General features: G+C 34.5%; 2 protein-coding genes across 2 annotated transcripts; one reads left to right on the top strand and one right to left on the bottom strand.

Annotated features, from left to right (window-relative positions):
- The first annotated feature begins 14,686 nt into the window (after positions 1 to 14,686).
- Positions 14,687 to 200,258, top strand: LOC149776292 (sterol regulatory element-binding protein cleavage-activating protein-like). Its single transcript, XM_089942747.1, has 25 exons — positions 14,687 to 14,823; positions 17,426 to 17,591; positions 45,019 to 45,169; positions 55,411 to 55,571; positions 56,875 to 57,009; positions 64,050 to 64,129; positions 65,322 to 65,436; positions 69,009 to 69,190; positions 74,825 to 74,951; positions 78,678 to 78,790; positions 84,315 to 84,409; positions 84,999 to 85,097; positions 107,719 to 108,048; positions 110,771 to 111,099; positions 113,487 to 113,946; positions 120,786 to 120,901; positions 124,906 to 125,372; positions 147,816 to 147,946; positions 151,773 to 151,858; positions 153,452 to 153,564; positions 171,402 to 171,574; positions 172,194 to 172,274; positions 174,238 to 174,450; positions 184,751 to 184,813; positions 189,185 to 200,258. The coding sequence occupies exons 2-25, from the start codon at positions 17,479 to 17,481 to the stop codon at positions 189,365 to 189,367; spliced, it is 4,116 nt and encodes a 1,371-aa protein (XP_089798873.1). The 5' UTR covers positions 14,687 to 14,823; positions 17,426 to 17,478; the 3' UTR covers positions 189,368 to 200,258.
- Positions 200,259 to 204,607: 4,349 nt separating this feature from the next.
- Positions 204,608 to 247,320, bottom strand: LOC149776291 (uncharacterized). The gene is made up of 12 exons (XM_089942746.1): positions 247,174 to 247,320; positions 246,361 to 246,623; positions 241,379 to 241,568; positions 238,961 to 239,162; positions 238,301 to 238,465; positions 230,947 to 231,359; positions 230,243 to 230,398; positions 224,033 to 224,127; positions 219,015 to 219,232; positions 213,488 to 213,571; positions 212,416 to 212,544; positions 204,608 to 208,818 (listed from the first exon to the last, which is right to left on the bottom strand). The coding sequence occupies exons 1-12, from the start codon at positions 247,261 to 247,263 to the stop codon at positions 208,676 to 208,678; spliced, it is 2,148 nt and encodes a 715-aa protein (XP_089798872.1). The 5' UTR covers positions 247,264 to 247,320; the 3' UTR covers positions 204,608 to 208,675.
- Positions 247,321 to 247,546: the final 226 nt, after the last annotated feature.

The following is a 247,546-nucleotide window of genomic DNA, read 5'->3' as shown; positions in this document are numbered from 1 at the left end:
TACTGATAAATGATGCATACACACTTAATATAAATATCACATACAACAGTCAGAGATCTGATTTTCCTTTGCCAGTATTATCAGGAATTACAAATTTTGGAGTAATAATGTATCAAAACTTTGACAGATGTGACAATGATAGGAGAATCAGTGATGATGTACAATACATAAGAGATTGGAGTGAGTATATGGTAATCTTATGTTGAACTTTTTCAGTTATTACTTTGTTAGTTTTGCTAAATAGCTACACCAAACACAGGTCTCTTGATAGCATGCTAGTACTGTCAATAATAATGCATACAAAATAATAATAATGATACTACTACTACTATTACTACTAAAATAATAATAATAATAATAATACTGATAATAATGCAAATATTATTCAGTTGATAGTACATGCATTTGTCATGAACCTAAAGTATATATCTATATATATATATATATATATATATATATATATATATATATATATATATATATATATATATAGAGAGAGAGAGAGAGAGAGAGAGAGAGAGAGAGATTACAAATATGTACCAAACAGAATTTAAGTTGTTATTTTTGGATTTTACAGATGAATGCATGATAATACAAGCAGATGTTTTATAAAATGAATAAATAATATTATCATACAGATTAGCAATTTTTTAATTGGTACTCTACAAAGATTTGAACCTGATTCTGAGGGTCAACAGGATGAACCCACATACCATCACAGCCATATATATAAACACAGACACATTTTTAGGTCAAAATCAGATCAAAATTGTGGACTCATCTGTGTTAACGTATTACGACAAAGTGATGTAAAATCACCTAATATAGATCATATATTTCCCAATATTAGTATCATCTTACAAAGTTTATTTGAAATTATAGGTTACTGAATGTGTATGGGAAAATATGAACGAGTTTTTTGAATGGAAATACTGCATGACCTTGGGAGTGAAGTATATCCATCTGACAAAACGAGTTCATATTTTCCCATACAAATGCAGTAACCTTTTTATTATGTGCTAATTTTTAAATTTCTGCCTAATGCTTAATAATATTAACAAAATACACTACATGAAACAAAGTAACTGAATGTATGCCACATTCCAAACTAAATACACAAGCGCAAATTCATCATTACACAACAACAACATTATTACTGTGCACATAACACCACCCACTTAAATTTGAACTTAGTCAAGTGCTCGACATAACTTTCGAAAGAAAATGGCAAGTCTAGTTAAAATTTATATTTGGAGTCATATTGTGAATAAATGTGCTTTTCAACAACTTTTCCATTTGATATGGAATGAATAAATTTTAGCATTTTTTTCGAATCTACAAAATTTCATGATTATGGACTGGATTTATATGTGAAAATTCCACATGAAAACATGGGATTGAAGAAGCGAGGGAGAAGCATGTTGACATCTGCAAATGTGTTTCTCTTTTTGTCATTGATTGTTTGAAATCATAATGTGGGAAAAATATGAAGTCTTTCAATTGCAATTATCAAAAAGATGTTTTTTAACTTAATGTTTATTTCATTTTGAGTGCATTAATAGGACGAATTGCACTTATCATTGAAATTACTGTACAATTTCTAAATGTGCAGTCAAGATTGAGAACCTATGACCTACCACTTTTACTAAGAGACTCAGTATCATCTACAGATCTCGATGCAGATGACACAACATTGTCAGACATCCAAAACAAAGCATGAGCTCGAAATTTCTTTACAGAATGCACTAAACAAACTGGAAAACTGGTGCACATGTAATGGCATGGTGGTAAATACTGGTAAAACTAAAATATTACTTATCTCAACACGGCAAAGAAGGACAAATCTTGATAGTGATGAACTATGTCTGACATGGAAGGATACAAATCTGCAAATGGTCTGTCATGATAGACTACTTGGTGTTCTGGTAGATAATAACCTATCATGGACTGAACATATCAAACATGTCAGTAAAAAAGTCAATTCAAGTTTATGGCTTCTCAGTAGGACAAGAAATTTTCTCCCTGAAAGGCACAGAAAACTATTTTATAACAGTTACATACAACCCTATTTGGACTACTGTAGTACAGTATGGGGTAATTCAAATGATAAAAACATAGCAAAGCTGGCACATCTTCAAAAAAGAGCATTTGGGCTAATATCAATCCAGAAAGAAAGCAAGGAAAGTTTAGCTGGTAGGTTAAAAATATTACCTATTAAAGACCTAATCCGTTTGAGAAAAGCCAAATTAATGTACAGGATATCTCATAATAGTGCTCCTGAATATTTACAATCACTATTCCAGTTCAGGCTACCTGGTAATACTCCCCACCTGCGATCCATGTCTACCAAACAGTATTAAATTCCCAAACCAAATAAGGAGTTATTTAAAAAAAGTTTCCAATACTCTGGAACTCTGCTCTGGAATAGTATTCCAGTTGAGATTAGAAATGCCCACTCTATTTCCTTCTTCCAAACCCAATATATCCAGTGGCTTCAGAGATGCAGCTTAAATAAATGAATTCCTTTGTATGAGGGCCTCAAGGTAGATTAGTTTTTAGCTAATTGTGTTACCCTCTTTAAATAAGGTCATTATTATTATTATACATGGCTCATGTAATTCGGATTTGCAGAACTTAGAAAGTACATTTTGAGGAAACTCAGGATGTAAAACTGTAAGTATATATTTTTGCCATTCTTATCACCAGCTAAAGAAGACAGTATATGACTTGTCAATTGTATGTTATCTGTATGGACCCTTTCTTGCATCTGTTGTATACTGCAGCTAGCCTAAATCCGAAACATTATATCAACAAATTTAATGCAGAATGTGCCAAAGCAGCTGGTATGTGGCAGTCCACGAAACATCTGTTTTAGTTCATTCAGAAACAAATTTAAACAGCCACAATGTAAAGCGCCTCTTACACGAGTGTACATGATTTGTTTACAAATCAAAAGTGTTGGCCTCTGCATCCATTGTTTGTTTACAATAGAAAGTAGTTCCTTTATGCACATGAATGCAATATGTGTATTTGCACGTGAGTTCAATATCGAGTAATATTGAACGATTCCAGTGAAAGTAATAGGCTAGCACAAATGCTGCTCATTATCAATAATTATTAAGCATTATTTTCCAGTTGTACTAATTCCCACTACATGCCAATTAGTATGTGATTTAAAGTGATTATGTACCATTAGAAGATATCTGGCATTAGAAGATATCTAACCAAATACAATACCAGTAATAATATAGACAAGCAATATAATGTACCATTAGAAGATATCTAACCAAATATAATGCCAGTAATAATATGGACAAGTAACAAACGTACCTCAATTAAATCGATGTTATAAATTAATTAAAATTGTCATTCTTCAATTGACCTTCTTATTTCACTAGACAGCTTGCAAGGATACAGAGATTATCCATTATGTATGTTTCTGGCTCACGATGAAGCACTAATGAAAATGAAACCAACAAATTATAGTTACCAAAAATATATAATGCTTGTCTTTGGTGGTACAAAAATACTTCATTTTCACGATCTGACATAATCTTTTTAACTGCCTCAAACTCGTGTTAATAGTCTTTTTTTTCGTATTCGTGATCTAATTCTGATCTAATTTTTTTCAATTACTCTTTAGAGAAGTACGAATATTTTAAAACTTATGTAACTTCCACAGTATCCATAGACTGGAACATACCCTGCTGGATGAACTATATATATATATATATATATATATATATATATATATATATATATATATATATATATATATATATATATATATTCAAATTAACGTGTTTGAAATTATTCAAAATCACAAATAATATTTTCTGGATCAAGTTGAATTTTTATACCATCCTGTTTTAATTTTTGAACTGCAGAAATACTATCATTAATATCTTCGTAATTCATTATATAATAAATATATATTTAAATTGTATTCCTCAACCAAAATGGTATAATACAATTTTGTAATATAGCGCAAACGTAACCTCTAGATTAGTAAATCAATACTTCATTTACCTTTTTCTCCTTCAGAGTTCACTACCAGACTGACTGAGAGTTTACGATTCTGTGCCTTTTATAGTCCCCTCAGAGCAATTCTGGAAATCCCCAGAAACATGTCGTAACAAGTTATTCTGGAAATCCCCAAACAAAAACATGTAATAAGAAGTTATTTTGGAAATCCCAGTCTGAAAATCCCCAAACAGAAACGTGTAGTAAAAAGTTATTTTGGAAATCCCCCCATCATTTCAGAATTGCACTGCATGGATTATAAAATGCACAAAATCGCAACCTCCCTGGCAGTCTGGTAGTTAATTATGAAGTGGACAAAGGCAAGTGAAATATTTTATTAAACTACGTGTTAATTTTTATGCAAATAGTTAATTTATTGCATATTTATATGACTTGTTTATGGTAACACAAAAAGTAAATAAATCGTGAGATTACACGGTAACAAGTAAAACAAGTACTGTATTACTCTGCTGGAGAGACCTTAGCTTGACAGAGTTAACAATAATGATATACCTGTTATACCAACAGTACGAGCTTCAGAATGAACAATCGTTCAATCATACATACCTTGCGAATGGGGAAACTACTAAAAATAAAATATTATTTATGATTTTAGAAGATTCGTCACCAACGATATACGTCTCAGAATGATTAAATAAAAGTTGTATTTAGCGATGCAGAATGTGAAAAAAAAATAGGAATATAAGGTTAGAACAGGCGATATAACTACTTAATTACACTACCGGAGAGAGACAGAGTTATCTCCATTCCTGAATATTGAATGTAATTCTTTGTTTATATTTCTCTGAAAAATCCGATTTGGTTATGGTACTCACCAGTTATTATGTACTTTTAATAGAGTGACGTATGTAAGGTGAAGCTGTTTGCATTTAAAACATGCACAATGGAGAGAATGGTGGCATACCTCTATACTACATTAATGTAATGTGTATGATATTTCTTTGGATATTGTATTATTGGAAATTGTACATGATTTAAGAAAACTAAAATGACCCATCCCTTGTGCTAAAAAATCAGCCTGAATTAGTCTAAAGTACACTATCCATAGCAGCTATTAAAAGAGGCAACATGAATTTTTTCAGACTAGACAATACCAGCTTCTGAAAGTGCAATGAATGAATTACCTAATATATAAAATATAAAAAAAAGTTATTGGCTTTTTTTTATACAATTTACCTCTGAAGTTCAGGAAGTGAAAATGACCCAGTAGAGCTAGCACTTTTTTGAAGGATGCACATCTGGAGTATAACCAATATTACACCCATCAATCATAAATCAAAATAAAGGGAATGAAAGGTTCTTTGAATTATACCCAAGATATAAAAGGTATTTTTTAAATATCCAGTATAACCAGTGATATCTTTTGAGCTCTCTGTACTTTTGCCACCACATTGCACACACAACTGCATTTCTCTTCTAACTCCAACACCACGCTTGAGACCCGGTTATGGTCCTAAGCTACCTCTCCGTACACTTTGTAAATTATATCCGCAGAATTATTTTACACAAGTTTTATCACAGGGAGTTCCAGAACCTATTATAAGCCATTTGCGTTTATTCTTACTTTGAATCATTATATATATTTATATATATATATATATATATATATATATATATATATATATATATATATATATATATATATATATATATATATATATTTCAATTTACATACATATTGTCTTAATTATATTATGGAAGAGATACTATCCACAATTAAAATTAAACCTTCTAAACATACATTTCATCTTCACAGAAATCCTCTGATTTACCGATGCGAGCTCTAGTTGATCCGACGAATAAAACTTTGATTAATCGTATTCATGATGCCAAGAAAGAATTTAGTAAAGATGGTGCCTCTCATGTGTTGTCAACGTTCAAAATCATGCACAACACCGATGGTGGTATTACTGCTAAATGAATCATCAACGAGCAGCGACGATTATTAATTATCTCGACAACTGAAGATATTTTTTCAGAGTTAAATTTATTAAGGAAGTAGACTACACTTGGATTCTCAGTGACAAACATGAATCTGTCCTTCATAATGAAAAAATCACCGTGTTAAGTAACGATTCCAAACCAGGAATATTGACTGGTATTGACAAACCGTGTTATGAAAGAGCGTATCATGTAACCGCGGTTATGTATGGAATATATCCGATAAATGATAAATCCAGCGTTAATAATCTAAAACCGATGGAATGTTTCAAAAATAAATTGTGTAGCCGAGCGAGTAACGGAACATTTTACAAACTCGATACGTGGAAATTGTTTAACGGATCATGAACGTGAAAAAAATAAACAAATGGGCTGAATCAGTCAAGATTAAAGGAGATATATTAAATGATGTTGTTGAATTAGTACTTAAATTAAAATTCCCAATAAGAGTAAGAACGATAACTGGACATATTTTATACGAATCAAAATATGAATCGAAAAGCACTTCAATTGAAATTATTTATCCTAATGCAGTAACAATATTTCTACGAAATCGCATTGTTAAATTTTACCAAGAGATAGATTTCATTTTATTAATCAGATTAGTAAAAGTGTGCCTGTATCAGTATAGCTGTTTCAAAGTTCTGAAAACGACGATGAATTGATGAGACCAGATGGAAGTATTTGCATCGAAGAAAAAAGTAGGTTTGATCAGTTTGTACAACCTAATGGTGAAATATATCGTAAAGATTCTCTTCATAAAAAATGAAAATCGTGCGGTGAAATATACACATGACGATATCATACATAAAAAGTTACTTAGTAATTGTTTATCGATTCCATCAGTCGCAGCTCATTTTGCTTGAGAGAAACATTCGTTGAAACCTACAAGGTTTAATTTTCTGAATGATATAATATCGAGTTGTGTCGAATAAGGACACCGTGGATTATGTAATACTAAATACGATTATAGGGATGTTATTTCGGTTGATTTGGTTGCATGTCATCCCGGAAGTTTTTTTGGTATGGGAGAGCTTTCTAAATATTTTGAGCGATTTGGACATCCCAACACGAGACGACCAGATTTGCAATAAACGGATCATTACCAAATTTTGATTCGACTGGATTCGCTTGTATTGAGTCATTTAAGTTTGCTGAAAATTTTCATCCAATTTGTTATGTCTGGCTTGGCAAACATTTTTCAGAAAAAATGTGGGCACCAATAGTTTTATTGCTGTATATGCTCGATGTAAAATGAATATTATTGTTGACAGAAAGTGAAGCAATTATATCATATCGTCCGCAGAAAGAAATTTGGTTACCACAACAACAGAAATTATCTCATGATGGAAATCCTTATATAACTGATTTTGAGAACAAAATGGCAAAAGATCTTGACAGAAAAAGATTCGGTAAATTTACCCAAGGCGGATCGTCTATAATCAATCTTGTAGAATGTCGTTTATGATCAAATGTTCCTCCTTGGGTGAATTTAACGTTTATTTTTCTGCCAAGATCTTTTTGTCATTTTATTCTCAAATTCAGTTATATTATATAATCCACCGAATGATTTTGATCTGCTATTTGGTCAACTATGGTATCCTTGTAATTGTGCTAGTGCAATTTCTTTCGCTTGAATTGCAGTTGGAAAATTAGCATTAAATTTGGGATTAGTTGAGCTTACTGATATCATTTTTGTTTTTGATCGAGCTTTCTTCGTTACAATTTGTTGAAGTAATTCATTCGGAGTTGACATTACTTAAATCCCGATTTTCTAAATCAATCACAGTCATTGCTTCTTTGTAGATTTTAATCTTCTCCGTGAACTCAAAATCTGATATTTTTCCATCACTAAGACTAGTTAACAATAACGAGGATAATTTGTAGTATGCTAACGTCGCTGTATGTAATTTCATTATAGAATCATGCAATTTTGTGTTTGTGCACGTGCCTATGTTTTTGAAAATGATATTAAGAATACCGGCAATCGTTGTCGCAGCTGAAACACAAATTGTTACAACTGCTGATGTGATCATTGTTATTGTTGATAATAATACGCCGGCTCCAGCAATAACAGCAGACACTGAATAAACAATTATGTAAACGATATCCACACGCCTGCTACATTTTTGTTACTTTTACTGTATACTCGTCAACGATATGTTTTTAGTTTTCTTTGCCATTCACGTGCTTGATTTATCTAAAACGTTGAAGGTTAATCAGAATGCTCATTATATTTTAATTAGGTGGGAATTTAGCTACTATTTCAAGACACCAATAATAAATCAAGCCGAGATTTTTTCTTCGGGTTCCACAGTAAATGTTTCCTCGTCGTTTTGATCTAACATTACTAACATAGATCCAGGAGATCCACCTGACTGAATCAGTGCATAACGCCGTGAAATCGTGGTAGATATTATAAATGTTACAACATCAAGTACTGAAAGCCTGTATATACCGGTAACATCAGTGCAATGTTTAATGGTTTTATTGAGTGGTGACTATAATGCTTGATCAGACGCTACTGTATATACCAGGGTGATAATCTGCTTGTGGAGAATTTTAATCAGATTAATTTTGAACGATATCAGGAATTCCACATATAACATCTTCCTGTCTTATTCTAGTATCATCGATATTACTCTGCGCTATCGTGATTAGTTCTGAAAATGATTTAGGATCTCTGATAACACCAAATCGTTTATTAATCGTTCCAATGTCTGACATAGCTCTTTTAATATCGCTGAGTTTTGTATTAATATCAACGAGTTTTACGTCAACAGTCAGCAGAGTCCCAAAGAAATCTTCTGCGATTTCATTAATTTTTCTAACATTTTTATGAATATTTGTAAACATACTTACGTGAGCGTCATACTCAGCTCTCAGCGTGCTTAATTTAGTATCTACTGCATCTACATATTTTTTTGCGGCATCTTCATCATATGTTGGATCTCTTAAAACAACTATTTCCATTCATGCTGAGTTCACCTGTCATTATATTCATTATATTACCGGTAGATCGTAAATGATCAGCAACACTTTTGCAATTTCATTTCTAAAAGTTGCGATTGATATATTTGAGTCTCTAGTACTACCGCCGTCAGTAAATACTGGAATATTATCCGTAGTAGCACCGAGAACTCTACGTACTATGTCATTCCATTTGATATTACTCGTCTTAAAACACAGTATTTATCCGGAAAAATAGCAACTTCATCTCGGTCAACTCCAAAGAGTTTCATAATATCAGCGAGTTCATCTTTAGTCGCGTAATTTGATAAATCAGTATCATCTTTCTTTTCCGCCTTTGATAGAAGGTCTTCCGTAAATGTCAACCATTATGCTTAAAGATCTGTTTAAAACGATTAACGGCTATTTGTATAATCATGCACGACTTCAATAGTTGGGCATGTTGATTTTCATATAGCGTTGACTATATCAATTACTTCATGACCACATATTGGTGGATCAGTTAGTGTTTTTGTTGGCAATGACGAATACCAAAATGGAATGTTTTTGGCGTATTATAAAAATTATATTGGCGGAGGAAGTTCATATGAATCAAAATAAATAGAACCTCGTGGATCAAACGCTCATGCAACCCAATGAATACCAAGCCCAGAGCTATTATCAAGATTAATAATTCCTGTTTCAACATTGTTTGGTTGTTTTGGTAATTGATCACGCATAAAACACCTCTGAATTTTTTTATTTTCAGTTTTTTGGCAGCTTCAGTTAAATCAGAATTTGACATATGACGGATCTACGAATTGTTCCTGGACGTTTCAGACCTTTTTTATATATGAGGGTTCCTGGTAATATTAGACCCCTTCCCCTTTTCTTTATTCTCCCTCCTGTTATTTTTCAGTTAGTCTTTTAACAGCATGTCCAGCAACACCACTTAAAACACCACGTGCAGATGTTTTTGCAATGGTTGGAGCTCCAGCGGCTATTAACGCCGGTAAAGCTGCAAAACGTGGAAATAAATCACCTGTTATAATGTTTTATAGCGTCGGCAGAAAGATTGAGTTTAACTCCTATTACTGATTCTTTTGCGCTATTGAAATCTTTACTTTAACGTTCAGTCAGCGATAATTTATTAGGACCACCTGCGGTTTGTTCCTTTTTTTCGTGCTATTTTTATTCCATAGTTCTTTGCTGAATTTGATTGAAACTTTTTAATCTGACCGGGAGTCAGACTGACACTAACATGATGATATGATATTTATTAATCTTGTGAGTTTTTTTAATTAAATATTTTCTACGGAAGCATCAATAACTCTTATTGGTCCACCAACACCTTCCAGTAACATTGATTTGTCGCTGAGTATAACAGCGATTGCTCTGTAATTAACCACCAGCTGGGTTTACAAGAGCTCGAAAGTGATTATCGACAACAGTTTGTCTAGATAATTCAGATGTTCCAGCGAAAAGTAATAAATTGGATACATATTTCTAAAATCCGACTGTGATATTTGTACACCGGTATCTATATTTTGATCACGTCCCATAAATGTCATTAACCGACAATATGCACTTGCTATGTAGTTATTTTAAAAACTTAAAGTTATATCTTCAGATGGTTTTTGATGTCCATTTATCCGTAAAGAAACTTCACTATCATCAAAATTGTCAAATATCGTATGACTACGTACTTGATTATCTATTCGTTCATCATTTTATACAGCGATGAATATATGCCTTGGTGCAGAAACTCCTTGTTGTGATGCAATATGACATGTAAATAACCCAGCAATATTACTCTGAATGTTATCTGTGGTTATTGTTAACCATGATAACAATGATTTACCATCTGAATCCATAAAATAAGGTAATTTATGTTGCTCAGCAACTGATGGAGTCATTACTGGCATCAACAGTGAAAATTGAAATAATATTACTTTGCCAACGGCAACAGCGGCTGGTCGCCAAATAGCATCATTATTGTTACCCTTTCTTACAAGTACGACTGTATGCTTCACTCCAAAGATAACTTTTCTGACATTTCTACAGAATCCAAAGATGTGTGATAATAGAATCGCGCATGAAAATCTCCTACGACCATCTTTCAACATTGCTTTACGCATAGCAAATCCTAAATTGTAATTTGGTTTGGTGTTAATAATCCTGTTTTCAGCATCAATGTCAGCAAGGCCTGCATTGTTTTTTGGTCGTCTTATATCATACTGGCCACTTTCAGGATGATCAGTGTTATCTTTAGCGAACATCATTGACGGTCCAGCTGATCTTGTATAATCATCTGATTATCTTGCTAAATTTATTATCGTTGTAGCAACATCAACATCTTTTTGAATTATTTCAATGTTTTCTCGGTCAGTCATGTATGGAATTAGCTCCATATGCTGTATTAAGAGTAAAATATGTCACAAGGTCCCCTTCTACTTCAATAAATGCTTCAGCAGGTAAGAAATATCTACTTGTATCTTGAACTTGCAATTCGATTCGACCACGTTGATTTGGTACACGTGCGTCATAAGAATAAAACTCATAATCGCGTATGGATTCATCTTTAAGGATTGGGACATCCATATCGAACCCTGGATCGGATATACGTTTAAACATCTTATTATAACCATCTTCGTCTAGCAAGAAGACCACTTTCTAAAATAAAACTTGTATTTGTCGGCATAATTATATTAGTCAACTTTGTAGGAACAACTTCATTAGCAGCCAATTCTGCTAGTTTTTCATTTACAGCTTGATTTATTATTTTACCGATATTTTGCAGGCATAACTTCAGTACTGGCTAATTTTACTGGTTATGGTTTTCTTCGTACTAATTGAGCTAATCTTTCTTTGATCGATGAAAATTCTTTACCGGCAACATTAACAATAGCACTAATACTTTTATCGCGAACAGCCTCAATAGCCTTCATCCCTAATTGTTTTGCAATCGGTATTGCTTTTGGAACTATTCTCTTAAATAAACCTAGTACTAATATTATTACCCTTACTCCTACCTCAACCACAACAAATAAAGTTGAGGCCACGACATCGTAGCTAAAATAAACCCATAAAGACAGCACCGAGTCCATCTCCGTAAATTGCTGTATAAGTTGGTAATCGTGAATTTACTACCCTAACTATTACAGGACCAAATCATTTTAAATTATATGCTGATTAATTGTTACAGTCGCTGTGATAATCATCAGTGATTTCATTAATAAAAGAATGATAAATGTTATGATCCTTAAGACTACCTGTAAATAATCTTCGACAACTATCAGATGTTTCATTGATAATTTCTGGAGAATTATTTCCTGCGCGTTTTCCTCCAATCAGAATTTCTAATCTATGTCGGAAAGAACATTGTTAGGACAAGCGAGAAAACCACTTCCTTGAGTAGAAAAACCACTTCCGGTTGCTTCTTCTTCTTCACTGAATGTTTCATCCGCTTTTCTCTTCCATAATCTTAAGGGTGGTCTTTCTACTTTTGCTTTTTTTAAGTTGCTGTTTCGTTTCTTCATCCTTTTACCGTCTTCTTGGGGTTTTTTCTTCTTCTCTTTAATATACTCATCTAATTTATTCTCAAAGACCTCAAAATTATACGTATCTTTCTTAGATTGGATTGGCGGATTAGTAGTAGCGAAACGATATACATCCTTAATCCAATCTAATCGGTAGCTTTTAAATTATTAATATATTCGGGTTTTACATACTTATCTCTTTCATAATATTCAAACTCGGCAATACCAAGTATTTGTTCTGGATCTTTGATAGCGGCAATACCTTGAGGCGTAAATTTATTCATAATTTTAGTTCTGAATCTTGGCAAAGGTTCAGGTTGAACTTCAGGTTGTGGTTGAGGAGGTTGCTGGGGTGGTGTTTGAGCTGCTTGAAGACGGCCAACAATATGAACAGGAAATGTTTCAAGAGCTTTTTGTGTTGCCTCGGTTGCTTTAACAATCTTCTTGGCTGATTCGACAATTGGTTTAAATAATTTTTCTGAACCTTCTGCAAATTCAACTTGAGATTCTTGACGTTCTTGTAGTTTTCGTCTGACAGAATCAGGGACGGGAAGAAATTTCTTAATTGCTTCTAATCTTTCTCTAGCTAATCTAGCAGTATAAGACTCCATAGCTTGTGCCATTATTGATATAATAATGATTTAATTTTAGCAGCAGAGAGGGTGTGACGTCTATGAAACGTCCGGTGGGTAAACAAAAACACTCTCACAAATTTGGAAAAACACTAACGACAAAAAGAAATTAACAAAATAAATTAACCCAATTAGAGAAACACTCTGTAAATTTAGAGACTTTGGTTTAGCGTTAGTGACCTTATTTTTTTTTCGCATCACGTTTTAGTTTTCATAAATGACGTTTTAGCAAAAGGTCTGTTCACCCTCTCTGCTGCTAGACACGTTGGTTCAAGGCATGCATAATATCTCAAAAACCGATCGGATGACAGCTATTTTGAAAAGCATCAAACTTTTAAGAACATACTGTTTTTCAAAATTATCACTCAGTGAAAGGGCTTGTGTTTGCACTGTGAAAATCACGTGTTCTCAAAAATGGCCTCAGACATGAAAAATGCATGGATAAATTTGGGAGTGGGGTGCATCAACTTTTTATTCTATGAATTTCCACTGACATGTAAGATCAAGTCAATGATATTCTTACTTATTGCTTTATTATACATATCCAAAAATGGACCTTTTTGACCTCGCTCATATATTTTATTCTTTATCAATTTTTATATAAGGCAGTAACGTTAAATGTGTGCATATGACTATCCCTTGCCCCCATGCGAATATACGCTATATGGACCGTCCATAAATGACGTCACGCACCTGGTGGGGGGGGGGGGTCACACATTTGTGACGATGTGTGACGAGGGGAAGCAATTTGTTTAAAAAATGTGACGGGGCGGGGTAGGGGTAAAAAAATCGGCCAAAATCGCGTGACGTCATTTATGGATGGCCCCATATTCGTATAGCGGAGTGCAACGCAGGGAGCATACGATGCAGGAAACCAGACTATTTTAAATCATGCCGAATTTAAACAAATCTTATCTTATCTTACTTTATCATACTTTGTCTTAGTGTACGTGAAGTCGAGAATACCGGTTTACTGTTGTATCATACATGTAAAGCGGTTTACAGATAGTCATAGTACTTACTGAGATAAAATGTTAAAACCTCGGTCTTCTGATTTTCCAACTACGTTACTGTATAGATTATAGAAAATTACATTGCACTGAATTATTGTATCTTTTGCAGATACAAGTGTTTTTATCTTTCTCTTCATGTTAAGCAATGTAGTTTACAAATTATGTACCTTATATTGCTCCAGAAAATATTGAACTTCGTGCGATTCATTTGATCTCTTGTACTAAGCACATCGTTGCTTACATTTTATCTGTTGTACATATTTATTATAGAGTACATGAACGACAGAAACATTGTAAGCAACGATATTAGCCCCTGTGTAATAAGGTGCTATAGTTTGAGTATCGAGAGTTAGTTCGTGGGGGGGGGGGAGGGACTGAATATTTTAACACTTGTCAGACTCAACACAAATTCATAAAGAACCTGGACTATAACAACAGTATCATCTCGTAATTGTTTCTGATCTTTTTTGCGAAACTGATACTACGGTCCATCTCCAATGACTCAATATGACGCCATGATAATGGACCAATCAAAAGTAGTGTTTTGCAACAGTCCATATCACCGGAAGTTTACCTTACAATGCTTGATACAATTAGCAGATTACAGCATGTTGATATATTGTTTGTATGATTTTCTTTTTATGTAGTGCTTAGTTGGAAGCAGTTTTTTTAATTTAAAGTTCTATCTGGTGGATCGATAGCTGAGTAAGTAGCTATTATTATAGATATAGATACCATCTCTCTCTCTCTCTATCTCTTTCTCTCTCTCTCTCTCTCTCTCTCTCTCTCTCTCTCTCACCAGTGATGTACATTACGCTAAAGAAACGTTATCATTGTATTAAGGTCAACTCTCCACTTTAGCCAGCATTGCTACACAAACATATTCTAAATTTTTGTGATACTTCAACAGCTCGTAGCAACCGTTTCCAAACATTTCCTGTATTAATGGCATTCAATTTTCAGAAAAGACCACTCATTGACTCAAACCATGGCATGGTGAACTAAGATTAAAACTATTGGCACAGTTTCTTTCAGATCTTCCAACATCAAAATGCAGATGTATTGTTGTTCACCGGATTCAGTAATGTCAGAAAATAGAAACAAAGTGGAGGACCCCACCCCATGATGTTGGGCTAAAATGCATCCTATGCTATGATGTTGTTTTATTATAGTGATAACATCAGTGTATATGTTTTGTAGATGTGTAGTTTTTTGCTCTGCTTACAAACATAACATGAAAAAAGTAACATTACATAATTTCTACACTACTCAGACCCCCTCCACTGAGACAAATGAGCACAGTATGTATTAAATTAAATCTTAGGTAAATATTTTGGTAAAGGTGATGGATTTAAAAGATCTGACAGTATCATCTTTCATGCACTGTAGAATGAAGTAGCATTTAAAGATACAGAGAAAGATGTTGCATAACAAATAATGCACTAGTACCAAAAATGAGATGTTCGAATTTGCTGGGACAGTTTAGTCACTGTAACTTTTTTGACTTCAATTTACTATCATCTTTTACATCAAAATGTTTTCTTAAATGCTCAAGTAACTCATGAAAGCAGTAATATGTTTGATTATTTGGTTCACCTGAAAAGAGCTGCATATTTTGATTTAGATTTTCCATTCAGGATCTTGATCTCATTTAGTGTTCACTTACTATCTTATCTACCAGCATTTATTGTAATACATGCCAATGTTTTCTAAACTACTTTTCTTTTCAGGTTAATAAATGATTCATTAAATGACAAAGTGTGTTACTGCATACATTTAGATTGTTCTGTTATTAATTCAGATGCAAATTTTTTACAAATCATCATTATCATAGGTGCACCTTAAACCTTTACAATATATTACACGAGGGCTATCAAAGACTTTGCCTTGCAGCATGGCACAAACTTGAATGTTTTGATTACTAAAATGTTATTTTAATATGGATGATAGCTGCCATCTTATATTGCAATGGGCAGATTGAGTGTCAGCATTGATGTGGATGGAGTTGCAATAAGGAAAAGGAATAGGTGTATATTTATATCTTCCTGATGAAAAAACATATCCATGGGTCAAGATTTGGGAGATGCCTGTGAGATGCAACACCGATCATTTGGATACTTACCATGATGGAAATCAACTGGTGACACTCATTGTTGAGAAGATGGAATGTACCAAAATTGTTTAAAAGCCATAAACTTCACATTTTCTCAAACTGATGCTAACAGATGTTTAATACAGTACTTAGGTTTTATCCCTAAACTGCTAGGTGGAAACTCACCAAACTAGGTATATAGGTTTTCCACATGACAATCTGCAACAATGGTATGAGGATGGGGTCAGAGGTTAAAAATATAAAAAATGCAATGTTGTGATATTTGTCAATATTCTTTTGACTCACTGTTTCCCTTTACCCTCCTTTGTGCTTTAGAGACCCCCAAAATTTCTATTTGACCCCCATTTCTGATACCAAAGTTAAATGTATTTTACTCAGTCTGGCCCCCAGTTTTGACACCAAGGAGAGTTTCAACTCTCAGTCTTGTAACCCTAGGGGATACACTGTTTGACTGGAACTTTATATATGCATTCCTAGATGGAGGACACATATATGTCATGGATTTTGGGTTGCAGCCTCTAGATCATGGTCTGAAAAGGTGGGTCAGGGTCTGAAATGGGGGAGGTAGGACATGTATGAAACAGCATTAGGATTTGCCATAGAAATTGCTCTACTGTTTTTGTTTTTATTTATTGCAATCCTACATGGCTGATATGTCATCAAAAGAGGCAGGTCTGTAACTGCATTACATCATTCTTGTGAAGCTTAGGCACCTGGCATTTACAGAAGAAATCTCTTGTAAATTTTCTGTTTCCTTTTTGTATATATTATTATATACTGTTACATTCTAAGACTTATTTGTCTCAAGATGTCTCTAATCAACTCAGATTTTGAACATGCAGACAAGTATAGTGATGAACAACACAGAAATTTTACACAAGGATGGGTTTAAGGTTATCATCCTAAACATACATGTACTTTTGTATTACATTAATTGTGAATGAACGTTTGGAACAACAATTAGTGTAGTTGGTTTTGATTAGGCAGATATTTGCTTTTACCTCTATAGCAGGGTAATTATATGGCAGTTTGATATTCCTGTAATTACCCTTCACAAATAGGTTTCATTTTGACATGCCTGTAAATATCATTCATAAATGGGTGTCCTGTAAGACTAGATTTTACTGCAGATAACCTTCTAAACTATTTTTAGATGAGGTGTATATACATTATGAAGATATTTCTGTGTTTCAGGAAAGGATGTAGATGAACCATGCTCATTTTGTGGGATATAACCTAGATTGGAGATGAAGTGTGTGAAGATCAGAGTAGCCCAGATTTACTACACCCATGGGCTATTCTGTGCCAGTCATCCTATACCCATCCTCTGCATTGTCTGTAGCACCATACTGCTCTTGTGGTAAATTTTTGTTTTATATTATTGTTTTCAAAATATATGTTTGCGATGCTTCTGCTTGCTTGTGAGAGCTTGAATGTTTAGTATTATATTTAAAAAAATCCATCTTTGCTTAACACAGGAACTTAAACAAGATGGAGTCAAATAAGGTTCCAGCTAGAAATATTTACAATGGGCAGTTGGAGAAGTTGTGGGCACTTCTGACCATAAGTGCACTTTTTTATGAAAAAGCTTTTGTAGAAAGTTGTCATGTCATAATTATATTTATATTTTCACATTAAAAATTTAAATTTCTGTTGTCATTTTGAATCATAATAAAGCAAGTAGAATTTAAAATGAAAGAAACAAAATAAAGTTGACAGTATATTAGACAGATACAATTTATAAAGTAAAAAATGAGAAAGAAAAGAACAAGTTGACAATTTACATTGTGTATAGTGGACTGATTATTCAGTCTTGGGAAATTACAGGTGAAAGGATAAAACATGCATATTATCACTACTGCTATATGAAAAATTGCAGATCCAGCATAGTAATAAAAACCAACTCACAAGATCTCACCCAACCAGTGGGAAGTAACTTAATTCTTCTAGGAAACCACCTAACTAACCTGTCCATTGGGAAACAGTCATCATGTTTACCACTAATATTATTACTAGTAGTTGTAAACACGTGCAAAATTTCAACTAAAGATAATTACAACAATTTACCGTTATGAATCACATTTACAAATTATAGATATATGTAACACCTGCCCTCATAAGGAAGGGAAAGATTTATGCAATAAAGCTTTTTTTTCTTCATATTAATCAAACACACAAATGTTAATAATGAATTACACAGGAAGATATATAATGAATGTACACGAAAGTGTATATAAAATTAAATTATAGCATGTCAGTAGTATATATGCAAACAGAAATAATTATAATGTAATTCATAATATTTATTTAGGGAACAAAGAAAATATTCAAGTTCTAATTAAATTCCTACCACCACGATTTCAGTGTAAATTATAATATTTGACCAGATAAACAAAACCACCTTTATAAGTGCCCCATATTTTTGTTGTTGTTGAACATGTGTACTTACATTTGTTACTTGTATCAGATGTGCAAGGATGGAGATGCTATAGACAGCTATGTACCTCAAGGAATTAGTCCAAAAATAAATGTGACTTACCAGAACAGTAAAGCTGTATTTTGAGGATAAAATTCCTCATACTTTACAGCAAATGTTCTGTCGATGGCTGTGTTTCTGTTCTTTCTTTGTATTTATTAGTGCAGTATTTGATAACATTCTTATCAAGCATATATACAACCTCTCATGAATTATTCATTCCCCTATCAGAATGATGCTGACCACATACATGCATATCAGCTAATACAGCAGCTAATAATAAATGGTGGCAGCATTGATTTGGTATAAAGACTTTTAATGGGAGAAAAATAAAAACAAACATATCCTGGAAAAGTTGTTTCTTCTTTGAATATGTTACCCAATCATAATACCTTAGGAGTAGTACTGCACAAATCCATCCCTCCATCTCTATCTGTAAGTATTCGCAAAGAACAATTTTACTAGAAAAAATGAGTTTTCCAATATTTTTTTGTTGCCGATTTTATTAAGCATGTAAATGGCTTAGTTTAGTTTACTGCTTTTTAAATGTTACAAAAATGATAAGCATGTAAATGAATATGCCCATGACTGCCAGTGGCACAGGAACTACCCATTTCAGTGATACGTGTGTGTGTGTGTGTTGTTGGCTTGACTTCACTTGTGAAGATTTAGGAAGGGGGATGTTCATGGTGGCTGAAGAGCCCAGTACATGACAGGCACGTCTATCTACAGAGGCTGCAAGGAAATGCCTGGCTTATGGTGGTTGCTGTCGATGGTTCCCAGTTTTTTTCTTCACCATTGTTTTTCCTCCAAGCTTGTCCATCTGTTTTGTTCAAAAGTGGCAGTGGCCCGGTGAACTGTAGCATTGCCAGCTTTCACTGTCAGCAGTTTGTGATGTCCATTGGTGGTGATTGATGCCATAGATGGTGACGGTCTTTTTCAAGGAGTCTTTATATCTCTTTCAAGGTGCCCCTGTATAACGGTGGCTAGTGGACAACCCAACCCAGCATAGCTGTATCTTCTTTAGCATGGCCTCAACGCTGGTGATCCTTGCTTGTTTGAGGACTTCAGTGTTGCTTATGAAGTCACTCCAGTGGATGTTGAGGATGGTGCAGAGGCAGCACTGATGGAAGCATTCAAGGAGGCAGAGGTGGCAGCTGTTGGTGACCCAAGATTTGGCCCCATATACGAGGGTGGACTGTACGACAGCTCTGTAGATGCTGATCTTTATATCTCTCTTGAGACTGGCGTTGTACCACACTTGTTCATAGAGTCTGCCAAAGGCGCTGTTGCCTTGGCCAGTCTTTTGTCTATTTCTTTGTCAATCTTGGCATCAGAGGATATCACACAGCCCAGGTAAGTGAACTGGTTTACCACATTCAGCTCTGTCTGGTCAGTGAAGATGCTTGATGACTGGTACTCTTCTGTGGGAGCAGGCTGACCAGTCCAGAGAACTGGCAAGTTTCTGTAAAGTAGGTTGTTACACGCTGTACGGTGGCTTCCGTGCGAGCAACAAGGGCTGCATCATCTGCAAAGAGAAGTTCTCTAATCAGTTTTTCCAAGGTCTTGGTGTGGACCTGAAGTTGCCTTAAGTTGAAGAGGTTGCCATCAGTGCAAAATCTAATACAGATGTCATCTTCATCATCAAGGTCTTCTGTTGCTTCTGTTACTTTTTGGAGCATCATGCTGAAGACGATTGAGAACAGTGTGGGGGTTAAAACGCAGACTTGTTTCATGCCATTTACAATGGGGAAGGTCTGTAACATGTCGTTATTTGTTTCTGACCTGACCAAGCTGGTCTTCATGTAGTTGGATGACCATGGTAAGGAACTATGGAGAACAGCCAAGCTTTTTAAGGATTTTCCACAGTCCAGTTCTGCTCACTGAGTCAGATGTCTTCATCAGATCCACAAATGTGATGTACAGTCCTTTGTTTTGTTCTCGACATTTCTCCTGGATCTGTCAGTTGCGCCCATGTCGGCTCTGAAGCCACATTGACTCTCTGGAGCATGTTCTTCTGCAATGGTGGGCACCAGTCTGCTCAGCGGGGCCCAGAGTGGCCGAGTGGTCTAAAGTGCTCTCCATTATGGGTCAATGCTATCTCACCTCTGCCTATGTGGGTTAGAGTCTCATATTTGACCAATGTGGGTATATGAGAAAGCTTGCCAGTAGCTTCTCGTGGGTTGATAGTTCTACCTGGGGTTTTCCTGGGTTCTTTCTCCACCATTAATACTGGCTGCCATACACTGCTTTCAACGCTTCATAGAACCCCTCGTAGTCACCAGTATCAGCATACAGCTGGGTTCTTTCTGCTAACTTTTTCCACCATTCCTTTTGTATGTCTTGGAGCCTGCACTGGAGGGAGCTGCAGATAAGTCAGAAGGCTGCTTTCTTCTATGGACAGGTTGGTTGAGCGAGGTGGGCTTGGTACGCTGATCTCTTTTTGGCAAGCAGCTCTTGGATTTCTTGGTTGTTTTCATCAAACCAGTCTTTGTTTTTCTTAGTAGTGAATCCAAGGATTTCTTCTGAGGTTTGCAGAATGGCAGCCTTGATGTGATTCCTCATCTCTTACAGATGTAGATCTGGCAGAAAGTTAGGTTGTTTAAGTCTAGACTGCAGTCTCTCTTGAAATTCTGCCTTTATTTTTGCACACAAAAGGTTCTAGATCTGGAGCTTCCTTCTCAGGGAACCTCCTTGTTGTCTGGGCCTAGGCTTGAAGTGGAAGTTGAGTTTGCATCGGACAAGCGATGATCATGTGTGGCACTCTGCACTCTGCATCACTCTAGTATGAAGGATGTGTTTCAAGTCCCTCTGGCATACTGTGATGTAATTGATTAGGTGCCAGTGTTTTGATCTGGATGCATCCAGGTCATATTTAGGCTGTCTTTCTGCTGGAATATGGTGTTTGTGGTGGTGAGCTGTAATTCTGCGCAAAAATCAAGGAGCCCATTGTCATTGCAGCCACCTACACCATGGCTGTGTTAAGAAAACGGATATATATATATATGGTGTATTCAGCTGAAAAAGAATATTTAGAAGGATTTGTCTGTTAATTATTTTCTTAACACATGTATTATTTTTGCAGTGAATGTAGCATCTCAATGAAGATGTAAAAGTTTATGAGAATCAACTGTAACCCACAATGCACAACATTAAACATGTTGATTCTTTGAATTGCCACATATGTTCAATTATCAGGCGATTGTTAATTGCCCCCCCCCCCCCCATTTAAAGTGTTGAGAAAATCTAGTTTTTCATCCTCATAAAGATGGGATGTATTCTGAAAGAAATAAACAAGCCAAACTTGATAAATAGACAGAGAGGACAGTGTAAAATAATTAGGACTATATTATGGAATATGTCTCAGATAAATTGACAATTTACAATTTGTTGATCTTCATGTAACAAACTCCACAGAAATCCATATTGCATTATTTGGGGACTGAGCTGGGCCTTTGATCATGCAGTCTTAATATGTTGGCTCCTCACAGCATTTTCAGTTCATTCTTCCAGTTTTGTATATTTATGCTTTTAACACTTGTGTTATCTTTAATTTGGGAGGTGAGTATTTCTCTAGCTAATACATTTAATAGCAAAGACATGTGCACTAAGATAAAATATGATTGTTCTACCTTAAAGGTTTTGGTTGTCACACCATTTACCTGTACTTTTGAGAAGATATTCGTGTACAGGATTTTAATTCTTTTTTCAGAATTTTCTACGAAACTAAAATTTTCCAGTACCATATCCACAAAGTTATGTTCAATCAATCAAACACTTTCTCTAGGTCAAATAGTACCATTGTTCGCTTGTATTCAGAAAATTTATAGTGGTTTTTATTGCTAGGATATTGTGTTGTACATCTCTTCTTTTAAACCTCTCACCACTTTGGCTAATATTTATCATCATAGTCAACATTCAGTACAGATATTGGTCTCCACTGGTTATTTTAGGTCTTCATGATCTGCCTTCTCTTTATATGGTAGTAACTCCCTGCCTCGTGAATTCTGTCATTTCCCCCTGTAAAAAGATGTTGTTATATAATGATTCTAATATAAGAAGTAAAATTCTACTGTAAGTCAGTCTGATTTGCCTTTTGGCATCGATTTGATTATTCACTCTTATCTCTTCTCCCCCAATGAGGTCCTCACACACCCCCTTCATCTTGTCCAATATTTTTTCCACTTTTGCCCTATTTAGATATGCCCTAATGTTTTCTTCTCTTATATTCTGTGATGTGTACAAACACTGGTAATATTCCCTAATCTTTTCCAATACTTTATTTTTCCCACTAAAAAGTTTTCACCTCTCCCTTACTGTCTCTATATTCTTTTCTTTCCACTTCTTACTTCCTCTCTTTTAAATAACCCCTCGGCTTTTTCATATAGGTCCCTATATTTCCTCGCTGTTAATTGTTTACCTTATATTTCTTCTTTTTTAATGTTGGTCAATTCTAAAATTGCTTTCCGTTTAATTTTCTTTCAGCTGATATTGACTCGTACTTTTTTTCATTTTCTCCATCCAAATTCTACAATCAATTTAATCTTTTTCCATAAATTCATTTAGTTTAGTTTTTATCAGAAGTATATATTCATTATCTTTTAAAATGTTAATCAGTTTCCTCACACCTTGATTCCATCTCTCATTTCCTTCCATTTCAATAGACATATCTATCATCTTATAATCTGATATTTTTTCTTCTCTTCTTTCACTATATCGTATATACTCCATCCCTATTTCTGACACATATTGCCTTCTTAAAATATTCAGTTTTCAGTGACTATCTGCCAACTTATTTTCCCCAGTGAATTTACTAAAACATTAAGCAATGCATCATTTGTGGTTAGCCACCATTTTCTGTCAATTTCACACTCTACCCAGTTAAAATCACCTCCCAAAATAATTTTTCCTATTGTATAATATGTATTCTGACAATTTTTCTATAAATTGTATTTTCTTAGCTTTGTATTACAATGGTACATTCATGTTTAAAATATGCCACCCCTATTTATAGATGTATTAATCTCCACTTGAAAGTATCCTCTATGCTTATTTCTTCCCATTTTTTTTTTTGTTTATTCTTAAGTTTTGTAATTGTTGCCACCCCTGCCTTTATGTAATTTTTTAAATTGTATTATTTACTAATATTACCACCTCTAGATTTACTTCTAAAAGAGTTTTAATAGTGCCACTTATATTGTGCATTTCTTGTAATAATATAATATTGCCATCTTCTGTTAGCTTTCTAATTTCATTTATTTTATTTTCATTCACTCCATTTACATGTATATGGGGTAATTTCAGTTAAGTTTTATCCATTGATAGTAAATAAAATATTTGTTAGCCTATGTTATATTTAGCAAATTTTATTCTTCTTTGTTAACTTTTCTAAATTTCTTAATGGCCCATTCCAGTCTCATTTTCTGTACTTTGGTTCTGTTCATCTGTTTCATCTTCTTATCCTACTTTGTCAGCACTTCTTCAATGTGTTTGATCCTATCAGTCTCACACAATCCTGAGTTCTAAAGGATCACACAGTCTGCGAACTATTATTAAAGGATCAGTGCAGCTGAACAGGTGACACTTGTAATAAGCATTCATGGTTGACTGAATATAAATCTCTGCTTGGCAGTGATCATGTACAAAATACACGTTGTTGTCATTGCAAGCTAAGGGATTATGGTCAGATATGCAGAGGAGTTGCTGAAAGAAGGACTCAAAGTTAACTGAGCATGAGACAATACATGGGCCATGAACATGTTTCACATCTTCCTTTCAAGCTAAGGGCTTATTGTTCACATGCAGATAACTTAGGAAATATCACTTGTGAATTAGATGTGCCTTATGAAAAAGGCAAATACACATCAGTAAAAACTGGAATTATATATGTATAAAATATACTATACAATTATGAGTTGTTCTCATATATAACTGTATGGTCTTAAACTAAGTTACAGAAGGAAGCAAATACAAGTTTATTAAGATTAACAAATAATTTATTTCTCTAAATTACAAAATGAAAATTTTAGAGGAACTTACAGTTTTGTGAATTAAATCCCAAATAATCCTCAATGTTCTATCAAAAGTCCAGTGTTCTGAATGATTTGTGCTGATGTACCAATAGTATTGAATATGATGACATATAAACAGTCTTTATGTATCACAATCACATATAATCCAGAATGTCTTGTTGTTGTTGTAGGGTTTAACGCCATTTTTCAGCACACGATAAGCTATACATGGCAGCCAGTATTACTGGTGGAGGAAAAACCCAGGAAAACCCAAGAAAGGACTGCCAACCCATGAGAAGCTACTGGCAAGCTTTCTCACATACCCATATTAGCTGAATCTGAGACTCGAACCCATGCAGACAGAGGTGAGATTGTAGTGATCGCTAATGGAGGATTGCTTTAGACCACTCTGCCACTCGGGGCCCCCCAGAATGTCTTGGAATGAGTTCCCAATAATCCCAAAGGAACGAGAAGCTACTGGCAAGCTTTTTCACATACCCATATTAGCCGAATCTGAGACTCGAACATATGCAGACAGAGGTGAGATGGCAGTGATCCGTAATGGAGGAGTGCTTTAGACCACTCTGCCACTCGGGGCCCCCCAGAATGTCTTGGAATGAGTTCACAATAAATCCCAAAGGAGTGTTTTAATCTAAAATGTCACTGAGCACTTTACAAGTCCAATGAATAATTTAAATAAATGATTCCTCTCAAATTATATCTGACCACAACATAAATGATTCCACAACCTGAACTTAAAAGCAGGAATGAATAATTGTTTACCACATCCTCTTTGTACTAATTTCACTTCACCTAAGTCACAGTAAAAATAAACTAGGATGTGGGTCATTTTAAATGGAAGATTCCATAAAATTTTACACAAGTTTGCATGTCAAACATTCTAAGTTTGTAGATAAGGTTAGGTCTTGAACTTGAATCAAAGTAAGCATCTTTTAAAAATGACAAAAGTCATGTATTCCAGAACTCCACCATAATTATGGACAAAGATCGAACACGCAATATAAATTAAACATACATAACATCAGACTTGCAAAATAAATGGAACTAACATGCTGTACTTATTAATTAGTAAACATTCATGGTAAACAACATTGATGAATATTTCACTTTGCAATGAATAATACATAGTTTAATATTTCAGTTTAAAACACTCCAGATAAATAATAAAATATATAAAGGCAGTGTATATGATATATGTATTTTTGGATGTGAATAGCAGCTTTTGAAAAGAAGTTTTTAAATCTGATTATGTCCATGTCTACGCTGCACCAAGTCTGATGAATATTTCGCAGAGTATGTGTATCAACTCCGTTAAATACAACTAAAATATTATCTTTATCACTTTAGGCATTTGTGTATATCGCTGAGTAACATAAATCACATCAGTATGTATTTTTATGTCAGCCTTGAGAAAATATCTGAGCTGGATTTGATTGATTGTCCAGCATCACATCATCATATACAACTAAATTATTTATAAATCCATCAAGGTCATCTACAGATGGGGCTTCATCAATATCGGTGATAAAATTATTAACATCATTACCATCTTCATATAACAATTTTGCATTTTCGTTAAAATCTTTAAGTGCGTCATAACATCTCTGATCATCAGCTGATGGAGCTACTAAATATAACTTGTCCCACTTGAGCCTATAAATCTATTTCTATTATTCTTCAATGTGGATATGTGAGAAAGCTTGCCGGTAGCTTCTCGTGGGTCGGTGGTTCTTTCTGGGGTTTTCCCTGGTTCTTCCTCCACCATTAATACTGGCCGCCATGTATAGCCTATCTTGTGCTGAAACATGGCGTTAAACCCTATAACAACAACAACAATCATTCTGATGGAATTTTGGTAATGCTGAAATATGTTTGACTGGCTCTTGCTTTCGTGTCGCTGAGAAATCAATGACATCAATGTTGTACAAATATAATAAATAATGTGGATCTATATTGTGTTCAGTGTAGAGCATCCACCCGCACAAGTGGATTAACAACGGTAATAACAAAATATAAAAAGCTTGCACTTACAGGTAAATGTGTAAAATGTGGTACAAGAAAATATAAATTTATCTCTGGACACGTGTCTGGTGGTGTTCTCGCTGCTTCATTAGGAATATTACCAGGAGCTCCATGGGCTAAATACCCAGGAGAAAAACATCTTCCAGGATATAATATTGTGGTCCTGGAACTCCACAAGATCAACCAAAACCTGTTGAATATCCAATAAATGCTATTGATAAAGCATGTCATATTTATGATGTAGCTTATACAAGTAATGATCTGCAACAAAGACATATTGCAGATGTGGAGTTGATTCATGCATTCAGTTCTATAGAACAAATCTTTCAAAGAATCATTAGCTAATTGGTTGATAAGATCTGGATGAAAGGTAAATTATTATTTAGAGCTGGTAATTAATCAACTGATTATTATTTTAAAAAATGAAATCGATTTATTATAGCCCAAGAGGATATTTGAGAGGTAGAGACGCGATTAGTAAACTCGCTGATGCAGCAAATGTTATACGTTCTGTTGCAGCAAAATGGTTAGCATGACAGGCAATATGGGAAATTATCGACCACCACCTAAAAATATTCAGCATGCACAGTTTGATGTCAACACTCCTAATGAAGTTCATCAAGCAGATATTTTTTTTTACCACATGATAATATGAAAATTGGTAGACGTCAATCACGTACATAAAAATACACGATAACTGTCATTAATGATGCAAGCAGATATAAGGAAGCAGAGCCATTATCAACTAAAACAGCAACTGAAGTTTCTTCTGTTTTTGAATGAATTTATGAACGAGGACTCTTACGATCGTGTAAAGGTACACTCCTCACTTGCAAGGGGTGTGAGTTGATTGTCTGATTGTACCTTCTTTCAAGGTGCCCACTTTATTCGGTTCTCATTATCTAGGAGATCATCGCCCTCGATGTTATTGCCCGGATCGAGTAAACTTATAGGTGGAAAACAGAGTGACATGAGCCCCCGTACGAGAAGAATCAACATTTAATCAATTACATAAACACTGGAGATACACTTCTTTGGAATGAATCTTTCACCAAATTTCACAACACAGATGTATTTGTAAACATAGCCGATCTATATTTAAATAAATTAACCGCTCTGTTTTACTGATATAATTAGTCATCATACGATAGAGTGAACAATCGAAGTCGTTGCCTTGTACAGTTGCATAACCTGCTTAGATTTGCTTCCCTCCAAGTTCACTGTAGCTGTTCTCTGTCTTTTCGTCATTGCTTTCGTTCCTTTTTCTTTCTTCTGTATAACCTTCTTACTGCTTCGCCTCCCTTCGGTCCTCTTTGTGTGAGTAGGTGGATATGTATGCATGTAGACACACAGCTACTTGATTGCGTCAGTGTGGTGGTACATCTGAGGATACATTGGAAGAGCTATTTTCCCCTTTTAAAATAAACAAAAAGCGACCTAAATTTTCCATCGGCTATCCTACTGGGAATATATCATTCGTCCCCTTCTGGTTATCAGATCTTACTATCAGCATTCAAACAGATACCAAAGGCTATATAAGTTGGGCAAAGCATGGCAGACCAAAACAATCATAGTTTCATGAAATTAATGTATTTCCTAATGGCTATAACGGCTCCACTCTCGTCTCAATTACACATATGAATGAATGAAATTCATTACAGGTTGTAATTACGCTATTTAAGTGAATACACACATTCAAGTCTTTATCGTACATGTAATCATTTAAGATCAGTGAATCAAACGGATTCCCATAACTCATATCAATAAAGGTGAATTCTTAGAATACCCACTTCCTATAAAAACAAGACGACAGATTAAAACAATTCATCAACTTATATAAAGGTTATACATAAATTCTTAGAATACCCAATTTTCCTATACAAACAAGACGACAAATTCGAACAATTCGACAATCCTATATAAAGAAGATTATTGTACGAATTCATATATAGTTATACTCATATCATCACAGTTATACTCATATCAAGAGAATTGATTTACGAATTTAAACAAAAACTCAATTGATGCACATATTATCAAATAATTTCAAGCAAAACATATTGGCATAAACGATTTTCTGGAAATTTTGAGGCACATACATGTGCTTTCAACGTTTTTTTCTACTACCGTCAAAATTGTGAACGTTGAATTTTCCGACCTCTGGTTCCTTGGACAAGTGCTTTACGAGAGAGAATATCTTTCGAATTCCTCTCGGAGTCCACGTACGTTCACTCTTGCAGCAAAACTTGGACTAATTAGATTTTTTTTCGATATAGCGATATTTAAAACTAGGACATTTAGTGTGGGAAGCACGCCTCGTATTTAGCGTAAACAATCAGGATTAAATGTATTTATCGCCTTTTATAACTAGGAGCCAAATTTGGGGTCAATTTGACCTTCTACGTTGCGACTAATGGTTTATGGAAAATTTCAATTTATGACAGTTCCTTGAAATCGAAGTTTAACCGTGTCCCTAATAGTCCGTCTGGCAGCTGTATAAACAAAAGTGTAATTATCCTCACTACCGTCCCCGACCAGACATTTAGAAATTCTTGCAATATAATGATTTAACAAGCACCTGTCTCCATACATCTAATTAATTGTTCTCCGATCTCAAACTAATGTGTTCTTCATAGATCGACTCTAAAGCGCTCTCCATTACGGATCACTGCCATCTCATCTCTGACTGCGTGGGTTCGAGTCTCGGATTCGGCTAATGTGGGTATGTGAGAAAGCTTGCTAGTAGCTTCTCGTGGGTCGGTGGTTCTTTCAGGTGTTTTTCCGGGTTCCTCCTCCACCATTAATACTGGCCGCCATGTATAGCCTATCGTGTGCTGAAAAATGGTGTTAAACCCTACAACAACAACAACAACAACAGAGATCGACTGAAATTTGCTCCCTCACAGATCGCTACAACTATTACAGGTTGATCCTGCAAAGAATTTCTTGGTGCAGTATCATCTCTGATGAAAAAACCTAATGTCAGAATTAGACTAGGACATACTGCAATTCATTGTGATCAGGCAATTGTTTAACGATTTAATCGAACACTTGCTGAGCGGTTATTTGGATATCAATATGCAAAGGAATTAATTCAGAAAGATATAAGAACCCGCGAATTTGTTGCAAGATTACCAAGTGTGATAAATGCATTAAATAATGAAATTACTCGAACAACTGCCTTGAAACCTATTAATGTTATTATAAATATATATATATATATATATATATATATATATATATATATATATATATATATATATATATATATATATATATATATACACACACACACACACACCAATACAACGAGATGAATTTTCAAAGCAACCAATGTTAGGTAATGTGACTGTAATATATTTATATGAACCCGGTGAACTTGAAGGTGGTTAAAAAAAGAGCGACTAATCCTATTCGGAGTATTACGAAACATAAATTTCTAACATGATAAGATCCTCGGGTAGACCTGCAATATACAGACTTGATTCAGCTGCTCCTGAACGTGCATTTTGCGTGAACAATTACAGGTAATTCCTGAAGACACACAATTGCCATCGCATTCAGTTTTGTAAACTTGCACCTCGACTTCGATTACATTCAAGACAGGTCAGTATTACATTTTCGCGTGTGTGACCAAAATTACTGTTAATTCTGTCTACGGTAAATTGTCTTGGATTATTAGTTGAATACTCCCACAACATTACTTTGTTACAGCTCGCACAATGATTATTCTGTCGTTGTTTTGATGTCATGATACATTCAGCATCGAGGTCAAAGTCGCTTTTTTTGTCACATTGTTTATAATTAATTAATTTGTTTCTTGTTATATCATTGTCAATAGCATCGCTACTACCAGCAGTTTCTGTAAAGTCTATGACAATTCTCCGCAACTGAGATATTCTTCTGACTCGAGACACTGCGAGATAAACTAAATTTGACCATTTGATACGATCATTGACGATCCAAACATTTGTATCAGAGATGGTTAATCCTTGTGATGAATGAGTTGTCATTGCATATCAAAGCGTCCATGGTTGTTTTTTTTTTTTTTTTTTTTTTTTTTTTTTTAAAATAATTATCACGCTTGAACAACATTGACAGGAACTAAAACAATATCATTTAATACGAGATCCTGGTATATCAACGTCGATATTATGTCGTCGCGTATCTCTTGGTCGATAACACAATGGTAGAGTAGATTTGAAATATTTTCTGTATGTAACATAAATAATTGTTGTTGATGTGTATCACGAACTATATTTCTACTTGCAGCTATCAAATCAGTTGGTCTCCATAAATTCCAAAAATTGTTGATAGGAGTTTCTGAAATTATTTCACATTAAATTTTATTCGGTTATAGTCTGATTCATTTCTTAAACTCTCTTAATTCTGGATCAAGTATTCTATGGTCATCAGTTATTTCTTCATAATAATCTACAAAATTCCTCAGCCATTTATATGGAGACAATCCAACAAAGGGCGGTGGTTGACCATGATCGCTACACATTATCACAGCAGTATTTTTTGTCTATAACCAATCAATAATTTTTTTTAACGTTTCTAATGAAACAGTGCAAACATCATCACAAACAATTATCCTTGGAATATATTTCTCTCCCACTCGTTCAGGGTCCTATTATCTCTCTTCCATCGAATGAATTTATAAGTGCAAGATTTAATTTTTTTCTTCTCTCATTTCTCTTGCGAGTCTGTGTGTAGGTGTTTATACTGCTATTTCTGAACAACTGTTCAAGAATAATTCGATCACACAAGTTCATTTACCAGAACTACCAGGTCCATTGAGATAAACAGTTTTGTGTCTAGCTACAGGATCCTATACAGATGGTGCAGATTATAATTTGGATATTTTAGAGTTTTTTTTATATAAAAAATATCCGTAATTTCAACGTCAGCGGATTCAGAATAATTAATTATATTTTCTTGTTTTATTCTCCATTCACGCCATCATGCATCGGTGATATAAAACGAATCCGTAGCGACTCTGACAGCAAACTGAGAAACTCTGTTTATCTATGATCATAGATTTATGGAAACGTACGCGAGCACTGAAGATCTTAAATGAGTAAACTACGGTGACTCATTAATATAACACAAAATTGTACCTAATTTAGTTCCGTCTGATAAATTAACATTACTTCGACTTACATATGTTTCCATTCGTTGTATCAGCAATTATAAAATCTAGTTCGGAGTCATCTATAATCAGTCTTGTGGAATGTCGTTTATGATCATATGATTCTCCTTGGGTGAATTAACCAGTTATTTTTATTTTGCGATTGTATTCTCAAAATCAGTCATATCAGGGATTTCGTCATCAGAATATTTCATTTGTTGTGGTACCCAAATTAACTTTTCATATATGACATCTTCATGGGTATATTTTGATGCAAGATCTTTCATTTTTGTATGAAGAAATTCTGTTCGATAAATCTCACCATTAGGTCTTACAAACTGATCAAATCTGTTTTTTTTTCTTCTTCAATGCAGATACTTTCATCGCGCCTTATCAGATCACTATCATCTTCAAAGTTTTCAAACAGCGACACGGATACAGGATCACTTTTACTAATCAGATTAATAAAATCAAATATGTCACCGTTACAAAATTTAACAATTCGGTTTCGTGGAAATATTGTTACTGCTTTAGTCCATGCATGCGAATTATGAGCAATAATTTCAATCGAAGCTCCTTTCGATCGCGCCGGTGGTCTAGTGGTTAGAGCGTCCGCCTCGGAAGCGGGAGGTCGTGGGTTCGATCCCCGGCCGAGTCATACCAAAGACTTACAAAAATGGTAATAACAGCTGCCTCGCTAGGCGCTCAGCATTAAGAGGTTTGTGTTAGGACCGGTCGGCCTGGTGTCAGGATAATGTGACTGGGTGGGACATCATGCTATTTGTCTGCGGCATGATTCCCCAGTGCTAGACATCACTATAAACTACCACACTGCATACATCGTATCGATGTGACTGAACAATTGTTAAAGCTACGTTAAGAATCGCGATCACACACACCTTTCGATTTATACTTTGATTCGTATAAAATCTCTCCAGTTATCGTTCTTACTATTGTTGGGAATTTTAATTTCTTTCCTAATTCGGCAACCTCGTTTATTTTAGCTTTTTTTTTTTATAAAAAAATCCTTGACTGATTCTGCCCATTTATTTTTTTTTTCATGTCGCTGATCCGTTAAACCATTTCCACGTATCGCGTTTGTAAAATGTTCCGTTACTAGTTCAATTACATTATTTATTATTGAAAATTTCATCAGTTTTAGATTTTTAACATTGGGTTTATCATTTATCGGATAAATTTCATGAATAACCGCGGTTTCAGATACGCTTTTTCATAATACGGTCTGTCAATGCCAGTCAACATTCATGCTCTGGAATTTGACTTAATACGGCAGTTTATGAAGGACAGTGTCATGTTTGTCACTGATAATCATAGTATTATTGTTTGTTTCTTCTAATACAATAAAATTTGCTCTGAAAAAATATCTACGATTGTCAAGATAATTAATAATCATTGCCACTCATTGGTTGTTCATTGTAGCATCGACGACATCATCAGTGTTGCGTACATTTTGAACGTCGACCACACATGAGATGCGCGATCTTTGTCAAATTCTTTGTTGGCGTTATGAATAGTATTAATCAAATTTTTATTCGTCGGATCAACCAGAGCTAGCATCGAACGGCAGGGGATATTATGTCAAGGTTAAAAAATTTCTTTAGAATGCTCAATTTTAATCTCTGTTAAATGGTTCATATATATATATATATATATATATATATATATATATATATATATATATATATATATATATATATATATATATATATTGAAGCAAAGAATAAATGCAAATGGCTTATGATAAGCTCTTTAACTCATTGTGACAAATCTTTTGTAAACGAATTCTGCGGATATTATTTACAAAGTGTACGGAGACGATGTTTAGGACCAGAACCGTGTCTGAAGTGTGATATTGGAGTTAGAGGAGAATGCAGGTGTGTGTGCATCATGGCGGTAAAATATGCAGAAAACTCAAAAGATATTATGATAAAAAAGATAACACTGATAAAATAGTAAGGTTATCAGAAATGTGAAAGATTATCTAGCTAGATTTATTTAAAAAAAACTTTTTTAACAAATATAAATGGAACAAAAAGAATTTGTAAAACATCCTATCATCAAGAATTACGAGGCATGTCGTGATGGTATCATCAATAGCTGTTGTCTTGGAAAAGCAGTCGGTTTTGTCACTAATGCTGGTTGTCTCAAGTTTAGTGTTGGAAAGAATAATTATCCTTGTCAAAAATTTATTTACGAGTCTTTTCACGGATTAATCGAAGACGTTCTTGTGATCGATCATATTCATTCAAATCCGAAAAATAATAATTTGTGTAGTTTGCGAGCTATTACACAGTCAAAATTGTAGATTTGGAGATACTGGGAAATATCTCAAATTTCCCAGGGTTGTTAAATCTGTGAACATGTAGACTGGTGAAGAAATAATATTTCAGTCAGTGAATGCAGGTGGCAAATATTTTGATATTTGCATACATCGTGTCACAAATAATGTTACCAGATCAGTGTTTTCTAAGAAAAATAAACAAGCATATTTCATTATCTCCCGACTGTGTTAGGTACATACAGATTAAGAGAGATAACTCAGGAAAAGATAGAGCGTTTTAAAAAGTAACATCTCCTATATGTTATAATAATATTCGCTTATAAATAAATTACTATTTTTTGGTTAATATTTTCCCCATCGTGTTGCAAATAATATAACCAAGTCGGTATTTACAAAGAAATACAAAGGGGTATAACTCTATCCCAAGACAAAGCAATTTAATGTTTTTATGACTTTGTAAATGATGCAATCATTTGACAGCATCAAGGGAAATAACTCTGTTAGATAAAGGTAAAGCATGTAATCTTATAAATAAGTTTCATTTTTGGAAAAAGACCATTGATAATATCATTGATCCGTATTATTAATTTGTTGGTATTAAATCCTGGTAATATAAAATTTAATAATTCTGCCTCTGTAATTTCATAATATCAAGCAAATATTTTCTTTAGTAATAATATTATTTCATCTCCCCCATGACTGATTGATACAGAACCGACATTTATACGCCAATATTAATTCGGGTATCATAATCAAGATCTGATACAATTTGATTTAAATGTATTGTTTTGATGATTTTCTTTTTTTGATCGATATTAGGATACTCCAAAAATATAATTTTAAAATAAATTTACTAATGTCATGGACATAGTTGTTCACTTTTAATTCTATTAACCAGTGATCTAATTTCTTCTTGATTAACAGCTAAATTATTAGAGTTTATTCGATCACGTTTGTGTAGAGTAAGATAATAATGAGGATCAGGATTCCATGGCCACATAATTTGACATTGTGGTTAAATAATATATAAAAAAAATTGTTAATAGAGAAATCATCTTGTTGATGTTCTGGCGGTCTTTTATACTCAGGTGCTATTTCAGGCTACCCTAACACACTTCTGATCAATGATTGATAAATATCAACAATATAATCTAGAGAGTTTGTTTCAGTTGCAGCTGATAACTCTGTTTCGTGCACTGTTATAACTAATTTTGATTCTTTTCCAGTTTTAGATTTGCTTCTGTACTGGAATACATTATTGATTTGTTCAATTTGATAATTTCCTGTGGTATTTCAACAACTTGCCAATTAGGAGTTGCATCATTATTTCTATTTACAAATACATGTGAATTATTTGCTGGTAATCCACCAAATGAATTTGATCTGATATTTGGCCAGCTGTAATATACTTGTAATTGTGCGAGCGCTATTTCTTTCACTGGAATTGCAGTTGGAAAGTTAACACTAAATTCTAGATTAGCTGAGCTCACTGATATCATAGTTTTTGATGGAGTTGTGTTAGTGACAGTCTCCTGAAGTTGCTCCTTCACAATTGACATTCTTATTTAAATTCTGATTTTGCTAAATCAGACATGGATTCTATCAAACTTAATGCTTTGTTATAAATTTTAGTCATATTTGCAAACTCAAAATCTGATACTTTTCCATCACTACGAGTTGTTGATAATAATGAGAATAATTGGAAATATGCTACTGTTGCTGTGTGTAATTTTATTATGTAATTATGTTTTTTTTTTGTTTTTGTACACATGCATATTTTTTTGCGATGATATTAAGAATACCTGCAATTGTTGTTGCAGCTGAAATACAAATTGTTACAACTGCTGGTGTCACCATTGTTATTGTTGATAATAATACGCCGGTTCCAGCAATAACAGCAGATGCTGAATATACAAATATGTCAACAGCAACTACACGTCTGCGATATTTTTTTACTTTTACTGTATATTCTTCAATGATATCTTTTAGTTTTGTGTCACCTGTGGTTAATGAACGATCATTGATCTCAGTTTTGGTCATGTTGTTGTTGATGTCTACATATCTTTTTGTTACCACATCATCATCTGATTTTGGTTCTCTCACATTAATAATTGTATTTTTACTCATATTGAGATTGCCATACGTAATATCTCCAATTCTTCTGAAACGTCCAGCAATTTCTCCTATGATTGATAGAATTGATTCATCTGATTTTTTAATTTTACTGTTTTTAGTTAACACCACTAAGTTATTTTCTGTTGCATCTGGAACCCACAAAATAATATCTGTCAACGGGATGTTACTCGTCTTTAATCATCCTTGTTTATCCTAAAAAACAACAACTCTATTTTGGTCCACATTTGCAAGACTCGAAAGATTAGCGAGTTCATCTTTGACCTTAATCATGTTTTGCATATTTCGATAAGTTGCCTTGCTGAGATTTACTCAGGCAAAAAGATCTTCCATAGATATCTACCATTATGCTTTGAGATCTGTTTAAAACGATTAACGGTTACTTGAATACTTGTGCATGACTTTATGAGGCAGTAACGTTGATGAAGATATAGCTTCAAATACAGCAATTACTTCACAGCCACATATTGGCAGATCGGTTATTGTTTGTATTGGTAATGTTGAATACCAAACTGGAGTTTTTATTGATTTTACATAATTCAAAAATATTTTTGGTGGAGCCAGGCCATATGAATCAAAATAAACAATTCCACGTGGATCAGATGCGTATGCAACCCCAATGAGTATCAGGACCAGAACTATTATTATGATTAATGATACCTGTTTCAATATTATTTTATGTTATGGTAATTGATTACGCCAAAAAACACATGATTTTTTTATATTTAATATTTTAGCAGCATCAGGTAAATCAAAATTTGACATTGGACAGATTGACGATGTGTTCCTGGAAGTCTCAGACTTTTTACATATCGATAAGGAGTTCCTGGTAATCTTAGACCTTTCCCTCTTTTTCTAATCCTTGTCCTGTTGCTTTCTTTAATGCCATTCCAGCAGCAGTTCCAACAGCACCAAGTGCAGCTGCTTTTGCTACAGCTGGAACTGCAGCGGCTATTAACGCTGGTATAGCTTCCACAATTGCAAATATCCACCTGTTTTAATTGAGTCTTTAACCATATCAGGAGAAAGATTGAGTTTAATGCTTCTTTTTCAATGTTTGACGCTATTTAAATGTCTGAGTTGATGTTCTGACAATGATAATTTATTTTGACCACCTGTGCTCTGATCATTTTTTGGTGATATTTTTATGCAGCAGTTCTTTGCTGAACTTGATTGGATCTTTTTAATCTGAGAAGGAGTTAGAGTAACACTAACGTGATGATTTGACATTATAAATGTCATGAGCGATTTAATTACATGTTTTCTACTGGTGCATCAATGACTCTTATTCTTCCACCAGTACCTTCAAGTAACATTGTATTGTTTGAAAGAATAACTGTGATTGCTCTGAAATTTACACCACCACCTGTGTTTATGCGAGCTCGAAAATGTATATCAGTGACTGATTGTCTAAATAAATCAAGATGTTCCAGCGAAAAGTAATAAATCGGATACAGTGTTGAAAAATCCAGCTGTAATATTTGCAAACCAGTATCTATATTTTGATCATGTCCCATAAATGTCATCAAATGATGATATACACACGCTACATGATTTTGATAAAAATTTAACAATACAGTATATCTTCAGATGGCTCTTTAATGTCTGTTTATTCTTAAAGAAATTTCACTAAGTTCAAGTTTGTCAAATATCATTAGACTTTGTTCTCTGAAAAGCAATAAATTTATGTCGTGGTGCAGAAACACCTTGCTGTGATGTTATATGCCATGTAAATAAACCATCAACAGCACTTTGAACACTATCTATAGTCATCGTCAACCATGATAATAATGATTTACCATCTGAGTCCATAAAAGAAAGTAATTTTTGTTCTCTAGCAAGTGATGGAGTCATTACCGGCATCCACAATGAAAGTTTAAATAATATTACTTTACCAGCAGCAGCGCCACCTTCATGTCAGATAGCATCATTATCATCACCTTTTCTTACAAGTACAATTGTATTTTTGGCTCCAATAATAACCTTTCTAATATTTCTACAAAATCCAAAGAGGTGGGACAGTGGAATTGCACATGAAAATCTTCCACCTTCACCATTCAGCATTAATCGTCAACCCGTAAATCCTAGGTTTTAATTTGGGTTGGTGCTCTGTAACATTGGAAAATCGGCACTGGGTCTGTCTCATTCCAGCTGGTTGTGGATCAGTCGAAACAGCTCATGCTACTTGTACCTTAAGATGTGTCATCAGTTTGGTCAAAATTATCCTTGACAAAACACCATTGATGAACCAGCTGATCTTGTATAATCATCTGAATATCTTGCTAGACCTAATATTGTTGTGGCAATGTCAACATTATCCTGAATTGATTCAATCACTTTTCCATCAGTCATGTATATGGAACTTCTGAATAACACTATGATGCCATTATTAACAAAACCAACTCTGATATTGGCTCCGTATGCTGTATTAGTGGTGATGTTTGTTACAAGTTCTCCTTCTATTTCAATAAATGCTTCAGTAGGTAAAAAATATCTGCTTGTTTCCTGAACTTGCAGTTCGATCCTTCCATGCTGATTTGGTTGTCGTGCTTCATAAGAATAATATTGATAATCGTTTATTGATTGTCTTTAAGAATTGGTGCATCCATGTCAAATGCTGGATTGGCTGTATGTTTAAACATTTGATTATATTTATTATCGTCTAAAATGAAGACCACTACCTGCTATCGGGTTTGTATTTATATTTTTTTCAGCTTCATCAGCCAGTTCTGCTAGTTTTTGATTTGCAGCCTGATTTATTATTTTACTGACATTTTCAGGCATAACTTCAATGCTGGGTAATTTTACTGGCTGAGGTTTTCATTGTATTATTCATGCTAGTCTATCCTTGATTGCTGAAAATGCAAACTGTGCTGGGAATTTTTTCATGAACAAAATTAATAGGTTTCATTCCTAGTTATTTTGCAATCGCTATTGCTTTTGGGGCTGTCCTTCTAAATAAACCCTGAACAACGTCAACAAGTCCATCACCTTAAGTTGCTTTATAGGTTGATAATCACGAATTTATCACCCAGACCATTACAGGTCCATGTTGAGCATTATGTATAATCATCTTATTGTTATTTATTTATTTAATCACTGTGATGATCATCAATGAGAGACCAATGAACATTAATGTCCATGGTAGCATCTGTAAATAATCTTCGACAAATAACAGAGATTTCATTATTAATTTCTGGAGAATAATTTCCAGCACGTTTTCCTCCAATCAGAATCTATGTCAGAAAGAATATTATTAGGACAAGCAATACAACCACTTCCTTGACTAGAAAAACCACTTCCATTGGAGATGGTGTTAGGATCTGTATCATAATATAATTCTTCTCATCTGTTCACTTCCTCTTCCAGTTGCTCCTTCTTCCTCACTTGTTGAAGACGCCCAGCAATATAATAATAATAATAATAATAATAATGAGGACTTTATATAGTGCCTGATCTTTAGAAGCTCTAAGCGCTTTACAACATTAGACAACACCTATAAGATAAAAACACATATAATGATATGATTACAAAAACAAACACCATGAAATTAGAAAACATTAAAAAAAACAAAAGAAAAACATGGTGATAATATTTAAAGTAGGAAACATTATTAGGTCTTTAAGTTTGTTCTTGCAGTTGAAAAAAGTGAGTTTTGAGAGCCCTCTTGAATGTGATCACTGTGTCTAAGTTCAGTGGACAATTCATTCCACGTTGCTGGGCCCTGGTTTGCAAAAGAACGCTGTCCATATGACTTTGTTTTCATAGTGGTAATAATGAGTATACGATTGTCAGAAGAGGAGCGTAAGTATCTTGCTGGTGTGTACACATGGGTGAGGTCAGATAGGTATGTTGGACTAGAGTCCAACAGTGAAACGTAGCAAAGAAAACAAATTTTGTGTTTGCTTCTGGATCGAATGGATAGCCAGTGTAGGGTACATAGCCGCGGAGAGGTGTGCTCTGATTGTGGTACTCTAAGTATGATCCGAGCAGCTGTGTTTTGAACTTTTTGAAGTTTCTGGAGTAGATATTGAGATGAACCAGACAGAATTGAGTTACAATAGTCCAGTCTTGAAAGTACTAATGAACACACAAGTGTTTTATTGGTATCAACTGAAAGATATTTGCGAATTGAGCTGATGCATCTCAGCTCAAGATATGCAGCCTTGCATATGTTCATGACATGTTGGTGCGATGTGAGAGTACTGCCCAGAGTAACATCTAGGTTTCATACTGATTGTGTGAATTTAATGTTGGTGTTGCTGATATTTATTGTTTGAGGTAAAGGATGTGAATGAGAAAGTCTTTATATTGTGATCAGAATGGCCTCAGTTTTATCATCATTCATCTGCAGCTTGTTACATGTCATCCATGATTTCACATCAGAAATGCACCTCTCTACACCTTGTATGGTAGCATCAACTTCAGTTGGGTGGCTAGATTTGTATATTTGGGTGTCATCAACGTACAGTTGGTGAGACACTGGATGATGATTTATGACACTTGAGAGCGACTGAGTGTACAGAATGAACAGAACAGGTCCAAGAACACACCCCTGTGGAACACCAGAACATAGATCGACTGGGCTGGAGTGTATTCCATTTGCAGATACAATTTGTGTCCTGTTTACCAAGTAGGACTTTAACCAGTAAGGCTATATCATGAATGCCAAATACATGCTGGAGACGGTGAAGTAATATATCATGGTTTATTGTGTCAAATGCTGCAGACAAATCAAGGAGGGTGGGGACTGTAATCTTTCCGCTATCCAATGCAGAGAGAATGTCATAACTAATTTTAGAAGAGCAGTCTCAGTACTGTGGCAAGGGCAATATGCAGATTGTACATTGCTAAAAAGACTGTTTGAATTTAGATGAGATACAAGCTGGGATAGAACAACCTTTCCTAAGATTTTTGATATGAATGGGAGATTAGAAACTGGGCAGTAGTTTTTTAAATTGTTATGGTCTAGTGTTGGTTTCTTCAGCAGAGGCTTTATGATAGCAGTTCTGAAAAATGATGTGAATTCCCCGGATGAGAGAGAGCTATTAATAACATCAGTTAGTGAAGGCAATACTGGATCGAAGCACTCAAGCAGCAGTGATGTTGGAATTGGATCAAGTTAACATGATTTTGGTGCACTTTTCATCAGGATTGTACATACAGAATCCATAGAGACAGGTTCAAATGCTGCTAATGCTTGCTGCTCAAATTCTGTATCTCAAATGTATGGTGATGATGAGTCAATTGAAATTCTGGTGTCAAGCTTATCTCTAATGGTTTGTACTTTGTCATGGAAGAAATTTGCAAACATGTCCGGAAGGTCGACTGGAGAGAAGGTAGTTGGAAGTGGTGTAGATTTGTTCCTTGACATTAGCTTGTTAGTAATCTCGAAGAGCTATTTGCAGCTGGAACTTTCCATGATTTTAGTAGTGTAGTGGGCTCATTTCGCTCCATGGACTATATTTGTGACATTCTTCTTAGCGGCTTCACAGAGTTGCTTATGAATAGTGAGTCTGGTGGAAAGCCAAAGCCTCACAGCTTTACGGCGGTCTCTTTTAGCAGTGCAAAGCTGGTCCGTAACACTGCTATACCATGGAGAACACTTTTGAATTGATACTCTGCACTTGGTAGCTGGGGCATGTTTCTTAAGCAATGAACGCAGGCAGTTATCAAGTTGTTTTGCGGTAGGAGGTAAGCAAGTTGTTAGGTTAGCTTGGATGTCAACAGGTAATGTTTCAAGAGCTTTTTAAGTTGCCTCAGTTCCTGTAACAATTTTCTTGGTTGGTTGGTTCAACTATTGGTTTAAATAATTGTTCTGAATCTTCTGTAAATTCAACCTGAGATTCTGGATGTTCTTGTAGTTTTCGCCTGAGAGAATCACGTACAGGAAGAAATTTCTGTATTGCTTCTAATCTTTCTCTAGCTAATCTAGCTGTATAAGACTCCATAGGTGGTGCCATTATTGATATAATAATGATTTATTTATAGCAGCAGAGAGGGTGCAACCTCAATTAAATATCTGGTGGGTAAATGAATACATATACAAATTTAGAAAGACACAAACTTCAACGATAAAGTAACAAAAAACACTTACCCAATTAGAGAACCAGTTGGTAAGTTAGAAGCTTTGGTTTGACATTATTTACCTTATTTTTTTCATTTTCTTAGGAAGCTTTATTTTTCAAAAATGACGTTTCAGCAAAAGGTCTGTTTACTGCTGATGTTTTACCAAAATTGTTGTATATACAAGAAAGACATATGTCACATATTGAATCCTATCAAAATAAGTGTTGATAAATTTTCAGCAAAAGATATAATCTCATATCGAGTGACGAATTACATGCACATTATAATAGCATGCAGTCACATGGGTAGGCAAGCGGAAAGGTTGAATTTGTTTTTATTGTCTTGATGAAACAACATTGTTTTGTTTACACATTACGAAATTTTGGTTAGCTTTGACCATAGATCTAAATTGATCACACAACCTTTAAGAAATTTTGGTAAGCCTTGGCCATAGATATAAAACCCTCATACAACTGTTATGAAATTTTGGTAAGCTTTGACCATAGATGTAAATCCTTTGTACAACTATTCTGAAATATTTAGCCTTGACTGTTGATGTAAATCCTTCATACAACTCTTCTGAAATGGTATGAACTATAGTTGCAAGGAGAAATGTAGTAGAAGAGAATGGCATTGTAACAATATATAACTGTCAGTTTTAAGACTTCAGTTTTAGCTTGGAATGAGCCATTAACAATTATTCTTGATCATATGATATTTTTTTTGTTTGTTGAACTTAAAAATATATTAACATGGTGTGGCCATGCAAATTGTTTGAAGTTAAGAAGTGATACTCATACTCTAAAAGGGTGGGGACCAGTGGTATAAATAAAATCATATTATGTCAACACAAGCTTTCCTAGATTCTTCTTTCAAAAAGACCCCCAAAAACAATCCCATAGGTCAAGTGTTGGGATTTGTCTTTTGCTCTACTTGTCATTGACCAGAAGAGTTTATGGGATGACCTGTGTCCATCCATTGGTACAAGCATGTTATCGCTACTTCTGAATCACTTGGAGAATTTCCATCAAACTTTCACATTCATCCTAAGGCCTGCTTGGCCCTAAATGAAAATGGTGCTGCTCAGGCATATAATAAAGCAACTACAGTAGACATCTTGCAAATATTGTTCTTGCTATTCCTTTTGAATAGATGGTCATACCAGTATGGGATTTTGATTGAAGACATTTCTTATGTTGGTCCTAAATGAAACTGCTGCACATCTGATGTGCACTATGGCAAACATGGCAGCCATTTTAAAATCTTATTATGACTAATCCTTCTTAATGGAAAGTCATATCAGCATGAAGTTTTCACTAGAAGTCTTCATGTAGCATCCTGTTGGTTTTAAATAAAGATTGTGCTGATCTGATATGCAGTATGGCAACCACAGGGGCTATCTTATAAATCTTTTCACTACTCCTCCCAGATGGAAAGTCATATTGCAACTGAGTTTTCGCCTGAAGACTTCTTGTGATGTCTAGTTGGCACTAAATGAGAATGATGCTGATCTGACGACCAGTATGGACATCATGGCAGCCATCTTATGATTGATGCTATTCCTTAATAGAAGACTCCTAGCCAGAAGACTAATTATGATATCTAGTTAGTACCAAAGGAAGATAGTGTCAATTATCTGTCAGATATAGCCACTATAGGAGCCATTTTGAAAATCATGTTATTGCTACTTCTCCAGGATTGATTGTATTTTCAACATATAATTTTCACCAAAGGACTTTTCTTATGGTATCTTGTTGGTTTTAGATAAAATCAGTGACCTGCAGACATCCAGTATGGCTGCTACAATGAATGGTTTACAAATCTTGTCACTAATTCTCATGAATGGATGGTCATATTGACATTGGATTTTCATGAAAAAGATATTGTCCATTTCATCCTAAATAGAAATGGTACTGATCTTACAGCCATTATACTTGTCACAGTGGCTAATTTGAATATATTACCAATCAAGATGGTTTCAGTACTCAGCAGTTAAAATGAAGAAATGGTCTTATCTTAAAATCTTGGAAAATCTTTTTGCATTGTAGAGCATCATACCCTTTAGCAGCATCTTGTTTTTGTTTTTTTAGCTCTGCTGGTCCTAGATCAGAAGATTCTTATTGCTTCTTCTCATGTCAGCCATATGAAAATCTTGTTATTGCTACACTTAGTTGGAAAGTTATTTCAGCAAGGTGCTTTCTCAAAAAGACTTCTTATGTGGCTACAGTAGTTGATCGCAGAGAAGATAGTGCCATCTGGTTCTCAATATAGCTGCCATGGGGCCCATCTTAGGAATCTTGTTTTCATGACTCCTAATAGATGGATGTTCATGTATCCTTGGGGATTTCACCAAAATTTTATTGTGATGTATAGTTGGTTCCAAATAAAGATATTGTGTATTTGACATCTGGAATGACAATCATGGCAACCATCTTGAAAATGTTGTTAGTGCTTCTTTTTAATAGAAAGTCATATCAGTATGGAGTCTAGTTGATCTTGAAAAGAAAATGATGCTATATGACATTTAGTATGGTCATCATGGTGGCCACCTTACATTCTCTATGTCTTCCATAATCTAGTAAATAATAATTCATCTTTCATATTTTTTTTTCCATTTAGTTATCCTCTGGTGAACCTTCCATTGCCTGGCAACAAACCTTTAGAGCATCCGTCACCAATTAAAGAATTCCTGACATCAAATTCTGACCCGATTCTGTCAAATATACCAAAAGAGGAGCAAGAAGGAGAAAACAAATACACACCGCGATGGGTGAGAGATCTTTGCATAAAGTGAAGGAGTGAAAACCAGACTGTTCTACTAAACTGATAGAAACATAAATTAGAAACAAATTTTTAAAAAATCTTTATAAAGTTCACAAATAATGAAGCTATTTGAGCAGAATTTTCAAAATATTGAATCAGAATGGATACATTTAATTCATTAAATTATTATGGATACATACTTTACCAGTCATTAAATAGATGCATATCAGTCAGACATTGATTCAGAATGGATACATATTGGTCATTAAATCTGGATAGATACTTATCAGTCATTAAGTAGAATGGATACATATCAGTCATTAAATCAGAATGGATACATAGTGGTCCTTAAATCAGAATGGGTAATATTGGTCCTTAAATCAGAATGGATACATAGTGGTCATTAAATCAGAATGGATACATATTGGTCATTAAATCAGAATGGATACATATTGGTTATTAAATCAGAATGGGTACATGTTGGTCATTAAATCAGAATGGGTACATATCAGTCATTAAATCAGAATGGATACATATCAGTCATTAAATCAGAATGGATACATAGTGGTCATTAAATCAGAATGGGTACATATTGGTCATTAAATCAGAATGGATACATATTGGTTATTAAATCAGAATGGGTACATATTGGTCATTAAATCAGAATGGGTACATATCAGTCATTAAATCAGAATGGATACATATCATTCATTAAATCAAAGTATATACATATTGGTCATTAAATCAGAATGGATAAATATTAGTCATTAAATAAGAATGGATACATATCAGTCATTGAATCAGTGTGTTTTAGATTTGTGACCCAGCTTTAAAACTTTTTCAGTCATTTTGTCACAATGTCGGCATTGTGGCAGTTTATAGTGATGCCAAGCACTGGGGCATCCTGCTGCAGACATGTAGCATCATATCCCACCCAGTCACATTATCCTGACATCAGCCAACCAGTCCTAACACTAAACTATTAATACTGAGTGCCAGGTGAGGCAGCTGTTAGTACCATTTTTATAAGTTTTTGGTATGACTCATTCAGGGTTTGAACCCACGACTTCCTGCATTCGAGATGGACACTCTGAAAACTAGGCCACCAGAACAGTCATCATTGAATCAGAGTAGATACATATCAGTAATAAAAATCAGACTGGATATATACCAATAGGAATGGGTCCAGTATAGATACATATCAGTAATTAAATCAAAACGGATGCATGTCAGTCACTGAAGATTAGAATGAGTACATGTCATTAAAATCAGAATGGATGCATGTCAGTAATTAAAATCATAATGGATACATACCAATGGGAATGGGTCCAGTATAGATACATATCAATAATTAAAATCAGAATGGATATATACCAATGGGAATTTGTCCATTATAGATACATATCAGTAATTAAATCAGAATGGATATATACCAGTTGGAATGGGTCCAGTATAGATACATATCAGTAATTAAATCAGAATGGATATATACCAATTGGATTGGGTCCAGTATAGATACATATCAGTAATTAAATCAGAATGGATATATACCAATGGGAATGGGTCCAGTATAGATACGTATCAGTAATTATATCAAAATGGATGCATGTCAGTAATTAAAATCAGAATGGATATATAGCCCTGTTTGGTAAGTGCATCTCGAAATTACATCCCTTGACGTGCTGTCTATTGTCAACAATAAAAAAAGTATAAACTGCCACCTCCAGGGAGCAATTTCCAACAGTGGCTAGAATACTTATTGAATAGATTGCCATTTCTTTTATGTGCTCTGTGGATAGATGGACACACAAGAACACGTGGCATACATCACTATTTAAAGAGGGGGAGCAATATGAGATGCATGCTTTCTCAGCCGCAACCATGGGTAATAATTATCAATCTCCTTAGCACAAAACATCAAATCAAGACTAAAATTTTCAGATTGTATGAATTTTATATAAATGGATGCTTACATAAAATATATCAATACTGGTAGGAACTTTATGACAGGTTATTATGGAAATAATCATGAAACATTTAAAAGATATGCACATAACTTATTTAATTTGTATGTAAAATGTGGTATTATAAATATTCCTCTATAAATTTACTCAAAAAAAGATGTATTGAAGTAGTACTTAGTTCTTGATGGTTTTTAATGCAATGCACACATAAATTTATTCTAGATATATACCAACTGGAATGGGTCCAGTATAGATACATATCAGTAATAAAATCAGAATGGATATATACCAATGGGAATAGGTCCAGTATAGATACATATAGTAATTAAATCAAAATGGATGCATGTCAGTCTTGAAAATTAGAATGAGTACATGTCATTAAAATCAGAATGGATACATGTCAGTAAATAAAATCAGAATGGATATATACCAATGGGAATTTGTCCAGTATAGATACATATCAGTAATCTAATCAAAATGGATGCATGTCAGTCATTGAAATCAGAATGGATACATATCAGTAATTACAGTCAGAATGGATACAAATCAGTCATTGACATTATGCATCTTGAAAAACTACTTTTTAGAAGAAAACAGACATTTTTAAGTCTCATAATATCCAGATTGTCAAACTTGAGTTTCATTATTATATACTTTTGAGAATACAGGTACACACTTATAAGATTAAAAAAGAGAGGATTGTATGTGATATAGCAACACATTTTGACAGACGATTGATATTGTTGGTGGTTGGCTTTTATTGATGCTTTCAAGACATAAATGGCAATATCATGCCAAAGAAATGAAGCCTTTTCCAAGAAGACACTGAGCCAACTGACCCAAGCTAGACTGGGTCTTTATCAGATTTGCAATCTTTAGATTACAAGGCTGATGCTCAACCAACTGAGCTGCCACACTCCTTGCCAAATATTTACATCACTTGAATGTGTGGAAGGAAGAGACAAAATGCTGATGTTGATGATGATACGTGGTGCACCTCACCCTTGATAACTCATCCATATTGGGATCCAAAAACATGGCATAAGCAAGGGCATGAGTTACAGAGGGACCTCTGAAAAAAAAAGAAGATATGGACATAAATGGGTGGGGGGCAGGTTAAGTGTGATGTGTGATGTTGTTTTTCATTTTTAATATACTTTAAAACAAATTCAGTCATATCGCTACGATGACTGCAATGTGGCAGTTTTATAGTGATATCTAGCACTGGGGCATCATGCCGCAGACATGTAGCATGATGTCCCACCCAGTCGCATTATCCTGATACCAGGCCGACCAGTCCTAACACTAACCTCTTAATGCTGAGCGCCAAGTGAGGCAGCTGTTAGTATCATTTTTGTAAGTCTTTGGTATGACTCATCCAGAAATTGAACCCATGAACTCCCACAGGTTAAGTGATTGAATACCTTTAAATAATCATGTTGGGAATAATTGTCAATAAATAGAATTTTCCAATGAAATTCTTCATTTTTTTGTAAAAAGTAACCTTTGTTTTTGGCATATCCAGTCTCAGAATGATTGATAATTTCCTTCTTTCCTTTTGCATCACCTTGCTTGTCTTGTGGTTCAAATAATATACAACATTATTGCATGCATGTAGTATTTATCTCGATGTCTGTAAAATTTATAAAAGATAAAGATTACTTTAAACCTTACTCCAAGTGATTTCAACATATAACACATGTGTAATAACAAGAACATTGTTTTTTTGTCATTGCTTTTTGTGTGTGAATTTGGTTACATTTTAGTGTTGCTGTAGATTCACAATGGAACAAGATTCTTTTTTCTAAAACATAAGTGAAATTTATTTAGAGAAATAATGTCAAAACTCATTTAGTAAATAATTGTTGTATTAATAAAGTATTCTTTTGATTTCATTGCAAGTTACAGTGAAATTTCTGCATGTCCTTGTGCAAATTCTCAGTGTCAATTACATATTGTTATGTTCACTGTAACTTGCCTCTTGATGATGGACTGTGTCTGTGAAACTAAGCTTTTTGCTGCATTTAGTACAAATTTTGCTTGGTTTCTTTGCTATCACTCATCATATTTGTGAATGAGTATGAAAAACCGCTGATTACTGTTACATACTTTAAATATGCTACAAGTATTTACAGTGGTCTTTGTGTTTTATTAGACCATTGAAATGAGTTGGTATAACACACAACCACTAGCTCTTAAACAGTTTGCATGGTTTATAACTTTATTTTATTCAACCCCCTTGATTTGATACAGAAAACTATTTAAGATGACGATACAATGCAAGTCAGTGTTTAACTGATTGTAATAATGCAGTCAACACTTGGAGATGAAAGTGTACTTGGTACTTAATTTTAGGTTCCTACATAAACAGCCACTAACATCACTGTGATGGTCAGTCAACACTTTTCACATTTGAATGCAAGAGGGCATATCACATTTATGATGATTACACTGAAAGTGAATTAAAAGATAAAACTGAAACATGAATTTTGCTTGACAGGACTTATTGAATTGGTGTTTATATCTTAAAGTACATTCACCAATAGGCATTACTAATATTTAATTTACCAATATTTTGATCTATGTTGTCATTTACAGAGCACTGACAATTGTTTTCTAAAAATGAAAATGTACAAAATATGTAACTTTTATAAGAAGCTAAGAATTGCATGATTTTGATTCAAATTTCCATGCAGAAACCACTATTTTTGATGATGAAATGAGTGATATATCAAGGTTTCATTTACCATTTTTATTAGTTTTATTCACATTAAGCAGGCCTATTTTGGGGGATAATTTTTTAACCCCAAAAGATAGAATTCACACATATCCCTATATTATAAGCAGATTGATGAGTTATCCAAGCATGCTAAAACTAGGAAGAGGTGTACTTGTATTTCATGGTATAAAGCATGAGGCTAAAATGTTTGTCTCAGTTAGACTGGTTTATAACTGGCCTCGTATACCCTTGACTGTTATGCTCATGACCACTTGTCTTGAGATTTGGCATCAAATCTCACACAGAAGTTTTACTGTTATCGCAGTCACACTATTCTCTCACATTCCATGCACCAACACCAGTTTGAATTTGTTAGTTGGACTAAATGTAACAAGGGGACAAAAACTAAGCCCAGTAGAGGAGTAAACTAGGTACATCTCTCCATTAATAACTTGTGCACAACTGGGTCCAAAAACATAGACCTCATCACAAATGAGGGTACAAGTTACCAAGGTACCTCTGAAAAATTAACTCGAGGACTGACATTGGTGCGAAAAGGAGGGGAGGTAAATGGATGACATGTTTTTTTTAATAATCACGTTGTGACTAATTGGCAATAAATAACTTCTTTAATTGAAGTTGTTAACTCTTCTGCATAAATTACTATTATTTTAAAGATAATCAATCATTGTTCAAAATATTACACCGAGAGGTTTCAATCCTTATGTATCATCAAAGCTGTTATGTATTATACTACTGCTATTTCTATGTGAGTGGAGTTAATTCTAGTCTTATTGCTCAATTATAATAGATCTAGGTTCATTTTTTAATTTAAAAGAGATGGACCATTTATTTATAGAAACACACAATATCGAAACTGGATTTTTTTTTATTGTTCTGACAGTAAAATATTGATGTTTTGTTTTCATTGCAAGTATTCACAAAAGATCTACTCATCCTTAAGGAAATCTCTGATGCCAATTAGGAAGTTTAAGTGAAATTTAATGCCATTTAGGAATTTTAAGTTCACCCCAAACTTTGGATCTCACTTCCGTAATGAACCCCGTTTATGAAATTAAACTTTCGTGCACTTAATATGCTTTTCACTTGGTTCCCTTGTTATCCATGATCACATTCAGTATCCATGATCACATATGGTATCCATGATCACATATGTGAATGATTATGATAAACCATTGATTATTGTTAGGTTCTTCCATGCTACATAACAAAATAATATTCCAAACAGAAATTGATGGGTTATTTGAAATGAGTGGATGCATGCCCATGAATGCTAGCATGCCAGTTAACATCTGTTTTCTACCCCCTTTTCATGATTTGGTATAAAGGACATAATTAATGTGATAATAAAAAGCAGGTTCATTTTTAACTAAGTGCAACTATAACAAACACTTCTCTAAGTTGCAGATCAAAACACATTCAAGACTTAATTAGGATCTCATGGCAATGCTCATAGACTTTACAGTCAGGCATGCATACCCAAAGGCTTATATGTAAGGACAGCTAGGCCTGCTTTATAGTCAGGCATATACATCTTAAGGCTGAAATGTCTGGACAGCTAAGCCTGCTTTACAATCAGGCATATACACCTTAAGGCTTAAATGTCAGCAAAGCTGGGCCTGCTTTACAGTCAGGATGTATATCTTAAGGCTGAAATGTCTGGACAGCTAGGCCTGCTACAGTCAGGCATACATACCCTAAGGCTTAAATGTCAGCAAAGCTGGGCCTGCTTTACGGTCAGGCATACATACCCTAAGGCTTAAATGTCAGGACAGCTAGGCCTGCTTTACAGTTGGGCAGATACATCTTAAGGCTGAAATGTCTGGACAGCTAAGACTGCTTTACAGTCAGGCATACATACCTGAAGATTGAAATATCTGGACAGCTAGGCTTGCTTTACAGTCAGGCATATACATCTTAAGGCTGAAATGTCTGGGCAGCTAGGCCTGCTACAGTCAGGCATACATACCTTAAGGCTGAAATGTTGAAACAGCTGGGCCTGCTTTACTGTCAGGCATACATACCCTAAGGCTTAAATGTCAGCAAAGCTGGGCCTGCTTTACAGTCAGGCATGTATATCTTAAGGTTCAAATATCCGGACAGCTATGCCTGCTACAGTCAGGCATACATACCTTAAGGCTGAAATGTTGCAACAGCTGGGCCTTCTTTATAGTCAGGCATACATACCCTAAGGCTTAATTGTCAGGACAGCTAGGCCTGCTTTACAGTCAGGCATATACATCTTAAGGCTAAAATGTCTGGACAGCTAAGCCTGCTTTACAGTCAGGCATACATACCCGAAGATTGAAATGTCTGGACAGCTAGGCCTGCTTTACAGTCAGGCATATACATCTTAAGGCTGAAATGTCTGGGCAGCTAGGCCTGCTACAGTCAGGCACACATACCTTAAGGCTGAAATGTTGCAACAGCTGGGCCTGCTTTACTGTCAGGCATACATACCCTAAGGCTTAAATGTCAGCAAAGCTGGGCCTGCTTTACAGTCAGGCATACATACCCGAAGATTGAAATGTCTGGACAGGTAGGCCTGCTTTACAGTCAGGCATATACATCTTAAGGCTGAAATGTCTGGGCAGCTAGGCCTGCTACAGTCAGGCATACATACCTTATGGCTGAAATGTTGCAACAGCTAGGCCTGCTTTACTGTCAGGCATACATACCCTAAGGTTGAAATGTCGGAACAGCTGGAGTTGTTAATATGTGGCATCATAATTCTTTCACTGCTTAATGGCAATACTAAAAGAGCAATTAATGATGTTATTCTTTATCAGGATTCTGCAATAATTCAACTGAGAGTTCATGTCAGATGTATCAGTTATTCTTCATTATATATAACATTTCATGAACACATCATATCTTTTCTTGAGATATGCTACCCAGTCATAATACCTTGTGAGTATATTTATTAACTGCCTCATAAATCTGACCTTCCCAGGATTGAGTTAGCTATACAAGTTATGAAAAGACATTTCCTTGCCAAGGTAAAAGTCAGATGAGATTTGTCTCCCTTTTATTGCTGGATTGGTGCCAAATTGTAACCATTCATCAATTACTGCTTCTGCTTGTGCTAGGAAGCAGGCTTTATTTTTTGAGACCTTGCAAAAACTGTACCTTTTCATCATTTAACTAATCCTGGGGAGTTTCCTCACATAGGAAAGTATACTTAAGCTGCATTTTTGTCTATTTCTCACACAGGAAAGTATACTCCATCTATATTTTCATCAATGTTTCACTCAGGGAAGTATACTTCAGCTTTATTTTTGTCTATTTGTCTAATTCCTAGTCAGTCTAGCTATTGAGATACATGCCTTTGTTGGTTGATCCAAACTGTCATGAGTGGTTCAAGTTCATTCATGGCCCCTACTTTTATTGCCATTAGAACAGGCCCCCTTCTCAGTGGTAGTCAGTCCTTTATCTTGAAATCTTCCTTGAAACCATCTCCTTATAAGTTTATGGTTCTGATGTGGGATCCAAGTTCACCAAGGCAATCAAATGGTGATATTGCTTGTTCTTACAACTCAAAGAGGAAGTGGTAATGTTTCTGCTCCAGCTCTGTCATCAGGAAGCAGTGGGTTAGTCTACTCTGCTTATGAAGGTTCTAACTCTTATCTCCAAGACCATTCACCCCAAATGGCACAGTTTTAGCTGGTGTGATCTTTGACAGCTGCACAGCAGGCTATATTCCTGGTTCATTCAGGAGCTTCATAGTGATGGTAGTTGTGTCACTTCTGCTGATTTGTGTCCGTGAAATATTTCCAGTAAATTTTGTTCATGCTAAAGCCATGTGGTAACTTTAGTCCATATCACACACAAGATTGCCATGTGCTAACCTTAGCCCATATCTCAAATGATTGGCAGATACTTTAGGTGACCAGAGATAGGGCCATGTCTGCATTAGAGATGTAACTTGCTCCTTTTATGCTTTCTAACATATTATGACCACCACTTCGGTGGCCTAGTGGTTAGAGCATCTGCCTTAGATGCAGGAGGTTGTGGGTTAAATCCCTGGCCAAGTCATACCAGAGACTTATAAAAATGGTACTAACAGCTGCCTGACTAGTCACTCAGAAGTAAGAGGTTAGCGTTTCATCTGGTCGGCCTGGTGTCAGGATAATGTGACTGGGTGGAACATGATGCTACATGTCTGCAGCATGATGCCCCAGTGCTAGACATCACTATAAACTGTCAAACCGCAAACATTGTAGCGATATCACTGACATTTTTTAAAAGTTACATTAAAAATCCAAATCACACATACACACACATATTATGATTGGTTAGCATATTGAAAGAAGAGAACATATTTTGGAATAAAATGTTTCTTCAGTAATACTTACTTGATCATAATAAATTATTGGTGTACTTCTCCAAGCCCATCTCACAGTTACATCCCAGAAAAAAGCACATCTGCTACAATAGTAATTGATGAATGTATGAGATTTGGTTTTATCAAAGGGAGCCTGCATTCATCTGACTTCCACTTTGGCAAGTAGATGACTATTTAGCACTTTTGTTGCTGTTTCAAGCTGAGGAGGGCTAGATTTGCATAGGTGTGGATATACATTTAAGGTATTATGATCAGGCAAAAACAATGGAAGAAGCATATTGGACTCTAGATTTGTTTTTTATATTGGAAGCATCGTAATACTGCAAAAGATATTAGCTTATGCAATTATTGATCAAGGTTATATATATATATATATATATATATATATATATATATATATATATATATATATATATATATATATATATATATATATATATATAATACTATCATAAAGGTTAGAGAATTTTTATTCCGTACTCTAATCTAAAATATTAATTATTAATTATACCTACTGTTATCAAGCATTCTTCTGTAGAATCCAGGGATAGCACTTTCCATTCTGTCTGGAATATATTTATAATTCTCTGTCTGTCTGTCTCTCATTATATATATATATATATATATATATATATATATATATATATATATATATATATATATATATATATATATATATATACCTTCATTTTTATGAAAGTGGATGTAAATTGATACCCTTGTGTACTAGCTAATTTGTAGCAATAGAAACTGAATGTAATATGTGAGTGATAAAAAAATGAAGGTTAATTGCAAACATGTATGAGACATAAAGTATGCTGTAATGTTGTGCAAATGATCTCATTTTAAAAGAATCAATATTAATAAAACAGGAAAATAAACAGAAATAAAGTTTTAACCCCCTCTCTCCCCAAAAATCAGGTGGTTGATAGATACAGGTGACCACTCAACCAAGTCCAGTAGTTACAAATAGTTGTGATCACGACATTTTTAAATCAGAATAATAATTCAGTTTTTAGTTAAAATTCAAAGACTAAATTACCAAATTTAAGAATTAGTTGACTATTGATTGTTTAGATGTTTCTCTCTGATAACATTAGGAGATTCTTGGCTTGGAAATCTGGGAAAATCCATTCTGGATTCCTCTCTTTTTAATCGTGTGAAAGGTAAAATCATTTCTGAAACCATTGTTCTTTCAGCTGAAAGGTCCAGCAGTAGCTTTCATTCAGCAAGTGGTTGTTAAGGCAACTGTCTCACCATGGGATCCTGGGAAAATGGTTTCAATGGATGCTCTTCATGCGCCACTAAGCAAGATGTTTGAAATTCTGGAACAGATGGGCAGCTTTAAATATCACAACAGGTTCATTTTGTGGAAAAGATCTTTTCCTTAAATATTAATCTCATTGAGCTTAATGTTTCTACAAAAGAGTGAAGTTTTGACCTTTAAAAAAGAAGAATTCATTGTAGGTCAAATGTGTAGAAATTATAGTACTTTTTATTGTTTCTATGTGTGAAAACATAGGGACTTAATACAGCTTTTTGATCATTATAAGTGACTCCTAATACACTTAAAATTTTATAGATTGTACTTCAAATAACTTCATTTGTTTTAAATTTATTATTATTATTATTATTATTATTATTATTATTAGCTTATGTGATTTTAAGTCCATGTGAGTAGGTATGGTCCTCTATCATTTGTATCAATATTTGCTATTTTTCAACTTTGTCCTCAAAAAGAACTCTGAACCAGTTTAAACCAAATTTTGCAAAGACCATCCTGATATAAGGGGCTTCTGAATTTGTACTTATGATGCCTATCTGCCATCTAATATGGTCACCATTACTAAAAATATAAATTCCTATTTTTTTTAAATTGCTCAACAAAAATTTGCCTTGATTTGATGGAAAGCTTTATGGCCAGGGGGTTGGGAGCAGTTTCCAATTTTATATGAGTGATGCTGATCCATTATCATTTATGGCAGCCATAACTAAAATTAAAGAAACCCTTATGTGATATATCACAGCCCTTCAACCGAATTTGATTAAATTTAACAGAAAGTATATTGACACGAAGGGCTTCTAACTTTGTACATAGGATGCCAATATGCCTTAAAATGGCCAATGTTAATAAAAATGGATTACATGATTTCTTGTCAGAAACAGCTCAAAAGATTTTGAACACATTTGACAGAAGGATTCTGTCATGACATTTTTTTATACAAACATGCTAATTTGCTATCATTTATGGACATCATTACCAAAAATGGAAAATTGTTTAAACAACTTCTTTTGAAAAGACTCTTTACAGAATTTGATCAAAATGTGGCATATGCACCCTGGCATATAGGGCCTTTTAACAGCTGTATAAATGATACAAGTTTGCCATATAGTATGACTGTTGTTACAGGAACCATGAAATAATTGTTTTCATGAAACATACAGTCAATAGTATTGAAATATGTTTTACAGTAAGGACCATACTGACCCAGATTTCTTGACCACCTGTTCTCTCATTGGTTATTTTTTATATGTCAGACAAGGAGAATGATCTCAGGTCCACTTGTAGCTCTTGTTACTTTTCTGTTATTTTAAAAAAAAATTATTGCTTTGATTATTATAATTAGCTGGGTATTTTTATGAAAAAATAATATGACTTACAGGAGTGGCTCCTATGGACTGACAGACCTTTGCCTGCGGGTAATGGAGAAAGTGAAGAACAAACACTTGGATCTGCTACCTCAGTATTCATGTCTGACCTTATCCCCAGCCAACTTCTGGCATGGAAACAAGCAAAAGTAGGACATATTTTGGCTTTGACTTTTGTAGATTGTTCCTCTTTTTGTATTATCTTTAGATAATGACTATGCATTTCAAGCAGATTTATAGAATATTTAGTTGCACTATTCCAGCTGATACTTTATCAGCATTGTGGTCCTTTCCAGCTGATATCTTATCAGAGTGGCAAAGGACACTGTAAAATAGCATTGTGGTTCTTTCCAGCTGATATGTGATCAGAATGGCAAAGGACACTGTAAAATAGCATTGTGGTCCTTTTCAGCTGATATCTGATCAGAATGGCAAAGGACACTGTAAAATAGCATTGTGATCCTTTCCAGCTGATATCTTATCAGATTGGCAAAGGACACTGTAAAATAGCATTGTGGTCCTTTCCAGCTGATATCTTATCAGAGTGGCAAAGGACACTGTAAAATAACATTGTGGTCCTTTCCAGCTGATATCTGATCAGAGTGGCAAAGGACACTGTAAAATAGCATTGTGGTCCTTTCCAGCTGATATCTTATCAGAGTGGCAAAGGACACTGTAAAATAGCATTGTGGTCCTTTCCAGCTGATATCTGATCAGAGTGGCAAAGGACACTGTAAAATAGCATTATGGTCCTTTCCAGCTGATATCTGATCAGAGTGGCAAAGGACACTGTAAAATAGCATTGTGGTCCTTTCCAGCTGATATCTTATCAGAGTGGCAAAGGACACTGTAAAATAGCATTGTGGTCCTTTCCAGCTGATATCTGATCAGAGTGGCAAAGGACACTGTAAAATAGCATTGTGATCCTTTCCAGCTGATATCTTATCAGATTGGCAAAGGACACTGTAAAATAGCATTGTGGTCCTTTCCAGCTGATATCTGATCAGAGTGGCAAAGGACACTGTAAAATAGCATTGTGGTCCTTTCCAGCTGATATCTGATCAGAGTGGCAAAGGACACTGTAAAATAGCATTGTGGTCCTTTCCAGCTGATATCTTATCAGAGTGGCAAAGGACACTGTAAAATAGCATTATGGTCCTTTCCAGCTGATATCTGATCAGAGTGGCAAAGGACACTGTAAAATAGCATTGTGGTCCTTTCCAGCTTATATCTTATCAGAGTGGCAAAGGACACTGTAAAATAGCATTGTGGTCCTTTCCAGCTGATATCTGATCAGAGTGGCAAAGGACACTGTAAAATAGCATTGTGGTCCTTTCCAGCTGATATCTAATCAGAGTGGCAAAGGACACTGTAAAATAGCATTATGGTCCTTTCCAGCTGATATCTTCTCAGAATGGTAAAGGACACTGTAAAATAGCATTGTGGTCCATTCTTAATGTGATGGGATGCCTCGACTATTGCATTAGGTTTACATTTTCTGTTTGACTTGTAAAATGATTAAACACATGAAGATTGATATTTAGTGGGAAATAAACATAGATTGTGGCTAATTAATACAGAATCATATAGCTGACATAAAAGAGTTCACTAATATTTTCATATGGCCTTCATGGCTAGGGAGAGGAAGCAGAAGGGAGGAAGCCAGAGATATTAGGTCAGAGGAATTCAGGACAGATTCGTGGGGGACCCCTTCTTTTTGCAGTCCAGCTGAAACAATTTTTTCCTATGGCTTAACAGTGACTGCAGTTTGAAATGTCTTGTATTGAACTTATTAGCCTCAAGATGGTGTTAAGTCTTTTGTTTTTCATTTTGTTAATTAAATGACTTCATTGTTATTATTTTTATGTAAAATTCATTTTAGAGGGATTGATTGATTGAACAAGATGTGAATTTTGATCAACCTGGGTCATGCTAGGATGTGACCCAGGTGAAATGCATTTGGATTATTAGATCATTATAAACTATCATGTGGTTTCTATGTTCAAAGGGCAATGCAAAACATTTTAAATATCGACATTTCATACTTTTCATGTGTAAGTTTAATGTTTGCAAGTACATCTCAATCAATACGATTTCTACAGAACATTTACAAATGAAGCCTGAAGACATTATTGAAATTTCATACATTTATGGCTCAATCCCAGGCAAATTATAATGAATTCCATGCATTTGTAGCCCAATTACAAGAAAATTGATACAAATTCCATGCATTTATAGCCCAATCACAGGCAAATTATTACAAATTCCATGCATTTGTAGCCCAATCACAGGCAAATTATTACAAACTCCATGCATTTATGCACAACAAAACATTATTGAATTGTATAGAAAAGATTACATGCATTATAAGAAATATAGGATACATGAGTATATGCATTTGTCTCTCTCACTCACTGTCTCCCTAATTTCTCTCAAACATGCCACTATTCATTACTACCAATATTCTACAACTTCAAACTCATAACTAAAATAACATCAATACTTAATTTAAATATTTAAAAATAGTTGGCTCTCTCTGTGGGGGCTACTCATAGTGTATTCTGGGCTGATCCTAGATCAAGTAGAATTGGTGCTAGGCTGATCCCAGCATTCAAGTGTATTCTGGGCTGATCCCATCATCAAGTAAATCTGTGCTAGGCTGATCCCAGCAATATTGTGTATCCTGGGATGATTCCAGCTCAAGAATAGTTGGTGCTATGCTGATCCCAGCATTAAAGTGTAATCTGGGCTGATTCCAGCTTCTGTAGACTGTGCTAGGCTGATCTCAGCTCAAGTAAAATTTGTGCTAGGCTGATCCCAGCATTCAAGTGTATTCTGGGCTGATCCTAGCTTAAGTAAACTATGTGCTTGGCTGATCCCAGCATGCTAATGTATTCTGGGCTGATCCCATCTTAACTATATCTATGCAAAGCTGATCCCGACATAAGAGTGTATTCTAGGTTGATCCCAGATTCTTGGAATAGAGCTAGGCTGATCCCAGCATGAAGAAAATATTCATATTGTTTCCTATTTAAAACTGTCAAAGAAATGTGTTTAATGGGTTTGACCTTTATGTTATTAGTATAGCTGATGAGTATCCAGTTGGGGAAAAATGCCAAATTAAATTTGATATTAAAATATACCAAATGAGAGCCCCCAAGACGATGCCAGTTTGGAATGTGAAGATCCATTTGGAAGGACTGGTGTACAAAGCACATGATACTAAATGTATGTACACAACTGTTCCTGAGCAGAAAGATTTTGGTTAGGGTGAACTCTGATATAGTGCATATAACATGACGAAGACCACCATCCTAAAGTCTTAATTAGATGGTCTCTGTACCAACTGTAGCTGCAGTTGTGGCTGCTCCAAAATGAAATGAATGATCAGAAAAGGTTTGCTCATCATACCCCATGCGTGCCAGCAGGAGCTTCAAATATGACAGAAAAAGTTCCCTATTAAACGGCTGGCCCATGGAATTCACAAATAAAGGAGTATTTGCCCCATGACCTCCAGCCAAAGCATCTTGCTGCCACTGACTCAAATACTGCGCCATACATGACACAGGACACATCCACAAGTTCTGAAAGAATGAAATCTTGACACCAGCACCAAATGGGTCCATTGTTTGAAGATGGCAAGGTCAGTATAAACATAGATTTGTCTGTTGAAAATGTCACATCTTGAATCCTCAGGTAGTTGCATGAAGAAATGCTCTGCAGTGATCAAACTGAATTCATCACATCACAAGAATAATAAAAATGCCACCAGACACATGCACAGCAGTGACAAATCCACATCTGATGAAAATACTCCCTCACTTAACATAGCTGACAACTGCACCACCATCCTGTATGTACATGTGATAGGAAATCTGGGCTTACTATTTGAAATGTTCCTTTTTATTCCATGAAGTATACACTTTAGCCTGTTGGACTCCTGGAAAGGATTACTATGCCCAGCCTGTAGGTAATGGAATCTAATTCCTGCAAGGTACAGCTTATATTGTAGAGTATTGCAGCTGCTGTGACAGTATGTGACGAAATAAAACATCTTCTGAAAGTACAAGTAAAGAGTAAGCATGTGTAACAGCTTATGATATGGCTGAAAAATTCTTTTTTTAAACCCAATCACAGGCAAATTATTACAACCTCCATGCATTTATTGCCCAATCACTGGCAAATTATTGCAATATCCATGCATTTATAACCCAGTCACAAGCAAATTATTACTAATTCCATGCATTTATTGCTTGATCACAGACAAATTATTACAATTCTATGCATTTATAGCCCAATCACAGGCAAATTATTCCAAATTCTATACATGTATAGCTCAATCACATGCAAATTATTACAAATTCCATGCATTAATATCAACAAGCAGTGAACAGGTCTTGTTGCACAATTTATCCTGTAGGATGCACAGTAGGTTCTGTTGAAATGACAGACAGCTGACAATCAAGGAAAATCTTCAAGGGAAGAAACTATGGAAGTGACATCCAGTTGTCAAACAAAGAAATTCTTATGGAGAAGGAACTGTTGAAGTGACAGCCAGTTGGCAAACAAGGAAATTCTTCAAGGGAAAGATTTGTTAAGTGACAGCCAGTTGGCAAACAAGGAAAATATTTAAGGGAGGAGTTGTTGAAGTGACAGCCAGTTTGGCAAATAAGGAAAATCTTATGGAGAAGGAACTGTTGAAATGACAGCCAGTTGGCAGACAAGGAAAATAATTCAAGGAAGGATTTGTTGAAGTGACAGCCAGTTGGCAGACAAGGAAAATGATTCAGGGAAGGATGTAGTGACAGCCAGTTTGGCAAACAGGAAAAATCTTTGAGAGAAGAATCTGTTGAAGAGAGAGCCAGTTAGGCAAACAATGAAAATCTTCAGGGAAGGAACTGATAGATTGTAGTTAAGATCACACGTATGGAACATTGACCTGGAAAATGAAAATCAGAGAAGCAAATCTTCAGATTGTATGTAAGGAGTTGTATTTCTACTACTCTCTGCCTTAACAGTTGCAATTTGAAATAAAATGGAATAAAAATGCAATAAATTAGAAAACACAATGGCAATGATCGTCATAGTTATAAAAATGCAAATTTGGCATACTGTAATAGTTTTAGACATTTCTATTGTGTGAAGGCCACAACAGTTATATTTAGTTATTTAAAGAATGAATCAATAATATGTCATGACTTTTCCCTAGAATTTAAAATCTTGAAAAATAGATGGGTTGTTATGTAGGGGTTAATATCCATTTATCTAAGATACCTCAATGCCCATGACTTTCTAAATCTTAAAGATGCTTCTATCTGACCTAACTCTATGCCCATGGCTTTTTAAATCTTAGAGAGGCCCCAATCTGAGATAACTCTATGCCCAAGGTTTTCTAAATCTTAAAGATGCTTCTATCTGACCTAACTCTTTGCCCAAGGTTTTCTAAATCTTAAAGATGCTTCTATCTGACCTAACTCTATGCCCAAGGCTTTCTAAATCTTAAAGAGGCCCCTGAGAAAACTCTATGCCCAAGGCTTTCTAAATCTTAAAGCGGCCCTTGAGAAAACTCTATGCCCAAGGTTTTCTAAATCTTAAAGAGGCCCCTGAGAAAACTCTATGCCCAAGGCTTTCTAAATCTTAAAGAGGCCCCTGAGAAAACTCTATGCCCAAGGTTTTCTAAATCTTAAAGAGGCCCCTGAGAAAACTCTATGCCCAAGGTTTTCTAAATCTTAAAGCGGCTCCTGAGAACTCTATGCCCAAGGTTTTCTAAATCTTAAAGAGGCCCCTGAGAAAACTCTATGCCCAGGGCTGCTAAATCTTGGAAAGTGCCATGCTGAAGGTGCCTTTTGACTTTTTTGAGACAGTACATTAATACTATACAGGGCAAGTTGTTCTTGACGTAAGTGCTTCTTCAGTTGCCTGCTGTTTTGGTCTCTGTGCGAGAAAATAAAATGTTTTTAGTAGTGATCATACCATCTAATAGATGTTAAGATTACATTAAGTTGTTTGAACTTTAATGGGACATTAAGTAAAGTTAAGTCTGAAGGTGATAAGTAACTAAATGAACAATAAAAGTAACATTTTTAGCACAGGGTGGCCAAGTGGTATCAGGTGCTTGCCTTGGCAGATCACTGGTATATCTCGCCTCTGTCTGAGTTCCAGTATCGGCTCAACCAGTGTGGACATGTGAGAAAATATTTGCCACTTGCCTTCATGGATCAATGGTTCTTCCCAGGATCTTGTCCAGTTCTTCCTCCACCAAATATACAGGACACAATATATCATGCGCTGAAAAATGGCATTAAACCTAGTAACAATAATGACAGCTTTTAGGTTGTTTTAAATCGGATCATGAAAAAGAAAACTTGAAGTTATTAGTTCATAATACCAGAAAGGAACTACTTATGTATTCATTTACCCTTTCTTAGATAGTAATTGTAAACAGTGATTAAACTATAGTTATTTATTTTGTTGAGATTCACTGTTATTTTTATGACGATTCCTAATTATGAGAATTGAACTTGAACACTATACATGAATGTCATTCACTTTGTTATGCAGTATGTAATCGATGTTATAACCTCATGAAATTGATTTTGTTTTTGTTGTTTTGGGGTTTAACGCCATTTTTCAGCACGCGATAGGCTATACATGGTGGCCAGTATTAATGGTGGAGGAAGAACCCGGGAAATCCCCAGAAAGAACCACCGACCCTCAAGAAGCTACTGGCAAGCTTTCTCACACACACATTGGCTGAATCTGAGACTTGAACCCACGCAGGTATGAGGTGGCAGTGATCCATGACGGAGAGCGCCTTAGACCACTTGGCCACTCGGGGCCCCCTCATGAAATTGAACACTATGCATGAATGTCATTCAGTTTGTTATGCAGTATGTAATTGATGTTCGAGTTTCATTATCTCATGAATCCTGTGAAATATGAAGTTCAGTTTTTAATTCATCAAAACCATTTCTCAAGAGATGGATCTTATGAAAGAAACGGAAGATTTTTTCTGAACAGTGAGACAGCAAAGGAGCTGGCATCTACATAAATATTCATAATTTTCTCCTATAAAGTAGAGCTGCTATGGCATGACTCTTATCATCATTCCAGTGCTGATGCCCTTAAGGTGGGCACTAGGCTTACATTAGTCAAGTTATTTCAGTAATTCAGTGATGTCTGTATCCAGGTTTCTGCAGGACAAAGAGATTCTGAGGACAGTTCACAAACGTTACAGTCAAGCCCTGGAAGTTCCACCAACCATTAAAGGTAGTTTTTTTTATAGCTGATTTTATACATGCTGGTGTTTCACACCATACTTGAATGCATTGTTAATACAGGCTAGTGTTCCACAGTGTATTTATGATTTCTTGATACAGAGCAGTGTTCCACAGTGTATATGATCTGTTAATACAGGCTAGCATTCTGCACCGTATTGATATGATTTATTGATAGAATGGTGTTCCACCACATAACTCTTTTTTAGGGAGACTAATGTATTCAGTGCTACTGCATACAAAGTTTTATTGGAACCGATTTATAACAAACTCAGATTTTGTGAATTTCTAGAAAAAAAACAGAATAGTGATTTTAGCACATACATAATCTATATACATGTACTTATTCCTTAGTTTATCTCATCTTTTTTAAGTAAGAAAATTTTTATTCTCCAGCAGTTCTTCACAATTTTCATTGGTTTGCATGTTTCAGTATGTCTGTCTGTCTGTGATTCAACTTGATAAGTTCTTGTATGCAAACATTTCTCCACTTACTGGGATTTATTTAAAAAAGTTGGCCTTTTGCCTACCCACCCCCCAGTGGTAAATGTCAATAGACTTTTGTTTTCATTAGTCACTTACTACAGAGATCAATTTTGTGTAAAGAAATATTCATGTTTAGTCACATATTTTTCAATTCTTAGATATGTTTTATACCATAAATTAGAATCCATTGGTGATAACTTGCTTTTCTTTGAAACTTAAATATAAAAGACATAGTTCAGTCAAGTGTTACTCAGTTGTTATTGATATTTCTATATTTCAACCTTGCATAAAAACAAAGGCCATTTAACACTCTAGGTTTTCGATTTGAAAACAAATAGTTTTATTTCATGAACCAAGAGTGAAGCATTGGATACTGATTATTTAGTTTTCAATGACACTTTCAACACAAATATGGCTTTATTGTTCCAAAGAAATGAAAGCCATGTGCCTTTCCTTATGACACATTATGGCAGCCATCCTGAACTTTCCAGGACAGATATTGGATCCATGATGCAACAATGGATGTGAAGTTTTTAGAAGACAATACATGATTACATAATAGGATCAAGAATTACTCGAAATGAATTTGATACTTTAAAAATGTTGGCCCATTTAAGTGATGTTTGTGTTTTAATTTTTCAGTGCAGTATTTTTGCAAATCATAATCTCTTTCTTGAATAAAATCTTCTAAATTTCAGATTTTCTGTTTGGAGTCCCTTGGAAAGAGACAGGCATTAGTCGCTACTTTATTCGAAACAAGCAAAGAACTATTACTTTTGCCATCACCACTGTTTTGAAAGCCTATGATCAAAGGTATATGTTACAACAGTTGCCTTCCGCTCCCAGAACAGAAAAGTTTTGTTGTAAAATTGGGTTTACTGTGCATGAGGTTGGTAACTAATAACAAATGTTGTATTTCTCCTGCTTTCATTTACCTTTATCATATGGTATAAAGGTTAAGGTCACATTTTGTTTCTGGAAACAAAATCATCTAACTGCAATCCTTTGACCAGCACACTTCAAAAAAATCTACTGGAATGTCTATTTATCAGTAATCAGCAGGGTAGCCTCATTGCTCATAGTGAACAAAATTTGAACAGGTAATCCTGGTTCAAGGTTGCCTAATTGGCTAAATATGTGCAAAGTAATAACAATAATTGCAACTGGTGACTTTATTTCAGCAAAAAATGAACATTAGTTATATAAAATAATAAAATACATAATTCTGCCTAATTAAAACATGAATATATCAAATTCTAAAATATATGATCTTGATACATATGTATTCACTGATAAGTTGATTCAACTAACAATTTATCCCCCCCCCCCCTTTAGGGCTGCAAAAAGAGAATTTCTTTATGACCCTCCTATAAGATGAGGTGTTTTTTGGCAAGTCAAATCTGTGTGCAAGGGGTGATGTGGTCAGTGAGTTGGAGTTGCACTTGGGGAAAAATAAACAGCTAACACTGGATAGATAGATAGACAAACAGATAGGACAAATAAAGGCAAAACCAGTATAGAATAAATATATTTGTATTATTGAGTTGACTATTTGATATAAAATTGTAATCCAGAATGATGCAATTCACAGTATCTCATAGTATAATAATTCCAAAATGATTATAAAAAACAAAGTAAAGTCCTGTAAATATCACTGATATCATATGGTTCAAAGCCCTAGAAGTCCTCTTCATCATCCAAATAAAGTTCTGAATTCCTCCAGTCATCTGGTCATCGTAAACATCGTCCAACATGGATTCCTCATCTGATTCCTCATCAAATTCTAATTCTTTGTCTTTACTATCGTCTGTTGTTACTTTGGTATTGGTTTATCTCGATGTAAATAACTGAAGAGTTCATTAGTCATTGTCCATTCCATTTTATTGGAAATACACATTTCTTAAATGATTTGACCAACATCTCATTTGGAATTTCCTCCCACACATTACACACCCACTGGATGCATCACATTTTGTGCCTTTGTAAATTCTTTTGGCCCATCTAGAATCTACTAGTGCCAATGTTAACACATTTGCCTTAATTGGCATGTTTAGGCAAACATCTCCAGTGGTTGTAGGACCAATGTGCTACCATCAGGGATCACAGCTTCGTATGTTTGAAGTGGCTGTAATTTATGTTTCACAGACTGCATCAAATGAACCCAAAACACACTGTTCTAGAACCCACTTATTCAAATCAAACTCCCAGTTTGCATAAAGGCTTTCCATTATTTGAATTTTCTTAAGATGCCTGGCACTTTCAACTAGAACTGATTTTTTTTCTTGTGCCAGTCATATATATGTTTGTCCGACACACCAAATTTACATTCTGCAGCTCTAGTGTTGTTTTGTTTCTGCTAAGTCAATAACTTTTAACTTAAATGCTACATTATATGCATTATGTTTTCTTTTCACCATATTGGGGAAAGTACCTAATTTTATCAATTTACAATGTATGATATCTGTCAAAGGACATTGTAAATGATAGAACACTAATCTGGACCATTATTTATGTAGACGGACTCAACATGGCACTGAACAAGTATCAAATTCATGGCACACTAGTTATAGACTTTACACATAAAAACAACAATAGTGCTGCAGATTGTCTACTGGGGACAACAAAGCAATGCTGCTTTCACATGCTAAAAGAATACGGTAATATTTATCTAATTAGCAACTCAAAACACTAGGTTAATTGCCGGTCCTAGGATGGATATTCAAAAAAGTGGGAAAAAAATAAAAAATTGGGATAAGTGAGTTTAAATGAAAGCTTGAACCTAAAAATACAAATGTTGACAAACTGGTTATTTTGATGCCTCTTTCTTTCATAATGGTAGATGTTTCTTTTGTTTTCTGACAGCATTTCTAACCAGTTACCATAAGTGTTTAAACCCTGAAACTGATATGGGTAAGAGGGAATTTTATCTTGTGGCTGAGTACTTTGATGTTTAATTCCCTTTTACTGTATAATATTAGCACAATTACCATATCTGTTTAAATGGTTATGATTGGTAACATAAAACAAACTAAAACAGAGTTTTGACAGTATTACAGTTGTTTTCAAAGCATTATTTCTGAAATATCTTTATTGTATTTTTACTACATTGATTGATTAATAGAACAAAAATGTTCAAGATGTCCCAAAACTTATGACATGAAACAATTGCTATAATTTCATGTTCCAACATTTATAGGTTCTTATGAATTACTTTTGAAAATACTTATGGTTGTCCCAAGACTTAAAGTGCCACAAGATGTACAGTCATTATTTTAAGGTCAGATCTGAAATTGTTTTGCTATATCTCTCTTACAAGACATCCCATATTCTGCATTCATAATCATTTTTTTAGCAGAAAAGGTCAACTTACAGATGAGGATATATGGTAAAAAAATATCTCAGTTAGAAAAAGTAATTAAAATTGTTTCTCTGTTTAATAATACTTTATTCAAAACAGAGTTTCTTATTAACTCCAATCATTTATTATATCTTTAGGTTTTCACAAGAATCTAGAATTTTTGCTTGTAGGGGTTTTAAACCATCCATCCCTTATGACATAGTGTTTCGCTTGTAGGGATTTTAGACCATCTGTAACATTGCCCTCTTAGTAAGAGGGGTGGTTAATTGGATTTGGCTGACGTTATCTAGAGGATGACCTCCCTCTTATTTTATAGCCCGGTGAGAGTCGATAGATAGAATATCAACAGTGTGTGTGTGTGTGTGTGTGATTTAGATTTTTAATGTAGCTTTAACAATTTTTCAGTCATATCGCTATGATGTCTGTAGTGTGGTAGTTTATAGTGATGTCCAGCATTGGGGCATCATGTCACAGACATGTAGCGTGATGTCCTACCCAGTCACATTATCCTGACACCAGGCCGACCAGTCCTAACACTAACCTCATAATGCTGAGCACCAAGGGAGGAAGCTGTTAGTACCATTTTTGTAAGTCTTTGGTATGACTCAGCCGGGGATCAAACCCATGACCTCCCGCATCCAAGGCAGATGCTCTGGCCACTATGCCACCAGAGCGGTGAATATCAACAGAGAACTGAGCAAGGCTATTGTTATGTAACAAGGTAAATTTTCAAAAAAAGTTAACAAGTGATCATCCTTATGATCCATGCAGTTAGAAATGTGTCAGCAATGTAAAATCTGGCATGTTGTAAGTTTTAATCATTCATTCATGGCTTAATATGGTTATCTACTATTTGGGATGACCATTCCATGCTCAATGAAATTTTGTGTAATATTTCCAGTTTTTATATGTGAAAAAATTAAATTTTGAGATCATTACAGATTAGAATCAGAACTATTGTCTGTCTGTACATGTACTTATTTTTTTAACAAGCATGTTAATACAACTCTATGTTTTCTTTATTCAGCTTATTTAATGCCCTGAAGAACAGATTAGAAAACCTTTATCCAGAGACAGGAAAGAATGTTAATAATAGTCATGTTGACTTTGTGGTTAACATTCATTACAAGGAGAGCAATGTGTTTGTGGAATATACGCCTTTGATTGTAACCTATCTGGTGTTGCTGCTCTACGTCTACTTCTCAGTCAGTAAGTCAAATTTGTAATCATTCAGTCCGATTAACATACTTTCTGGACTTCTGTTTTGTATTCATTTGAAAACAAATTAGAAGTATCACATTTGTCTATGACATATTATATTTTGTTAAAAATCTGGATTTACAGATTGACTATATTTGAGTGTTATGTTACTGGTAATAATTGTACGAAAAAAATGCACAAGGTTTACAAATTGTCATTTTTTATACGACCACCATGATTTGTCTTCTTGTCCATATATTATGAATCTTATTTCTGCACAGTAAATTGAGTTGTCAACCATCAGCAGTTACCACACTTTATGTTTAGCTAGCACACAGGATAAAGATATAGCTTGTCAAAATTTAGTCCAACGGTCAAGTTCACTATGGCAGTTAAAAGGAAAATAAGTACAGTTCTCCACCATCCACAGTTACTTTATAGATTACTTAAGCTTGGGGGCCCCAGGTGACAGAGTAGTCTGAAGCACTCTCCGTTACGGATCACTGTCATCTCACCTCTGTCTGCGTGGGTTCGAGTCTAGTATTCGGCCAATTTGGGTGTGTGAGAAAGCTTGCCTGTATCTTCTCATGGGTCGGTGGTTCTTCCCGGTGTTTTCCTGGGTTCTTACTCCCCCATTAATACTGTCCACCATGCATAGCCTATCGAGTGCTGAAAAAAGGGGTTAAACCCGACAACAACAACTTAAGCTTGGGGTGAAGAAGAACTCATTTGATTTCAGAGTAAAAAGATCAACGGTCAAGATCACTGTGACTGAAAGAAGAAACAAGGTTTCTGCACAATAATTTGAGTTCTCCACCATCAACAGTTACCAAACTGTGAGAATGGCTTGCACATGTGATAAGGAAAGACCCAGTTACTTTTGAGATCATAAAGTCAAAGGTGAAGGTCACTGACAGAAAAAAGAAAAATACTTTCTGCACAATAACTTCAGTTATCAACCATCTACAGTTACTAAGCGCTGTGGATGGCTTGTAGTTTGAGTAACGAAGAACTCCATTTGGGTGATATGGGGTCAAAGGTCAAGGTCACTGGTGACTTAAAGAAGTAAAATGGTTTCTGCACAATAAATTGAGTTCTCCACCATCTGAAGTTACGAACATTATGAATTGCTAGCTTATAGGAAAAGACCGTCAGTTTTGTGGTCAAATGGCAAGGTCACTAAACAAAGGAAAATGGTTTCTGTACAATAACATTAGTTGTGCATCACAGACCAAGGCCAGACATTATGGATGGATAGCACTTGGGATAAGGAAGAAACATATTAATTTTGAGGTCACAGGTCAAAGTCTCTGTGATTAAAAGACAGATATTTTCAGCATATAACTATGTACATTCACTCAAGTTGGTGAATAACTTACACAATGGCTAAGAAAGAAGCATATTGATTGAAGCTCTATAAGGTGGAACATATTATGTTTTGTTGTCAATCCATTTAACTGTCAGTTATAAATTTCATTTCCACATGATAACTTGCATTGTCCACCATCTACAGTTACCACATTTTGTGGATTGCTTGTACTTGGTAAGGAAGAATCCTTTTGATTTCAGAGTAGGATGGTCAAAGTCTCTCGCAGAAAGAAACAAAATGGTTTCTGCACTATAATTTTAATTATCTACCATCTACAGTCACCAAACTTTGTAAATAGCTTGCACTTAGGGTAGGGAAGAATCCTTTTTTATTTTGAGGTCAAAAGTTTAATGATCAAGGCCATTGACTGAAAGAAGAAAAATGGCTTTCCCACAGTATTTTGAGTTCTCCATCATTACTGTTACCAAACCTTGTTGAGGGTTTGCCCTTGAAGCCCGTTAATTTGGTCAAATTGGGTGGTCAAAATCTGAAAAGTCAAGATCACTGACTGAAAGAAGAAATTGTTTTCCACACAACAGCATTAGTTTTACATGATAGATCTGGACCAAACTTTGAGGATGGCTTGCACTTGGGCTTTAAGGACACCTGTAGATGGTGGGATCAAAAATGGTCAAGGTCACAGTGACTCAAAGAAAAAAAATGGTTTCTGGAAAGAAATTCCAGAGTCTGTATAGAGGACTTTTAAACATGATGCAAACATATAATAATGTGCCATTCATCATACTCTTATTGCATGAGAACTTTAGTTATAGACCACAGCAGCATACAAGACTGTTAGACATGGGGAAGGCATAAGTCCACAACAACAACAGCAACATACAAGACTGTTTGACATGGGGAAGGCATAAGTCCACAACAACAACAGCAACATACAAGACTGTTTAGACATGGGGCAGGCATAAGTCCACAACAACAACAGCAACATACAAGACTGTTTAGACATGGGGCAGGCATAAGTCCACAACAACAACAGCAACATACAAGACTGTTTAGACATGGGGCAGGTATAAGTCCACAACAAGAACAGCAATATACAAAACTATTAGACATCGGGCAGGCATAAGTCCACAACAACAACAGCAACATACAAGACTTAGTCATGGGGCAGGCATAAGTCCACAACAACAACAGTAACGTACAAGACTGTTTAGACATGGGGCAGGCATAAGTCCACAACAAGAACTGCAATATACAAAACTATTAGACATGGGGCAGGCATAAGTCCACAACAGCATCTGCAACATAGAAGACTATTAGACATGGGGCAGGCATATAATGTGGTGTTCACAGTACTCCCATTTAGTGTATATTTCAGCTCTGGCCTTGACATAAATAACTTGTAGCACACAGTTTTAATTTACTTGAGCCTAAGATAGAACCTCTTTTGGATTGCTGAAATATATGTCCACCTTTCCAGAGCTGTTTACTGCTACAGTTTCACCTTTATTCTTACAGAAAAAGTCCCCTAAACACAGGCTCAAGCTTATTGTCTTTTTATAAGCTAAGTCTTTTTGTCAAAGATGCAGCAGGCCTGAATTCTATTCATTCATTATGCTTTAGAATTCTATCTCTGAAATGCTTGAGAATGTTCTGTGGTCCTAAATTCAAGCATCTGTTCGATAATCAGAGGTGAGACCTGTACAAGTGATGCTGTGATAAACTCTTGACAAGCAAAATCAAATTTATGGTCACTCTGAATAACATATATACATGAAGAATTGTGATGCTGTATCAGTTTTATAAACTATATCATAAGTGTCTCTCTACAGTTTCGTATTTTGCATAAGTTTAGAATTGTAAAGAAAAAGAATTTCCCTGGCTTTACTCACTGGATATACTGGCTATTTAGAAAAGACCTTGTTCACTAACTGATGTTATTAATACCTCTCTCTCATCTGGGGAATTCCCATCGTTTTTCAAAACTGCCATTGTAAAGCCTCTGCTGAAGAAACCAACACTAGACCATAACGATTTAAAGAACTACCGCCCAGTTTCTAATCTCCCATTCATATAAAAAAGCTTAGAAAAGGTTGTTCTATCCCAGCTTGTATTTCATCTAAATTCAAACAGTCTTTTTAGCAGTGTACAATCTGCATATCGCCCTTGCCATAGTACTGAAACTACTCTTCTAAAAGTAGTTCATGACATTCTTTCTGCGTTGGATAGCGGAATGATTACAGCCCTCACCCTCCTTGATTTGTCTGCAGCATTTGACACGATAGACCATGATATATTACTTCCAGCATGTATTTGGCATTCATGATACAGCCTTACTGTGGTTCAAGTCCTACTTGGTCAACAAGACACAAATGGTGTCTGCAAATGGAATATACTCCAGCCCAGTTGATATATGTTGTGGTGTTCAGCAGGGGTCTGTTCTTGGACCTGTCCTCTTCATTCTGTACACTCAGCCGCTCTCAAGTGTCATAGACCATCATCCAGTGTCTCACCAATTGTACGCTGATGACACCCAAATATACAAATCTAGCCACCCAACTGAAGTTGATGCTACCATCCAAGGTGTAGAGAGGTGCATTTCTGATGTGAAATCATGGATGACATGTAACAAGCTGCAGATGAATGATGATAAAACTGAGGCCATTCTGATCACAACACAAAGACTTTCTCATTCACATCCTTTACCTCAAACAATAAATATCAACACCACCAACATTAAATTCATGCAGTCAGTATGAAACCTAGGTGTTACTCTGGACTGTACTCTCACATTGCACCAACATGTCATGAACATATGCAAGGCTGCATATCTTGAGCTGAGACGCATCAGCTCAATTCGCAGATATCTTTCAGTTGATGCTACTAAAACACTTGTGTGTTCATTAGTACTTTCAAGACTGGACTAATGTAACTCAATTCTGTCTGGTTCATCTCAATATCTACTCCAGAAACTTCAAAAAGTTCAAAACACAGCTGCTTGGATCATACTTAGAGTACCACGATCAGAGCACACCTCCCCGCTGCTCTGTATGCTACACTGGCTATCCATTCGATCCAGAATCAAATACAAAATTTGTTCTTTGTGCTATGTTTCACTGTCGGACTCTAGTCCAACATACCTATCTGACCTCACCCATGTGTACACACCAGCAAGATACTTACACTCCTCTTCCTACAATTGTATACTCATTATTCCCACTATGAAAACAAAGTCATGTGGACAGTGTTCTTTTGCATACCAGGGCCCAGCAACATGGAATGAATTGCTCACTGAACTTAGACACAAAGACACAGTGATCACATTCAAGAGTGCTCTCAAAACTCACTTATTTTGACTGCAAGAACAAACTTAAAGACCTAATAATGTTTCCTGCCTGAAATATTCTCAGCATGTTTTTTATTTTTTAATGTTTTTCTAATTTCATGGTGTTTGTTTTTGTAATAATATTATTATATGTTTTTTATCTTATAGGTGTTGTCTAATGTTGTAAAGCGCTTAGAGCTTCCAAAGATTAGGCGCTATACAAAGTCCTCATTATTATTATTATTATTATTATTATATCTTAGGTATGGTTCAAAAACCCTTTAATTCCCTTTATTTTGGTGTATGATTGATGGGTGTAATATGGGTTATAGAGTATACAGCTTGGCCTTACTACAGATGTACACCTTTCAAGAAAGTGCTAGCTCCACTTGGTCATTTTCACTTCCTGAACTTCAGAGGTTAATTGTATAAAAAAGGGCTGATAACTTTTTTTACATTTTATATATTTGGTAATTCATTCATTGCACTTTCAGAAGCTGGTATTGTCTAGTCTGGCAAAATTCATTTTCCCTTTTTTAATAGCTGCTACGGATAGTGTACTTTAGACTTATTCAGGCTGATTTTTTGAGCACAAGGGAGCAGTCATTTTAGTTAGCAATGTGCTTAGGTCATGTTCAGTTTCTAAAAGTACATTATCCAAAGAAATATCATCCACATTATATTAAAGTAGCATAGAGGTAGTCTAACATTCTCTGAACTGTGTATGTTTTAAATGCAAACAACTTCACCTTACATACATCACTCTTTCAAATGTACATAATAACTGGTGAGTACCCCCATGTGTGTGTGTGTGTGTGTGCGCGTGTGTGTGTATTTATACTTGTTGTCCATCGATTAGAAGATCATACATTGTGGAAAAGCTACAGTTGTTAGTATGACAAACATAAGACAGGTTACTGACTGGACATTGGCAGATTACTGATAAAATTCCTGATAAATAGATTAAACATATTTGCCTTTATAATTTCAGGGAAAATAGAGATGGTGAAATCTAAGTGGGGCTTAGCATTAAGTGCTGTTGTTACTATAGTTGCCTCCCTTCTGATATCGGTCAGCATATGCTCACTTTTTGGACTGGTGCCAACTCTCATCTGGGGGTAGGTTTTAGATTTCAGAAGAATTATGGAAGAATAAAGTATGCAGGCAGAATATATATTAATATTTTTATTATGTATAATTCACATTTCTACAAAAATAATATATTTTACCTTGATATATTATTGACGAATGTTCAGTGTTTCATCAGAACTCAAATTATATAATAATAAATTATGGTCTGCATAATACTTATAATCATAAAATAAATAAGTATTTTATAAATAATTAAACATAATGTATTGAAAATTAATTTTAAAATGCCCCATCATTTATGAAGAGTTAGTAATCTTATTTTTTTATTAGTTTATACTTTCACTATGTAAGATATTCTGTAAATTAGAATACAATATATGCTCGCATATAAGCCCAATAATTTAGGAAAAAATAAAGGCCTGGAAAAAGGGGGGGGGGGTCGGCTTATCCATGGACCAATGTCTAAACTTGACAGTTTTTAGGTTTTTTGTTGACTATTGTAATAACTGTAAATCTTGGGACATGAAACAATAATTTTTGTCATGTCCTAAGACATAGGCATGTAAGAAAGAGTAACCTTCAGTGACCTGACAATTATTAAACTGTTACACAGTACTATGATTGGTTTTGTTATTATTTTGCATGTGCATATTTTCTGATTTCTCTAACATGAAGTTAAATAAAGGTAAATACAGACTTCATAATTCGTGGGCCAGTTGAGTTTACCAGGGAGACCATGCTGAACTATAATGTACAGTTCTTAACACAGTGCAAAGCGTTCATAGCGTCACTTAAATCCTTACTTATTTCCAAACATATTAGATGCAGATTTTGCTTTATTCATTGTTTCGACCAAATTGCATTCTTCCAGATAACATTTTAGCAAGTCCTTAATAGCTGTTTCATTTAAGTTGAAATCATGTGCTAACGAGTTACTCAATTTCAGTGATATAAGCAATCCTACAAATTGAGGTAATATTTTGAAAAATTTATGCACATTTAATTGTGCAAGGCACATAACCATCATAGTTTACATGTTCACGAAGAGTGGTAATAATAAAGGCTAAAATTCTCATATAGTTCAACTAAGATCAACATCAATCAATTTTAGTTTTGTGTTTTAGCTAAACAAACAACATAACTTTGCACACAGTGGAAAGCTTGATGTTTTGGCATCTGCAGTGTTGATATTCGGCAAATTTCTTTTGTTTTGCAACAGAAGTACAGGCCATTTATTCATTAAAACCCTGAAACTGGCTTGTGATAAGAAGGAATTTTGAACGGTAACTATACAAGTACATTGATGTGTAATTGCCTTTTATTCCTTAATATTAGCACGATTAATGTAGTTTTGTAAAATGGGGTCAAAGGCATACCTATGAACTTTTCAAAAGCCAAGTAGGGAGACTGTAATAAAAAAACAGTGAGATTGGGACCTAAAATCGGGAGGTTTTTCATGGCATTTTTAAGGCCTTATTTTCACTAAATATTGATTGATCTTCCTGGTCCAGTATGCATGAAATTCACAAAAAAGACTCTACATTTCTCCCAGTGACATGCTCTATTTTTCCCCAAGATGTGCCCTTTTTTAACATTCTGGTCAGCTGTGGTCAAACTGCACAATAGCTAAAGATTAGTCTTAAATAAACAAGCAAGAAAGCCAGCGCGACTAATTAAAAGTTGATCTTTATCCATGCAGCTATTTTGTGAAAATGATTGGCCCTCCGCCATAATTCAAAGAAACCACATTCTACACTTTTGTGTGTTATGCAAGCACCAACAATTGATTGGCAAATAAAGGATTCCCAATTTTGTTGAACTAAAGGTACCAAAATACCAAAATAGCAAGCCTTGTGGTACCGTACACATGGCAACTATTTTCCCCTCTTTGTATATCCGATCTTATTCCCTTATTGTCAACTCATAAAGCATTTAGTATTGTTTATTATAAAACATGTATTCTGAATTAGTTTTTTGAGGACATGGTATGTATTTTCATTCCTTCTTTTAATTTAATGATGGTAATTATCATTGGTATATATGGTATAAAAGTGCCAGGTGTTCACTTATGTAAGTTTCTTTTGTGGGAATGGCGCTATAGCAGATAGAGTTACAGCATTCGAAGTGATCAATCTTGGGATTGAAATTAATTGTGGACAATTTTATTGTTGTGATTTACTTTTTTGTTCTGGTTTCTTTTTTTATTTTTTTTATTATTATAGAGGTAAAAGAAATCATTAATTTACATGAATAATGTTTAAACTTAACATTCTATTTAGTAAAGAAGCAAATTCTTTATAGTAAAGTAATTATTTTGTCACAACAATAATAAGCAGGTGATAGAACAGAACATATAGGATTTTTCTTGTTTAGAAGAAATGAAAATTGAAGACATAATGTAATAATCAGGAGTTCTCTGCAAAAATCGGAAGATATAATGAAATCGGAAGATAGGTGTGAAGCGACCCAAACAATCTGGAGTTCTTTTTCCTCCCGGCATGAAAGTTGACAGGTATGGTGTAAGGTCGCGTACATCAAAGCAAACTACAACTCAGCTTTTATGGTATTAGCATCAAACCGTATTGTTTATTCGTTGTGTTGTCATACTGGGATTACGTTTTATTGAGTTAGCTATTTACAATTTCAAAGCAAAGTAAAAACATAATTACCAGTGCACTGATATCAAATGTCCAATGCAATAATGCATAAACAAACAATAATTGAGTCAAAAGAGATAGGTAGTGTTACAGCAACTCGTGAATGCTAAATTTGTGTCATCGTTTGATCAAATTATACACAAATCTAAATTAGGCAGAAAGAATAAGAAAACAGATAATTAAATTAATTACTTTTCAAACAAGTTTTTACCATTTCTTTTTAATAATCATTAATGCCAACCTTGAGATAAGTATACATGTAATTTTTTAAAATCTAAGTTTGCCTAAATAAATGCATTTAGAATTTACCTTGTGCATCTTGAGATGTCTTGGAGTTGTATGTCGGCTAATATGTGGGTCATGCACTTTTTTTAGGTGTTTATACCTGTTCAGTTTGGGGGTTGGCTTATACGCAAACAGGTTTATACACGATTATATACAGTAATATAAAAATATTCTTAACTAATTGTAAACAGGGGACATAATTAAAGAAAAAAGAAGGGATTAATGAATGTTGTATAGAGTTTTGGAATTTAGATCATTTAGATATACCATATTAAGATGGTGAATTCAGTAGGTGTCCTTTAGCAGACATTCCATCTCAGAATCAGCTATAACAATAGGTTGAAAAGAGAAATTTTGCAAAGTGTGGGAACTGTTGTTAAAATGGGCAGCAACATGAGATGAAAATGATTGATGAATAATAAATAATTTTTTTAATGATCTATGCTGGTTCATACATTTAGATATTTGTTGACTGGTTTGTCCAGTATATTGTATGCCACATTTTTGCAAGATCATGATTTGAAAAAAGTTAAATTCAGTAAACATTTGTCCAAGTACGTAAATTTAATTACTTAGCTACTTACATATCTGCTTGTGCTTTAACAAAGAATTATGTGTTTTGTTGAATGCTGTCAATCAGTTTTTTTCTAGAGCATAAAATTGCAGAGAATTTGTTGAATCAGATTCAGTTTAACTTGTGAAAATGTCAAGTAGGTATTTAGAAACAGAGAAAGTTGAAAAAAATATTGTTATGAACAATGGAATTCCAAATTATATGATTTAAAATAATTTTTCTTTGATTTACTTCAGGGAAATATTTCCATACCTGGTTGTTTTGATTGGCCTTGAGAATATTTTGATTCTAACAAAGTCTGTTGTATCCACCCCACTTCATCTAGATGTCAGAGAGAGAATAGCTCATGGTAAGCTGTATTTTATTCTTATTCTGAAGTTTAAATATTAACCTTTTAAAAGATAGGATATTACTAGAAAAGAGAGATATGTGGAATTATCTATATGCTTTAGCTAAAAAAAATTCCATCTGTTGCATTTCTTATTCTCAATAATCTTTTCAAACTGAGACAAATACTGCCTCCAATGTTTTAAATGGAATGCAGGGGTCACACTACCAAGCAAAGTGGGTGACTAAAAAATGTAACCTTTACCTTCTTCTGTTAGGAAAGTAAAAACAACTTTGCCCTGAGATTTTTTTAGAAGTACATTGACTGACTAGTTTTTTAGATGGTCCCTTGCCATAGCAAGTTAGTTCTAGTGTTGTGTTGTAGTGAAATGTATTCATCAAGCCATCAAGAAACTAGTGTTGATATCAGTTACACTGACAAAGAAACTCTTGCACATTCACAGGCATGTGTTTTGATACCTGATTGACTATTAACACTTTCCCGAGCAAGTTAGAAGCTAGCACTGCCTGATTTCTACATGTTATCCTTTGATGAAAAAATATATACACTTGTGTTTCAAAACTTTAACAATAGCATGTAAATAGGAATTTGTGCTTTAAGAACAGAAGTGGTGATCTGGTTGTTTGAACTGCCTCTTGTATACAATTTTGTCATAAAATTAGTTTGTAACTGTAAGTAAATCGCTCTGTCTGGGAAGTACCAGTTTATTAGATTGTCTGTTTTTGTAAACCATTGGGAAAATATATTCAGAAAAATATACAATTCGTGAAAAACAAAGCCTAGGTATTGTGTTATTGAAGATTTAGCTTTAAAATGCAATTATGTTGGTCAGAAACATATGGGACAATGTTATCTTGTGGAATTCACGACTTGACTCATATTTGTGAACATACCGAAAAAGGCAGCAAAGCAGATACTATTTAACCAATGCTTACAAATGCTACAAGTATGTAGACACATAATAAAACCATAAATATGCAATCATATCAATTTAGTTTTGTAATGAAGCTATATAAAGTGAGTGGTTATATTACAAAACCTTCCTTCTAAGGCCTGTGTAGATTCAGTTGGAAAGAAGGGTTTAGTTCATATGCCGACTATAATGGAGCCATGTCTGTTATGCATTTTAGTGTGTTATATATGAACAGTTATGGTAATGTTTTATCCACAACAAAGAAATTAGGACGAACAGAATGATCTGAAGACACACGTGCATTTGCCCTCGTGTTCATGGTACAGCGATTGTTTCAAATGCTTTAGAAAGTAAAAAAATCTTGATTAAGGGTAGTTGATCAAGGATTTTTACAATATTGTAATCTGGTTACTCAGTTAAAATTCGTTACAATGAAGTTTGTATTATTCTCTTTTAAAGTGATATGGCCAAAATAACTAAGGAAATTTTCTACTTGAAAATTTAGTGTTGCTTGAATCCAGTGTTATATGCAGATATGAATACTGGGAAATAGAGGGCATAATTCAAATAAGAGATCACACATATCATATATATATATACAATTTATTAACAAATAGAGATAAACAGTTTTAGTAATATTAGTATTATGTATAATACACGCTTATTAGATGAAAAGAAAATAAATTACAAAAAAAAAAAAAAAAAAATTACAAAGATAAATGTAAACAACACATATACTAGTATAATCTTTATAGCTGTTACAGTGGTTATCAGAACTCAATTTATTTAATAAAAATATAATAAAAATATGGTGTGCATTACGGTTACTATCAAGTATTTTATAAATAATTAATCATATTATATTAGTAATTAATTACAAATTTAATTTCATTTTTAAAGAATTAGTAAACTTATTTTTATGTTATTAGATTATACTTTTATCAATCAAGATTTTCTGCAAAGTAAAATAATATGAAATATTCATATCTAATTGTAAAAGGGGACATAATTCAGAAAAAAAAAAAAAAATAATAATAAAAAATTACTAAATGTCATATAGTGTTTTGAATTTAGACCATTTGGATATACCGTATTAAGACAGTGAATCCAATAGGTTTCCTTTAGTAGACGTTCCATTTCAGAATCAGCTTTAACAATAGGTTGGAAGGAGAAATCTTGCAATGTATGGGAATTTTTGTTAAAATGTGCGGCAACATGAGATGAAAATGATTGATCGATATAATTTTTTATATCTGATCTATGTTGGTTCATACGTTTAGATATTTGTTGACTGGTTTGTCCAACATATTGGATGCCACATTTTTTGCACGTTATCAAATAAATAACATTTGATGTTGCACAATTAATGTCACAACGCATATTAAAAGTTTCTTTCGTATTATTACTATTGAAAGAAGTATTTTCATTAATAAATGAACAGCGTGAACATCTAGGTCTATTACATTTAGTTGATGATCCTATTTTATATGATGGTTTTTCTAATTTGGAATTAGTTAGGAAATCTTTAAGATTTTTAGTCCTTTTATAAGCAAGTTTGGGTTTGCTTTCGTGTAGCGATTTAACACTTGCTTTATATGATAAGTTTAATAAATCCCAATATTTATTGATAATCTTACCTATATTAGGCAAACTTGGATTATATTCAATAACAAAAGGAATGATATCTTCATTTCTATTTTTGATTTTATATTGTAAAGATTCAAGCTGTGTAAGAGAGGATACCTTTTGGAAAGCAGTATTAATGATGTCAATAGGGTAATTTCTATTTAAAAAAATAGGTTTTGAATTCAGTCTGATGAAGCATTAAAGCGAAACCGGTCACACATTCTATGTGTTGGTGTTGTTTATTTTATAATTTATATATATATATATATATATATATATATATATATATATATATATATATATATATATATATATATATATATATATTGTTTCTTGCTTTACTTCCACTTATCATGTTTAGCTCTTACTTCTTTTGAGCTCTTACTTGTCCCTGTCCTGCCCAAAAGAAGCCACTTCTTCCTAAAAATTCAAGTCTAGCCTGACCCCTGGGAATGGTCAGTTTATAGATTTCCTCTACATTTTAGGCAAAGAAATAGCGAAGTTGCTTTAATCTCAGAACAAATATGGGTGAATATTCAAATGAACATTAAGGCTTTTCCAGAAGTTAAGTGGGGCTGGAATGTGGTGGGTTTGGGGCATGAGTAGGAACATTTTTAGAAGATTCAGCAATCCATCAAATTTTAATTGTGCTGAACAGAATTTTTTAAATAAAGGAATACAGTTATGCATACCCCCACCACCCCTTTTTAATGAAGTAAAAGTGTTTTCTGATTCACTCCCTCCACTGAATTCTTTACTCCAACTGTGTACAAAAAGACTAAAGTGAGAAATGGACTTATATTAGACATCAGAATAGCTTTAAATTGTGTGTTCAATACTCACACTTGATATTGATGGCCTTTTCTATTACAGAGTTAAGCGAAGAGGGATAGTCAATCATGCACTACGTATGGCTGTCAGAATTTTAGTAATGTTTACCTGGTACCATTGATTCTAAAATTGGTTACCCAGGTACCCAATCAAAGGGAAATTGTATTGAATATATACAAACATGAACTGCTTTGTTGTAAGTTCATGATGGTATGAATAGCATGCATATTTTTCAGTGGTTGAAGCATAAATAAAAGAAGTGCTCATTTAGTATTTATAGGTTACTGCATTTTTATGGGAAAATATGAACAAGTTTTTCAGATGGAACACTGCACGACCTTGGAGTACAGTATATACATCCGATAAAACGAGTTCATATTTTCCCATACAAATGCATTAACCTTTTTATTTTATGCTCATTTTCTTTTTTTACCTAATGCTTAATTATAATAACAAATTTACACTACAAGAAACAAAGTAACCATGTTCCAAACTAAATACACAAATGCAGATTCATCATTACAAACAACAACATTATTACTGCGCACATAACTCTGCCCAGATAACTTAGTCATGCGCTAGACATAACTTTTGAAAGAAAATGGTGTGTCTAGTTAAAATTGAAATTTGGAGTCATATTGTGAATGAATGTGCATTGCAACAGCTTTTCCATTTGATCTGGAAAGAATAGATTTTGGTATTTTTGTTGATTCTACAAAATTTCGTGATTATGTACTGGATGTATGTGATAATTCCACATGAAATACATCGGATTGAAGAAGTGAGGGGGCAGTTTGTTGACATCTGCAAATGTGTTTCTGTTTCTGTCATTGAATGTTTGAAATCATAATATGGGAAAAATATGAAGTCTTTCAATTGCAATATCAAAAAGACGCTATGGAATTTAATGCTTATTCCATTTTGAGTACTGTAAGGAGGATGTAATTGGACTTACCATACAATTTCGAAATGTGTAATCAAGATTGAGAACCTATGACATGGCTCATGTAATTCGGATTTGCAGAACTAAGAAAGTACATTTTGAGGAAATTCAGGATATAAAACTGTAAGTATATTTTTTGCCATACTTATTACCAGCTAAAGAAGACAGTTTATGCCTTGTCACTTGCATGTTATTTGTATGAACCCTTTCTGGCACCTACTGTATAACTAGCCTAAATCCGAAACATTGTATCAAAAAAGTTAACATGGAATGTGCCAAATCAGCTGGTATGTGGCAGTCCATAAAACATATGCTTCCCTTCATTCAGAAACAAATTTAATCAACCAAAATATAAAGTGCCTACTACGCAAGTGTACATGACTTGTTTACAAATCAAAAGTTGCATCTCTGCATCCCATGTTTGTTTACAGTAGAAAGTAGTTCCTTAATGAGTGCAATATGAAGTTGCATGCGAGTTCAGTATTGTAAAATATTGAGTGATTCTGACAATGCAAAGTTAACAGCGAGAAAGATGAGCATCTAATAATTACCTGTTTCAAAACATGATGTAAATAAAATATTTTTAAAAAATGGTTGAAGAAACTGCGAAACAAAAAAACAAAACAATGCAATGTTTAGTGTGCGGTTGCTCTTGCTACTAGTATTGTTCATATCTGTGTGATGAGTACCAACAATATAGTTTTGTACAGTGCTCATGTTACCACTTTTAGCAGATGCTATTTCACACAGATTGCATTGAGCCCTATTTTCATCCAGGCACTTAGCATATGTGCACACTTTCAATGTTTTACCCATTTTCAATTTTAAAAAGTAATTAATTTAAATTAATGCACCATCTTCTCCTGCCCTACAAATCAGACTGAGCAATAACTTCTTGGCAGGTCAGTGTTGTGTCACGTGCACATGTGCAGTAACCAGTTAGCCACATAACAAGACTCTCAAACTGTACACGTTATTCTGTGTCTTGCTTGCTTATGATGTCATCAGATATAATATTCTGTCTGAACATGGAAACATTTTTTTTATATGAAGTATAATCATTTGTTTTATATGAGGTATAAACATTTGTTTTACATGAAGTACGGTAAATTGGTACCGATGGCTCATCTTGTTACCTCGATTATTATCAACAGGCGAGTACACTGGGTGGCAGTTATAGCACTCAGTATTGATGGCCTTTTCTATTACAGGGTTAAGCAGAGAGGGTTGGTCAATCACAAAGAATTTAGGGACAGAACTTCTAATAATCATTTTTGGATTCTTCACATTTGTTCCTGAAATCCAGGTAAATCATTCATTCTCTTTTTTAACATCCCTTTTTTCTGTATCTTTTACTTTCTCTCTGCAGCTCAGGACATGATGAATTGATTCTTCTCTTGCATCGTTTGTGTTTTAAATATAGAGCCTAAGTTTCAAATGCGACACACAAACGCAACGTTATGTAATCGTACATGAATGATACTTGCAATGATGTAATTGAAGGTAAATATTAAGTAAAGTTGCAGTGACAGTGTGTTGTAATTATTATATAGATTTGTGGAAAAGTAATTTGTTTTTTAGTAAGATTTTCTACAGGATTTGATTGTTGGATATAAAACACTAAATGAAATTTTCAGTTTTATTTTACTCATTATTTCATATATCAGAGTCATAGTATTTATACCCTGATCAAGGTACATTTTTATTACATATATGTGTTATAAAAAAGTGACATCATTGTGAAAAAACATTCAGAAAAAAACCTAGGCAAAGATGGTGTATGTAGGATTCATGAAAATTATTATGTTGTACCTTCTACCTCATCATTTTACAATAACCACATATTAGATGTACCCTTTTAATGCATTATTTTTGTCATCTTTTTCTCTCAACAGGAGTTTGCCCTCTTTGCTCTTGTTGGTCTGCTTTCTGACTTCTTCCTGCAGATGGTTTTCTTTGTGACAGTCCTGTCTGTGGATATCAGAAGAATGGAGGTAGGGACGCTTTAAAATAAATATTTCATACTTACAGAATTTTCTGCCATTTTTGCCAAGACTGTCACAAATGAATGGATAAGTAATTTCAGTGTTTATCACTTGATATGAACAATAACTGCAATTTCTCTCAAGGAACATCCTTTTAAAAAATCTAAATACTGAACAAGATAAATATATAGTCTTTTTTTTATGACATTCAGTTAAACTTGCAATACAGTGGTAACCCTCATGAATAGCCCCCCTAACCGGTCGCCACAAACTTTTTACGGCCAGCATCCCTTAGCACCAACGAGTTTGCATTTAAAAGTGCTCCTCAAGAAAGGCCACCCCTCTAATGTGACCAGCAGAGAGTATATTAGTACAAGAATGTAAAATTTACCCCTCACAAGTGGTCACATTTTATTATTAATGTGTCCAGAACCAATATTTGATTCATACGTTAAGGTAAGTAATCCGATTATCTATCCCAATGTCTGTTTCCAGATCTCAGGTTTTCATTACTCAAAGAAGTGCTGTCTAAAGTACATGTACCACTAAGGTTTTTAATGCTGCAGTTTAGAGGAAATGGGGTCAGCAATGTTTTGGGCTTCACACATGGTTTTTTTTTCTTTTCTTTCCATCTTGTATGATTACAACTGGATATAATTGTCAAGATCATAAAATGGGCAGCTTAGACTAAATGTAGATTTTGTATTAATAAACACACACACACAGACAGAGAAATTAACCTTGAACAAAACAGAGTGCCAGACAAAGACCTAAAATCACATGACAGTACATGTATCACGTCCTTTATAAACATGGAATTTTATTTACTCTTCAAAAGTTTCGTCTGCATGATTAAATTGCAATACTCGACAGTTAGCCCCATACTAATAAATTGTTGCAAAACTTTAACATGTCTCCACCTAAACAGAGAAATAATAGTCCAGAAGGAAAAGTAAAAGTTATTAAACTTGACAATGGTGACAGTTCACTTGACGATACATTTTTATGTTGGGAACACTCAAATAAACAGCATTATAACAAGTAAAGAGAATGTTCTCTAGCGGTGGGAAAATGGAGTAAATGGAAAGAGAATTATTTTAAATACAAAACATTGTATGTACCAAGATTTAAATAATGGTTTTGAATGGTTTTGCAAGGTGCATGCAAACAATACTCAACTTACATTTCACACCTAAGAATAAGAACTATTAATTTATGTTACATTGAAATAAGTCTGTTTATAAGACGAGAAGAACATTTGAATAATTTATGTTAATTTTAAATAAAGATATTAACTGCTATATGTTATATATACTTTTCTTACTATATACACACACATATACATAAACATCTCATAATTATAGTCTGGAAATGCCTCCGATCTTATGTGGCCACTTTTCCAGTGCAGAAGGGGTGACCGTATCTGAGGGGGACCACTTTATTGACTGCCTGAATGTAAGGACCACCTATGCATCAAGACCATGTAACATTTGTCCTTTTAACAGGGAGCTTTAGGAAGCAAAGTGGTCTGAGGCACTAGTCTTCACAGATCACTGGCATCTCACCTCAGCCCATGTAGGTCAGTGGGTATGTGAGAAAGCTTGCAGTAACTTCTCGTGGCTCGATGGTTCTTCCCAGGGCTATCCTGGACTTTTCCTAAATAGACTAGTTGCCCTATATAGCCTATCATGTACTGAAAAATGGCGTTAAACTCACAGAACCGATCCTGATCCTATTGATAGATAACTCAACACATATATATTTGTAAAGACCACATGCGGCTCAAGACCATTTTTGAATGCTGACCAAAGTGACTGTTAAACACATGGTTGGTTAAATATTGATCTATTACAGATGTTAAATTGGACAGTGAAATATAACATTATGTGGCCTGGCTGTTAAATAACATGTCTGACATGATACGACCATCATCGGTTGAATATTGATTTATTACAGAGGTCAAATTTGACAGTGAAATATAACATTATATGACCTGGCTGCTAGACAAAAGGTTGGCTGAATATTGATTTATTACAGATGTTAAGTTTGACAGTGAAATATATAATATTATATGATCTGGCTGCTAGACAAAGGTTTGGTTGAATATTGATTTCTTACAATGTTAAATTTGACATGATATGACCTTCGTCAGTCAATTAATGATCAGATGAAACCACAGGAAAATCCGGTCCATATTATTTGCAACAATAGTACCACAGTGTAATTTTGAAATACAGATACTGCATTTATTTCATAATTTTTTTAAGTAATTAGAAATAAATTATTTTGATATAAATACTCAGACTACAGATTATTTTTGCTATAATTAATATGTTAAAATTTGACTCCATTTTTTTCTTTTTTTAAACTATGCTGCATTAGTATTATAGATGATGGCATTTACAGAAGAATTTCAATCATAATTCAAACAGGATTTATATATTTAATATATTCTCATGATCTTTAGAAAAATATCGTGATGTTTTATGTTAAAGGTTCCAATTTGTTTAAGAAAATATTTTAAAATAAATGAATTGTTTGTATTTTTAAAAATTAAAGATTTTTTTATCTTGTACTGATTAATATTGTCATATGATTTTTGTGATGTTCTCACAGATTCATATATTCATTTTCAAATACTGTTTCATTAATGAATAATATAAACTATTTAAGTAGAAATACCTTTTACACAAATCTGTTTTGTTATTCAAACAATTCAGTGGCCTTATCTTCTAGTATTTTTTCAAAAATTCTTATTGGCTTGTTTGTTTGTTTATTTATTATTATTATTATTATTATTATTAGCATTATGGTTAAATAATAGTTCTGAAAACACAGTTTCTTTATATTTTGGCTTAAAACTGGAAACATTGATTGGAAAACACTTTTATATTAACTTGGAATAGCACAAATATCAAAGTTACTTAAGAAATGATTTTTAAACATTTTGATGTCTGTAAACCTCTACCCCACCCCATAATACAGTGTGATCCCACTAGAGCATATTCCATTATAACACAAATTAGGATATAACACTACTATGGTGTGGCTCCTAAAATTTCATATACATGTACTTCTCTTACACACGAAATATGGCAAGTAATGTGTGAAAAGATTATTATTATTTTTGAGGAAGAGATCATGTATAAATTTTAATATAAGACGATCATGCAATTTCATATAGACATATTTTTTGTACTCGAAAAAAGTGTTTTTTCATCTTATAAGTACAAAAATTAATGCATTAAAGGTTTATTCAGGGATCACTCTGGGCTTTGCCAGCATCGCAAATTGTGATTTATATTCCTTTCTGGTGACAAAATATACCATCTGGTGATTTTTTCTCCCAACATTATTTACTGTTTAAACATGTATAGACAACCTTGGGTCTGGAGTGAAGAAATTCAGAGGCATTATAAAAGGAAGCCTCAAACTTGATATAAAATGGATGGAATCTATCAATTGGTAGATAAACAAATTCTTTAATCATATTGACAAATGATCATAACAGTGCATTGATGTATCATAATCTGCTTATCCTGACATCAGGCCTGAGTACTGTATACTGTGAGATCTCTGCATTTTATTTTTTTTAAAAACATTTCTGGTAGTGGAGATCAACCAGACAAGGCATTATCTCATAATAGATTTTTCGGGCGAAATAGTGTCAGCTTATCAGCAGCTCGCTAGCAATTAATGTATTTATTTTGACTGACCTCTGTATGTGGATGGTAAGTAATATTCCTATTCTTTTCACTCGTAAAATTAAATCCTTCAGAACACTAATATTTTCCATAGTAATCCCTGTCAGAAAAGTACAGAACACCTGTGTATGCAACGTCTGTTGGTCTTTTTTTATTGAAAATCTGATGCATGCATGGAAGGCAGCATCACTCCGCCACCAGAGATGTCACCCCAACCCCTCAAAACCAAAATGAAAACAGATCTACTTGTTGGTTTACTTATGCTACCAGGACTATTGACCAACTGTAAAGGCAGGAAAAGTAACTACTACAATCAACCAAACAATGGCTGGTTCCTTTTGTTCTTAAAATGTACCCAGAAAAAAATAGTTTTGCTGAAACTTCAAAGAAAACTAATCACATTTTAAGCACCGATTGTTCTGTATAAATACTAAACATATGAGAAAAAAAATCGGTCTCAATCAATGTTCTACAGTTATTTGATGTTGTTGCTACAGTAAGAAACAAGCATATATTTGGTCCTCCAAAGCTGTTCCTTTAGCGGTAACTTCAATAACACATACACCCTTCATCAAAGAAAGCCAACATTAATCTTCAATAAAAACAAATAACCTTTCATCAAATGAAGTAAGCACCAAATGTTAATAAAAGCAGTGGAATCTGATAGATTGTTGCCTTTTCCAATGTGACTGGAACACATTTGTTGTGCCATGAAAGTTTCATTTTTGCAGGAAAATAATTATGCTTATGGTCACACCAGTGGCTGGACAAATGCAAATTAAATTTCCAATCTTTTGAAACCATAGATATATGACCATTAGGTTAAATTAAAGATGGGGTTTCTTGCAAAGATGTCTGTTGAAATTTTTAATTGTTCAGATTTAAATTTCCCTATCAGTAGTCTTATCCCCTGGTAGCCCTGGTCAGCAAGATGATACTGTATCCAGCTGACCAAATTCTAGACCAGTTTAATGTAGCATGTAAATAGCTATAGCCAGGTGATGCTTGCAACAATTGTAGTGAATTATCAAGTGATGATTGGGATATAGATCAAATGAGGTCTACCATATTTTTTGTAAATATGCGTTATTTGCTTCTTAACAGGATGTGAGTGATACACGAAGTTTATAACATGTGATCTGTACTCGAATTCATGGGTTTATTACATACAAGTACAGTACTTAACTGATTATGGATTGTACTACACAAATATAAGTTTTCAATTTACAAGTGGTTTTCAGACTAGTTTGTCTTCATTTAATCAAAAGCACTTATTTTTGCACTACGTTTATTACCCCCCACCATATTTAAGGTAAATGCATCATTTTCTTCAGCTAACTGACTTGGTTGGTTATAACATGGTTCAGTCTATAATATGGCCAGGTTCCATGGACCCCAACTACTGAGTTATAACAAGGTCACACTATATCTTGACCATCTATCATTTTATTTACATAACTCATGAAATTTGATTAAGTGTTTCATAATTTAGTATTCAGTTTAATAACATTTAGCATTATCAATTAATGATAACAAAAACCATTCATATTTTCATTATCGTCATTGTCATCATCAATGTCTCATGTAAAATGATGATGATTATGATGGAGATGATGTGATTGAATTCATGGATTTAAATATTCCAATTATTAATCTGAAAATGAATATTAAATATTTGATATAAATATTAGATTTATTAGAAATAAAATATAAAATTTTTAAAGGTTCCTTCTTACCAAGGAGTGACACAAATTAAGAAAAAAATATGATCAACCCATTGTTTATTTAGTTAGACTTACACATTGATTCATAATGGAAAACTTTGTCTGAATTTGTCACTTAAATTTATAGAAACATATTTTATCCTTAGAAGACGTTATTGTGGTAAAAGAATTAATATATATATATATATTTGAAACAAAGTCGTTGATATCAATATATATGGCAAGATATTTGTTCGGCTAGGTTTTCTTTTGACAGTACATGTAGGATTCACGAGGAAGTAACTGACAGATTAAATGATTAATTGTAGTTTTATGGCACATCAGCACTATAAGGCTATAGACTGACTTAGATCAGGAGAATGTTATAATAAGTAATGTATTAATCTGTGCGTAATTCAACTCAGGTTGTTAGACTTGGATGATCCAAACGTCTGTGAGATTTTTCTTTACACTGTGAGATCAAAGGCATGTACACATTTGCAAAAGAGTTTCTGTCATAAACTTCCATTTATGATTGATTGGACCATATCAATAAAAACAAAACAATGTTTAAGTACATGTAAAAAAAAGTGACAGCACTAAAATACAAGGTTAGATAAACTCAGAACTTTTCACCTTATTAATTATTCCAGGATTGTATATTTTAGTAAAATCTTCAGTTATTAAATTTAAGATTTTTTTGCACTTTTCCTTGTATTTATATGAGTGTTTTGATTATATGAGCTTTTTGATCAGAGTTGTATTTGAACACAAAAACGGTTATTTCTGTATTTGTTTTGTTGTTTCCATTTACACCATTGAAACATATTTGTCATATGTTCATAACTAATTAAATAATAATAATAATAGTAATAATAATAATATTTCTTGACCAAAAATGTTCTACCTTTCATTAAGCAAATATACACTTTTGCTCTAACCATAATCTGATGTGAAAAGTTCTGTCATAACCATGCGACATGCAGGCAAACTTAGACCTATTAGTAGGGGTGAAATGATACACATCTGCCTTGTATATATATCATTCACGATACACAGCCTGGGATATGATATATATCAATACACATATGAACTTGATGGTCTTTTTTTCTTTGGAGGTTAAGTGGAGACTTTTTATGTATGCTGACATTCCTGGTTGTATTTCCTGTGTGCAGATTACAGATAGACATATAGTTTTCATATATTTATATGCTGTTCTCATTGATGACAAGATAACAAAATATACTTTCGAACATTCTACCTGTTGGTTGACAGTGAGTTTTATTACACATTTTAGGCCATCTTCATTCGCTGGTTAAATATATCTGCATGAAAAGAGAAATTCCAAATTTGTTCCCCATGTACAATTCAAGGAAAGATATTGACAGGATTTTATCTTGAGGCAGACCTCTCCCTTTGTCAAAAAAAGTATAGGGGGAGTGGAAGAAAAGGAGGGAGAGGAAGAAACGACCATAGATCAGCATTTACCCAATACTTCAATATCTCTCTTTCTTCCAGCTCCACATTCGTAGAGCTCTACTGAAATCAACATCTTTGAAAGGTGTCATGTATAGTTGTATAAATATTAATATGTTAATTATTTCTGAGGAAATTCTATTCCTTATCTGTGTATGAATATTGTTCTATGCTCCTTCTGAACGGGTAATATACATAGCTAGCGTTGCAGCTTGAATATGTTGGGAAATTGATCTTTATGGTTGTTATGTACAGTTTTTCCACAGCTCACATATATTAAAATTTTTGATACATCTGGTCCAAAATAGGAGTTTTCACTAACGTAAACTTTGTAGACTCGGTGGTTTACTGACTACTGTGCCAGATTTCTTATCTGTTCATAATGATATATTAGAGTTTTTAGTCATTCAAAGCCAAGGTCTTCTTTTAGAGTGTTCAAATAAATATATTTATTGCTTAATTTCATTTTTTACCACTTATTTATTCAGTGTATCTTACCCCTAATATGGATATATGATTTTGTAGCATATGATCAGCTGAGCTAAATTGAATGAAAATAAAGAAGAAAATTGCATTATACTTTTAAATTAACTGTATTATAATTAGGCTCGGTAGTCTGCCCTTTCTACGTTTAATTTTGAAATACCGCCGAAAGGAAAAATGACCGTCATGCCGTCTATTTTTGTCAATTGAACTTGTACATCTGACTCGTATTTAACACCATTTCCAGGCTCAAAATCACTCACTGGTATCTCCATTAACAAATTAAACCCTGGTGACGAGTTTACATGGCAGGAGGTAGTGGCCTACTGCCGAGATTTGTAGCGTCAAGGCCATGTATGATACACTAAAGTGGGTGGTATTATAGAAAGGTAGACAGATGTAGCTCTACAGTGATACCAAATAATCTGGAAGTTCTGATTGCACTACAAAATACAGAGGGAAAAACCTCATTTTTTGGACCTGATTTTTTTTCCACGCAAAATTCGCCCGTGGTCAGAATTCGATTTTGTGTCCGGATTTTAGACTTTTTGGTCTAGATCTAAGGCAGACCGGTATAAATGGCAAACAGACAGATGAACCTTTGCAAAAAGTAGGATAAGATGGGCATTTGGAATAAAGAGTGGTTTAAAAAAGAAAAGAACTCCAGCTTTTACCCTTCTGCTCATGCGCGAGCCAGATAGCCAATGAAAAACGATGTTTCTAACACAACTAGGCATTAAGTATTTGGAAAATCACCTGGAAGTTAAGGTAAACGACAAAAACCTCCAGGAGTTAATGTGTTAACAATTTCCCAGCCCCAGTAATCTGACATACTTAATAACTTTAAAAAAATATTGTCATCATCGCTGGCATCAGCCAGTGTTTACCGAACAAAATAGTAATGAACCACACCAGGAATCAGACATTTTGGGTTTTCCGGGTAGCCCGTATTTTAAACACTCATTTGTTAAACTGCCTTCATGGAAAGTTCAAACTACGCCATAATAATGGTTATTCCTGGGCACCATATGTTGATAAAATTAAGTTTAACAACCATTCGTGACTTGTTTGAAGAATCCAGATGTGGAAAGTTGCCTACCCTAAAAACTCATGTCGCGACAAGAACGGTTAAATAAAATTTGTATACTTCGCCGAGCACATATTCATATGCATGGCTTTCAACACATTTTCGGGATTTCTCGTGCATCACTGTTCTCCATGTATGCGAATTCGTACAAATTTTGCACAATTCATGTAATCGCACACCCTGACATAGTCCGAGTTTCCTCTGACCCATGCCACCCCATTTTTGATATTTGGACATTTATGTTGGGGTGTAGGGTCAGAGCGCATTCCCTATCGAAAGGTTGGAATTCTCCGACATCATTTGGTGTCGGCATGGGGTAGCCGCTTTCTAGCCGACCCAGCACACTTGAACGACTTTTCATCGAGATACACCTGCATGAAATCAATAGGAATATGATTTATTTTCTCAAAAATCATGAGCATAGCATTCGTCATGTCTTTAATCCACTGACAAACGAGACGAAAGTTCGTCGTTGCAGAAATTTGACCTGGATCTCGTCATTTGCATTCCGAGTCACATGACTATACAAATCTCGGAACCTACATCTCAGTGACATCAGAGGTCATCTAGTCACGTGATATTGACAATAAATTTCAAAAGTTGTTGTACGTAGAATTTGGACATATTATATAGAAGTCACTTAATGTTTGTCAATAAATATAATGCACACTTAATTCTCAAATCACTAAATGTTTGTCAATAAATATAATGCACACTTAATTCTCAACATATTTATTCTGAGAACAACGAACAGAAACCTGTCGGTATCGCAGCAGGGTGGAGAAAACCATTTTCAAGAAGTACCGAACACGTGTCAGCGATGCTTTTTTTGTTGGTGTCACGTGACTACCACATTGACACGTGCTCTTCGTAGTGAATCTGGTTTTCTTCACATTTCTGCAACATTTACAGATTTCCGTCGCTGTTTTCACAATAAATATTTTGAGAAGTTTATGTTTTTTCATTTTTCTATAAAAATTACATGACTTTTATTTATATGTTCGATTTGTTTTCCTACAACAATACTAGAAATGGTAAGTTGTTGATATCACGTGACTGAATGACCTCTAATATCATTCAGATGTAGGCTGCGAGAGTTGTGTAGTCACGTGACTAGGAATACAAATGGCCAGATCCAGGTAAAATGTTAGCAACGATGTACTTTTATCTCGTGTATCAGCGGATTAAAGACATGACCAGTGCTATGATCGCAATTTCTGAGAAAATAAATCATATTCCTAACGATTTCATGCAGGTATATCTCGATGAAAGGTCGTTCAAGTTTGCTGGGCCGGCTAGAAAGCGGCTACCCCATGCCGACACCAAATGATGTGGGAGAATTCCAACTTTTCGATAGGGAATGCGCTCTGACCCTACACCCAACATAAATGTCCAAATATCAAAAAAATGGGGTGGCAAGGGTCAGAGGAAACTCGGACTAACCCTGACAGTATCTCTGTTTAACTACTTTGCATATCAATTAACAACTTTGGTGCGAAGTTTATTTATGGCTTTGCCATTACTTCCTGTTTGTTGCGCGGGAAATAAGCTACATTAAGTTCTGATTTATTTTTATTGTTTAACCAGGACCGGATTAAGTAATAACCAATGAAAATTAAATGTAACATTTGACAGTGCAACACACCGGTAGTGTAACTTTCAAATCGAGCAAAGTAGATCAACATAGTGAATTTGCGTAATAGTGGTTATAAAATCATGAGTTAAGTACTTTATTATACACGTGGAATACGTTTGGAATTATAGTATATGATGAACATCCTGCTGGATTAAGATGCTTAGCATAGAATGCAAATTACGAAGTTACCATGTCACTTTGTGCTAATTTTTAGACGGAGAGCGAGTATTCTCAACAGTCTTTATCGTTTTTACTAATAAAAACGAGTGCCTGTTTTTGCAGATGCTGTTTCAGAGGAATTCTAATTTTAATGAATAATCAGGCAAACTAATAATAATTATTCATGTCTGGTGAAGACTAAAATATCTTGCATACGGTAGGTCTAAAGCGCTGTCTGTTACGGATCACTGCCATCTCTCCTCTGTCTGCGTGGGTTCGAGTCTCGGATTCGGCTAATGTGGGTATGTGAGAAAGCTTGCCAGTAACTTCATGAGGGTCGGTGTTTCTTTCTGGGGATTTCCCGGGTTCTTCCTCCACCATTAATACTGGCCGCTATGTATGACCTATCGTATGCTGAAAAATGGCGTTAAACCCTACAACAACAACAACAACATACCAGCTGATTTGCTACATTCTGTGTTAACTTATTTGATACAATCTTTCGGATTTAGGCTAGAGATAGACGAAAGACAGGTCTGGGTCTCTACAAATAACATGCAAGTGACAAGGCATAAACTGTCTTCTTTAGCTGGTAAAAAAAATGACCAAAAATATACTTACAGTTTTACATCCTGAATTTCCTCAAAATGTACTTTCTTAATTCTGCAAATCCGAATTACATGAGCCATGTCATGGGTTCTCAAGCTTGATTACACTTTTCAAACTTGTACTGTAATTTCGACTATATTCCAAGTGCAATTACACGTTCCCTAATACACTCAAAATAAAATAAACATCATGTTCCATAGCATCTTTTTGATAGTTGCAATTGAAAGACTTCATATTTTCCCCACATTATGATTTCAAACATTCAATGACAGTACAGAAACACACTTGCAGATGTCAACGAGCTGCTCTCTCGCTGCTGAAATCGAATGTACTTAATATAGAATGGACACAGATAAATCCAGTCATTATCACGAAACGTCGCAGAATCAACAAAAATACCAAACTCTAACCATTTGAGACTAAATGGAAAAGTTATTGCAATGCGCATTCATTCACAATGTGAATCTAAATTTCAATTCTAAGTAGACCAAAACGCTGTTTTCTTTCGAAAGTTATGTGTGTGTGTTAGTGTAAGAACGTCTGGATAGTATATTTGTTGGTTTTTTTCCTGTTCCCTGTGTGAATAGTATATTTTGGGTTTGTTTTTTCTTCTTCCCTCTGTTGTGTGCGTGCGTGTGTGTGTGTGTATGTGTGTGTATTGGTCTCTGATTGTCCCTATAAAACTCCCTTTATCCCTGTCAAATACATTCTACCTACCTACCTACAGTAGCGTGTATTCAGGTCAGCCACTTGCAACACTGTTGCCATTTATCCCCTAGTTTCGAGTACAATATGGAGCTATAAATAGATACATGGGTGTTTATCCACGATCGTCACACAAATTGATATTGTAAGTAGTTACTAATTTTATCCATTTTAGTCTAAACCATTGTAACTTAATTTTCGGGGATATGTTTATTTTCCTTTAAATTCTGGGACAATTTCGTCATTTTAGCGTTACTTTTAGTCACATCCATTTTGTCGTTGAGCATTTCCTTGATTATAGCTATTTATAGCATCATTATAATTATGCAAATTTTTGAACACCCCAGCAAGATTTCAGGTCTTGGTAATGCTTTATATATAAATCTCACGCTTGTACTAGTGTATGTATGTCTCTGTTGTGTTTGACCCTCAACTATCATTGTCCCTAGACAGTCCCACCATGTTAAATTCCCTTGACGCTATACAGACCCACCATGTTTAATTTCCATATGTTAATTCCCTTGAGGCTATATCCCCCCAGGGGTTTCCGTAATGTTAAATTTCCCATTGTCCCTAGACAGTCCCACGATCTATTCCCCATGTTAAATTTCCCACTGTCCCTAGACAGTCCCACGATCTATTCCCCATGTTAAATTCTCATTGTCCCTAGAGTGACCCAGCAATGTTAAATTTACATTGTCCCCAGATTGACCCAAGGGTGTTTTTAATGGCAAGTCCCATTGTCCCTAGGGTATCCCTATTCACTACTCATAGACCCATCAGGTCTGGACCATATTAAAATAGGGTCCCGACCCTGTTCCATTTCCCCTTGTCCCTAGATAGACCCACACTCTATTCCCATGTTAAATTCCCCTTGTCCCTAGAATGGATATTTTTTTTCTCCCATGTTAAATTACATAGTCCCCAGAGTGGATATATTTTCTCCTATGTTAAATTTTATAGTTCCCAGAGTGGATATACCCTTTTTAACATGGAAGTCCCCTAGTCCCTAGGGTGTCCCACTATACTACTTATGTCTATTGCGCGACTAAGTTCCAATTTTTCTGATCGGAGTTATGTGCGCGTTAATAAAACTTTTGTAGTGGACTGATGAGTCTGCGCTTGTATGTTTTGTTTGGAATACGACATAAATTCAGTTACGTTGTTTCTTGTACTGTATTTTTGTTTATATAATTAAGCCTCAGGTAGAATAAGAAAATGAGCATATAATAAAAAAGTGACTGCATTTGTATGGGGAAAATATCAACTCGTTTTGTCGGATGGATATATTGTACTCTCAAGGTCTTGCAGTATTTCCATCCGAAAAAAAATCATATTTTCCCATAGAAATGCTGTAATCTATAAATTCTGAGATAATGCTAAAAAAATATGAGATTTAGTACAGCGTAATCCATTTTAATTTTGAAATATATTATGATTTTAGAAGTTATAGCTACTATTACAACTGTATGGTCTTAAACTAAGTAATAAAAAATGGAAACCAACAAGTTTTGTAAAATTCAAGAAATAATATATTTCCCTTGAATATAAAATGAAAAACATGGTATTGCAAATTAAATCCTAAATTATCCTCGAATTTCTAACACAATTCGTAGCATTTAAAGTTCTGAATAAACTTTAGTGATATTTCAAAATAAATCCAATGCTGGATGTGTTGATGTGCCTGTGGTGGCCTGTGTCATAGTGATGTGCCAACAATCTTTTGTTGAATCATAATAATACAATCCAAGAATATATCCTTATTTGAAATTTACTACAAATCCACGTCTCTGTTTCCAAATAATGTTATTTTTAGCGCATTGTGTTTTCACAGAAGAATAACTTGAATAAAATAATTTGAATAAATTCCAACCAAATGAAACACTAGACACAACACTAATACAATTAATTCTGCTTAGATCTTATAGCACGGATGAATAATTTCTAGAAAAACAAGATTATATAGTTCTCTACTTGACCAGACTGCTCCAATGGCCTAGTGGTTAGAGCGGCCGCCTTGAATGCGGGAGGTCGCGGGTTCGAACCCGGGTTAAGTCATACCAAAGAGTTATGAAAATTGTACTAACAGCTGCCTCGCTAGACGCTCAGCATTAAGAGGTTAGTGTTAGGACTGGTCGGCCTGGTATCAGTATAATGTGACTGGGTGGGACATCATGCTGCATATCTGTGGCATGCCTGCTTAATAGATATCACTATAAAACTGCCACACTACCGGCATCAATGCGATATGACTGGAAAATTGTGAAAGCTACGTTAAAAATCCAAATCACACACACACACACTTCCCTACTTGACCCAAGGTCTCAATTCGCATTTTCAGTTTTAAAAAATCCTAATGGAAGGTTCCAAACATTTACAACATAAAATATTAGTTATAATTAGAAGGTCAGTTACTAAAACTATAAAATGTGGTAAAAAACAGGTAGACCTAGCAATTCATGGGGAATTTCCAATGTTCTAGACTCCAAAATACAATTATCCATATCATATAATGAATAATAAAAAAAACCTAATAACATGCACATTGAACATACATAACACTACACATTATTTTTGTTCATTTTTTTCAATGAAGATTTTTTAAAAATTTATTAAGCTGATGACCGATGAATATATGACTGGCATTCAACATTTCAGATCCGAGTTACATGTGCTCGACTCGAGCTATAATGTTTAAAAAAAGCTATGATCTGAAGGGGGGAAAAAATCATAGAGTGACAAAAGTACCTCAGATTACCCCCATGACCCCTTGTGACATAGGACTTGTCTCTTTTATAGTATGGTAGACATGGTCTTGTGTCAGAACAGTTAATAGGGGTAGTCTGAGGCAATGATTTTTTCCCCTTTACATTAATGCTTTTTTGAACATTAAGCTCACATCAGTCACTTTAGATCCGAGTTGTTTATTGCTATCTCATTTAATTTTGTCTGTGGAAAGGTGCTTTTAAGTTATAGTATTTTTGTCTCGAAGAATGCAAATAGAATATAAAAAATTAGCGTGCCAGAAGAGTGTGATCCCGTTGTGTTTTAACTTCTAAAAAAAAAAAATTGATAACCATGCAATTGGGTAGGTATGCACCTTTTATTTGAAACAATCTGATGGCATCAGTGATGCCCGTGAGTGATTCATATTACGTATTATAACCACTTTGTAAAATGATCAAGCTATGTATGTTGGCAATGTTAGCTGAAGTATAGAATCCAAATTATGAACTGTAGAACATAGCTTGAGATTTATGTGATCACCTCGTCTTTAGACAAGGCCACAAAGATTTAGAAGAAGAAGAAGAATTTTATAAATTCTTTTTCGAAGAAGAAGGACGAATGTTGGAAATGTAATGCTTATATAATTATTTTGTTTGATTCAATATTGGCTGAAATACTTTAAATATCAAAAAGGATATAAAATTATTTTGTACTGTTTGAATATTCACAAATTTTTTGCTTTAAATCGATGATATTTAATACGTTATAGATTCTTATACTTAGTAAGTTATTGTTTGTTGTTACATTAAAAAACCCTTTAAAGAAATTATTTAATTTTCCAGCATATTGTCTTTTAAAGAGTTGCTTCCCTTAAAAATATTAGAGTTTACTCCCTTAATAGTTTTGTGTCTCCACTCCCGGTTACTACTCATTTTGGACGAATTTTCTACCAGCCTTTTTTGTACCTTCTGACAATAAATAAAACACATTTAACAGAGAATTAATTAATTAGGGAATTAATTAATTAGGGATGTTAAATTAACGTTGCAGAGTACTATACTTTTTTAACAATACCTAATGATTTAGATCTTATAAAAGAAGTATAATGCTGCATTTTAAAATATGAAAAGAAACAATTATGTATGCAAACGTTCATTAATGAATTTATGAATTAACTAACTGAAAACTGCTTTTACCATATTATAACAAAACAGGCTCTGTACAGGGCATGAAATTGGGTTATATAAATGGCTGATATGATTCTTAAACAGAAAGTATGAACCCTATTTAAGATTTTGTAACAAAGATTGCCTTGGCATTTATTACCCATATATAAGACCTTGTAATAAAGATTACCTTGGCATTTATTAGCCTTATATAAGACCATGTAACAAAGATTGCCTTGGCATTTATTAACCTTATATAAGACCATGTAACAAAGATTGCCTTGACATTTATTACCCTTTTATAAGACCTTGTAACAAAGATTACCTTGGCATTTATTAGCCTTATATAAGACTATGTAACAAAGATTGCCTTGGCATTTATTAACCTTATATAAGACCATGTAACAAAGATTGCCTTGACATTTATTACCCTTTCATAAGACCTTGTAACAAAAATTACCTTGGCATTTATTAGCCTTATATAAGACCATGTAACAAAGATTGCCTTTGCATCTATTAACCTTATATAAGACCTTGTAACAAAGATTGCTTTGACATTTATTACCTTTATATAAGACATTGTAATAAGAATAAGAATTTTTTATTTCAGACTACAAAGTCCATACCTCTAAATTAAAATATAATTATAAAGTAAAAACATTGTAAACATAAAAGAACATATATATCACACATAGAAGTATACATATACATTTAAAACAAATAATTGTGCCATGCAGTGTTAAGAAGGAAATTAAATGGCACATTTAAAGAGTAATAAAGATTGCCTTGGCATTTATTAATCTTATATAAGACCTTGTAACAAAGATTGCCTTGGCATTTATTAACCTTATATAAGACCTTGTAACAAAGATTGCCTTTGCATTTATTATCCTTATATAAGACCTTGTAACAAAAACTGCCTTTCCAAGTAATAAGCCTGTATAAGGCCTGTAATAAAGACTGCCTTGGCATTTGTTACCCTTATATAAGACCTTGTAATAAAAATGCCATGCCAAGTATTTAACCATGTATAAGGCCTGTAATAAACATCACCCTGCCAGGTATTAACTCTGTATAAAACACTGTAATAAAGACTCCATTATCAAGCATGCACAAGTCATACAATGTTTGGATTACTCAGTACAGATGCAGTTGAGAAAAATTCATTAACTGGATGTTGCCATTTCATGACTTGTTCCATTTACAAACTTATTATAATATTTGACATACATATCCATGTATACACCATTAAACACTTCTTTCCACTATTCACTAACAGTTTATAAAACATCTTAATTCAATATTTTCAGGAAATAGGATGAGCACATTTTATGGTATTCACACAATATAGGAAAAGATAATAGATTTTTAACAAATATCATAAATGAGTGTATTTGCATTGGCCTTGTTATAGGTTCTTGATAAGTCATTTTAGCCAATGTCTTGTATTCTCTCTAGCTAATGTAAACAGACCTGGGCCAATACGGGAGACCAAGGACCTATAATGGAACCAATATGAAAACTGTTTAATAATAAAATGTTAGTAATAAAAGATTGAAACATCTTAAAGTAAAAAAGAAATTTTCTGCATTCTTTTAGATCGGCTTGCTGTTAAGTCAATAATTCGGGTGAGATGGGCCTATGTCCATCATTTATCCTGCCTGATACCACTTTAGAGGCCATAGTTTGGGTCCAGTTTTGATCAAACTTGTGTCACAAACGTTATCTTATTTTATCAAGATCGTCAATGAGTCTGACAATGAGTGAGATCCGTGCATATCAATAAAATGATCTTTCAGCTTATTTGCAGATTTTATTACGAATTTGGATGCCATACTTTTTTTTAAAAATTTTAACCATACTTGTATTATGGGCTTATATTGTCAGAATCTTGAATGAGTTTACACATATTAATGAAGTGATTTATATCTGATTGGCTAAATCTTTTACCACTCTGAATGCCTTTTATCTGCTTTGACTTGGATCAAACTTTCAATGTAGGCTTGTGTCATCAAGATCTCAGATGGGTTTAGTAATAAGCATGTCCATGTATAATAATGATATGAATTTGTATCTGATTGGTTGAATTTGATACCACTCAGGAGGTCATAGTTTTGGCCTTATGTTAATCAGTTTAGAATATAAATATATATACAATATATTGATAACAGGTGAGATACATATTAGTGAGGTGATCAGGCATCTAATTGACGGACTTAATGATTTAGATCTCATAAAATTATCATAGTGATGCATTTTATAATGTGAAAGAAACAATTACATATGTAAATGATTATTAATGAATTAAGTAAAATTAATGCACTGAAACTGACCAAATTTCTAATCTGATTTTGATCATACTTGGAATATTTTCAAGATCTTTGATGATTTTGATTATGATCCATGCGAAGTAATGAGGTGATTTAGCATCTGGTTGGTTGAGCATATACACACTGGATGCCACATTTATGGTGTGTTTGATCAAACTTGGAATATGTGCTTATATCATCAAGATCCCAGACCAGTTTCAATTGAGAGAAGCCACTCATATTAATTAGTAATATTTTATCTGATTGGCAGAACCCGTCAGTATTCTAGTGGAACTATTTATGAGCAGATTTATTAAACAATCTTGTTATCATCAGGGTGTTGGATGTGTTCTGTATATTTGTTATAACTCTTTGTACATGACTGTATCTGTGTAATTTTTTTTCATGACTGTAGATTGTAGTGATTACATATCTATAAAGAAGATATTGTATAGTTGGACAGAGCATAGATTCTGTTCTAAGATATTAAGAATGCATGATGATTGCATAGGATCTGTAAATAGATGTCAGGTTTCTGATAATAAAACCTGTTGACAAGTTTGAGGTAATTTCTCATTGAGTGGTGGGATCATGTGGGTTCTTAGAAGAATTAAGTTATTTCCCATTGGATGGATTAGGTCACATGAATAGGTATTGTGAAATAACAGATGGAGTAGTAAGGTCTGTTACATGGAATATATTGCAACATATAGTCGTAATAGACTCTTGGAGGTGTAATATAAAGAGAAAACTGAGCAATCAATTCATTCCTATTTTGGATTCATTTATATTTTGGATTGTTGTTTCACTACATTCCAAACATTATATTCATTTGGACTTGAATAGAACCTTTTAGGATTATTTTGGATTCAGTTCATAATACTGTAAGTTTCTCTTTTGTAATCATTTTATAACTTTGATAATTAAATTATTTGTTAAGTTTTATGAAACTTGTTGGTTTTGTTCCTTTCTGTTACTTTATGGCCATAAATACATAATAGATGAGTTTGATTATGCACAGGATTGGTATATATATATGAGTTATCTGATTGGCTGATCTTATTACCACTCTGGAGACTAAATATTGTATAGGAATTTGCTCACACTTAGTAAATAAACTTTATATAATCACAGCCTTAGAAAGGTTTCATAACAAGTACGATTTTCCCAAAGCTTGACTGATCATGGCCTTAGAAAGGTTTCATAATTATTGAAATAATCTGGTTCATGGCTAAGTGGCATATGTCATTTTGTTATATATTCACACTACTTTCATAACTAGTGAAATAATCTGGTTCATGGCTAAGTGACATCTGTCATTTTGTTATATATTCACACTACAGTGCCGGTGAAGAACTCCTGTCTTTTTAAAACCATTAAGAAAATCTTGAAATTTTGCTCAGAAGATCTGAAAACTCGTGTTGCTGAGTCTTAACATAAACAACAGTTCTTTTTTGAGACTTCTTAGTACTTTCTCCATTTTAATAGTGACAGCTTTAGCTGATGTCATTGCTTTGTGTGAGGACTAGCTGGTTTTATGGAATTTCTCAATGCATCCTCAAACTGACATTAACATTATTATGTTTATGCTCTTTTTGACAATATTGTGTTTTTGATAAGAGATGGAGACAACAGAGGGGTGAAAAATAACTAGGTTATTAAACTGTACTGAATTTTTTATTCTTGAAGAAGAGTTGAGAAGTTTCTCAGGTGTTAGGAAATCTTCAATTTCTTCTCAATGGTAAAACTAGCTTGATTTTGACTGGATTTTGGGATGTTGTGAGTGATGTATCTTTGGTGAAAGAAATCACTGTTATGAAATAAATAGTATGAAAGATAAAAACATTCTCATTATGAGGGAGACAACTTTGAGCTGCTTAGTGAAATGGAACCAGGAAACGTCATCTATCATGTCTGGGATTGAAAACCAAAGTCTTGTGATGGTTAAAAGGCCAAAGTCTGTAAAGTTTTATTCAGAATTTTATGTTATACCATCGAGGACTAAATTCTTTCTTCTGAATTTTATATAATACCATCAAGGCCATAATCCATAATGCATTAATTTTAAATTTAATATCATGCCATCAATACCTAAATGCTTTGTTCTGAATTTGGTATACTATCAAGGACTAAATGCATATTGCTTACTTCTAAATTTGATATGATACCATCAAGTCATAAATCCGTAGAAGGTGCAGTGTTGATGCATGATTATCACTCCTATTGGTTCTTTGGTTATCATTATCTAGGAGATGATCGACCACATTATTATTGCCCAGACTGACCAAACAACAAAATAAAATATGAAATTAATGGATGGCATAACAGAGATCTGAGCAGAGATATGGAATAAAACATCAGGAGCCCCTGTATGTTAAATATATCAGTAAAATCAATGACATAAACAAAATGAAATTGAACATGACATTTGAATGATTCACTTCCTCTTAGAAATAGAGTTACAAAATTTATGGGAAATTCAATGAGCTCTTCTGTTATGCTGATAAAACAAATTTCATCATATAATTGGGTGACTAATTGAACTCAACTAGCCATCATGTTAGCATCGTCTGGTTGCTTATGGTCTTTTACAAATTGCTGTTGGTGATAGGTCAGCATTGTTGTATTTTTTTCCTTCTATCTCTCTCTTTCTAGGCTGTTCAGGTCATCAACCATCTTGGTTGTAGACTGTGCTCTTTTTCACTGTCAGTAAAGTTATATCTCAGATATTATACTGTAATTCAACATATCAGTTCACAACCTAATACACACTCCAAACCCTATTACTAAAAATTAACGTCTTTTCTAGCTGCTTCACACATTCTTAACTGAGAACGATGACCTCTTAGTCTAAGTAGACTGTATATATATATATTACTGTCTTGATTATACCTGTCAACACATGTTCCTAACGCTGACACCATTGTTTCTTAGTTGAAAAGAATTCACTACTTAATTAATTACACTAATGAATTAATGGACTTCACTCCTTGATATATGTTACTTTGTTAATTAGTGATTCATTGACATACATTTTCAAGACATATAAAAAATCTATTCTTAGCATACATGATACAAATAATTTAAGACAGGTAATTTACTTCTCACAATTTGTATCAGAAGAAATGCATGAAGTCTTTACACTACATGATCTCTATTACATACAAAACCACTAAATCTGAACTCATTTATATAATAGATGAATCATATAACATTTGAGACAAAATGCATTTCTTGAACTCAAGGAAAAGTGAAGTATAAATTTAAAATGATAAATTCAACAAATAATTGCAAACTTACATTAGTGAACATACTGTATCAATTAAGATTAACTTTGTACATTATCCAAAACTCACCGATACTATGCAGCTTAATCTCTTTCTTTTCCATTTTTCTTCACTTTTCAACACTTATCTCTTGGACAATCTAATAAGAAGAGTTCTTTTTACTAATTCTCTGAGCTAAATTCTGGCTCAGCTCATAAACTTGAATTCTGTCTTGAAACCTCCCCCCTCATTTAGCCAACCAGGATTACTTTCTCTAAGCACCATAAATTGTATCACTCCCATTGAAGTCATAATAATCATCTCTAGACCACCTTTATTAATAATTATCTTGGATAATATCATTTTATGGCACCTATTTCAAATGGACCAAGAATTTTCTAATTTCTTTTTATCTGGTTTTGTCTCAACTCTGTCATATTCCACTGTTGACCTTACACTGACATATCTGGCAGACCGTTACAGAACATACTCTAATTAAAATTCAGTTCATGCCCCAAACTTGAGAGATCCCATCCCTTGCAGTCAGCAATTTATTGTGAGTTAAGCACATATGTCAGATTTAAAGGTTATGTGTCATGCTGACCATGACAGAATGTACTACGAAATTATTGCTACAAAATTTTGCACCATTTTTTAAAATATACAGTCAGTGCCTAAATCCATAATGCATTATTCTGAATTTGATATACCATCAAGGCCTAAATCCACAATCTGTTATTGGTAAGTATGAGAAGTCTATAGAGATTTTAATTTAGAGTTTTTTGTTTGAATATTCTCTTGTGGACAAATATAATTGAACAGCTTGATATATAGCAATGGATGCAGACTTGTTTCAGTCATATCTGAGATTATCTTTGAGATTATCATAAATGCATGTTCTTTGATATCCTTAAAAATGGTAATATTTATTTGAATGAGAATGTGAGTTCTTTATACAATTATGTGGTAATAAATATATTACAGTGGGTTATGTTTTGTAGCAGATACAACTATATCAGGAAATATACACAAAATATCTCATGAATTACTGCATTTCTCAAGAATATGACATTATAGTATCTGATATAATACTAGCTTAGAGTGTTCAGCGAATTATTCCATGTGTATTGCTCATTGTTTAAAATTCATTGCTTTTAAAATATTGACAAGGAGCAATAAAACTGATTCAGATCACCATTTTGATCAGAATGTGCTTTCATCATAATCACATGGGTCGTTTTCTCCCAAGACAGAATAGCTTTTTTTAAATTTAGATATACTTCTGTGAGAGAGCAAAGATTTTAAGTAAATTTGACCAAACTGCACAAAAGTTCCTTAATTATAGCACAAAGTAAGACATTTTTGTGACAAATATAACTTTCTTGCTGTAAATCTCTTCTTTCTCAAGCAGGTCCAACATTGCCTATTCACTCTTCAGTATTAAGAGGAAATGTACAAAGTTCAGAATAGGAATAATCAGAAGCTTGTTCAGGTTACATATCCCCACTACAATTATGATGGTCCTTAGACCTTTATTTATGATATATGATATAATAGATACTTTTTTGTCATATTTTGATTATTTATTTTATCCTTTCAGCTTTCAGACTTGCATAGAAAAAATATCCAGAATGCTGTTCAAACCACAACATTTGACCCAATAGAGCCTCTCATTCATTGTCCAATCAAAACACACTTCATGGCTTCTTCTGGCCAGTCAGAAGACAGAAGGGGAGGTAACTCCACCACTGCCTCAAGGCTAAATCTCTCATTAGGAATGGGTCTGATGACATCAGCAAGACCTACTCAGTCACCTCGGATACAACATGCAGACATGTTCTTTCAGAATCCTCGACTGTTAGAAATTCCCAGACGTTTGCGTCTGCTTTACTTTTGGGCAAGCACAAGAGTATTTCAGAGAATAATAATGGTAGGTTTGCACAGTGAAATAATTTTTATAAAAGAAGATGCAATAAAGAAATGTTTTAGTTTATAGTTCAGGTATTATTTAAATATATATATTGTCAATTTAAATGTTTTATAAATGGATGCAAAAAGTGGATGGGGCATATTAAAAGCCAGTTCTACATGGGTGCTTCATGTCATTTTATTTGGTCATAGTTTTTTTATAGATAAAATTAAATGTACATGAGATATTCTTGTGAGTGTATGTTTCTTGAACAATACATACCAAATCATAATACACATACATCCTCCCAGCCTTACTGCAGTTTGATGTGCAGAGTATGTGCACTTCACTCCAGTACTAAATGAAGTATTCACTTGGTTTGTTGCCAATTCAACAATCATGGTCACTCCTTTGCCTTTATGAGCAGGTAACTTTCAGCTTGTTAGCTAAAATGTTTTAGTGGTGAGGGCTGGATTTGCAAGGTAGTAGTAGTTCTACTGAGATTTTTTATGATTAGGTAAGTATTTCTGAGTAATCATTTTGTTAGAAAAAAAAATGTTTCATTTATGCCTTAAATTGATATATTGTTACATAAGTGAGGATAGAGAGAAATGAGAAAAAGTATAAGGTATTCAAATACATGTGAACTTTCCAGATGGGAGTGTTTTCCTCCTGAGATGAGGGGTGTCCCCATCCCTCCCATCGTTCTCTGAAATCTCCCGTGCATGTAAAATTATTAATAAACAATTTTTCCCATTTGTTTTTGCAGCTTACTTTCATTGTTGTATCTTTTTGGTAATATTGCCTGTGATCATGTGACTGAACTAGCTTAAGTAGGGCAGGGATGATTTAGTTGCAAATTTAAAGCAATATAAAACAATTAGTGGTCATATGATTATGTTGGCAGGGTCAGTTGGCATCAGTGTTTGAAATTTTTCGACATGGATTATACAATGTATGATCAATAATAATTCAGAAAGGATCAAGGAGATAAATTATGGTGGATTACTAAAGAGCTTAATCAGCATAAAACAGGGTTAGTTTGGCTTCAGTGCTTAAAGTGTGTCCAGATGTCTTAGTGTATGTTATCTCCCAATACTAACACACAAACATCTGAGCAATTAAATTATCACAAGAAATTCAATGATGGATGAAAAAAAGAATTTCCATGGTTGGAATTAAGTTCAAAGGATATTAATATGCATTCTGTAAAGGTGATTTTAAATTTTCAAAAGTAGCAAGAATGACATTTTGATCCATGCAGCATATGAAGCATCTTAAATGCAACACCAAATATGCCATCACTGAAATCCATGTTCACAGAATCTGCATCAGATTTGGATAAAGATATACATGCCAAGACTCAGTCTGCAGTATTATAGCTGAACATAATCTCATGTTTATGGTATCAGAATATTTTTCAGATCTAGTCAAAATAATGTTCTCTGACTCAGAAATCACACAAAGTTCTCATTCTTTCATGCTTTTGTCCTATGAGGTGCTGTTATTCATTCAACATGAATCAGCTTCATTCATTAAGTTATAAGGTTCACTAATACACCAGTGATGTTTTCCCTTCACCTAATAGTCACATGACCTATTTAGCATGCCAATTTTCGAAAAGTAGTTTTAATCTTTGTATTTATTTTATTGTAAAGTCTAGTGGTTGAAGTTGGTATCATATGTAGGGTAGGCTTAAACAAAGGAGTGACTCCATTGTTTTCCAATGTAGTTAGTGTTACAAGTCTATGCTGTTAAAATAAGTAACAGAGAAGAGTGAAAGGCAACAAGCTTTGTAAAAAAAACCAAATAATTTATTTCCCTAGAATACAAAGTGAAAATGAGAAAAAAGAACTTACAGTATTGTGAATCAAATAACAAAATAATCAAAGAATTACAGACACAAGTTATAATAATTTAAAGTACTGAATAAAATTCAGTACGATACCAGAATAAATCCAAAAACTGATGGCAATGATGTGTATGTGGTAGCTTGTAGAATTTTGATGTGTCAACAGTCTTTTGTTGAATCACAGTAACATAATTCCAGGTTTGAATTCATTATAAATTCTAGTGAATGTCTCTGTCCAAAATTTTTATCACAGAGTACTTTTGTATCTCCAGAGAAAATAATCACTTGAATTTAATAATTTGAATAAAATTTCCAGCCCAAAAATGAAATACTTGACACAGCATGTAAATAATGACATTCTAAAGGAATATTGATGTAAGAGGATCCAAAAAAAGTAAATAACTGCTATTTAAAGGTATGTAAAATCAGATTTAAAAAAATGACACCCATTATTGAAATAATTGGTGTTGAATGCATACATGACCAGTATGACTTCTGCTGTAGTGTTATGGACTGTCAGCTCCATTTGATGTTAAGTGTAAATGCTTGATACTGACATGTGTTTGATTTGTGCTGATACAGGTAGTAGTATTGTTTTAAACCATTGAAGTGACCACCATTTGTTGTTAGCATAGTTTTCTTCTTTTGTGTTTTTTATTTAGGGTCTTTGTTGAGGTTTGTCAACAAAATTAAATACCTACAAATATGCAAACTTTGAAAGGCAAAACCTCAAAAACCATGAAAATGTTTATTGTTTTTTTTTTAAAAATGACAATTTAGTTGCATGAAATTAATGATAGTGCAGTATGCTTTGAATAAATGCAAAACAAATACATGGTATTTGATGTATTTCTTGTCAGATCCTAAACTTTCATTATTTTTTTCCTACAGGTTTGCACAGTTGTTTGGATATCCCTTATTATTTATAAGACTGGTCTTGTTGACCACTTTACCAACTCTACCATGTATGCATCAAATGACTCAACAGCTAGTGGTGAAATACCTCCACAAGATCAGTTTCACCATCATCAGGTCATGGAGGAATCTCTGCAACACAATGGAAGATTTTCAGAGGATTTTCAGCGCTACTTCTATCGAGACATGGATGATGTTGAACCAGCCAGTGCTCTGGAGCACACAGATTTGCAACTGTGGAAGAGGCTTTCATACAAGCATTGGCCTGTGCTCTTTGACTACTACAATATTAGTATTTATGGGCGGTGAGTAAAACTATATACATTTAAAAGTGCTATTGTGACTACCTTCATATAACAAACTCCTTTGTTTAAAATTCAGAAGGTCCCATTTATAAATAAATTAGTTCATACTTTACTGTATAGCCATAGCTGTATACATGGACTACCTGTTCATACTGATCTTTATAACTGTATACTTCTAGTTCATACTTACATGTACAGACTATATCGTGTGTCACTTTATACATGGAAACCTGTTCATACTTACCTGTATAGCTGTATATGTGTGCTACATGTTCACACCTACCTGTATAGCTGTATATATGGAATAAATATTTATGCCTACATTTATAGCTGTGGTGGCGCTCACCAGATAATATGTACTTTTGAGAGAGTGACGTATGTAAGGTGAAGTAGTTTGCATTTAAAACATGCACAGTGGAGAGAATGTTTGCATACCTCTATGCTACATTAATGTAATGTGGATGATATTTCTTTTGGATATTGTACTTTTGGAAATTTTACATGATTTAAGCACACTGCTAACTAAAATGACTGCTCCCTTGTGTTAAAAAATCAGTCTGAATTAGTCTAAAGTACACTATACATAGCAGCTATTAAAATAGGGAAAATGAATTTTGCCAGACTAGACAATACCAGCTTCTGAAAGTGCAATGAATGAAATACCAAATATATAAAATGTAAAAAAAGTTATCAGCTCTTTTTTATACAATTGACCTCTGAAGTTCAGGAAGTGAAAATGACCAAGTAGAGCTAGCACTTTTTTGAAAGGTGCACATTTGAAGTAAGGCCAAGCTGTATACTCTATAACCCATAGTACACCCATCAATCAAACACCAAAATAAAGGGAATTAAAGGTTCTTTGCATTATACCTAAGATATACAGGGTCTTTTTTAAATAGCCAGTATAACCAGTGAGGAAACCCGGGGACATTCTTTTTCTTTAAAATCCTAACTCTATGCAAAATGCGAAACTGTATAGCGCCACCTGTATATGTGGAATGCATGTTCATGTTGTTGTTGTTGTTGTTGTAGGGTTTAATACCATTTTTCAGCACACGATAGGCTATAAATGGAGGCCAGTATTAATGGTGGAGGAAGAACCCGGGAAAACCCCAGAAAGAACCACCAACCCACAAGAAGCTACTGGCAAGCTTTCTCACATACCCACATTAGCCGAATCTGAGACTTGAACCCACGCAGACAGAGGTGAGATGGCAGTGATCCGTAGCGGAGAGCGCTTTAGACCACTCGGCCACTTGGGGCCCCAATACATGTTCATACTTACCTGTATATCTTTATGGACTACCTATTCAAACCATGCTTCTAATTGGCTTTTCAGTCAGTGCTTTTACTTAAATAAAATAAACAAAAAAAATAAAGTTTTTACAGTGAACCTACCTGCTTCTTCAAAGCATACTGTGCTATCATTAATTTAATGCAGCAAATATCCTACCCCCTCCAAAAAACCCACAACCATAAGTCAGAGAATATATCAGGTACAGTTAAGACAAACAACTCACCACAGTACATTCATTTCAGATATACAGAAAGAATGAAGTTGGCTTAGCCTTTTTTTAACTGACATCTTTACTCCCCAATTTTTTTTCAGGCCAAAGAATGCTTTGATATTCTGAATGCAGTATTTTCTCTTGTGTTGTTCTTCTTTTCAGTGAGTAGCTTAAAGATCTTATTTTGGTTGGTTTTTTTTATATGTCAATCAAATGATTATTTATGTTATGCAGTTATGTTTCAATCTGTGACATCACATGTAAATCTTGCCTTCACTTCAGTTTACCATGACTTCTATCATTGTGGTGACTTGTTTGTCTCCATGATCTGGAGAAAATCTGTCCACCATGGAAAAAAACATGGAGCATTTGAGCACTTTTTATATGTTGCATGATGAGCATCAAATAAGTTAGGTATATTGGTGTATTTCTTTTGTTGTTACATTATTTGACTCAGATGTTTATGTAAAATATCTGTTTTAATTTACTTGTAATTTTGTCCACTCTATACCCCATCTCCCTATTTTCCTAACATTTTGCCCTATCCTAGTAATGATTAAAAAAAAATTCAGTCCAGAGAAATGTACTTTAATGCAAGAACAAAATCAAAGAATGAATAAAGGCTCTTCCAGATGTATTGCTTGTAAGAAAGGTATTCATTGTTGGAATGTATATAAAGCCATTATATTAGATTTGTATGACTTGCAAAAACTGTCTCTCATGGCCACATACGAGTCCTATTGATAGAAATCAAGTTGATGCATTTTAATATAGATCTCATTGACATGGAGAGCTCAAGTAACTGTACCAAATGCCAAATGCCAAACTAAAAACAGCTAATGGAAAAAACAGATGAAATGGAAATTGTTTTTCTTACAGTTATATAACTATGCTGCCGTCAATTCACTTGTCAGTTGTTATCCCTCCTGATGAAGCTATAAATCTACAGCAGTCATCAGGAACACTTGATAGTTCTATGGATGATAGCATGACAAGGATAAAGGTGCCAGTTTCATCAGTTAAAGTGGAGGCTGCTGAGGACATTACTGTGGAAACAGAGAATGACTTGCAGCAACAACTGCATGACCTTTATGACCCTAAGAAATTGCAGCACTTTTATCCCAAGTCTCAGAAGGAATTTGTAATTACACTAATACTTGGTGTGCTTAGTGTTATTTGTATCACATATTTCATGCTGATGCTGTATCGATGCATGTGCTCAAGAAGGTATGATAAATGGAGGGCTTCCTGGAATAAACCGAAACGCAGGAGTAAAGTGAACAACTACATCAAACAGATTAAAGAGTCCGTACCACTTGTTCTGAAAGGCCATGTACAGGTGAGTTAATTACCAACATACATAGTTTCATATTTGGAAATTAGTATGTTCAAAATTTCATAACAAATGTATTATCTAATGTGATGAAAGACCATCCAGCCAAATATTTTTACATAGAAGATAGAATATCCTTTCCAGATAGCCAGTTATATAGATCTAGTTGCTCCTTGCATTCACAAACCTTTCTACAGTAAAATTTTCAAAAGTTGGAACATTTTAAAATTTGAGGGGGGAAACAGTTAATTTTTCCTGCCTTCATTCAGACATCTTGTATGTCTGAAAATAGGAATTTTTAAAAATGATAAGCATTTTTTCCATTATTTTTTTTATTTTTTATGACAGCTTAAACCAGCAACATCAAATAATAAATATTATATTCAGTGTGATGAATGTTCTACCATAATAGTGTGTACTGCAAAATTCACAATGCATCTGATTGATGGCACTGATAAAACTGGATTTTAAATTACATTACTTGTCTTTAAATGTATTATCATTCTGTGAACAACATTATTTAGGAGAAAAAGTGTTTGAATTGTATGAGCTATTATATGGTAAATACAGAATAATTCTATGGAAGTCTGCCAGAGTTTGTTTCAGGATGCACTGCTGGGGAATTTACCCTTTTATTCTAAAAAAACATTGTGCTGAAAAATCAATAAAATGCACAAAATAATGCATTATATGTTCAAGTCCTGCATATATTTTTTGATGAATCTCCCCTATATTCAGAAAATTCAAATATCCCTGCTAAATATTCAGTTCTAGATCAGAGGAGGTTATGTGATGACCTTTCACCTCCCATCTAGCGTCCATCATCCATTTGTTATCACTACTTCTCCTGAACTACTAAGAGGATTGCCATGCAAATTTACATACTCATTCCTTCTCATGTCTAGTTGGACCTAGCTGAAAATGGTTCCCCTGGGACATCCAGCAAGCAGTTACAGAGGCCATCATGAAAATCCTGCCATTGCTGATATTCCTGAGTGAATAGTCACTAAAACACTGTTGTTTGTTTTTACTTCTTAAGCCATGTAGTTGATCATTAATAAAGATGGTGCTGATCGGATCAGTAACATGGTTGCCAAGGTGGACATCATTAAAATCTTGTTGCTACTTCTTCTGAACGAAAAGTCAAACTACACTGGGCTTTCATTAAAAGACTTCTTATGATAAATAATTGGTTCTGAATGAAAATGGCACCAATTAGAGCTATAGTATAGCCATCATGGTAGGCATCTTTCATTTCACTAAAATGTGTCTTGCAGTATTGAATTGGATCTCTGTACATCTGACCACTAACATATCTGCTCTTTTGTGAAGGAGTTTAGAAAACCATCCTAATTTAATCTGGAGTTAAGTAAAGATGATGCCAACTGCAGACATGATGGCTGTTGTGGCCATCTAAACAGTTTTGTTATTACTGCTTCTCTTCAAGCTATGGCCATGTTGACATACTGCTTCTCTTCAAGCTATGGCCATGTTGACATACTGCTTCTCTTCACGATATGGCCATGTTGACATACCACTTCTCTTCAAGGTATGGCCATGTTGACATGCTGCTTCTCTTCATGGTATGGCCATGTTGACATACCGCTTCTCTTCAAGGTATGGCCATGTTGACATACTGCCTCTCTTCAAGGTATGGCCATGTTGACATACCGCTTCTCTTCAAGGTATGGCCATGTTGACATACTACTTCTCTTCAAGGTATGGCCATGTTGACATACTGCTTCTCTTCAAGGTATGGCCATGTTGACATACTGTTTCTCTTCAAGGTATGGCCATGTTGACATACTGTTTCTCTTCATGGTATGGCCATGTTGACATACCACTTCTCTTCAAGGTATGGCCATGTTGACATACCGCTTCTCTTCATGGTATGGCCATCTTGACATATCGCTTCTCTTCATGGTATGGCCATGTTGACATACTGCTTCTCTTCAAGGTATGGCCATCTTGACATACTGCTTCTCTTCAAGGTATGGCCATGTTGACATACCGCTTCTCATCAAGGTATGGCCATGTTGACATGCTACTTCTCTTCAAGGTATGGCCATGTTGACATACTGCTTCTTTTCAAGGTGTGGCCATGTTGACATACTGCTTCTCTTCAAGGTATGGCCATGTTGACATACTGCTTCTCTTCATGGTATGGCCATGTTGACATACCGCTTCTCTTCAAGGTATGGCCATGTTGACATACTGCTTCTCTTCAAGATATGGCCATGTTGACATACCGCTTCTCTTCAAGGTATGGCCATGTTGACATACTGCTTCTCTTCAAGGTATGGCCATGTTGACATACTGCTTCTCTTCATGGTATGGCCATGTTGGCATACCGCTTCTCTTCAAGGTATGGCCATGTTGACATACTGCTTCTCTTCAAGGTATGGCCATGTTGACATACCGCTTCTCTTCATGGTATGGCCATGTTGACATATCGCTTCTCTTCATGGTATGGCCATGTTGACATACTGCTTCTCTCCAAGGTATGGCCATGTTGACATACCACTTCTCTTCAAGGAATGGCCATGTTGACATACCACTTCTCTTCAAGGTATGGCCATGTTGACATAGCGCTTCTCTGCAAGGTATGGCCATGTTGACATACTGCTTCTCTTCAAGGTATGGCCATGTTGACATGCCGCTTCTCTTTAGGGTATGGCCATGTTGACATACTGCTTCTCTTCAAGGTATGGCCATGTTGACATACCGCTTCTCTTCATGGTATGGCCTTGTTGACATATCGCTTCTCTTCATGGTATGGCCATGTTGACATACCACTTCTTTTCAAGGTATGGCCATGTTGACATACCGATTCTCTTCAAGGTATGGCCATGTTGACATACCACTTCTCTTCAAGGTATGGCCATGTTGACATACTGCTTCTCTTCAAGGTATGACCATCTTGACATACTGCTTCTCTTCAAGGTATGGCCATGTTGACATACCGCTTCTCGTCAAGGTATGGCCATGTTGACATGCTACTTCTCTTCAAGGTATGGCCATGTTGACATACTGCTTCTTTTCAAGGTGTGGCCATGTTGACATACTGCTTCTCTTCAAGGTATGGCCATGTTGACATACTGCTTCTCTTCATGGTATGGCCATGTTGACATACCGCTTCTCTTCAAGGTATGGCCATGTTGACATACTGCTTCTCTTCAAGATATGGCCATGTTGACATACCGCTTCTCTTCAAGGTATGGCCATGTTGACATACTGCTTCTCTTCAAGGTATGGCCATGTTGACATACTGCTTCTCTTCATGGTATGGCCATGTTGGCATACCGCTTCTCTTCAAGGTATGGCCATGTTGACATACTGCTTCTCTTCAAGGTATGGCCATGTTGACATACCGCTTCTCTTCATGGTATGGCCATGTTGACATATCGCTTCTCTTCATGGTATGGCCATGTTGACATACTGCTTCTCTCCAAGGTATGGCCATGTTGACATACCACTTCTCTTCAAGGAATGGCCATGTTGACATACCACTTCTCTTCAAGGTATGGCCATGTTGACATAGCGCTTCTCTGCAAGGTATGGCCATGTTGACATACTGCTTCTCTTCAAGGTATGGCCATGTTGACATGCCGCTTCTCTTCAGGGTATGGCCATGTTGACATACTGCTTCTCTTCAAGGTATGGCCATGTTGACATACCGCTTCTCTTCATGGTATGGCCTTGTTGACATATCGCTTCTCTTCATGGTATGGCCATGTTGACATACCACTTCTCTTCAAGGTATGGCCATGTTGACATACCGATTCTCTTCAAGGTATGGCCATGTTGACATACCACTTCTCTTCAAGGTATGGCCATGTTGACATACTGCTTCTCTTCAAGGTATGGCCATCTTGACATACTGCTTCTCTTCAAGGTATGGCCATGTTGACATACCGCTTCTCGTCAAGGTATTGCCATGTTGACATGCTACTTCTCTTCAAGGTATGGCCGTGTTGACATACTGCTTCTTTTCAAGGTATGGCCATGTTGACATGGTATGTTGACATACCGCTTCTCTTCAAGGTATGGCCATGTTGACATACTGCTTCTCTTCAAGGTATGGCCATGTTGTCATACCGCTTCTCTTCAAGGTATGGCCATGTTGACATACTGCTTCTCTTCAAGGTATGGCCATGTTGACATACTGCTTCTCTTCAAGGTATGGCCATGTTGACATACCGCTTCTCTTCAAGGTATGGCCATGTTGACATACCGCTTCTCTTCATGGTATAGCCATGTTGACATATCGCTTCTCTTCATGGTATGGCCATGTTGACATACCGCTTCTCTTCAAGGTATGGCCATGTTGACATACCACTTCTCTTCAAGGAATGGCCATGTTGACATACCACTTCTCTTCAAGGTATGGCCATGTTGACATACCACTTCTCTTCAAGGTATGGCCATGTTGACATATCGCTTCTCTTCATGGTATGGCCATGTTGACATATCGCTTCTCTTCATGGTATGACCATGTTGACATACCGCTTCTCTTCAAGGTATGGCCATGTTGACATACCACTTCTCTTCAAGGAATGGCCATGTTGACATGCCGCTTCTCTTCAGGGTATGGCCATGTTGACATACCATTTTTTTCAAGGTATGGCCATGTTGACATAGCGCTTCTCTGCAAGGTATGGCCATGTTGACATACTGCTTCTCTTCAAGGTATGGCCATGTTGACATGACATATCGCTTCTCTTCAGGGTATGGCCATGTTGACATACCATTTTTTTCAAGGTATGGCCATGTTGACATAGCGCTTCTCTGCAAGGTATGGCCATGTTGACATACTGCTTCTCTTCAAGGTATGGCCATGTTGACATGACATATCGCTTCTCTTCAGGGTATGGCCATGTTGACATACCATTTTTTTCAAGGTATGGCCATGTTGACATAGCGCTTCTCTTCAAGGTATGGCCATGTTGACATAGCGCTTCTCTTCAAGGTATGGCCATGTTGACATGCCACTTCTCTTCAAGGTATGGCCATGTTGACATAGCGCTTCTCTTCAAGGTATGGCCATGTTGACATTGGGATTACACTAAAACATTTTTCACTTTTTGTAGCTGGTTCTGAATGAAAATGATGTTAATGTGACTTTGCAGAAATGTTCTAACCTTCAAAATAGCTGCCTTGGTGGCCCTCCTGAAAATTTTTACATGGCTACTTCTGAACAGATGGTCATATCAGTAGGATTTTTGTCCACTATAACACTGTACAAGTGTGGAGCTAGGTCCAAATGAAAATGGTGTTTAATTAACCTTTAACATATCCACATTTTTGTGAAGTTTTAAAATCAAACCTAATTGACTTTCAGGAAAATTTATAGGTCATTACTTGCATTTTTCCCTTCATTGAGCTTATGAACACAGTGACTTGTACATGTGCTAGTGAATTTTGACCAAACAATTTTTTTTACATTCCAGTGAACAAGTTGGTAACTTGCACACTGACAATAATTTTATAGTCCATGGTCTTGAGATTTTTAGCTGTTGTTGTCATAACGCAAAAAAGAATGAATGATGTTTTTTTTTATCAAATCCATTTTGTTGATATATTAGAAGAATACCCTGAAGGATATCATTTCAAGAACTCCATTTTATTCCCCACAAATGGTACTTATAGACTTAACAAATTTTAACTTGTAGTATATTTTGACATTGAGACAAGTTCATCGATCTACTCTGCTTGATATCAGGTTCAAGTCAAACTTATTGACAAAGAATTTTGCATTGCATTTAAAGATATCTTGTTCTCTTAATAAAATTTGGTATGTTGGAGTCTCTGGACAGCAATCAGAGATGGTTTCAATACTCAGACTTTAATAAGAATAAAATGAAGGAAGAAACGGACTCATCATGATTTCCTGGAAATCTTTGTTATTTAGTCGAACATCAATCACTTCATGGGTATCTTGTATCCAAAAGATGTGCATTTATTCTGATTGGTTTGAAATAAAATATTTAAACTGATAAGTACATAAAAGACAAGCATGAGTTTGTGTCTAGGCTGTCTTCTAGCATTCAGGACAGTACAATGAATTATTGTCTCCATTTGCTTTGCACAGCTAGTGACAAACCAATTAAATGTTACCTCATGTCATTAGACATACTGTACTACTTTAAAACTAATTTACTTCCATGATTACTAGAAGCTAGCTCAGGTATGTATGTTAAAGTGTTGAGGTTATTTGGTATACATTGTTAATTGCTTATGTTGTATTCCCATTAATTGCTTGTGCAATGAAAGTATCCAGTAGTTATTGAATAACAACTACATGTACATGACACTGAATCATGGCAGATTTCTGGGTACTCTCTTTTAGGTCGCGTGTGGGTGACCACAAAAAACTTGCATGCAGGCCTACACCAACATAAGACAGTAACTTTTGTTCAACACTAGTATGTCATTATGTCCATTCAGCCGATCACATGTCCTTTCAAATATGGATTTCAAGTACATTTTTATCAAGATAGCTCAGATACATTCCTGACTTACTGGATCTACCGACAAAATGTATAACAGCTTAGCAGAGGGCCTGATCTATGGCAAAATAAATCAGATATATATTTAAATTTGATTGGATGAGAAGGCCTGGCAATATTTAAATTTGATTGGATGAGAAGGCCTGGCAATATTTAAATTTGATTGGATGAGAAGGCCTGGCAATATTTAAAATGATAAGAACTGCAACAAAGGAAATACTTCATCGGATACAGTTTTGAAATATTTCAATTTAAAAAAACTGTTAAATTGCTGCAGTAAACATTTTTTCTACTTTTTTCAGTAGTGCCATGTAATTCCTTATGTTTATGTTACAGGATGTAGAGTGTATTGCTGTATATGGGAACATGATTGTGAGCTGTTGTCTTGGTGGTCAGCTACGAATCTGGGACTCTGCTACTGGAGAATGCCTCAAGTGTATAAATAGAGTTGGGTGAGTCACAGTCATACATTTACAGTATTTTCCCAGGGGGCCATCCAGATACATATTTTAAAATTGTAATAGACCTATTCAGTCTGATTATAATCTTGTTCTCTATCATGCTGAATACATGATCTTGTTGCTTGGAGCAAGTTAGAGCTTAGTCAGATTGAAGGTCTTTAGTAGATATTTGCAGAAATTTGCAAAAATGGGAGTAGGCTGATGGGTTGGTGGTGGCTTATCATTAAGCATGGGGATGTCATTGGGTAAATAGGATAAGCTGAAGCAAATAAACACATCAAAAGTTTCTAATTATGCAGATCAATTTATTGATTTTAACTATTTCAGATCTAATATCCATAAAAAATATATAAATCAGTAGACAGTGAGTTGTATAGGACAATGGAGATTTCATTTTTCATGTACAAACAAAAGCTGCTAGCACAGCATCCCCCTTTTCCACTCAATTGTCAACCATAGTTTTAGTCACTCTTGCTATATTGCACCCTCACTTACACCATGGTCACTGTTAAAGGGCCCCATCACTCACAAGTTATCAAGATAAAGGTTATCATTCATTTATTACTTAATTAAGAATACAGTGTTATGCATATTTAATCTGCATTATTTGTTAGTTGTTTTATTTATTGTTTTTATTATGTAAACTGCTAATACATAGCTGAAATATTCTCTCTGTGTATGGGTTTAATATCAGGATCATTTAGAAGTAAACATGTTTACTTGGGTCTGGGTATAGGTTATTGGAATTCCCCTACCTGACATAGCCCAGGTTATGTATTAGAATTTTAACAACAGGCTTTCTAATTATAGCTAGCATTTTATTTTGTGAAAATAAAAATGTTTCTAGAAGGTTATTTTCCATTAGGTAATAGGTTTGTTTGTTTAGAAAATGTGACATGAAGCCAAGTAGAAGACTATATAATCTTGTCACTGGAAAAAGTATTCATTCATGCTTTAATGGGAATTATGATCTCAAGAAAGCACTCATTCGGACCACCATGACAGTCAGCTGAATATTTCATGGTTGAATGGAAGAGGACATTTATAATTATTTGAGTAAAACTGAATTTAAAAAAAAATTAAAACACAAATTTTACCTGAAATTTTAATATATATTTATTTCTTACAGCATTGCCGCTGTAGGCATTTCCCAGCATTTTCATTTATTGATATTTTATCATATAAAGTATTGTGGTATTTATTGGGAAAATATATTTGTTGAAGAAAATCTTACATAACTTAATAAAATTAGTGATTTCATGAAGTTGATTCTAAATAAATATGCACTAAGAACCTTTTCAGCTTTCATTTATCTTTTTTAAATGTTAAACAAATGTGACCATAGATGCTGCTTTTTTTGTGAGAAAGAAATAAAAAAAAGGAACCACACCTGCTTTACAGTTATAGGTGGATTTGTGACTTATGACTGTATGCATGCTAAAATAAGAGTAGTGTACATGTGTTCTTAAGGCATGCTGAAATGAATGAGCAGTGTATATTTAAAAAAAAATATTCATTAGCAATGTTTTGTTGCTGTATTATTGGTATTGATAAGTCTTGCTCAGGCCAGTCAACAAAGGTTTCTTGTCAATTAATATATGAAACAATTATTTTACATGCATAAGTTACCATTTTAATTTGCCTTCAGATATTTAGGAATAAACTGCCATTCAATTTGATCTACACACACTACATCTACAAGTTTATTTATATTTTAGAAGATGTTAATCAGAACTTATAATGGGTTTGAAAAGGGAATTTTTAATAAATACCTTTTTCAACTTAAATATGAAAATATTGGTGCAAAAGATCTGCCTTATATTGATTGTTAAAACTACTAGAATCGGGCATAAAGCTTTCCTTAGTCACTGAAAGTTAATGTTGTGGTGGGTATAGAAGCTTGGAAACAATGGTGGTGTGGTCATCTGTTTGCTGATGGGTAATTTATGACTTAAGAGTATGAATTTGATGCAGTGTTTAATAGGAGATATAAACAGAAATATCCTACATCTAATATGGCAAGTCTTATTACTGTTAATTTACTCACTTTGAGGGGGGGATAACTGTATTCATAAGATACTAATATTCATTGAATACCAATATTCATGGGATATCAATAATTTTGAGATAGAAATATTAATGAGATACTAATACTTATGAGATACTATTATTGATGGGATAATTTTATGGGATACAAATAATGATGAGATACTGATATCATGGAGTATCAGTATTCATGGGATACTAGTATTTATGTAATACCAATATTTAAGGCATACGAATAGTCATGAGACACCAGTAGTCATGAATTTTGTGATTCCTAAGAGCTATGAATTTAAAGACCGAATAAATATAATTCTTCTATGTCAGGGTTACACAAAATATGGCCCACAGGCTGCATACAGCCTGCTGATACATTACTCCCCATAGCTCATGTCCTTACTTTAAACACGTGAATTTAGGCTTTTATTGTAGTGACAAAACTTGTGCAGTCCAGCCTGCTTAGTTCCAATCAAGGTTGATTCTGGCTCATATACATGTTTGCGTTGTGTGTCATTGTTCCATGGAAAAAACAGAACCTCTTCCAATATTCACATTTAATTGCCAAAGAAAAGATGATATTTTGTAATATCACATATTAATGAAAGGAAATAAATTCATAGTAACACACTGTGGTGTCACAAAAATATGTAATAACGAAAGAAGGAATTAAATTTGATGAGACATATTATAGTACAAGTCACATGTCATGTAAGCTCATTTACTGATATAAGTTTAGCAAATAATTTTATTTTTATAATTTAATCATTATATAGTAAAAACAAAGTTTATTCAGTTATGATTTTTGAGTGATCTACACATTAATTGTTATAAAAATTCTAGATGAAATTTTTTATTGCTATGGACTTGTACAATGGAAGTTCAGCATTACACTGGGTCAAGAAAATCAATATTGGATTGAACTGTTACTAGTGCAGGGGGAATCAAGTATACGATTGTGTGAACAAGAAGTTGCATGCATCTTCAGTCATCTCCTGTATGGATATTCAACTATGAATGGGATATAGAAGTAACATACAATAAGTTTTATTCTTAGCATGTTCATATGACATTTCTTCAAAATGATAATTTAGCATGAAGTAAAATTTAACTAAAATAAATCTGAATTGACAGCCATCTTTCTAGTCTTTTACATGTATGTGTATGAAAGCACATACTTGTACGGGAAACATAGGTATTTTGTACAAATTAGAATAAATTATATGACATGCCATAGAGAAGAAATATGTGAAATTACATAATTGCCTCCAATTTATTGGACTTGTGTGCAAATTATTTCCTGTGAGTATTTTCCCAGCTTTGTTTATAAATGACAGCATTGTCACATCTCTGTTTATGTTTTGTAGTACATCTTTTTCCCTACCACTGGCGCGTTCCGTCTTACGTCATAGCACATGACAAAATGGGTTTAAATGAGATCACCCTTCTTGCTTGATTATGCCTAAGTATGTCGAAGTATGTTATCACTGAACTTGCCATTAAGCATTTTTCAAGGAATTGATACAATAATCTTCAGTTGAATTTGGATGGACATTGTGCGAAATAAAGGGAATAAATGTCATTTAAAGATATGTTTAATAAAATTTTCCAAAATGACACATGTACTGCAGAAAGTGACTTAGACCTCCTACATGAGCTATGTGACTTGTACTATAATTGGGACAGGCATTTATTGTTTGATTTATGACTTTGCCCATTCAGAGCGTAATATGTATGGAATTAGTCTGATTTCGTGACATATGTCAGACTTGGTTGCCAAGGTTGACATTATTAAAATCTTGTTGCTACGTCTCTTTGACCCCAAATTGTAGTGATGTAGTCAGAATCCCACAATAATACATAGACCAATAGTCAGTTTTAGACTGAACATAATAATAAATATTTATTACCAGATGATATACATGTATTCAGTTTTCTTTTTAAATGTATTTCAGTGTCATGCCATCACTTATCAGAAACTCGGTGAGGAATAGATCTTCAGAAGAGAGTGACTTTGATTTCTGTGGAAACAGACATCAGGATATTGACCCAGATTCAGGTGATCTTTTCAGTTGTCATGACAAAAATCCACAACCACGACACAGAATGACATCTAAGAGTAATAGATTTGAATTCGAACCTGATCTCAGATCAACAATTGATACTGATTTCTCTTCACTAGCCAGGAACATGGATAACATACATCAAAGTATAAATTCAAGTAAAAATTCCAATACTGGACCACAGACATTTTCTAATTCCTCACATGTCCCGTCTCCTGGAACAACAAATGGAGGGTATGATTTCAGTGGCAGATTTTCTGGAGTATATGAGGAACACCATCGCTTCATGGTAGAGGCTGTTGCATTAGAAAGTCACCAACAAGTAATGATGGATTACCGGTCAAGGAGTTGGAGTGCTGGTAATGTAGATAACATTTAAGTTTCATTCCCTTGACCAAATGTTGTTGCAGTCTGTTTTACTATCTTTATCACTGTTTACTTGTATTATTAAGTTCTACCATATTAGTCAGTCCTACTTGGCACTTTCATAGTTTTTTACCAATAGTTCAGCCACTAGCTGTTGTCTGGTCGTAGTGATTAAACCCATGGTCATTGGTTGAACTGCTAGCTGTTGCCTGGTTTTAGTGACTTTTACCTATGTCCATGAGCTCAATCACAAGCTCTAGTGAGGCCTTAGTGATTGTACCAATGGTCAATAGCTCAGATACCAGATGTTTCCTGGCCTTAGTGATTGTACCAATGGTCAGTAGCTCAGATACCAGATGTTTCCTGGCCTTAATGATTGTACCAGTGGTCAATAGCTCAGGTGCCAGATGCTGACTGGCCTTAATGATTGTACCATTGGTCAATAGTTCAGATACCAGATGTTTCCTGGCCTTAGTGATTGTACCAATGGTCAGTAGCTCAGATACCAGATGTTTCCTGGCCTTAGTGATTGTACCAATGGTCAGTAGCTCAGGTGCCAGATGCTGATGGCCTTAATGATTGTACCATTGGTCAATAGTTCAGATACCAGATGTTTCCTGGCCTTAGTGATTGTACCAAAGGTCAATAGCTCAGGTGCCAGATGCTGACTGGCCTTAATGATTGTACCATTGGTCAATAGTTCAGATACCAGATGTTTCCTGGCCTTAGTGATTGTACCAGTGGTCAATAGATCAGATGCCAGATGTTGCCCGGCCTTAGTGATTGTACTTATTGCTAGTAATTCTACCTGTTGACTGGCCTTAGTGATGTTGCAATATTATATAACACAGGATAGTGTTAGGAAAGACAAGCAAACATGGCCTCAGAAAAATAGAGAAACTTGGAACATTGATAACTCAAAACAGCAATCCATGGATATTGCTCAAATGTGAAAGTTCTTATTATCCAAAGGGTTGGCATGGGATATATTAATGGGTTGGCATGGGCTATGTTAATGGGTTGGCATGGGATATGTTAATGGGTTGGCATGGGATATATTAATGGGTTGGCATGGGATATGTTAATGGGTTGGCATGGGATATATTAATGGGTTGGCATGGGATATGTTAATAGGTTATGTCCATATGGGCATCATATTTTAATTCTTAGAGTATAAATCTGCAGTGTATCCCCAAAGGGTGTAAAATTGGGGTGAAAAACACACCTTGGTGTCAGAACTGGGGGTATGGGGTCTCTCTCTCTCTCTTTAAACAGACAAATAAACTAACATACACAATTAACAAACAAATGTATTGTCCATTCAGAGAATAATTTTATTATTTCATTTTTCTTTTAGTTTAAAATCATGCTTTTAATAGTCTCCTTAAAATCTTTGTGAAGCAATTTTATAGACCAACATATTACATATAAGTCAGTACAAAAAAGACCAAATGGCAGTTAATTTACTGTCATAAAATATGTACTATCTTTGGTTTCATTGTACTTCGTCCTAGAACATAATTATCCAAAAATCAAGGAGGCTAATGATTCATCTTCTTTCTAATAAATTACACTTGAACTTTAAGATCTTTCTTTTATTGCTGCAAAGTTAAAAATCAACAAAATCTGCAATGACCCCCTGACTTTGTAATCCAAATAATGCATTTGTCTCTGCAAGTTTACTGATTCTTTGTTGTAAAAGAATTTCTTGGGTTATAATGTGTTCTCCAGATTTTTTTAAATTCTGAAACCCTGTCATGAAAGGATTATTCATTTTTGCAGTCTTCGCAATCACATGATCAGAAGTCACGCTAGTAATCTTAATGGATGTGCCTTATTCCAATCAAAGGAATTATTTCCTCCATTTTTCATTAAAGTTAGAACCATGGTTACTCTTTTGTGTTTTGCATCTTTCACTTTCTCTGCTAATGATTCTAAGTGTATGCCATTTTAATCTGGAGATCACTTTCTAGTGCAACAAGAATTGAAGTTAAACATCTAGACGACATCCTACTGAGCTCGATGGAAATCGCGTGAGAGCTCACAAGATTATGGGAAGCTACTCCATCATAACATTGACTATGCTAGTCTGGTTCCTTTTTTTGTGTGCTCCCTGCATTGCACTCCACTTTATGAATAGAGGTGTGCAGTGCAGAGAGCAAACAATGCAGGGAACCAGTCTATGCCTATGCTCGAAGTATACACGATGCCATCCCTCATCCAAAGCATTGGATATTAAATAAATCCTGATCACATTATTCGAATCCTTTGTGTCAAAAAAACGCATGGCAACAAAACATGTGCATCTGTTTTCTCCAGCGTGCATCTCTGATGCACAAATGTGCATAAAGGGAAATACTGGATAATTTGAAATCATTCATTATACTCCTATGAAGTTTGGTACATGTATTAGACTAGTGGTCTGGATGTGCCTTTGGTTAAAAAATCATTCAAGAACCCCTGTAAAGTGTGATACATGTATTGACTAGTGAATTAGATACCCCTTTGATGCTTGTTTTGGTTTGATTTTTGTGTAATTAATACCATTTTCCAGCACATAATAATCTTTACTTGGTGGCCAGTGTAACTGGTGGAGGAAGAACCTAGGAAAACCTGGTAAAAACCACGGACCTATGGTAAGCCATTGGTAAGCTTTCTCACATACCCATTTTAGCTGAGCTTGAGACTTGAACCAACATGGACAGAGATGGAATGGCAGTGATTGGTAAAGACAAACACCATCAACCGTTTGGCCATCTGGGGCCCCTTTGTTACTTGGTACATATATTTAACTATTGGTCCAAATGTGCTTTTCTTTTTGCTGTTTACAATTCTTTCTTTTCAGTATTTTTTGTTTGGGGGCCCCAAGTGGCCGAGTGGTCTAAAGCGCTCACCGTTCTGGATCACTGCCATCTCACCTCTGTCTGCGTGGGTTCGAGTCCAAGGCTCGGCTAGCGTGGGTACATGGGAAAGCCTGCCAGTAGCTTCTCGTGGGTCGGTGGTTCTTCCTGGGTTTTCCAGGGTTCTTCCTCCACCAGTTATACTGGCCGCCGCCATGTATAGCCTATCTTGTGCTGAAAAATGGCGTTAAACCCTAGAACAACAACAACAACATTTTTTGTTTTTATCTGTTTTATTGTTCATTTTTTCATCCATCATTCACACTTTTGTTTATAGAGCATAACTCCAAAACTATTCAGGATATCGCTGTGAAACTTGGTACATGTACATATATTAAACATGTGGTATAGATTTAGGCAATCAAGATTCTTTAGTTTTGAGATTTTTAATGATGATATTCATGTATCTGTGTATCCATTCAAATTTTCTTTTCCTACACTTTGGTTTTTTAGGAAAAACTCCATTACCATTTCCTATGGTATGTGTTTAGGCTTGAATAAACAGTATCAAAAGAAAGAGTAAAAACAACAAGCTTTGAAAAATGTAACAAATAATTTATTTCCCAGGAAAAATACTCTAAAAATGAAAAAATGAGAACTTACGGTTTTAAGAATCTAATCCAGAAATAATCAGAAAAATAATCCATGAATTCAATTTTAGAACTCCTAATAATGAAATGTTCTAATGAATTCAAATTTGAGTCCCGATGAAGAATCCAAGATGGAAGACGATAACGTATACGGTAGGTATTATTGTGCTGCTGTGTTTACAGTTCTGTGTTATTCACAAACAATAATCTGGTGTTTGAATTTCCAAATAAAATTTAATGAAAGGTCTCTGTCCAAGAATTCTTTATGAGCACTTATATATTTCCAGGAAAAAGAATTAATCCTTTTGAATCCAAATATTTTGAATAAAAATTAAAATAACTCCAAACTGACACAACAAAAGAACACCTTTACATCATGTGTTTTTAAGCGCGACTCCTGAGATCTCTTTCTGTAAGCATCACTATTAAAATTAACTAATGCACAATGTCCGAATATCCAGAATTGCAAAATGAAGGCTGTTTGCACATAAAAAAATCACGTAGACCCAATATGTCATTGAGAAAAAAAATCATTGCACTCTGAGAATAAAAAAAAATAAAAGGTTGTTTACTTCTCAAACTAATGCTAAATCAAGGTCGGGAACTAGATCAGCTTTAGGTGTTTACAACTAAAGGGTCAAGGTCAAACTAATTTCTGAAAAACATATTGAGTTCCTAGTAAACAAAACTTCATTATTTTGATTTGTAATGAAATTAAAAATAAATTTTAAAAAATAACACTTCCCCCCAAGAAAAAGAAAGATTTATATGATAAAGCTTCCTCTTTACAATAGATTAATTATATGTGAGGTTAAAAAGAACCCTCATAAAAGCCCTTATAAATTATAAACAGTGTACATGAAATTATACATTGTTATACACAGGGAAAGTGCATCTGCTATTATCTTTTCCCTTGATGAGCCTGATGTCAATATCATATTCCTGTAACAACAAACTTAGTAGTCTTTGATTTTTAATTTTCATCTTGCCGATGAAAGTAAAGGGTTGTGGTCACTAAACACAATAATTGAAGAAGGAGCTGAATTAATGTAAACTTCAAAAAAGTTGTAATGCTAATATCAAAGCCAAACATTCCTCCTCAATTGTTGAATAATTCCTTTGGTGCTTATTTAATTTCTTAGAAAAATAGCACACTGGATGATCAATACCATTTTCATCTTCTTGAATCAAATCTTCTCCAACCCCAACATCACTTGCATCAACAGACAGTTTAAATGATTGGCTGAAATTTGGAGCTGTAACAACTGGCATACTTTTAAGTATGGCTTTTAACTTGTCAAAAGCCTTCTCCAAAGAAACTTGTTTTCCTTACTCAATAAATTTGTCAGGGGTTCAGCAATTATAGAACAATTGGAACAAAATTTCTGATAGTATCCAGCCATACTTGAAAATTGCATCAGTTGCTTTTTATTTACAGGCACAGGGAATTCAGAGATAGCCTTGACCTTAGCATCTATAGGTTTAACTTGTCTGTGTCCCACTATATGTCCTAGAAAAGTTACACTAGCACGGCAGAACTCACATTTGGATAAATGAATTGTCAAACTTGCATCTGTGAGTCTGTCAAAGAATTTCCGAATTGTTGCTAAACGTTCTTTCCAGGTGTTGTTGTAGATGATGACATCATCAGTGTAAGCATCACAATTGTCTAGACCAGAGGTAATCATATTCATGAGACATTGAAAAGGACTTGGCAACCCTTTCGTCCCAAACGGCATTCTGTATTGATAAAGGCCATCTGGAGTCATGAATGCTGAAATTTCCTTTGCTCTTTCCATTAGTGGAATTTGCCAAAATCCTTTCAGAAGGTCAAATTTGGTGACATACTTGGCATTTCTGATCTTATCAATAGTCATTGATTCTTGATAATGGGAATGAATCTGTTTTTGTCACTCTATTCACCTTCCTATAATCAGTACACAGAAAATTTTATCTGGTTTTGGAACAAGTATGCATGGTGAACTCCAGTCACTTTTTCTGGGCTCTATAAAATCATTCTCCAGCAAATACTGAATTTCTTTTTTCAAGTATTCCTGTTTTAGAGGGCTCATCCTGTACAGGTGTTGTTTCACAAGTTTGGAATTTACAATTTCAGCATCATAGAAAATTTTGTTTGTTCTTGTAGGAACATCTGGAAATAAAAGCTCATATTCAAATAATAAATGTTTAAGTTGATTTCTTTCTTGATCTTGCATATGTGAGAGTTTCTGGTCCAGATCTTTCATAATTTCTGAATTCCAAAGATTTGTCAGTCCAATATCAGTACAATCTGATGATATTCCTTCACTTAAATCTTTACTGAGTGGGACAGGTACAACTATAGGTAAATTAATTGCATGTTTAACCTGGCTATCTCTTTCAGTATACTGGTACTCCTGCAATTTATTTAGATCCCAGGAGCACTAATATTATAATTTAACTTGTTCATTTTCTTTTTAACTTTGTAAGGACCGTATTATCTAAACTGAAGAAAAATTTGAAGAATGAGCAAGAGAGACAGAACTCTATTACCAGACTCAAAAGTTCTCTCCATTGAAGTTCTGTCAAACCATAATTTTACTTTTGACTTGAATTGCTGAAATGCTAATTCAAGCAATATAGGCCGGAAAGTTCCAGACCTAAAATTTGACCCTTGATCCAACTGGACAGTTTTGGGAAGGCCAAAGTGAGTAAAAATCTTTATTAAAGTTTTCATATTCCTCAAAGGAATTGCCTCAGGAAACCTTGTTGATGCACACATAATGGTCAAAAGGTATTGGTTACCTGACTTGGTCTTAGGTAAGGGACTAATACAATCTACCATAACTCTATTAAATGGTTTGTCAAAGGCAACAGTAGGTTGCAGATGAGCCTTAGCTATCTTCTGATTGGGTTTTCCTACCATTTTACAAGTATGACAACATCTACAGTATTTACCAACATCACTTTTGATTTTTGGCCAATAGAAGTTAGTCAAGATCTTGTGATAAGTCTTATTAATCCCTAAATGACCAGCCAAAGGAGTTTCATGGGCCAGACTAAGTATTTCTTGCCTGTAAGGTTTTGGAACTACAGTTTGATAGTTCACTGACCACTCATCACAAGTAGGTACCTCAGGATGTCTCCATTTTCTCATAAGAATTCCATTTTTAATGAAAGAACAGACAGGAACTTCAATGGCTTCAGTTTCACTAATGGCTCTTTGAAACAGACACGAGATCTGAGGATCTTTTTCCTGTTCGACGACAAGTGATTGTCGTTTGTCACCCTGATTAAAATAAAGAGAATGAGTCATTAAAAGAGGATCACTGTGATCAATACCTTCTGATTGATCCAAACAAAGAGTGAAAGTGACCTCATCAAAAGCCGGACCAATACATGTGTCAACTAAAGGAATACTTTCCTTATCAGCATCATTCTCGAGAGAATACTTTGCCATAGCTCTGGTAACTGCACAAGCTGGGAATAAATTAGGGAATTCTTTTTCAATTGGATCAAATTTCTGATCCAAGCAAGGCTTGTCAGTTACAAGTGGATTAACCACAACCTTGTCTCCAGCTAAGTCATTGCCTAGTAATAAATGAATGCCCTCATTGGGTAAAATAGACACTGGGCCAACTGTCATGGGTCCTGAGACTAAGTCTGATGACAACTTTACACATTGGAGAGAAACATTAAGAAAAGCGCAATCTACTCCCTGAATAAGAACACTCTCACTAGAAGAAGACTTCTCAGAGAAAGGCAAAATACCTGACAATAAAAGACTCAGAAGCTCCTGTGTCCCTCAAAATTTTAATAGGGATAGGATTGTCCGAATCACTCAAGAGTGATATAAAACCGTTTGATATGAATGGTTCACATTTCTCGATAATAAAATCAGATAGGTTTATTAGACCCAACAAATGTATTGCTTTCAATACATGACCTTGACCTTTACCTCTTAGAAATAAGAGCATTTAGAATAAGTCTGTCTTGATTCTGATGCCTATTTTTCAATTTGTAGCAATCAGAAATAATGTGTCCTTTCTTCTTACAATATGTACATGTAGAGACGAGGATCTTAAGTCAAGCTTATCTGAAACTTGACTTTTGGAAGTTGTACTAGTTTGAGATTTAGAAGGGCTTGTATTAGGCTGAAATACTTTTCTACCAAAAGACTGTTGAGTGGAAGTCTTATTTACAAAAAGAACTTTATGAGTTAAAGAATACTCATCAGTAGCATGAGCAGCATTTTCCAAGGTTTCGATCTGATGCTTGTCAAGATAAGATATGGACACAGTTCTTCAAGTAATACAAGTTGTATGAGACTTTCATAATCTTGATCAACTTTCTTGGCTAAGCACCATCTATCAAATAACTTTGCAAATTCGACCGGAGTTTTGTCCAGCTTCCTTTTTATAGTTTCTGAATTTTGCTAATAAGATTCAGGGACTAGCTCATAACCCCTTTGAGATGCAATTTTTAACCATATCATAGTCACCACTTTGAAAACTGACAGTGAATTGTAAATATCACTAGTCTTACCAGTAAGTACACATTGTCATCATTGAGTCCAATGCTTCCTTGGCCATAAAAAATTTCTTAAAATGAGCAAAATATTTGTCTACGTCTCTTTCTCTGAAAGGGGGCACTAACCTAATACTCTTTGCAACCTCAAAACTTTAATTTGTATTTGAAGTGGGAATATGCTTTTCACTTGCCAGCTCCATTTCTTTTATTTTAAATTGATATTCCCTCTCTTCCTTCTCTCTTTGCATTTGCATCTCTCTCTCTTTCTTTCTTATCTAATTGTGATTGCATTTGGTTTTCTTGTCACTGCATTTGTCTTTCTTTCTCGCTTTCTTTGGCTTGTAAATGCATTTATTTTTCTTTCTCTCTTTCGTGTCTCTTTCTTTCCTGTTTCTCATATTGTAACTGCATTTGTTTTTCTTGTAACTGCATTTGTCTTTCTTTCTTTCTTTCTTTCTTTCTTCAAATTTCATGTTTTTCTTCTTTATCATTCTGAAGCTTCAGCTTCCTCAATTCCAATTCCATCTTGTATTGTAATTCTAATTTCTTTACTTTTATGTCAGAGTCTGATACAGACTTACTGATCAAAACCAAAGCACTTTTATCCAAAACATTCTTTTATACACTGGACCACAATATTTGTTATTTCTTGCTTCATTAAGGAAGCCTCTCCTCAGAAAGATCATATTTTCTGGCAAGTCTAATTAATTCATCTTTTTTGAAAAGGTCTAATTGGTCCTGGGTAGGACTTGAAAGAAAGGTTTCTACTCTTGATGACATTTTAGAAAAAGCTTGCCAATTTCTTCACTAAAGATTTCAACAACTAGAGGAATTCAAAGTTTTCTGAAATATTTTAGCCAAAATTAAAAAATTCAAGGATGAGCAACCCAATTTCTTATGTTATGTGTTTAGGCTCAAATAAACAATAACAAAAGAAAGAGTGAAAACAATAAGCTTTGAAAAATGTAACAAATAATTTATTTCCCTGGAAAAATACTTAGAAGTCCTAATAATGAAATGTTTAATGAATTATTCGAGCCCTGATGAAGAATCCAAGATCGAAGGCGATAACATATACGGTAGCTATTATTGTGCTGTTTTGTCTACAGTTCTGTGTTATTCACAAACAATAATCTGGTGTTTAAATTTCCCAGTAAAAGTTAATGAAATGTCCTTGTCCAAGAATTCTGTATGAGAACTCATATATTTCCAGGAAAAAGAATTAATCCTTTTGAATTCAAATATTTTGAATAAAAATTAAAATAACTCCAAGCTGATGAAACAAAAGAACACCTTTACATCCCAATGTTTTTAAGCCCTACTCCTGAGAGATCTCTAAGCAATACTATTAAAACTAATGCGTAATGTCGGAAAGCCTAGAATTGCGAAATGAGGCTGTTTACATATAAAAATATTGCATAGCCCCAGTATAAACTTGATAAAAACCAATAATTTTACTTCAAGAATACAAAAAATAAAAAGTTGTTTACTTCTCTAACTGATTTGTAAATCAAGGTCAGGAACTAGATCAGCTTTAGGTGTTTACAACAGAAGAGTCATGGTAAAACTATTTTCTGAAAAAATATTGAGTTCCTACTAAACAAAACTACATTATTTTGACATGTAATAAAATTAAAAATATATTTTTTTAAAGTTTAGAAACAATTAAATTAAATCAAATATAAATTAAATCAGATGTACATAACACATTTAAGATATGAAATTTCATATACTTATTACTTTTGCTTTGCAATTCAGATTTAAATATTTTTAATGTTTTTGTCCATATGTCCATCCATTCATCCATTATCTGCACTATTTCATGGAGAAAACTCCAACACCATTAAAAATATTCCTCTGAAATTTGATATAACATCAGGATATTAGTGTATATATATATCTTTTGTATTTCACAAACCTTCATTTTCAGTTTTGTTTTTATTCATCAGCTCATCCATCCATTGCTCACACATTCATTTCTGAGCATAACCCAAAAAATGGTAAAGATATCTCTTTGAAACTTGGTATGGTCTGGTACATATTAGACTAGTGGTGGAGATGTCATTTGCTTCTGACAAGTACTCATTTTAAATATTTGTAACTTTCATCCATTGTTCATCCATTCATCATTCATGCTTTTGTTTCAATAGGATAACTCCTACATAATTTAAGATATCTCTATGAATCTTGGTTCACATGTTACATTACTTGTCAATATATGTAACTGTTACTACCATTAGCTACAAGATGAATAACTAGTTGTGGGGTCTTGTGCTTAACAGTCAAAGTTGTCTTTTCTCACATATATAAAACACTAAATGATTTGGGTTGAAGTTTATGATTACAGGATATCAAACTGAAGGACTTCGTCTATTTCAGATTCAACAAAGCATGCTAGCACTAGAACATGTCTTGTACTGTGTATCTTATGTAAGGAGTTTGCTACTCATTCATTATAAACTTTGAAGGATGGCATTTCACTTTGTTGAATTTAAATCATGCTAAAGTGCATGGCATGCTGCCTAATTGTCAGCTACAAAGAATAGTTTTTGTGGTTAATAATAGATACTTTCTAAATTTACCTCTGGAGGCATTGCAATGCTTGTCGAACCATTGTAAGGGACATAACTCATTTTTATTCTAAGAGAAAATTATTTATTTAAAATAGTTATTACCTCCCTTTGCAGCTTCTGTATAGTACTTAAACTCGTGTTTTTAGTAGGAAAGGCTCATAAAAAATAATGTTCAGATATTTTCTCCAAAAATATTTTTGAAATTGTTTCCAATAAATTATGTAAGATGTGAAGAGAAGAAAGTAATTAAAACGTTTACAGTTCAGATTACATTTACTGTTGATATGAAATAAGAACTTCATTCAAAATATCTCACAAGTTATGATCATTGCTTTGATCCTGTTAAATGTAATATTATTTTACCCTCCAGACCATCAGTATTTGCTATACTTTTAAATTTTTTTGTCATTGATTATGTTTGTAGATTTGTGCATGTGCATTTTAATTCTACTGGTGAGGTTTGGGGTGAAACAGGTGTGTATCACCTGTTCCATATATTGATATTATTTGTGACACACACACACTACACTATGATACATTATTGATACACCTATAGGTCTTTTTATTTTTTGAATATCTGTCATTAGTGGGGTGGAGTTGTTTTATATGTGTTGACCCATCGGTTGTATTTCCAGTATGTAGATTACAGACATAGACTTACCATATGTTTATATGCCATTCTCATCCTGGACAAGAAAAGAACAAAACGAAGAGACTACATGTTAGTTGTCTGTGATTTTAATTCAGCCTTTCAGGCTCTTTCAATATGCTCCATTTGATCATATACTTTTAGTCACCAAGTCCTTTGTTTTACACTGTATGAATTCTTAAAAAATATATATTTTATGTCATCACTTAAATTTGGATGGCATGATGGTGTTGTCTTCAAAACAGTAAGAATGGTGCAATTTCTCTATGCAAGGAAAACTGCATCATGAACAATTCTGAGTGAGATGACTAAGAACAAATCCATCACATTTTACTTACTGATGATACAAAATGACTGATGTCAGTAAAAAAAGGAAACATCCACTTCACTTCAAGAAAGTAACAATGCAACTATAATTCATGTGGTTTGAAATTTGACCCTTGCCAGTTCTGTGCTAATATTTTTTTCTTTTATCGCAAAGCTTATCTGTTACTATGTATCTGTATTTGATAGAAATTTGATGCAATGATTCTGGTGTGTCATGCAGTGAATTCACAACAGTTTGATTTTATTGCTGGCCATTGTTTTGCCTTGGATTTGAATAAACAGTAACAACAAATTGAATTAAATGTAGCATATTTCAGCATCTGACACAAAAGAAGTGTAGCCTTCAGTTTCAGATTCAATCAAAGTAAACAAAATATGAAGCCACTGAGAATCTGTGCATAAATTTGGTTATTAAATTTTCAGTAAAGTATTTAAGTCATAGAGGATGGACAGATGTGAAATGTTTCCAGTATGGTGATAGATGTTGTTAGTGGCTGAAAATAATAATGGGATACAATAATTAGATTTCAAACCACGTGAGTTAGGCACCTTGTGTTAATTTGTAAAAGGCAAGCAGGTGTTATCAATATTTTTATTTTAATCAGACAGGAAAGATTGCATATATATATATATATATATATAAAGGTAAATAACGACTTCATAACTCACAGGCTGGTTCGAGTTTACCCTGAAGACCAGGCTGTACTATAATCTACAGTACTTAGACAGTGCAAATCGTGCCTAGCATCACTTTAATCCATGTTTATTTGCAAACAGATTAGATGCAGACTTTGCTTTATTAATTTTTTCGACCATATCCCTTTCTTCAGATAACACTTCACCTAGTTGGTAATAGCTGTTTTATTTACGTTCATCACAAGCTCATGAGTTACTCTTTTTCAATGATAGAAGCGATGCTACAAGCTGAGATGCTCATGAAAGAATGGTAATAATAAACGCTAAAATTCTGAATATAGATCATATAAGATCATCATCAATCTATTTTACTTTTGTGTTTTGGTTGAACAAAATCATAATTTCCACATAATAGAAAGCTGGATGTTTCAGCGTAGCCTTTGTTTATAAATGGTGGATTTGTCTTTTGTTTTCTGACAGCAATACAGACCAGTTAATCATTAAAACCCTGAAACTGGCTCTGGGGTCGGCTTTAATGCAAACAAGTTTATAGCAAGTATATATGATATTCATGACTGCTGAAGATTAAAGTAAATTGTATAGTGTAAGATTCTTTTTGTATTGATTCTGCACCACTTGTATCAATATTGGTATATACGTGGAAAAAGTATCAGTACACGGATATATCAATTACTGGTAAACATTTCACCCATTTTCATAGACCAAAGGCGCTTATGAAAGTATTAGCATCAAGGTATTGTTATGAGACTACGCTCTTAAAAAGGTAACAGAAAAGAGTGAAAATAACAAGCTTTGTAAAATTTAACAAATAATTTATTTCCATAAAAAAAACTAAGTGAAAAAAAGAAAAAGGAACTTATGGTATTGTGAATTAAGTCCAAAAATAATCCAAGAATTAAAAAAGACCGGTCAGTAAAAAGTTCTAAGTGAATCAGAGTTCAAATCCTGATGGAATCCAAGATGGAAGGAGATGATGTCTATAATAGTGTTGTACTGATATGTCAACTGTCTCTTGTTGGATCACATAAAATATTATTCCAGTTTTTGAATTCTGTATAATTTCCAGGGAATATCTTTGTCCAAAAATTATCAGAACACTTATGTATCATTTATTAGTTGTTTATGTCGAAAATGAAAAAAAATAAAAATCAGTCAGAACTGAACTCTATTCTGGACAATATCAAATCCAGTAAACAATATTGCATTTCAATAGCATGTAATTGAATAAAAAAATTTAACTAACAGACAAATAATTAAATTACATATACATACATATACAATATACCTTAGAATTCATTATTAGAACACAAAAACATAAAAGTTTAACACAGCGTTACACTTTTCTCTATAAGCAAATACATGTGGATATCCAAATGCAAACAGTCGCACTTTTCTTCATAAGTTCAAAGTTCAAATATTGTATAAATTATCATTGTGGAATAATTTAGAGGTGTTTGATATGGGGATAGGTCTACCTTTAAGACACCTATAAAAGTCACAACTGTTACTAGGACTAATATTAGTACCCCTACTTTAGCCTTGCAATCAGCTGTGGGTTAAAAGAAAGCAGAATGAAGCTACATGTATGTAACAGGATAGCAGGATTATGTAATAGATACATCCATACTTTTCTAGCTCTATGACGAAATAATTGTTCACTTTTTCAAATGCATGAGTACTGTTGTATTGGACAAGTTCTGAAAAGTCAAGTTTCAGATAATGCTACATTTGAAATACTGTAATGTTACTTCTCTGTTCAGATAGAACAATATGGATATACCTGATTTAATCTACAGTTCATTTCATGAAAAATGCATTTATTTGTACTGTTAGATGAACATTAACATTTTGAAATGAATCCTGTTCTTTACTTCTTAATGGACCATTCCAAAATATTGTGCTTAGGACACATTTGATTCATGCTTAGGGTGATGAACCAGATCATTGCATTGTTACAGACTAAATGAATTCAAATGTAAGTTCCAGAATAAATATAAGATGGCATCCTTCATATGTGAGGTTATGATTCTCTAGATTCAGAAGAGGAGGATAATGCAAAAAAAAGGATTGAATCAGAGTTCCTCCCTTTTATTGTGGTCCCAGTTCTTTCATAGTTTTGTAAGATTATAAATAATGTTGAGTAAATAACAGTATGCTTCTCACTTACATAAAAATATTAAGTTTGGATTTGATAAAGTCTGTTATGCTGGACTTTTTGCAGTCTGAATATAAAAATAACAAACAACATCCATCAAATTACCTGTAAAAAACCCAAACCAAAATATCCTTGGCAGCATATCCTGCAAATCTGTACAATTCAACATGCATGACAGCTTGAAATGGTTGAAATTTCCCACATTGGATTAAGACTTGTTGTTGTTGTTGTAGGGTTTAATGCCATTTTTCAACACACGATAAGCTATACATGGCAGCCAGTATTAATGGTGAAGGAAGAACCCAGGAAAACCCAGGAAAGAACCACTAACCCATGAAAGCTACTGGCAAGCTTTCTGACATACCCACGTTACTCGAACCCATGCAGACAGAGGTGAGATGGCAGTGATCCGTAATGGAGAGTGCTTTAGACCACTCGGCCACTCGGGGGGATTAAGACTTGAATGTGTCCATGCTATAATATGAATCATACAGATCATGTAGGCTGTCAGTGCAAACTAATGGTAATGGGAGTCATTTTATAAAATTCGATTACAGGTACATTTAAATGGCAATAATTCACTTTATTTAGATCATTACGCAGCCATATTTCTTTGGAAGTTTACACACCCCATGAAATGCATAGTGAAAATCAAAGCACATATATATTTTTGGATGTGGTTAAACTAAATCTGATCCAGTACAAACTGGATTGAATGTGGCATGTTGTGATTTCATGATGAAAGCTGCATGATTGTGTTGACAAAGATTTGTTCAGCTGTGTCATTTATTATGATACACTCGATATCCTCTTTTTTTAGACCCAGTTTAGTGGCTGGCCATCATTGTAAAAGTTCATGCTGTCTGATTTGTGTCTGGAAGATTTTTGATTACATTTAAGGTGCAGAGCATTCAAAAACCAGGGTTAATAGAGTTTGGTTAGACTATATTCGTATTAAATTTTAGAACAACGACATTGAATTTAGTGAATGTTCATAAATATCTGTGTTCACATACACTGTAAGCCACAGCATAGATTGCACCTTGTTGATCATATGATACTTGTTTTAAGATATTAGTGGTACAAAAATATGAGGGTATTTTATTTTTGTATCCAAACCTAAATGGTACTATTGTGAAGCATTGATGTTAGCTTAACATGATCCATGAAGAATAAAAAACTCATTAGTTTTCTCTTCGTTTGTAATTGACTGATGCCATTGTACCTACATCATTACATCCCATGTATGTACAGTTGAGACAGTGGAAATTTTTTTGTCTCGAACACTGCACCATGGCACTTGATTTGGCAGAACACTGGAAGATTTACACTGAGTGCTAAATCAAGTACACTCTTTTCTTATGGCCCTGATGGACATAGAACACAATTAATTTTACTATGTGTTCTCTACATTTCTTTCTCAATACTGACCTTTCCACTGTGTGAGAATCAATACAAATCATATATTAATTTAAAATACCTTCAAAGATGAATTCATGGTGAAGTTCTTGTCAAAGGTTGACCTGCATTTTATGAGAGGCTGGGCTGTCAACAGAGCAGCATGTCAACAGAACACTGATTTCACTTCCAGATCATCACCAAGGCCTTATTACTCACTGTGCACTGTCACCGAAATACACATGGAACACCACACCCTGAGCTCATATTCTCAAGAATAAACAATTACCTTTAAATCCCTACCAAACATGCATAAATATAACTCTTCTGTCACCCCCAAAATGAGAGAGGAAAAAATGTTCAAAAAATAGACTAGAAATACATTCATGGGTACTGAACTGTAAGTACTATTTGTGACCCAATTCCTGATCAAAACAATTACCTCATCAATTTTGAGATCCAGTGGGTGATCAAGTAGCCCTGGCCAGCAGTCTCTTTGCCATGGGAACATTACCTCATCATTTTGTATGTGCTGTTTGAATCACATGACTAACTGGGCCTGGCCAGCTGTCTCTTTGCCGTGGGAAAATCACTTCATGATTTTGTATGTACTGTTTGAATCACATGACTAAGTAGCCCTGTCCAGCTGTCTCTTTGCCATGGGAAAATCACTTTATCATTTTGTATGTACTGTTTGAATCACGTGACTAAGTAGCCCTGACCAGCTGTTTCTTTACCACAGGAAAACCACTTCATCATTTTGTATGTGCTGTTTGAATCACATGACTAAGTAGCTCTGGTCAGCTGCCTGGGAAAAAGTTGCATTGACATTTAGGAAGGACATATATTAGTATGGTTTCAATATGTGCAACAGTGATGATGAAAATGAGTTTGTGAGCCAGGTTCTTGATGAAGTTGAAAACAAAACTACATGGCATGCCAGTGAAGTAGATGACAAAAGCTTGTATCAGAAAGGTAGTGCTCTCATGGATATTGAAAATGTTATTGTTTTGACCATATCACAAACAATGGAAATATACCATGCATCAGATTTACTAGATCAAGACTCTGCTGCAGGTAAAATGCCAAAAGAGTGACAGGAAGCACAGTCATCTACTAGTGTTTGTAACTCAGCTTTGTTTCAATGACTTGGCAGAGTGCAATATTTAAGAATTGTTCATTATTATGTCCTATGGGCTTAAACTACATAACAAGAGAAGGTAAAACCCAGCAAGTATCCTATGATCCAAATATAAATGTTCTTTAAAATACAAAGCCAAACAAAGTGAAAGAATTAAAATTATTTGCAGTAAGATGTCTAAAAATCTAAACCAAACAGTTGGATTAAACGTTTTGTTTTGAACAAAATCTGTTTCTAATTTATGCATGAAAAGGGAAGCATATGAAGTGGCCACAGGACTACCCATTGCCATACTCATTATTTGGATGTAATTTGTATTATTAAATTTGAAATAATTATTTTCCAAATTAAGTTTTATTATTTTATAAATATCTTCACTAACTAGTGTGCTGTTATTTGGATTGTTATCAAGAAAATATTTACACGCTTCAATACCATCTGTAAGGGGTATGTTGGTGTATAGTGTTGTTACATCAAATGATACCATGATTGAGTTAACTGATAGCTTTGGAATAGACTTCAACTTTTTAATGAAATCAGTAATGAGATCAGTAGTATCTTTAATGTATGAAGGAAGTGATTTCATTATAGGTTGTAAACACTGTCAATAAACTGGAATAGGTTTTCAGTGTATGAATTACAACCCGATATAATGGGTCATCCAGGGTATTTTAAAGATAAACTTTGGTCAGGATTTGTAAGAGTTTTGGGTAATACGTAGAATTGAGGTGTATATTTTAAGGAAATATCAAATTCTTCATACACTGATACAGAATTATTATTTTTAGCAATCTCATTAATGCATGTGGACATTTTTTTTAAAATTTCTAATGACACGTCTTCATTAATTTGTTTCTCTTCTTCTTCCAATAATGTGCTGGGTTCCTTGCAGATGGTAATTTGTTTCTCTACATTATAACACTAACTGCATTTCAACTGATTTGATTTATTTGATAACCTGTAAAAAAAAAAATGTAATATGCAAAATGTTGGAGAAATACTTCAACAAGCTTCTAAGAGAATGCATAATCATCGCTTTCATATAAACAATTATTGAGATAATCAGTTCTATAATATTTTATTACATTTTAATACAGATCAACACTCTATACTCGATTTTTCTTTCATGCCAATATATATTGTTCATGAGACAAGAATAGACTGATAAAGGAAAGTTATTCAATTCATAAGTTAGATACTTTTGTATCCTAATGGCCTTAATACCAAGATACTATATAAAACGGTATAAAATTTTAATTAAAAAATTGATATGTTTTATATTCTTTTTAAAAATTCAATTTTATGTATGATTGTTTATTATTTTACTGATTCAGTTTTCATTAGAGACTCGTGTATCTTTTCGATCCTGTCATATGTAGAAAATTGTTATGATGTTGCATATCATTTATGATGTTATGTCAATGATTTAATTGTTATTTTAAAATATATAGACGTCATCCGTTTCTTTCAAAACATTTTGTGCCTAAGATGCAGACAGTAAATGCGAAACTAGTTGCACAGTATTTGTGTTCTTTTTTTAAATCCCAATTACAGTATGGTATGAATTCTAGAATTTTCGAAATTTACTATCAATTTCAAAGTAATCCAGAAATGCTCCAAAGTTATTCTGATGTGCTTATGTGTTAGTACATGTACTACCGAAGAATCACTGTGCCCAAAAGGTTTTATTTCATTGTAAATCTGATGAAAGTTTAATGTCACAAATGTCCTCGAATACTTCATGGTTATCCAACAAAATTAATAAATAACTTCTTGAATGTATGATCTCTGCAATTTCAATTAACAATAAATAAATAAATCTAGATCATCTCGTCCCGTATTCTCAGAAGACTGAATTATAACTGTAGGATGAGAATGTGTTGCTTGAATTCCTTTCTCCAGTCACCTAATGCACACAAATAAATAAATCTGATTTACTAGAAAAGAGTCCCAAACATATAAATTATTTTATATTGTGAAATAATACCTTAACAGTTAATACTTTACTTTTTTATTAAAAAAAATAAATTAATGAGTCACCAGTCTGGGTTGGCTTGACATGTCTATAGTTAATACTTTACTTTTTTATTAAAAAAAATAAATTAATGAGTCACCAGTCTGGGTTGGCTTGACAGGTCTATAGTTTAGATCCTGACCTTCTTTTACCACTCATGACCAATTTAGACCAAATTAGGATGTTGACATGAACTTGGCAATTCCACCATGAATGAAAATAGTACATCTGGTAAAGACCAGTCACAGAATTTTTTTATATATATACGAAAATGGTACTAGCATCTGCCTCGCTTGGCGCTCAGCATTACTAGGTTAGGAATGGTTGGCCTGGTGCCAGGATAATGTGACTGGGTGGGACATGATGCCCAAGTGCTAGACAGAAATATAAACTGCCACATTAAGTAATATGACCAAATATTACTTGTTCTGTTTTAAATAAGTGTGATTCCTATGCCATCCATTTTATTCCGTTTATAAAACGTGCGATTCCAATGCCATCCATTTTTATGGTGCTTCTTAGACCTCTAGCTACAGACAACCTCCGTTTAGGGTGTTTTCCTATATATGCTGGAAACCCATGCGGTTAACCCATATTATCGCACTAGTTCACCTTAATACGACACATTTTCTCTTTGTTTTATTTCCTGAGCTTGTTGCAAGCAACAGCCCTTCAAAATATAGTTGTTGTTGTTGTAAAACTATAAATTGTTGTTGTTAAAGTGATATAGGACTGCCTCTTATATATAATTATTTTTAACGGGCTTTTTTTGGTGACAGATATTAGAATTTTTGTTTATTTTAATGTTAGCTTAAGCAAATATTAGCTTAACAAACTCTTCTTTTCGTCTCTCTTCGTCTCATTTGAAATATAATTATTATATCCAATTTCATTCGAGAAAATTTAAAACTTGGAAGTGTTATTTTATAAAATGAGATTTTATATCTTTCCAATATAAATTTGCAGGGGAGGTAATCCATATTCAGTCCTGCAGAAACGAAAACTATTGATTTTTTTTTTAATGAACAGTGGTGCGGAGAGAAATAATAAGCGCTGCTGAAAAGTCAAAGGGAAAACTCGTCTGTTTGTGGTCAAACTACTTTAATAATATCATAGCAATTACTCTAATTTAAAGTCTTAGTCTTTTCAGTTGACTATAACACCCATATGAATTCATATATGGTCTATAACGGTGGTCCCCGAAACTACGAAGTTTCGAGTGTGTGTGTGTGTGTGTGTGTGTGTATATATATATATACACATACACCATTTTGAAAAGCATGTATGAAATTTGCACGGCATGTTTGACAAATGCCCATCCAAAGATTCATTTTAAACTTATTACTGTAATTACGTTCTTGTGTTTAGATTATTTTTATATTTTAATTTATATAAACACAGTACAGTTGACCAGTCTATCGAGACATTACGGGGACCACTCAAAAGATTTCCTTTAAAAAGTTGAAAATTATCATAAATATAAGTGATCCATAGATTTATGTCATTAGTAGGTGTCTTTTTAGTAGAGGTGTCAGCTAAGGCAGGTCTATATATATGTGATTGGAATTGGTTTGAAAATTAAGTTGGCAGAATTTGATTATTGATGTAATGACAGGGTATTTATGTCTTGATAAGAAATTGAAGTAATAATAATAATAATAAATAAGTAAATAGTATAGTCTGTAAAACTATTTGTCAGTATTGACAGAGCCCAATAAAATTATGTGCGGTTCAGGTTACATTGAAAAAACAGTTAGTGTTGGTAGATCTGTACAAAGTATTTTTAAAAATTGTTATGCATGAATTTAAATTAGGTGGAAACTTCAGACAAGTATCATTCACAGTTCAAATTTAACTTTGATCATGTGTGTGTGATTTGTATTTTTAACGTAGCTTTTAACAATTTTTCGTTCATATCACTATGTATCCAGTGTGGCAGTTTACAGTGATGTCTAGCACTGGGGTTTCATTTAGTGTTTTTATGTTATTACTTGCATATTATTTTGTGTTGTTTCATGTATGAAGTGCCATTAATCACAAATTATTTTAAATTTATAGTTTGTATAAAGTTTTAATTAATATCATTATTCTAAATATTTGGACACTTAAATCCTTGAGTCTGACTTGGAAATTTTATGTTCAGATAAAAAGACTGGCAGAAACAATAAAATAAAAAAATAAAATCTAGATTTTTTAATGTTCAGACCAGATTGCTTTTCATCTCAGTTGTAGGTAACAGTATTAGACTTGATCATGGTGATTAAGATACTTACTGTTCCGGTATTTTTTGGCACCTACTGGACATAGACTAGAAAACAGGTTTCACCAGTGGCTACTTCTGCTCTGTGTGTGTGTGTGATTTGGATTTTTAACGTAGCTTAAACAATGTTTCAGTCATATCTCTACAATGTCTGCAGTGTGTCAGTTTATAGTGATGTCTAGCACTGAGGCATGATGCCGCAGACATGTAGCATGATGTCACACCCAGTCACATGATCTTGACACCAGGCCGACCAGTCCTAACACTAACCTCTTAATGCTGAGCGCCAAGTGAGGCAGCTTTTAGTACCATTTTTTAAATTCTTTGGTATGACTTGGCCGGGGATCGAACCCACGACCTCCCACATCAGAGGCAGACAGTCTAACCACTAGGCCACTGGAGTGGTGGCTACTTTGGCCGCAGTTTGCTAATCATAGTTGGTAAAAATAGAAAGTTAAATCAAACACAAGTCTTTTCTCAAAGAAATTCAGTTAGGTCATGGGTCACTTTAAGTAAAGATGTGTAAAATAGAACCTTTATTCAGATGGACCAACCTAGAATGGAGACGTATGATGTTCATTTAAGCCTGATAGGCAATGAAGTGCTCCAAATGCTTCTTTCCATTTCCTAATATCAGTCACCAAGATGAACATTGATTGTGCTTATGGCTGGTAAAATATGACATCATCAGACATTGATTGTGCTTATGGCTGGTAAAATATGACATCATCAGACATTGATTGTGCTTGTAGCTGGTAAAATATGCCAACAATTTTTGACTTACTGCTTGAAATTCTGTGTTTTTTCTGTATTATGACAACTTCATCTGTATTTAGTCAATTCATTTGCATACAATATGCAAATATGCTGCTTATCTAGAGCTCTTGATAACTGACTACAAAATTGCATACCGGAACAAAGCTTCTTGTTGTTGTTATTTTAGGGTTTAATGCCATTTTTCATGGTGGCCAGATCGACTGGTGGAGGAAGAACCCTGGAAAGAATCACCAACCCACGAGAAACTACTGGCAAGCTTTCTGACATACCCACAAACAAAACTTTTATTTAAACAGCAATTTTTTTAATATCTTCAAATATGAACAAATTTTTAAAAAAATTGTGAATTGGAAAGTTTCTTAATGAATTTTAATGAATTCGTTCGTTCTTAAAATCATCACTAGTATTTTAGAAAAGTTAAAATAAACTGAAAACATACAAATGAAATGTGTTTTTTCTTCTTCAGTTATTCTTCTTCAATTTCAGGAGATTTGTCCAGCACATTGCAAGAGTTATCTCTCCTGGATCAGGATAGACAGGTGAAGTCAGATACCATCTGGTGTCTAACCTGTAGACAAAACCTGGTTGTGGCAGGATGTGGAGATGGAAGGATAGAGGTACAGATTTTATTGAACTTCTTAAACCTTTTAAACTTGATCTGTGACTTAAGCTGTAGCTCAGATTCTCACTCCTGTGACACAGGTTACAATTAAACAATTGAACAGAAAAGGTATTAAGTGTTGGTACTCCACTGACCTTGATGTAGGGAGAGTAAAATTCAGCTAACTTAAATTTAATGGACTTTTGAACCACCAGCCAATCAATTAAGATCAGTTATCTTTCATATGTTGTCTGTCATGCATAGTCCATTGATAGGTATTGTTGACATCTAAATCTTGAAAACTGCTATTTGCACATGAATGTACAGTGAGTATTCTAGCATCAGGGCCTTTAAAATTTGTTTGAATGATGCTGACTAGTCAACAAGCATGGATACCATTAATAAAAATGTATTAAAATGTTTTTTAAGAACTCCTCAAAACCCATGCAGAGAAGTTGAAAAAAATTAATAAGCAGCATCAAGGCTTTAGGGTTTTTAGTTTTGTACAAATGTACAAATGTTAATAAACAGCTTCAGGGCCTAGAGGGCTTTTAGTTTTGTACAAAAGTTAATAAACAGTATCAAGGCCATGAGGGCTTTTAGTTTTGTACAAAAGTTAATAAACAGTATGAAGACCTAGAGGGCTTTTAGTTTTGTACAAAAGTTAAAAAACAGTTCCAAGGCCTAGATGGCTTATAGTTTTGTACAAAAGTTAATAAACAGTATCAAGGCCTAGAGGGCTTTTAGTTTTGTACAAAAAGTTAATAAACAGTTTCAAGGCCTAGAGGTCTTTTAGTTTTGTACAAAAAGTTAATAAACAGTTTCAAGGCCTAGAGGGCTTTTAGTTTTGTTCAAAAGTTAATAAACAGTTTCAAGGCCTAGAGGGCTTTTAGTTTTGTACAAAAGTTAATAAACAGTATCAAGGCCTAGAGAGCTTTTAGTTTTTACAAATGTTGCTGATTCACCATCAAATATGGCCATATTTTGATAAAAACAGAACAACCTTTTAACAGCTTCTTGAAAAGCACATAACAGGATTTGACCAAATTTGACAGAAAGAATCTTGGTTTGGAGGGCTTTCAGTTTGTTACAAATGTTGCCATGTCACCATCATATATTGCCACCATTACTAAAAAGAGAAAAAGTTTTTAAAAATTCTTAGAAACCCATTTGACAGAATTGTAAGAAATTATGCACAAAAGGTCTTGGATTGAAAACCTTTCATATTTTTATAAATGATGCTGCTACATCAAATATAGCCACTGTTAAAAAAATGGGGAAAACATTTAAACAACTTTAACTCATAATTTTACCAAATTTGACAGAAGACATTCCGGTGTTAAAGACTTTAATATTTACACAAATGTTGCCAATTTGCCATGAAATAGCTTCCATTACAAGATATAGATAATCATTTTAATGACATCTTATCAAAAATCACTAATGAGAATTGGATCAAATTTGACAGAAAGCATATTGGCCTGAAGGGCTTATGAGTTTATATTCCAGTTTGCAATTAAATATGGCTGCTGTTACTAAAAGCCTTTAATATCTTCTAACAACAGTTTTCAGAACTGAACCAAACTTTGTCAGATTGTGTCCAAGCTTGCATGCATGTCAGATATTTATGATCCTGATCTTCTGTTATATAAATATGGCCACTGTTACAACAAATAGAAACAAAATGACACAACTTTATCCAAAAAAAAACATAAACAGAGGAATTTGACTTTGACACAAAACTCCTTGAACAGAGGCCTTAAAGTATTGGATAAATGGTGCTGATGTGCTATTAAATATGAAAAAATACAGAAACTGCAGAAATAAAAAAACAGCTGTTTTTATTCTCTCTCTCTCTCTTTCTCTCTCTCTCTCTCCCTCTCCTTCTTTCTCTATCTCTCTCTCTTTATATATATATATATATATATATATATATATATATATATATATATATATATATATATATATATACTTGACCTCTTGATTCGGTCAGCTGGCTGTAAGGCCATTGATTCAGTCAGCTGGCTGTAAGGCCATTTGAGCTTCTAGATTGACCCTACATTTGTTGTTCTTTATCTCAGAACATTTGCTTTTAAAAATGTTTTCTCAGATTCCTCTGTTCAGATCTTCACTAAATTTGGCAAAGGGCATTGTGGCCTGAAAAGCTTTCTGATTTTCACAAATGACACTTCACTCATCTCATATTTAGACACCAGTACAAAAAAAAATAAAAAAAACAAAAAAACTTTAAATAATGTCTTATCAAAAACTGCTAAAAATAATTTTACCAAATTTGAGAAAGTGTTCAGGCTAAAAGGAGTTTCAGATTTATATAAATGAAGCTTATTCACGATAACATATGTCTGCCATTACTAAAATTAGGAAAAACTTTAATAATTACTTTTAAGAGCAACTTCATGGAATTTTGCCAAATTTTGGATAGTGTCCTAGGTTGGTTGCTTTGAAGATTTATGCAGATGATGCCAGTCTGTGTTCATATATGGCCACTGCTACTAAAAATAGAAGAAATATTTACACAACTTTATAAAAAAAATATGCCATAAAAAGTGTGACCAACATTGTTGCAAAGCATTGTTGCATAGAAGCCTTATTGGACAGATAATGCTGATGTGTATTCAGATATTGACAGAAATGCAAAAGCTAGACAAACATTGAAATGGTTGTTTTCATAATACATACAATCATCGGCATTGGAAGAAATTGCTATGACAAGCATCCTACTGACCCACATTTCTTTGTCATATTTGTTGCATTTGACTTGCATGCAGATGTCAGTCAGGTAAGTGATCTCATTTCCACTTGGACCTCTTGTTTAGTCACCAGACATAAGGCCAAATCAGCTTTTACTGATTTGCATCTGATGAGCGTCATTCATCAACATTTTCTGCTTTATACTTCTCAGAATCCACTGGATTTCAACCAAATTTGGCAGGGAGCATTCTGGCATGAAAGGCTTTCAGATTTTCATCTGTTATAAAAGCCTCATAATGATTGCTTCAAATACATTGCTCAAAACAATTTGACCTAATTGACAGAAGTATCATGGTGGAAGGGCTTTCAAATTTCCATAAATGATGCTAATTCACCCCCAGTTTTGACTACAGTAACTAAGATAGAAAGACTTGAAATTCTCAAGAACTACTTTCAGAATTTGACCAGATTTGACATAAAGCATCCTGGCATAAAGAACTTTCATTGGTTTCTTTTTACAATTGATGCCAACTGGTGAACAAAATGACTAACATTACCTAAAAAGTACTGCTCTTCTTGATTGACTGAAATAAAATTACAGGTTCAGACAAAAGCAAATGTTGAAGCTTTCCGAGATAGGTCAACTTTTAGGGAAGTTATGGCCTATGAATTCCCACTGTTTTTTAAAAATTTCTCCCAAAACAGGCTGGTCTGTTTAAGGCCAAGCATAGAAAACTCTCGGTAATGAGTGGGGAATTTGCAGTGCACCCAACACTAATAGCTCTAGTTACAAAAGTACTACAAACCCCCACACACAAAATGAAGAAAATAAACTGGTGCTATAAATCAAAACAAGATCTAAAGTCTTCCTGTTAATTTAAAGAATCTTATATTTAGAAAGAATCCTTATAACAGAAAAATCCTCATTTCTTGTCATTTTGGTATTCTAACATTTAAAACAAAAAACAATGTTTGCCATATAATATAAACAATACATTTTGTGACTAGAGTAGCATTTCACAAACTATAGAAAATTGGATCATTTGATGAAAATTCAGTTCATTGATTTATGGTGCTACTTATTATTTTTTTCATTCTGTCACAGCGAATTTGCAACATTTTCTTTCCAGTTTTGGGATGTTTCAAGTGGCATGTTGAAATGTGTGCATGCGGAAAACGGCAGTGGAGTAACAGCCATCAACTTTGTTAATGACAGGTATAAACTTTGTACATCAACTTCATGAGCAACAGGCATAAACTTTGATTGTACAGCAAGTTGTAGCATCATACTGTTTTGCACTCTTAAAGCCAGAGTTTGTAGCAGACATTTCAGTTTCAGGTTGGTATGACAACAATCATATAGGCAACATACCCATATATTTTTGCACATTATTTTAATAACAGTTTGGGATGCTGTTACTTGGTCATAGGTTTAAAATATTAGAATCCTTAACAGTGTAATGTTGGTAAAAACATACATTATATTGTTATTCTAGTATCCATGTTGGCATTGATGTTTTTGTATTAAGTTCTTGGAGTTGTCTCTGTTTCTTCAATACTTTTACATTTGTATCAGGTTGATTTGGTTGCAATAGTTGACATCGCTTATTTCACCTAAACATACCTCAGAAGCAAGGTTCATTTCATTTTGAATTCATGCCGTTTCCCCTTTTTGTTTCAATGCAGTACAATCGTAATTGAAGTCTATGTAAACTTTATGTCAATTTCTTTTTAATCGGGTTGGTAGATACTTACAGAAACAAGGTTTATGCTGGGTGGTCAATTTGGTGCAAATTTAATATTTATAGACACCAGAAATTGCTCTGGTTTCTAAGTGTTTTGTATATTTGATTTAATTTATATCTGATTTAATTTATTTGTTTGTTTGTTTGTTTTAAATGTTTTTATTCCATCACATGCTATTGTAATGTAATTTTATTTACTGGATTTGCTATTTTCCAGAAAATCAGTTCAGTTTTTCAAAAACCTAATATTAGAGCTTTGTTTCAAATGCTGACCTAGTTCCTGACCTTGATTCAGAAGCAGTAAGAGTTGAAGTAAACAACTTTAAAAAAAATGCTTTTTATTCATTCTTAGTGTGGGATTTATAGAATAAAATCAAGGATGTACTGGGGGTACATGACTTTAAACACGTAGCAATTATTTTGAAATTCTGATGCTTGAAAAAACAACAACTGAAATATGGTCTTTTTATAGTCTAGTCAGAATCAAATGAGGAATCAAACGCACTTCTTCCTTTTTTCATGAACTTTGCCCTATTCTGACTGAAGAGAGAAGTGATTTCACCTGAATATCAAAGTCCAGGATGTTATTGGCATGAAGCTTTTTGGGAGTGATCATCTTTGGAAGTATTGTTTATCGTTGTCTAACATGGGTAGAAGATACCTATTTTTCACTAACAATAGGTTCTTGTTTTAATTTTGATCATGAAACATGTAGACAGGTAAGGCATAGGATTCTGACTAATTCTTTTTTGTTGTCAATTTTAGCAAAGAACTATTAGCTGACACAGTTGATTTTACCATGTTATAAATTAACTGATAAAAATGGTATTATTACATTTGATGATTAAAAAAAACTTTTATCAAGCTTTGACAGAAATGTCTGTAATCAAAGTAGTTTTGTTTTAAAAAGAACCCAGCATATTCACATTTTCCCAGTGCACACTATTTGGTAACATTCAATTAGTAAATGTTAATGAAGACTGTTTAGCAGTATATTCTTGAAAACTGTGATTGTGGAAACTTGTAAACTGCAATGGTCCTGAAGAATTTTCTTTGCACACTAGGGTGATAGCTGCCAGATTGGATGGTAATGTGGAATTCCTTCAGCTTCAGACATCCAGAAATCCCTCACTTTCCAACACATTGTCTGTCAGCTCTCTCCACCGCCCAGTCAGAGGTAAACCCTATTTAACATGCTGTGATCACTTGTGGGCTCTCATTCTTTTAGGTGGAAATAATCTAAACTACTGCATATTTATGGTGAATGTTAGACATGTTGAATAGCTAAAGTGTGTGTTGTATACATAATTTGTCACTATGTTTTGTGTCTGCATTCTGGTACAAACCAACGTGGATTTTGCCCATTTGTAATAAGAACTGCAGATCTGGATTATCAGCAATGCTAAATGTGTAATTTTCATATAGTTTATTGTAATTATTCCATGTAATATTTAAATTACATATTTAACACATTAACCCCAGGAGGTTTTTGCCATTTTTGCCTGAAAATCGAGTAGGAAACACATTTTGAAAGCTATTTCTGAATAGACTCAAAAACACCAAATTCCTGGTCATCTTTCAATAACATACTGCCTAGTTGTGTTAGAAACATCATTTTTCGTTGGCTATTAGACTCGCTCATAAGCAGAAGGGTAAAAGTTGGACTTGTTTTTTTTTTTTTTGCTAAACGGAGCCATTATTTTTGTATGGAGACCACTTTTTATTCCAAATGCCCATCTTATCCTACTTTTTTCAAAGGCTCATCTGTCTGTTTGTAGTTCATACCGGTTTGCCTTAGATCTGAGACCAAAAAGTCTAAAATCCGAACACAAAATGGGATTCTGACCACGGGCGAATTTTGCGTAATAAAAAGTTGGGTCCAAAAAATGAGGTTTTTCTATCTGTATTTTGTAGTGCAACTAGATTTTCCAGATTATTTGGTATCACTGTAGAGCTACATCTGTCTACCTTTCTATAATACCATCCACTTTAGTGTATCGTGCATGACCATGACGCTACAGAGCTCGGCAGTAGGCTACTACCCCCTGCCCCGTAAAGTCGTCGCTAGGGGTTAATGTGTTAATGCTCTAATTAGGCTTTTTGGCCACTTATCTTATGTGTTATGTATATTTAACCTGTATTGTGTAATTAACTTTTATCCATATTTGTAAGTTGTATATCAGAATCTGGTCACTTGTAAACAGAATGTTTATGTAGCATCTGAGTTCACTGCCAGTCTTATTTGGAATTAGTTTGGGTTTTTATGTTGGATTGCTTCACATCCTATTATGATGCAGGTCAAATTGTTGTTATTGGTTTAATGCCAATTTTCAACACATAATAATGCTACACATGGTGGCCAGTATAGCTGGTGGAAGAACCTGGGCAAACCCTGGGAAGAATCATCAACCCACAGGAAGCTACTAGCAAAGCATTAGCCAAGCCTGAGACTTGAACCCATGCAGAAAGAAGTGAGATGTCAGTGACCTGTGAGGGCCTAATACTACTCTGCCACCTGGGGCCCCAGTAGTAGGTCCATTGAAAATGTGTATAAATAGGGATTTAATAAACAAATAAGTCATAATATATGCTATGCCTTCTTAGTGGTTGGCTGGTATAGTTTGACTTAGCACTAGTCCATTGCAGTCCTGCTAACATCCATAGCATTTGCCCAGGGAAATCACAGCATGTCTGGAAACCCTTTAGCAAATACAGGTGATGTGATTTGGACTTTCAGTGTAGCTTTAACAATTTTTCAGTCATATCGCTATGATGTCTGCAGTGTGGCAGTTTATAGTTATGTCTAGCACTGGGGCATCAGCTGCAGACATGTAGAATGATATCCCACCCAGTCACGTTATCCTGACACCAGGCCAGCCAGTCCTGACACTAACCTCTTAATGCTGAGCACCAAGTGAGGCAGCTGTTTGTACTATTTTTGTAAGTCTTTGGTATGACTTGGCTGGGGATCGAACCCATGACCTTCTGCATCAGAGGCAGACGCTCAAACCACTAGGCCACCGGAGTGGTCTGCTTAAGCGTTGATACAAGAAGAAGGGAGGGCGAATCCTACAAGTTTTTAGGCAAAAAGGAGGACGAAATAAGCCCTTTAAAAAACCGCGATGACGCTTTATGTAAACACAATTGTCGCCGTCGTTGCTGCGTTTTTGTTATCGTTGCCCTCCTGCGTCCCTTTTCGAAAACCAATTTATCCAAAAATCGTATCTAACCCGACTCGATACTGTGTTCGAGGATCATGTAAATTTATCGTGATAAATCCATGCAGCGTTGACTGAGCCTAACTAAATAAATTTCTAAACTTAATTATGTCCATATCACCGCTGCACCAAGTCTGATGTATATTTCGTAACGTGTGTGTATCAACTCCATTAAACACAGCAAGAATATTACAGTTATCCCTGATGACTTTAGGAATTTGGGTATATCGCTGGGTTACATAAATCACATCAGTGTTTTTGTGCCTGCCTCTGGAAAATATCCTGGCAGGATTTGATTGTTTATCCAACATCACATCATCATACACGACTAAATTGTTAATAAATCTATCAATATCATCTAAAGACGGCACTTCATTAATGTCAGTTATAAATTCAACAACATCATCACGGTCGTTTAATGATTTTGCACTTTCATTAAAATCTTTTAACACTTCGTAGCATCATTGATCGTCTACACTTGGTGCTACCAAATACAACTTATCCCACTTCTTTCATTTCATTATTAAATTTAACAACAATTGTGTCTTACCACTCCCAGATGGACCAATTATAATCATACGAACAGAATTTGGTAGCGCTGCGTGATGCTTAATTGGTTCTTGTTTCCTTGTAGCAGAAAAGTCAGTGATCTCCATTCGAATAATATAATATAAATATGGATTTATATTGTGTGAAATGTAGAGCACGTACCCCAACTGCAGACATAACAACCACTACAACAAAATATAATCGACAAGTGCTTACAGGCAAGTGTGAACAATGCGGTACAAAGAAATTTAAATTTATCTCCAGTGGAGCGCCAAAACCAAAGTCAGCGCTGAAACCAAAGTCAGTGCCAAAACCAAAGTCAGCTAAAAAAAATAAGGAGGTGATATCACAGCCAAGTTAGGAAAGTTACCCGGAACTCTGGGGGCGAAATATCCCAGAGAAAAACATCTACCCGGATATAATTACTGTGGTCCTGGAACCCGACTTGATATCAGACTTGATGACCAAGATCGACCAAAACCCGGAGAAGAACCAATAAATGCTATCGATAAAGCATGCCATGTCCATGATGTAGCATATAAAAGTAAAAATCTACAAGATAGGCATCTCGCGGATGTGAAATTAATTCGCGCACTAAATTCCATTACTGATAAATCTTTCAAGGAGAGGTTAGCAAGCTGGTTAATACAATCTGTGATGAAATCTAAGCTTGTATTAGGCGCTGGTAATTAATTATAATGGAGTCGATTTATTATTCCCAAAGAGGATACTTGAAGGGTAGTGCAGCAATTAGTAAACTTGCCAGTGCAGCAAAAGTCACACGTGATACTGCAGCAGATTAGTTATCCAAACAGGCAATATGGCAAATTTATCTACGGCATCCTAGAAAAATTAATTTTGCACATTTTAATGTTAGTGTGCCAAATGAAGTTCATCAGGCTGATATATTATTTCTGCCACATGATACCGTTCATCGTCGAACATATAAATACGCGCTAACTGTAGTTGATGTTGCAAGTAGATACAAAGATGCAGAACCATTAACGACTAAAATAACATCTGAGGTTGCTTCTGCGTTTGAACGAATTTATCAACGAGGTGGTCTGCGATGGCCAAATCTATTACAAGTTGATCCTGGCAGAGAATTTCAGGGTGCATTATCATCGCTGATGAAGCAACATAATGTCACCATTAGACAAGGGCATACTGAAATTCATCGTGATCAGGCAATTGTTGAGCGATTTAATCGAACACTTGCCGAGCGGTTATTTGTGTATCAGTACGCGAAGGAATTCATTCAGGACAAGAGATCGCGTGAATGGGTTGCAAGATTACCAAGCGTGATAACTGCATTAAATAATGAAATAACTCGGACAACCAACATGAAACCTGTTAACGCAATTGCCAAAAAACATATACCCGTACAACAACATGATTTTTCAGCGCAACCAATACTGGGCAATGTTACTGTGAGATATTTATATGAACCAGGTGAACTTGAAGGTGGTAAAAAAAGAGCGACTGATCCTATTTGGAGCATCACCACACACAAGATATCTAACATAACTAGATCTACTGGTAGGCCAGCAATCTACAGGCTGGATTTGACTGCTCCTCAACGTGGATTCACACGTGAACAACTACAAGTAATTCCCGAGGACACACAATTACCACCCAAATCACTTAACTAGCACCCCAACGTCGATTACACTCAAGGCATGTCAGCATCACATTTTGTCGTGAATGACCGCGACTATTATCTTTTCTATCTATAGTGAATTGTCTTGGATTTTTATTAGTGTAACACCATAACATTATACAATTACAGCTCGCACAGTGATTATTTTGTTGTTGTTTCAGTGTCATGATAAATTCAACATTGAGATCAAAATCGCGATTATTTTTTTTGTCACTCTGTTTGTAACCGGCTAATATTTTTCTTATTATATCACTGTTGTTTTCATTATTAATTTCATCAGCCATTGACTCTTCCAAGACAATTCTTCGCAATTGAGATATTCTTCTGACTCGAGACACTAACAAGTAAACTAAGTTTGACCACTCGATTCGATCATCAACAATCCAAACAACTGTATCAGAAATAGTTAGTCCTTGAGATGAATGAATTGTCATTGTGTATCCTAGTGTCTACGGGGATCTGTTCATTTTTAGTGCATCTTCAACAACACTGACATCAACTGTGACAATATTATTTAATACTAAATTCTGTTTCTCTGTCAAGTTCCCAGGAATATCAACATCTATATTCTGTAACCACGTATCAGCTAGTCTATAACACAATGGCACTGGCAACATTGGAAACTTTTCTCATTGCAGTAAAAACAATTTCATCTGAAGTGTGTCTCTGACTATCTTTCTACTTGCCACTATCAAATCATTTGGTCTCCACGTTTTCCAAAAGTCACTCATTGAAGTCTCTGAAATTATTTTGCGCATAATTTCATATAGAATTTTATTCGGTTGTAATCTGATTAATGTTTTAAATTCCTTCAACGTTGCATCAAGAGATCTATAATCATCAGACACTTCTTCATAATAATCTACAAAATCTTTTAACCACAAATGCAGAGATGGACCAACAAAAGGTGGTGGCTGACCGTGATCGCCGCACATAACGACTGCAGTATTTTTTGTGAGCAGCCAATCGAGAAATGTTTTTAATATATCTAACGACATTGTGCCTATTTCATCCCAAATAATATTCTGCGGAATATATTTTGTTCCCATTCGATCTGGAGTCCACACACCACCGCTGTATTTGAAAAAGCTGTGATAAGTACAAGAATTAACTCCTCGTTGTTTCATCTCCCTGGTGAGTCTGTGTTGGTGTTAGCACAATCATATCCGATTTTCCACGAAATAATTCAATCGCTTGAGTTGTCTTACCAGAACCTCCCGGTCCATTCAAATAAATGGTTTTGTGTCTAGTGATTGGATCATTCACAGATGGCACCGACGACATTTCTGATAATTCTGATTTACAATAATTATCTTTGATAGCAACATCAGCAGATTCACAATAACAATGTAGCATTTCCTTTTTTATTCTCCACGCACTCCATGATTCATTGTTGCTTGTAAAATGAGCCAGTGATTCTGAATATCTTTTATTTAAGTAAAATGAATCTGTTGTAACTCTAACTGCAGTGTTGGGAAATCGATTTATCATCGATAGCAAGTTTATAGAAACATAAGCCAGCATTGAAGATCTTAAATGTGTGTATTGAGGTGATTCTCCATTAATATAACTTACAATTGTGCCCAACCGTGTTCGTCAGACAAGAAAGCATACTCCCGATTACAAAATATATTTCTCGCAGCGGCATCAGCAGTTATAAAACTTAATTCAGCATCATCCATAATCAATCGTGAGTGATGTCGTTTATGATCATATGCACCACCTTGAGTGAATTTACCGATTATTCTTCTACCGAGATCTTTTGCTGTTTTTTCACTATTGCTGAGTTTAATTTTAAGAATATTAGGAGCGTTATTGTTAATGACATCCATGGTCTGATGGGGGCACTCTTGTGCATATTCTTCAATGACTTCATCGAGACTGATACGCTCCGGTGTTGGTAACCAAACCGAAGTCTGCGGTTGATATGATACAATTGCTTCACTGACCGTCAACGATACCAGTATTCGGCCGTCAAGCATATATCGCAACAACACTATTGGTGCCCAGCATTTCTCTGAGAAATGTCTGCCAAACCAAACATAACAAATTGGATGAAGTTTTTCAGCAAATTCAAACGATGTCACACGAGCAAATCCTGTCAAGTCAAAATTGGGTAAAGGACCGTTTATAGCAACTCGCATCATCGAGTTCATGGGATGTCCAAATCTTTTAAAATATCCACTACACTCGCCCATCCCAAGAAAGCTTCCTGGATAACATGTAACCATGTCCACGGAAATCATCTTGCTGTGGTCATACTTGGTATTCCACAAACCGCCGTGTCCATACTCGACACAACTCAATTGTATATCTTCTAGAAACTCACTTCGGGTTGGTCTCCATGAATTTCTGTCTCTGGCGGCATGAGCAGCAACACTCGGAACTGTAAAACAATTAGTTAATAACTGTTCAGTGTTTTCTGAATATTTCTCTGCGAGTTTTTTCATTTGTTGTTGCAGAAATTCCGTCCGGTATAATTCACTGTTAGATCTTACAAATTGATCATACTCACCATCTTCGGAACTTTTAAATAAACACACCGACACAGGGTCGTTTTTGCTTATTTGATAAATAAAATCAAACATATTTTTACCAGTGTTCTCCCCAGAAAACTCCAGGGGATAATATTTCACAACACAATCCCGTGGAAATATCGTAACTGCATTAGTCCAAGCATGAGCGTTATGATCAATGATATTTATTGGAGCTCCGTTTCGATTATATTTTGATTTGTATAATACTTCTTCTGTTATCGTTGTTACGGTAATGGGAAATCTTAATGCTTTTTCTAGCTCGGCAACATCGTTTATTGACGCTCCTGTGTCCTTTACTTTTTCAGCCCACGCTGCTATCTTGGAACGTCTTAGATCAGTTAGACCGTTTCCGCTCATTGCATTTTTGAAATGTTCCATTACTCACTTGGCTACACAATTCAGCCTTGAGAATCTCATTGGGGCAAGTTTATTGATTTTTGGTGTTTTTTTCGGATAGATTCCATAAATGACTGCGGTCACAGGATACGCTCGAGTGTAATATGGTTTATCAATTCCAGTCAACATTCATGGTTTGGGATCTTTACTTAACAGAATGGTTTTTTTATTAGCAAGGACAGGGTCATTTTTGTCACGGATAATCCACATATCGGAATCATCTTGCACAATAAATTTTATTCTGAAAAAATATTTCTGATTATCAAGGAGATAATCGATAATTGTTTTCGCTCGTGCATCATTCATTGTAGCATCAATGGCTTCGTCAACGACACCTTCGATGTCGCGTATAATTTTAAATGTGGACCATACGTGAGATGCACCGTCGTTACGAAATTCTTTTTTGGCATTCCTGATAATATCAAACAGATCAGTCAGGGCTCGTCTCTGCGAGTCAGGGGTTAATCTGTCAAGATCGAATCTAGAAGCTTTCCAGGGCTTGATTGCAGATAATCTTTCAAACTCCTCCATATTATATTTAAGACAAATATTTAAATAAGAAATATTATATATAATGAATCAGTGCAAGTGGTTTAAAGTTGGATCTGTAACTGTTTGTAACAAATCCTGCAAAAAAGAATTCTGCAGGGAACATTCCCAAAGCGTCCAAAGGGGGAGTTTAGGACCAATACCCTGCCTGCGATGTGGTGTTGGGGTCAGGGGTAAAACACAGTTATGTGCAAGTGGTGGGGGAAAGAGATACCGTGAACTTAAAAATATTATAACAAAAAAAAAAAATTACGATGCGCTAAAATGTGAGCGCGATTATTTAACTAAGTTTTCAGACAAATTATAAATTAGACAAATATATTATATATATAAAATGAATCAAGAATTTGTCCCACATGCTATCATCAATAACTACGAAGTGAATCGTAATGGAATAGTCAGACATTGCAAGTTGAAAAAATCAGTTGGTGTTGTTACTAATGCTGGTTATCTTAGATTTACTGTTGGAAAGAAACAGTAAGAGCGCCAAGAGAGTTGTATCCATAAATTTTGATGCGCAACACTCCTTAAGATGTCAATTTATCCAGCGCGACAGAGCAGTATACAGCCAGTTGTATACACACTGCGTTACAGTCTATAACACTCCCACTTTTGTCAGTACAGGTAAGTGTTATTTTTCATAAGCAATATAAATTCTGTGTTAAAATTTAGATCCAACTTAAATTTAGAATCCAGTTCAGAATTTAAATTCAGAATTTAAAATTTAGTTTAGTAGAACTTATTAACGATATACACTACAAACGGGTAAGCAGTTCTCCATGTTACGATCACAACAGGGTCTTCAGTTACTTCCCGTTGATTTTATCAAGGATTTTATCAAAAACTGTCACACGGGTGGGTGTACCATAAATAATATATTTTTTCACAGATAAAATCCTTGTTTTATTAAATTCGTTTGGTTTTCTGGTTCATCTGTATTTTTTCTGCGATTATATTTAAGAAAACAAGTACAAAAAACCGAGTGAGCTATTTTTGAACTTCCAAGTATCAGTCAATTTATATGCTATAGCATCCGAATTATGTACGGGGTTTCGAAACCCAACAAAGTTGCACAACTTTCCGCGTTATCACCCTAACAGGGTGACATTTTACACCTCACGGGATTGATTTTGGGGGAGGGTGTGCACCTTTGTTGAGCGTAGAATATAACCCCGTATCTGTCTGTGCTGTCCTTAGTTAAAAAATACATGTTGTACTGTCCTTAGTTAAAAAATACATGTTGTACTGTCCCAGTAAACTTGCTAAGATGCAATGGCACCTTAGAAGCTTACAGATGTAAATACATGTGAATACTATATGTTGTACTGTCCCTGTAAACTTGCTAAGATGCAATGGCACCTTAGAAGCTTACAGATGTAAATACATGTAAATACTATATGTTGTACTGTCCCTGTAAACTTGCTAAGATGCGATGGCACCTTAGAAGCTTACAGATGTAAATACATGTAAATACTATATGTTGTACTGTCCCTGTAAAGTTGCTAAGATGCAATGGCACCTTAGAAGCTTACAAATGTTTATATATCTGTCCTTATATGAACCCGCTAGCATATCATTTGGGTAAGCTAGGGGTTCAACATGGGGAATGTTTCGTCTTTCGCAAACACGCCCTCTCGGCTTTCTAGACTGTTATTTGACAGGTTAGGGGCTCACATGAGGGTTGTGTTTCCGCTCCTGAGTTTGGTAGGATGTCATAAGACACCCTAGAGACTCAAGGAGATGTGGTGTGTAATTTTTTTTTCTTTTAAATATATAATATTTATATATATATGAATTACGAAAATATCAATGATGTGATTGTTGCTATTAAAAAATTAGAAGAGCATGGATTTAATATATCCGATGAACTAAATCCTGAAACAATCATGTCTGATTTTGAATCACTACATGAAGCTAAATGCACAGGGCATTATATTCTGCCTGCTCAGTACCGATTTATAAAGATGATCCAGACGAATTTATATAAATCGCTGGCTACAGTAGAAGAAGCACAAATAAATGAATTTGTTTCATTGTCTCGTGCAATTGAAAAAATTAGGTTGGAATTAGCTCAATAATATGAAACAAGGAAGATAATAAATACTCATGTAAGAAAGCTAAAAAATTGTATGTCTGTTGACTCTGTCAAGGATGACGAAGTCGAGGAAGTAAATACCTCACCTTGATTTCATCAAGGACTTGGAAATGAAATTGCCTTGATAAGGAAGTAAAAAAAAGTGATATATTTTTTTTACTAGTCCGAGAGTCAATTGGATTTAATGCAAGGTGCGCATACAATGTTCGCGTCTAAGACTATGTGTTAGTAAGAAATCTTCGTTTCTGATGCAGCGCTCAAGCGCTACACAGTAGTGGTAGATATTTAAGATCTAAAGATCTCAGATCTAAATATGCGTATATACTCTAAAATTTGAGGTATACTGCAATGCGCAATCACAATATGATCTTTTTTTAGTCTTTGTAGTTGCGTATCAGTCAGTATAAAATTGTCAGTGCCGTATTCATCAACAATTATTCTTTCTGGGGTAACTTTTCCGGTACTGACAGCTTCATCAAGAAGTTCTTTGTTATGTATGAAACATTTTACACGGTGATACATTATATAATACTTGCTTGATTAATTGTGAAATTGTAAACGATTTTTCAGTAAAAAATAAATATATGTATTTTTTTTGCTTTTTACTAAATTTTTATGAATTTTGCTAGTAAACACCCTATCAAAATTAGCAAATTGGACCAGTTCTGTGATTTTTACTAGTAATTACCCTATCAAAATTAGCAAATCGGATGATTTCAGTGATTTTTACTAGTAATTACCCTATCAAAATTGAGAAACTGGTCGATGTGTACAGAATATATATAAAATAAAATATTTTTACTGTTCTGCGAAGACCAAAAATCGTTTTTGCCATTTGCGCTAATTCAGAATCTGATATTGTTGTATCATCGAGACTTGATGATATCAGTGACGACAATTTCGAGTAGGCGCTCGTGGCCGCGTTGTTCAACTTTTCATACTCGTGCAATTTTGTTAGCATGCATGAGGATATTTTTTTCGCGGTAATATTAGCAATGCCTCCAATTGTCGTTGATGTTGAAACCATAATTGTGACCATGATTGCAGTTGTCACTGGTGTTAGCGCTGATAATAATACTCCCATAGATGCAACTATCGCGGATACTGAACACACTATTGTGTCTAGGATAATTACACGCCGCTTGTATTTTTTTACTTTTATTGTGCATTCGTTAATGGTATTTTTTAACTCTGATTGCCATTCGCGTACTTGATCATATCTATATTGCTGAGCATCCAGTGTTGTCATTGATGCTGACTCCATTTTATTATTTTATGCAGTAACCAATTGGGGCGTTTCAGCTACGAATTCCAAACACCACCAGTAAGATGTTGCGGTTAATTTCTTTCAGCGGATTCCAGTATAAATGTTTCTTCGGTTCCCTTGTTTAATATGATAGTCACAACCCCGGAATACTTGGGGTGGAATGTGTCCAGGGGTATGTTGTAAAAATTTCAAATTTAGCGGCACTGAACACAGACAGTCTATACACTCCAGTGACTGTTGCTGTATACTTAATAATATTATTTTGTTTAGACCATGTTGCGAACCCGGATGATATTGTGTATACTATGTTGGTAATATGCCCTGGAGTAACTCCAGTGGGGATTTTAATTAAACTGGTTTTGTTAACAATCTCAGGAATCCCACTTACGATATCTTGCTGTGTTTGTTTGATCGTGTCAGTGTTGGTCTTGATATCAGAAAGCTTCATATCGATGACGGGCGGAGTACCAAAGAACTTATCTGTGGTCTCATCGGTTTTTCTAAGTTTCTACGGAGATTTGTAAATGCGTTTATGTGAACATCATACTCAGCCCGCAACGTGGACAATTTACCGTCAACGGCATCTTCCGGGGATGTTGGATCTCTTAATACAGTTATTTTGTTACTGTTCATGCTGAGTTCACCTGTCATTGTATCACCGTTTTTTTTACACGTTCCCCTGCAGCTTTCTGCGTATCATCTCGCAGCGCTGTGATTGATATCAGCGAATCTCTGATTTTTCCGCCATCTGTGAACACAGGGATGTTACCCGGAGTAGCTCCAATAACCCTATGAATTATTTCATGCCATTTGATACCACTGGTTTTTAGTTTTCCGTGTCGGTCCTGAAAAATAACAACCTCATCTGGGTCTATTCCGGTCAGACTTAAAAGATTATCGATTTCATCCTTGGTTGCATATTTTGATAAATCTATATCGGTGCGCTGCACTTTTCTGTTGAGAAGAGATCTTCCGTAAATATCAACCATTATTTGATAGGAAACTGTTTAAATCGACCCGTGGTATACTCATGCACAACTTTGTGAGGTGGTTTGGTTGACGCTGATATCGCATCGAGAACATTTAATACTTCACGACCACATATCGGAGGATCGGTCAGTGTTTGGGTTGGTAGCGTTGAGTACCAAACTTTTGTCTTTGTCAGGGGGATGTCTTTTGTATATTTCAGAAATTCAACTGGCGGTGCTAACCCATATGAATCAAAATAGGTAATTCCATGTGGATCGATCGCGTAAGCAACCCAATGAGTTCCTGGACCGTTACTGTTATCGAGATTAATAATTCCAGTTTCTGGATTATTCGGTTGTTGTGGTAACTGATCTCTCATAAAAACGCCTCTGAAATTTTTTATATTTAATTGTTTAACAGCATCAAGCAGATCAAAATTTGACATTGGAGTGATGTCTAAAACCGTTTTGGATACCATGAGGGCGGAGTTCCTGGAAGTCTTAACCCGCGTCCTTTTTTTTGTATCCTTTTCCAGTCGCCTTTTTTAATGCCATTCCAGCAGCGGTTCCAACAGCTCCTAACGCGGCGGCCTTAGCGACAGCTGGGGCAGCAGGAGCTATCAGTGCTGGTATTGCGGCAAGAAGAGGAAATATACCACCGGTTTTAATCATGTCTTTGACAGCCTTTGGAGCGAATTCAACTTGAGTTCCAGTTTTCGCTTGTTTTGCTTTATTGAAATGTTTTAGTTGGGTTTTAGTCAGCGATAACTTGTTTGGACCACCTTTAGCAATTTGATCTTGTTTTAATGTTATCATTGCCCCACATGCGCTCGCGTTTTTCGATTGTAATTTTTTCATCTGACCAGGAGTCAGAGTGACATTAACATAACTATATGACATTTATTTAATATGAGATTGATCTAATTGTCTACATGTTTTCCACTGGTGCATCAACGAATCTCATTCGGCCGCCAGCACCTTCAAGTAACATTGTTCTATCAGAGAGTATAACAGTGATTGCTCTGTAATTAGCTATAGCCCCTCTATTCACATTAGCCCGAAAGTGCACATCAACGACAGACTGTCTAGTTAAATCAAGATGCTCTAGTGAGAAGTAATAGATTGGATAATGAGATATAAAATCCAATTGTGATATTTGCAAACCAGTATCAATATTTAAATCATGCGCTAGATATTTCGTCAATCGTTGATATGCACGTGCAACATGATTATTATCAAAATTTAACAGTATGTTCTCAGATGGTTCTTGATGCCCGTTTATTCTTAAAGAAATTTCTGAGACACCGAGTTTGTCAAATATCATGTGACTCTGTGTTTGTGAGTTTATTCGTGTAACATCTTGAAGAGCAATGAAAATATGTTGCGGTGCAGAAACTCCCTGCTGTGATGCTATATGCCATGTAAATAAACCATTATTATTACTCTGAATACTATCTGTGGTTGTTGTAAACCACGATAACAACAATTTACCACCTTGATTCATAAAAGAAAGCAGTCGCTGTTCTTCAGTAATTGCCGGAGTCATTACCGGCATCCACAGTGATAGTTTTTTTATTTCTACTTTACCAGCATCACCCATAGGTCGCCATAAAGCATCATCATCATCATTTTTTCTAATAAGCACAACCGTTATGTTTTGCTCCAAAAATTACCTTTCTGACATCTCTGCAAAATCCAAAGATATGTGACAGCGGGATGGCACAAGAAAAATTTATACGACCAGCGCTTAGCATTTGTCTACATGTATGAAAACCTAAATTAAATTCTGTATTAGCGCTAATAATCATGTCTTCGATGTCAACGTCAGCAGGATTAGGAGCAGCATGGTTTTTTGGTCGTCTAATAATAAACTGATCACTGTTAGGATGATTAGAAGTGTCCTTAGCAAACATCATTGGTGGACCAGCTGATCTTGTATAATCATCAGAATATCTTGCTAGACCAATTATTGTTGTAGCAACATTGACATCCTTCTGAATCGATTCAATATTTCTTCCATCAATCATGTAGATAGCACTATCAAATAATGCCATAATTCCGTTATTGACAAAACCAAATTTAACCCCCGGGAGGTATTCTGTGTCATCTGTTTTTATAATTTCACCTTCTACTTCAATAAATGCTTCAGCGGGTAAAAAATATCTACTTGTATCCTGAACCTGTAATTCAATTCATCCTTGTCGATTTGGTTCTCATGCATCATAAGAATAATACTGAAAATCATGCACTGATTCATTTTTAAGAACCAGTTCGTCTATGTCGAATGCTGGGTCGGATTCCTGTTTAAACATTTTATTATAGAAGTTATCGTCTAAAACGAAGACCACTTCCCGCCACCAGACTTGTGTTTATTTATTCAGCCCCTTGATTTATTAGCGCTGCCAGTTTTTGATTTGCAGCTTCATTTATTACTTTACTAACATTTGCAGGCATGTCTGCGGTGGCTGGTAATTTTACTGGTGGAGTTTTTTGAGGTGGACCCCCTTAGGGTCTACGTATTAATCGTGCTAGTCTATCCGTAATTGCCAAAAATGCTTTACTGGCAGTGCTACCAACAGCGCCAGTAGCTTTATCTTTAATAACGTCAATAGCTTTCATTGATAATTGTTTTTGATTGGTATTGATTTAGGTGCCATCCTCGCGAATAAACCCCGAACAACATCACCGAATCCATTTCCATAGGTCATCCTGTATACTGGTACTCGTGAATTTACAACCCTGACCATAACTGGTCTACGATGAGAATTGTGTACGATCATTTTATTTAATTAGTTATTTATTTAACTAGTCACTGTTTGCGAGTTCATCAATCAGTTCTCAGTATATACTAGCATCCATGATACCACCTTGAAATAATCGCTGACAGATATTAGCTGCTTCATTAATTATTTCTGGTGAGTTATTTCAAGCCCGCGCTCCTCCTATGAGAACTTCTAACCGCGACACGTCATTGATGATATTGTTAGGACAAGTAAGACCACTTCCCAATCCACTGCCAGTTGCTCCTTCTTCTTCTGTTGTTTTCTTAAATAGTCTTAAGGGCGATCTTTCTCCTCTTGCTTTTTTAAGTAGCTCCTCAGACTTTTTAAGTTCCGACATCAACCTTTGCTGTGGTGAAGAAGACTGTTGTTGTTCTATCTGTTGCAGAGGTGGAGGAAGTTGATATGAAGGCTCTTGCTGGGTTTCTAGTTGTTTCAGCATTTCTTTATAAAGTCTCTTTACTTCTTCATCAAGACTTCTGTATTCTAAATCATCATCTCTGGCTTGTTTTTTGTTTTTATATATGCGATATATCCACTTAATAAGATTATCATCAGTTACTTTTTCAGAACTGGGTTTTAAGATATTAGATTTATTAAATATACTAATTCATATTCTTTCAGGCAATTTTTCTATTATAGTATTTCTAATATCTTTGATAAAACCCTCCCTAAATTTTGCAATCAGTCCAATATTTTCCTTTATTTGTTTAGATGCAAGTTCAGTACGAATTTGTTCAATGCCTTCAAGTATTTCTTCACCGATGGACGGAGGTTGAGCTGCAGCTATGTCAGTTGGAAGGTCTCGTAAAAGTTTTTTTGATTTTTAGTTCTCGCTGCTATTTTTTCAGTCTGTGCGACGGTTTGTTTTAGCACTGGAAGAATACCTTTTCTTTCGTCCTTAGGATCTCCCAGTAAAGCTCTTTCAGTGACCGCCGTAGCTTTTTCAGTACCTGTTGTTACGGGTCTAAATAATTGTTCTGCACCTGTCGCAAATTCAACTTGTGCTTCTTGCCACGCTTGTAATTTTTGTCTTACAGAATCTGTCACAGGAAGAAATTTTTCTATTGCTTCTAGTCGCTCTCGAGCTAATCTAGCGGAATGTGCTTCTCCAATGTTGGCCGTTATTGTTAACTTAAATTTTTAATTTATGACAACAGACGCGCAAATATTTTTTTTTCACACATCGGTTTTCGAAAAAAGGACGCAGGAGGGCAACGACAACAAAGCGCAGCAACGACGGCAACAACTGTGTTTACATAAAGCGTCATCACGGTTTTTTAAAGGGCTTATTTCGCCCTCCTTTTTGCCTAAAAACTTGTAGGATTCGCCTCCCCTTCTTCTATACATTATTGAATAAAGTATACTACAAAAACATCTGTTCATTAGTAACTGTATGAAGTTTAGACACAGATATAGTCAGATATGTATCAGTTTTCTGTGCAGATAACTTTGTTGACTGATGAGTTTGTTGACACATAACTATGTTCACTGAAGAGTTTGTTGACAGAATAGTTTGTTGACTGAAGAGTTTGTTGATGGAATAGTTTGTTGAAACATAGCTTTATTGACGAAAGAGTTTTTTGACAGGAATATTTGTTGATAGAGACTTTGTTATAGGGAAAGTGAGACAGAGTATAATATTGTGAATCTGTATTTTTTGCTGCATGCAGTGTGGTCATAACCTACAGTTATAATTGCTTGGGGTTGCCATAACAGATAATGTGCTAAAATCTGGGTGCATATTTCTGTTACAACTCTATGGTTAAAATAAAGTTAACAAATACTTTATTTTTCTAGGTTAGAGGAACATAACAGTGTTGTGAATTAAATTCCAGATAATCCTGAATGTTATATAACGTGTCTAAAAGTTTGTAACGTTCCAAATGAATTTCAAGATTGAATATGCTGATGTTACAATAGTCTTGATGTATTTCAATGATATAATCCAGAATGCCTTTGAATAAATTCAAAATAATCTCAAAATAGTGTTTTTAGTCCAAAAAATCAATGAGCACTTCGTAATTCTAATGAATAATTAAATAAATGATTCCACTCAAAGTATATCTAAGCACAACAGCAGATGATTCTACAGACTGAACTATAAAAAAACAGTAATGAATAATTGTTTCATTCATCCTATTTATACTAATTTCATTTGACCTAAGATGCAACACAGGTTGGCTTCTTGACTATTCTAAGTTCATAAATAAAGTTAGTCCTTGAACTCAAATTGAGGTAAACATTATTAAAAAAGACAGTAGTCAGGTATGCCAAAACTCTACCCTCAATCATGGTCAAAGGAAGGATGCAAGCATCTGTGCCTATATTACTGTCCTAAAGACTTGGTCATTTGGTTCTTGGGTTAAAAGTTATATCACATCATACTGAGGGTATAGTGTTGTTTCATATTATACATGGGGTATTATAATATCTCACATTATATATGGTGTATATTATGATCTCACACTATGCTTGGGTATTTTATAATTTAATTCTTGATGATTGTCTCACATCTTACTGGGGTATATCAGTATCTTGCATCATAACTGGATATATATTATCTCACACCATACTGGTGCATATTATTATCCCATATTGGGATATATTATAATCTCACATCATACTTGGAGTATATTAGTATCTTGGCTGTCAAATTTAGTGCATGATTTCTTGAAAACTACATTATAATTAATTATGTTTTTTTGTGAAATCACATGATTTTATGAGGTAGAAACTGAAATTAGAGTAATAAAATAAGTAGTTTCTGGAATAAGAATCATCTAACATGGTTAGATCCAGATATCAGCAATCACCGATGCATTAATCTGAGTCAGTGCCTTATTATTGTGTTGTTTCAGGGTGAAAGCAATTTCTTGCAAATCCATTCTTTGATCTTATTAGTATAATGGAAAAATAATCGTTTGGATTATCAAGAATCAGTTGCACTGCAACTCTGCACATATTCCTAAAGCCATGGACATTTATGTTTCAGGCCATGCCAGGCATCTGAGCCACTCCAGTAACATGAGTGATGATCTAAAACTGTGTACTGAGTCACTACACTGTGTTACACTCAGGAGTACCCATGCACACCAGCAACCTGTCACAGTCCTACAGACAGAAGGGGGAAGGACTGTATCAGGAAGTCAAGATCACTCTTTGAAGGTTTGACTTTGGGCAGAATTTACTCTGTGTGTTTACTGCTTGTGCGGAATGGCAAGGATATTGGAATGATGATGTATTTGGAAAAGCTTCTTTGAGTGCAGGGGATTTTTTTTTTTACATAATTAGTAGGGCAGTCATTAATTTGAATATTTGTACAGAAAATTTGGGTCAGGTTTAGCCACAGCAGTCACCCCCCTAGTTCCAGTGCCCTTGGTTATAATAGTTGCATTTATAATAATAATACAGAAACTTCTTATCAGCTTAAGATAGAAAAAAGAACAACAGATTTACCACATTAAAGAAAAAATGCAGACTTTAACAGTGGTAGCATTTATTTAGTTTGGCTGGGTAAGCAAATCTGAGTTTTAACAAGAAACACATCAGACCATAGTAAACACTACAGAATAATTCCTTAAAAGTTGGTAAGATTTGCTGCAATTCATTATGGGTATGACTGGTATTTTTTTATTATCTCCATAATAAAAATTGTATGGTCATGTTGTTTAAACAAATTGTAATGCCTTAAAATGTTGACAAATGGGGTCTGCCTACAGATTCTCAAAGCTTAGAATATTTCCATCTCCAATATGGATACTTGAATTCTTTGCTTATTTTTCAGGTGTTTCGTCTAGAAGATTGCCTGTGTCTATATACACTCCATGGTCACACAGGCAGTGTAACAGCTCTGTATTTGGATAAGGTATCTAACTTATTCTGAAGACATTAGATATGCATAAAAGTAATTCTGTGTCATTGTTATGAGTCTATGCTCTTAAAATAAGTAACAGAAAAGAGGGATGACAACAAGCTTTGTAAAATATTACAAATAATTTATTTCCCTAGAATGCAAAGTGAAAAATGAGAAAAAAGAACTTACGGTATTGCGAATTCTTTTCAAAAGTACTCCAAGAATTAAAGACACAAATCCTGCTAATAAAAAGTCCTGAATAAAACTCAGTTCAAGTCCTGAAGAGATAAGAAATTCAAGGCGATGATGTGTCTGTTATGGTCTGTGAAGTGCTGATGTGTCAACAGTCTCTTGTTGAATTGCAGAAATATTATTCCAGGTTTTAATTCAGTATAAATTCCAATGAATGTCTTTATCCAAGAATTTTGTCAGAGCACTTTTGTATTTCCAGAGAAAACAATCACTTCAATAATTTGAAGAAAATAAAATTCAGCCCAAATTGGTCACAACATAATACAGCTTAAAGTGCTAAATGTTAAAGCAGGACTGGTAAAATCCTCACAATCACAAGAAAATATAGTTCTCTGCTTGGTCTCAGGTTACAATTAGCATTTTTACTGAAACAACCATTACCTAATGGAAAATAACCAGCATACAATGTTACATTACAATAACATGTAATGGAATAATACAAAAATTAAACCAACAGACAAACAATTAAATTAAATATACATGGGGGCGCTCACCAGTTTGTATGTACTTTTGAGAGAGTGACGTATGTAAGGTGAAGTTATATGCATTTAAAACATGCACAATGGAGATAATGTTGGCATACCTCTATGCTACATTAATGTGGATGATATTTCTTTGGATATTGTACTTTGGAAATTGTACATGATCTAAGCACACTATTAACTAAAATGACTGCTCCCTTGTGCTAAAAAATCAGTCTGAATTAGTCAAAGGTACACTTTCCATAGCAGCTGTTAAAATAGGGAATATGAATTTTGCCAGACTAGACAATACCAGCTTCTGAAAGTTCATTGAATGAATTACCATATATATAAAATGTATAAAAAAAAGTTGTTGGCTCTTTTTTTAATACAATTTACCTCTGAAGTTCAGAAAGTGAAAATGACCAAGTGGAGCTAGCACTTTTTTGAAAGGTGCACATCTGAAGTAAGACCAAGCTGTATACTCTATAACCCATATTACACCCATCAATCATACACCAAAATAAAGGGAATTAAAGGTTCTTTGAATTATACCTAAGATATACAAGGTCTTTTTTAAATATCCAGTATAACCAGTGAGGAAAGCCGGGGAAATTCTTTTTCTTTAACATTCTAACCCTATGCAAAATATGAAACAATCATCAATATTTTTCTATGTTCCTTCCATTTTTTTTGTGACAAAAAAAGGTACATATGCATTATTATTAGTTGCCATGACCCTAATGCTTGTACATTGGTCCTGTAATTCTTTGTTGAAGAGGAAAGTAAAGTAAACTAATTGTATTGATTTCCACATTTACTGTTAAACATATTCCTATTGATTTCCACATTGATAGTAGAACACGTTCTTACTGAGTGTATTGATTTCCGCACTGACAGTAGAACAATTCTTATTGAGTGTATTGATTTCCACACCGACAGTAGAACACATTTTTAATGTTTATTGATTTCCATACTGACAGTAGAACACATTCTTACTAAGTGTATTGATTTCCACACCGACAGTAGAACACATTTTTAATGTTTATTGATTTCTATACTGACAGTAGAACACATTATTACTGAGTGTATTGATTTCCACACTAGAACAGTTCTTGAGTGTATTGATTTCCACAATGACAGTAGAACACATTCTTACTGAGTATGTTGATTTTGACCCTGTCAGACAGACGTTTTTTTGTGTTATTACTCTCAGTGCCTTATTCAGCAGAGTTTGCAGTGATTTCATATTTTCATTCTAGTGTCCTCCTTATGCAGCTGTTAGTGGGTCATCTGATGGAACAATCAGACTCTGGGATCTTTTGACTGGGTCTTGTGTCCACAAGGTCAAAGGTCATGAGGGCACCATAGTGACTATGACCTGCACTGAAGCATACATAATTAGCTCAGGACTGGATGATCGTCTTTGTGTTTGGGAAAGGAGCAGGGGTCACCTCTTGTACACAGTGGACATGGTGAGCTCCAGTTTTTAATTATGGGTTTTGTATTTGTGCTTGTTACACATAAAATTTGCCAAACCAGTTTTAATTTTAGTAGTTTTTAGGTTTGGTAAGCATTACTAAGCAGGATTACAAAGTTATGCAACAGTTTACTGTAGGATTTATCACATGTGAAATATGTAAATAATTCATTGTATCAGATTTGAAATAGGCACATATGTACAATTTCTTTGGGGGTGCTCACCAGTTATTATGTTCTTTTGAGAGAGTGACGTGTGTACGGTGAAGCTGTTTGCATTTAAAACATGCACAATGGAAAGAATGGTGGCATACATCTATGTTACATTAATGTGATGTGGATGATATTTCTTTGGATATTGTACTTTTGGAAATTGTACATGATTTAAGCACACTGCTAACTAAAATGAATGCTCCCTTGTGCTAAAAAATCAGCCTGAATTTTTCTAAAGTACACTATCCATAGCAGCTATTAAAATAGGGAAAATGAATTTTGCCAGACTAGACAATACCAGCTTCAGAAAGGGCAATGAATAAATTACCAAATGTATAAAATGTAAAAAAGTTGTCGGCTCTTTTTTATACAATTTACCTCTGAAGTTCAGGAAGTGAAAATGGCCAAGTGGAGCTAGCACTTTTTTGAAAGGTGCACATCTGAAGTAAGACCAAGCTGTATACTCTATAACCCATATTACACCCATCAATCATATACCAAAATAAAGGGAATTAAAGGTTCTTTGAATTATACCTAAGATATACAAGGTCTTTTTTAAATATCCAGTATAACCAGTGAGGAAAGCCATGGAAATTCTTTTTCTTTAAAATCCTAACCCTATGCAAAATACGACACTGTAGAGCAGGGGTGGGCAGACCACGGTCTGTGGGCTGCATGCGGCCCGCCAAGGGTTTTCATGCGGCCTGCCAGGGGTTTTCATGCAGCCTAGGAACAAGTCATCATTCACACTGACTCTGTTTATGTTACTCTGTTTATCAAATAAATGTGCTTCTTTTGAAGTTTAAGTTTAAGTTTTCAAATATTAACAACATATTAACAACTGAAAATTAATTATGATGTTATTTAGAAAAGCCTTTTGTTTTTGCTATTTCAAATTGTGATTATTTTACTTAATGAACTTTGCAGCCCGCGACAAGGTATAAATTTGTGTATGCGGCACTTGCACTGGAAAGTTTGCCCATCTCTGCTGTAGAGCACCACCTTTTATGACGTGAAATATGTACTTATTTAGGATTCATTTTATCATATGCTAAAGAGGCACATATGTAGGATTTAGTTTATAATGTGAAATAGGCACATATGTATAAATTGTTTTATCACATGAAATAGGCACATATGTATGAATTGTTTTATCACATGAAATAGGCACATATGTACGAATTGTTTTATCACATGTGAAATAGGCACATATGTAGGATTTGTTTTATCACATGAAATAGGTACATGTAGGATTTGTTTTATCATATGTGAAATTGGCACAACTGTAGGATTCATGTTATCACATGGGAAATAGACAAAACAGGATGTGTTTAATCACATGAATTAGGCACATATCTAGGATTATTTTTGTCACATGTCATATAGTCACATAGTAAGATGAGTTTAATTACATGTGAAACAGACAAAATTATGTAGGATTATTTTATCAAACGAGAAATCAGCACACATGTTGGGTTCTTTTTATCACATGACAAAAGTTATCAATTTCTGAACAATGTATATATTATTCTATAATAGTGTGACATAATTACGTGGTATAAAAATTTGTATTAATGACAAACAAAAAGGGGACTGATGTATCATGTCCGGAGCACATTTATGATTTTTTTAGTAGATATAAGGAAACATTTCTCAAGATAAGTGGAAATGTTTTGTATTGTCATTAATAGCTTCACCTTTTAGATCCACTAAAAATAGGTAGATTTTATTTTTATTAAATATTTTTTACGATTGTTGGCTTGTATGGATCTTTTTTCTCCATTCTGTACCAAGGCCATTAAAGGCTGCAGTACTTCATAAATGCAATATATAACAGTGACTTTTTACATATTTATCTCTTGCATATATTGCTTTGAATTGTGTATTTTGTGAAATTAATAGCTGTTTTTATTAAAGAAAATGAAGAGGTTTTTATTTTAGTTAACACTTTTGTGCATGGACTGAACATTGGTGGGAAGGGGGCAATGTAGATCATCACAGAGCAAGTTTATCTGACAGATTTGAGTGTAACTCATTAAATGTACAATTTTAGTTATTATGAGTTTGTCTATGTCTGATTTCAGATTTGAATACTGTGGCCCAGAGAATGTTCTTGTCTAGTTCAGTAACAAATGATTCAGTACCCCTAAATTTTGGTTGGCACTCGACACTCATCTATCCCCTATTTTTCCTTAATTACCTTTTGCACTCAACACTCATCTATCCCCTATTTTTCCATTGTTATATGTTTAGGCTCAAGTAAACAGCAACACAAGAAGAGTGAAAACAACAAGCTTTGAAAAATAAAACAAATAATTTATTTCCCAGGAAAAATACTATAAAAATGATAAAATATGAGAACTTACAGTTTCCAGAATCAAATCGAAAATTAATACAAGAATAATCCATGAATAAAGTTTTTGCAGTCCTAATATTGAAATGTTCTAATGATTTCAAGTTTGAGTCCTGACGGAGAATCCGAGATGGAAGGTGATGACACATGCTGTAGCCTGTACTGTGTTGACATCTGCAGTTCCTTTTACAAACACAATAATTTATCCTCCAATCTTGGAAATCCAAACAGAATTTTCAATAAATGTCCTTGTTCAAGAATTCTGTATGAATACAATAATATTTCCAGAGAAACTAATTAATCTTTTAGAGTCCAAAAAAATTTGGAGAAAAATTAACTAATAACTCAAAAACTCAAAAGTTCATTTCAGGTCACATCAGAAGAAAACTTTGACATCAAGTGTTTAAAAGCCCTGGACTCTGAGATCTCTCTCTCTAAACAACACTTTTAATACTAAGGTTTTCGCAATTTCGGAAATGCCTAATTGCAAAATAGAGGATGACGTGATCATATTTACATGTGAAAGTCACATAGCTCCTGTATGTCCTTGATAAGAACCAATCATTTTACTCCAGAAAAAGTTGTTTACTTGACCCTCAATCAAGACCAGGAACTATGTCAAAAATAGAAACAAGTGTTTCTATTATTAGGTATCTAAGCTAAAACACAGGTCAAACTGAATTTTCTGGAAAATATCTAATTCCTTGTAAACAAAATTACATTATACATGTATTGACATGTAAAGAAAATAAAAAGATTCCTAAACCCATAAACAATCAAATCAAATCAAATACAACTTTAATATAAATTAAATCAAATATATGTAACACCATCGTTTTCAGATATGATTATAAGTGTGATGAGAGTTCCAATCTTGGATTAAACAATGTTGAATTATATTTAAGCATGAGTTTTCTCCCTTGGATCTACCTTGACTAATTTTTGTATTATATTTAATCGAGGCTTTTTTTTTCAGAGGAAGCTCAACCTTGAATAATGTTTTTTTATATTATATTTAATCACAAGGTCCCCCCAAAAACATCTTGTTTAAAGCACTATGGCTGGCTGACACTGAATATCAATAGAAACAGGTCATGTAAGGTCAGTCACTGACAATTAACATAATTTATGTGGAAAACTATTTTTAAATAACATCATACATTGTGTTGTTTGGAGTTCATATTTAGGCATTGATATGACACCCCTTTATTGCATACATAAATGTGGTCTTTACATATTTAAGATCTGTTCATTCTGAGAGAGAGAGTGTTTGAAGAAGAAACTCAGAATAGGGCTATTATTAGTTTGAATAGCATGCATAAGAGTAGACACATTTCCTAAATTGTAAAGTAACCAGTGTGGCAATAAAATGGTATCACCACTTAACTGAAATGTAAAATAATGTTGTAAACCCAGGTTTTGTACTGTTAGAATTCTTGTCTCACCAATGTTACCAGATAGTGGAGCCATTCCTATACAATATAAAATACCTTCCTTGTAGCCCTTATCACAAGACAGAGGAAAAGACAGTTGTTCTTCTCTCTTTCATAAATGACGTTGTATACAGTAAGAAATGTATACTTACCAGTATTGTATTATTGATGACTAATGAATGAATTATAATTAGTACATCTAGATTAAGGGATTAGAAATCATCTGTAATTGTGGCATTTTCTTCAGCGTTTAAATCTCTACCTTCCAGCAATTATGACAGCGTTTTTGGAATAAGTGGGGAGTATGTTATCCTGCTTGACCTGATGGGTGTTCATGCATGAATGAGTAATGTTGCATAGTTCTTCTTACATCATTTTAAGACAGAGTAGTTGAACTTTGGAATGTATTATTTAAGGTAGAGACTTTGAACTTTGGATAATACTACTTTGCTGCAGGCTTCAATTTTTTTTTTTTTTTACTTCACCAGTTTTGATGTAGATTTGCATTTTTTCTTGGGATAGTGCTGATCAGCTTAGATCAGGAACTAAAAAAACTTGTATTGTTGTTTATTTCTCATTTCACTTAATTTATGCACAGCAAAATACAGATTTTTATGAGGAAAGTTTTAATACATGTCGGAAAATAATTGCTACATGAGCATATTGCATTCTCTCCCTCAATTCCCCAAGCCTCTGTTCATTATCACCAGTATTCATCACAAGTCAAAATACATGAATACAGTAATAACAATACATAAACAAATACAGTATTTGTCTCACTATTTGGGGGCTACTCATGGGCTAGAATCTCAGTGTACAAGACTGTGATGATTCCCAATATGTGCTAGGATGATCCCAGCATTACGTTGTCTTCCTTGCTGATTCCAGCTCCATTAGAATTGGTTCTAGGCTGATTCCAGAATTAAAGTGTATTCCAGACTGATCTCAGCTCAAGTGGAATCAGTGCTAGGCTGATCCAAGCATTGTGTGTCTTCTGGGTTGATCACATATTAAGTAGACTACAGTGTGACCCCGCTATAACACGGTAGGTGGGAGCCATAGAACCCTACCATTTTATAGACTGAACAGTGTTATAAGCAACCAGGTCAGTTAGCTGAAGAAAATGACGCATGTACCCCCAAAAATTGCAGGGGGGGTGTAGGTAATAAATGCAGGCTGTAAAACATGTGCTTCATCGGCACAGTTACCATCTTAAATCGATGCATATTAAATGAGAAATACACCGAGAAGGCATATATAATAGTTTGCTTTATTTAGAGAACCACAAATTGGTCCATATATGTGAATACTGTTTATATATGCATGTCTAATGTATAGTATGAATAGGGTATCAACACCGTGTACTTACCCATGAATTTCATCATGTACAATGAATCCACAATACAAGTGATTCCATCAAAAATATGCACACACACAGATTTAAAATATTCAATAATTTTGTCACAGGTAATATTGGTCTGAATTCAGCAGAAAACATAACACAATCATGTAATGAATAACGAAGCACATTTTCAGTATGTCCCAAGTCTGTAAAAATTAGTTTTCATTTTAAGCTGTCATTGGTAGCATTCGTAAGCATAATCTTTTTCCATGCAAAAAGGAAACTTTCATGGCACAGTTAACGTGTCCAGTCATGTTGGAAAATGCAAAAGTCATTCAGATTCCATTACTTTTATTTAAGTTTGGTACTGACTTCCTTAGAAGAAAAGTTGTTTGTTTTTATTAACTATTGTAGTCGGCTTTCTTTGATGAAGGGTGCATGCATTATTGAAGTCACTGCTAAAGGATTGCTTTGGAGAAACAAACAAATGCTCATTTCTTATTGTGGTGGCAACATCAAATAATTGTATTGCATGATTGAGACTGTTTTTTTTCCATTTGCTAAGCACGTTTTCATAACAATCGGTGCTTTAAAAGTAATCAGTTTCCTTTGAAATTTCAGCAAACTATTTTATCTAGGTACATTTTGAAAAAGGAATTGACTGTCGTTTGGACTAGTCTAGTTACTGTTCCTCCCTGCCTATTTAATAAACCAATAAGTAACATCTGGTGTTTTTTTGTAGGTTTTTTTGTTACATTTATGGGAGCAGCATTATGCTGTCTTCCATGCATGCATCAGAAATTTAATAACAGGTCAACAGAAATTAGAGATGCAAGTGTTCTGGTCAGATGACAGGGATTATTACAGAAAATGTGAGTGTTCTGAAGGATTTAATTTTGAGTGAAAAGAAGAGGAATTTTACTTACCATCCACATACAGATGTCAGTCTTTGTAAATATATTAATTAGTAGCGAGTGGTCGAAAATCCAGTGAAAGATAGATTATGAGATAATGCCTCATCCGGTTCGTCTCCATTACCAGAGACAACAAAAAAGCAGATATCTCACAACATACAGTGTTCATGCTAGATGTCAGCATAAGTGGATTATGATATAACATTGCAGTATTTAGGTTTGTCAATATGGACAAATAAATGGTTTATGTATTAATAGATAAATTTCAGCACATTTTATATCAAGTTTGTGGCTTCCTTTCATGGGGCCTCTGAATTTCTCCATTCCATACCAATGGTTGTATATACAAACTTAAACAGCCAACAATACAGCCAATAAAAGAAATTTGCCAGATGGTATATTTTGCTGCCAATAAGGAAACATAATCCAAGTTTGCAACATTGGCGAAGCCCTATGCAATCCCGGAAGAAAATTTTTATATGTGATTTTTAGTACTTTTAAGAAGGAAAAAATCAACTTTTTCGTGTTTGAGAAAAACACATAAAATTTCAGGAGCCATGACATGATCATCTTGTAATATTCATACACGATCTCTTCCCCAAAATGATAATAAACCTTTTATCTTTTTTCATACTTTTAAGTTTTTTTTTTAATGTATGAGAAAAATACATGTATATGAAATTTCAGGAGCCAAACCATGACCATGTTATATCCAAATTCGTGTTATAAAGGAGCATACTATAGCAGGGTCACACTGTATGTACTAGACTGATCCCCACATAAGGCTGTATGCTTGGTTGATCCCAGATTATTGGAATTGAGCTTGGCAGATCCCACCATCACTGAAATATTCTGATTTTTGTCCTATTTAATACTGCACAAGAACTATTAAACAGGCATGGCCTCTTAGTTATAAGTTTAACATATTTAGTTTCTGATTAGGGAAAATACCAAAATGTATTTAATATTAAAATATATCAAATGAGGGCCTCTAAGAAAATGCCAGTTTTGATGTGAAAAGAATGTTATCCAAAGAAGTACATAAATATACACAACTGTCCCTGAGCAGAATGAATTTTGTTGGGGCCAGATCTGATGTAGCTCATATAACATGATGATGACCATCATCCTAAAGTCTGTATCAAATGGTCCTCTATACCAACTGTAGCTGTGGCTGCTCCTGTATGGAAGGAATGACCAGAAAAGTTATGTTCATCATAGCCCAGGCACACCAATAGGAGCTTCAAGTAAGACTGAAAAAAATTCCCTACTTAAAGGACGTCCCATAGTATCCATAAATAAAGTAGCATTTGCATCCTGACCTCCGAGCAAAGCACTCTGCAGTCACTGTCTCAAATACTGCTCCATACTAGACACAGGACACAAATGAGAGTTCCAAAAGAATATGCTGGTCCCAGCATAAAACAGGTCTGTTTTAGAAGATGGCAACACAAGTATGAACAAGGATTTGTCTTTTGAAAATGTTACATCTTGAATCTTTGGCTAGTTGCATGGAGAATTGCCCTGCAATAATCAACTTAAAATTGCTGCATTGCAAGAATCCCAAAAATGCCACCAGACACATGCACTGCACGAATGAGTCCACAGCCAGTGAAAAAACTCGCCCACATAACATGCCACATAACTGTACCACCATCTTGTATGTACAGTGTAATAGGAAAAATCTGAACTTAATATTTGAAATGTTATTCTTTTGTATCCTGTGAAGTATACACTGTAGCCAATCAGACTCCTGAAAAGGGTTCCTTTGAGCAGCCTGTAGGTAGTGGAATCTAATTCCTGCTAGGTACTGCTTAATTATGAACATTGAAGCTGTAGTGGGGTGTGACAGTACATGACAAAATAAACCAGAACATCCTATGTAAGTACAGGCAAATAAAAAGGAAAAGCAACAACACTGGATATAGACAAAAAATATCAACAAACACTGGATGCCAGTTCTGTACACCAACCTAGAATTACTTGATACAGACATACACCACACATTGTGCGCAGAATGTGTCAAAATAGCATCAATGCTGAAGTCAGGGGACATACAGCTGGAGTTGGCTCTGCTTGTAGTACCAAGCATGGGAACTTCTTGTTTTGAAATTGAGAAAGAGCACCTGCAATTTAATTAGCATGTCCAGTGGTCTAATGCAATACAGATGATCTGGAAGTTGGTCAAAGTTGCTTTGAAGTTACATCGGGCTGCTGCAAAGCAGATTTCAAGTTTTAACATTCAAGAGGCAGAGTGGGCAAATGTCCAAGACCCATGGGAAAATCATTGCCAAATTCCACCAATGACCATTTAACAAATTTGTCATCAGGGCGAGAAACCAACTCTAATTTCAGCTGCAAAATGTTCACAGGGCTCTGATCTTAGTTTCCACTGATTGGGCAGTGTGTGTTCCTGCAAGTCTTTTTAGGTCTTGCATGTGCTTGCAGGGTGCTCACCTCTACAAGTTAAGCAAACATGGATGTTGCTGCTCATGGCAAATGACATTTTCCAACTCTTGGTTGGAAATGCCATTCTGAGAGAACCAGGAAGCTTGTCGTCCTCTTCCAGAGTGGGACAGAAAGCTGAAAAAATGCAGTGTGCTGTTGCAAAGTGCATGAGCCATTGCTTTAAAGTAAGTGAATATGGAACAAAGCTAAGTATTGTTCCTCACCAACCAATCGACTTTTGCATTGTTTTAGTGGAGATGTGCTGCAACCTGGGCTGAAAACATTCTTATTAAACTCATAGAAGCCTTTGCCACCATTCCTGGATGCTATATCAATAATATCCATTTCATACAAGTCAAGTTTGGAGCGCCTATAGGGACATGATACTCTTGAAAATGCCAAATGCTTGAATAAATTGGGATAATGTAAGAGACCTGTTCAAGTGAGGGTCAGGTTTTTGTTTTGAACTTGTAGATATGTGTGAGTGTGGACCAACATAGGAAGAAATTTTTAAGAGGGAGACCAGGTTCATTTCTTTACCTTCTTGGATATTTTTTTGTGTGCACAGATTTGGATGTACCATCTCCACAAACAGCAAGGACACTATTATGTATCATAGTTCATTTGAACATAATTTGCCAAATGTTGATGAAACAGAACCATGAATTGATGTGCGTTGTCGTCCCCTTGTGCTGCATTATGAGTCAAGATGGGAACATCCGGTGGTAGTGTATCAACATGCCACAGCTAATAGTGTCACAGGTTGGAGTGTGCTTCCCATATGTCACTATTTCTTGCATCAAGCAAGGAAAAAACACTCCTTGCTAAAGTAGCTATTAAAAAGAGTTCACCTAAAGATATGAACTTTCTTAGTGAAACCAAAGTAAGGGCAATCAGTGACCTTAACTTGTGTAAATGATGATGTGGTATGCTGGAAATTGAACTCATTCAAGATCTCATTGTCATAAAACTGCAGTTGGTTAAAATACAGCAATCCTTCATAAAGTAATGCTCTGGAAACTAAAATCAGGAGGACAGACAGGACACTTGTTTCCAGTAAATGAAGATGTGGAACACTGGAAATCAAACTTAACAGGTCTTATCAGTATAAAATAAATTTCAAAAATTGATTAAACCCAACAAACCTTGGTAAAATTATGCTGTGAAAACCTACTTTAGGATGCTGAATAATCAGGTGTTTTAACTACAGTAAATTAAGGAGCATAAAGCTGCCTACCAGATCTGGTTGAAATTCAGTCTTGGAAAAGTAATGCTTTGGAAACAAAGTGAGGAATCGGAGAAGGAGGTTGGGGTGCATAAATGTTTCTCTGTAATTCTGGAAATTATATCTCTTTTGAGGTCCCATCATTAGCAGGGTGTATACCAAATTTCAACAGTTTCCTGTTCAGCTATCTTGTGGAAGCAAAATTATGGACAGATTAACATTAGAATGGGATGGACATTGTGTTTAATATAATTCTCTGTGATAAAGCATGCTTTATTGTATAAAAAAGCAATGTTTTTATATACATTAATTTTTTGTTTTGCAATCCTTTCAGACTCTGTGTTAAAATGTGTGCATTTTCATTGCAGGATACTAGCAGTGGAAGCAGTATGGCAATGTTATCCAATAACTTCTTGGTTACAGGTGGAGAGGTAAGATTTTTCATTCAGGCTTTTATTAAAAATCAGAGGAGCAACATCATACTATCTTTCATAGACCAAATGAGCTTATGCAGTTGCCTGTCGTCTGTCATCCAGTGCCTGTCATCTGTCATGCAGTGCCTGTCTCCTGTCATCCACTGCCTGTCATCTGTCTCTTATCACTACTTCTGAACTATGGTGAGGATTGCCAGTAAACTTTACAAACACATTCATCACAATGTCTAGTTGGTCCTAAATGGAACTGGTGCCTCTAGAACATCCAGTATGGTTGCCACAGTAATTAAATTGAAAATCTTGTTATTGACACTAATTGGGGCTTTCACTCAAAAACATCTATTTGGTTGGTCCTAAATGAAAATATTACCAATCTAAAATACAAAATGGCTGTCATTATGGCCACGTTGAAAATCTTACTATCACTACTCTCTTAAAAAGATGGTCATATTGACATGGGATTTGTTAAAAGACTTTTTATGATGTCTGGTTGATCTTAAATGAATAATAGACCAGATGCTGCCTCTGTTGTAAGATGCAGCTAAAGGAAGCAGGATCTGTGTTGGCAGTTGTTAACATGCTGGACTCTTGAGTGAAAGAGTGCAGGTTTGAATCTTACTATTGGTTCAGCTGGATTGGTTATCATGGTGTATCCTTGGGCAAGGCAGTTTAATTAAATTGCCTTGGCACTAAAATAGTTGTGTTGATATGCTGTGAACAGCAAACCAATCCAAATTAAATGAAAATAGTACCCCTTGGATATCCAGTTTGGCCACAGTCTTGAACATGTTGTTATAGTTACTCTTTTTAAATGGTTTGTCTTATCAAAATGGGTTTTTCACAAAAGACCTTACTGTGATGTCTAGTTGGTCTTGTATGAAAGTAGTGCTTGTTGGAGGTCCTCAGAATCCAATATGGCCAGAATGGTGACCATCTTGAAAATCTTATCACTACTAAACAGATGGTCATATCATTATGGAATTTTTACTGAAAGGTTTCTTATGACATCTGATTTGTCCTAAATGAAAATATTGCCATCTGACCTACCCTTGGAATTCCAAAAATGACTGCCATGGTGGCCATCTTTAAAATCTTGTTTTCACTATTCAGCCTAAAATGGTTTACATCAACACTAGATATTTCATATGCAGTCAATTTGATCCTAAATAAAAATGGTGCTGACTCGGGTTAAAAATATGGCCACCATCTTGAAAATTGTATTTCTACTCCTACTGTATCAATGGTTGTATCTTGTCATTGCTACTTCTTAACGAATGGTCAAATTAACTTGGTGTTTTCACTAAGAGACTTTTTATGATGTAAAGTTGGTCCTGTGCTGCATGTAGATTGTTTTAACGAAAATGGTACACAACTAATCTCCAAAGCAACACCATAGCCATATCAGAAAATTTAGTATCACTACTCCTCTTGTGTCAATGGTGGCATTCACATCATCATTAAAAGTAGTTTTTGCAATATTAATTGTTTCTGAATGAAAATTATGACATCAGCATATCCACACTTTTGTGAAGGAGTTTTGAAAACTAGACCTAATTGACCTTGGGGTAAAGTCCAAGGTCGTTGCTTGTATTTTTGTAATTCATTGAGCTTATGAATACTGACTTGTACATGTAAAAATTAATTTTGAAAAATCTTATATTTAGTTGCATTCCAGTGATCCAATGAGCAATTTGATTGTCAGCACTTAGAAATTGATATCAAGGTCAATGGTCTTGATGTGGGGTTTTAGTAAATGTTTGGGGAAGAATATCTTCAATAGTATCTTCAGAAATACCACTTCTCTTCCCACCCACAACAAAACAAACTATTACTTGTACATTTAATCAAACTTAGCATGTGGTAATATCTTGTCATTGTTTGAGATAAGTTCAGTGGTCTTCAACCCATGGTATCAGGTTCAGTGTGAAAGTTCATGATGAAAATTTTGTATTGCACCTACAGGTACCATGGGAACATGTTACCACAAACATTAGAACCTATATATCGGAATTTGTCAACAATATCAGAGTTTGTTTCAATACTCAGCAGTTGAAAAAAAGATGCAAACTTCTCTTTGTTTCCTGGAAATTATATTTGGCCAGTAGATTATCAGTCCACTTTAAGGAACTCTGCTTGTGCACAAAGATGCCATTTTAAAATGTGAAAAAGTCTTTACGTTTGATTCACTAGCTTTTCTGATTTAGAGGAAGTCATTTACTTCATTCATTACCAACTCAGAGAGTTGAGGTCATTAATGTACTGATTCCTCATATAGCTGTTACAATTTTTCAGGAGTAAAACCTGTCTTGAGCAAACTCTGCTGTGAGCGACCTCTGTCATTTACAACCATAATCATAATGCATGGATCAGTTTTTCTTATATAAATACACTGTTGTGAGTGACCACCCATTGAATGAGCCAGTGACCATGTCTTGGCAAAATATGCATTTTATCACTGCTATGAATGCACTCATTGCAAAATCAGTGATAAACACCACAGTACTGACCTTAAATTAATCATTTGTAACTATGACTGCTTAGACTGCCTGGGTGTGAATGAATAAAGCCTTTGTCCATTAAAACAGCCAGTGAGAATTGTTTCCTGGATTTGATTATTATTGTTAAATTGTTGTTTGTTGCTAATTCAGTGTTACAGAGATTATTGTATTTGCTGGCCTGTAAGTCTTTACATTTTTGCAGCAGAATCATTAAATGTAGCTAATTCATTTCACACAAAGTATTTTAAAAGAATGAGTTACTTCTAGGTACATTTAATAATCCTGGCCTGAAAATTTACTAGGTTAAAGATTAGGATCAAATTTGCAATGCTGTGTGGAACAAACTATAGTAACTTAAGGTTTCATGAATATTAATGGTATCATTGTTTGCTATTTCAGATTACTGGCAATAAGGAAATGGCATCACTGATGCTAAAATGCTTTTTCCAGTGTTATTTTGAAGAGAGAGAAGAGGCATATGTATTCGAACACATTTTTCTTCATGCACCTTGGGATCAAAATAAAATATACAGTGATATGAGAGAACTATTTCAGCCATTCTTCATGCTATTTTGTACATTACTGTCCTGGTTTAGCTGAAGCTTTTGTCAAACAATAATAAATTAAATAGTAAATGGAAACTATTAAAATACGTGCCATTCTCCTTCAGTGTTTAAGTCTCACAGTATTTATAACCATAAAGATCCCATTACATCGCAGCCATCTTGAAAAAATCCCAGAAATGACTGTTTAGCATGTTGTGTAATTTTCTTTGCAAGTACAATGACCTCTCCATTCCCAACAAATAAGATTATCCTTTATCAGTAAGTACATGTACACTTCTTGAGGTTTTGAACTTTGCTTGTTGTTACTTTGAATGTCACTTATATCGGTGAATAAAAACTGCGATGGAATACCTGTCTTTGTAATGGTTATTCATTTTCTAACTTGTCTATTCTAATGCACACATATGTATATAAATTTAAAAAATGTATATTACTAGTGCATGCTGCTTTAGTATTAATTTTTCTTATATTTTAATTATCAAAAGCAGTTGATTTCAGCTTTAAAATGGTATGTGCAGCAGATGGCTTTTGAAATGGTATTTTAGGCAACTGCTTGTAGAATCACATGTATATCACATGTAATTATTTTGCTGATTGTAAAGTTCAAGTTAGCAAAACTTTCATTTGTTGCTACAGATACAAAGAGTGGGCAAAATGGCATGTTTCGGTATGTTTGCCTAAACGTCCATGTTATCCTAGCATCAGTTGACAATTTGGCCTATTAGTTCCTGACAGGATGCATCAGTTAATGACAAGCCTATAGCATACAATTGCTAATCATAATTTATCTGTGTTACATTTCATTATCATTGTGTATTGTGTCAGCATTCTTTAGAGACTTGTTAAATTTAGTATTTTATGGCACATGGTAGGATTCAAACCCATACACTTCTGGTCATGAATTGAGCATGCTAACCACTGCACAACCACAGCTCCTGTCTCAATTACACGCCTCTTATGCCATACAGGAGAGCACATTCTACATCCCAAAGGTCAAAGAGGGAACTTATGTTACAACTGGAGCAAAAGTCAGTTCTAATGACAGTGATGCATTTTCAGTGAAATGAGCAGTGTTGTTCCCTTCTGTTAAAAATACGTAGCTTATGAAAAGACTGTCATTCATTCTGATCTCAAAGGTCAGTCCCATTTGTAAAAATAATTCCAGGCCAATAATAATCACAAATTTTTTCTTTTTTTAGGGTTGCCTCTTAAAAAGATTATCATTCATTCTGATCTCAAAGGTCAGTCTTATTTGTAAAAATAATTCCAGGCCACTAATAATCACAGAAATTTTCTTTTTTTAGGGTTCCCTCTTTTTATGGGATGTCAATAAAGGAGAGCTTGTGAGAGTAGTGTCCCTTGCTGACCAGGAAAGGATAGCATTCATTCATCATATACTAGCCATGGAAAACTCCACCATTGTCTGTGATTTTGGGAATGAAATCAAAGTCATTCATTTTCCATTGGTGCTAGAAAAGGCAGAGTGATCTCCCTTGCATTCCATGACACCTTTGAGACCTGAAAACCTGAGACTGCAATGCCATGATACATGCTGTCAAATGTAAGCCTTCCACTTTGCACATAGGCCATGTGCAGTAAAACTCCATTAATCTGGACTGTGTTCATCCAATTATAGTGGAACAAGATGATTATAATACCATGAGGTTTTTTAGTATGAAAATTCACATCAAAACTACATTAACGGAGTGATGCTGTGTAAAAAGATGAATAGTACAGAGCTTAAATTGTTGTAAGTTTTATATTTTCTTTTAATCTCAATCTTGAAAGGAGAAACTTCAGCCAAGAGCAAATTACAGCCATTGATGAATGACTTTAATGAATGCACTGATAGTGCATAACTTCACAATATGTCATTTAATAAGCAATGTACATATGTAAGCAATGACAGCTTCTGTAAAGTTTCAGAGGTATTTTTCTGATCGCTGGCAGAAAGGCATGAGTGTATTACAATTGAGAATTGATCGAACAGATTTCCTTCATGATTTTTTAAACCTGTTTACTCTTTGAGATAGCCTTGTTTATCTGAATGAGAGGAATAGAAAGGAAAGAATTAGCATGTTGTCACAGTAATTGATTTAATTAGGAATTAGACTTCAAAGTCAATAAATGTATATAAAATTTTGGGCTAAACGGAACAAAAACAAAAAGTAAAAAAAATGGCTGGCTCAGAAGCAGTTTTATAATTTCATTAATAATATTTGTTTTGTTTTGCAAAATTTCAGATTAAAAAAATAATGATTAAAGTGGTTTGCAGGCTGTAATGAGAAGGCTACTTGTGCTGTCAAGTAATGCACCCTCAAGTTGGGGTCTATGCAGTTTGTTAAGAGTAATTAATAGAACAAACAACATAGAACCTGATATACCATTGCATTATGTGATGGCAAATCATAATGTATGATTTCGCAGTTGGTCTTGACTAATAAGTCAGTATAAATGGTACTTGTTCACAGTAGAACACACTACTAATAATATCATTAAAAGGAATCATTAAAATGTACAAGTATTAATGGATAATATAATGAAATATGCTTACTGTAATAAGACATATTTATATTTAAATTTATAATAAAATATTAGATCACCAGGGTGAACTATACTGAATATAGCTTGGCAGGATTTGACATGTTTCCCTTCATTACCACCTGACCAGGTGAATGGGGCATTTTACCATCCTGAGCTTTACTTATGTTCCTTTACTTAGAGACACACACACACAGACATGTACATTCTCAAATATTGTACAAAAAGAACCCAAGGTATTTTACATTGCCTGTTTGTTTCTTTGAAAAAAGTAAAGAAAAACTAGTACATGAAACCAAAACTTGACAAAAGGGCCCACTTTTTCTTAAACTCGTCAGTTTTGTTATTCGCTTTGGTGACATATTTATGCAGCCTCTTGTATGATAAAACACAATTTTTATAATAGGTGAGATTTGGGAGTTTTGATGCACATCATGATCTGTATATAACACATTTTGCAAGTAAGATTAGAAAGTTAACAAGATCATCAAAGTTTTTATTTCATGTAAGGACATCTTTTTGTGTAATTTTAAAATTGGGTTGTGCTTCCATTTCACAAATAATTTCCAAAAATGTTCAGTTACAGAAGTCATAGAATAAGTGCTCAATTTGTTCTGCTCCCTCCGTACAGGAGGTGCATTTATCATTATTACTTAAATTAATCTTTTTCAGGAACTGGTTTGTGGTAATAGCTCTGTGTCAAAACTCAAATTAAAGCTAGTAAGTCTTGTGTCTTTTGTAAGGTTTTACCTTTTTACTTACCCAAGCATACGAAGCTGATCATGTGTAGTCCAAATGACAATAACTCGACTGAACATAATGCTTGCACTCTTTAAGCCTTTGCCCCATTCAAACGCCTTTGGATGCCTCTACACCATTAGCATGGAAGTTCCTTTGGACGCCTTTACTCCATTCACATGGAAGTGCCTTTTGTCGCGTCTACTCCATTCACATGGAAGAGCCTTTTGATGCCTGCTGTAAACATCAACCATTTTAAGCGGTTTTTTATAGCGCCACCTTTGGGGAAAACCCCCTATTATATACTACATTCATTTCTACGAATGACCATTACGTCAGATCACATGGTCACTGTTTTTGCTCTGGTCAAAATCTGCTATTTAAAGTAACTGGGTTGTATTCTCCACTCTCCAGAATGGAGGCTGCAGATTTCATTCAGTACTTACGAAGTTTTCACAATTAGAATCACAAATATGAAAGCTCTAATAACTTATGTAACGGCTCTGGTATGGATGTAGGCAGCAATTAGTTTTTATAAATTATCAAATGCAGATGTAGACGTGGACAATGTATACAGCTACGGTTGGTCATGCAGCTTCACTATCTTGATGGTGAACGAGTTCTCTCAAGATTTTAAAGCACACAAAAATTCTTCCATGAAAAATAATTACACAGCTATAAAGATCGGACTTAACAGTTAACAGGAAGGCCTATGTGTTTTGAGTCAAATAGATAGCAGGTGTTCTATTTATAGCACACATCACTGGGTAACTTTGCTACATGTGTATTGATGGCCTAAAAAGTCATATACTCTATGAGGTAACGGGTTAAGGGACATATAGTTGCCATAACAATGGAGAAATTTTAGGTGTTAACTTGCGTTTTTAATATTTTCATGGACTATATGTGTTTTTCCCAGACAGAAATGTATCAACATTGCAAGGTATTTAACAGATTTTTAGGGTTGATAATGTGAGCATTGCACATAACCTTCTGATTAGTATCTTTTTTTTTTATGCATAGTGATAACAAATGACTGTTATCAGTTTTGATTGGTACTTGACAGCTGTATTGTCATACTTGTTCACAACAAAACACCCGTGCAATACTACTGGTAACAAAATTACTGTTTTCAGATTAGATCACAAATATTTGCTAAAGTACTGTAAATTCATTCATTTTTGTGGATATCAATGTTTTTGGTTTGTCCAAAATGTATTGCTACCTGAATTTGTGCATTGGGAATGAGATTCTACAGTTTGTACAGAACAGTTACTGTTTGTTGGATATTACAATTTTTGCTTTGAAGAAACCACAAAATGTGCAAAATTTGTATCTATAAAAAATAGTTAAGTTGCAGTTTATTTGGTGCTTAGAATGATTACTGGTGAGCTCATACGTTGAAAGGACAGGATAATATTTAGCTCTACTGGTCATAGATCAGATGAGCTGGTGGTGTGGCCTCTTCTCCATTGACTAAGATCTGATATTCATCCATTCAATAACACATTTGTTATTGCTACTCCTAAACAAATAGGAGGATTGCCATGAAACTGTACACATTTTCATCACAAGATCTGGTTGGTTCTAAATGAAAATGGTGCTTCTTAAACATCCAATATGGGCACCATGGCGGCTGTCTTGAAAATCTTATATTACTACTTCTTGGTGGATTGTCATATTAGTATGAAGTTTTAACTAAAAGACTTCTTTTAATGTCTAGCTGATCATAAATAAAAATGGCACTGGTCTAGCGTCCAGTATGGCTGGCGCCACGGTCATCTTGAAATGATTGTTATCACTACTCCTCAGTGGAAAGCCATATTAAAATTGGGTTTTCACCAAAGATTAAGTATGATTTTTAATTGGGCTTGAATGAAAGTGGTACCAGCCTAATATCATTTGTGGCAGCCATCTGGAAAATCATGTAGCTACTCCTCCTAAATGAAAAGTCACATCAACATGGAGTTTTCACCAGAACACATCATATGTTGTCTAGTTAGTCCTAATGAAAATGATGCATTTGACCTTCAATATGGTCATCATGGCAGCCATCTTAAAATTTTTATTACTACTCCACCAGAATTAATGGTCATGTTGAAAAGGGGTGTGCACCAAAGGCTTCTTATATCTGTTTGGTCACTGGATGAAAATGGTGCTCCACAGACATCCAATATGCCTGCCACAATGAACATATTGAACATCTTGTCACTAATTCTTATGAATGGATGGTCCTGTCAGTATGAGATTTTAACCAAAAGTCTTCTAATGTCATCTAGTTTGTCCAAAATGAACTAAAGATCTTACATTGATTATAGACTGGTGCAGCATTTAATTTGAAAATTGTATCTCCCAGGAATATCAGAGATGGTTCCAGCACTCATTAGTTATCAAGAAGATTAATCTTATCTTGAATTCCTGGAAATTATTTTCGTAAAGTTGAGTGTCAGTCCCTTTGATGGTATTTGGTTTTATCTGTATAATAGAATTTGTGTTTGATATTTAACAAATTTGAACTTGTCTTAACACTTAAGATGAACTAATCAAAATATAAAAAGTAAACAATGTTCAAGTAGTGTGATTGCAAATTGATCTGAACAATTTTTTCTCTGTTTAAATATTTTCAAGATGGCTGCGATGTAACTTAATGTATTTTTCCTCATTGAAGAGCTAAAGTATAAAGCCAATATTTTATACCTACTTTTTTGTCATTATCAGTGAAAACCAAATTTTACACAACTATATTCTCTTCTTATTTTAGAGAATACACAAAAATACTCAAATATAGTGTTCCATATTTAGAATAAGGAATTGTTCGATTTTGTTTATATTTAATTTTAGTGATTCTTGGTGATGGATATAAGTAAAAGCCAATCTGTTTTTAGATATTTCAAATGAATAGACACTAGATAGTCTTTAAGTAGCAAACTTCAATTATAAATTATGTTTGAGATGAATACTTCTTAAATATCTCTTACACCTTAAGATGATGCTAATTTGGTTTTAATTGCACTTTTAACAATGTTATTGGCAATATCATGCTGAAGATAATGGGAGTTGTGTGCCTTTCACAAAGATACACTATGGCAGCCAACTAGTCTGGCCTGTTTGGGTATCAGTCCAGTAACCCTTGAATTACGAGTCCAACAACACCAACTGAGCTACCATTGCTTCCTGTCACTGCTTATCAACAATTTGTATGCAACCTGCTTAGAAAACATGTTAGCCTCTTCTTTTATCTTTTTATAAAGGGATCAAAACATGGGCAACCAAAACAGCTTTGCCATGCCAAATATTTTAGTTGATTTTAAAATACAAACTGTGGTCATCTTTCTTATTTTAGAAAATTATCCTCTGCCCATAAAGCAGCTGCTCTAAAGTAAAGATCATTTTATGTCTCTGAATATAAATGGTGATATTTAAAGGGAATTCTTAGTGGCATTATAACTCAGCAGCGCTTAGTGCTTTTATTATTGAAAAACTTTGAATAATAAAAGATACTATTTTTGAAGTGTATGTTCATAGAACTAAATGTTTTATGTATGGCAGTCAGATAAGCAGAATTCTCACTGTGTTTCATGTCAGGTTGATGGAGGATTTGTAAAATAAGTAAAATTGTGTCCACATGAATAAAGAATTCTCTTTTTTTCATCAAAGCTTGTAGTTATTTTCCACAGGATATTGAGAAAGCAAAAAAATGTTTATGTGTGGAGAAATAATTCAACTATACACACATATTTTAAGCCATCCGAGTGCAAGAATATTAGAGTTTGTAATACAAAAATTGTTATTCCATTGAATAATTTTAATTTTACCAATGAATAAAGGTAAAGAAAGCAATATTTTTAGTGAGGGAGGGCTATTCCTAAATTCGGTAGAATCTTAATTTACAAAAAGTGCATTGCCAAAATAATTTAATCTGATGTTTAAAAGATTTTCCGTACTTTTTGTAAATATGTAACGCTTCCAAGTTGTTTAATATTAACATAAGCTGCTTTGTATCACATGTCTGTTTTGTTAGAAATGATCAGATTTTGAGTTTATAATTATTCACTGGTCTATGGATTATTATTAATCAAAAATGCTTTGCATCATTTGTTTGTACTATTACCATTAGAAATTGTCAGATGTCTTTACCATTAGAAATTGTAAGATTTGTTTTCCATTAGAAATTGTAAGATTTGTTTACCATTAGAATTGTCAGATGTCTTTACCTTAGAAATGTCTTTACATTAGAAATTGTAAGATTTGTTTACCATTAGAAATTGTAAAATTTGTTTGCCATTAGAATTGTCAGATTTGTTTACCATTAGAAATTGTCAGACTTTTTTACCATTATTAGTTGTAAAATTTGTTTACCATTAGAATTTCCAAGTTTGTTTAGTATTAGAAATTGTCAGATTCATGATGTTATTCATTATGTATATTTAAGAATTTTTTGTTTCTGAAATGGCTATGTTCATGTCATTATTCACCTAACCAGGCATAGTGTTGCCTTCCTGTAAGTTTATTTATTTCCCTGGTATATAAAATGGAGGGATATAATTATTGTTGTCTGTCTTTCTGTCTGTCCATAAATGTATTTGTTTCCGGAGCAGACTGTTCTCACTATTGAAGGCATCTCTTTCATGTTTGGTACTAATATTGGACAAGTGGTTTAGTGCCTTTTGCCATTTTGAATTCTTCAGCTTCAATTTTTTGGGGGGTTTTGTCCATCCATCCAGGATTGCACAAACTACATTATGTTTTTCCTTCTGAAAACCCTATTAGCACATTTGCAAAAAAATAAAAAAAATGCCTTTGACATAGACAAATGAAATGTGGTAGACATGTTCATATGCATATGCAGATAACATGATTAGATATTCATTCACAAATGCAATTTTTTAAAACATTTTCTATCAGTTATTTTACATTTATGTAGACTTTTTATGCAGATAACTTTGTCAGCTTGAATGTACAAAATCCACTTGAAATAGAAAAAGGTTCATTTTACATTTTCGTAAGACATTAAGATGACCAGGATTTGGATTTTGAAGCCATTATTAGCAGTTTAATGAATATTTCTTTACTAAAGCTTTGAACATAAACATTTTTTGAGAGTGAATATCTAGAATTTTTCAAAAAACCACTTTGTATTGTTGAATGAAATGTGAGCAGCATGTATGTCATTAGGACAATTTTCCACATCATTTTCATTCATTTCAAAGCTCATTCAGCTTTGTTATTTACACACAGTCTATTTTGTTCTTCCCTTCAAAATTACATAACATTTTTCTTTTTGTTTTTTTTTTGAACTGAGGTTTTTATACAATGATGTGTGGGCACGACTCATATTGGCTAATAATTTGTTGGCTTATTCAACAGCATTAGACAGAGCTTTTCATATACTTGCATAGACCTTTCATTTTTCATCTTTTTGAATCTTCAAGAAAATTCAACAAGAGCTTTATTGATGTTTATCTTGTCGGTATTATTTATGTTTAGCATGACTGAATGTAGATTTTTGAACTGAATCATTATGAATGGAATGTTATCATTACCAGAGTGTGACTGAAATCAGACCATCTAATGAATGAAGTGCTATCATTACCCGAGTGTGACTGAAATCAGATCATCTGATGAATGAAGTGTTATCATTACCCAAGTGTGAATGAAATCAGATCATCTGATGAATGAAGTATTATCATTACCCAAGTGTGACTGAAATCAGATCATCTGATGAATGAAGTGTTATCATTACCCGAGTGTGTCTGAAATCAGATCATCTGATGAATGAAGTGTTATCATTACCCGAGTGTGACTGAAATCAGATCATCTGATGAATGAAGTGCTATCATTACCCGAGTGTGACTGAAATCAGGCCATCTGTTGAATGAAGTGTTATCATTACCCGAGTGTGACTGAAATCAGATCATCTGATGAATGAAGTGTTATCATTATCAATGCAGCTGAAATCAGATCATCTAACACTCCTGTGGTTACTGAGTGGTTATACCAGACTTATAACCAAAATGGTACAGGCTCAAATCCTGCTATTAGATAGTCCAGGTTGGTTTCTGTGGTGTATCCCTCGACAAGGCACTTAAAAGACCATCCGGTATTACTGTGCTGTAAAACACCAAACACAAAATAAAACTTCAAACTTTACTTCTTTTTTTTTCTTTCAAATAAAACCCCAACTCCTATTTTTTCCAAAAAGGATTTGACATTCTGTGGCAGGCCATATTTGGGCATCTCTTTAGTTTAACTCTTTCCAAAAGTTACAGAAATTGAGGAGCAACTAAGTCATCCAAATTTAGACTCTTATTTTGCTGTTCACTTTTGTTTAAAAAATGATAACCTGTATGGATTTAAAACACTGAAATATTGCTTAGTTAGTCATGAGCAAATAACAATGACAGCAGTTAAGTATTTATGTTGTTTGGTGTAATGGATTAATATACTTGCAGCATACAATATCTTTCAGTTTGCTTTGTGTTTTATGGCACTGCAAAACATGTCAATTATTTAGTGCTGAGGCAACAGTAGAATTTCCCTAACCTTTGAATCACTGTGGCTACTGCCTCAAAACCGGGTTCATCCAGTTGTAGGATTTCATTAACCTTTGAGTCACCATGGTTACTGTCCCAACAGCAGGCTGACCCATTTGTAGGATTTCATCAACGTTCAAGTCACCATGGCTACTGTCTCAACACCAGGCTGACCCAATGGTAGATTTCATTAACCTTTGAGTCACAATTGCTACTGTCTCAACACCAGGCTGACACAGTGGTAGGATTTCATTAACCTGGGTCACCATGGCTACTGTCTCAACACCAGGTTGATGCAATAGTAGGATTTCATTAGCCTGAGTCACCATGGCTACTGTCCCAACATCAGGCTGACCCAGTGGTAGGATTTCATTAACATTGAGTCACTATGACAACTACCCCAACACCAGGCAGATCCAGTGGTTGGATTTCACTAACCTTTGAGTTACTATGGTTTCTGCCACACAATATACATGTATATATTTTAAAGGCTGCTTACCTTTTGACCCAAAATTGCTCTATACAGGACAGTTTTGAGACTTTCAGATACTTTTCTTTTGATACTTCAGTGTTCTAAATTGTACAACTCATTTTATGAATCCTGTATTGTTAATGGGGCTTTGTTAGATAATGCTAGACTGCTCTTGTGTCCTTGTGATTAGAACATTCACCTCAGATATGGGAGGTCGTGGATTCGAACCTCGGCTGAGTCATACCAGACTTATAAAGAAGGTACTAGCAGCTGCCTTGCCTGGTGCTCAGCATTCACAGATTAGTGCTAGGACTCGTTGACTTGGTGACGGGATAATGTGACTGGGTGGAACATGAAGCTACATATAAACACTGCAGACATTATAGCAATATGACTGATTTTTTTTTAAAGCTACGTTAAAAATCCAAATCACACACATTGATATTGCTAAGGTTTAATAAACAGTAGTACATGTACAGTCAGATTTGATTTCAGTTAGATTGATTATTGCATATCTTTTTCTATACAAATGTTGTTTAAATATGCAGTAATGCCAGCAGCAGAGAGATATCATTTCTTGTAAATTAATCTATCATGATTCATATGAAGATAAAAAAAACATCAAAACAATAATGTCAGAAATGCCAACCCATACTAATGTTGGCTAGGAATGTGAACATTGTTCCGATTTTTTATTGAACACTCTATTTTAACCATTTTATCTGGTTCAAAGTGAATTTGGTTTGAAATGTACTTCATTCTCACCAGGTGCCACATGTCAAGAAAAGATTGCAAAGGTATCCTTTTCATCCAGTCTGTATGTCTTAACGTCCCATTTTGAATTTCTGTGGCATTTTTTCATCAAGGCATGATCTATATTTTCTGACTTTCATTTCTAAATCCATATAGAGCATTAAGCCAAGAATTTCTGAAAGGTCACTATTCAGTTGCTTTTGTGATACAAGTTCTTAGATACACTTTTACAAATGGATCACAACTAGACATTATGAGTGTTTCAGTGATCTAAGCATACTGGTTTTCAAGTTGTGGTTTGCCAACTAAACATTTTATTGGACTGGAAAATTGGAGTACGACAAAAGTCATCATAAGGGTGCAATTTGAGCTCAGGAATAGGAATGATTTTCTCAACATTCTTAGAGCCTGCATCTCTGTGGATTGTTCTGTCACTTTTAAGCTGTTAAGGGAGCCATAAAAATGTATCACATTATACTTAAGGGAGCCATAAAAATGTATCACATTATACTTAAGGGAGCCATAAAAATGTATCACATTATACTTAAGGAAGCCATACAAATGTATCACACTATATTTAAGGCCATTTAAGGCTAGAGTAAAAGCAAATCTATATAGTAGTAGTTATAAAACTGCATGGCATTTGGGTGGGGTGTATCTGAAATCATGTTAATACTAAGTATAATAAGCCAAGAACTAAAGTAAAGTAAATGAAGTAGTAAATTTTAAAATAAAAATCTTGCAGTATAATGAGATTTAAGATCATACCTGCAGGGATCTCCCTGGGATGAGTCAACATAGCTTGCAAGAACACCGTACATTTACAAAAACAGTAATAGTTAAACTGAATTCATATTTTAGTTGGTTTTCTGTATGTCTAGTTGAAATATGGCTTTTGTATTGCTCCAAGAGCAATTTTAAGAGATACCCATTCGATATATTTTTGTGGCTGCTTGAATTTTTAGATAGCCTGATGTTTTTTGCAAATGTGTATTGCTGTATATAGGAAAGTATGCCATTAGTCTATCATGATGGCCCACTGGTTTCCGCAGCTTGGGAGATCCCTATGGATGTGCTATACTGAGGCTCTGGATAGTGTGAGGACCAACATACATATTTTGACCATATTTTATAATGCAGTTTTAGTCATTTCATTCTTTTTTATGTAAACTTTTCAACAAGATAAAATCAAGCTGTTCCTGGATTAGTGAATAGTGTGCATTTTGCTGAATAAACTGTAAAGTTCATGCATTTTATTCATTGTCTAATTTTGCTGAGTAAACTGTAAAGTTCATGCATTTTATTCATTGTCTCATTTTGCTGAATAAACTGTAAAGTTCATGCATTTTATTCATTGTCTCATTTTGCTGAGTAAACTGTAAAGTTCATGCATTTTATTCATTGTCTCATGCAATTACTAAACAGCATCACATATTCTTCATCATCCCGTGTAGTATTTCAGTATATGGGATTTCTAACCAATGCTATGAGCCAATGCTTAACCTTATAAAGAATGTTAAGAAACTTGTCTCTTTGTTGTTGTTAGTCCATATATACTGAAGAGATCCTGGTTGGAAGGGAGTAACGTTTACTTGACCAGCAGGATACACCGTTTCAGTATTTTAACTCGTATGTAGTACTTTAAATATCTACCAAATGCACCCATGCTGATAAATATTCTCCAGTTTTGAATAACAGTCTACTCAAGTTTCAGAAGGTTAGACCAAAGTATTTTCATTGTGTGTTAATGAAATGTACAAACAAAATTCAGCTTTAATGATAAAAAGTAACTTTTACTGTTACTTCTTAAGCAATGTTTAAAATAGCAAACAATTTTTGAAAAGTAACATCTTTGATTATAAATTTTAACAAGCCTTAATGATATCGTGAAAAGTTCTATAAATCTATATTTATATTTTGGAAATTAATATGGCTATCATTCTAGGCATTTCTTTGTCTCCGAGTTACAACATTTTTATGATAAAGACTCCAACGTAAAAATCTGCAATGATCTGTCATAACACACCATCACCACTGGTCTTACTATATGCCTGCACCACCAAGCAATCAGGCAAGAGCAGACAACTTTTGACATCCATGTTCATTAACTGCAAGGAAGCAAATTGAAGCAGAATTTTATGACTGCTGTTTTTCAAGTTTTGATTTGCCTTGCCTATTTATAAATTATTCTGATTTCAATTTTTTTGGCATAAAGTTGATTTACAGTATCATAATTAGAACACTGAAAATATATCTTCAGAATTATAAAATAGCCATTTGCATAGAGGGAAGTCACTATAAACCTATAAAGGCAGATCAGTGCAATGCCATCATACTTACGGTAACATTTTTTAATTCTGAGGAAACACTCCATTTTGCAATGAAATCAAAGATTTTCTAGCACTTAAGTGAATTGTAAATAATTGTGAAAAAAAATTTGTTAAATTTAATCAGTGATTATCTTATTTATTTTGTCAACATGTGAAACAGTAAAATAGTTTTGAAAGAAAATATGGGCTTATTGTATTTATTTGAAAACAACACACTTCACTCACTTTGGATATTTCAATATGCCATATGAAAATGGGCCACTTTATTCACTTATTTTGGACATTTCAGTATGCAAGTTGGAACAAAACACCTCATTCACTTTGGACATTTCAATATGCTATTTGAAAATGGCACACTTTATTCACTTTATTTGGACATTTCAATACGTGAGTTGGAAAAAAAAACACTTCACTTGCTTTGGACATTTCAGTATGCCATTTGGAAACAACACACTTCACTCACTTTGGACATTTCAATATGCCAGTTGGAAACAACACACTTCACTCACTTTGGACATTTCAATATGCCAGCTGGAAACAACATACTTCACTCACTTTGGACATTTCAATATTTTTTTTGGAAACAGCACACTTCACTCACTTTGGACATTTCAATATGCCATTTGGAAACAACACACTTCACTTGCTTTGGACATTTCAATATGCCATTTGGAAACAACACACTTCACTCATTTTGGACATTTCAATATGCCATTTGGAAATAACACACTTCACTCACTTTGGACATTTCAATATGCCAGTTGGAAATTCACTCGTTTTGGACATTTCAATATGCCAGTTGGAAACAACACACTTCACTCACTTTGGACATTTCAATATGCCATTTGGAAACAACACACTTCACTCACTTTGGACTTTCAATATGCCAGTTGGAAACAGCACACTTCACTCACTCTGGACATTTCAATATGCCATTTGGAAACAACACACTTCACTCGCTTTGGATATTTCAATATGCCATTTGGAAACAGCACACTTCACTTGCTTTGGACATTTCAATATGCCAGTTGGAAACAACACACTTCACTCACTTTGGACATTTAAATATGCCATTTGGAAACAACACACTTCACTCGCTTTGGACATTTCAATATGCCAGTTGGAAATTCAATCACTTTGGACATTTCAATATGTCAGTTGGAAACAACACACTTCGCTCACTTTGGACATTTACATTTCAATGTGCCATTTGGAAACAACACACTTCACTCACTTTGGACATTTAAATAAGCCATCTGGAAACAACACACTTCACTCACTTTGGACATTTCAATATGCCATTTGGAAACACACTTCACTCACTTTGGACATTTCAATATGCCATTTGGAAATGCTTCACTCATGTAAAAATGCTCGAATAATTTCCAATACACTGTTTGTCAAGGACGTAAACAAACTGTTGAAAGTGTGGTACATAGAAATTGACACAGTTCAGTAATTATTCAATAGTTGGTAAAACCAGGTATAATGCATGTACTCTTACTGTTACAGTGCCACTATCAGACACTTTTTTTTGGCCCCCAAACCTTGTCTACCTCTATTTTTTTTAGACCCAATCAAAAACTTAACAATATCTGAACAGAATTCATGTTCTAACCTGGGGATGTTTCATTTCAAAATGTCCACATCACAGGTCTAATCAGTATTATTTCTAGTCTGCTATACAGCAGTTTAATAGAACACTAAAGCTGGAGCTTAACTAAAACTAACAAGATGGGGTTTAACAACAAAACTAAATAAGGTGGGGTTTAACTAAAAACTAAAGCTTAACTGGACAATCTTGGTGGATTTCATTGCAAAAACAATTGCTTTTGATATTTATGGGTTACAAAACATATCCATCATCTCGGAGTAAAACTGCATTTTTGTAAAGTAAGCACCTTTAAACTGTCAACTTTTACACTTTTTATTAATTGTATTTAACTTGTTAAAACCAACTTGTTAGGTGAGATGCTGGTATAGGGTGAATCAAAGAGCTTGGAGAAAACCTGTCAGTCTGGTTGTGTGAGCATATACCCTTGCATGCAATGGAACCAGAGAATGATTTGTTGTTGTAGTTGTTGTAGGGTTTAATGCCATTTTTCAGCACATGATAGGCTATACATGGCGGCCAGTATTAATGGTGGAGGAAGATCCAAACATCATCTCGTATAGATACAACCACATCTGCTCATCAAAATATCATCTCCTATATATATAACATCTACTCATCTGAATATCATCTCATATAGATACCACATCTACTCATCTGAATATCATCTCATATAGATACCACATCTACTCATCTGAATATCATCTTGTATAGATACCACATCTACTCATCTGAATATCATCTCATATAGATACCACATCTACTCATCTGAATATCATCTTGTATAGATACCACATCTACTCATCTGAATATCATCTTGTATAGATACAACCACATCTACTCATCAGAATATCATCTCCTATAAATATGACCACATCGACTCATCAGAATATCATTGCATATAGATATAACCACATCTACTCATCAGAATATCATCTCCTACAGATATAACCACATTACTCATCAGAATATCATCTCGTATAGATATAACCACATCTATTCATCAGAATATCATCTCCTACACATATAACCACATTACTCATCAGAATATCATCTCGTATAGATATAACCACATCTACTCATCAGAATATAATCTAATATAGATATAACCACATCTACGCATCAGAATATCATCGCACATAGATATAACCACATCTACTCATCAGAATATCATCTCCTACAGATATAACCACATCTACTTATCAGAATATCATCTCGTATAGATATAACCACATCTATTCATCAGAATATCATCTCTTTAGACATAACCACAGCTACTCATCAGAATATCATCTCGTATAGATATAACCACATCCACTCATCAGAATATCTTCTCATATAGATATAACCACATCTACTCATCTGAATATCATCTTGTAAAGATATAACCACATCCACTCATCAGAATATCTTCTCATATAGATATAACCACACCTATTCATCAACATATCACATCATTCAGATATAACCATAGGACCTCAGGAGAGAATGTTATATTACTAATTTAGTATCTGCTCATCAACAAAGCACATACCATAGATAACCATGCCTATACATCTGCATATCACATCATTTGGATAACCATGCCTTTTTATTAGAATAGCACATCATATAGAGAACCATGCCTATTCATTAGCATAACTTATCATACAGATAACCATGCCTAATCATTAGCATAACTTATCATATAGATAACCATGCCTATTCGTAAGCATAGCAAATCATATAGGTAATTATGCCTATTCATACGCATAGCAAATCATATAGATAATTATGCCTATTTATCAGCATAGCACATAATATAGATAACCATGCCTGTTCATTAGCATAACATATCAGGTAGATAACAATTCCTGTTCACTAGCATAGCACATCATATAGATAACCATGCCTATTCATTTGAATAGCACATCATACAGATAACCATGCTATTCATTAGCATAACACATCATATAGATAACCATGCCGATTCATTTGAAAAGCACATCATACAGATAACCATGCCTATTAATTAGCATAGCACATCATATAATCATGCATATTCATTAGCATAGCAAACGAATGATGATAAAACGGAGGCCATTTTCATCACAACACAAAGACTTTCTCAGTCACATCCTTTACCTCAAACAATAAATATCAGTAAAACCAACATTAAATTCACACAGTCAGTACAAAACCTAGGTGTCACTCTGGACAGTACTCTCATGTTGCACCAACATGTCACAAACATATGCAAGGCTGCACATCTTGAGCTGAGACCCATCAGCTCCATTCGCAAATATCTTTCAGTTGATGCAACTAAAACACTTGTATGTTCATTAGTACTTTCAAGACTGTAAACCGCTCTGGTGGCCTAGTGGTTAGAGCATCCGCCTTGGATGTGGGAGGTCGTGGGTTCGATCCCGGGCTGAATCATACCAAAGACTTACAAAAATGGTACACACAGCTGCCTTGCTTGGCGCTCAGCATTAAGAGGTTAGTGTTAGGACTGGTCGGCCTGGTGTCAGGATAATGTGACTGGGTGGGACATCATGCTACAAGCCTGCGACATGATGCCCCAGTGCTAGACATCACTAAAAACTGCCACATTGCAGACATCGTAGCGATATGACAAAAAAATTGTTAAAGCTACGTTAAATCACATCACAGCACTTTCAAGACTGTACTATTGTAACTCAGTTCTGTCTGGTTCATCTCAATATCTACTTCAGAAACTTCAAAAAGTTAAAAACACAGCTGCTTGGATCATACTTAAGAGTACCACAATCAGAGCACATCTCCCTGCTGCTCTGTACCCTACACTGGCTATCCATTCGATCCAGAATCAAACAAAATGTGTTCTCTGTGCTAAGTTTCGGACTCCAGTCCAACATACCTATCCGACCTCACCCATGTGTACACACCAGCAAGATACTTCTGACAATTGTATACTCATTATTCCCACTATGAAAACGAAATCATATGGACGACGTTCTTTTGCATACCAGGGCCCAGCAACATGGAATGAATTGCCCACTGAACTTAGACACAAAAACACAGTGATCCCATTCAAGATTGCTCTTAAAACTCACTTATTTCAACTGCAAGAACAAACTTAAAGACCTAATAATGTTCCCTACCTTAAATATTTTCAGCATGTTGTTTATGTGTTTTAATTTCACGGTGTTTGTTTTTTGTAATAATAACAGTATATGTTTTTTTTATGAATAGGTTTTGTCTAATGCTGTAAAGTGCTTAGAGCTTCTAAAGATTAGGCGCTATACAAAGTCCTCATTATTATTATTATTATATCACATTATATAGATAATCATATCTATTCATTAACATAGCACATCATATAGATAACCATGCCTATTGATTAGCATAGCAAATCATATAGATAACCATGCCTATTGATTAGCATAGCACATCAAATAGATTACCATGCTTACATTTTAGTACATCATATAAAATCAGAGTATTTTATGCTGATACTTACCTCATGTGAATTGGCATCAATATTTTGGTGCCTAATGAAATAAAGATGATTCTAATTTATACTGGGTGTACTGGTTTACTGGCAGTTGGTTAGGTAATGGACATTTGGCCTAAATGACCAACAAGCTACCAGTACACATGTAAATTACTTGATGCCTCACACCTTTACCAGCAACAGTACTGGTCAGCTATACAATCAGACCAGCTTGTCTGAATGACATAATGCAATACATCATTTCATTAAAATAGATTATTCTGCAGAACTGCAGCTATGAAATGGCATTCACCCACTTCCTAATTTCTAGAAATCTACATTAGGCCTCACAGTTTCACTTTTGACAAAGTAAGTTGAAGACCATCTCACAAGAACTCACATAACAGTATCCAAAAGAAACAACAAAAGGCAGCTGTTCTTTGAATTTTATTTATCTCCATAACAGCAGTAAAAAGGACAGTAACAGAAAAAATTTGCATGTATGTTCAATAAAATTACATAAGGTATCTTCTCTAGACATGGGGCCCCAACTGGCTGAGTGGTCTAAAGTGCTCACCGTTACGGATCACTGCCATCTTACCTCTGTCTGCGCGAGTTCAAGTCTCAGGATTGGCTAACGTTGGTATGTGAGAAAGCCTGCCAGTAGCTTCTCGTGGGTCGGTGGTTCTTCCCGGGGTTTTCCAGGGTTCTTCCTCCACCAATTATACTGGCCGCCATGTATAGCCTATCTTGTGCTGAAAAATGGCGTTAAACCCTACAAAAACAAAAAAGTTCTCTTGACATTATAGTTTGAAAAAATCTTGGGAAGAAGTTTAAAGATATTTCTTATAATAATTGAACATTACAGTAATATTTACAATAGTGAATAGCACTTTATTGTTTGCTATCAAAAGCATGCACGAATATTGTCAATATTTAAATACTTAATAAAGGTAATCATGGCTAAAAGTTACTAGAATGTACAAAGGATTATACAGTATTTTACAGAGGATCCCAAATGTATGGGGACATTGCATCCCCATGTTCCAAATCTGGAGGATACACAGTTTCAAGGGAATGAGGACACTGCATCCCCCCATGTTCCAAATCTGAAGGATACACATAGTTTCAAGGGAATGGGGATACTGCATCCCCCATGTTCCACATCTGGTGGATGCACCCTATTTCAACGGGCAAAGAAAACTACTAGATTGGACTTACTGCACTTGTAATTTTAAAAAATTAATCTTTATTTCAGACTGCATGTCCATTCATTTAAGTTAAATATAAATTTATTTTAAACATAACAGAGAATAGGTGTCTTATGTAAATTATAAACAACTATACAGACTGCAAAAATGTGTCTGTCATTGGTTGTTGTTGTTGTTCTTGTTGGGTTTAACGCCATTTTTCAACACACAATAGGCTATACATGGTGGCCAGTATTAATAGTGGAGGAAGAACCTGGGAAAACCCTGGAAAGAACCACCGACCCACGAGAAGCTACCAGCAAGCTTTCTCACATACCCACATTGGCCAAATTGGAGACTCAAACCCACGCAGAGAGAGGTGAGATGGCAATGATCTGTAACGGAGAGCGCTTTAGGCCACTCGGCCACTCTGGGCCCCGTCTGTCATTGGTAAGAAAATGATAAATGATATGATCTTATTTGCTCTGACAGCTTTGCCACCATAATACTGTCATGTGCACTTAACTATCATAATTTCTTAGACACTTAGATTATTGTAGTAAATTTTCATCAAGTGCTCTAGTAACCCATATAACACTTACATGTTTAAATATTTGCTTAACCTGAATAAAGTGGCACTATGGAAACTTGTCTGTTTTGGATCTTTTTCTTATTTAATGCATTATATACCAATCCCCATTTTTTTCTAAATTATTATTCTTTTCAAACATAATTCATTGACTAAATGCCAAACTGTGTATTTGCACAACTTTCACCTCAAAAATATAGTAGCATTTGCCATTAATTAAACTGTGAAGTTACATCACACATGATGTCATTGATTTTGCATTGCAACTCATAAGACTACAACAAACCTTAAATGATTTCATTGCCAAATGTGTTATTTAAAAATTGGAATCTAATGTATCTGAAAGTTTTTATCACCTTTAGTGACTCTGGGCACTGCACTGTTAATGCCAACACAAACGTGAAAGTAAATATCAAGACACTGTATTTGTTTCAATCTGTTACAGCAATCTGTACTTGTATATTTCTTGATCAATTCAAACTGTGAGTTAGCAGTTCATGACATGTTATAATCTCACATTCTCAGCTTTACTTGGAATTTTGTAAACAACAAAGATGGAATGGTAATTATAACAGCAACTTTTTCATAAGAAATTTTCAAACTCTTCCACAGCTCTCATTTCTTCTTCCATGAGTCTCATCTCCTGCATCAAATCCTCCTCATCGCTCCCAATAACTCCGAACCCATCACTCACCTGGCTTGGAACCTTCTGAAGTGCTTGATGATCTAAAATATTTTATTTAGAGTTATCTTTATATGGAACTAGAGCTAGTAATGATGGAGCATTACAAATGACCCCACTAACTAGTAAAGCCTTAATCAAAAGAACTTGTTTTCTGAAATAAAAAGTTAAAGGAATGGTCATTCAAGGGCCATAACTGCACTGAATAATGATCTGGAAAGCTAGAAATCAAAACTCATTTAAGATCTCATCAACATAAAACATAAGTCTGCTACAGCCATTTGCCATCAATGAAACAATGAACAGATACCTTTCTGTAGAATAATAGGCTATGACCCCTTAGCTTTCAACCTTATCACAAGGCCTTCATCAGAGGAATGACTTCCGGACTGGAGTCAAATGATTATAACTAAATGTTGACCACATGAAAAAATCCTTTTGTACAACGGCAGAAGCTTCAATCCAGAATCACAAACCCTGTAACACTTTCAACTCAATCCAAAAGACTGAACTCCTTTGAATATGAAGTGCTCAGTCATCTATAAACTTCAGTGTGATAATTGTGGAAAATACTATATTGGGGAAACTGCTGGAAGCCTTTAAAGAACAACTGTATACCAACTGAAACTGCTAGAAGCCTGGAAACAAGAGTTAAAGAACACATATACACCAACAGAGAATCCCTGATAACTGCTGGTAAACACTGCAAACAATCAGGGCATAATATTTCTTGGAATAACATCAGAGTACTTGGTAGAGAAAATAATACCTTATGGAAGAAAATAAGGGAAGCTACTGAAATGATGAAGGGAGAACCAGTGTTGAACTGTGATTTCATTTGAATTAAAAATCTCATAGTAGTTAAGTTATGCTACATAAACTATAGTTAGGAGGATCAATATCAGAGGCAATAACTCAACTAAACAGAATTCTTAAAGTCAGACTCATCTGTGGTGTCATCAGCATAAAGCTACATGCTAAATTTAGTTAAAATCCATCAATTTTCTTGGTTAAAGAATGCTACAAAACCAAATTTGTAGGGACAGGAAATTGTGGGGGGGGGGGGGGCATAGCTCCTGTGAATGATATGTAATTTTGGAAATTTAATTAATGCATGATATTTTTAATATAAAACTATAAAACTGATTGCTAAATGTGGTTGAAATGTAATAAACCATAGTAAATACTGCTGCAACAGTCATCACGAGGATTGGCAATTGGGGGGGACTTCTGTAAATATAATGTCACAGAGTGCTGGAAATCAAAACTTTTCAAGGTTTCATTAATACTGTGCTGCAAAAAAACATCTGGTCCAAATCCAAGATTCTTTGTTAAAGTGAAGCTGTGGAAATGAAGTTTGAACGATGGTTTATCAGGGTCACGACTCCTCTAAATGATCATACAGAAGCTGGAAATTAAACTGCTAGCCAAATTTGGTTAAAATCCAATAATTCCTAGTAAAGCTTTCTGGCAGAAACCATATTGCTGATGGAAGGGCTTGATCACAATGCAGTTCCACCAACTCTGTATAACTAACAAATATATTGGAGAATTTTTTTTTTCTTCCTATTATTTAGTTTGAACAATTCAAAATATTCAGTTTTAAATTCCAGCATGGTAGTTTGAGACAAACTATACTAAAATCTTTTATTCCACAACCTAGCAGGTCAGCAACAATGCAATTTAAATCTCTGCATTGGCCTAAAAGCTAAGTTAGTCAGTCAGACTGTTTATGAAGTCTATCAACTATGGTCTTGGCTTAAAAGCTAAGCTAGTCAGCAAGGCTGCTCCTGAAGTTTACCAACTTCGGTCCTGGCCAAAAAGCCAAGCTAGTTAGACAGCCACTGCTTATGAAGTCTACCAACCGTGGTCAAGGGGCTTTGTTTTCACTTTAATTTTCTAAGCTATTCCTTATTTTTTGTTGCTCCTGTGTATTTTTAAATGCATAAATGTGCATATATTCTTCTTTCTTTCTTTCTTTCTATCAGTAGAATTTTACCTTTTTCCACACTTTCAGAATAGTATTTAACATATTAAAATACATTCAATTTTGTCCCTCCCTTATTAACAAATACCAAAAACATCTTTGTTCCTAACATTTTGGTCATATTTCTCTTCTATTTCTTACATTTTTTATATTCATCCTCAAATTATGAGATTCATCTTGGAGTCATTATCAAAGCAAATCTTATTCAACAAACATTAACTTGTACACCACTCCCTTGATAACTCGTGCTCTGATAACTTGCGAACCCGTTTATTATGCGCGGTCGGGCATGGATCCCATTTTTAAATCAGAAAATACCCCAAAACTGATCCTATTTTGTTGAACCTGAAGAAAATCGCAATCAAAACTGGTAATGGAAATTTTGATATATCGCTCGTTTTATCATCGAAAACGGTAGATAGGACCTGGAAATTTTAATCAACATTATGAAATATCAAATTTAAAAAGAAGTCATAAAATTTGTTACATTTTCTTTCCAAATAACATTCTTAGTACACTATAATTAACAATATTCAAGGGAATTTCAATCAATGAAAATTTCACTTAGGCCGAGTAGAGGCAGTACTTTAATAAATAAATACCAATTAAATATATTTTTATGAACTGAAATTTGTGTTCTAGTTCTATCTTTTAGTTCCTTTTAAGTGTAATCATCATAAGTGCAATGTGTCCTCTTGTAATTAAACATAAAACGTGTCAATCTACTGTAACAGCTATGTCCACGAGCATTTCTCTGCGAACCTAATTAAGTGCCGACCATGTTTTTATATCGGACTAACGGAAGCATTTTGTTGTATTGTTGCAATAAATAAAAACCGGGCCTCCTTTTCTATTATCATGTTAATTACGTCTTTTGAATCAAAGGAGGTGTAATTAAGAAAAAAGTTACAGATATGGACAATTGTGGGGAAACAAGTTTCAGAGAATTCCTGAATTTTCACGTACAGATATCCTCAAGGATGATAAGAAGTTTCACTGTTACTTGCAATGAAATCACAGCATCAATATCTTACTAATTGAATAATTAAAAAAATTGAGTTTCGACATAGACAATGGTCTCAAGAAATATTGCATTTTTTTAAATAAAAGTAATCTTGTTTGGTGGTGTATCAACAGTTAGTCTGGTTTCCTGCTTGGAAGATCCTTTTTTTTCAGAAAATACTATCCATACCACTCATGGAACCAGACTAATCAACAAAACAAAAAGCCGTGACATAATATATGAATGGTTTTTGCACACCATGTAGGTTGTTGCAACTAGTTGGAATCATGTTATCAATCTTTCAGTTGTTGGACATTTTAAAAATAAATGTAATTTATACAGAATAACTAACAACTTCATTGGAAAAAGCGCTTTATTGACAATTATTCTCAATGCAATTGTAAAACGAGGATTGAGTCATTAAACAGCCCAGTTCCCCCCAATCACCACAGTTCTCTGGATGTCTATCAGATTTTTGGGAGGTCCCTTGGTAACTCGCGCCCTCGCTTTAGTGTGGTCTATGTTATCATGGGAGAGGTGTATTTTGTAATGGTTAATGTTGGATTAATTACCTACCTCAAAGAATCTGTGTGAGTAATTAGGCTAATTCTTGGAGATAATTACGATTACTCATACTGTGATTCAACAAACCTGGAAGGTTGGCAAACCCAAACTCTGATGGTGTATTGGCTGGCTGGATTCCTTGTGACAGAATACAATTTGGAGATTCATCATGATAGAGAATGTTGATTCCCATTCTCTTCTTTGACATGTCCACTTCTGAAAGACAGATTATAGTTTAATATGACTGGATTTTATGACTATAGAAAACAGTTCAATGATTAACATCAGTAAGTATGTCTCAAACAGTATCTTTTATTTTTAAGTTTAAATGATACGTATGAAGGTTTTTGTTCAATCTAAGTTTTGAATCTTCCATAACTACAAAGCCAATTTTCAATGTTTTTATAAAATACAATTGGGTACTAGTAGATTACAAATTGTACATTTAAAAGTGAGACCCACACAAAAGCTGGCAATGTACTACCTACCCCTATTATGCATGAAGTGGCATATCAGTAGAGCAATTAAAGGTCTCACTAATAATGACATTATAGTATCACACATTTACAACAGATTATGAAATAAACAATGATATGGTCAAAATATTAAAACTGAAATGACTCAATACTATGCATACAGGCAATATGTTATTGACAGATCATGAGAAAACTAAACATTTCTTTATTTGGGAAAATGATGAAGTTAATTCATGAAATTAAATACCTATAAATATGCAAGCTCAGACAGTGGAAAATTCATGAATTTAAGTTCCCATGAATTTTTGGGGGGAATTATTAACGTTTTGTATAATTCTGACAAACTGAAAGGAAAAGCAATAAAAGTATAATGAAGAAACTAATACTATAAATGTGTCAAAAGGCTTTGATTAAGGTAAATTTAGGTGATTTGGGTTCTATCCATACCAGTACTGGTAGGTAATCACTTTTATCACCTGTTATGTCACCATTAATTGTGGATCAACAGTTAATTATGTAGACTTGAGCTACAGAAACCTTTGATTTTATCTTGACGAGTAATTTATCATGCTTAATTAGCTCTGTAGCATTGAATGACAAATTACATATTCTCGTAGCAGCATTCACTTAGCAATAATTGGGTGTAAAACTAGAAGTCAGGTGCTTATTATATTTAAACTTACGCTCACTTAAGTGTGACAAGGCATCATAATCTTGTTCCAGTTCCCCAAGCATGATCTCTAGGTCAGTAAAATCCTCTCCATCACCTAATGGAATAATTTCTTTAAATTATTTGGCATTTTTTAATTAATATTATCCAAAATATCTATCTGTCATGAAATAAGGTAAGAAAATAACTTAGTGGTGCTTTAGAATGATTATATCTTACCTACAGTAGTTTTCTTTTTCTTTTGACCTTGACTATAGTAACCAAGTAGTAGGTGCATCTCACTGTGGGTCATTTCAAAGGAGATACCTGTATTTGGGTTTTGCAAGTTTTTTTTTTTAGTACTTATAGGATGCATAAGCTATGTGTGGGCACAGTGATCCCAAGATCTTTTCAGGTACTGTCAACTTTACAGACAGTTTATTACAACCATAATTGTGAGTACTAGTTTATTTTAAGAAGTTCTATTTGTATCCATTCATTAAATGACTCATATGGATGTACCATTTAATCTTGTTATGAGTCTATGCTCTTAAAATAAGTAACAGAAAAGAGTGAAAGACAACAAGCCTTGTAAAATTCAACAAATATAATTTATATCCCTAGAATACAAAGTAAAAATGAGAAGAAAAAGAAACAACTTATGGTATTGCAAATTAAATCCCAAAACAACTGAAGAATTACAGACACAAGTCCTAGGAATTTAAAGTCCTGAATAAAAGTCAGTAAAAGTCCAGAAAAAAATTCCCCAAACTGAAGTTGATGATGTATTTGTGGTAGCTATTAAAGTGTTGATGTGTCAGCAGTCTTATGTTGAATCACAGAAATATAATTCCAGGTTTGACTACGCTAAAAATTCCACTGAATGTCTCTATCCAAGAGTTTTATCAGAGCACTTTTATTTTCCAGAGAAAATAATCACTTGAATTCAATAATTTGAAGAAAATAAAATTCACCCAACTGGTCGCAACATAATACAACTTGAAAGTGCTAGAAGTTAAAGCATGGATGACCAAATCCTCACAATCACAAGACTATAGAGTTCTCTACTTGACCTCAGGTCACAGTTAGCATTTTTATTAAATAAATAACATTAATGAATGGAAAATAACCTTCTAGAATGATCCGGATGTTTACAAAATCAAAACGATAAACTGTAAAATTCACTTAGGAAAGTTCAAAACCCAGACCCAAATAAACATATTTACTTCTTCTATTAATAAAGATCCTGATATTAAGCCCATACAGATAGAGAATAATTTAGATATGTATTAGTTGTTTACATAAAATGAAATTTAAAAAACATCAATCAGGTCAAGCAGAAATGAACTCAATTTTAGACAAGGTCAAGTCCAGCATACAATGTTACATTACAATAGCATGTCATGAAATTTTAAAAAAATTCAAAAACTAACTAACAAACAATTAAATATATAAATAACAATCTTTAATTCTTGATATTTAGAATGCTGGTCAATTATACCATGTTTGGATATAAAAAATAGTCATTTTGCTGTCAAGATATTTACATGGAGGAATGTTAAAGGTAGTGTGTTATTTAAATGGCTTTTTGGAACGATTATGAATGTATATTTTAATATGTTGGAAAGGATTGATTGGGTGTACATATTTTATTATCACTGATGTTTATTCAAACTAATCTGCTAGCCAGTTTTGGTTTATTTATAGCTGGCAATGTGGCAGAGCAGCTAATAGCATGGTAGCATATCTGGCAGTATGGCAATGTTGCTAGCAAATAGGGCACAGTGAATGGCAGTACAGCAGTGTATACAGTTACATGAACCACACACATTTTATCATATCTGTTATGTTTATTTAATTTATTTATTTAACAATTATTAAAAAAATTATTTTATTTAATTTGCATTGTTTGTTAGTTATTTTTTTAATACTTTATTTCAATTTCATTATATGCTATTGTAATGTAACAATCTTTGTTGGACATAACCTTTCCAAAATCAAGTTCATTTTCTATTTGACCCGAATTATTGATTTTTTCTAAACTTACATATCTAAAATATTCTCTGTGTGTATGGGTTTAATATTAGGATCATTATTAACAGAAGTAAACATGTTTTGGGGTCTGGGTCTAGATTCCCTTATACATATATTTGGCCTACCTGACATATTGCATAATCTATATTATAATTTAAGTAACAGACCTTCTAATTATAACTGAGATTTTATCTAGTAAACATTAGAATTATTCTAGAAAGCTGTTTTCCATTACGAAATGGGGGTTTTTCTTCAGAAAATGCTAATTGTGACATGAGGTAAAGTAGAGGATTATATAATCATGTTACTGGAAAAATTAATCATTTGTGCTTTAAGTTCTTAGCAGAATCAATTGTATTTTTGATTCATTTTAGTTGGAATTTTATTTATTAAAATTATTTAATTCGAGTGATTCTTCTTTGGAAGCACAAAGTGCTCTTCAAAAATAATATTCTTGGAAATAAAAACTTCAATTTGTACTGGCATTTCAAGTAAGGATTTATTCTTTGATTGTATTATCGTGATCCAACGAGACTGTTGGTACATCACCATTACAGAGGCCAAGACAGACACATCAACAGCTTCAGTGTAGGATTTAATTTGGATTTAGAAATTTAATTATTAGGACTTGTGTCTGTTATTCTAGCATTATTTAGGATTTAATTTGCAATGCCGTAAGATGCATGCTATTAAATTTTCACTTTGTATTCTATGGAAATAAATGATTTATTAAGTTTTATAAGGTTTCTTACTCTTTTCTTTTACTTGTCTTAAGACCATAGAGTCATAATGTATCATATTCATAGTATGGTGAATATAAGATTCATTAGTTTTGCATGATGACATTGACATCACTTGGTGAATGATTATTTTTTATGTATTCATATCTAGTTTCATCTTTAATATCATGGTGTGTAAGGCAGTGCTTTATTAGAGAATAGTGTTTTTTTGTTGATGCTTTTTATTATTACCATATTTCTTTATTCATTTCATTGTTGCATCAATATTTATGGTGAGGGTTTTGGGACTTGCATCCTTCATTATCACAAATGTCTTTCATTTGCATACCGGTAGATTGTGTTCAATGTTTTCACTTAAATCTGTACCCATTCAGTTTCTATCCTGTTACAGTATCATATCAGGAATAATTGTTTTATTTTGTTTGTGTGGAATACTACAGGATGCAATACAAGGACTATAATCACAATGTCACAAAGTGATTCTGTCAAAACTATATACTTTGATTAGTTTACTGACCAAAACACAAATATATTTCATGATCTGTTATAAATAACCAAGCATAAGTATATTTCATGACCTTTTATATACAACCTGCAGAATTCAAGATAAGCAGTGTGTGCTTTATGTTCAGCCCAATACATCAATGACAACCACATAAAGAATTTTCTGAAGGTGTTTAAGGTATGCAAAAGAATCAACTTTTAGTATCTGAAATGTTTTCTTACAGCTGATTTGATAATATTAAACTATACAGTCTTGATGGTTAAAATTCAGTATGAATTCACAACTTGTCATACAGTCTTAATGGAATAACAACCTGTCATACAGTCTTAATGGAATAACAACCTGTCATACAGTATTAACAGAATAACAAATTGTCATTGTCTTAACGGAATAGCAACCTGTCAGTCTTAACAAAATAACAAATTGTCATAGTCTTAACAAAATACGAACCTGTCATACAGTCTTAATGAAACAACAAATTGTTATAGTCTTAACAGAAAACTCTACTGAAATGTAAAATCTTTTAGTTCCAAGCCATTAAGTAAAAAGGGACCCAGTGTAACTGAGTGGTCTAAAGCGCTCACTGTTACAGACCATTGCCATCTCACCACTGTTTGCATGGGTTGGAGTATCGGGTTCAACCAATGTGGGTATGTGAGAAAGCTTGCCAGTAGCTTATCGTTGGTCGGTGGTTCTTTCCTGGGTTTACCCAGGTTCTTCTTTCTCCACCATTTATACTGGTCACCCTGTATAGCCTATCTTGTACTGAAAAATGACATTAAACCCTATAACAACAACAAAGAGAAAAAAACAGAGTCAATAAAATATAATACACACTTCTGACATTTCATTTATTTGTAAGCAAATGAAGTTAACCACACTATCAATGATATCATGCTTTGCGTAGCTTGCAAAATATAGACCTCTGACCTTTCATCAATTTGTAATAACATGAAATTTACCACAACCTATGAATGATATCAACAATTAGCTTCCATAGCTTGAAAAATATACAAAATAGTTTTATAATTTAATAATTTTCATAGATAAGAATACTGATACAGTAGAAAATCTACATTTGAAATGAGTGACACTATACAAATTAAGCAAATGTTTTAACTGTTAAAGATGTTAAAGTTTTTATTAGAGAGACAAATATGGCCAATAATTCAAGTAGGTTACTGCCAGTAATACTTAAAATGGGAGGTTTCTTTGTTAATGATAATCTGTTATAAGCAACAACAAAAAACATGTAGTGTACTGAATATTTGAAACTTCATTGTTTGCATGGAAATATTATACCACAGATCATTACCACTGACAAACACAGGAAATTTGAAAATGGAAGCCTGAATTATTAGCCACAATTATAAAGCATACTTGGGGCTTTCCAAAGTTGTAGATTTAACTGTAACTTATTATAAACCCCAGTTTTTATGGCCAGTATAGAAAACATTTCACAGGCATTTCCACTCAACAGGTCCAGCAAGTTCAGAACATCTCTACAGGGAAATCATTTATTGCTCTTGACTGGCCTAGCCAATTCAGAACACACTGATAGATAATGTGCATATTCCCCTAAACAGGCCTGGCCAGGTTACAACACATTCAAATGCAATTCTACATAGAAAATCTCTTTTATTATATATTTACCATAAGCAAGATGTGAGATTGTTCCAAGCATATTTACTTTTCCAGTATGCTACTCCAAAGGTAAGCGAAGACAATAGTTTTCAAACACATTATTGCTTGATGCATCAAACTAGAAATATATTCATGAAACATTGATACCTGAACATCACATTGCCAGAAAACTTAATCAGGGTGTGTTGTTGTTGTTGTTGTTGTTGGGTTTAACGCCATTTTTCAGCACACGATAGGCTATACATGGCGGCCAGTATTAATGGTGGAGGAAGAACCCGGGAAAACCCTGGAAAGAACCACCGACCCACGAGAAGCTACTGGCAAGCTTTCTCACATACCAACATTGGCTGAATCCAAGACTCGAACCCACGCAGATAAAGGTGAGATGGCAGTGATCCGTAACGGAGAGCGCTTTAGACCACTTGGGGCCTGAATCAGGGTGTGACAGGTGGACATATGGACAAAGGGTATTAATAACTGCCCTACCAATGCTTTGGTGAGAAATCAAAATTCACATTACAGGATATCATGATCTACATAAATGTTTCTAGTTACAGCTCTTGAATTATTGGTCTAAATACAATTTTCACAATACAGTGAAAGAACGATAAAATGTATATAATTTCTTAAAGAATTACCTTCATCTAGTGCCAATATCTGTTTTCTGCTTATTTGCACTGTTTCAAAGCCCAAAACTTTCTCTTTGATTGCAACAGGTTTGGAATTGGATTCAACTACTTTAGAAACATGAACATCAACTTTTTTCCTTGCAACTTTGACTTTTTTCTGTTTAGTTTCTCTGAGTACATAATCATAACTCTCGCCTTTAATGTAGAGCTCATATGGGTACAAATTCCTAGAAGTATTAAATAAGGATAATCAATACATGTATCTAAAAATTCCTAGAAGTATTGAATAGGGATAACCAATTCATGTGTCTACAAATTTAATAATTAGCCATTTTCTCTTCATATGATATTTAATGAAGATTCTTGTCAGATTTAAGAAACAACATTAACAGTAGAAAAGGATGTCATTAAACGTTACAAATTATTTTTGACCTTTCCAATTAAAATCCAGTTAAACCTGTTTTAAGCAGCCACCTCTGGAAAGCAATTACATATGTATAGTATAAGGTTTAACTGCATGTTGGCTGATACTGATTATATAGTACTGTTAAAATATAGGTTTCACAAATGCAAAGAAAAAAATAATTTTTTTTTTTAAAGATAATCCTTTCTAAAAAAATGTAAACATGTAATACATGAAAGATAAAAACTGAAAAATATCAAATTCTTAAAAGATATTAAAAATTAATGAAAACAAATAATATAAAATTCCTAAAATATATGATAAAACTATATTATAAAAACTGTGTTCCTTCAAAATGTCCAAGATTTTACCCATTGATATATCATCACAGATCCTCAGTCTACTCTAGAATTGAAAATTTAAAGAGACCCCCCTTCAGTTGTAAAAAGTGGGAATATTCTGAACATAGGAGAGATGGAATGAAAATAGAAAGGTACATCTTGAAAACAAAAACCATGATTTCTGCTCATTCTGTTACCATATTTGCCAGCCCATAAGATACTTTTTACCTGAAAATCTTAGCTTCGTCTTATACTCCAAATTGACTTATATACAGATTTTGTCATCCGAATCACTTTATCATGTGTCACATCATTTTTTGTATGGGAAAAGGCTAAAACTGGCTTGTTGGAACATCAAAACAATGCTAGACTCAGCCAACAGCAACAGACCAGAATGATGCTCTGCCTTAATCGCACACAAACTTTCTCCGCCTTGGTGTTGACACTGCTGCACTTAGCGAAGTCTGCCTTACAGAGGAAGGAAGTCTGAGAGAACTCGACACTGGATACACCCTGTACTGGTCAGGAAAACCAAAGATTCAAAAACGACTTTCAAGAGTCAGTTTCATGGTCAAGGACTCAATCTCCACCAAGTTAACAAACCTTCCCACTGGTCACACCGATCACATCATGTACATGCATCTCCCATTAGGGAACCAACAACATGCCACTCTTCAGTGTACATACTCCAACACTCCAGGCAGATCCTTCTGAAAAGGATAATTCTACACTGACTTGCGCAGACTTCTCAAGAGCATCCCTGAGAGCGACAAAATAATCATCCTTGGAGATTTTAATGCCAATGTGGGCCAAGACTCAGAAGCCTGGAAAGCCATGCCATTCTTGGGAAACATGGCATGGGTGGCTGCAATGACAATGGGTGCCTGCTTTTTGAAGTTTGTACAGAATTCCAGCTCACTATCAAAAACACCATATTCCAGCAGAAAGACAGCCTAAATATGACCTGGATGCATCCTAGATCAAAACACTGGCACCTAATCAATTTCATCATAGTATGCCAGAGGAACTTAAAATATGTCCTTCATATCAGAGTGATGCCCAGTGCAGAGTTACACATAAATCATCGTCTTGTCTGATGCAAGCTCAACATCCACTTCAAGCCCAGGCCCAGACAACAAGGAGGTACCCCGAGAAGGAAACTCCAGATCAAAAACCTTTTGTGTGCAGATATCAAGGCAGATTTTAAAGAAAGCCTGCAGAAAAGACTTGAAGAACCTAATTTTCCGCCATATCTAGAGATGTGCAATAACATCAAGGCTACCATTCTGCAAACATCCGAAGAAATTCTTGGATTCACTACTAAGAAAAACAAAGACTGGTTTGATGAAAACAACCAAGAAATCCAAGAACAGCTTGCCAAAAAGAAATCAGTGTACCAAACCCACCTTGCTCAACCATCCTGTCCACAGAAGAAAGCAGCCTTCTGACTTATCTGCAGCTCCCTCCAGTGCAGGCTCCGAGACATACAAAAGGAATAGTGGAAAAAGTTTGCAGAAAGAACCCAGCTGTATGCTGATACTGGTGACTACAAGGGGTTCTATGAAGCGTTGAAAGCAGTGTATGGTCCTTTCTTTCAACTACAGAGCCCCCTATGGAGTGCAGATGGCCAAGAGCTACATACTAACAGGGAATCTATCCTGAACCGCTGGTCAGAGCACTTCCACACCCTCTTCAGCACTACAGTCAGGAGGCAGCTATTGATTATATCCCACAACAACCACCAAAGATGGAACTCGATGAGGCACCCACACTGCAAGAGACTGTTAAAAGCTATATAACAGCTGAAGACAGGAATGGCTGCAGGAAAAGATGGTATCCTACCAGAGATAAGGAAGAGAGGAGGCCCAGCATTGCACACCAAACTCACGAGTTCTTTGTTTGCTGCTGGGAGCGAGGGAAATTTCCACTAGACCTCCAAGATGCAATCATCATCACCTTGTATAAAAACAAGGGGGAAAAGTCTGACTGCTCAAACTACCATGGGATAACTCTGCTCTCCATTGCAGGCAAAATCCTTGCTAGAGTGTTTCTGAACAGTCTAGTACTCACCATTGCAGAAGAGCACACTCCAATGAGTCAATGTGGCTTCAGAGCCAATAGGGGCGCAACTGACATAGTGTTCATCCTGAGACAGATCAAGGATGTTGAGAACAAAACAGAGGACTGTACATCACATTTGTGGACCTGACAAATGCATTAGGTCATCTGACATGGTAAGCAGAACTAGACTGTGGAAAAGCTCGGCTGTCCTCCAAAGTTCCTTACCATGGTTGTCCAACTACATGAAGACCAGCTTGGTCAGGTCAGAAACAATAATGACCTGTCACAGACCTTCCCCATTATAAATGGTGTGAAACAGGACTGCGTTTTAGCCCCCACATTTTTCTCAATCTTCTTCAGCATGATGCTCCAAAAAGCAACAGAAGACCTTGATGACGAAGATGGCATCTATATCTGATTTTGTACTGATGGCAACCTCTTCAACTTAAGGCGACTTCAGGCCCACACTAAGACCTTGGAAAAACTAATTAGAGAACTTCTCTTTGCAGATGCCACCACCCTTGTCTGCCACACAAAAGCTGCCTTATAGCGCACAACATCCAGCTTTGCATAAGCTTGCCAGCTCTTTGGACTTGAGGTTAGCCCAAAGAAAACTGAGGTACTTCACCAGCCTACTCCCAAGGAAGAGTACTGGCCACGAAGCATCTTCATTGATTAGACAGAGAAGAATGTATTCCACCAGTTCACCTACCTGGGCTGTGTGATATCCTCTGATGCCAAGATCGACAAAGAAATAAACAACAGACTGGCAAAGGCAAACAGCACATTCAGCCGACTCTATAAACGAGTGTGGTACAATGCCTGTCTCAAGAGAGATACAAAGATCAGCATCTACAGAGCTGTCATACCAACCACCCTCCAATATGGTGCTGAATCTTGGGTCACCTAAAGCTGCTACCTCTGCCTCCTTGAATGCTTCCATCAGCACTGCCTCTGCACCATCCTCAACATCCACTGGAGTGATGTCGTCACCAACACTGAAGTCTTCAAACAAGCAGGGATCACCAGTGTTGAGGCCACACTCATGAAGATACAGCTATGCTAGGCAGGGCATGTGTCCAGGATGAAGGATCATCACCTGCCAAAGACTGCACTGTATGGTTAGCTGTCCACTGGCCACCATGACAGAGGGGCACCTCGAAAGAGATATAAAACTCCATGAAAAAGACCCTCACCACTTGTGGCATCAGTCACCACCAATGGGCATCACAAGCTGCTGACTGTGAAAACTGGCAGCATACAGTTCACCTGACCACTGCCACCTTTGAAGAAGAACAAAAAACAGACAGGCCAACTTGGAGGAAAAACAATGGCAAAGAAAAATCAGGAACCCATCCACCACAACCCAGACATTCCTCTGCAACCTCTGTGGACAGAGGTGCCTGTCATGTATTGGGCTTGGCAGCCACTGGCACACGTGCATTAGATGCAGACATCCACCTTCCTAAATCTTTGCAAGCAAAGTCAAGCTAACAACAACAGTGCAGTAGCATATTTCATTATCAATTAATACCACTGGTAATCAATTCCTTCTAGTTTTAGATATCATTTCATTGTCCAATAATCACATGGCTTTGTAGTGGCATTTACATGCTAATTAAATATGCTACAGCAGTAGTCAGGTTTTCCAAGCTAACATCTGTCTGAGGTCAAGATTCGGCAGACCAGATCAGATTAGAGAGGCTACCAGGAGGAAAATGAGGTTACCCATGGGTATTATGAATACGATACCATATAATGAAAGGAAATGCCTGGTGGCTACTCATGTAAATTTCTCAACCAGTGACATCTTGTGAACTTGCCAATAGGACCGACACCAATTTAATGTAACATATAACATGAGCAAAGATCGAAAACAACTGCTGCCTAAGTACAGGAAGAGCAAAAAAAATAATCTTATTTACTGGGAATGGAAAGGTCTTTATACTTGCAAACTAATTAGACAGCATGCGAAATGGACATTCTTGGGATTTAACTTAAATGGAGCCTATATGAATATAACTATTAAAAAATATTTAAAACTTGAAGGAATATGTTATATATGACATTATGATGGTATGACAGAGAGGCTCATACCAAAATATGTCAAATTCCCAATATGACATTTATAATGTACATATAATAACTAAACATAACTAAGAGTTGTCTTGCTGATAAAATTTACATGGATTTGATACCAACTCATCAAATGACTGACTGACCTGTAGTAGAAGGCTTTTACAGTATTTCCTGTTTTGACATTCTGTATGTCTGTCAGCTCTCTGAATACTGCTCTCCACTCTTTGTTTTTACATACCTGTCAAATTCAAACTATCAGTCAATAAATTTGATATCTTGTCAAAAGTGAATTGTAGAAACATCATGTCTGGAGTTGCAAAATTAAAAAATGTATAATAAATTTAATATGTTTTGTCGGAAATGAATGCTTGGACTATCAATACATGATGTAATCCAGTCTGAAGTCTGAATTTTATTTAATACTACTACCATATTGCTCTGACAATCAACAATTCAATTTAGTATTGTCGTGTTAATTCTTTGACATTTTTGTTACACATCAAAATTAGATACTTTGGCCAAAGGAAAAAACTAACAATATAATTAGCTAACCAACAAGCACACATTCTTTCAAGTTCTTTATTTTTGTTAATTAAAGCTAGTGGGACAATGTCAGTGCAGGGAATGGTGACAGAGTTAGCTTTAAGGAGTACAAGGTACTGAATGTTATTTAGTAACAATCTTAAGGATGATAACCCAATAATGTTCCAACAACTGAGCTCTCTATATGCAAAATCTGATACAGTTTGCTGCTTCTAAGTCAATCAATATGGTCTACTTGATCAGTATGTCAAGCACAATCCAAAGAATAACCATGGAATTCTGAGAGGCTTGTTGTTGTTGTTGTTTTGGGTTTAATGCAAGTTTTCAGTGCAAGATAGGCTATACAAGGCAGCTAGTACACTGGTTGAGGAAAAACCTAAGAACCACCAACCCACAGGAAGCTTACTGACCATCTGTTCAATGTGGAGAATTATCAGTATGATGCAATCCATTCATGCACCTCACCTGGGACACATGCATTATGGTCATCATTTTCAAGGATGCCATGTCCTATGAATATTATGACTAAATCATCACCAAAGAAAATTTGCTTGTAGAGTGGTTATCATATCTATTAGCAGTCTCTGTTCTACAGTTAATTCGAATCTCAGTGTTACACTATCAATTCCATATTATTTTAATTCTGTGCCTGTAATATTTTTTCCCTTTTTGGAATTTAGTTCATTAAGGTGTATGACAGTTACATCATGTGTCCTACCCATAGGAATTTGGGTACACCATAATATTTTTAAATATGTTATGATCTATGGTCTTAATCTAAATAACAGAAAAAAGCAAAATCCAACAAGTTTTATTAAATACAACAAATGATTTATTTGTCTAGAATACAAAGAGAAAAATTTAAAAATAACTTACAGTATTTTGAATGTAATCAAAAATGGTCAACAAAGTTCTATCACAAGTCCAAAAGTATAGAGTATTCCAAATGAGTGCCAGTAGCCTTGAATAATGTTGATGTATCACAATGACATAATCCATATAATCAACAAGGTCAAGTCCTTAACTGAAATTCTAGCAGCCAACCAGTCAAATTCAGGTAGACTATAAAATTGCCAAGTAGACATGTTTACTAAACAAAATGACCTCATCCCAAAGAACAAACCTGCAATGGACAAGAAGGACATAATGAACTATTTAATACACTGTCTACTAATTGACCCTTACAGTCTATAATTATAAAAGGTAAAACAATATGGGGATACATAACAAATATACAACTAAGATATGGGTAAGACCTTGTGCTAAGGAATAACATCACAACTTGCCTAACGTTAAAAGGCAGTGAGAAGCTAGTGTATTCCTCTTTCTCTATCAAAATTATATTAAGTAAACATAAAATCAGTGAAATCTTCCTGTTATTATTGTTGTTTCCTTCAACATGTGCATTAAAGTCAGCACTCTTGCTCTCAACTGTTATTGCATGTGTGTCTGACTTTTTCCCCTCATTAAATGGTTACAATGAGAAACAAAAGGAAAAAAGATATTTAAATTGGATCCTCAATTGTTTACTTTGTGTGTACATAGGGGTATACTTTTTTGCACTGCATACAACCAGATGAGCATGTGTGGCATTTAAATATATTGTTTGTCAGGATTCTTCCAGTCAAAACACATTTCTCATCTTACTATCATCCCAACTAATCCTTATGGGATGTGGGACCCTGAACCTCAAGGTAATTGGTCTCTTATGACCTTTTGGGCTACTGGACCCTGAACCCAAAGTAGAGATGATGCAGTGGCTCCTGTCCTGCCACCAGCTCCTCCCCAGATAACATCTACCAAGAAAGCTGCAGGCATAACATCATCCAGGAAAGACAAGCAGTTTCTTCTTTTTCCTAATACATAGAGCCCCTATACACCATGAGGAACAAGTACAGGAAATGGTCCTGAATGCTCCTATGTAACTTCCCCTGAAGGATGCAGTAATGCCTAACCAGTCTCCTGCTCAGAGTGTTTTAGATGATAATGCATTATCTTTCAATAACTACAATGAGTCTGAGGTAGGAACAGCTGAACTGACACCTATCAGACCCACCAGCAACTCCCAGTTCAATGAAGTGGAGGAGATCTGGTTTGGATAAGGCAGTAAATGAAGTTTACTGCCTGCTACCCACAGACTGGTGCCTCAAACTATCTGGAGCACAGCCTGAGATCCTTTCATCATTGGAAAATATCTCTGGGACTCAACCACAGGCAGATTTCTTGCTTCTTCCACATTCCTCAACGAATGAGTATATATCACAGAGTTTCTCTATAGACCAAGTCTTTGCTTGATGTCAAAGAGTGTGGTCTGTTCCTCTACCCTGAGACCTATGGTCTCTGCCTCTAGTTACCAGGTACATTCCCTGATGTGGCCCATTAAACCTCCCAATTTGGATGCAGGTGCATCCCAGGTGGGTATTACAATTAGAGCCTGGGCATGCATTCCCATTAAAACAACTGAAGCTATTAAGTAGATAGGCCAGCTTTAGGTCATCATTGCTTCTCATGCTGACCTCTTCTTGGCTACTTCATTTTGTGTTCTGAAGGAGGCAGCTCTAAATCAGCTGCATTACAATGCATACTGAAAGATGTGACCAAAATATCCTGGGATTCACTTTCTGTTGCAATGGCTTTATAAGTGGAACATTTGTGCGAGACTCCTTGCAAGGTCTTACTTAACCATAGTAAAGACCTTCTAAGCGCAGCTCCATTGGAAGCAAAAAGCCTCTTCAGAGGACTCATCCCAACTGTGGCTTCACAAGATTAAAAGGATCATAAACACAGATAATTCATACCTGCTCCTGGTCCATTGCAATCAGCTAGAAAGCATATTAATGTCAATTGTCCCAAGGGGCAACCCAATAAATCATCAAACTGATGCAGCACCATTCTAATGAACAACCTCAAAATGAGACCTCCTCCTCATCAGTAAGGTCTCTGGCATGAAAGTTGCTGAAGAGCTTCTAGGAGGTTCTCCAACTAGCCCTTCTTTCCAAAGGAAGGGCTGGGGGATGACCTTAGGGACTTACACTCTCTCCCATACGTCCTCTTAGGTTTTCAAACTGGCCTCTTTTTGGAGGTTTGGTCAAGCATCACAGAAAATGGATGGATCCTTTCTATTGTAAATGAGGGCTATTGACTTCACTTTTAAGAACAAACCCATCAAGGACCCCCATGTTAATACATAAGTCCAATCTGGTGAAATTAATGGAAGAGGTGCATACCCTTTTGCTGAAAGGGGCAGTTAAGACAGTCCTGGATGATCACTCTCCCACGTTCTACTCCTGAATCTTTCTGGTTACCAAGAAAATGGGAAATTTTGTATCATCGATCCCTCAATGTTAAACCAGTTTCCTCAGAAAGAACATTTCAAGATTGAGACCACATCCTCTATCAAGAACATGTTGCAACTGTCAGATTGTGCAGACTCAATCAACCTAGGGGATGCCAAATTTGCACATCACAATTTTTCCTCCACATTGTTAATACCTGGAGTTTTGTTTGGACAAGAAATGTTTTCAATTCTGGGATCTGCAATTTAAAATCTTTTCATCTGAGTTATGCAAATAGTAGCAGTATATCTCAATGACTAGGAACCCCAATTCTCCAGTATTATGATGACTGGCCAATCCATAATGTTCAGTCCCTTCATCAGGATCTGTCCCATCTCATGACTTTCATTTACATGAGGATGAATTTCCTCACAAACCAGAACATAGCTTGTCTTCCACTGGATTGTAGAGATCAAATCCTGGTACTTTCAGGGGTGCTATGAATCAAAACATCATTGTCTGCTCTCCTTCACCAATCTTCTAGACCTGTTGATTGATCAACCTTGGTCTCTTCCCCACAGGAGGGATCTTCTGTCACAATACAGGGGCTCTCTGCTACACAACAGCCTACACATACTGCACCTTCACACTTTTCTTGTTTCAAGTGATCTATCTGCCAGAAAACGTTTTTGGGCTTGGTTGCCATCTCCATCATTCAAACCAAGAGAATTTCAACATCCAAGGTCTATGATTGCAGGTGGAGAATCTTCCGTGACTGGTGCAGTAAGAAACACATTCATCCCATCTGTCCCTCTGAAGCATCCATTGCAGACTTCCTTTTGTTCCATTTTGACAACAAATGATGTTAATTATTAACTATCAAGATCTTTAGAGCTGCAATTTCCAGTACATTTAAATTTTCTCAAGGCTCAGCAATTAGTTCATATTTGCACCTTGCTGATCTCATGAGGCACTGTGAGCTGCAGGGACCTGTCTCACACCTTCTTTGCTGGAATCTTGTGTTGTATGGTCTTTAACCAAAAAAAACTATGACCTTATGAGTGAGGCCTCCTATAAAGACCTCAAACAAAAGACTAATATCTGTGAGAAGATGCGTGAGATTCATGTGTTGTCTATTGACATAAAGTGTCTCCAATTCAATGGAGATTACTAAAAAGTATATGTCAGACACTCTTCATGTTTAGGGCAGCATGTTGCTCCCAACAGAGAGGGAGTTGTTGCACCCCACAAAACAAATGTAGCAATTATTTCTTTGGGACCCATCACTGCAGCACAACATATGGCCCTGAGAAACACTAATATTCTATAATTTCAAATAGGAGTACATTCTATTTTCTGTTTTGATCAGTTATAACGAGAGCATCAGCCTATCCACCTGACAAATTCAGCTGCACAACAGCGATGGAACACCTATTAAAATGTAGTTTTTTGCGGGGGGCTGGGGTAGTAAAACTAATTTGAAATATGCAATACTTACCTGTCACTATTATTGAATGCCTGCATCATACCCTTATCTGATGTCATCTGTGAAAAAGATGACCATTGTATGCATGCCCCAGGCCTTGTGACAAGTGGATTCCATCACACTAGCAATTCTCCACTCTGTGGGAAGGGATATTCACATCAAACAGATGGTGGTGTTCCAGCATGAAAAAGTATAAAGCTGAATAACAATGACAGATACATATTGCCAATTATTTAAGATATTTATTTAAGAATTTTTAAAATCTTAATGTTACTATAACTGCATCTATCACAGACTGATGTGCTTTTTTCTTTATGTATTTACAGATGATCAAATATGACAATAAACTTTTTAAAGTTTATATGCAATGACTTTTATATCCCTCCAACTGCAAAAGACTGTCCTCAAAATATCTACTTTTCAAAGGCAGCAACATAGTCTTTCTTGACTCAAACCAGTCCTATCTAAACTTATTATAGAGGGTGGTTCATTTATTCAAGAACTATTCTCCCTTGAGGCCCTTTTAAGAAGAAAGCAGGAATTATTCATATCTATATACAAAGTCTGAGAACTTCAAATTTTGCCAGAAAACCTTATATTTTTAAAAATAATCATCCTTCATTCACCAAGCAAGCTTTGACAACTTTCAGTACAAAAATTCCATTCTGAATCTTTAAAGTCAAATTTAATTTATTTCTTAAAAGAAATGTGCAAAATAATTTTATTTTGCTGAAATAAAAGAAAAATGGGCTCAAATTTATAAGTTTTATAATGATTTCATACTTTTGAAATTTTTTTTAGCATCTGAATAATTTATATAAGGGAAAGTTATAAAAAAAGTTTTGCTAACAAAATATTTTGTCCAATAAGGGCTATCTTAAATTTTTTATGTGTTTATCACTTTGAGATTCTGATAAAAAATTAATATCATACTAAATGTTTGTTAAGCATCAATCATCCTTAATCACCCATGTGGTCAATACCCCAATCTCTCTGACACACACAAATATACACACACATATATATTTTTCAACATATATTGCACAGACCTGCTTATACCCTCCTCTTTCATGCACAGCCAGAAAAAGCTGGAACAGTCGCACTGGAACATTGTACCAATGAGGGGTGGACACCAGCTTCAGATTATTTCTCAACATGAAGCGTCTGACATCATGTTCAAATGCCCTTTCATTTCGCTGATACATCTATCAACAGAGAACAAATATTTTACTAAATGATTTATTTTATAACAAAAGAAAATTCCAAACCTATTATATGTTCATGTGCTTTCTGAATACAAGGGATCAACATTCAATAGTAAAGATGTGCCTGTTTTAGGGATGATAACCTTGTCAACGGTTGTTTATTATGATATTTAGTTCAGTGGTTCAGAGTAATCTGACATCAAAAGTCTTTGTGTATGAAAACTGATGTTTACTGTAATGAAGACAAAGAGCAGGGCCTAACCAAATGATGTTGCCATTGTGGCAAATAGCCAGTAATTAGCATGGCTGAATATCAAAATATAATACAAAAAGCCTACTTATTACAATTATGTTTGGAAACTCTCAATTCTTTGACAATAATTTATTACTCAGGCAGCAAGCATTAACTGAGAATAATTTGAGCATAATTTGTTGTGCATCAAATTGAATGAATTAATAATCTGACCCTTCCATTTTACGTTAAATTCTGTAATAGCTCTCATTCCCTGGAAGTCAAAATTGCATCATTCCCTACCAACAAAACTTACATCAATATCTATCTTGAACTTCTCCTCCTTTGTCTTGTTTATCATGGAGCTAGAGATGTTAAGCTGAAACTGGTTGAAAGAAATTGGGGATCCAGTAAGAGGAAAGACAGTCATGATATTGTCTCCAAATGCTTCCTCTTTCTCAGTCAAAGTCTTCTCAGCCCAGGGTTTATTTACTCTACTGGAATCTTCAAAAGATTTAGGTTTCAGTGAATGTTCCCTCGATACTGTAGTAGCACTTCTGGAATTGTTACATGTAAAATCATACCATCCTTTTGTCATCATACTTGTTGCTTTATCTTTTTGTGCATGAACACGACTTTGTCTTTTTCTGGGCAACACAATCGGTTTAAGATCACAAAACTTGCACTTGTCATAGTGTTTCCTAATTTTTTTCTTGCAATTACTTTGTTCTGAAAAGAACAGAAAATTGCTGATTACAAGAAATGTGATATACATTAAATTTGTGTTTTTCGTCATGCTGCCAACTAATAAGCTGATAAATTCTGAAAAATTTGAAAAACTGCCATAACTGCATATCAGTTAATATACATCTGCATACAAACATGCATACAAAATTTAATCTGTCAATCTCCAGTATTTTTATTTGCTATACTGGTGTTATGAGTCTATGCTCTTAAAAAAATAGTAACAGAAAAGAGTGAAAACAAGCTTTAAAAAATGTAAGAAATAATTTATTTCCCTAGAAAAAGTGAAAAAATGAGAAAAAGAACTTACAGTATTGCAAATTAAATCCAAAATATAATCCAAGAATAAAAACACAAGCCCAATCAATGAAAAGTCCTAAGTGAATCACAGTTCAAATCCCAATGAAAATCCAAAATGGAAGGTGATGACATCTGTAATAATCAACATTGTACTGATGTGTCAAGTTTCTTGTTGAATTACAGAAAATATTATTCCAGTTTTTGAATTCCATATAAATTCCAGTAAATGTCTTTGTCCAAGAATTATCAGAGCACTTTTATATTTCCAGGGAAAACAATCACTTGAGATTCAATAATTTTAAGAAATTAAAAACAGCCCCAAACTGGACAAAACAGGAAACAACTTGATGTCTCAAGTGTTAAGGCATGACTGATAGAATTCTTATCATAACATTAGTTATAAACTAACTAAAATGCAAAACAGATTCCCAGATGGGGGTCAAGAATTCATCCTTTTGGAAAAAAAAAGAAGTTTGTTTATCAAATGAAACGTTTTCTTAAAGTCACGTAGTCCATGTATGACGTTGACCCAACGTAATGATTATTACTTTGAGACAGATAAAAAAATAATTATAAAAGGTTGTTTGCTAAAACTGTCACTGATTCCAAAACAAGGTCAGCAACTAGATACAATGTTTCTATTATTAATTGTTTACATCGAAAATACAAAAATAAAAAGAAGTCAGTCAGGACAAACAGAACTTAACTCTATTCTGGACAATATCAAATCCAGTAAACACTATTACATTAAAATAGCATGTAATGGACTAATTTTTTTAAAATCTAACAAACAAACAATTAAATTAAATATACATAACAAATGGACATATATCAGAAGAACTCAGTGATGGCCTCTTGTCCATCCAATGTCTGTCATCCATTAGCATAAGTTTGATACTGCTACTCCTCCTAATTTACATGGAGGATTTCCAGTAAACTTTATACACACATTCATTCAACAGATGAAGATCTGGGTAGCTGTCTGCATATGGTGAATTAAGAATGGTCAAAGTCCGACTCTTCATGCTTGATAGCTGCAGCTTTTGAAGTGGCTTTATTATAGTTCATACATGTGACTTGACCAGATAAACACAAACACAAGTTTACATTACAATAACATCATACCCAAATAATTACAAATTCTGCCCTTTTCATATTCTAGCTAAAAAACAGAAACTGGAAATAGAGAAAATTTTGAAAACAAAAATGGGAAAAGTAAAAAATTCATCATGAAAAGTCACTTTTTAAGAATTCACTTGTCCTGGAGCAGTGGCTGGGAAACAAAACAGCACAGTTCTGTAGCTTCATGTTCTTGAATTTTTGTTTGTTTAACATTATCTCAAGTTCATATCACCCCAATTCAAGGCTTTGAATATATCTAATTATCCTTGAAATTTTTAGCTAGCAACAAGAGGAATCAAAAGCCAAGACAATTCTGAAAACTTTGGCTTGTATTTCATTCAAGTAAAGTTCATGATAAGTAAAGTTACAGAATTTCACATTTCTCTACTAATAGCTAGAGGATTTTAATTCTCAGAAAAGCTACTGAATGCTCCAGGCCCTGTAATCACAAAACTCTTCAACTCCACACCTGAATTCAAATCCGAGTTTTCCATTAAATACCTGAGAACTGATATGCTCTCAAATCAAGATTAGCAATTGAGAGAACCACTCAACACTTGAGTATTTCACTTAAACAGATGATATAAGGTCTTACCTAACTCAAGGAATACACTCAATAATGGCACACAGCCTACATAGATGCCAGATAATGTGTTGTTGTTGTTGTTGTTGTTGTTGTTGCTGTTGTTGTAGGGTTTAATGCCATTTTTCAGCACAAGATAGGTTATACATGGCGGCAAGTATAAATGGAGGAGGAAGAACCTGGGAAAAGCCCAGAAATAACCACTGACCCATGAGAAGCTACTATCAAGCTTTCTCACATAACCACATTGGCCGAATCTGAGACTCAAACCCATGCAGACAGAGGTGAGATGGCAGTGATCTGTAACAGTGAGCACGTTAGACCACTTGGCCACTCGGGGCCCTGATAATGGGTGTAAACAAATGAAAGAAAGCCTTTCCTTACAAGATGTGGATGATTTAGAATGCTTAAAGAGATTTAGATTTCAAAAGCAAATAATTTTATTTATGGTATCAATTCTGTAATGATTCATACCCCATAAAAAATCCTTCTAGATCATTTTCATTGCAATGCCAAGTGCTCTGGGCCTTTCAATGTTGTGTAAGTGTAGCCATATGTGGATAATAAGGGACAGCATATTGTAGCCATGTTGTAATCTGAGTTACCACAGTGTTACTGATGCAAAAGAAAATAAAATTTCAAAGTGAAGATGAATTGGCAAAAGTAAACAACAATTCTACAAAATAGCCAATGAGTACTCATTCTTATAAACTGCTTTATTACATTTATGATAGTGACTTCCCCTTTGCTAAATAAACATGTACTGTGCATCTCATTTCTGCACAGTAAACTGGTAATGGAATATAATGGAGCACCAAGAAAAAAATACATGGTGTCAATATGCAAGTGCATACTCTTTTGTTTCATTTTTCTTCTACTTTTTAAATAGTCTTCATTCATAATTCATACTTTAATTTGTCATAAAATTAGAATTGTATCATTATTATTATTATTAAGTCTGCAGGTGCAAAATTACTACATGTCTACAGACATTATATATTACTCATCATTTTATATACTGAGCATTTTTTTCCTTAGTTTCATACTATTAACTTTTTAAATAATGTACTGGTTTCTATTAAGATAATAACACTAGAAATAAGCTGTTTAGTTTCTAAATCATAATTCCTTACCATTCAAATAGGGTGACTTTTTGAATGTGTGAATGGGTTGTTTGATGGATCAATGGACGGATGAACATATGAATAAAAACATATTGGAACACAATGATAAATTTAAAAAATGGATGAATCCTTTTTTCTGATGCAAAGTTTGTTCATGGCATATAACTATATCATAAAATATCAGATAAACTTAGTCCATTTTGGTCTAGGTCACTGAAAAATATACAATACATTAATTGAAAAACTGATTGTTCTTCATGTGTATCAACTATGTTATACTTATAATGGTTGTGCATACATCCATTTCTATGCTTATTTCAATCCTAATATCATTAAGAGAAATATACTTCTCATGTCTGTCCATATGGATCTGCATATAGTATGAATTGTAGTTTAAGCTGGCATATACCAATCAAAATAGACTGCTCCAGTGGTCTAGTGGTTACAGTGTCTGCCTCAGATGCAGGAGGTTGCGGGTTCAAACCCCAGCAGAGTCATACCAAAAACTTATAAAAATGGTACTAACAGCCTCACTAGGTGCTCAGCATCTAGAGGGTAGTGTTAGAACTGGTCAGCTTGGTGTCAGGATAATGTGACTGGATGGGACATCATGCTACATGTCCGTGGCATGATGCCACAGAGTTGGATATTATAAACTGCCACTCTGCAGACATTGTAGCAATGTGACTGAAAAATTGTTAAAGCTACATTAAAAATCCAATTCACACACACACACATCCAATCAATATAAGACTTTAACAATGCTTTATACTGGTCTATAAATGGATTAGTCTTCTTTTGGCCAATATTGGTATTGAAAGAAGTGATATTATTCCTGCTGAAACATTGATGAACTTAATGAAACTGTAGAGTATTTATGTTGGGAATGGCGATGACATTAAAGCAGTGAGACAGCTCCTCTGCAACAGTCACTTTTATTAATTCACACATATGTGCAAGGCTCTATTAATACTTGGGTCCCTGGGTGCCTCAGTGGTCTGTGGCACTTGCCTGAACTGATCACTGATATTTGTCCATGTGGTTTTGAGTTATGCTCAACCTATGTGAGACATGAGAAAGCTTTACATGAGTGATGATTCTTCCCAGGGTTTTCTTGAGTCCTTCCTAACATGTGCTGAAAATGTCATCAAACCCACAAGATCAAGTCAAACATATTAATACTGACCTATATAAGGCAACTCTTCATATTTTTTGTATTGTTGCAATTTGCTATATTCAGGAAAGATGAATAGTTTTAAATTCTGTATACAATCAATATGATTTTTTGAGCAATTATAAGTACTGTTTTACATCATAATGAAATTATAACAATCTGTTTATGTTTATATATGTATTGAATTCTACACATTCCTCTAAATCAGCCTTCATATGCTTACTCAATAAATAATGTTATATTCAAATGCATGATTTTCTAATAACTTCCCCTTTGTTTTGCATTTCCAAAGTGTTTTGTTATATATATTTATTATGTATTGTGTGCTGGCTTTTCTCCAAGGTTATACGTTTGGTATATCTAAATTCTGTGATTGACCTTGGTAAGTAATTTAGTTCAAGGCCTACATGACAAAACTCTATTTTGCAAACAACATATTACATAGCTATTATTTCTCTATGATTTCAGATTTATGTGTTAGGATCCTTATTACTGGAGGTAAACATGTTTACTGTATCTGAGTTTAGGACAATAGTTTTTCACTTTGCATTTTTTTTATCTTGTTGACAACTTAGATTGTTCTAGAAGTTGTTTACGAATTTGATGGGAAGTTGACCCTCATCCTGGTTCTGTTACTCTGTCTTAGCTTTTTATATTAATGTTGTTTAGTTCAAAATTACTCATTTCTGCCTTAACATCAGAAGTAGAATCAGTTATATTGTTGAGTTCAGGTTTTATTTGAGAGGATGTATTTATTTAAATTATTTACTGGATTTACTAAGTGTTCTTTGATTTTCAGACTAAATCACTGTTTTGGGATTACTGTGAATTCATTCGAGAACATTTTGGATTATATCATTGTGATACATTAAAATTGTTGGCGCATTGATACATTACAGGGTACTGGCACAAAATCGCATTCAAAGTTGGAATTCATTTGTATCATCACCGAAATTCATTTGAAACTGAATATTTATGGACTTGTGATAGATCTTTTAGCACTGTTTTTAATTTAATTCACAGTAATATGTGTTCTTTTTAAATTTTCACTTTGTATTCCAGGGAAATCATTTCTTTCTTGAATTTAACAAAATATGTTGGTTTTCGCTCTTTTATGTGATTTAGTTAAAGACCATAGAGTCATAACAGTATTGTGCATGGAAGAATGTTTCTTGCCTCAGTTGAGACATTGGAAACAACAAAATGATTAAGGTCTTAGTCATTTATTATTGAGTCTGTCATGATAATAACATTTTATGTATGGTTCTTTTACATTTAAAGATGAACACTTGGAATTTCAAGAGAAGAATTATGACTAAACCGATTAAAAAACCATAACCACATGACATTAATTTAAAAAAATTAATTTATTTGATAAATTGCTCCTTTTCTTTATGATAATTACATTATGAAAATATATGTAAAGCTGTTGTCTACTGTAGAAGCAATTCTTTTCCCTTCTTCTGGCTCTATTATTTATCATATTATGCAAGGATTACAGTTTGTAAAGTAAAATACTGTATGATGGTTAGTCTGAGACAAAGAGAACTCAGTAAATAAATCCTTTTTAAAAATGTTATATTGTAGATATTTATGCATTAATGGCCTTCATCACCTCCTTTTACACACGCTTATTCCCCCCTAACCACCCCAACTTTAAATATGTCAAACAATACATCCTCTCTTTTCAATACACTCTCCACCAACACAACTTTCTCTTTATCAGTCCAATTCGCTATTTTTTCTTACCTTCTCTGTCATCTATGTTTTATAACACACTCAATACACAATATGCAGAAGAAGCTGATACAAACAATATTTAACAGAAGTGAGTGAGCAACAAGCACCTTTTGCACATTCATACTTTATATTTTTAGATCTTGGTAGCTGATGCTTACACACTTAATAATTTGAGTAATACACTGCCCTCAACTGAGTTCACTCAAATCTGAGGAGGTGTTCATGAATCATAAACTCAGTGTACATTCACATGAGGAGCAAACTCGGTTATTTTGAGTTGAGTTTCTCACTCACCTTGAGGAGTTTCATGAATACAAACCCAGGTTTTTTTCTGAGTAAAGTACAGAATTTCAGACTTTTCTATTATGAGTTTCAGCTTTGTGTTGAAAGTTTCAGAAATACAGAGCATAATTAACTTGAAGTTTGAAATTTTTTAAAAGTGCCAAGCACAGTGTCTATCCATAAATTGTGTTCAAATATAGATTAAACAGGTGAGAATCAATGTCACAATTTACTGGACAGGTAAATATGCAGCCAGTACATACACATTCATATAAGCTTCTAAGTCCAATAGAAGGTTATAGAAAATATAAGTATCATAATCACATCAGATTATTATACAATGAACCAGATGTAACATACTAATTGAATTACTGTATTTCAGTTTTAAACAAATTAGGACTATTCAATTTCTACCTGGGGATGGGAAAACACATACCTTTTCTGTAAGATTTGGGGCTAAACTCACTGTTGTTCTGTACAGTTATGATTATTTTCTCTTATCATATCTTAAAAAAGGTGGTTTCCACACGCCTGTTTGAAGGTAGATTTTAAATAGAATAGACCTCATTAAAATAGATTGAATATAAATATGTATGCTTACCCGCTTCCTCTGAATCTTGCTTTGTATTATCGAATTTCCTCTCTTTCCTCCTTCTTTCTATACATTTATTATTGGGTTTGTGTTCTTTTCCAATAACTGTTTTTTGAAGTTTGAATTTATTATAATTTTTCTCAATTTCCTCACTTTTTTCCTTTGCTATTTTCTCTACAATGGAAAAATAAAATAAATGCAGGCAAATGGTCTATAAAACAGACATAACAAATACAAAGATGTTAAAGAACTGGAGATCATCACTGTCAAACAGATAACTACTTCTATAATAACTTTCAAATTTGAACTTTATCAAGGAAAAAATCTCCCTTGTCAGCCTTTATAGTGTCTACCATATCTGTAAAAATGAAACAAGGTGCTTTACATACATGCACTCCTGCAAAGGTATGTAAAGATATTTTGCCCAAAATAAGATACTAGTAACTGATAGTTTATTTAAGCATGTCCTTGAGTATTAAAAGCGACCTAAAAAAAAACAATGAATGTATATTAGCCTATTGAAAATAGCAAAATACTCACATTTTTCCACTCCTCTACACTCTTATTTCCTGCATTTTTACCAAGTGTGTGTGTGTGTGTGTGTGTGTGTGTGCTACAATATGTAAATATATTAAACTGAATGGCACTTAGAGATTCTAAACAATATACCAATTAATGATCCCTTTTTCTCTGATGCTTTCTGTTGATCATACTGAAACACACAATATGATATCCTCCCTTCACATGTCATTCCCAGAAGTCTGTCAGCCTCAGCAACAACATCTTCAATCTTGTTCCTTCTATATGTCTTTCTGTTGCTTTTGGAACTACAATGAGCTGTTAAATTGAGCTTCCTCCTGTACTTACTTTCCTTGTAACGAAATAAACAATCATTAAAATGTCACAAGTTTCGATTTTGTTGTAACTGTTTTTATACATATATTTAATTCGGAATTATAGAAATACACATCTATCAACAGTATAGTTGTCCTCTTCTTCAACAACTTCACCCCACCCCAGCAGCCACCTGCTTTATATGGCTAAAATCCCATGACACTGATGAGTGTGTGTACAAAAGTAACTCTCAAAGATAGGCTACACTTCTGACATGGCCAGCATATTAGTGCAAAAACTGTAAAGTTTACTCGTCATGAGCAGTCACATAATGGTTGCTTACATATATAAATCTTGCTAATATCTGTTGATTTTTCAACTTGACACACTGACATTTGTTTCAACATGCTGATAAAGTAACTTTAATCCATACAAAGAAGTAAGTAGTCACATTAATCTTACTGCTGTGTGTTCCTTAGATATCAAGTTTTGTGACTTTGATAATTACTGACTATTATTACCATGATATCAAAATGATAAAAGTCAACTGTTCATCTCTTGTCAGCATGACATCTAGTCACCAGATAGTAAATATGTATGTTAGACCTTGTGGCTTGCATCTCTTGGATTATGAAATGTATTTAACCAGGTACAGCAGGAGGAGATGGCAATTCAAAAGAAACTGACAGAAAGACCATGCATACCAGTTTTGTATATAACAGACGACATTCTCAACTGTGTAATGTTTTCATATTTTTTATAATTTTCTAAAACCTGTGATAGAATGACTTTTCAATGACATATCATCAGTAAAACTAAAATTTGTAACAAAATAATACATTAGGTGCCAAATGTACCCCCACAAGACAATGACATAGGTTAGGAATTAACTCATCTATGTATCATTGTCATTTTTAAAAATTTTTGAATAAATATAAATGATGGTGCAAAACCACCTTTTTAATAAAAACTAGGATTAAAAATCACGCTGTAACTGTCATCCATTCCATTTTCCCTCTTCTGTAAAGTGCATAATTGATCAGGTTTTAAAAAAATCTAAATTCAAAATTTTTCAACTGTAACCAAATTTTGTTTAGATGAATTGTTGTTTTATTTTTTCTTATAAACTGAGAATATTTAACAATATTTTGCAGTTTCTGCATCAATGTATTCCTTCATTGGAAAATAATAGTTCTTACACAAACAATTAATTATTTGCAAAAGGAAGTGAGCTTGTCCTATGTTCAACTGGTTTTAGCCTGGTAGCCTTTCAAGTACATTTCACTTTTTATGAGACAGATAACATATGGCAAACATATCAATTTTACTTTATCACATCTTAATGTCAAGCTCTTTTGAGCTGAACAATATTGTGTTTTTCGGCAATTAGCTTTTGTCATCTTGATAATTAAGGGTTGAAATATCAGCACTATCAAAGTGAAAAAGCCTAAGAACTAAGAAACATACACCACTATGGATAATCTGAGATTACTAATCTCTTGATATGAATTCAAGTTAGTTACTTTCACATGTTGGGACAAATATCAAATGTGTAGAATACAGAAATCAACAAATATTCATTAGATTTCTATCTGTAAATCCATTATGTGGCTGCTCATGAAGGGTAAATCTGACAGTTTTTGTACTAATATGCTGGCCATGTTAAGATTGTAACTGCTGTTGAGGAATTCATTTAAACACAAATTTGTCAGTGCCAAGGAGTTCTGGCCATATAAAGCAGGTGGTTGCTTCTCAGGTGGGGAATGTTCAAGAGTATGACAATTGTAGCTGAAAAACATGCTAACAATAAAAAATTTACACTGAATTTATCTTCATCACGGATCACTGCCATCTCACCTCTGCCTGTTTGGGTTTGAGTCTTGGGCTCGGCTAAGGTGGATATGTGAGAAAGCTTGCCGGTAACTTCTTGTGGGTCGGTGGTTCTTTCCAAGATTTTCCCGGGTTCTTCCTCCACCATTAATACTAGCTGTCATGTATAGCCTATCCTGTGCTGAAAAATGGTGTTAAAGCCTATAACAACAACATTAAATTTATCCTGCTGTAACAGCAATGACACCATTATAGGATGAGTCACTTCTACAACTTAAACAGATCTTAGAGACTGGTAAGAAAATAACAGTAAAATCTTTTGAGATTTTCCTCACTTCCACTGCTTTCTGTAAACAGTTTTCAAAACCCTCTCAAATAATATCAATATATTTCAGTGTGGTGTGTGAATGCATAACTCAGAACCTTTTTATGCCGTGGTTCCTGCAGAGTACTTTTGTCCCTGTGACCATACAGCTCCACATGGGCTGAGCGTATCCAACCATGTGTATGTTGCTCCCCCAGATACTCCACATGGTAACTAAGTGGATCCCCATCCAAGTCCACAGTAAAATGGGAACCATCGACTGGGTCTCTTGTCACCACTGCAGGCCATCTGTAAAGTTACAAAACCACATGTAAGATTGGGCATAGGCTTCAACTGTCATTTATCTCTTCTTTCACCAATGCCTCCCACCTGATATCTGTATATTCAAACCACCTGTATTAGAAAGAAACAGTACAAACAAAATGCACAGACCTATTAATCATGGTATCAAGGTGTATATCTGTTCCCATGTAAACATAGAAACAGTTATCACAGACAATATTTAGTGGAGAAAATATTCTCCATAAATTGGTTCAGATAGGTTAAGTAGATACTTACTTTTCTAATACAATGTGACCCTGCTATAACACAGTAGGTGGGCGTAGGGGTGTGCGATAATATCGAATACCAGAATGTTGTGGTATTAAACCTGACGATACAATAATCGCGATATAACTTTCTTATATCAATATAGTGCGATACTGACATAAATTTTGATAACGATTAGCAAACAAACTCTATTACCGTATTATTATAAATTAATATTAGCCATATTTCACTACTTATAATAGTTTCTGATTGACAATGACCTATTGAATTCCATACCTTTACCTCCGATAATCAGCTTCAGTAACATTTCTATTTCGTTTCCAGAGCAGTTGCAGCATGGGTAATGGGAAGTTACATGTCTGTGAATCTTCATCCTTTTGAAGTTTTAACCTCTTTTTGTCAACATAAAAGCACCTTGCTGACATTGATGACTAACTGACATTGACCTTGAACTATATTTCAAGTATGGCTGAGTACAACCTGGTGCAAAATTCAAAAGCTCAGTCTGCCATATGGACTCACATTTCAGACATGTTTGCAAATTTCTTCCGTGACAAAGTACAAACCATTAGAGACAAGCTTGACACCACAATTTCAACTGATTCATCGTCACCATACAGTTGAGATACAGAATTTGAGCGGCAACCATTAGCAGCATTTGAACCTGTCTCTATGGATTTTGTATGTACAATCCTGATGAAGAAAGAGTGCACCAAAGTCATGTGAACTTGATCCTATTCCAACATCACTGCTGCTTGAGTGCTTAGATCCAGTATTGCCTTCACTAACTGATGTTATTAATACCTCTTTCTCATCAGGGGAATTCCCATCATTTTTCAAGACTGCCATTGTAAAGTCTCTGCTGAAGAAACCAATACTAGACCATAATAATTTAAAGAACTACAGCCCATTCATATAAAAAAAATCTTAGAAAAGGTTGTTCTATCCCAGCTTGTATCTCATCTGAATTCAAACAGTCTTTTTAGCAATGTACAATCTGCATATCACCCTTGCCACAGTATTGAAACTACTCTTCTAAAAGTAGTTAATGACATTCTCTCTGCTTTGGATAGTGGAAAGATTACAATCCTCACCCTCATCCAGTGTCTCACCAATTGTACACTGATGACACGCAAATATATAAATCTAGCCATCCAACTGAAGTTGATGCTACCATCCTAGGTGTAGAGAGGTGCATTTCTGATGTGAAATCATGGATGACATGTAACAAGCTGCAGATGAATGATGATAAAACTGAGGCCATTCTAATCACAACATAAAGACTTTCTCAATCACATCCTTTACCTCAAACAATAAATATCAGCAACACCAACATTAAATTCACACAATCAGTATGAAACCTAGGTGTTACTCTGGACAGTACTCTCACATTGCACCAACATGTCATCAGCATATGCAAGGCTGCATATCTTGAGCTGAGAGGCATCATCTCCATTCTCAAATATTTTTCAGTTGACGCCACTAAAACACTTGTGTGTTCATTAGTACTTTCAAGACTGGACTATTGTAACTCAATTCTGTCTGGTTCATCTCAATATCTACTCCAGAAACTTCAAAAAGTTCAAAACACAGTTGCTCGGATCATACTTAGAGTACCACGATCAGAGCACACCTCCCCGCTGCTCTGTACCCTACATTGGCTATCCATTCGATCCTGAATCAAACACAAAATTTGTTCTCTGTGCTACGTTTCATTGATGGACTCTAATCCAACATACCTATCCAACCTCACCTATGTGTACACACCAGCAAGATTCTTACGCTTCTCTTCTGACAATCATATACTCATTATTCCCACTATGAAAACAAAGTCATATGGACAGCGTTCTTTTGCATACCAGGGCCCGGCAACATCGAATGAATTGCCCACTGAACCTAGACACAAAGACACAGTGATCCCATTCAAGAATGCTCTCAAAACTCACTTATTTTGACTGCAAGAACAAACTTAAAGGCATAATAATGTTTCCTACCTTAAATATTCTCAGCATGTTATTTTGTTTTCTAATTTCATGGTGTTTGTTTTCTGTAATAATATCATTATATATGTTTTTTTATCTTATAGGTGTTGTCTAATGTTGTAAAGCGCTTAGAGCTTCTAAAGATTAGGTGCTATACAAAGTCCTCATTATTTTTATTATTATTATTTAAACATTTTGATGATTTCGCTCCATTTTCAAAAGGAAACAACATTCAACCATTTTGGACAGTGAACTGATCTTCTTTTGTTGCATTACATTTGATTGGTTTTCAAAAGTGTCAAATTCACAAATCAGGTCCTAAGGAAGATGCTAATAAATATCGACCAATTTTGATATTACCAAATGTATCAAAACAGATTGGGAAAAAAATCTCCATGACTCATTCATGTCATATTTAACCAAACACTTGACGTTACAGCCTATAACAATCAGGCTTTTGACAGCATCATTCGTAGAAGACTGCTTTGATCTCACTAACTGATAAATGACTTTCAGCACATGATGAATGTTGAACGACAGGAACTGTACTTATTGATTTCAGGAAAGCTTTCAACATGGTGGACATTTAAATCTTTTGAGCAAACTGAAAATTTACTAATGTGATGACAACACAATTAAATGGTTTACTTCATACTTAAATGAGAACACAACATTTTTATATATATATATATATATATATATATATATATATATATATATATATATATATATGACATTCTGTCTGAAATTGGAACAATTAGATATGGATTCACACCTTTCCAATCTTATTAAGTATTCTGAGCTGCAGAGACCTGTCTCCCATTTTCTTATGCCCAGCTGGAATCTTTCTTATATTTTATTATCTTTAACAAAAACTCCCTATGAACTATTGATTGAGGCCTCAATTCACTGCCTGACACTCAAGACTGTTTTTGCTCATCCTACTGTCTGCAAAAAGATGAAGTAAGATTCATGTTTTGTCTACTGACACTGGCTGTCTTCGGTTTAATGGGAATTATGATTCCATATCTCTACCTTGTTAACCGGGATTGTTAACTCAAAATCAAATACCCAAGTAGCTCCACTACCTGTTGAGATCACCAGTCTCAGCTGAATCTGTACTTGGTATGATCATGTTAGACTCTTATGCCAGTGAGGGCCCTTGTTTCTATCTTAAGGCCTCCAAAGGACAAAGGAATGGTAGGAAACATCTTTTCCTTTCTCATCATGGTTCCATAGACATTTCAGCTGCCAATATCTCAGATCGGATTGTCACCACGATCAAAACAGCTTATCAGTCTCTTACCAACAGAGACCTTTCCTTTATGAAAGTAAAAGTCCATAAGGTTCAAGCACTTGCTGCCTCAAGGGTGTACCTTAATCATTTCTCCTTTGAGGAGGTCATGAAAGGAGCACTTTGGTGTTCCTATACTATCTTCTCCACCTTTTACTTCTGCTCATTAGCAAAACAGAGCACATTTTTTTTCTCTCTAGGACCCATCACTGTGGCACAATGTGTGGCCTAGAGAGACACCAATATTCTATAACAGACTCTACATTTTCTATGTTTAACAAGAGCATTAGCCTACCTATTGACAAATTTAGCTATCACAATTGCGATGAGTAAGTGTTTGCTGCTATTAAATTGTAGTTTTCATGTGATGGGTTGATAAAACAGCTTAATTTGCAATACTTACATGTTGCCATTGCTGAATGCCCTCTTCCCACCCCACTCTGATGTCCTGGCATAATTGTTGTCTGTGAAAAAAGATGACTATTCTGTGCATGTACCATGTGAGAAGTACAAGTGTAATGCATCATACTGACAAATATCTACCCTGTTGGAAGATGTATTCACATCAAAATGGATGGTGTTTTCTGCATGAAAAAAAGCTGTCCAATAGTGACAGGTAAGTATTGCATAATTAAAATCAGTTTACCCCCACCCAACTAAAAAAACCTATTTATTTACAGTGGATATGACCAATCAATATTAAGAGCACCTGTTTTCTCTAAAGACAGAATGACATGGTATGGATACATGTGAAGACAAAGACTTTGCAGAAGACAATATATGTTTTTGTTCAACTATAAAATGCACAAATATCTGAAAATATGAGAAACAGGTATATTTAAAAAAGCATGTTAATATGCATATTAATATATGGTGATATTACACTGGCCTTAATGGGAACAAATATATGGCCAGTGTGCAGACAGGGATTTCCTTTTGGGTGATTGGGTATGGGTGACTGGACCCATCATTTAGGAAAATAATTTAATTCTTAAGAACCAATATTTTTTGGAGTAAACATTTTAATTAGGAATTCTGAAGTCTGCATGGCATTCAAGTACCTTTCATCAGGATTCCAGCCCATATACACTAGGATTGGGGCATATTTTAGGCACCTGAGAAACACTACAACAACTCTCCTTTACAGAGAAGCCAGTTTGAGACTGTCACTGAATATAACATGGTAAAATGGGGGCAATTAAACAGCATGTAATCTATTAATTTTACCACCTGAGATTAGGAACCAGCAACCTACTTGCAGTAGCCAACCATTTTTGCCCATACTAAAGATCCAACTTCCAGACAGGACATAACATATTTCAGCCCAACCCTGCGTGCCAGTGTGTCATATTTTTTGTAATCTTCCTCAGGATCCAAGCAGTCTCTGCGGTCAGGGTAAGGGTTCATGTGACAGAACCAATGTTCAACTTCATCTAACTTTTTGAGCTCATCAGCAGGAATTCGACGCCATTTTTGACAGTTTGGGTTATCACACTGGATCCATCCCCATTCTAATAACTGAAAAGAAATGTAAGAAGAAACAAATACCTGAAGTGTTTGTAATGTCTGCATATACCATGAGATTTACAATTTATCATATTCTGAGATTCATTTTTAAATTTTCATCAATCCAACATTCTAAAGATGTCATTTTATTTCATTTTTATCCTGTATTAAAAAGTTACATATTGCACTGTGCAAGCACATGACAATTCACATGATCCTTAGGTCTTGTATCTACTGGTGTCTTAACCTATACTCAAGCTGCTACTTACAATAGTAGATTCAAGACACGGTCATTAAGTTTGAACTTTGATATACAATGTACATCTTGCAAGTCAATGGTTTAAGGTGTATCATTTACCATTTAGCTACTTTGCTGTAAATGTCTACCACACTGTGGCAATTTAATCATGATTCAATAAATATTATAGTGCAAGTCCTTTTGGGTTTATGTATACTTTGATCTATGTATATAGTTTAAACCTGCTCAAGATGGAATATCATTAATAAATAAAATATATAACTATAAATAAAATATATAACACTAGCTGGCCAGTTTATCAACCTCTAGCTTGATTTCAAGATTCTCCTTTAGTTTGGCTTGGGATGAAACTGCTGACTGTGAACTGAATAAATCTTTGCTTGAATGGGACATGTTTGAGTTATCCCCCTTGGTTAGTCTGGGTCTTTCACTCCACAAATCTTTGCTTCATAGGTGTCATAGGTCCTAAAAGAATAGTAGAGGGCTAGAGAAATAAAATTACTTCAAAACTTGTCAAGAGACAACACACATACCACTGCCAATATGATGGTGTGGGCCAAATGAACCACCCTGGAAAAGATTTCAGAGAGGCCATAACTCTGATGAATCTGCAGGAAAATGGTGAGTATCAAACTTGGCCAAGGTCTTAATGTACATTGTTCCTCAATATGATTTA

The sequence above is a fragment of the Sinohyriopsis cumingii genome, chromosome 18, assembly GCF_028554795.1.
Source record: "Sinohyriopsis cumingii isolate HCF-2022 chromosome 18, ASM2855479v2, whole genome shotgun sequence".
NCBI lineage: Eukaryota > Metazoa > Mollusca > Bivalvia > Unionida > Unionidae > Sinohyriopsis > Sinohyriopsis cumingii.
Note: the sequence above shows the minus strand (reverse complement) of the source record. Positions and strands in the feature narration are given on the sequence as shown.

What these genes read in the sequence shown, in the direction of transcription:
- LOC149776291 (XM_089942746.1), bottom strand. Translation starts at nt 247,263, where the DNA reads ATGTCCCATTCAAGCAAAGATTTATTCAGTTCACAGTCAGCAGTTTCA. An exon ending in ATCTTGAAATCAAGCTAGAG is followed by an intron (nt 246,624 to 247,173) that starts GTTGATAAACTG and finishes ATTTCTTTTCAG; the next exon opens with TTATTAGAATGGGGATGGAT. An exon ending in GAAAAAGGGATCATTAATTG is followed by an intron (nt 238,466 to 238,960) that starts GTATATTGTTTA and finishes TTTCCATTGTAG; the next exon opens with AGAAAATAGCAAAGGAAAAA.
- LOC149776292 (XM_089942747.1), top strand. Translation starts at nt 17,479, where the DNA reads ATGAAGTGTGTGAAGATCAGAGTAGCCCAGATTTACTACACCCATGGG. An exon ending in AGCTTTAAATATCACAACAG is followed by an intron (nt 55,572 to 56,874) that starts GTTCATTTTGTG and finishes TATGACTTACAG; the next exon opens with GAGTGGCTCCTATGGACTGA. An exon ending in GTGCCAACTCTCATCTGGGG is followed by an intron (nt 74,952 to 78,677) that starts GTAGGTTTTAGA and finishes GATTTACTTCAG; the next exon opens with GGAAATATTTCCATACCTGG.